Raw genomic sequence first — 288,358 nt, forward strand, 5'->3', positions numbered from 1 at the left:
GATTTTGGCCTCTCCCACGATCTAACGACCTCGTTGCGCTCTCGCTGAAACACGACACAGCCATTAAATCACACTCATAGTTTTGTTACATGTTGTGAACTGATGAAGCTGTGTACTCTAACTGTATATGGAATATTGCTTCTGGTCACTACTGATTCACTTTTATTATATACATTAAGTGGACCACTAATCAAAGAGAATACTAAAGTGCCTTCTGTATCATTAACCCTTTCATCCATTTTTTTTTTCCAGTCAGATTGGAGGTTCACCTGCCATTTCCATTCATGGCCTGCACATCATTCACCAGCTGCCCCTGTTGTTCCAGAATTATAGAAAGGTTACAACACAGGCGGAGGCCATTTGGCCCAGTGTGTCTGTGCCAGCTCTTTGCAAGAGCATTTACGCCAGTCCCAGTGTGTGACTAGCCTACAGGAAGTCCACAAGTGGCCCGAAGAAGAGAACTGGCCTGCCATCCACCTTCCCCAAAGGAAAAAAGGCTTGCACACTCTTTCCTACCTCACCTCTGTTGGCGGCAGGATTAGAGGAGCTGTTTCCACTTATGGGGCAGACGAAAACTGGACCAAAATATAAGATAATCACTACTAAATCCAATAGAGAATCTGGGAGAAACTTGGAGAGCGGTTAGAATGGGGACCTCGCTAAGATAGGGATTCATTGAGATGAATATCACAGACACAGTTAAGGGAAAACCCGATAACAAATGAGGAAGAAAGGAATAGAAGGATAATTTGAAGAGTTGGATGAAGGAGAGTGTGAAGAGACAGCTGTGGAACACAAACACCAGCACAGACCAGTTGGGCCGAATGGCCTTTTGTCTGCTATAGTAATTCTATGTAATGTAACCGAGCTTGTTATGTGGTGAGCTGGGCACTATTTACATTTTATTTGCACACAGAGTATGTTTGACTGTGAATCTCCAGAACCAGTCAGTCTAGACATGGCTAAATTCTTTGGATTTCCGTGCTGTTGTTCACTTAAACACAAAGCATCACTACACCCAGTTTATTTACGGTAGTTAAGTTTATTTACGCTACATCATTGGCTGTAAAGTTCTGAAAGATGCAACATTTCATTCTCGCCCGCCAGAGAATCCTGCTCGGCTGGCTGTCAGCAGCACCGCCCAAAGCTGCAGACTGGCTGTCCAACCTATCGGAATTTCTCGACATGGAGAAAATTAAATTTGCCTTCCAGGGGTCGGAGGAAGGCTTCCCCAAAACACGAGAGCCATTCACCCAGTTTGTCGCCAACAGCCAATGAGCCAGAGGAAGGGAAGGGGTAACCATGGGATAACAAGGGGAGGGAAACAAGGAGACATTGAGCCCAACCATGCCCAACGAATAGCAAAATACACGGCATCACGCCAGCCAACCCAACTGGAGCAGGACATAAGAACAGACGAGGGAAGAAGGCATGCCAGACCGCCAGAGGGGGAGGGGGGGTCAGGATGAAAGGAGGGAAGAGGGGAGCAGGGGAACCAGCTAGAACTAAACTGGAAAACAAAAAAGGAGAAGCTTTGTAAATAACGTAAGATAACCAATGTAAATAACAGAAGCTGAACGATGTGGAGATATTTTTCTTTTGTTTTCAAAAGTATGTCCACGCTTATCATTGTCCTGTATGTTACAAAAAACTTCAATTAAAACTTTTTTTTAAAATTTCATTTGTGCCTTCTTTTATACTTTGCTTTGTGTGTACAGGGAAAGCAGGTGTGCCCTGTCAGCCCCATCTTCACAGGGTGAGGGGAGACCCTCACCCTGTCCCCAGCCCCATGACTTATCTGCTAGCTGGTCTCTTTGCCACCCAATCTTTCTCCCCTCACTGCTCAAACTTCCTTTTATGGATGATTAGCTATCTAACCAAATGTCAAAGAGATTTGGGGTGCAAAAATCGCCAAGGCCACAAAGTTGGTTGGTGTGGGAGCGCATGACAGCATATTTGTCCCTCGCCCTATCACGGCCTTCCTGCCCAGAAACCACTCAGAATTTACCCTCGGTTTACCAACAGTTTGATTTGCCAGGGGTGTGTAATTCTCACCGTGTTTCATTCTAGAGCAAGCACCTTTTACCATGTTGAGCACAAGAAAACAAAAACTGATTATGAAACCAACTTTTCAGGAATCATTTTCCCCGATGGTTCCTAGGTCCAGTGTCACACATTTAACAAGTGGAGCAAATGAGGAAGAATTATTTTCCGCAGTGAGTGGTCATGATGTGGAACTCACTGCCTACGAAGCTGATGGAAGCGGAGACCATCAATGATTCCAAAAATAAATTGGCTGAAAACCAGAGGGAAATAAACAGGGCTATGGGAATAGTGAGTAGGTTGGTTTAGAAAGTGCCAGCATGGTCCTGATGGATGGATAGAATGGCCTCCTTCTGTGCTGTGAATGAATGCAAAACAAAATGCAGACAAATGCAGCAAAAATGGTGGCAATGTAATCTAAGAATATACCCAGATAGACCCTGGCATCGCTGTGACTGATCTGTGGCTGCTGCTGGGTATTATGTTGCCTGTCACAGCTAAATTAATTTAACCTGGTAATATAACCTGGAGTGTGTGAGGCTCAGTCCCATTTAATAGCAATTGTAAAATGAGACTAAATTACACAGTAATTTGCAGAAAGATTGATTTGCAAAGGGAAAACATTAATCATTTGACCAATCACCTGTACTTACCACAGTATTGAGTCTAACGAGCTTCCATCAGCTGATCATGAGAAAAAAGCAACTTGGTGATAGTAATGAAGCCGGGTTCACTCATCAGATCAGCACAACAGAACGTTCGCACAGAACAGCAGCGGTTAGTCAGTCGAATTTCGGTGATGAGGTAAAATAATTTTACAGCTCACTTTGCATCTGTGTGCATGTGCGGACAATTTAAATATAATAGCTGGACATTTGCACTTCATTCAGACAGCTTGCCTCATTTCACACAATGAGTGTTTGGGGTCTGGAATGCATGGCCTCGAAGTGAGGTGGAGGCAGGTTCAATTCAGGCATTCAAGAGGATATTAGATGATTACTTGAATATAAATAATGTGCAGGGTTACGGGGGGAAATGCAATGGAATGGTACTAAGTCAGGCTGCTTGTTTTGAGTACTGGTGCAGACACGATGGGCCAAATGGCCTCCTTCTGCGTCACAACAATTCTGTGATTTTGTGATTTAACATTGCTTTTCTCTGCACACTGCATCCACGCAGATGTGTTGTAGTCCAGCTATACTGTATGGGATAGAAAATCCAAGGACGCAGTTTAAAGAGCACTGGAGGTTGAAAGGGGAAGAAAATTGTTGCGTTCAAAGATTGGATCTGATCAGAGAAGTGTCCATTTGATCAGAAGTGTCCATCTGATCAGAGAAGGGTCCAGTTCCTCAAGAACACTTGCATTGGTGCAGATTCACAACATTCATTATTTCACCCTGCATCTGGTAGAATACGGGGCTGGATTCTCCCAAAATGCGACTATGTCCCCATGCCGGCCTAAAAACACAGGGGGCGGAATTCGCCCCCCCCCCCCCTCCCCAACACGCCGGGTGGGAGAATCGCTGGGGCGCTGCACGGGTCCCGCAATGCCGCCCCAGCACCCGCATGCAATTCTCCCACCCACCCCAAACCGGCGCGGCGAGAATCACGGCTGGCTGCTGAATCACCGCTCGCCGTTTGTAACAGGCGAGCGGCGATTCTCCGGTTCTCCGGCCCGGATGGGCCGAGTGGCCTGCCCAACATGACGGGTTCCCACCGGCGCCATCCACACCTGGTCACTGCCGGCGGGAACAGCGCGGGAACGCTGGGGGGGCCGGCCTGTGGTGGGGGGAGGGGGTTCCTGCACTGGGGTGGGGGGGGCCTCAAAAGGGGTCTGGCCCGCGATCGGTGCCCACCAATCAGCGGGCTGGCCTCTCTGAAGGAGGACCTCCTTTCCTCCGCGGCCCCGCAAAATCCATCCATCTTCTTCCAGGGCGGCCTCGGGGAGGACGGCAAACGGGCATGCGCGGGCTGGCGCCGCTGGTCATTTACGCACCGCCGCTTTTACACAGCGCCAAGGCCCAGCGCACGTAAATGACGCGCCCCCGCTCCTAGCCCCCCCCCCTCCCCCGGGGGCGGGAGAATAGGGGGCTCGGAGCGGCTTCGGTGCTTTGTCTTCCGATGGGAGAATTGCGCACAGGGGTTTTACTCCTGAGATTCCTAGAAAAAAGATCAGCTAATTCAATGCCCTGCAGGGGCCCATCAAGAATCCTGGATGGGGGCAGCACAGTGGTGCAGTGGTTAGCACAGGGATTATGGCACTGGGGACCCGGGTTCGATTCCCGGCCCTGGGTCACTGTCTATGTGGAGCTTGCACATTCCCCCCCGTGTCTGCGTGGGTCTCAGCCCCACAACCCAAAGATGTGCAGGTTAGGTGGATTGGCCACACTAAATTGCCCCTCAATTGGAAAAAAAATAATTGTATACTCTAAATTTATTTTTGAAAAGGGAACTGGAGTGATTGACGCATCTTTACCTGCAGATACGGGCCCCCGCATTTCCGGGTCGGAATCTGCGCATGTGCACGGCGGCAGTCTCCAATGACAGCGCCAAGCTCCATGGCGGACTCGGACCGTGGAGCCACGCACAAAAATTAGACCACCCACCCTGATCGGCCACGCGCCCGAGCATCGAACTGCACGGATCTAACCCCGGGCCGCCTATAAGGCCCCCCCCCCTCCCCCCGCGGTGTCCAACCCCCCCGCCCCCCCCACCAGGGCGGCCGTGGATTGAGTCCGCAGCCACCACGCCAGCATCCCGACCGGCAATAGGTGGTTAATTCCACGCCGTCGGGAACTCGGCCGGTCGGGAGCGGAGGATCACTGGGCTGGTGTCTGTCAATGGGCCCCCAGCCGCGCGGCGTACTCCGCGATCACACCGATTCCCGGGTCCCGGAGAATCGCCGGACCAGCTGCGGGCCCGATTTTGGTGAGAAAGTGGATTCTCCAACCCTGCGCCGAATGCAATTTTGGCACAGGGCTGCAGAGAATCTAGCCCATGGTTCTTTAAAACCACAGTCATAATTTTTATTGTAATAAATTGAAGAGTACCCAATTCATTTTTTCCAATTAAGGGGCAATTTAGCATGGCCAATCCACCTAACCCACACAGATAAGGGGAGAATGTGCAAACACCACACAGACATTGGCCCAGAGCCGGAATCAAACCCGGGACCTTGGCACCGTGAGGCAGCAGTGCTAACCACTGTGCCACCATGCTGCCCTCACAGTTGTAATTCCGCACTCAACAGACAATTTATGCTTAGAGGTTGGTCCCACCATCAGTGAAACTTTGTAGCACTTCTTGGTATATTTTTTAAATGGTGGCTACATTAATGGGCTATCAGTTTGTGCTCAGACTGATACCGTCAACAGACCTTAATTATACCGCTGGCTGCACATAGATTGCATGTTCAGCACATTACAGAACAACAACCAAATATTATCACTGCTCGACTTTAAGAACATAACCAATGAGTTAGATGAGGAATTGTCTATCGATTCTATTTAAATAGCCTTCCTGAATGTATTTGATAAGGTTCCACATAATAAACTGGAGACAACCTATTGACATGCTAGGGAATTGGTTGGGAGGTAGAACCATAGGTCGGGATTCTCTGGCCACGCCCACTCGCCAACTGGAAATTACCGCCCGAGGTCAACGGACCTTTACATGGTCCGCGTCCCGCACGTGGTGATCCTGCGACGGGTGCGGCCGAAGAATCCAACGCATAGAATTAGAATTCCATAGAATTCCTACAATGCAGAAGGAGGCAATTCAGCCCATTGAGTCTGCACCGAGGAGCAAGAATAGGGATAGCAGATGGTAGACGTTGATGAGTCAGATCTGCACTGGGATTTTAGCTTTTCATTATATTTATAAATGACTTTGTTGAAGGAATAGGAAGCAATATTTACAGTTGTCAGCAAGTTAAGTGGCACAATCATGGGATGCGGCATTGTTGACTGGGCCAGCATTTATTGCACATCTCTAATTCCCCTTGAATTGACCGGGTAGCATTTCTGTCACTTGCTGTGGGTCTGGAGTCACGTGTAGACCAGACCAGGATGGCTCATTTTCTTCCCTAACGGACATTAGTGAAGCAGATGGGTTTTTACAACAAACACTTCACAGTCATCATTAGACAAAGATTCCAAATTTTGATTGAATTCTTATTTCACGAAATGTCAGGGTGGGATTTGAACCCAGGTCGTCAGAGCATTACCCTGGATCTCTGGATTACTAATTCAGTGACAGTGGCAATACCACTACACCATCAACCTATTTGGTTGTGTTATGAGCCCACCTTCCTTGCTTATCAAGTCCTGGGGTGGGTTTCTGACTCAAAGACAGCGAGGCTACTCACTGCTTCACGAGACCTCCTATATAAATGGGGTAGAAAGTTGTGACAAGACATTGATGGGTTAAATGAGTGGGCAAAACTGTCAGACAAAGTTCAAGGTGAAGAAGTGTGGACCAAAGACAGAGCAAAATATTTTCTAAATGGCAAGGAGGCGGGAACTGTGGAGGAGCAGAGAGAAATTTATACAGAAATCACTAAAAGCCAGTGGCATTGGAGGGGCTACAGCGCAGATTCACCTGAATTCCAAGACTAAAAGATAAGAACATGTTGAATAGACTCAGCTTGAATTCTCCTGAGCATAGCTAATTAAGGAGTAGTCTAATTGAGATGTTTCGGATGACCAGAGGAGTTGATAGAATGGATACAGGGAAATTATTTCCTTTGGTGGGTGAATGTGGAACAAATAAGAGTAATGTTAAAACCATCCAACACACATTGACGGAGCTATCACCTTACATGTCAGGCTGGAAACCACTTGCTGCTGACATGTGGAATTGGTTTCAATGAATTCAGTCCTTGCCAACATTTGCAAATTACATCTTTTGTTGAATTTTCCATTGTTTTTAATGCACGTGACTTGTCAGGATAGAAAGGAGAACATTTTTCAAAATGTTTCCCCTCCCACTTCCATTGATTGGAAATCCTGACTTCCTGCTCTTCGAGGCTTTCTTTTAACGGCGCGTTTTTTAATCAAGACTTTTGAGCTAAAAAAGCTTGAGTGAAAGTTTGGTTTGACTGCAATCTATAAGGGCATAGAATGCTTCTTTACTGGTTGAGGAAAACATGGAAATAGCTGTTGTCAATGTCACTCTTTGAGACAGGAAATGCTCATTTGTGTGTAAGGGCACTGACAATTTACCCTCACTCCATGTTCTATTGAGCATCTAGTTAATGAGACCAGACGAGCCTAAGATGTCAGCCAAGGGTATGTGGCATTTATGTTTAAGTCCTTTGATTGCAAATTCAAATTCCTCCACCAAAAGTGTTGTGCGAATCATAGGATCCCTACAGTGTAGCAGGAGGCCATTCGGTTCATCAGGTCTGCACCGACCCTCCAAAAGAGCACCCTACTAGGTCTAATCCCCCACCCTATTGCTGTAACCCCACCCAATCTTTGGACACTAAGGGGAAATTCTAGCATGGCAATCCACCTAACCTGTACATCTTTGGATTGTGGGAGGAAACCAGAGCATCCGGTGGATACTTATACAAACACGGGGAAGAACGTGCAAACTCCACACAGTCATCCAAGGCCGGAATTGAACCCGCCCCTGGCACTGTGAGGCAACAGTGCTAACCACTGTGCCACTTGGCAGCCATGAATAAAGAGCTTTAAATGAAGCGGCCATTTTGATCACCATGCTGCACGATCTTCTCTTCCATGATGGCAAGACATTTTACTGCATCAGCATGTCCAACCCAGCTAATCTGCCAACTTTTTAAATCATGACTGTTGGCTGTTTGGTCAAGAATGTGAATTTGCTTAGACTGGGGCTGCAGAGTATAGGGTTGATGTTTGAAAATACTTTTTGATTCTAATTCAGTAAAGGTTGGCTGGGCAGATAATGAAACACTTTCGCCAGCTCCATATCATTGGCCATCAAGTGAAGACCAAGAATTTATCCTTTTCTGAGGATTGCCAACTAAGCTGGAGTTCCTTTTCTTATGAACCTAACAAGCTAAAAGCGATTCAACTGATAACTCAACTAGGAAGCTACTGCCAGCTGTAAAGACTTCTACTTATTTGGTCTGGGCCAGACCCAAGAATGATAAAAATAATGGAATTCAATCAAAAGTCTTAAATTAGATGTCAAACTTCATTCAGATATCGATATTTATAAATATATATGTAGGAATTTGATAGGGGGATACCGGGAGAATGTTTCCACTTGTGGGACAGGCTTAGACAAAGGGACACAGTTTAAGAATGAGGGGCGGGATTCTCCAGCCTCCCAGCCTTGTGTTTCTTGGCAGCGGGAAGCGGCGTTCCAGTCGCTAGCGGCGGCATTCTTTGTTTCCGCTGCTGTCAATGGGGAATCCCATTGAAGCCACCTCTCGCCGCTGGGAAACCCATGGGTGGGACTGTACTGCTGGCGGGACCAGAGAGTATTCAGCATTTAACAATAAATTGAAATGCGAAGAAAGTGGAAACACATCCAATGTAATTTCTCCAGTGATTGAGCAAATCACACTTCGATTTGGCTGCAACAGTGAGAACTCAGGAGAGAGTAGATAGGGAGAAATAGTTCAGATTGACGGAAGGATTGAAAAGCAGAGGACATTGATTTAAACTGATTGGCAAAATAAGCAACTGCGACATGTGAGGGGGAATTTTACGGGGGAGTGTTATTAGAATCATAGAATTTACAGTGCAGAAGGAGGCTATTCGGCCCATCAAATCTGCACCGCCCCTTAGAAAGAGCACCCTACCCAAGCCCACACCTCCACCCTATCCCCGTAACCCAGTAACCCCACCCAACCCTTTTGGACACTAAGGGCAATTTATCATGGCCAATCCACCTAACCTGCACATCTTTGGACTGTGGGAGGAGAGCGGAGCACCCGGAGGAAACCCACACAGACACAGGGAGAACGTGCAGACTACGCACATACAGTGACCCAAGCCGGGAATCGAACCTAGGACCTTGGAGTTGTGAAGCAACTGTCCTAACCACTGTGCTACTGTGCTGCTCACACAGCTGGAGGACCAGAGAATCCAGCCCCATGGGCGGGATTCTCCGCAAATGCGGAGAATCGTAAAGGCTGCCGTGGGACAGGCCGTGACCCACGGCAGCCTTCACGCCCACTTCCGGGGCCGATTCTCCCCCCCAGGCGGGGCTAGGAGCGCGGCCCCGTGCGTCACGGCGGCGCGGCCTTGACGACGGTCGTCAAGGCCGCATGTCAAGCGTCACGCCGGCTGACGCGGCCGATGACGTCAGCCGCGCATGCGCAGGTTGGACAACACCAACCCGCACATGCGCAGTTGGCGTCATTTCCCTCAGCCGCCCCGCAAGACGTGGCGGCTTGATCTTGCGGGGCAGCGGTGGGCACCGATCGCGGGCCTATGACCCCTTGGCACGACCGTGGTACTGCCGTGCCAATCGGGCCCCCAGATGCCCCAAACAGGCATCTGCCACCCGTTTCACGACGGCAGCGAGCAGGTGTGGTTGCTGCCGTGTTGAAACGGGCGTGAAGGCCCGGCCGCTCGGCCCATCGGCCTCGGAGAATCGCCACTCGCCGTAAAAAACGGCGAGCGGCGATTCGTGGCGTGGGTCGGGCGTGGGGGGGGGAGAATAGCGGGAGGGCGTGAAAAATGTCGGGAGGCCCTCCCGCTATTCTCCCACCCGGCGTGGGGGGCGGAGAATCCCGCCCCATGTGTTTCTGGTGCAAATAAATGAGTGGTTTGAATACATAGCCAAAGTGTTCTCATCCTTGATTGAAATGATAATCAATTGTCAGGTGTGCGTCTCTCTGGGCACTAAGTTGTTGATTGGTCTTTCATAGAATGTGGGTGTCATTGGAAAGTCAGCATTTTTTGCCCATCCCTATTGGCCTTGAGAGGACGGTGGCACGCTGCCTTCTTGAGCTGCTGCAGTCTATGTGGTGTAGGTACACCCACAGTGCTGTTAGAAAGGAAACTCCAGGATGTTGACTGAACAACAGTGAAGGAATGGCGATATATTTCCAAGTAAGGATGGTGTGATGTTTGGACGGGAACTTGCAGGTGGTGGCTTTCCCACGAGTCTGCTGTCTTAGGTGGTAGAGGTCATGGATTTAGAAGGCGTTGCAGAAGGAGCATTGGTGAATTGCTGCCACTGTGTATCGCTGATGGAGGAATTGAATGTGTAAGATGGTGGAAGGGGTGCCAGTCAAACGGGTTGCTTAGCCTGAATGGTGTTGAGCTTCCTGAGTGTTGCTGGAGCTGTACTCACCCAGACAAGTGCAGAGTATTCCATCACACTCCTGCTTGTGCCTTGTACACAGTGGACAGACTTTGGGGAGTCAGGAGATGAGTTACTCACCACAGAATTCCCAGCCTCTGACCTGTTGTCACGGCCACAGTATTTAAGTGGCTGATCCAGTTCAATTTCTTTGTGGACTAAGTGAAAAACAATGCAGAGGACATCCCTTGTTTGTCACCATCACTTGGGAAAAGCACCAAACCTCTGCTTTATGACACCTATTGGTGAGGTTGGGAATTCGCAGGGAATCGCAGGGATGCACCCAAGTCCTACAAGCAGGGTTAAGCATTCCTGTGCATTCTCAGGGTCACATAAGAAGCAATGAATTGTACTTCAAAGATACTCAACAAATGAATCAATTTTGTTTTACAGGTGTTAAAATTAAGATCAGACACAGAAGATGGGTGTTGCACTGAAAGGTGCTAGCTGGCAGTGCGTCATTTTAATGAAATAATAATCCTGCCATTGACTGAACTGCAGCCTGATTGTCTGGCAAAAACCATCATTTGAAAGTCAGAGAAGCATCTCGGATTGCAAATTTTCGATACTGAAGAAAAAGGAGCAGCTATTTACAGGGCTGAGGTACACCAAGTGAACAATACTTAGAAGACCGATCAAATGCAGCATTTCTCGGTATTTCATGTTTGCTGGGTGCCTGTAAAGGCAAAATGAATACCCACCAATAAATTGTGAATTTAATGTTGTGTTGCAAAGTGTTTTTTTTACATTGTTGCCAATTTAATGGAATACTATCCCACCGGCGTCACCAATAATGTTGCTCTTTAGAGTCGCCAATATGATACTGAGGCTCTTTTTATGATATGATGCTATGTCCCAACAGCGTCGCCAATACTGTGGGTGTTTCTATTTCTCTCACTGAACCACAAGGCTTTCGCGTATATTGGTCAAATGACCACACGACCAGTTAGTCAGTTCAAGTTCAAAGATGGTTTATTTACACACAAGTGTTACTTCGACATGCAAGCACAATATACTACAAGTTAAACTACACCTATCAACTACAATAGCCTATACTTAACTTCAGCCGACCGGCACTGTGCAGATGGATAAGGCCTTTATCTTGATCTCACGTGGCTTGTTTGAAGAAGTGGCTCCGTCTCTGCTGGGCTCATCCGTCAGGTAGCGATCGTTGGTCTTGAACTTGGCTGTCTGGTCGTTATGCTGTAGTTGGGCTGGCACAGGCCGAACTCAAAGGAGGCTGGCACAGGACGGGTCCAAAAGAGGCAGAACACATGGCTGTGTCCCCTTTTATCCCTCTGGGATTTCGCGCTCTTTGGGGCGGTCCTTAATCGTGGACCCAAAAATTTGATAGAGCTTCGATCACTGCCTTTGATTTCGGCCAATAAAGGGGCGGGTGCCTTGGTGGCTGGGTGGTCCTTAGCGGTCATTGACCTTTGCAGTTGGGCTCTCTGAGTAAAGGGAGTGGCACCGATCAGTCTGTGACTATCGGTTTCTTGAGTGCAGTCCTATTGTTCTGGGGAAATGGGCCATTAGAATGCAAACGAACGGGGGTTTCAATCAAGTCTAGCTACCTGTGTTTCGTGAGTCCTGGATTGGCCATAATTCCCATGGTCCTTTGCAGGTGGTCGCCTCAGATGGCGACATCATGTAATAATCTTCCATTTAAAAATTTCTCATATCAATATGTCAAAATGTATATTGATTATCTAAGGAAGTGGCATATTAGAAGACTGCCAAAAAGTCCAGGGACGAGATATCTGCCAGAATGTGAGCCCTGTACTCATGGAAGAGCCCCAAGAATGTGAATTTCAAAATGTTCCAGGGCTGTTAAAATGCACTTAACATTAAACAGATGATTTTGCTCACAACTGGTCAGTATGGGGGCCAACATAATGCTTGCAAATGTCAGTCGTACATGTGCGCACGTTCGTGTCTGTGTGTGTGTCCAAAGCAACATAAAAACCATTTAGACCAAACTTCAGCTGAAATAAAAATGCAATCGTCTCATAGATATCCACATATTAACAAGTGCATCATATTGAAAGCACTGGTAGAGCTTGAGGTTGATGAACATTGCTCAAATGTATTTCATATACTAATTATGCCCCATCTTGTGCCTTGTTGGCCTGCTTCGTGTTCGATTGTCACTCTTACATGATTCATTGAAAAACAGATACCTCAGACTTTTCAAATAAAAACAGAAAAACTCAACCGTCTGGCAGCACCTGTGGCGAGAGAAACAGAGTTAATGTTTTGAGTCCGTATGATTCCTCTGCTGGAGTTTTGATCTCTTTCTCCATCTTTACCTGCCTTTGCTCTGTCACGTGTGCGATCAGGGTGCAAATCAGCCTGCAGGTGTATTCATATATACTGCGATGGAAAGTAGGATTTGCATATATATATAGTGGCTTTCACATCGTCAAGATGTCCCACAGTACTTCACATTCAAGGAAGGTACTTTCAAAATGTAGTCACTGTAATTTAACAAAATGCTGCTATCAAAATTACATTGAGGTAAATGGCCAGATGTTCTGTTCTGATTGTATCAGTTGGGGGGACAATGCTACCCAGCACAGCTCTTGCTGCTCTTCTTCAAATTGAGCCATGAAGTCTTGTATATCACTTGACAGGCCTCGGTTTAACATTTCATCTGAAGGACAGCACCTCTGATGGTGCAGGACTCTGTAAGGAGCTTTTCCCTTCCCTTTCCCAGGCAGATACGAATGCAGGGACTAGGCAGCAGGGTGGGCTGGGTAGAGGGGAGGGAGTGTGGAGAGTGGAGACACCCTAAGCCAAGAGTACCTGCAATAGAGCCTCAGTTGGGACCCACACTTCAGTGGTGCCCCATTTACCAAGAGGGATGAGACATACTGGTCTCCAAATGGGAGCCAGCGAATTACTGCAAAGCACCATTACCCTGAAGAAGACACCTGCAAAAATAATGATTGCTGGGGATGGGTTCTTTAGTGAGGAAGGTGGTGGTGGGGCTGGGCGATAGTTTGAGGCTTGGCCAGGAATGGGAGGCCTACATAACCACGGCCTTACCCTCTCCTGCTAGCTTTTAAAAAAAATATTTTTATTAAGGTATTTGAATTTTTTTATAATAATAACATTAACAATGACATCAGCATGGTATAATAAACATTCCCCCCCCATCCCAATCTTCACACATCCCAACCATAAAACAACAATCCGGCCCTCCCCCTTGGAATACTGCACCTGCCGACATTTTAATTTTCCCCGAGAAAGTCGACGAACGGCTGCCACCTCTGGGTGAACCCCAACATTGACCCTCTGAAGGGAACTTTATTTTCTCGAGACTGAGAAACCCAACCATGTCACTGACCCAGGTCTCTACACTGGGGGGCTTCGAGTCCCTCCACATAAACAAGATCCGTCTCTGGGCTACCAGGGAGGCAAAGGCCAAGACGTCGGCCTCTTTCGCTCCCTGAACTCTCGGCTCTTCCGACACTCCAAAGATCGCTACCTCCGGACTCAGCACCACCCGTGTCTTTAGTACCGTGGACATTGACTGAGCAAAACCCTGCCAAAACCCTCTAAGCTTCGGGCATGCCCAAAACATGTGGGAATGATTTGCTGGGCTTCCCTCGCACCTCGCACACCTGTCCTCTAACCCGAAAAACTTGCTCATCCTAGCCACTGTCATATGTGTGCCCAGTGGACTACCTTAAATTGGATCAGGCTAAGCCTGGCGCATGATGAGGAGGTATTAACCCTGCTTAGGGCATCCTCCCATAGACCCGCCTCTATCTCTCCTCCTAGCTCGTACCCCCAACCGATGCTCCTTCCACTCTCTTATATCTCCTCGATTGCCCCCAGGTTCTCAGAGCCGCCACTGAGAAAATGAATAAATGAATGTGATAAAATTAGGCACTAGGACCCTGAGGGCACTGTGGTCACAGACAGAACAAAGGAAAGCAGAAGTTTCATGGCTCGCGGGGGATGGTAACCTCGTGGTCAGAAGTTTGAAAAAGATGCTGGGGTTACAATGCAAAGTGACCAATTAGGATATAGGGCCAGGTCAGGAGGTGTATAGAATGACCAATGGGAAGCTTATATGTGAATCTTACTGTGATTTTGAATATATCAGCAGAAGCTTCTTTGTATTCTGTCTCTCTTTATTCTGGGCTCTCAGAAGACAGTGTGTGTGTCCTGAGGTCCTATGGATTGAGTCAGCCTTGCAAGATAGTTATTATTAAATGATATGATACCTGCAAATCCATCTCAGATTTTATTGAATCTAGACTGACAGCAAATTAACCAGGAATCGACATTTGGTGCCGAAACCCGGGATTTCTCGACAATTTTGCCTTTCATCTGCGAAATCAGAATTGGAATGCTTGCAGACGGGGAGAGAGGAACAATGGGCCCTACGATGTTTTTATATCGATTTTCCTCTGTCTCGTATTCTGCTAACAGTCTAATCACTCGCATTTGATTAGGTTTGATTGCCTCGACGAAATCAAAGGTCAGTCTGATGGATTCAAAGATTTTATTTCAGTCACTGCAGGTATGGTTAAGTTTTGGAATGAGGCGAACAGTTCAGTTGGTGTCTGATGGGATGTTGCCTGGTTCCTCAGTTGCATGAGGCGAACAGTTCAGTTGGTGTCTGATGGGATGTTGCCTGGTTACTCAGTTGCATGAGGCGAACAGTTCAGTTGGAGTCTGATGAGATGTTGCCTGGTTACTCGGTTGCATGTGAGTAGCAAATTAAAAATTGGCTCTATTAAATTATACTTTAATTCGGTTAAGGTCTTTAACGGATTGATGTGATATCACGCAACAGTTCAGTAAAAGACCGCTGATGGGATGTTGGCGCACACTTCAATTCCGTTCAATTTTAAATTTGATGAAAAAATTGGTTAAGGTCCGTACCGGGTTGATGTGATGTCGCGAAACAGTTCAGTGAAGGAAGGATCGCTGATGGAATGTTTGCGGACAGTTCAATGCCGTTCAACTATAGCTTCGCGAAGATATGGGTTGTTTGAATGAAACAGAATTGGGTTATAAATGACTTGTATGTTGATGAATGACCGTATAAGGATTTGAATTCCTTTGTCTGAATGGAGATCTCCAATGAATGAATGAGTCTGTTTGATAAGAATGTGATATCCTCTGTTCCTAGTTTTGTGAAATGTTGTGTTTTAGGAGGTATTAAAGTGAGAGTTAAAACGAAGTAAGTATTTGAAATTTCTTCAGAACCTTAGCAATAATGATGTTAATTAAACATAATTCTCAAGAAGAAAACAAAAAGTGAAATCAAACTGTATAAATTGGGATTTGTAAATGATTAGTTGCAACTCGGCATAGTCTTGGCTAAAAAAAAAAAAATAAATAAAATGAGGGAAATAAATACAATAGTTTCACATCAATTAGAAGTTATAAATGGCCGGCACAGCAATGTGCTCAGGACAAAGAGATTTCAAGCAGACAGCTTTGTGTAAGCTGTACTGCATGGCTCCGCAGGGTCCTAGTGCCCGACGAGCACGAAAAGTCACTTGCAGAAATAATGATGTTTAGCATGTTATAGACATTGAAGAAGGAGATTTGGAGAATAAAGATATTGGACCAGAAGTTAGATTAAGAGAATTATTTGCAGTATCAGGAAATGAGAATCTGATTGCAGGGAAATATTTAATGAAAAAATTGATGCAGAAAAATTAAGATATTAAAACCAATTGCTAATTTAGAGGAAGTTTGGGTGAAGCTACCAACTAAGACTTCAGGGAACATCATCCGTGAAGCTGTAAGATGTGAAAACAAGATTAGTTCAGATTCTGAGTACACATACAGTTGAATTAGGGCAGCATGGTGTCTGGAGCAAATGAAATTGTATCACATTTAAAACAAATGATCCGATGGGGGAGAAGACAGTGAATTAAAACCTGTTCGCAGCATTGATTGGACAGCTGATAAAGTTCAAATGTCATGTTTGGATCTTACTTTCATACAAATCCGATCTTACTTTCATACAAATCCGGTCGTCATCAACATAAAGTAATTAAAGTAAATGCAGTGGCACTATCAGGAATGTATCAAGGGAAGGTTTTTACCAGATTGGATCACTGGGTGAGCAAAAGGGGAGGAGTTTGAGATTCTTTGCATCTCACTCAGGGGTGCAATATCAGAAGGAGGAGGCTTAACAGGCCACAAGGGCGGTGATTAATGGCCCTCAGTTTAAAATGGTTCACAGTGAGTATCAGGAAACCACAACTCTGGATTGTGGGGCATTCTGTAGCCCGATTGTTTGGACTGGTAGTAGTCATATGAAACCCAGGAGACGGTCAGATACTGAGTATTCAGGAGAATGGATAATGCATTTGCAAAGACAGCGATGGGATGCTGCAGCCCCCAGGGAGATTTGGGGCATTCAGGTTTGTCCTGATTGTTTTGTGGAATATCAGGCAACTTTAATGATTGAGGTTTGTGACCACAGAGGGGATTTTGAATCCAAGAGCATGGAGCAGTGCAGCACAGGGCAGGCCTTTCGGCCCTCGATGTTGTGCCGAGCAATGATCGCCCCGCTCGGACCCACGTATCCACCCTATACCCGTGGCCCAACGGCTTCCCCTCCCCCTTGGCCTTGCTGTTGGGACACTACGGGCAATTTAGCATGGCCAATCCACGTAACCCCGCACATCTTTGGACTGTGGGAGGAAACCCACACACACCGGGGGGGGGACGTACGGACTCCGCACAGACAGTGACCCAGCCGGGAGTCGAGCCTGGGATCCTGGAGCTGTGAAGCATTTGTGCTAACCACCATGCTACATAAGTGTCAGTGTAAGTGGGATAGATTAATGACAACGTGCAATTACTGCAAGGATAATTTGGCCGACAACAATGTGACTTTAAAAGGCTGTGCAATCTTGTAGACAAGTGACAGACTTATGGTATCGATTTGTGAGGCAGTACATGGGCTATGCTAGATGGTACTTCTGGAATATCCAAGCACGGATAGGAAGATACAAATTAAGAAATAGGGCCCTCTCCGCCTTTGACCTGTTCATTTTAGTTTCAGATCAAGCAACGATCATACCGATGAAGAACCTGAACAACACTCTGCAGAAGAATGTTTCAGACAGTATGGGAAAAATCTAATGATACAATTGGCTACATGTTTGAGGGAATTGAATGATAGAGGCCGGAAGAAAAACCTTACGGGTTAGCAACAAATCAAAATATCAAATTATTACTGAATACTGAAACCTCCGGTCAGACATCTCTAACGGGACGTTAGCTGATGGGTGATCTGTGGTCTCCAGGAGGGACGTATTATGCGGAGGAGTTATTAAGGGTCTCGGCAGACAGCAGTGACTGACGAGGAACCCCCATATTTTAAATGACAGTAGTCTGGAACAGTGCATCTCAAACTATCTGATGTGGCGTACCGGCAGTTTTTTTCCCAATGTGCCAGGGACCGGTGAGCGAAACAAGCCAATCCAGGATTACTGTCTCTTTCTTTTCTGGAAACACTCCACGTACCGGTGCGTACACATACCACACTTTGAGAGGCACTGGTCTAGAATATTAGCAGCTTGCTGCCGCGAGGGGAAATTTGTAACCAATATAGCATTGGAGAGTATAACAGTTGTTACAGACTAAATGTCCTGTAAGTTGTTTGGGAATGTTATGTATAAATTCAATTGGGTTGTAACCACAAGAAGTTACCTGTACTAAGTGCGTGAGTGGTGTTTAAGAAAAAACAAATAATGGCAAGTATACACTCCATGTGGTAAGGAAAATGATAACAGACAACAGGGGGTTGAAGAAAACGGAGCTATTGTCTCAAGTAAGCCAGGGCTGGCGGGCTACATGATTCAGTACAATGTTTGACGTCAGAGTCAGGAAGTCAGAAGGAGAGAAACAGGATTGGTTGACGCTCCTGCAATTAATAAAGCAAGATAATCAGTGCATGATACAAAATATCAGCAATTACCATTCCTATGGGAAACGGAAAGCATTTCCTACAAAAAATCCCAGTGAGGGATAAGGACCTTTTGGTCGCTGATGGACTGAGTTGTGGGCTGCTTCTAAGGGACATGAGGACGCTTTTATGGTGCTACTGCCCCGAGGTAGTCAGATGCCTTGGAGGTAGTGGAACAACCGGAATGGCTATTGTGTTACCTTCCTGAGTGGCGCCAGCTATGGTTCACGGTGATTGGACTTGAGGAAAGCACCTCACAAAGGGTCTATTGACACTGGTCTGCGAGATGGATGCATTTACCATTGATTTTCCTGCACAGTTTACAAATCCTGACATGTAAACACGAATGACAAGGCTGAGGGATAGTTGCTAGTCAGTATAACTATAAGAAGGATATAAATCCTAAGGGAAACACAGTAGTATTGAGGATGGCTATCTATCTAGTCAGATTCAGTTCGGGGTTATCTCTCATAGCTTGGTCATGGGGATTTACCTGCTGCATGGATTGATAATACTTGTTATTATAATTGTAGACTGCACAATCATTGGATGCTTTAATATGTGTTGTACGCTGGCTAGGGCTCGGATGCTGCCGATAGGCTTGGCCCATCATTATTCACCAAAGATGACATCTCGTCACTGGTGACCATGACACCAGACGGAAGAGGACGGAGAGCCAAAGGCTGTAAAAATGTGCTGAGGTGTTTATGTACGGAATACCGGCTCAGTTAAGTTCTGTTAACGGGCCTCATTTGATTGGACAGATTAACAAGGAGTTCTGCTCCCAGTTGGGGATATGTTAGCAGTTAGACTGTGTGGACAGACCGCAGTCGGCCGGGTTGGTTGAGAGACATAATCAGACCCTCAAAACTAAATTGGCTAAATTAAGAGCGGACACGGGGCCGACATGGCTTAAGTTGCTCTCCGGTGTCCTCATTCAGCTGTAGGTCACACCTGCAGGATCGGCCTGGCTCTCTCCTGCCGAGTCTTTTCCGGCAGGCCCATTAGAACTCCCGGGAACCTGCCTGTTCCCAGATTGGTCCAGTTTCACCATCTGACTAAAGAAAGGACTAACTATGATCTAGCCCTCACTAACGCCCTCAAGGAGCTCCATGGCCAGTACCGTGCAGCTCACTCGTCACCGTCCCTATCACATAGCTCGCTCTCAGTGCAGCCTGGTCGTTATGTCATGGTCAAAAATTGGACTCGGAAAGGGTTAGAGCCACGATGGGAGGGGCCTTTCCAAGTTCTCCTTACCACCCCCACTGCAGTTAAAGTGGAGGGGTGGAGTGTTTGGGCCCACCTCCACCACTGTAAAAGGTCGGTCACTAACCTGCCTCCCTTCCCCAGCGCTATTTTACAGGTGTGAAGCATGATGGGGTGGCTACACGCCGCCTGTGTGATCTTCGGCAACGCCTCGCTTAGAGTGACATCGGCGGCGGTAATGGAACAGGGGAATATCATCTACATCTGTAACCCCAACCGAAGTACCCGGACATTCCACCGCTGCAAAGATGACGTTCTTCGCTGCCCCCATATACGAGGACGTGGTATCGACTCATGGAAGGTCATCCGGTTAACGGACCATTCAGGACTTATGACGCAATTGCACCGGTCCCAACGATGGGAAGGGAAGACTGCATGGACATTGCCTTGTTTTTGGAGCATATGTAAATTTGATTTTGGATGTGTTAACCTTGATGCCTTACAGGTAAAATCAGACTATGAGGAGGGGGTAGGAAGAGGTTGTGAGAGAGAAAGAGGGACTAGACAGAGGAAGGGCTGTGTAAGAGGGGAGGTACAACCAGATGTAGATTATCAGGAGATGTACTTAATTTATTCCGCTTTGGGGCACTCCCCAAACTGTGGTTCATTGTCAGAGTTCCGAGCCACCGCCCGCGCAAGTTACTCTTCCTTCCGATCCAGGTTCGGCCCACCGGCTATTCGCCTTCCCCTTCCTGGGGATAATTCCCACTCTCACTAGGATAAGCTTCAACGGTGGAGGGCATATATATCTAGCCCCTTCACTCCCAATAGAGATTCCCGGTCATATGAGAATTGTTTCAGCAGTGAGAGGTACGGCTGTTTGCTGGTAGTGATGGGGGTTCCCTGCTCAACCAATACACTGATTGTGATGCTAGCCGGTACACGGAGCAAGGATACTACTTTTTCTTTAATGGTACAGTGGCCAATGTTTAGTCACTCCCATTTCCCCGCCAAATTGCTATCGGGACTCTAGTCCCCACCACAGTCCCCTGCCCCACTGAGTGGATACTGCACCATAAATTGGCGCGTCGGTCAGTCTCAGCCGAATTCTGCGAAGGTTGGAAGAAACCTCAGGTTCCAGCACCCAACCGGGGCCACTCAGCCGGATGGGGAATTCTGAACGCCTTGACACTGGGGGGTATGGGGGGTTCCTTGGCGGTCAACGATAGGAAGTATTTTATTTGCGGCCTTACCATCCTGGGAAACGAGACCTTCGGGGCCCTTGGGGCACTAACCAGGGAATTATCTCACCTCAGGTTGTTTGTCATGCAGAACCATTATGCTCTTGACTATCTCGCCTGCATCTTTGTGGGCACGATCATCCTTAAATGCGTGATGGGTAAAATGCAGGGTGCCGTGGAACAGATAGCCGCCGCCAGAGTCTTGACTGTTAGGATCCACGAGCATGCAGCGGCCGATGAGGTGCTGCAGTAGGATTTAGAAATGCAGCAACAAGTTTTCCTAGATGAGGGGCCGTGACTGCGGCTTGGACCGATAGTTTATCATGAAATGATAAAAGGAGGGAATGAGGAAATGAATAAATGAATGTGATAAAATTAGGCACTAGGACCCTGAGGGCACTGTGGTCACAGACAGAACAAAGGAAAGCAGAAGTTTCATGGCTCGCGGGGGATGGTAACCTCGTGGTCAGAAGTTTGAAAAAGATGCTGGGGTTACAATGCAAAGTGACCAATTAGGATATAGGGCCAGGTCAGGAGGTGTATAGAATGACCAATGGGAAGCTTATATGTGAATCTTACTGTGATTTTGAATATATCAGCAGAAGCTTCTTTGTATTCTGTCTCTCTTTATTCTGGGCTCTCAGAAGACAGTGTGTGTGTCCTGAGGTCCTATGGATTGAGTCAGCCTTGCAAGATAGTTATTATTAAATGATATGATACCTGCAAATCCATCTCAGATTTTATTGAATCTAGACTGACAGCAAATTAACCAGGAATCGACACCACCACCACAGGACTTGTGGAGTATCGGGCCAGCGAGAGGTGCCATTATCAGTGCTCCCAATCTAGGTGTCTTTGCATGACGCCGCCTCTATCCCCTCCCACACCAACCCCTCCCCCACTGCCCACTTCCTAATCATGGCTATATTAGCCGCCCAGTAGTAATTGCAGAAGTTCAGCAGCGTCAACCCACCCTCCCCACGACTGCCCTCCAGCAATACTTTCTTCACTCGTGGGGTTTTACTCGCCCACACAAAGCCCGAATTTACCTTATTCACCTGCTTGAAAAAGGCCTTTGGGATGAAGGTGTAGAGGCACTGAAAGACAAACAGAAATCTGGGGAGGACCGTCATTTTCATGGTCTGTACCATCCCCGCCAGTGAAAGCGGGAGCCTATCTGACTGCATCCAGTCAGTAAAGCCCTCACCAAAACCTTCCCAGCGCCTCCCACAGGTAATTCCACTCCACCCGATCAAAAGCCTTCTCCGCATCCATCGCTACCACCACCTCTACCTCCTCTCCTTCTGAGGGCATCATAATAACATTCAAAAGCCTTTGAACATTGGCCTTGAGTTGCCTGCTCTTTACAAATCCCGTCTGATCTTCCCCTATCACCCCCGGGACACAGACCTCTATCCTCGTGGCCAGTATCTTAGCCAGCAGTATGGTGTCCACATTCAGTAGAGAAATTGACCTGTATGACCTGCATTGCTCCGGATCCTTCTCCCGTTTCAAGATCAATGAAATCGAGGCCTGCGACATTGTTGGGGGGAGACTCCCTTCTCTCTTGCTTCATTAAATGTACTCACGGGCAGTGGGCTCAATATCTCTGAAAACTTCTGATAGAATTCCACCGGGAAGCCGTCAGGCCCCGAGGCCTTGCCCGACTTCATACCCTCCAGCCCCTTGATTATTTCCTCAATCTCAATTGGGGCTCCCAGGCCCTTCCACCAGATCCTCATCTACCCTCTGATACCTCAACTGATCCAAACACTGCCTCATCCCCTCCACCCCAGCCGGGGGTTCTGACTCATATAAAAGTCCTTAAACACCTAATTCACCCCCACTGGGTCCGGGACAGTATTCCCGCCTCTCCCCTTTCCTTTACCTATCTCCCTGGCCGCCTCTCTTTTCCTGAGCTGGTGTGCCAACATTCTGCCTGCCTTTTCCCCGTACTCATGAATCCCCCCCCCCCCCTTGCTTTCCTCAACTGTTCCACTGCTTTCCCTGTGGTCAACATCCCAAACTCCACCTGTAACCTCCGCCTCTCCCTCAGTAGCCCCGCGTCCAGGGCCTCCGATTATCTCCTGTCCACCTGGAGTATCTTCTCCACTAACCTGAGCTGATGTAAAATGGCAGCCTCCAGCAAGAAACCTCATAGCAGAGGTCACATGACTATGGCAAGCCAGATAGGACATGTCGGACTGTTACATTTGAAAATCCAAACAGTGAGCCACTACAGAGCTCCACAATGCCCTATTTGTACATCATCTCCACTCATAGTGTTCTACTCCTTTTCTGCTCAGCTTGTTCAGTAGTCTGGAACACATTCCACCCTGGGGTTACTAGAATGTTCTTTACTTCTTCAGTAGTTAAAATGACCAATCTGAGATGTTCCTCTGACTTTCAAGAGGTGATCTTTGCCAAACATAACGATTTGGAGAGAGGCTGCGGTTCAATAAATGGCAGGGTTATTATTCCATTAAAATGACACACAGTCAGGTAGCACCACTCAGTGCTGAGCTCCAGTGTCTGATCTTAGGTTAACTTTAACACCTGTAAAAAACAAACCAGTTACTATTTTGAGGTCATTGGCACTACATGTGTTGCATTTTATTTGCATTAGCCAGAAACTTGGCTGGGCTAGCTATAGAAATGCAAGACCAAGTGAGAAGCTGAGAATTTGTGCAGTAACACACCTCCTGACTCTGTACCATCTACAAGGAGCACTGGACCAACTTAGTAAAGCTCCTTTGACAGCACTTTCCAAACCTGTGATCTCTGCCACCCAGAAGAACAAGGGCAGCAGGGGTATGACAACCTGCAAGTTCCTCTCCAAGGCACGTGCTATCCTGACTTGGAACGACACCTGTAATCTGAAATAACAACAGAAAATGCTGGAAAGACTGAGCACATTAGGCAGAATCTGTGGAGAGAGGAACAATAACTTTGAGTCGAATATGACTACTCATTGCTCGGAAAATTGCCCATTTATGGAGTGGTGACCCTTCCTGTTGATATACGGAGCCCTAATACCCATGTGGATCCTATCTACAATGTCGTGAGCGATTGGGGAGCCTGGCAGTGGCTGTTTCACTGGGAAATGCTGAAGAGTGCTTCCCCAAGCAATCACGGCCCTAGCCATTCACTTTTTACAGCAATGAACCTCAGACTGGCAGATCCGGTAAATGTTGCCTGTGATGTCCTGGAAACATCCTGTTGCATTCAATAACATGGCCAGCCGTTAGAAATCTTGAACTAGTCTGTAAATAACCCTGCAGCATGTTACTGCAGGGCCCAAAGATGTACAGGTAGGTGGATTGGTCATGTTAAAGTTGCCCCTGAGTGTTCAGGGATGAGCAGGTTAGGTGAGTTATAGGGATGGGTTGGGGGAGTGAGCGTAGAGGGTTGGTGCAGACTCGATGGGCTGAATGGCCTCCTTCTGCACTGTCGAGATTCTATGGTACTTTGTCACGAGCTGCTCAGATGATCAAAAAAACTAATAAAGAGGGAGAAGATCAACTATGAGGGTAAACTAGCAAGTAACATAAAAATGGACAGCAAGAGTTTCTTTAAATATATATAATGGAGGAGAGAGGCCAAAACCGTTTACAGAAGGGGCCTGAGGAAACAATAATGGGGAACCAGGAAATGACAGAAGAGTTAAATAAATATTTGGCGTCAATCTTCACGGTAGAAGGCACGAATAACATTCCAAAAATACTAAATAATCAAGGGAGAAAATGGGGGGAGGAAATAAATCCAATAGCAATCACTAGAGAAAAAGTAATAGGGGAACTAATGGTCAATAAGCCCCCTGGACTTGATGGGATACATCCTAGGATACTAAAGGAAGCAGCTACAGAGATAGTGGATGCACTGGTAGTAATCTTCCAAGAATCCTTAAGCTCTGGAAAAGTCCCAGAGGGAGGACTGGACAACTGTCTTATTCAAAAAGGGAGGGAGACAAAAACAGGTAACTATAGGCCAGTTAGTTTCACTTCTGACCTTGGGAAAATGTTAGAGTCCATGATAAAGAATGTAATAGCAGAGCCTTTAAAAATACATAGGGTAGCACGGTGGCACAGTGGGTTAGCCCTGCTGCCTCACGGCGCCGAGGTCCCAGGTTCGATCCCGGCTCTGGGTCACTGTCCGTGTGGAGTTTGCACATTCTCCCCGTGTCTGCATGGGTTTCGCCCACACAACCCAAAGATGTGCAGGGTAGGTCAATTGGCCACATTAAATTGCCCCTTAATTGGAGAAAATCACGCCTGACAATTTTCTTAGAATTATTTGAGGTGGTAATGAGCAGGATAGATAAAGGTAAACCAGTAGCTGTATTATACTTGGATATCCAAAAAACATTTGATGAGGTACCGCACTAAAGATTACTTAATAAGAGCCTAAGGTGTTGGGGTAGGTTATGAGCACAGACAGACGATTGGTTACTAATAGAAGACAGGGGGCGAAATTCTCCCATCGGGAGATTATGTGCCGATGCCGGAGTGAACACCGGAGTGTTTCACTCCGACGTCGGAGGCCGCTCCTCGCCCCCTATTCTCCCACCCCCAGGGGGCTAGGAGCGGCGCCACGTCAATTACGCGTTTCTAACGGTCGAGCGGCGATTCTCCGAGCGGCCTGTCGTGAAACGCGGCACGCCGTTTTGGGGGGGGGTGGGAGAATTGCGTGCGGGTGCCAGAGCACAGACGATTGGTTACTAATAGAAGACAGAGGGTGAAATTCTCCCATTGGGAGACTAGGCGAGATTCTCTGCAAATGCGGAGAGTCGTAAAGGCTGCCGTGAAACTGGCCGTGTTTCATGGCAGCCTTCACGCCCGTTCCCGGGACCTGATGCCCCAAACGGACATCCAGCGCCCGTTTTTACGACGGCAGCAAGCAGGTGTGTTTGCTGCCGTGAAAAAACGGGTGTAAAGGCCCGGCCGCTCGGCCCATCGGTCGCAGAGAATCGCCGCTCGCCATAAAAAACGGCGAGCGGCGATTCGTGTCGTGGGTCGGGCGAGGGGGCGGGAGAATTACGGGAGGGCGGAAGAAATGTCGGGAGGCCCTCCCGCTATTCTCCCAACTGGCGTGGGGGGCGGAGAATCGCGCCCCACGTGCCGACGCTGGAGTGAAAACTCTGGAGTTGGAGGCCGCTCCTCGCCCCCTATTCTCCCACCCCCAGGGGGCTAGGAGGGGCGCTGCGTCAATTACGCACGCCGGGCCTTGGCGCCACGTCAAATCGGCCGGCGGCGCGTACATGACGTCAACCGCGCTCCATTGCCACGTTTGTGGATGACACAAATAGAGGTGGGAAGGCAAGTGGTGCCCCCTGCGGGGGCAGCAGGGTAGCATGGTGGTTAGCATAAATGCTTCACAGCTCCAGGGTCCCAGGTTCGATTCCCGGCTGGGTCACTGTCTGTGTGGAGTCTGCACGTCCTCCCCCTGTGTGCGTGGGTTTCCTCCGGGTGCTCCGGTTCCCTCCCACAGTCCAAAGATGTGCGGGTTAGGTGGATTGGCCATGATAAATTGCCCGTAGTGTCCTAATAAAAGTAAGGTTAAGGGGGGGGTTGTTGGGTTACGGGTATAGGGTGGATACGTGGGTTTGAGTAGGGTGATCATGGCTCGGCACAACATTGAGGGCCGAAGGGCCTGTTCTGTGCTGTACTGTTCTATGTTCTATGTTCTACGGTGAGGATGACAGTAGGAGTCTACAGTGGAATAAAGACAGGTTGGGCCAGATTCTCCACATCTCAAGCTGCATGCTTCACGGCCATTGGCCGTCGGCTGGATCTTTTGGTCCCACTTATGCCAACAGGGGCTGGGATTCTCCCCTACCCGGCGGGGCGGGGGGTCCCAGCGGGATGGAGTGGCATGAACCACTCCAACGTTGGGCCGCCCCAAAGGTGCGGATTTCTCCGCACCTTTAGGAGCCACGCCCTAACCTTGAGGGCTAGGCCCGCGCCGGTGTGGTTGCCGCCCCACTGGCCGACAGGAAAGGCATTTGGCGCCACGCCAGCCGGGGCTGAAGGGACTTCGCCTGCTGACGTCATCCCCGCGCATGCGCAGGGGAGGGGGTCACTTCCGCGTCCGCCAACATGAAGGCTATGGCGAACGCGGAGGAAAAGGCCTTCGGCACAGGCCCGCCCGCCGATCGTGGGCCCCGATCGCGGGCCAGGCCACCATGGGGGCGCCCCCCGGGGCCAGATCACCCCCGCACACCCCCTCCCCCCCCCCCCCCCCCCGGACCCCGGAGCCCGCTCGCGCCGCCTGGTCCCACCGGTAAGGTAGGGGGTTTGATTCCCACCGGCGGGACCGGCATGACAGCAGCAGGACTTTGGCCCATCGCAGGCTGTAGAATCGCCGGGGGGGGGGGGGGGGGGGGGGGGGGGGCGGCGGCGGCGCCGACAGGCATGGCGCGATTCCCGCCCCCGCCGAATCTCTGGTGCCGGAGACTTCGGGAGACGGCGGGGGTGGGATTCACGCCGGCCCCCGGCGATTCTCCGACCCAGCACGGGGCTTGAGAATCCTGCCCAGGGTTTCCCATTGAATGCACTGCCCTGCTACCGGGAAACTCACAGCAGGGGGGGCGCCATCGACAGGACCAGAAGATCCTGCTGGTGTCAACAGCCAGAAAATTCTGGCTATTAACTGAATGGGCAAAAATTTGGCAAATGGAATATAACATTGGAAAAAGTAAAGTTGTGCACTTCGATATGAATGATAACGGAGCTGAATCTTATTTAAATGGAGAAAGACTGCAGAAAGCTTCAGAGCAGAGGGATTTGGGAACCTTGTGCATAAATCACAAGAAGCTAGCATGCAAGTTCAGTGGGTAATAGGGAAGGCAAATGGAATGTTGGCCTTTATTTCAAAGGGAATGGAGTTTACATTAGGGAATCTTTCTAACACTGTACAAGGTGCTAGTTAGACCACATGTGGGATACTGTGATCAGTTTTGGTCCCTTTATCTAAGGGAAGGTATACTGGCATTGTAGACAGTCCACAGAAGGTTCACTAGGTTGATCCTGGAGCTGGAGGAATTTTCTTATGAGGAGAGGTTGAGTTGATTGGCCTGTACATTGGAGTTTCGAATAATGAATGCTGACCTTATTGAAACATATAGAATACAGGGTAGATGCTGGGAGGATGTTTCCCCTTGTGGGAGAGTCTAGGGCCAGACAGCATAATCTCAGAGTAAGGGGTTGTCCATTTAAGACAGAGATGAGGAGGAATTTCTTCTCTCAGAGGACAGTGAATCTGCAGAATTCTTTACTGCGGAGGGCTGCAGAGGCTGGGTGGTTAAGTATGTTCAAGGCTGAGATAGACAGATTTATAATCAGTAAGGGCATCGAAGTTTATGGGGATGAGGCAGGAAAGTGGAGTTCAGGATTATCATTTCAGATCAGTCATGATCTCATTGAATGACGGAGCACACTTGATGGGCCAAATGGCCCAATTCTGCTCCTACGTCTTAAGGTCAATGCAACAGTAGGAATTCCATTGTCTGTATAGCACAAATCCTTGAGTGATAAAAGCAAAATACTGTGGATGTTGGAAATCTGAAACAAAAACAGAAAGCACAGGAAATACTTCAGTAGGTCTGGCAATATCAATGGCGAAAGGTGCAGAGTTAACATGCAAACATTTTGAGTTGAACATGACTTCTTCAGATCTGAAGGAGGGTGGAAATTTGCAGGGTGTTATACTGATTAAAAAGGGGGAGGGGCAGAAAGAACAAAATGGAGGGCCTGGGATAGGATAGTGTATGGGAGCGGTAAAATGACCAAGATGGCATGGAACAAAAGGCTAAGGGAGTGGCAATGACTGTAGCAAAAAAACAATGCAAGGGTCCAGAGTGAGTGTGAATAAGCAGAATAAGGAACATCTCTGTTCAAAATCAAAAACGTGAAATGCAAGACCCAAACCATCACATGCCAAACAAAAAACAGAATCAAAATGGTGGATAGAGTTCCTTATTTGAAACTGTTGAACTCAATGTTGAGCCCAGAAGGCTGTAAGTGCTTAATCAGAAGGTGAGGTGCAGTTCCTTGAGCTTGCATTGAGATTCACTGGAACATTGCAGTAGGCCAATGAACAGAAAGATAAGCGAGCTCGCAAGATGCTGAATTAAAATGGCAAGCAGCTGGAAGATCTTTGGGTATTGACCACACTGATTATACTCAGTGAGATGTTGTTAACTCTGTAGCTGGCATGAAAAGCTTCTCTCTGACCAAATCATGTAGCACTGTGGAACAGCTAAAGGGATTCCTCTCCTGCCAACATTATTAGCAGCAACTTAATCAGCGACAATAATTGCCAAGACTCCATAGACACTTTAACAAACTCAAGGCAAAGGGACAATGCTATCCAGGACAGCTTATCCAATTAGCAGACCTTGGGCAAGTTTCTCTGTCCTGGGACCCCCGGATCGCGTTCCCTGATGGGACAACGAATCAGGCTTTGGGGCAAAATCGGGATCGACACCGGGCGCTGACCCAGTCACGATGCTTCAACCCCCTGCTGTTGGTGGGAATTAGGTCCACGCCACAGATCAGCGAGAGCATGTTAATAAATGCAAATGTGTCTTAATGACCCATTTGCATCGATTTTGTGGGCCTGCCGCCCTATGATTCAGTAATTCTCTAGTCTCCATGGCCGGGAATCTCATGGACGTGCATCACTTGTGATCTCTATCAGCATGGCCCTGGCATGGTAGAGACGATCTGAGCCAATCTAACAGCCACCACCCTACCCCCCAACAATGCACTGCCCACGCACACCTCCTCTACCCCCCCCCCCCCCCCCCCCCACGCCCTCCCACAGGGACCTCTGTAATAGGTGGACTCCCCTCCCCCCCAGAGATCCCTGATTTAGGGGGACCCTCCCAGAGACCCTTCAACAGTGACCTCCTGCCCAAGGGACCCCCCTCCCACAGACCGCCCTCCCCAGAAAAAAACCCCTGTCTGGAACCTAGAGAGCAGTCCAGACAGGGGTAGTGAGAGGAATTACTTAACTTGCAGCTCCTCATGTCCATTCCTCTAAGGACCACAGCTGTGACCTGCTTCTGGTTCCCACAGATCCATTAGCTACAAGCTATTCATAGCTTTCTAGTGGTGGTCACATGCTTGAAGGATTAGAATGCGCTTAGTACTTGGAATACACTTACCTCTCTTCGATTTGGCCAATTTTTACAAACATTGGGGTTTCACCACTTAGAACACTAAACCATGAAGGGAGATGAATGAATCAAAGCTTCAGATTGTTTGTAGAAGCTAGAAGCTGTCAATCACAGAACACTACTATTGGCCTTGACAATATTCCGGCAATATTCCGGCAATAGTACTGAAGACTTGTGCTCCACAACCTGTCATGCCCCTAGCCAAGCTGTTCCAGTACAGCTAAAATACTAGCATCAACCCAGCAAAGTGGGAAATTTCCCAGGTACGTCCTGCACACAAAAAGCAGGACAAATTGAACCCGACCAATAACAGCCTTCTCAGTCTACTCTCAATCATCAGTAAAGTGATGGGATGGATCATCAACTGTGCTATCAAGTGGCACTTACTTAGCAATAGCCTGCTCACAGACGCTCGGCTTGGGTTCCGCCAGGGTCACTCCTGACCTCATTACAGCCTTGGTTCAAACATGACATAGAACTGAGCTCCAGATGTGAGGCGAGAGTGACTGCCCTTGACATCAAGGCAGTATTTGACCGAGTATGACATCAAGGAACCCTATCAAAATTGGAGTCAATGGGAATCAGGGGATAAACTCGCCACTGATTGGAGTCATACCTAGCACAAAGGAAGAGGATTATGGTTGTTGCCGATCAATCATCTCAGTCCCAGGGATCACTGCAGGAGTTCCACAGGGTAGTGTACTAGGTACAACTATCTTCCGCCCCTTGCACAAACATTCACAGCAGCAGTAATTTGTACCATCCATAAAATGCACTGCAGGAACTCACCAAGGCTTCTTAGGCAGTACCTTCCAAACCCACGACCACTACCATCTAGAGAGACAGGGCAGCAGATGTACAGGAAGACCACCATCTGGAATTTTCCCTCCAAGTCACTCACCATTCTAACCTGGAAATATATCGTCCTTCCTTCACTGTCGCTGGATCAAGATCTTGGAACACCCTCTGTAATAGCACAGTGGGTGTACCTACACCACATGGACTGCAGCGGTTCAAGAAGGCAGCTCACCACCACCTTCTGAAGAGAATTAGGGATGGACAACAAATGCTGACCTAGCCAGCAAATCTCATATCCCGTAAAAATGAATTTAAAAAAAATCCCCCACAATCAACATCCTTGGGTTTACCGGTAAACCAAAACCGAACTGGACCAGCCGTATAAATACAATGGGCACAAGAGCAGGTCGGAACCCTGCTGCAAGTAACTCACCTCCTGACTCCCCAAAGCTTGTTCACCACCTACAAGGCACAAGTCAGGAGTATGATGGAATACTCCTCACTTCCCCAGATGAGTGCAGCTCCAACAACACTCAAGAAGCTCAGCACCATCCAGGACAAAGCAGCCCGTTTGATTGACACCCCTTCCACAAATATTCAATCCCTGCACCACCTACGAACAGTGGCAGTCATGTGTACCATCTACATGATTGCCCTTGGTGGTTCTGTGGTCCGGACAGGCACCGGAATGTGGCGACTAGGGGCTTTTCACAGTAACTTCATTGAAGCCTACTCGTGACGATAAGCGATTTTCATTTTCATTTCATGATGCACTGAACTAACTCACCAAGGGTCCTTCGGTAGCACCTTCCAAACCCACAACCTCTACCAACTAGAAGGACAAGGGCAGCAGACACCTGGGAACACCACAACCTCGAAGTATCCCTCCAAGCCACTCACTATCCTGATTTGGAAATATATCACCGTTCCCTCACTGGGTCAAAATCGTGGAATTCCCTTCCTAACAGCACGGTGGTGTACCGACACTACATGGATTGCAGCAGTTATGAAGGCAGCACAGACCACCAAGGGCAATCAGGAATGGGCAATAAATGTTGGCCTGGCTAGCGAAGCCCATATCCCTGAATTGAATCAGAAAAAAATATGTTGCATTTTAGTATCACAATGCGCTCCTTCTATTCATAACTGACATGCGCCATTGAAGTCACATCCATGGCATGAGCTATATTTTTCTTTCAGTGATTCAATGTGAACTTAAGGGTTGGCCATTCTGCTCCTTGAGCCTGTTCCGCCAATCAATGTGATCACAGCTGATCTGTCTCCCAACGTCACCTAGCAACCGGTAAGAATTTAAATTGAGTGTGGGGTGGATTTGGGGCCTAGTGTCTCTCGGGTACTTACCTTCACAGGAGCCCAGGAGCAGCTGGGAATCTCTAGAAAGTGTTCAAACTGAGTGCTGGGTGACATCACACTTTCAAAAGAGAGCGCGGCTCCTGATCGGTTCACAGTAAATCAGATGACTCGTGTCCTTAACCCCTTCATTCCCAGGCTCACTGGAGTAGATTCTCAGCCACATTTTATAAGGTAAGAGTTTTGTTTTTTTTCTTCTCAACGTTACTTGAGGGTAGCAAGTTAGATTTAATATTGTTAAGGAGACGAGCAGTTGGACAGACGGTAAGCTAGTAAACGGTGAATCTGAGAGTTAGACTGAGGAGAAACTGAAGAGGGACGTCACAGGAGGGCTATGATTAGATTGGCCAAGAGAGGACCTGCTGGTAAGTAGTGGTGACTGGTAAGTAATTTTTATTTTCATTGTCTATTTTTTGTTTGTTTTTCATTTGTTTTTTGGCATTGTAGTTGTAGAAGTTAACCTAAGTTTTAAGACATGGCAGGAGATCCCAGACCCGTGTCATGCTCCTCATATGCGATGTGGGAGCTCAGGGACATGTCCACTGACCATGGCTCCTTCACGTGCAAGAAGTGTGTCCAGCTGCAGCTCCTGTAGACTGCTTATCGGTTCTGGTGCTGCGGATAGACTGACTCTGGAGCATCGGCGATGCTGAGGACGTCGTGAATAGCACGTTTAGTGAGTTGGTCACACCACAGATGAAAATTACCGAGGAAGATAGAAAATGGGTGACCAAAGGACATAGCAAGAGTAGGAAGGCATTGCAGGTGTCCCCTGCGGTCATCTCCCTGAAAAACAGGTGTACTGTTTTGGATACTATTGAGGGAGATGGCTCACCAGGGGAAGGCACCAGAAGTAGCCAGGTTCATGGCACTGTGGCTGGCTCTGCTGCACAGGAGGGCAGGAAGAAAAATGGCAGGGCTATAGTGATAGAGGACTCAATCGTAATGGGAATAGACAGGCGGTTCTGCGGACCCAATCGAGACTTCAGGATGGTATGTTGCCTCCCTGCTGCAAAGGTCAAGGATGTGTCGGAGCGGCTATAGGACATTCTGGGGAGGGGAAGGTGAACAGCCAGCTGTCATGGTGCATGTAGGCACGAACGACATAGGGAAAAAACAGGATGAGGTCCTACAAGCTGAATTCAGGGAGTTAGGAGTTAAACTAAACAGTAGGTCCTCAAAGATAGTAATCTCAGGATTGTTACCAGTTCCACGAGCTAGTCAGAGTAGGAGTGTCATGATAGATAGGATGAATGCTTGGCTTGAGAGATGGTGCAAGAGGAAGGGATTCACATTCCTTAGGCATTGGAACCGGTTCTGGAGGAGGTGGGATCAGTACAAACCTGACAGTCTGCATCTGGGCAGGGTTGGTACCAATGTTTGCTAGTGCTGTTGGGGAGGGTTTAAACTAATGTGGCAGGGGGATGGGAACCGATGCTGGAAGTCGGAGGGAAGTAAAACAGGGCCAGAAACAAAAAGCAGTAATGAGTAAAGTATAAGGCAGAGAAGCCATAGTCAAAAATCAAAAAGGGCCACAGTACAGGGTACATGATTGAGGAGAGTGTGAAAAGGGAGGTGGTCAATGCAGGATTGAGGGTGTTGTATCTAAATGCGAGCAGTATACGGAACAAGGTAAATGAGCTTGTTGCACACATGGAAATTGGCCTATAAGATGTTGTGGGCATCACAGAGACATGGCTGCAAGGGGATCAGGGCTGGGATCTAAATATCCAAGGTATATGTCCTATCGAAATGACAGGCAGATGGGCAAAGGGGGCGGGGTTGCATTGTTAGTAAGGAATGAAGTTAAATCAATAGCAAGGAACAATATAGGATCATACAGCATAGAATTTCTGTGGGTAGAGGAATCGCAAAGGTAAAAAGATTGCCTTCATGCACCATGACTCTTGATGGGAGTTATGTACAGGCCTCCTAGCAGTAGTCAGGATGCGGGGCAGAAAATAAATCAGGAGATAAAAAAGACATGTAAAAATGGCAATATTACAATAATCATGGGGGACTTCAATATGCAGATGGACTGGGAAAATCAGGTTGGTAGTGGTTCCCAAGAAAAGGAATTTGTGGAATGTTTAAGAGATGATTTTTTGGAGCAGCTTGTGGGAGAGCCCACTAGGGAACAGGCAATTCTGGATTTGGTGATGTGTCATGAGGCAGACTTGATTAGGGAACTTAAGGTGAAGGAACCGTTAGGGAGCAGTGACCACAATATGATAGAATTTACCCTGCAGTTTGAGAGGGAGAAGCTGCAATCAGATGTAACGGTATTACAATTAAATAAGGGTAACTACAAAGACATGAGGGAGGAGCTGGTCAGAATTGATTGGATAAGGAGCTTAGCAGGGAAGACACTGGAACAGCAATGACAGGGGTTTTGGGGGGTTATTCGGGAGGCACAGCAGAAATTCATCCCAAATAGGAGGAAACATGCTAAGGGCAGGACAGGGCATCCATGGCTCACGAGGGATGTCAAGGGTAGCATGAAGGCTAAAGAAAAAGCATACAAAGTAGCGAGGATTAGTGGGTAACCAGAGGATTGGGAAGCCTTTAAAAGTGAGCAGAGAACAACTAAAAAAGCAATAAAGGGGGGAAAGAAGATGAAGTATGAGTGCAAGCTAGCTAGTAATATAAAGGAAGATAGGAAGATATTTTTTCAATGTATCAAAGGTAAGAGAGAGGCAGAAATAGACATTGGACCACTGGAAAATGTGGCTGGAGAAGTAATAATAGGGTACAAAGGAATGGCAGAGGAATTGAATAGTTACTTTGCATCAGTCTTCATGGTGGAAGACACCAGTGGGATATCAGAGCTCTAGGAGAACCAGAGGGCAGAGGTGAGTGTAGTGACCATTACTAAGGAGAAGGTTCTGGGGAAACTGAAAGGTCTGAAGGTGGATAAGTCACCTGGACCAGATGGACTACACACCAGGGTCCTAAAATAGATGACTGAGGAAATTATGGAGGCATTAGTGATGATCTTTCAGGAATCGCTGGAAGCAAGAAGGGTCCCAGAGGACTGGAAGGTGGCTAATGTAACACCACTGTTTAAGAAGGGAGAGAGGCAGAAGACGGGAAATTATAGGCTGGTTAGCCTTACTTCGGTCATTGGTAAGATTTTAGAGTCTGTTAATAAATATGAGATCGCGGGACTTCCGGTTGCGGCGATGCGGAGCTAAGCCGCACGTTCGGCAGCTCCCGCTATTAAAGGACTTTCAGGCCTATTTTAGGGCCCCAAACGGCGCTGTTTCGACGATTCCCGGTGGGGGAAGGTGTTTGGAGGAACATCCCCGAAATTTATGGTGCTTAACCGGAGTGGGGCAAAGGAAAAGGCTGCAGCAGCTCCCCAGGAAAAGCGGGGGAAGGAGGACAAAATGGCGGCCGGCGGAGCACCCAAGGACTGGTGGAAGTGGGCGCAGGAGCAGCAAGCTGCTCTTCTGCGCTGTTTTGCGGAGCTGAAGGCTGAGTTGCTGGACTCCCTGAATGCGACTACCAACAAGCTCCTTGAGACCCAGACGGCCCAGGGGGTGGCCATTCGGGAGTTGCAGCTTCAGGCCGCTGAGCGGGAGGAGGAGGCCGTGGTCCTCGTGGGGAAAGTGGAGTTGCACGAGGCACTTCACAAAAAGTGGCAAGACCACTTGGAGGAGCTGGACGTTCGCACGAGGCGAAAGAATTTGAGGATTCTGGGCCTGGCGGAGGGGCTGGAGGAGTCGGATCTTCCGTCTTATGTGACCACGATGCTGAGCTCGTTGATGGGAGCGGGGTCCTTCCACTTGCCCCTGGAGCTTGAGGGAGCCCACAGAGTGCTGGCCAGGAGGCCCAAGACAAATGAGCCCCCGCTGGCGGTGCTGGTGCGGTTCCATCGATTCAGTGACCGGGAGTTTGTGCTGCGCTGGGCCAAGAAAGAGAGGAGCAGCAAGTGGGAGAATTCGGTAGTGTGAATCTACCAGGACTGGAGTGTGGAGGTGGCTAAGCGGCGGGCCGGGTTTAACCGGACGAAGGCGGTGCTGCATGCCAAGCAGGTCAGATTTGGAATGCTGCAGCCTGCGCGTCTGTGGGTGACATATAAGGACCGGCACCACCTCTTCGAGTCCCCGGAGGAGGCGTGGGCCTTTGTACAGGCGGAGAAGCTGGACTCGAACTAGGGTCTGGGGGCTGCGGGGTCCGGTGCACTATGGTCGTTGCTGTTTTTGCTGTTGCTGTTTTTGTGACTTTGACATGTGTTTTTTATGCTGTTTTTTTGCTCTGTTTCCGGGTGGGTCTGTTGGGTATGGATTTGGGTTATGTGGGGAATGTTGAGGGTTTGGTTTTTTTTAATTTTCTATTCTGTGTGGGGCTGGGGGATGGGGTGGAGCTGGAATTTGGGGGAGCTGCGTCAGAAGGGTGGGGTGGGGCAGTGTGAAAGCGCGGGCTTTCCTCCGGTTTCCCGCGCTGCGGGGCAGGGGGGTGGAGCTGGCGGTGGGGGTGTGGCCTCTACTGGTTTTTTCCCGCGCTGAAGCGGGGCTAAGGAGGTGTGGCAGGAGGGGGGATGACCCCATGACGGGCGGGGCCGGGTTTTGGCGGGAGTTGCCGGGGTCAGTAGAAGTCAGCTGACTCACGGAAGTACCATGGAGGGTGCGTCGTGGCTAGGAGCGGTCCTAGCCTGGGGGGGGGGATACCGGGTTGCTGCTGGAATGGCCAGGAAGGAGCTGGTGTGGGCCGGGGGGGGTAGAGGAGAGGCGTTATCATCATGGGGAACGGGTCGGGCGGTGTGTGCTGGCCTAGGGCGAGAAGTCGATGAGCTATGGCTAGCCGGCGGGGGAGGGGGGTGGGGTGCCCTCTGATCCGGCTGATCACCTGGAACGTGAGGGGGCTGAATGAGCTGGTTAAGAGAACTAGGGTATTTTCTCATCTGAAGGGGCTGAAGGCGGACGTGGCTATGCTCCGGGAGACCCACTTGAAGGTGGCGGACCAGGTTCGTCTGAGGAAGGGGTGGGTGGGGCAGGTTTTCCACTCAGGAGTAGACGCGAAGAACCAGGGGGTGGCGATTCTGGTGGGGAAGAGGGTGGCGTTCAAGGCGGCTGAGGTGGTGTCGGACAAGGAGGGCAGATATATTATGGTGAAGGGTAGGCTGCAGGGAGAGAAGGTGGTGCTGGTTAATGTATATGCCCCGAATTGGGATGATGCTGGCTTTATGAGGCGCATGTTGGGCCGCATTCCGGACCTGGAGGCAGGGTGCCTGATCATGGGGGGAGACTTTAACACAGTGCTGGATCCCCCACTGGACCGGTCCAGTTCAAGGACGGGTAGGAGACCGGCGGCAGCCAAGGTGCTGAGGGGGTTTATGGACCAGATGGGAGGGGTGGATCCCTGGAGGTTTGGGAGACCGAGGGCTCAGGAGTATTCCTTTTACTCCCATGTCCATAGGGTTTACTCCTGAATAGATTTTTTCGTCCTGAGCAGGGGATTGATCCCGAAGGTGCAGGGTGCCGAGTATTCGGCCATAGCGATTTCAGACCATGCTCCGCAGTGGGTTGATCTGGAGATGGGGGAGGCGCGGGACCAGCGCCCGCTGTGGCGCCTGGATGTGGGGATGCTGGTTGATGAGGAGGTGTGTAGGAGGGTCCGGGGAAGTATTGAGGGGTATCTTGAGACCAACGACACGGGGGAGGTCCGGGTGGGGATGGTCTGGGTGGCTCTGAAAGCAGTGATCCGGGGGGAGCTGATCTCCATCCGGGCCCATAGGGAAAGGAGGGAGAGGAGGGAGAGGGAGAGACTGGTGGGGGAACTCCTGGATGTGGATAGGAGGTACGCAGAGGCACCGGAGGAGGGGTTGCTGGGGGAACGGCGTAGTTTGCAGGCCAAGTTCAACTTGTTGACCACCAGAAAGGCGGAGCCACAGTGGAGGAGGGTGCAAGGCGCGGTATATGAGTATGGGGAGAAGGCGAGCAGGATGTTGGTGCATCAGCTCCGTAGGCGAGATGCGGCTAGGGAAATTAGTGGAGTGACGGATAGGGGTGGGAATGTGGTGCAGAAGGGGGCAGAGGTGAACCAGGTCTTTAGGGACTTCTACGAGGAACTGTACCGGTCGGAACCACCGATGGGAGGGGGGGGGGGGGGGGGTGGGGAGAGCTCCATGAATAAGCTACGTTTCCCAAAGGTGCAAGAGGAGCTGGTGGAGGGGCTGGGGGCGCCGATAGAGTTGGAGAAGCAAGTCAGGGGGATTGGTCAAATGCAGTCAGGTAAGGCGCCAGGGCTGGGTGGGTTCCCCGGGTGGGTTCCCGGTGGAATTTTATAAAAAGTATGCGGATCTGGTGGGCCCCCTGTTGGTGCGAGCCTTCAATGAGGCATGGGAGGGGGGGGCTTTGCCCCCAACGATGTCACGGGCGCTGATCTCTCTGATCCTGAGGATCATACAGGCCAATCTCGCTCCTCAATGTTGACGCCAAGTTGCTGGCGAAGATCCTGGCCACCAGGATAGAGGACTGTGTGCCAGGGGTGATACACGAGGATCAGACAGGATTTGTCAAGGGACGGCAGCTCAACACGAATGTGCGGAGATTGTTAAATGTTATTATGATGCCGGCGGTGGATAGGGAGGCGGAGATAGTGGTGGCGCTAAATGCAGAGAAGGCGTTTGATAGAGTTGAGTGGGGGTACCTGTGGGAGGTGCTGGAGCGGTTCGGATTCGGGGAGGGGTTCATCAAATGGGTGAGGTTGCTCTACGAGGCCCCGATGGCGAGTGTAGTTACCAATGGAAGGAGATCAGAGTACTTCAGGCTCTACCGGGGGACCAGGCAGGGGTGCCCCCTGTCCCCCTTGCTCTTTGCACTGGCGATAGAACCTCTGGCTTTGGCGCTGAGGGAGTCGGGGAGGTGGAGGGGCCTGGTGCGGGCTGGGGAAGAACATAGCGTATCGCTGTATGCGGACGACCTGCTGTTGTATGTGGCGGACCCAGAGGGGGGAATGCCGGGGGTGATGGAGCTGTTGGCTGAGTTTGGGGGCTTCTCGGGCTATAAGTTAAATCTAGGCAAGAGTGAGGTATTTGTAGTACACCCAGGTGATCAGGAGGAGGGAATTGGGAGGCTCCCGTTTAAGAGGGCAGTGAAGAGTTTCAGATACCTGGGGGTGCAGGTGGCCAGGAGTTGGGGGACTCTCCATAAGCTTAATTTTTCCAGGCTTGTGGAGCAGATGGAGGAGGAATTCAAAAGGTGGGACATGGTGCCGCTATCGCTGGCGGGTAGAGTGCAGTCCGTCAAAATGACGGTTCTCCCAAGGTTCTTGTTCCTCTTTCAGTGTTTGCCCATCTTTATCCCTAGGGCCTTTTTTAGGAGGGTGACTAGCAGCATCATGAGCTTTGTTTGGGCGCATGGGACCCCAAGGGTGAAGAGGGTCTTCTTGGAACGGGGTAGAGATGGTGGGGGGCTGGCGTTACCCAATCTCTCGGGGTATTATTGGGTGGCCAATGTGTCGATGGTGCGCAAGTGGGTGATGGAGGGGGAGGGTGCAGCATGGAAACGGATGGAGAGGGCGTCCTGTGGAGATACAAGCCTGGGGGCCCTGGTAACGATGCCGTGGCCGCTCCCTCCTACGAGGTATACCACGAGCCGGGTGGTGGCGGCTACCCTCATGATTTGGGGGCAGTGGAGGCGACATAGAGGGGAAGTGGGGGGCTCGATGGAGGCTCCGTTAAGGGGGAACCATCGGTTCGTCCCGGGGAACATTGATGGGGGGGTTCCAGGGTTGGCACCGAGCGGGCATCAGACAGCTGAGGGACCTGTTCATTGATGAGAGGTTTGTGAGCCTGGGGGAGTTGGAGGAGAAATTTGGGCTCCCCCCGGGGAACATGTTCAGGTATCTGTAGGCAAAGGCGTTTGTTAGGCGGCAGGTGGAGGGATTCCCTTTGCTTCCCGCGTGGGGGGTGAGTGACAGGGTGCTTTCAGGGGTCTGGGTCGGGGAGGGGAGGATATCTGATATCTACAAGGTAATGCAGGAGGTGGAGGAGGCTTCAGTAGAGGAGCTGAAAGCTAAGTGGGAGGGGGAACTGGGGGAACAGATCGAAGATGGGACATGGGCTGATGCCCTGGAGAGGGTTAACTCTTCCTCCTCATGTGCGCGGCTTAGCCTCATCCAATTCAAGGTGCTGCACCGGGCCCACATGTCCGGGTCTAGGATGAGTAAGTTCTTTGGGGGCGAAGACAGGTGTGCCAGTGTTCGGGGAGTCCAGCGAACCATGCCCATATGTTCTGGGCATGCCCGGCACTGGAGGATTTCTGGAAGGGGGTGGCGAGGACGATGTCGAGGGTAGTAGGATCCAGGGTCAAGCCAGGATGGGGACTCGCGATGTTTGGGGTTGGGGTGGAGCCGGGAGTGCAGGAGGCGAAAGAGGCCGGTGTACTGGCCTTTGCGTCCCTAGTAGCCCGGTGGAGGATCTTGCTACAGTGGAAGGATGCAAGGCCCCCAAGCGTGGAGACCTGGATCAATGACATGGCGGGTTTTATTAAGCTAGAGAAGGTCAAATTCGTCCTGAGAGGATCGGTACAAGGGTTCTTTAGGCGGTGGCAACCTTTCCTCGTTCTGGCTCAACGATAGGGTACTGGGTCAGCAGCAGCAGCAACCCGGGGGGGAGGGGTGGAAAAGGGGGGGGGGGGGGGGGGAACATTGACTATGTTTGCTTATTTAATTTTAATTTATTTTTAAGTTCTCTTGTTGTTTACTGGGTTTGGGGGGGTGGGGGGTGTGTGATACATGCGTTGATACGGTCTTGGGGGTGTTACAGTTATTATGGTGTTTTATTGTTGCTTTTCATTGTTTGTTGATATATTTTCTGTAAAAAATTCCAATAAAAATTATTTTAAAAAATAATTTAATATGAGATCGCTAAGTAGTTGGAAGTGCATAGTAAAATAGGACTGAGTCAGCACGGCTTTGTCAAAGGGAGGTTGTATCTAATAAATCTGTTAGAGTTCTTTGAGGAGGTAACAAGGAAGTTAGACAAAGGAGAACCAGTGGACATGATTTATTTAGATTTCCAGAAGGCCTTTGATAAGGTGCCACATAGGAGACTGTTAAATAAGTTAAAAGCCCCTGGTGTTAAGGGTAATGTCCTGGCATGGATAGAGGATTGGTTGACTGGTAGAAGGCAGGGAGTGGGGATAAAGAGGTCTTTTTCAGGATGGCAGCCGGTGACTAGTGGTGTGCCTCAGAAGTTTTTGCTGGGACACCACTTTTCACAATATACATTAATGATCTGGAGGAAGGAACTGAAGGCACTGTTGCTAAGTTTGCAGATGATACAAAGATCTGTAGAGGGACAGGTAGTATTGAGGAAGCAATGGGGCTGCAGAAGGACTTGGACAAGCTAGGAGAGTGGGCAATGAAGTGACAAATGAAATACAATGTGGAAAGTGTGAGGTTATGCACTTTGGAAGGAGTAATTTAGGCATAGACTATTTTCTATATGGGGAAATGCTTCGGAAATCAGAAGCACAAAGGGACTTGGGAGTCCTTGTTCACGATTCTCTTAAGGTTAACGTGCAGGTTCAGTCAGCAGTTAAGAAGGCAAATGCAATGTTAGAAATCATGTCAAGAGGGCTAGAATGCAAGACCAGGGATGTACTTCTGAGGCTGTATAAGGCTCTGGTCAGACCCCATTTGGAGTATTGTGAGCAGTTTGGGGCCACGTATCTAAGGAAGGATGTGCTGGCCTTGGAAAGGGTCCAGCGGAGGTTCACAAGAATGATCCCTGGAATGAAGAACTTGTCTATGAGGAATGGTTGAGAAATCTGGGTTTGTACTCATTGGAGTTTAGAAGGATGAGAGGGGATCTCCTTGAAACGTACAAGATACTACGAGGCCTGGATAGAGTGGACATGGAGAGGATGTTTCCACTTGTAGGAAAAACTAGGACCAGAGGACGCCATCTCAGACTACAGCAACAATCCTTTAAAACAGAGATGAGGAGGAATTTCTTCAGCCAGAGGGTGGTGAATCTGTGGAACTCTTTGCCGCAGAAAGCTGTGGAGGCCAATTCACTGAGTGTCTTTAAGACAGAGATAGATAGGGTTCTTGATTAATAAGGGGATCAGGGGTTATGGGGAGAAGGCAGGAGAATGGGGATGAGAAAATATCCAAAGAGGAAGAAAAAAAAGCCAATGTGATCAAGAAACGTAGATCGAGTGAAGCAGCTATACTTCAATCCGAAGAATTGAAGTTAACAAGAAAGCAGAGAAAAAAACTAATAAAGGTTGAAAAAAAAATCCCTTTGTGTGGCACACAAGCAAACAAGCAAGTTTCATCTGCTTTTATTAGAAAGTGCTTTGTCAATAGTGTTGCCAACTGCAATTAAACGTATTCCTGGAAGTTTCATCACTTGACTTGCGCCCACGCTCCAGCCATTTCGTCAGTCAACACCGCTATCCTTATGATGTGCTGACTTCCTGCACCAATTGGAAAGCAGAGATTCATTACCCAATTGGATGATGTTTGACTGTCAGCCAAACAGCCCTTTTTCACCCCATTTTCAATATTTTTGTAACTGGTTCAAAGAACATGCAAAAACAAATTTTAATGCCCTGATGATTTATTCCCCCTGACATTGCACATAGCAGTGTCCTGGAGATTGAATTTTAATTTCTGGAGACATCAGGCCAATCCTTGGAGAGTTGGCAACACTTACCTGATGAGCTGCCTGGTAGAAATTTGCATTCCTGATTGCGTGCTCAATGAAGGAAACATTCCGTGTGATTATCAACACAGTGTTACAGTAAGAGATTACATTTCCCTGATTGCATCATCTTATTGATGGGCAGGAATGCATCCAGACTCGCCAAATGCCTTGCTACACTTCCTTCTTCTGAAGGTGCAACGAGATTTACAATGATGAGCTAATGTTGGGATTCGGCTTCATTTTTTTTTAAACAGATAAGCCAGACATTGCTCTCAAAAATTAAGAATACTGGGGTTGCAAACCTTTCATTCCTCGGTATACCATGAAGAATTCCGCATTCAATAACACTACTTTGGAAGCACTTGCTACTGTTGCGTGTGGGCATCACAGAGTTCATTTTGAATGCAGCAGACCCCACAGTAGCAAATGAGTCTTTGAATACCTTTAAGACAGAAGTAGATAAATTCTTGATGAGCAAGGGGATGAAAAGTGATTGGGGGATAGGCAGGAGAGTGGAGTTGAGATTAAATTTCAATCAGCCACAATCTTATTGAATGGCGGGGCAGGCTCAAGGGGCCGAGTGGCCTACTTACTCCTGCTCCTAACTCATATATTTGAGATGAATGGGAAGCTCAACTACTTCTGATGATTATGATTAAGGGAGGAATGTTGGCCAGGACCCCAAAACATCAAGAACTAGCTAAAATTGTTCAAATTGAAAAAGGCATCCACCCTGAGAAATGGACTGATTTGCAGGGACCATCACTGTATCTATATCATAGAATCATAGAATTTACAGTGCAGAAGGAGGCCATTCGGCCCACCGAGTCTGCACCGGCACTTGGAAAGAGCACCCTACCTAAGCCCATACCTCCACCCTATCCCCACACCTCAACCCTATCCCCATAACCCCACCTAATATTTTTTGGACACTGAGGGCAATTTAGGATGGCCAATCCACCTAACCTGCACATCTTTGGATTGTAGGAGGAAACCGGAGCACCCGGGGGAAACCCACGCAAACATGGGGAGAACGTGCAAACTCCACACAGACAGTGACCCAGCCGGGAATCAAATCTGGGACCCTGGAGCTGTGAAGCAACTGTGCTAACCACTATGCTACTGTGCTGCCCTATGCACTATGATTTCTTCCAAACGAAATTCAATTAGCTTAAGTATCTGGCTGTCCTTTGCTAAATTTACGTCTGCTCAGATTGTTTGGTGATTTTGTTTTCCTTCTTGCGTGAAGGTAATCCTAAAGAGTATCCTTTGGACTTCCTCAAGATTCCAGCTGAAGCTAAAGACGAGAAGTGGACTAAAGAAGATAAAGGGATGAGCTAGTCGAGGTATTTTTAATGACGAAAGGAGTAGACAGGGTAGATAGAGAGAAAATGTCTCCTGTTGTGGAAGAGATCAGAATACCTGGTAGCATAACATTGGAAGTGGAGCTCAGCCCCTCAGGACTGATGTCCGAAAACACTTCTTCACACAAATGGTTGTGGAAATCTGAAACACTCTTAACCAAAAATATCTGTTAAGGCTGGGATGGAGGGAGTGGGGTAAGGAGGGTAAACTGAAAAAAAGAAAAACTGAGATTGATAGATCTTTATAAGGCAAGGGTCACATGAGTTAAACTGAAGCTAAGATTAAGATAATCCATGATTGAATTGAATGGCAGATCAGGGGCGGAATTCTCCGACCCCCCCCCCCCCCCCCCCCCCCCCCGCAGGGTCGGGGAATCGGCCGGGGCCGGCGTAAATCCCACCCCCGCCATGGCCGGAATTCTCCTAAACCCGGGAATCGGCGGGGGCGGGAATCATGGCCCGCCAGTCGGCGGGCCCCCCGTGCCGATTGGCATGTCCCCCACGGCGATTCTCCGGCCCGCGATGGGCTGATGTCCCACCGCTGTCAGACCTCTCCCGCCGACATGGTTTAAACCACATCTGTGCTGGCGGGATTGGCGGCACGAGCGGGCTCCCGGGTCCTGGGGGTGGTGCGGGGCAATCGGACCCCGGGGGGTACCCCCACGGTGGCCTGGCCCGCGAGCGGGGCCCACCGATCGGCAGGCGGGCCTGTGCCGTGAGGGCACTCTTTTTCTTCCGCCGCCGCCACGGCCTCCACCATGGCGGAGGCGGAAGAGACCCCCTCCACCGCGCATGCGGCGGTGGTGACGTCAGCAGCCACTGGCCCTCCGGCGCATGCGCGGACTCACGCCGACCGGCAAAGGCCTTTCTGCCAGCCCCGATGCCGATCGGCATAGCGCCAAAGGCCGTTCGCGCCAGTCGGCGGAGCGGGAGAATTCCGCACCTTTGGGGAGGCCCGACGCCGGAGTGGTTGGCGCCACTCCGCTATGCCGGGACCCTCCGCCCCGCCGGGTAGGGGAGAATTTCGCCCCAGGATTGAGGATCTGACTGGTCTACTTCTGCTCCTATGTCACAATCTTTATAATCGCTAATAATTATGAGGAACCACAAAATGCGTGGATAAGTATAGGCCAGGAATTTCCCCGGACAGCTCAGAGATATTCAGCTGCACTTGCAGTAAGGTTACGGCAGCAGAGCGGAGTCGGTTCCGGGGAAATTCCTGGCAGAACCAATTAGGAAAAGTGCTGCATTCCTTTTAAGTGATACTCAGTCAATCCAAATAAACTCACCTTAACTGATTCTAGAAAACTCGCTGAAAGGAAAGAAAGAGAGGATTTGCATTTACTCTTAGTGCCCTTCTTGCACTCGGAATGTCCGCCTGAAAGATCAAATCTCATGAGGATTTAAGCTTAGTTTGGGACAAAGTTGGAAACTTCCAAAAATTTTGAAGGGTCCTGCTCTCTAATATTAATTAACCTGGGAATCAGCGTAAAAGATACTGGAGACTTTGAGCCTTTCACCTCGTTGTCTTTAATGATTAAACATATTTGTACCAAATACATTACTTCTTATCATGTCCACAAAAGTTTATCTCCCAATGCTTATTAAAGTCTAGATAGGCAAATGTTCTCAGATTACTGACCTTGGTCTTTCCTTTGTAATTATAATGTGAACTTCCCTCACAGCTCAATGGACAAATATATGTCCCAGTGTCAAAATGGCGGGCATTGTAAGGTCGGCAATTTGATCATGCCGGTCCCCAAAACTACAGAAGCCAAGCAAGCTTCAAAATTGGAAGCCGGCCATTTTGAAATGACCGATTAATGAGCTTTTGAGCTTGTTAAAGAGTTTGTCATCTGTGCATTTCTCAGATGCCAGACAGGAAAACATTTGTGAGGGCTTTACGCCAGCTATGACAAGCTTAGCGTGTAAGATAAGACCTTTTTTAAAATTAATTTCTGAAATGTGGGCTTTGTTAACCAGGCCAGCATTTATTGCCCATTCCCGATTGCCCTTGAGAAGGTGGTGCTGAGCAGCCTTAATGAACCGCTTCAGCCCCTGGGGTGCAGGTACACCCACCGTGCTGCTAGGGAGGGAGTTCCAGGATTTTGACCAAGCGACAGAAAGGGAATAGCGATATATTTCCAAGTCAGGATAGTGATTGGCTTGGAGGGGAGCTTCCACGTGGTTGCTTTCCCATATATCTGTTGCCCTTGTCCTTCTGAATGATAGTGGTCATGGGTTTGGAAGGTGCTGTGCAAGGAGCCTAGGTGAGTTCCTGCAGTGCCTCTTGTAGATGGTACACACAGCTGCTACTGTGCGTTGGTGGTGGACGGAGTAAATGTTTGTGAGCAGCAATCAAACCTGTCACTGGGACTATGGCTGCATGTAGCAGCAGATTCTCCTGGGAAGGTGATAGCGTCTGTATGATTTTTTGCTTCATTTCTTAACGCTTCTGAGCCGGTTATAAGAAATGAAGTGAAATTCAGAGAGATGGGATCCTTCTGAATTTGTGGCATGACCTATTCACAGCAGAATCCATCTGCTGTATGCTGCCCGTGCCTAGACTCCCGATTGGACAAGGAAGCCCCCTTTGCACTGCTGATTGATGTCCTTCCTGCCAGATGGCCGCTAGTTGGCCGTGTGACTCTTGATTCGCTATGCTGAAGCGACAAGGCAGGGCTGAGCAGACCACCCACCTTCCCTCACTTACTTTGTTGATAAATGTAAAACTCAGCCACATGCTGAATTGGTTTGGGCAGAGCCTCTCGCATGGCAGGCCCAAGGCTTCTTATAAGGCAGTATTTTTCAAACTTTTTCTCCCGGGACCCACTCTTGCCAACCGGCCTACCTTCGGGAGTCATGGCAGCTGACCTTTGCGACCCACGCCAGCCGACCTTCATGACCCACGCCAGCTGACTTTTGCGACAGACCATTATTGCTTACTTTTAATGTGACAGATGAGCCTACGTGGTCCTTAACGACCTCACTTGCTTAGTTATTCAATGTTACATTCCTGCTAAGGACTTCAGCTAACGATTTAAGTTCTCGCTGCATCCTTTAAAAAAAAATCAAGAGGTTTGTCCTCGAACACGCCATGCTTCGTCTTAGAACATAAGAACATAAGAACATAAGAACATAAGAACTAGGAGCAGGAGTAGGCCATCTGGCCCCTCGAATGGTCTTCAAATGCCTTTGAAAGTTTTGGAGTTTTAAGCTTTCATTTACCAGTACTTCGCTGCATATAGCACATGTGCACTTTGCATCCTGATTTACATTGGCAGAATTAAAGCAATACCTCAAGAAATCATTTTAATACTGTTCACCAGAGGCCTTTGGGCTCTGCATACAGCTCACACCAGCACTGCTTTGTCCTGCCGTGGACTCTCCTGAGAAGCTCTCTCCAGCAGATTCAGTTGTGAGATCCCAGCCTGTTTGTGTCTCTGGCCCTCTCTTCCCTATTACAAATAATCCGTCTTCAGTTCTTCACACAGTCCTGTTGCTTGCTTGCTGGCAGCTACAAAATAGAGGCATCTCTGGTCCGTGACATTGCGCCCAAAGCACAGAGGTACAGGGCTTGTGGCGTCAGTGTACGTGCCGGGCATGTGACCGCTTCTGCCGGAAAGACTCCATCGTTCGTATTTAAAGGCTGGTCGTGGCTGGCATTTTTTTTTTACTTTGAAACTTTATCTCCAATACCTGATTTTTCCATGTTCATGACTTTTTACGACTGAAAATGAAAACAGTTTCAGTTGAACATACCCATCCTTACATTTGCACGCAAACTTTGTTTTACATATATTCCCATTTCTTTAGAAATTTAAACAACTATAGAAAAAAGTACAATCTTTTTTTACTTTACAAACTGTGCCTTTAGGCGAGAGGAAGTAACTTGTCAAACACACACAATGTCACAATATTTCTTGTTGGTTCCACTGCATTGCACTGTCCAAACATCCAAGTCATCCCCTTCCCCATTCTCACCTAAAGCACTTACAGAGTGTTCAGGTTTCCAGAGAGTGGTGACATAAAGTGATGACTGTGTAGGTTTCTTCCACTGTTGACATGTGTCTGACACATTGACTGGCCTTATTTGATCGGTATTCTTCGCTGACAAAGCTGGCCTGGCTTCCCTCTGGACAGTAGCTATTACTGTCATCAGACGCATCCACCCCAGTCACAGGATGCTGACCACTTCCCAACCCATACTTCACATCATGGGAGTGCAAGCAGACATTGTGCTGGTTGTTTAGCAACTTGAGCATGATGCCACAGGTCACATACTGCAGATCGGTGGCGGGGGGAGGGCGATCTGACCATCGCCCAGATGTTGAGCACCACAGCGGAGCTCCAAGCTGGGGCCAGCACCATTAGAATCGCGTGCCCACATGGTCACCTGTCAGCTCCTGTTACCCCACCCGCCCCATCGCGCGCGGTGACCAGCACACAGCCCAGCCTTGAGCCGCTCTGTCCCCTCAAACGCCGCAGCCAATCGGGGACTGCCCGCGGCTGGCATCTTAAAAGCTGGTCGCGGCCTTTGGCTACTTCTTCACATGATCAGGAACGGCGCAATTAATTGCTCCGCGACCCTCCTGAAACCTGCTCGCGACCGACCCACAGGGTTTGAAAAACCCTACTGTAAGGCCTGGAGGAGCTCTCCTTTATGATTCTATGATTCACCCTCATGGCCCACCAGGAAATGCGGACATAAATTTGAAACTTCCATGTAGATCCATTCTGCTTCCTTCCTGTGAGCCTCCTGCTCACCTATCCAAAATAGCAGGATCAATATGGGTGCACAGCAAGAGGGAAACCTGAGGAGAGTGGGTTACTGACTTTAACTGACTGACCCACCCCGTCTGCCATTTCACACCTACCCCCCCACCACCCCCGCCAACTGACTCAGTTTCCATCAGATGGGCACACATAAAATGAGGGCCGCTCCAGAGTTACACACAGATTGGGACATTTCGAAAATACAACGGCCACAGAAAGCTGTGTAATGCCAAGTTTATGTCCGAACCACAAAGAAGGGAACATTTCCTTTGTACGTTTAGTGTGATGAAATCTGAAACCAGTCTATAAAAGACAAGCTACACACAGCGACAAAGAGGAAATCTCAATCTTATAGGTTCAAAATCAGTGTTTATTTTGAGTGAGTTAATGCCCGCATTAAAATAGCAGACGGATGGATGTCATGTGAATAGGTTCAATGCTTGTCCAATATAATTGCCAGGGGCACTTTCATGCAGAGGAACTGGATCTATGTGCATGAAAATGCCCAAGGGAATATTATACTTAAAAGTACATAATTACATTAATAAGGAATTTGACCGCAAAATGCCATGGTCCAAAAGGAAATTTCTTCCAAGGTTTAAAGCTGGCCACTGCTATCTGCATCCAGCTGGCTTGTGTAGTCAAACAATAGCATTTGGTCAAACACTGCAGCAGGTACCTTGGGTTAGTGGTTGCTTGTCTCTTTTAGCAGCGAGTGATTATAATCAGAAGACGGTGTTTGCAGACCAAACACATTTGCTCAAGCCTGCCAATAAAGCCAGCGGAGAACAAACTCCCAAAACAGGAAACTCACAGAAGAGTGATCTGGCTGGCAAAGATGCAGTGCAATGAATCAGCTATTTGAGTGATTTTACAAATTAAAGTTGGTTTCTCAAAGCTTTGATTCATTCGGCAAGAAAGGGCACAACACGCAATGTCACCTGTTTTATTACTTTTGCAGTCTCTGCGTCCAAAATGCAGCTCCCTCATCGCCCCCGACCCTCTCCCCCTCCCCACCTCACAGACACACTTGGTGAATCATTGTCACAGACAAGTTTCCAACCAGTGCTATTTTGAATGCTGAATCAGCATGGATGATTCCATTCATGACCTTATGTACCTCAGATGACTGGACAACAGTGTTTGTAGTGTTCTTCCCAATACAGACCAGTAACCCTGGATGATTCGTTAATCACTCAGCATGTGCACTATTTTTGTTACAGTTGTTAGGCTAATTAAATAAATTAATCATACTTGCTTTTTTTAACCAGCCCATATTCCACATCCTCTGGAATATTCCAAACTACTCAACTAATCAATGCACAAACAAAATGGCAGGGGAGAGCCTCTGCCTGCTTGTACTGCTGCAGACATTGGAACAGTCATCAGCCGACTGATTAAATGTGGGCTATAAATGGAATATAAATGGGATAATGGGACTGTCTGTGCTCGATGCAGGACTCCAAATCCAGTCTCCAGTGACCCCGTTATACCGCAGCTGTTTGTGTTACTGTGTCATCGTTCTTGCACCAAATCAACATCAAAACTGGCACACATCAGGTGGGTATATGTCAAGTGCCCACATTTCGTGTGAACAGTCAGTGTTTTGGATCCTTGGACCTCTTCTTCATGTTTATGAAGGATAATCAATGTTTAAATCAAGACACAAAACGTGCTGGATTCTCAAGCCCCCCCCCCCCCCCCCCCAACCTTGTGTTTCTCGGTGGCGCATATTTCTCTCTTCCGGCTGCTTGTCAATGGGATTTCCTATTGAAGCCGCACCATGTTGCTGGGAAAGCCCCGGGCGGGGGTGCTCTGCCAGCGGGAAAAGAGAATCCCAATGACTGGATAATCCTGGCCATCAGCTGAGTCAGATTTTCCCCCTTAGCACTTGGGCGCAAAGAAGGAAAAGTAAAAACTTGCATTTAAATAACATCTTTTGTAGCGCGGTGGCGCAGTGGTTAGCATTGCTTCCTCACGGTGCTGAGGTCCCAGATTCGATCCCATCTTACGGGGATAGGGTGGAAGTGAGGGCTTAAGTGGGTCGGTGCAGACTCGATGGGCCGAATGGCCTCCTTCTGCACTGTATGTTCTATGTTCGTTGTTCTATGTTCTATGTTACTGTTGTAATGTCAGGAATTCAGTAACCAATTTATGCACAGCATGTTCCCACAGACAGCAATATGACAATGATTATGGCCGGAATTATCCGGTCGTTGCGATTCACTTTTCCCGCCGGCAGTGCATCCCCACCAGTGGATCTTCTGGCAGTGTGGGGTAGTTTCAATGAGAAATCCTATTCACAAGCGGCGGGGATATAGAATCCCACCACCAGCCAAAGGCGTGCCACCAGGAAGCCCTTGGCTGGAGTCTGGAGAATCCAGCCCTTTGGTTTTTTTTTGGTTGAGGGGTAAGTGTTGGCTAGAACACGGAAATGATCTCCTTCGGTCGTCAGCAAACAATGGAACCAGAGGATTTTCTTCCTTCCCTGAGAGGGCAGTCGGTCCACAGTTTAACATCTCATCCTTTCAAAGACAGTGCAGCACTCCTTCCGTATGGCAGCTTGCTTGATTCAAATCCATTATTTGAAAGGTGGAGAAATCAAAAAAATGTGATCACCTTCATGTAGTTTTTATACACACATAATAATCATAATTTTTACTCTCACAAGTAGGCTTACATTAACACTACAATGAAGTTACTGTGAAAAACCCCGAGTGGCCATATTCCAGCGCCTGCTGAGGTACACAGAGGGAGAATTCAGAATATCCAATTCATCTAACAGCATGTCTTTCACAACTTCTGGGAGGAAACCGGAGCACCCAGAGGAAACTCACGCAGACACAGAGAGAACTTGCAGATTCCGCACACCCAAGCCGGGAATTGAACCTAGGACCCTGGAGCTGTGAAGCAACAGTGCTACCCACTGTGCTACTATGACGCTCATGATATAAACGTAGATATTTAGCATTACAAGAAATGCTGGAAACACTGAAAAACTCAGGCAGTATCTGTGGGGAGAGTAGGGGCTGGATTCTCTGCACCCCGATGCCCCGTACACTCGAGTATTCCGCGGTATGTATCCACGGCCTCAGGCCATTGCCTGAGGCCTGCCCCGTGATGCCCAATACCTGACCGGCCAAGTTCCCGACGGCATGGGGTTCTCATGGTCTCATCCGTCGTGAACTTGGCATGGCGGCTGTGGACTCAGTCCGATGCCGCCACAGTCGGGGGAGGGCCGATCTGCGGGCAGGGGATCTTCACTCGGGCCCGGGGGCACTGTGGGCGGGCGATCCGGGACACACGAGCGGCCAAATGGGGGTACTATTTTTGCGGTCTGGAAATGCTCAGGGCCTTATTGGCAGCTAGAGCTGCATGCTCTGCGCTGCCTCCCTGCTGGCCCCCAGCAAAACGACAATAGATGGCCATTTTGCGCCAGTTTTCCTGGTGTAAAACACCACCGTTTTCACACCTGCGTGGGGACAGTCTCCCAAACTGAGAATCCAGCCTTAGGAGTTTACTTTTCACTTTGAGCTGAGCGGTTCTGGCAATTTTGTTTTTTATTTCAGATTTACAGCATCCACAGTATTTTGTTTTTGCACTTGTTATGTATTTTGCTTATTTGTCCTTTGTCGAACGAATGTACTGGTTAAAATCTGAAACCTGGCCAGAAACATGGCCCTCCCTATCTCTGAGACTTCCTCCAGTCCGACTAACCCTCCGAGAGCGCTGTCCATCTCCAATTTTGCCTTCTCGCACCCCTGGTGGGGATCCCGCTTGTTATATTAAAATTTATGTAAAAGCATTAAAAATGCGGAGGTGAACTTCGTCACTTCACCTTCGGGAGACAAGAAAAATCGGAAAAATGAGATCTCGCCGGTGAGAATCTCATTTGCCGATTCTCGCGGGATTTTGCGACCACGTCGCCGTTCTTGCCAACAGTGGATAGGGGTGCAACATCGCCCCTATATCTATAAAGTGTGTTGAATATTTAAGATCTGACTGTATCACATCAGTACATTCTTTTTAATGCAAGAAGAATTCCAAAGGTATTTTGAATATTGTTTTGTTTAATTAATAAGTACCTTTTCTAAAACTAGTACCCCTTCAGAATTTCTACACTTCTTCAAATCAAAACCTGAAGACCTTTGCAATCACAATGTATATTATAGCACCATCTCCTGGCTGAACATTAGAACCTCAGTGTGTCACTGACTATGACCAAAGCTGTCTGTCATGGGTACACTTTCATCCTGGAAAATCGTGCAAAGCACAGTGAGGCTGCAGAAACTCTCACCCGATCTATTATTTCCATATTTTCATTCTCAATCCAGGGAATACAGGTCACAAGCGCCTCACAATGGCATTACCGTTAAGGAGGTACATATTGGACAAGTGCTGAGGTGATCCTTAATTACAAAGCATGGGTTTCCTCTGGGTGCTCCAGTTTCCTCCCCATAGGCCAAAGATGTGCAGGTTAGGTGGACTGGCCATGCTAAATTACCCCTTAGTTCTAAAGGTTAGGCGCAGTTACGGGGCGAGGGCAGGGGAGTGGGCCTAGGTTAGGGCGGTCTTTCGGAGGGTCAGCACAGACTCAATGGTCTCCTTCTGCACTGGAGCGATTTTACAATTCTATGATGCCCGTTTCACTCGTTCGCTTCATGGCCTAATGAGCAGATTTAAAACAGCGAAGAGTTATCACTAACTTGTCAGAGTGACAGTCAGCATCGCGGCATTCTAGATCCCTGTGCCAATTGTTCTGAAGCCAAGTACGATATCTATATGCATTTTAGTAGCACTCACTCCAGCATCACCATTCTCAGGGGCTGTGTGGCTACACTAAGTTTCTTCTTCACGCCTTTTCAGAATGTTATCCCTCGATAATTTGATAATGTCATTTCATGGAGCGTTCTGAAATAGAAAATCAATTCATAAAGCAAACACTCACCAAGTCAGACAATGGTTAGCACTGCTGCCTCACAGCACCAGGGTCCCGGGTTTGATTCTGACCTTGGGTAACAGTCTGTGTGGAGTCTGCACATTCTCCCCATGTCGGCGTGGGTTTTCTCCGGGTGCTCCGGTTTCCTCCCACAGTCCAAAGATAGGTTGGGTAGATTAGCCATGCTAAATTGCCCCTTAATGTCCAATGTTTGGGTGGGGTTACGGGGGATTGGGCTTAGGTAGGGTGTGTGGTAGTATGACTAGGGGTATTACGGTACCTTGGAAGTCAGCTGCTATTGGTGCAGAGGACCAGCTGCCCATTAGCCCGGGTAAGTCATGTGCCTCTCAGCCAATTGGCTGAGAGAGTCATGTGCCTCTCAGCTGATTGGCTGAGAGGTAGATAGCTCCGCCTACAAGGCGGGATATAAGAACCCGTGCGACCCGGCAGTCGGCCTTTCTTCTGTACGTCTGCTGCCGGGCCCACGGCAGCCTTCACGGCCACTTCCGGGGCCGATTCTCCCCCCCCGGGTGGGGGTAGGAGCGCGGCCCCGTGCGTCATGGCGGCGCGGCCTTGACAACGATCGTCAGGGCCGCACGCCAAGCGTCACGCCGGCTGACGCGGCCGATGACGTCAGCCGCGCATGCGCAGATTGGACAACGGCAACCCGCGCATGCGCAGTTGCCATTTTTTCCGTCAGCCACCCCGCAAGACGTGTCGGCTTGATCTTGCGGGGCGGCGGAGTGAAAAGAGTGCACCGATCGCGGGCCTATGCCCCCCTTGGTACGGCCGTGGTATTGCCATGCCAATCGGGCCCCCAGATGCCCGTTACGGGCATCTGGCACCCATTTCACGATGGCAGCAAGCAGGTGTGTTTTCTGCCGTGTTGAAATGGGCGCGAAGGCCCGGCCGCTCGGCCCATCAGCCTCGGAGAATCGCCGCTCGCCGTAAAAAACGGCGAGTGCCGATTCGTGGCGTGGGTCGGGCGTGGGGGGGGGTTTGAATAGCGGGAGGATGTGAAAAATGGCGGGAGGCCCTCCCGCTATTCTCCCACCCGGCGTGGGGGCCGGAGAATCGCACCCATGGTCTCCCTTCGGGACCTGGCATCCGCCGGATCTCGGCCAAACCCTCCACAGCACCCCCCCAACCCCAACTGCCCCCAGCACCCCACCCCCCGGCCCCACCGACGCCCCCATGGCCCAGCAGACAGGAATCCCCTCACCCGGCCTGGCCCCTGCTAGCTCCAACCAGGGGTACGGACACAGGAACAGGATCATCGCTCCCGGAGTCACGGACGACCACCGCTCCGACGTTGCCAGCACCACTGCACAGGTCAAGCAGGACATCGAAGGCGCCCATTCGACTGATTGAATCGATGTGACCTACGGGTGGACTTCTGCCTGCGGATTGACTCTTGTGTTTTTTTGTTCCTTGCCTATTCCCCATTTTCTCCCCCCAATTTTATACACTGTACATAGTTGCTGTTTTCATTTTGCACATAGGTTGCGGGTCAGTGGGCAGCCATCGATGCAACGGTACGACCTAAACATCTCTAGTCATACTACCAGTCTCACATACTCACGGGACACGCACCCCCTCATATCCGCGTTTCCGCCCCCCCCCCCCGCTTCTTTTTCAACAAGGGGTGAATGTGGTAGTATGACTAGGGGTATTACGGTACCTTGGAAGTCAGCTGCTATTGGTGCAGAGGACTCGCTACCCATTGGCCCGGGTAAGTCATGTGCCTCTCAGCCGATTGACTGAGGGAGTCATGTGCCACACAGCCGATTGGCTGAGAGGTAGGTAGCTCCGCCTACAAGGCGGGATATAAGAACCCGTATGTCCTGGCAGTCGGCCTTTCTTCTGTACGTCTACTGCCAGGCACACATCTTGTGCATTAAAGCCTATCGTTTGGATCTCATCTACATTTCGTGTCCATTGATTGTGCTTTTTCAGAGGGTCGTTGCAGCCTCGGTGAGACAAATGGGCTCCTTCTGCTCTGGATTCTATTGTTTCTGAGACGTAAGTCATTCTGTACTAGTCAGCTTGAGAGAGAATTGAAATAGTCACTCAGCACATCAGGGACTAATTTTCACCTGAACTCATAGCCGATCCTGTCCTTTCTCTAAATGCTTCATATTCCTGGGTTGTATGAAGTGAGACTAGATAATATCTGCTTGAGGTGATCAACAGCTTCAGCTCCTGCAATAAATCACGACAGCTTGCAGTTTCATCCTCATGAAGGGCATCCATTTTTATTTTACTTGAAAGAGTGGAAGACTTTGGAAGGATTCTCCGTCAGCTAATGCCAGAATCGGGAAATGGGATTGGGTGGAGAATCGGTTTTGACGCAAAATCGTGGCGGGCGCCAGTTTCACGCCAAATCACAATTCTCCGTCACTTTGACCGTTGCGTCGATGCATTCCAGAACGCATGTACAGTAAACGCTAAAAGTTTACTAATTACTTAAAATTCCCGAAAGATATCACATCACTTAGAGAATACAGTTGGAAAATGTAAATTCTTCAAGTTACTTAAAATTGATGTAAATTGCAAGCAACATTCCTCAAGAAATCAATTTTTGTTGTAGAATCATATTCAACGACCAATCTTTTGAGGCGTTCAGTTATTTTCTTATAATTAGTAAACTTTTAGATTTTTTAACTGCATTTTTAGATTTTTTAACTGCATTTTTCAACTTGCATTTTACTTGCATTTTATCAATTACTTGCATTTTAGCAATTAAATTCACTTGCTGTATTGTACTTGCATTTTATCAATTAAATGGTTTTATACGGAGTTTATTTGTAATTGGATAATTGGACAAAAAGACGTTGGACCAAAAGACGGGCGGACAAAAAGACGTTGGACCAAAAGACGTGGACGAAGTGTCGTTGGACGAAGTGACGTCGGACGAAAAGACATAGCACCGTTGTACAGTACCCCACACCTGGTGGAGCCAGTGGTACACCTCCAAGCGGCTATGGACCTGCTGGAGTGATGCTGACATCTCCCTCTGAATATCCCGGCCGCACCCTATCGTCTCCATTAGCTCCGGGTAACCCACTTCTAGAGGCTCAGCATCAGGCTGGGACCCAGCTAGGTTCTGGGATCCAGCAGCCCTCCGACTTGTCTCACCTGGAGTTTCCGGCCTCCACCTTGTCATAATATACACCAATATATCATGGTGCAGACACACACTGATGGACACACACAGGGACCAATCAACATATACAAACACCGCAGCCAATCACCAGTTAGAATACACACACTATAAAGGCAGAGGGCACCACGGTTCCCGCTCATTCTGGGTGCTGCCTCTCAGTGTAACAGGAACTTATTCAGCCCAGCACGGGCTCACAACACGTGCTGAGAGAATCAACTGGTTCGGACAAGGCTTAGGTCTCTAGTTCAAGTTAGCATTATTTAGACCCACAGTCATCGTGTGTTAGTAAGTTAGAAGTAGTTAATAAAATTGAGTTGAACCTTCATCTGTGTTGGAAGTGTCTGTTCATCTCTCAAGCCTACACAAGCCAACACATCATGATACCAGGAGTTGAGGAATGCTAGCACTTCTGAGACCTACCCTTCAGTGATCTGCCTTCCACCAGTCTCCAGCCATCCTACAGAATGGACTCCGTTCGCCCGCCGCCACCTCTCCGCATTGCAGGGAATCTGGGTACCTGATGTGCATCAGCAGCAGTGTGCTGCTCACCAGATTGTGTCCCAGATGCCTGACCACCAGTATTTCCCGCCGAGGTGTGCATACCTGCGCTGGTGGAGGGTGGGGATGACAGCTGTGCCGCGACTGTAACAGTTGCATCCTTGGGGCCTCCCTCTGAGGTGTTCTCCTCAGGCTCAGGAGAGGGGGCCGCCCTGGATGGACCGGCACCATCAGCTGCTGGACCTGCGGGAGAATGGACATGTGGTCAGTAGGAGGGATAGGTCAGTCAGTAGGGCAGTCAGTACTCATGTCTGACAGGTGCTCCAGGTGGAGCCCGGTTGGTCCTTACCTCTGCGGCATCACCCAGCCTCACTCCATCCACGGCCACACCAGTCATCTCCACGGCATGTTCCTCGAATGAGGTGAGGATTCTTAAGTCCGGCACCCCACCGCTAGCCTGGGCCCTCTCCCGCCGATTGTGGGAGAGCTTTTCCTGAGGAGACAGAGAGGGGCCATCGCTAGCCACGTGCATGGTTCACTGTGGTGGGAGAGGGGGATGTGAAGGCGGGTTCGGGGTGGGGGGTTGAGGGAGTGGGGGGGAAGGGAGGCCACGGGGTCACCTGATGGTTTGCGGGGGTCTGGGTGCTCCATTGGTGGGGGGGGGGCATTGGTGTCTACTTACTCATGCTGCCCATTGTAGGTCGTTGACCTTCTTCCGACACTGGAGGCAGTCCCCTGGAGGCAGTCCCCGAGCTGACTGCTGCCGCCAGCTCGTCCCAGGATTCCCTGGCTGCCTTGTGGCTCACCCTCCTGGAACGTCGGGGGAACAGGACATCTCTCCTGGCCTCCACCGCGTCCAGTAGCCTCCCCAGGTCAGCGTCCCAAACCTTTGCCTGGTCTCCTCAGCGCCATTATTGTGAGCTGGCTGGGGTTGGCTGAGCAAATGCCGCTTAAGTGCTGCTCGAACCTGTTCACGGGGGGCAGTGAGCGCGGGCCCGAAAAATCAGCTGGCGAGCCGCCTTTGCGTCGAGAAGCCCGTGAGGCCTTGTTCAGTGGACCAATTAATGTTAAATTGCATTGCTGGCCACGCTGGGCCGAGCGCCGGGAACCCCGCGGCAATTTCAGATTGCACATTAATTTCTGAAGATCATTTTCCCGATCTTAGTTTGTCCATCTGGATAGAAAACCCTCATTGCAGCATCCAATTATTTGTTAAACTATTCAAGGTTTTTTCCTTCCACTCTTCTAACTGAAAATGTTGGCCTCAGTCTTTATTTTGCAGTTTAACCAAATGATGTGAGGCTGTGGGATTATAAAGGCTATATATAAGAGTATCAGAGTCACCCTTGGCCTTTTGTGAGTCACCCCAAGCCCAGGTAAGTGTCCCATACTCAAGGTTACGAGGCATGGCCAATGGTGGCCCATATGAAATTTCAATGGTGATGGTGGAAGAACTCGAACCTTGAGAGGCAAAGGTTGCGTACAGGCAGAGGAGCGTTTGGGATGAGGATTTGTTTTTACTTTAAGCAGACATGTGAAAGGTAATGGAAATCCACCTTGTGTATCTTTGTCCCCAGTCATATTAATCACTTTTCATTGAATGTGGAAATGGGAGGCACTTATGAGCAACTTAAGAGGAAAACGCAGGACCTCAAGGAAAGAGAAGTAAGCAGAGGAACTGCCTTAGGTAGATCAACACTACAGAGCATAAACACACACATATACACACTCACTCTCTCGTACTCACTCTCTCACACTCACTCTCTTCCACTCATTCACTCACACATACAGGCTTACAAGCGCACATGCAATTATGGGGTTTGTTTAAAGTTATGGTTGGATTAAGGGCGATGTAAGTGTCATTATTTTCAGGGAGGAAATAGAGTGAGTTTATGAGTACAGTAAAGGTTCTGAAAATGAAGACAGAGTCGTGATGGAAAGGGTGAAGATGTAGCCAGGATGGTTCATAGATTGGCCAGCTCTGATAGTCAAATGATGGTCTCCAGAATCAGAAATGGTTGATCCAGTTGAGAAATGGTTTTGTTCTGCTTCTTCTTCATTTTCTGCTGTTTATCCGCATGGCTGTCCGACTGCCTTTGTGTTGAATATAACGCACTGCCACTATTTTCGAAACGTTATTTGGAACACTCTCCCACTGTCAAATACTAGGATGGTTCTGGGCATTAAAAGTAATTTACTCAGCGATGTTGGGAAGAACTGAATGAGACAAAGAGAACTCCTCAAAAATAGGAAGATCTTTAAATTTACAAAGGGATTAATCGGAAATGGAAATGTTTCCATTGGTGGGGGAGTCCAAAACAAGAGAACATAAACATATAAGATAATCATGAATAAAGTCCACAAGAAATTCTGGAGAAACGTCTTTGCATAGAGAGTGGTCAGGCTGTGGAATATTCTCTTAAGGTTAATGTGCATTTTCAGTCGTCAGTTAGGAAGGCAAATGCAATGTTAGCATTCATGTCAACAGGGCTAGAATACAAGACCGGAGGTGTACTCCTGAGGCTGTATAAGGCTCTGGTCAGACCGCATTTGGAGTATTGTGATCGTTTTGGGCCCCGTTTCTAAGGAAGGATGTGCTGGACTTGGAAAGGGTCCAGAGGAGGCTCACACAAATGATCCCAGAATGAAGAGCTTCTCATATGAAGAGCAGTTGAGAATTCTGGGTCTGTACTCGCTGAAGTTTAGAAGGATGAGGGGGGAACCTATTGAAACTTACAGGATACTGCGAGGCCTAGATAGAGTGGATGTGGAGAGGATTTTCCACCAGTAGGAAAAACTAGAACCGAAAGACTGAAGGGACGATTCTTTAAAACAGAAATGCAATGGAATTTCTTCACCCAGAGGGTGATGAATCTGTGGAACTCTTTGCCCCAGAAGGTTGTGGAGGCCAAATCACTGAGTATATTTAAGATAGTGATAGATAGGTTCTTGATTAATAAGCGGATCAGGCATTATGGGGAGAAGGCAGGAGAATGAGGATGAGAAAAATATCAGCCATGATTGAATTGCGGAGCAGGCTCGATGAGCCAAGTGGCCTAATTCTGCTCCTATGTCTCATGGTTTTATGGTCTTATGAATACTACAGAAAGCAGAGGAGACTGAGGGTAATCAAAATGTATAAAATTATGAGGTGCCTGGATAGAGTAAGTAGGGATGATTCATTTACCTTGACCAAAGGGTTAAAAATCAGGGGGTTTACATTTAAGGTAATTTGTAGAAGCATTTGAGGGGAGGTGAGGAAGTATGTTTTCACCCAAATGCTGGTGGGGGTCTCGGACTCATTGCCTGAAAGGGTGGCAGAGGCAGAAACTCCCCTCACATTTTAAAATGCTTGGATGTCTACTTGCCGAGCTGTGACTTCCAGGGCAAGCGACCATGTGCAGGAAGGTGGGGTTAGGCTGGGTAGCTCTTCGTCGGCTCACACAATGGGCTGAATGGCCTCCTTTTGGGCATGCAAATTTTCCATGATTTCCATGGAATAGTTGAGACTATTAACATGGATGTATTTAAGAAGATGCTATAACAAACTGGTGAGGGAGAAGCAAACTAAAGGCTAGATTCTGACAGAGTTAGATAAAGTTGAGTGGGAGGAGGCTGGTATGAAGTATGGACCAATTGGGCCATAAAGTTCCTGTGAGGTAATTTTGATGTGATCTCTGCAGTTTGGAACACTCCCCTCTTACAGTCATGTGATCCATCGGGAAAGGGGGGATAGGACAGCCTCTTTCATCGTACAGTAAGTTGAAGGATAGAGGGAATGTTTCCGTATACAAAATGAATTATCCTCAAAAACTGAGCGCCCAAGGCCTGTAGCCTGATCCACTTCTGAGATCGTATAAATAATGTGAAGAGGGTAGGGTCCCTCCATTTTCCATTGTTTATCCTCTTCCTATTTATTATCCATCCCAAAGGACAGATTAACAGATGGCCACTGTGAGATTATCGGCTCTCACACCGCTTCAACCTTAAGCTACAAAGGAATAATTTGATTATGGAGGATGGAAGTTACTTCCTACATGGCACTACAGCATCTTAATAAAGAATTAAAAAGAGGTTAGAATGCTGATGCCGTCATGGTTGAAATCCAACGTTCTTTATCTGTGATTTTGAAGCCCTTCATTTTCCACCTACAGCCGAGGGCCTTGTCAGCCCCCTTGGGTGGGTCCCGTGCAGCGGCGTGCAGAGGTCTGGTGATGCCCGGGGCAAATCTTGATTATATGCCCCAAAGACTCAAGTATAAGGCCTAATATACTGAGAAATATTATGAGAAAGGAAAACATTTTGAATATATAAACACAGATGAAACATGAAATAAACGCTTTATTCGATTTTAATATTAATCAATCAAATTTATTAAGTTCTTTTCTCCAAATGATACCTCCTGTCACAAAACACCTGAACTACTTCACTTTTTACATCAGCTGTGAGAAATTTTTTTTCAATGCTTATTAAAGCCAGGTTGGTCAGTCGCTCCTGTGACATAGAAGACCTCAGATATGTTTTTATTAATTTCAGTTTTGAAAATGACCTTTCACAGCTTGCGACTGAAAATGCAATTGTAAGCAGTAATCTGTATGAAACACACAGCGTCGGAAAGACATCCCTCCCATACTGCAGTAAAGACTCCAGAGCATCTTTAGGATCAGGGGGAACTCTATTCCCTCCAGCTCGAAGGAGCATCACAAAATCAATAATTTTGTCATATAACTGAATTGCAACCACATCATTGTCATAATAATTTGCAAAGTCTGAACATTCCTTTTTTAATTTCTCTCTTTCTTGTTCATCTTCAATCACTACTGAATTCAAGTTCAGAAGAAAAGAAAATCGGTCACTGAGTCTTTGAAGACGGACACTGCGGTCTTCAATTTCAGTTTTTAATCTGTTCACAATCTCTACCATTACTCTATTCATTTCTTCTTGTGCCGTCAGTCCACTATCTCTTGCTGACTCTCCAGGCATTCTTCTTCTTCTCCTTGTTCGTGCAATTGGTATTCCCCAATTTTCACAATATTCATTGGCTAAATCTATTGCATTGTGGATAATTTCGTCATTCTTCAAATTCAAGATATGAATAAGTCCTCTCAGATCACAAGAAGCTTCATGGAACCCCATTTTCGGATCCTGCAAACGTTTTGAGACTTTCTCCACTGATGATAAAACTGAGTACCAAAAATTTAATAAAGCTATAAACGGGAACTGTTGAATAGAGTTAAGTAGCGATCCTGCATCAGATTTAGTTTCCCTTGAAAATTCTCCTTCCAGCAGGTGTTGAAGGCTTGCAATAATGTTGTCACACTCTTTGTGGATTACTTGCACAGCATCATGGCTGGAACTCCATCTTGTGTCACACTGTCTTTTCACAGTCCGAGTGACAAATGATTTTAACACTTCCCAACGGGAAGTAGATGAAGAAAAAAAAGTAAAGAGTTTTTCTAGAATGCCAAAAAATGTAACAACAACAGGTTGCACCTCACTTGCATGGACTCAGGCCAAATTGAGGCTGTGGTTCTCGCAGTTCACAAGCACAGCTTTTGGGTTAACTTCAAGAATTTTTTGTTGAACACCTCCTCTCACTCCAGCCATAACTGCTGCGTTATCATATGCTTGACCACGACAGTCATTCATGGAAATTTTGTCTTCTTCCAATTTTTCCTGAATTTTATTTACCAGGCTGACTGCATCTTTCTTGTTGACTTGAAAAAATCCCAGAAATGTCTCCTTTATTTCTACTTTTCTGTTTTCATCAATATGAACGTAACGCAGAATTTCAGAAACCTGATCTTCATGGGCAATATCTGGAGTTGAATCCAGCATTATGCTAAAATATTTTGCGTCCTTAATTTCGGAAATTATATTTTTCTTGACAGTTTCACCAAGAAGATTGATTATTTCGTTTTGAATTCTGTTGGACAAGTAGGTGACACTTTTTGGTTTCTCTTTCCCTCTCTGCAAGTGTTTTGCTAAGATGTCATCATATTTGGCCAAAAGTCTGATTGTTGCTAGAAAGTTTCCTGTATTTTCACTGACTGTCTCCCCTGGCTCTGATAACCCAGATATTCCTTCTCCTCGATGTCCACGATAGGCCAGATTCTGTTTTGCCAGAAAGGATATAACCTCGACAATCCGTTCAGTTATAGCTTTCCATCTTTTCTTTTCAGCAGACATTTGCTGTTGAAGTTCAGCATCTATCGTAGTTGAATGATGGAGTCGAACTACAAGGTTCAGGTATTCCCTCATGTGAGCTCTATGAGAAGGGCTTTTCTCATGGTCAGGTATTGTTGGATTTAATTTTCTCCAAGTGGAGAAACCGTCTTCCTTTCCAAAGTTTGACACAGACGACAAATGCTCCTTTGAAAACAAAAAGCAAACAAAACAGTAGCATGCTTTCCGATATGGAGAGTATAACAACCATTTTCTCTCCACAATTTCTCCGTTTGTGGAAACTTTATCAAACCACTGTTTGGAAAATGATCTCCCATCCTTCTCAGCAAATGGACCACTTTTATTCTGATATCTTTCAGGGCCATGTTGTAATATTGTCGTCTTCAAATGATCTGGAATCGGTTTCTTCAAACAGCCAAAATCGCTTCTTTGCAAAAATATGCAAATATCTTCTTTATTTTCTTCACATGGATCATCATCCTGACAACGAGACTGAGGAGAGAGAGTATTATGTTCTGACCAAGCTGAATCCGTATCAGAAAAATCCTTCTCTGCACCCACATCATCTTTTACTTCTCCAGGTTCTCCTACTTCTTCTTTACTTCTTTTTATCCATGCATCTAATGCCCCTCTTTGATGGGACTCTTCTACGACTCTGGCCCTCTTTTTTTTCCTGTTCTGTGCTCCACTCGGTTGTACACAAAATACTCGTAACATTTCATTTTCTATCTCAAAAACCGTAAGACGCATGAGAAAATGGGAAGAAAATGGTAAACAATCGGTCAGTTGCAGACGGATAAACCATATTTCATTTCTTTGTTCCTTCGTATCAAATTATTTCACACTGATTCTCCACTGATAATTTTGTGCAATTTATATCATAGACTTGCAAATTAGTGGTATCTGTATTCGAATATTAGCATGTTAAGGAATAAATGTCTCCTATTCCGAGATTAAATGTTATAGCAGTCCTCTGATCATCCAGGCTTCACTCTTACTACATCCCACGTAAATATTTCATTAAATATCGCCAAAAAACCTATACAAAACCGTAGTTGCACCTGTTCTAGAGCTATTCACTGACCTGAGTATGTAAAAGAACTAATCTAGATGCACAAAAAGCTGAAGAAAAGACGAGTTATGACTCGAGGAAACTCAGGAACGAACAGACACGTCTGCTTGTTGCTTTTGATGGTTGCACCACGTACATCATCCGCATGCGTGTGGGGGGATGGGGAGAAGGACCATTTTCTCTAGACAGAAAGGGTACACCATGTTAAACGAATAAAGGGCTAACAACTGTCTCTGCAGTGTGGTGTGCCTCCAAAAATTGATTTATCACCGCTGAAATTTTAAAATTACTATCTTATTTCCTTCTCTGGGGCAGCACGGTGGCCTAGTGGTTGGCACAACCGCCTCACGGAACTGAGGTCCCAGGTTCGATCCCGGCTCTGGGTCAATGTCCGTGTGGAGTTTGCACATTCTCCCCGTGTCTGTGTTGGTTTCGCCCCCACAACCCAAAAAATGTGCAGAGTAGGTGGATTGGCCATGCTAAATTGCCCCTTAATTGAAAAAAATAATAGGGTAATCTAAATTTTTAAAAAACAATTTAAAAAAAAAAAAAAAATTTTTTTTTTTCCTTCTCTGATTGGATGCCCCCATCCAATGGATGCCCGGGGCCAATGCACCCCCCCCCCCCCCCCTCTGCACGCCACTGGTCCCGTGGCACTAGTTTGAAGAAGAGCAGGGGCATTATCCTTGGTGTTCTGGCCAATATTTAATCTTCAACCAAACAGGTTTGCTTTCCTGCCCACATATTCCTCCTGGGCCTGCTGATGTGCTCTGATGAAGCCTGGCACAAGTTGAAGAAAAATGATGCAGCACTATGGAGGAGATCAGTAGCTACAAAATCGCTGGCAAATTCAATGAACAAGCAGAGAAACATTTGGACATGCACAACTAAATCTGCCCTCAGAAGTGGTTGCGGTTGTTTGGTCTCCCATTAGCCTATGAGATCGAAACACTGCTGGGCATCATGTACAGAGGTGTGGTTTCACTGGTGCTGATCTCTATAGGCCCAGTCCAGCAATTGGCCAAATAGTTACTGTTCTTAATTTCCATGTTTTGTACAATGACTACACTTCAAAACTACTTCCTTGAATGTAAAGCACTTTGGGGCATCATGAACTTATGAAGAACATTCTATTATGACAAATTTCTCGCGCTCTATTTTAAACCATAGAAACCACTTAACTGTAATGACACCAGCTCCTGTTTTATGTCGTGATGTGATGTGCATTTATCTTTAACCCCTGTCCTTCACTATGCACCAGGAGACAGGATGTGAGGCAGGATCTTGTTGAGGCGCGTTGGGGGGTGGTGAGGGGTGGGGTCACACTTGATTGATGGAGAGCCAGCAAGAAATTTGGGCTGCCTCTTTTTCAGAAGGACTGCCAATCCACATGCCAATCAGGCAGTGGCATGGCCAGGAGCGGGCTTTCCTCTGGAATTTGATCGCCAGAGGCGGAGGTCTCACCTAGCGAGAGCTGCCAGCCAATCATGGGTCAGCAGCTTTTATGCTCACCAGTGGCTTGGTGGAGCCCGTGTTCGGTTGCTGCAAGGACAGCCCCTGGATTCCCAAAACCACAGAGTGACCCAGGACAAAGGGAAGTTATGTGGGGGGAGGTGTAGCCACCTGTGGTGACCACTGCCCAACACAAAATGGAAGATTGCAAGGAATGCAGGGAAAATGGACATGTTGCAAAAGCAAGCAGCTTGCAAAGCGCTTGTGTATTCTGACTACTGCAGAAACCAGTTCTGACTGCTGCAGCAACCAGACAGCACTATGAAAGAAAACAAGTTAGCATACTAATGAGGCGATACCGGGCGATCCCCAGGTACAATGGAAACAAGTTAACACAAATCGATACATTAAATGGAAGGCCAGACTTCTCGGCACCAAAAGAAGTCCAAAACAATAAGTCCCAAGAACCGCCCAGGGATTGAGGAACTGCCCCATTATTGTGGAATTCAAATCAATCAATTGGGAAGAGACCCAATCGATTGCGAGTGTATAGAGGGTCCGCCCGGACAATGAGAGAGGTATAAGACAGAGACCCCGACCTCAGCTCTCTCTCTCTGCCAGCCTCTCCTTGACCAGCCAGCCCTCCCAGCAGAACACCGTTGCAGCAGAAGAACCTTGAGGAGGAGAGGCCTGGACAGTAGCCGCCATAACCTAAGTGTCATACAACGCACGCTACGAGAGTAGACACTCCTGACCCCCTTTAGTCCATAACTACTGGAAGCCTGCGGACCCAGGACAAAGCTAGAGGCCGTTGTACCCTGACCCGGCAGTCCCCTTATCCAGATAAGTATTTGGCCTATTAGTGGTAGGATTAGCCTAGTCTTATAGTTTTATATGCATGATTAGTAGATTATTGTAATATAATAAACATGTCTTGTTTTAACTTACTAACTGGTGTATGGATTTATTGCTTTGAACTTGACCTTGAAACTTGTGGCGGCATCTTAACGATACCTGCGACTCCACAGCTAAGGAATGAAACAGAGCCAAATTGAGTGTTAAACACACTCACCCAGAACGAGCAACAGAGGGGAGGGGGTTTGGTGCTTTAACGGAAAGAAGTGAGCAGGAAGTTTGGAAGCAAGGGTAGGGTGTTTCTCAACAGGCGCCCCCCCCCCCCTCCCCCCCCACAATTCCCAATGTACAGTCTGTTGATCAGCATTGACTGCCCTTGATGAAAGACATTCCACTCCTAATGCTGCCCACAGGGAAACTGTTGTGGACGCCGCATGGTAACAGGCCCGCCCGCCCGCCACTGGGTTAATGTCAGCGGCGGTGGGATGAAGCCCTTAAGTGAATCTTAAGTGGCCACTAAAGCCTTGATCCTTGATTGGTGGCAGGATGGGAAGGTGGATCATGGGCCTTCCCACGAAGAACTCAATTCTGGCAGAGGTGAGAAAGTAGTGGCATTCCAGTACACCATCATCCCGCCAAAATAATTGTCCTTCCCACCTCCAAGCTCACGACGAGCAAGATAACAGGATCTCACCTGTGAGGTATAATCCGATGTACTCTGTGGACAGAACGCAGCAGTCGTCCTGTAGGTCAGATGTGTTTATGTATCCTCCCAGTCTACATTTTCTGTATGTAGTCTAATCTTCAAATTATTTTACCAATCCATGTGGTATGATTGGCAAATTCGGCAGGGATTGGGGGGGAAGGAACGAGATCAGTGGACAATCCAAATGCACAATTGGCACCAAATTGCATTGCTATACTGGCCAAAATATTCTCCAATGCTTGGTATTGATGTGTCAACATGATCAAATTCATGTGATTGGTCTCGACAAGTAACTGATACAGGTAGCTGAAAGTAATGGAGTGACACTGTGATGAACGGTATTAATAACTGCCGTAAACGGTACCTGACCTTTAATACCTTGCCCCTTTAAGAGGCTTGGAACCCTGGGGGACTCCGCCTCTGGCTACGCCCCCAGGAAACGGTATATAGGATAAGGGTCCATGTGGCAAGCACACTTCTCGCGAATGCTGTCCTGTTCTCTGTATATTAAAGCCTTTTGATTACCGACCTCGCTCTCGTGTCGTAATTGAGGGTGCCTCAAATTAATATACAGACACATCAAGATGGATAGCGCTCTAAAACCGGAGAAACTCAACCTGGCGCCAAATCGCCGGAAGCCCCGGAAATTTTTAAATATTGGCTCCGGTGTTTCGAGGACTATCTGGACTCCTCAACGACTGAGGTCGACAGCACTCGCAAGCTGCGTTTACTACATGGCCGGGTAGGCCACCGACTCTCCACCGTGATCGAGAACGCTACGACCTATGATGCGGCGGTCGAAATACTGAAGAAACGCAAAATAAAACCTACTAACGAGGAACACGCCAGACATTTGCTCTCAACCTGCAGCCAGCGTTCCGGGGAAACGCTGGACGAGTTCGTGGAAAGACTCAATGAGCTCGCGAGGAATTGCAACCACAAAGCAGTGACGGCAGAAGACCACAGGAACTTACATATTCGCGACGCCCTTGTGTCTGGTATCAGGTCCTCATACATCCGGCAGCGGCTCCTAGAAGACGGGGCAAAGGATCTCCAGGGCACGGTAACGCTCACCTCTACTCTCGAAACGGCCCACCGTAACCTCCATACGTACGATATTAAATATCGCCCGGGGAAGCTCAACGAGTCCCCAGATGCCCTGTCTTACGGCACGTGCGCCAACGCGCAATTGGACCTCCTGAGATCCATCCACGATGACCTCTGCCACCCGGGGGTCACCCGGCTTGCCCACTTCATCAAGTCCCGCAACCTTCCCTACTCCACAGGGGAGGTCAAGGCCATGACTAAGGCATGCAAGATCTGTGCGGAATGCAAACCGCAATTCTATCGACCAGACAAGGCCCGCCTGATAAAGGCCTCTGGGCCCTTTGTGCGACTAAGTGTGGACTTCAAAGGGCCCCTCCCGTCCACCAACTGCAACATCTATTTCCTCACCGTCATCGACAAATTCTCCCGCATCCCTTTTGCTGTCCACTGCCCCGATATGACCTCGGCCTCCGTGATCAAGGCACTGCACAGCATCTTCACACTGTTTGGTTTCCCCACTTAGATCCATAGCGACCGGGGTACATCATTCATGAGTGATGAGCTGCGTCGGTATCTGCTCAGCAAGGGCATCGCCTCGAGCAGAACGACGAGCTATAACCCGTGGGGAAACGGGCAAGTGGAGAGGGAGAACACGACAGTTTGGAAGGCTGTCCTTCTAGCCCTACGGTCAAGGAGTCTCCCAATTGCCCGCTGGCAGGAGGTCCTACCCGATGCCCTGCACTCCATTAGGTCGCTCCTCTGTACGGCCACGAACGAGACCCCTCACAATCGTTTGTTTGTCTTCCCCAGGAAGTCCACCTCTGGAGTCTCGCATCCACTCTGGCTGATGACTCCGGGTCCAGTCCTACTCCGGAGGCACGTGAGGAGCCATAAAACGGATCCAATAGTCGAGAGGGTCCACCTGCTGCACGCAAACCCTCAATATGCCTACGTCGAGGACCCCGACGGCAGGCAGGATACTGTCTCCCTGCAAGACCTGGCACCCGCTGGCTCTCCCACCGACCCCACCGACTCTCCCACCGACCCCGACGTTTTCCCAACCGACCACCCCCCCCCTTCTACCGACGCTCCCCGCACCGACCGCCAACTCCGACAGCGCCCCCCCCCCCCCCATAGCACCCCCTGCCCCCCAGCCGGCGCCGACACCAACAACCTTAATCACCCCTGATACCCCCCTCCCCCCCCCTCCAAGGCGGGCAAAGGCTCAGTCAACCGTGCTCCCGGATAGACCACCATCGGAACCGACCGCATCCATGGCGCCAACACCAGAGCAGCAAAAGTCAGCACGGACGATCAGACCACCACAAAGACTGAACTTATAATTTAAAACACTTCACCCCCGACGGACTATGTGTTTTTTTTAAACAGGGGGTGAATGTGATGAACGGTATTAATAACTGCTGTAAACGGTACCTGACCTTTAATACCTTGCCCCTTTAAGAGGCTTGGAACCCTGGGGGACTCCGCCTCTGGCTACGCCCCCAGGAAACGGTATATAGGATAAGACTCCATGTGGCGCGCACACTTCTCTCACATGCTGTCCTGTTCTCTGTATATTAAAGTCTTTTGATTACCGACCTCGCTCTCGCGTCGTAATTGAGGGTGCCTCAGACACCAACAACAGCCATTTGCCTCTGTCACCTCCAGCCTTTAGAAGGCAAGCTCGGAAACTCACCCTGGAAAAGGGGATCTGGTACCTCCAAAGGCAGCTGGCTCCAGGCGAGCAGCTGGACGCCTACTCTGATCGGTACTCTTGGCATCAAAGGTAACTCTGTGAAGCAAAGGCGAGCGTAAAATAAGGTGCGCCGTTTATTCCAAAGTGAGTCCTGCTGCTGCGGAAATCACTCACCATAGAAAGGGAACAGTTTGCCGGGCAGCAGGGTTGGCAGAAGGACCCGCCGAACCCCACCACCCCCACCCCGCCGAGTGGCTGACGCTGCCATTTCGAGTGCAGGCAGGGAGTGATTTGTCCACCTTCAGACCCGATGCACAAGCAAGAAATCAAGAGGAGCAAGACGGCAATGATCATCGACTGACGTAGTCCGTTCACCTGTGCTGCTTCTCAGTGCAGAATGACTTGATGCAGCAGCCGCTGTTCAAGTATGGAAAGCGTTGGGAAAGAAATCCCACAGATTTCAGACAAGCTTTCTGTGCTTTGAATCAGCACATTTCCACCTACTCCCTCCCTCCCCCCCACACCCCGACAGACCCCAACCCCTTCCCCCAGCTCTTTTACCCTTCCACCTTCCCTGTTTGCACTGTGGATTTTGCCAGAGAGAGCACTAATATTCACCAGCTGATATTTGCAGTAGCTGCAGGGTTAGAAGCGGGCTAGATTACCTCCCTGCATTCACCATTACATCTGCATCATGGCAGCTCCTGGTCTTTGCTCCAAGCCAAATGACGTTTTTCAAACCCCCACCAAAGTACTCTCCAGGGTTTTTTAAGTTAGCCAAGCTTTAATGTGCTAAGCAGAAATACTGTCTGCCTTTTATTTGTCTTGGGATTACAGGAAAATATATATTACTTCTCAAGCCTTTAAACTTATTCATGGCTTAACATAATAGGCAGAAGTGTTGGCAGCCTTGCTCCCTGCATCTCAGCTCACTGTTTTTCACATGGCTCATTCTAACAGTTTCTCTTTTTGAATAAAGAAAACAGACGCACGTCGCTGGAGTGAAAGAAAAACACAACACAAAAATATTTTGAACTTGCAGGCTTCAGTCCTGCCGCAGACCACAGAATTGAATTAAAAAGAAATCACATATTGAGATGCTTTTTCTCAGCACTAGCCCGCCCATCAAGCCGTCACTGTTCCTTACGCTATGTTGGTTGCGAAGCACTATGGCATGTCCTGAGAACGTGAAAGGTGCCATGCAAATGCAAGTCTGCTCTATCCCCAACACTTGTTCAGAGCCCATCAGCAAACCCAAGGGGCGGGATTCTCCGTCAGCCAACGCCGGAATCGGGATACGCGATTAGGTGGAGAATCTGGACGGCACGGGTTGCACAGTGGTTATCACTGTTGCTTCACAGAGCCAGGGTCCCAGGTTCGATTCCCTCTTGGGTCACTGTCTGTGCGGAGTCTGCACGTTCTCCCCGTGTCTGCATGTTTTCCTCCGGGTGCTCCGGTTTCCTCCCACAAGTCCCAAAAGATGTGCTGTTAGGGAATTTGGACATTGTGAATTCTCCCTCAGTGTACCCGAACAGGCGTCGGAATGTGGCGACTGGCGGCTTTTCACAGTAACTTCATTGCAGTGTAAATGTAAGCCTACTGGTGACAGTAAAGATTATTAAAATCGGTTCCGACGCTGAAATTGTGGCGGGCGCTGATTTCACACCTATCACAATTCTGCATCACTTCAACAGCGGGGCGGGGCCAATTCTTTCCAGAATGCACATACAGTAAATGCCATTGGCATATCATGAGCGTGCCCGACTCGGTATTCCCCAGGGCCTCCACGATTCTCCGCCTCAGCTGGGGCAAATTTCCAATGGTGAGGTCCACTTGTGTTTTTAAAAAGGGAGAGAGAGGAGGTAGGACACAGAGGGGCGTGATCGTGGTCTGACTGGCCGGATACTGACTAGGCTTTCTGGGTGGGTGGATTGTGGGGAGCAGTGGGGGCGGGGCAGTAGGTTGCTGCCAAAGGCGGGAGTTGGGTGACGGGGGAACGGGCCGTGTGGCCGGGGTGACCCCCCATTGGACTGGGGAGGTGTCCAGGCATGGACTGCCATTGCCACAGCTTGCAAGGCAGCAATCTTGTTGCGCACCCCATTGACCACCCAAATTGGTCTTGGTTCTGCAGACTGGCACTGGCCGTATAGGTGCCCCCATTTTTCCAATCCTGCACTCCTCCTTCTGCCATACCACCCCCAACCTGCCCACCACCCGGTGGCAGGGCATCATGTGGCCCACCCAAGGACAAAGCCCACTGCAGCCCTTACCGGGGTACCGGTTGGATTCCATGGAGCGTACCGCTGACGAGGGCAGTGGCATCTGATGGCACCTCTTGCACCAGGAACGGGCACCAGGTTCAGAGGCCCCCACGGTGCCGGGCACCAGCGGGGCCATGGGTGCGGGAATGAGAGGGGAGACATGTGAGGGCAGAGTCCAGAGTGCAAACGAGGGGCACCATGTACCCCAATGGACCTGGTTGACAGGGCGTATGCACCATGCTAACATGTCGGCTTTTCATCCCCTGAAGACAATGGATATTGGAATTAAACCATCAATGGTGGCCTTCCTCCTAGTTGCCGTAGACTCGGGGATGCCCCGCGGCTGTACAAGCTGCAGCTGCTCTAGGAGGATGAAGCTGCTGCAGCGGAGCATGCTGCAGAGTATAAGAAGGCAGCCACCAAGATGGAGTGCAGACTGCCCAACAGGTCGAGCTGGAGGAGGAAGTGGTGCAAAGGAGGCATCGCTTGAGGCCTCATGTGTACCGGCAGCACCTGTCATTCGATGATCTGCCAGACCAGACATGCCGTTAAAGACTACAGCTGATATGGGTAACAGTGCAACGTATCTGCAAGATCCGCGGGAGAATGGAGGAGGACACCTGCTCCTGGTGGCTGTCAAGGAGATGGTCGCCCTGAACGTTTTCACCACGGGTCCTCACAGGCACCAAGTGGGGACCTGTCCCACATCTCTCAGAGTGGTACACCGCACTGTCACGCAGGCCCTGTATGCTCAGTCGGCACAGCACATCCTTGTCAATGTGGACCGAGCCCACCAATATTCCCGGGTCGTGGGATTCGCCGCCATCAAAGACATGCTCTGGGTCCAGGGGGTGCTCGATGGGATCCATGTCATCCTACGAACATGTGCAGATGACAGGTCACTCTACATAAACCGAAAGGGATTCCACTCGACGAACATGCTGCTGGTGTGTGACCATCAGATGGGCACCATGTGGGGCAGCACGGTGGCGCAGTGGTTAGCATTACTGCCTCACAGCGCCGACGTCCCAAGTTCGATCCCAGCACTGGGTCATTGTACGTGTGGAGTTTGCACATTCTCCCCGTGTCTGCGATGGTTTCGTCCCCACAACTCAAAAGATGTGCCGGTTAAGTGGATTGGCCAAGCTAAATTGCCTCTTAATTGGGAAATAATGAATTGGGTTCTCTAAATGTTTTGAAGAAAAAGATGCACATCATGCACATCTGCGCCCGATACCCAGGCAGTGTGCACAACACCTTCACCCTGGCACACTCGACGAATCCCAACCTCTTCGAGACACCCCACCCCCGCGCCTCTAGGCAACAGGGGTGATCCACTGCAGTCGTGGCTGATGACGCCTATCTGAAGGCCACAGACCGACCCAGAGACCCTCTACAACAATGGCCATGCAGCGACCAGGGGCGTGATTGAGCAGTGTTTCAGCCTCCTGAAGATGCGGTTCAGGTGCCTGGACCGCTCTGGAGGTGCCTGCCAGTATGGCGCTGGAAGGGTCACCCCCATCGTGGTGGCCTGCTTTGAATGCACCTTCAAGTCTTGGAGTGAGACTCGAACCTGGAGCTTCTAGCTTAGAGGCAAGAACATCACATTGATGCCAATATTTATAAGCTCCTTCCCTCCTCAAACCTCTAGCCCTACCAATGCTATGATGCCCCTCCTGACCCTCAGACCCCTCAACCCTGCGACTCTACCCTGGCGCTCTGATTTTCCTTCGACCCTCCAAAGCCTCCCCTCCCCCTTTGACTTCCCCCCGAACCTGATCTGAGCCTACCCAGTTGGCAGCCTTCCCTCTCTATCACCCTGCCCATCCAAGCCATTTACCTCACTCACACTCACTCAGTAAGAAGCTATTTAAAAGCTCCAAAGCTTTTCAATATGTTAGCATCTGAAGACTTACCAGTGCCATTAAACGTGGCATGAATTGACTTCCCTCAACGAGCATCCCCTACCAAGAAGAACTCCCATAATAGGTAAACTCCGCATTCCTGGTCTAGCCCAGAGTCTGGACCAGAAATATGGAGCTCTGGTGCTGGATTGTAGGAATAGAGTGCCAATCTGACGTTGGTTGCCAATCTTCCAAAGATTCGGCCCATGGTCAGCGGGCTGTTTAAGCTCAGAGGCTGGTTTAGCTCAGTGGGCTAGACAACTGGTTTCTAATGCAAAACAAGGCCAGCAGCGCGGTTAAATTCCTGTACCAGTTGACCCAAACAGGCGCCGGAATGTGGCTACTTGGGGCTTTTCACAGTAACTTTATACTGTGACAATAAAAGATTATTATTATTATTAGTTGGATGAAACCATTAATCTGTGACCCATCCACCCTCTTGTGTGAAAATGGAAGTTCCCTTGGCACTAACTATAGAGTAGCGGGGAGCTCCCGTATGATACAGATGTGAAAAATTGATGCTGCTGCACAGATGTTGCCAGAACTGCTGAGTTTTTCCAGCATTTTCATATTTTAGTTTTACATTAACTAAGGCCAGTCCATTTTATCAAAACACCAAGGTCAACTTATAATATTGGCGAACTCGAAGCAGTAGCATTGTTAAGTCAGTAAATGTACGGAACTCGGCATATTCTAATATTTCGAAATCTTTCCAAGTGATGCTGTGACTGGCTTTTGCTATGGATAGAATATATCCAATGTGATTAATGGCTTTTTAATAATTGAAAGAATTTAGAGTAAAAGTTATTATAACAACCTTACTGATGCAATACCTTGTAGGAATTAAGCAATAGGAATGAATTTCCCAATGTTGATTTGTACTCCAATTTGTGAAGCAAGCCTTTTTCCATTACATTCTGACTAGACACAGGGAAAAAAATTGCAGCTGTTGTACTCAGTGGAACATGTAAAACGTTTTTCAAAAAAGGTGTAACCTTAGTGTGGATACAGTGAGTATCTTTCGGCTCTGGTTTTAACCCCCATGTATTTCATTCCCAGAAGACAAGGGACAGTAAAATCAGTGGCATGTACGTTAGTTGTATTTTTGTTTTCATAGCTTGACAGTCAGAAGAGTAGACCATTCCCCTCCTCAAGATGTTGAATTGGATCCCGGCTGATCTGAATCTTAACCCCTGGAACCTACTTGATCTGTAAACCTTAATGCCCTTCCATAACAAAAAAAATCTATCAATTCCAGTTCTGAAATTTTCAGTTCCACAGTTTATTTTTCTGGGACAAAGTTCAAGGCTTCCCTTTTGTGTGAAGAAATGCTTCAGGAAGATGTCAAAAATTATATGAGCATGAACTCTAGCGGGCAAAGAGGGAAGAGAACGACCTATTAGCCTGTGTATATAATAGAATTGAGGCAGAGGTTAACAGAAGTAAGGAAATTTAAAAGAAACAATTAGGTCAAATAAGCGTATAAAATTCCACAGATCAATAAAGTGTGCATTGTAATTAAAATCTAAAGCAACAATTATACTCACTGCGTTCATCAGCTCTGTTTTAATATTGGACTGGATTCTCCATTTCCACAGCCTTGTGTCTATCGGCAGCGTGATGATTGCTGGCAACAGGACTCTTTACTCCTGCCACTTGTCAATGGGATTTCCCAATGAAGCCACGCCACAGAGAAACCCGCCAGCGGGGGTGCGCTGCCAATGGGAACAGGGAATCCCAATGGTCAGAAAATTCCGGTTCATGCCGCTCCAGTACCGTGCTGGCCCCCTTTGGGGCCAGAATCTGTACTCCCCGCACCCGTTTCACGCCATTGTGAAACGCGACGGCATTCATGACGGCGCGAACACTCTGTCTCCATTTTGGAGAATCGTGCCCAAAGTGGTTCATGCCACTCCAGCCTCCCTTCCCGGCGCCAAATGGGCACCACGCCAATCTGCACATGCGCAGTTGGGCCGCGCCAACCCGCGCATGCACGGGGGACTTCTTTAGCGCGCCGGCCCCGACGCAACATGGCGTGGAGGTTCAGGGGCCGGCCGCGCAACAAAGTAGGCCCGGGGGTGGAGAGGCCCGCCCGCCAATTGGTGGGCCCCAATCGCGAGCCAGACCCCATCGGAGGGCCCCCCTCCCCGAGGACAGAGCACCCCCCCTCCCCCACAGGCCGCCCTCGACCCTTCGCGCAGAGTTCCTGCCGGCAGCTACCAGGTGCGGATGGCGCCGGCGGGACTCTGCTTTTTCCACTCTGCCCATCCTGACCAGAGTTAGGCAGCCCCGCTGTGGACAACGGCCCGTAACTGGCGCTGCGTCAAACGCGTCGGCGCAAATGGCACCGATTCTCCGCGCCTTGGAGAATCGCGCGCCGGCATCAGGGCGGCATGTCGCGGTTGCGCCGATTCTCCGGCCCGGTGCGGGGCTCGGAGAATCGCGCCCATTGCGTCTCTTTGCTGCAGAGATGTCTCAGTGAGGAAAGCCTGAGATTTGGATATTTAAACATGGTGCTGCACCACGCAGTAAGGCTGCTCACTTACAGAGTGGTGTTCTATGCTGTTCTCTCAAGAATCTATTATGAGGTGATTTTGTGCAACATAATCACTATTCCCCAGTCCCAAATGAATCCTTCCCCTGCTGAGCATCTTTGCATCACACTAGCATGCAGGAAAATCTGACAACATCCGCCTTTTTCTTCTTCAAAAGACTTCCATTCTTCTAACGGAGTACTACAATACAGTTTTCTACTGGTTGTCCCTGCTCCCCCAGCTGAAGTCTCTGACATTATAAATTCAGACTGTCTTGAGGCTTGACAATTCTTCCCCATCTGAGACTGTCACAATTGACGGAATGGTAGTAGTACTCTGGTACCTCTGCTCCTTGGTTATCTCCATTTGATTCACTTTTTCTACTCCTCTGAGTTGCTTTTCTCTTTTTTAACAACTAGTCTATTGTTTTTCGGGTACTGTAGGTTTGTCCCATTCCTTCCGAAGGGAATGTGCACTCTGGTCGTTCCTAGAGTGGACTTGAATTTTCTTTTCCTTTGGTGTCCGCCATGTTCTTGATGGATGGGAACTTGACGCAAATGGAAGCTTCATTTCCATGTGTTTCACTAATTTGCTGTTTTATTTTCAAATCCTTTTCCAAGCTCTGTTCATTCAGCTCCACTCTCTTCTTCTTCCCGCTTCTTGCGCTCCAGTGTCGGATTTACATTATCCGAACTTACTTCTGTCTTTTCTTTCTGTGCCTGCAATGAAACATTGTCCTCGTTCTTCATTTTGTTTTCACCGTTGGCCAGTCTGTCTCTGAACATAGAACATACAGTGCAGAAGGAGGCCATTCAGCCCATCGAGTCTGCACTGACCCCCTTAAGCCCTCACTTCCACCTATCCCCGTAACCCAATAACCCCTCCTAACCTTTTTTGGACACTAAGGGCAATTTAGCATGGCCAATCCACCTAACCTGTACGCCTTTGGACTGTGGGAGGAAACCGGAGCACCCGGAGGAAACCCATGCAGACACGGGGAGAACGTGCAGATTCCGCACAGTGACCCAGCAGGGAATCGAACCTGTGACACTGGTGCTGTGAAGCAACAGTGTTAACCATTTGTGCTACCGTGCTGCCCTCTGATGAAGTCTTGATTTGTTTCAGTTGTGTGATTATGCTACTCTTGGCTTCATTATCAGTTCATGGAAAGTTCTGCGGCTTTTCCTTTCAATGCCTCGTCTTTTTCACCAAAACTTTTCTTCAGCTCTTCATTCTGCTCCTTGTAGCTTTCAGCCTCCTCCTGGAATAGGGAACATTGCTGAGTCCTCTCTGCCAACTGATTCTTCACTTTGTTCAGAGCAACAGTAGGCTAATTTTGCTTCTCTTCATAATCTTCCAGAGGGATAAACCTCTAACGAAGAAATTCTTGTAACATGTGAAGGTATTTCAATGGGTTTCCCTTTTCTTTGTGAAGTTTTCTTGCTTGAGCTTTCCTGTAAATCAGTAGCTTCTCCTTGAGTGTCTTCTGGTGTGCTTCCATTCTGCTGTTTAAAGCAGTCTTCATTTATTCATGTTGCTGAATGGTCATGCATTCCTTTTGTATTTGATCTTGAAAGACGATTAACCATTCTTTCAACTCGTTACTTTCGCATTGCCCTCACTCCAGGGTTTCTTTTTGCTCTCTCTCTCTCTCTCTCTCTAGGGGCCTTCTATAACGTACCTCTAGGGTTTCTTTTTGCCTTTTGACTAAGTTTCCCTCATTCTTTGGGGCCTCTTGTTCCCTCGGCAGAGTTGCCATCTCGCTGGAGCTGCTGTCCATGGTTCTTTTCTTTTTTCTTGTATTTACTAGCTTAAAATTTCAGTGGCACTTTAAGACTGAATGTAGGAACCATTTTGTTTCACACAGGCTGTAGTTGCTGGAGTACAGGGCGCGATTCTCCGAAATGGAGACAAAGTCCCGACGCCAGAGTGAAAACCGGAGTGTTTCACTCCGGCGTCGGATCCCGTACCCAGCCCCCTATTCTCCCACCCCCGGGGGGGGCTAGGAGTGGCGCCGCGTATTTCACGCGCGCTGGGCCTTGGCGCCGTGTAAAAACTGCGCCGCATAAATTACGCGGCCGGCATCACGTAAATGAAGTCACCAGCCCGTGTGCGGGTTGGCCGGTGACAACCCGCGCATGCGCGGTTGCCGTCCTCCCCGAGGCCGTCCCGCAAGAAGATGGCGGATGGATCTTGCAGGGCGGCGGAGGAAAGGTGGTCCTCCTATAGAGAGGTCGGCCCGCCGATCGGTGGGCCCCGATCGCGGGCCACACCCCATAGGAGCCCCCCCCGGTGCAGGAATCCCCCCTCCCCCCCTCACAGGCCGCCCCCCCCCCCAGCGTTCCCGCACAGTTCCCGCCGGCAGCGACCAGGTGTGGACGGCGCCGGCGGGAACCTGTCTAAAGCGGCTGCTCTGCCCATCCGTGCCAGAGAATCGGCGTTTGCTTTTTGTAAACGGCGAGCGCCGATTCTCCGAGCTGCCAGCCGTGATTCTCGCCACGCTGGTTTGGGGAGGTTGGGAGAATCACGTGCGGGTGATGGGGCGGCGTGGCGGGACTTGCGCGACGCCCCGGTGATTCTCCCACCCAGGAGGGGGGGGGGGGGGAGAATTCCACCCATAGTCAGATTCCCTCTTTTTTTAGATCCTGTTGCTGGGCAGATGAAAAATCTTTGCAACAAATCTATCAATGAAGGTACAGTGTTCCAGCGCCTGTAATACACTGAGCTTGGTACTTGGTTATGCCCCTGCTTTAGTTTGAGATGAAGGACGTGATGTTACAGGCACGCTGGGCTTGAGCGAGAGCGGGAGAGGCTAAAATCGAGGAAAGTGCTCAGCGTCGATTGATTTGGGATCTAACCGGTCTGCTCCCGTTGGCGTTATCAGGATCCCGCCATGGCATGGCAAAAAACTAATAATCACCACTTAAGGCTAATTTCCATACAATTAATGGGAACAACCTCCTATCTTATGGCCTCCCCTGATCTAATCGCCTCCCCAGCAAGTGGTCACGCTGGCGCCAATCAGTACATCTTTTTAAAAATGTGAAGCTGATGCAATGGTCGCTGCGGGAATCCGAGGAGGTGAGGAAGATCTTCGTTCCCAGGCAATGAGCCCGGGAACACTGGGGTTGCTGCCCAGGTGCTCGGGGAGTGGGAGTGCTCTGCCATTGGTGTGGATGGGGGCAGTGGCGGACCTGAAGCTTGAACTGTTATGTGGGCCCTTTCACAACCAGCAATGAGGTCTGGGTAACCACTGTTAGCTTCTTCAATGGGGTTATTCCACGACAGATCACCACAATTTTTTTTTAATTTAACCACTACATCTCAGATTTTGATTAAAATTGCTGTACTGGAGTATCTCACATGTCAAAGTCACTGGTGTGAATAAAAAATTCCTATACCTTATAGTTTTCGAGTTATGGGGGGATGAAAATTAGGGAAATGTTATATACATGCATGATGCATCATAGAACGATGAAATAAAACATAGAAAAGACCACAGTCAATATAATCTTTTATTTTAGACACCTATGAGAATACATACTACATGAAGCACATTTTACAAAATACTCTTTTTTCTGTTTTTTCTAGCAACAGATTCACGTACAGTTTTGTCATATGAGAGCTTCCTTGCAATGTCATTTTCTAGAGACAATATGCATAAAGAATTTAAGCGCTCTTCAGTCATGGCAGACCGAAATTTGTTCTTTATAAAAGATAGCTTTGAAAAATTCCTTTCTGCTTCACAGCTCGTGATAGGCATTGTCAAGTACAGCTTAACCGCAGTAGTAATATTGGGGAACACTTCAATTAGGTGTAGTTCACAAATAAGCTGAAGAACTTCTGCGCATTGCATTTTAGATGGCATGTTTTCTTCTGTGTTCTGGGATTTCCTAAGGTGCAAATATTCTTTGAACTGATAGGGCAGCACGGTAGCATGGTGGTTAGCATAAATGCTTCACAGCTCCAGGGTCCCAGGTTCGGTTCCCGGCTGGGTCACTGTCTGTGCGGAGTCTGCACGTCCTCCCCGTGTGTGCGTGGGTTTCCTCCGGGTGCTCCGGTTTCCTCCCACAGTCCAAAGATGTGTGGGTTAGGTGGATTGGCCATGCTAAATTGCCCGTAGTGTCCTAAAAAGTAAGGTTAAGGGGGGGGTTGTTGGGTTACGGGTATAGGGTGGATACGTGGGTTTGAGTAGGGTGATCATTTGCTCGGCAAAACATCGAGGGCCGAAGGGCCTGTTCTGTGCTGTACTGTTCTATGATCACACTCGTTTACTAATTTGTGTTCAATATCATCTTTGTAATACGATATTATCAGTTTAATACTGTCCTCATCAATTTCAGAATTGTTCACCAATTCTGAGAGGAACTTGAACCTTTTTGCAATCTGCTCATATGGGTTAATCCTCTTGCGTAACTGGATTACCAAGCAGTCATAGAGTTGATATAGAACTTCTATCCTAAATTTGTCAGCTCCTCTCAAAGAAGCAATACCACTTGTTCCATCTGAAAATTTCCTTGTAACAATGCGTTTGGAAGCATCAGAATAACTTGAGGTGATATCTTCACACAAACCTTTTAACAAATGTTAATAGTGTTTTAAATTATTTATAATTATTTTATATTAAATATGTTTAGAATGAAACATCCTTAATTTGAATGTTTTTCCGTTTACGGCGAGCCTACCTAATACTTTACTAACCTTTTAATTTTTATTTTAACTATTATTTTGTATTGAATTACACTATATTATTAATATTATTATTTTTTTTAAACCCCTTCTCATACAGTAGACCCAAAATATTTAAGCAATGTGGACTAAAGTCGCTTCTGGGGCCCCTCTGGGATTAGGGGCCCTGAAGCTTAAGCTTCATTAATTTCATAGTAGATCCGCCCCTGGTGTGGGGGCGGGGGGGTAGGTACACCCCATGGCTGGGGGGGTCTCAGCGCCCACGGGTATGTGTGTACCCATTACGGGGCACTCCCAGCCCCTGCCTGTCTGTCCCACCGACCACCCATAACTCCCACTGATCATGGATTCCTCTGACCACACGCCTGAAGGCTATCGCTAATAGGGAATTGGCAATCATAGTTAAATGAGCACTTCACAGTTCTCAAGTGCATTTCCATGGGTAGGCAGGCCATTTAGCATGTGAGAGTTATTGCTGGGTATTACAATCAGATAGTGATGCCTGGACACTGTGCCTGAATCCTGCAGGAAGCAACACCACGGATGTGGCAGCCAACGTCCAAGCATCCAGTGACTGCACCCCAGTACCGAGGACATTTCCACAACCAGAGGGTGAGTGTGTGCACCGGGGAGGGGACTAGTCCCTGGTCCAGGTAACGTTACGTGTGGGTGCCTGGGGTACAGGGTCTAGGGTCTGGTGACCAGGGGCCCCCGCTGCGGCTGGGACCATCATGTCAGGGGCTGGAGCAGGGGATTGGGGTCGTCCGCATTGTGGAGGAAAGTGCTAGAGGTGTCATATTTCTTGGGTACAACATTTTTTAATGCTGTACATATGTGTCCCCTACTGCCCCTCGCCCCATTCTCCTATTCTCCTGCACCATCCCCTCCCCCCTCAAACCACCTCCCCCCCATACCCACACCATACCCTTCCCACTTCCCCCTTCACCTCCCTACCTCACCTCCCCTCCCACTGCCCTCTCAGTGATCCTCGACATGTTTAGCCTTCCTTGTTGTACCACTACATATACATGTCCAGGATGCACATCAGATGTGGAAGCAGCCTGCTGCCTACTGCAGCCCGTGGCCTTCGATGGGTCCAGAGGGCCCCGCCCACCTGCTAGTGGCACATGCCCGCCGTGCCACCCTATTCTGGGTGCTGACTCAGAATGGGGGGGGGGGGGTGGAACTCAGGGAAGCTGGTGGCTGCCATTGCTGCTCCATAGGGTAGCTCAAAGTCGGCACCACCTCTGGACGGAGGGGCAGCTGGATTGAGCCTGTGTCATCTGGCTCTGCCAGCCCTGACGGCTCCCCAATGACTGCAGCATGGTTTCAATGACCTTGGCGATGCTCCTCAGTGACTGAGTCAAGCTCTGGAGTGCCTCGGCAAAGCCCACCTGAGATTAGGGTGTGCTTGACAGCGTCTCATACTTGGGATTGGGGCACCTCCCCCAGAAAGGCAGACATGCTGCTGAGGCGTGGAGCCATGGCTGTCACTAACTGTGCGATGCCTTGGACACCTCCACTCATGCTGCCGACATTGTGAATCAGGCTCTCCACTGCGGTCGCCACCCTAGCAGTGTTGGCCTCGATGCCACGCATTGTCAGCGTCATCTCCTGTGCCGGTAGGTGGCAGTGCTGGAAATGGGTGTGCCTGGGCATGGTATGGTGCATAGTATAGTTTTTTGGGGGGGGGGCAGGGTAGCGTGAGGGGCCAGTGCCAACCCACCCGTGTGGTCCTGTAGGTCATTGATCTTCTTACGCTGGAGGTCATGTATCTGCTTACAGCACTGGGAGTCGGTTCCTGGTGACCCTTCCCCGAGCTAATGGCCGCTGCCAGGCAACACTGACTGCCCTGTGGCTGTCCCTCTCAGCCCCTCTGGGGAAGAGGACATCCCATCTCCACTTGGCAACATTCAACAATCTGGCCAGATCGGCATTCCCAACTCACGGGGTTAGTCTCCACAGTGACATGGCTGGGAGCTGTGTGGGGTTTGTTCTGCAGGACCAGGGAGCTGGTGGGTGCGTTCCGGTGAATCAGCCGGCGGGACCATCATTTGCAACTTGAATTCCATGGGGCCTCATTAAGTGAACCAATTAGCGTTTAACGCCAGTGACGGCCTCGCCGGGTTGAGCGTCGGGAAGCTCGCGGTAGTTTTCACTCGCTACCACACTTCAAAATCTTTACATTAAATTGTGCCCAAAATGGGCTTTCCTTGTTTTACAATGAGAGTGTTCAAAACCACTTCCCTTTGGTTTAGAGTACTTTTTAAAATTAAGATTTCCAAAATGCTTAGATGGGTTGTATTCAAATTGTGATGCAACACAGGAACTTTGACCTCTTTTCCAGCATGCACTGCAAGTTTTTGTATTCAACTTGATCACCTTATTTTCCTGCAGGTTTTTTCTCTGCTCTACGTGCCCTTTTTAATAGCTTATTTTTTCAACTGCAGCTGTCCTTTAGCTTCTGTCAGCTACTGAGTCTGTGGGACTGCCACCTATTCCACACTGTAAGTACAGCTCCTTTTTTGAAAATTGTTTGCTCACCGTCCCGTGAACTATGTCACTCAGGTTTTTGTAATTTTTTGTGGTGAAGCACCTTGAACTTATTCTTCAGATTTTCTTCTTAGGTCCACGTTGCTTTAGTCTGGCTTCAGTTTTTCATACCTTGCAATACTGTTCTAGCTTCATGCATTTAATTGCAACCTTTCGTATCACTATAGTGCACCAAGTTGGATTATAGTACAACCACCATCAATAATCACCACTGTACACTATGTTATGGTATTATTATGGGCCAGGATTTAGAGAACACCAAAGAATATTATGGAGTTCACTTGACCCACAACTTTGAATAGATTTTGGTTATGAAGAGCACAAGGACCCACTTTCCAGGTGTGATGCAAAAGAGCTCTTAAGTATTTTTAAACAAAACAATGTTTATTCTATGAATCCAGTTAACATTTTATAAACACGCAGTAAACATTTATCAACTACCAACACTGATACCCACCCCCAAAGAAACAGTACTCTATAGGTAACCCTTAGTAACTTTCTCAACAACATCCATAAGACAAACACCCTGGCCGGGATTCTCTGATCCCGCGCTGGGTCGGAGAATCACCTGGGGGGGGGGGGGGGGGGGGAGGCATGTGAATCCTGCCATGCCGCTCCAATGCCAGGCCGCCGAGTGGCCGAGTGGCCGCCGAGTCCCGCCAGCGCCGTTTGCGTATGGTCCTACCCGGCGGGACCTCGGCATTCTGGCTGCGGGGGCGGTCCTGGTTGGGGGGGGGCAGGTGGAGACAACTCTGGGGGGGCCTCCATGGTGGCCTCCATCGGGCCAACTACTCGGCCGGCGGGCTCATTCCAGGGGGTGGCCTACGTTCCTCAGCGCCGGGCCCCTGTAGGGCTCGCCATGTTGCCCGTGGGCCGGCACGGAGACGGCCGTGGCACGCATGTGCAGACCCACGCCGGCCCTGGCACGCACATGCGCAGACTCGCGCCGGCCGTGGAGGGCCGGCTTTCGCTGCTGGAGCAGCGCACAGCACTCCGCCACTGTTCTAGTCCTCTAGGAAGGAGTGACTGCCTGGGCCTGGAGGTCCGTAGATGGCGAGTCGCTCGCGCAGGTTTTGACACCGGCGTTAACACTTGGTCGGGATTTCGGAGAATCCTGGCCCCTTTTTTCCTCAGAAACAGTAAGTTTGCATTCCTTACAGAAACAGATATTACTTTGAAATTATCAAAAGATCTAGAGACATTCTTTAGCATGCAGAGAGAAAGACCAAAACACACGTTCTGGGTTTGATTGCAGTTCCCCAACTGAAAACTGAAAGTAAAACTCAGAGCCACAAAGCTTCCAGCTCAAAACAAAAGTAAAAAGCAGAGCCAGAGCCCAGCTCCACCCAAACAATGACATCACTGCAGCCACTTGAGAAGACAAACATTTCTTAAAGTGACATTCCCATGACAGTATTGTACTTTATCTGATATGATATCTTGTTGGATCTCCATGAACATTTCCCACGATGTATAGAATCACATGGAAATAGACTCTGGAGTGAACAGTCGAGAGCAACACTCTGTAAGTAAGCAAACCACCTGCATGGAAGATCTCCAGGCATGACCACACCTTGGATTTGTAACACATAAATCTGCAAGACCTCATTATCGAGACACCACTGTGCACCATGTTGGAACATGATTAGCAGCAGTGGAACACCCAAAAAGATATTAAATCAGAGATAGTACATAACCATAACAGTACATTATACTGTGGGTGGTGCTATTCTCCAGTCACGTGTTTCTCGGCAGCGCGTCGTTCACTGGCAGTGGGGTTCGCTACTCCTGCCACTTGTCAATGGGATTTCCCATTGAAGCCACTCCACACGGCAGGGAGGAGGAGTGCTGCTATCAGGAACAGGGAATACCAATGGCTGGAGAATTCTGACCACAAAGGGTGCGATTCAATGGAAAAAAATCTATGTTTGTTTTTGGGCGCGTTTTTTGCCTTGTTCCTCAGCGGCTGCAGCCCTGCTTAATAACCGCTTATTGCTGGGTTTGTTTTGGCCTCAGAGAGTTTCTTTTTGCCAAGTCATTTCCTGCTGGTGAGTCACCAGCCTCACCAACCTCGGGGAAGCCCCCAGGAACACTGCCTCCTCCTGGTAAGGCCCAATGGGCCTGAATCCTGGCAGTGCCAACCTGGCACCTGGGCACCCTGGCATTGCCAGGTGACACTGCCAGAGTGTCAGCCTGGCAGTGCCAAGGTGCCTGGGCACGAGAGGGAGTGCAAGGATGCCACCCTGCCCTGTCCCCAGCCACCTATGGGTCTCTAACACCTGGGAGACCATCCCAAGTGACATTATAACTGGTCCATGTTAGGGCAGCATGGTGGTGCAGTGGTTAACACTGCAGCCTCACAGCGCTGAGGTCCCAGGTTCGATCCCGGCTCTGGGTCACTTTCCATGTGGAGTTTGCACATTCTCCCCCTGTTTGCGTGGGTTTCGCCCCCACAACCCAAAGATGTGCAGGGTAGGTGGATTGGCCCCGTTAAATTGCCCCTTAATCGGAAAAATGAATTGGATACTCTAAATTTATTAAAAATAAATAACTGGTCCATGTTTTGACGAGGTCTCCCAGGTTCCCATTAGATCCCGAGCTTTGGGAGAATCCCGCGAATGTATATTCCAATGGCTCATTTAAATATGCAGATCTGGATCATGACCAGTCAGGATGAGATCCTTGCGATGTCTCGCAAGGTTTTGTTAAATCTCCCTAGGTTTTTCGAGCGTCGCAAATATCGCAAGAGCCCTCTTGCGTGATTAAACGGTCTCACCGACACAAATTCAGGCATGACAAGGCCGCTAAATTGCACCCAAAGTTTGATTTTGTAAAGTATATTTTTCAAAAAGGGCATTTAATGCTTCATTTGCTTAGTGAATGTGTGATTACTGGCGGCTGAATTTTGAAAGTAGCCAATCACTTGATGAATCTCACTGAGTTTGGACACTGGATATAATAACCCTTAAGCCCACTAAGATCCTGATACTCCATGTCGAAGGACTCAAATGGGCATTGAAATCCAATGTCTCAGTTGTGGACAGAGTGGTCACATGAATGTTGGGTTGATGCGGGTACAAATGGGGTAACGTGTTGGCCGCACGGGTGTTCTCCCAGAGCATGGGCAGACACAGCATGTAAGAGTCTTTCAATTACTGTTAACTAATATCTCTTGTTGTTAATCTCTGGTCGCCAGTTATTGGAAGCAAACACCAGTGTTACGAGAGGGGTGTTTCTGACATCTATTTCTGTGGCGGTTAATGAGAGCGCTCACCCTCCTCTATCTGACTGCACCCATTTGAACTGCGGGGAGGTAATTGAATTGCGACTTTGTGTCCTGGGTGTGGCCAGATTTCACATTAACGTGAGCACAGTGAGTTGCCTGATGACGCAGATGAAAGTCCTCATCCAGTGGGTGCGCATAGGGTTTGACAAGCCAATACCTGCCCCCTGTTACTGATTTATATTGGTGCCTTTTTTAATATATTCTCTCAAATCAAACTTGAATTGTGCTATCCACAGACGATTCTAAAACAGATGAACAACACAATGTTAAGATATGGATGCTGCATCATTTGTACCCAGGCTGTTACCCCGGTATTTTCAACCACATCAACATGTCCACCCCTTCTCCATAATGCTGATAGGTTCCTTCCCAAACCTATCCCGGCAAACTCAATGAACAAAGAAAAGTACAGCACAGGAATAGGCCCTTCAGCCCTTCAAGCCTGTGCCGATCATGATGCCCTAACTAAACACAAAACCTTCTGCCCTTACTCAGTCCGTATCCCACCATTTCTTCCCTATTCATGTATCCATCCAGATGCCTCTTAAATGTTGCTAATGAGCCTGCTTCCATCACATCCTCTGGCAGCGCGTTCCAGGCACCCACCACTCTCTGTGTGAAAATCTCACCCCGCACATCTCCCTTCAACTTTCTCCCTCTCACCTTGAACCTGTGCCTCTTTGTAATTGACAACTTCCACCCTTGGGAAAAGCCTCTGACTATGCCTCATAATTTTGTAGACTTCTATCAGGTCTCCACTCAGCCTCCGTCTTTCCAGTGAAAAAAATCCTAGTTTATTCAACCTCTCCTCAAAGCCAACACCCTCGGGACCAGGCGACATCCTGGTGAACCTTCTTTGCACTCTTTCAAAAGCTTCCATGTCCTTCTGATAATGTGGTGACCAGAACTGCCGCAATGGTCCAAATGCGGCCTAAGGTTTTATATAGCTGTAACATGATTTCCCAACTCCGGTACTCAGTGCCCCAGCTGATGAAGGCAAGCATGCCATATGTCTTCTTAATCACCGTGGCCACCTGTAATACCACTTATAGGGAACTGTGGATCTGAACACCCAGATCCCTCTGTAAGTTAATGTCCTAAGGATTCTGCCATTTACAGTATAATTCATACCTAGATTTGTCGTCCAAAATGCATCACCTCGCATTTGTCCAGATTAAACTCCATCTGCCATTTCTGTGCCCAAGTCTCTGATCGATCTATATCCTATTGTATCCTCTGACAATCCTCAGCACTATCAGCAACTCCACCAATCTTCGTGTCATCTGCAAACTTACTAATCGGACCACCCACATTTTCCTCCAGATCATTTATGTATACTACAACAACAGAGGTCCCAGCATTAATCCCTGCAGAACGCCACTAGCTACAGATGTCCATTCTGAAAGACACCCTTCCACCACTGCTCACTGTCTTCTATAACTAAGCCGGTTTTGTATCCATCTAGCCAGCCCACCCCACGTGATTTTAGTTTTTGGCCCAGTCTGCCATGTGGGGCCTTGTCAAATGCCTTACAAAAGTCCATATAAACTACATCCACAACCCTTCCCTCATCAATTTTCTTTGTCACCTCTTCAAAAAACACAATCAATTTGGTGAGACATGACCTTCCCCATACAAAACCATGCTGCCTGTCACTAACTAGTCCATTTTCCTCCAAATGTGCATATATCCTGTCCCTCAGTATCTTTTCCAAAAGTTTTCCCATCACTGATGTCAGGCTCACCGGCCTATAATTTGCTGGATTATCCCTGCTTCCTTTCTTAAACAAGTGAATAACATTGGCTATTCTCCAGTCCTCTGGAACCTTACCTGTGGTCAAAGAGACTGTGAGGATATCTGTTAACGCCCCAACTATTTCTCCCCTTGACCTCCACAGTAAGCTGGGATAGATCCCATCTGGCCCCAGGGATTTGTCTACCTCAATGCAATTTAGGATACTTAACACTTTCTCCTTTGATATATTGACGTTCTCAAGAGCGTTCGCACACCTATCCCTGACCTCAACATCCATCATGTCCATCTCCGATGAATACCGATACAAAGTACACGTTAAGGATTTCACCCACTTCTTATTGTTTCATGCATAACTTCCCTCCATTGTCCTTGATTGGGCCTACTCTTTCTCTTGCTACGTTCTTGCTCCTAATATATGCATAAAAAGCCTTGAGATTGTCCTTGACCGTGTTTGCTAAAGACATTTCATGGCCCCTTTTAGCCCTCTAATTCCATGTTAAAGTTCCTTCCTGCTTTCACTGGACTCCTCAAGGGCTTTATCAGTTCTTAGATGCCCAGACCTATTGTATGCTTCCTTTTGACTAAGTTTATAATTTCAATCAGCTGGTCTTTAAAAGCCTCCCACATATCAGATATGGATTTGCCCTCAAATAGCCACTCCCAATCCACATTCCCCAGTTCCTCTCTAATTTAGATGTAATTGGCCCTCGCCCAATTAAGCATCCTCACCCACAGGCCACTCTTGTTCTTATCCATGACTATTCAAAATCTTATGGAATTATGTTCGCTAAGCCCAAAATGCTCCCCCACTGAAATATCAATTACTTGGCCAGGCTCATTCCCCAATACAAAGTCTAGTATGGCACTCTCCCTGGTTGGATTGTCAACATATTGTATCAAAAAGCCCTCCTGGGCGCATCTAACAAATTGCTGCCCATCTGAGCCCCTGCATGTAAGGGATTCCCAGTTAACATGGGGGAAGTTACCCATCACAACTACCCTGCTTGTTTCACACCTTTTCAGTATCTCAAATCCTGTCGCATCTTCTGTCTCCTTTAGTTCTTAACTTCAGCATTCTGTTCATTTTCCTCCTCCCTTCACCTCACTGACGGTGGAAGGGATTTGAACTGTCTCTTCTCTCACGCTCTCCTGTCAGAAACTATTGCCCTGCCCTCAATATCCTCTTTGTTTTCAACTTCAGATGACGGCTACAGTTCGGTCATGAGCAACCTTGCCTCCGAGTCAGGAGGCTGCGTGTTCAAGTTTCAATGCAGGGGTTGAGCGCAGAAATCTAGGCTGTGACACCAGTGCTGTTCTGAGAGTGTGTTGCAGTGTTAGGGGTGCCGTCTATTGTATAAGACATTAAACTGAGGCCACGTTTAACTCTCAGGTGGACATCAAAGACCCCATTGCACCATTTTGAAAAGGAGCAGGAGATCTACTCCTGGCTCTGGCCGATATTTATCCTTCAATCAATAATACAAAAACTTAGTAACAATCAAAAATCCTTCAGTCACTGAACGATCATTTGGAAGGAAGGGTTTACATTTTAACAAGGTTACAAAGATGCAGAATTCCTTAAAAGGTTCAGAATTTTGTAAAACGTCAGTTTGAATGGAGACCAATTTTCTTTATTTTTTTTAACAGGTTAAACAAATAGAATTACTGAATTTGGTGATTGCTACTTTTATTCATTCATAATGCTGCCACAAGTGGAATAGAACTAATTTGAATTCATCTCCTTCTTCCCAGCCCCATGCAATCCTGATTCAGTCAGTGGATAGTCTAATCATTAGCTTGTCCCATTTAGATGACAGGGAGTGGATTTATACAGGCAAACAAGAGGTCACCGTGAGAAAGAACCGCGCATAATGAAGGAAGAATGTGCAGGGCTATGAGGAGAAGGTAGAGAATGGCACCAGGTGATTTGCTCCCTCAGCGAGCCAGCAGAGGCATGTTGGGCTGAATGGACTCCTTCTGTGCTGTAATTATTTCGTGATTCTATGAGTCCTGATTTCAACACAGTGAAAACGCAGAAAGGATATATCTTGTGAATGAATGAATTTTTAAAAAGCATAAACATGTATGAATGCAGTAATTTGTACAAATGATCAAGGTGACCAATTGACAAAGATTATCACCCAGACTGCCCTGGTCCCTAAATCTAAACAATATTCTGTGTGAGGATGCATGAAGGGAAATCTACCAAATTGTGAATTTTTTTGGAATTTAGTCATGCAATAAATCAATACAATATCACTTGACGACCTAACAAGCAGTTTACTGTTTTTGTGACTATAATAGTTTCAGACAAAGTTAATTGACTCCAGTTTTCGCTTGGAGAATTCTCGAACTTGGTTTGAACAGACTGCAGCATCGGTTACTGACTCTGTCAATGTCCGTATCACAAGAGTGTCCTCAGATGCGAGGTGTTACCCAGGGACTCCTTTTCACGAGAGACTTGTCAACTTCTTTCACGCTGCGACACCCTGAAACAACATTTTACATTTAATTCACGGATGCAGTGAGGACAGTGTGAGCAATTTAACCAGGGCATCTTCACAGTGATTCTCTTGAGCGCCAAAATAGTTTTTTCTGTAGTACGGCCGGTTGAAGTACTTTTGATGCAATTAATAGCGGCTTCGGGACCTCCTCCTGCTGCCGCTGGATTTTGCCTGCAACAGAGGGTGCCAAGGTACCAAGTGATCTTATTGACAGGTTGGTGAGGGGAGGATGGGGGATTTCCTCCTGCCCTGCCCTGCCCTAATGAACAAAGCCCAGGAAGCTCCCTGTCAAGGCCAGGGTGCCAGGCCCCAGGGAAACCCCGGGCTAATCTTGAAGTCCGTGTCATTGTCATCTCTTCTTCAGGGACTGCCTGTCGTCCCAGCAGTGGTCACTGCTCCAGGCTGCGTGGCTGCAACTGGACAGCTGCCCGCCATTTGATTGGCTGGCAGCTCTGGAGGTGGGACTTCCAATCGGGATGGGTTTCCCACCTCAAACCAATTAATGGACCAGTGACTGTTGAATTGACCACCAGGTCAAGCAGAGCGGACTTCAGCCTCAGATATGAGCCAGGGTGTGGGGAGTGAAGAAGGCCAAGACTCCCAGCTCCAGGTAAAATTCCAGCGGCACAGTGGTTAGCGCTGCTGCCTCACAGTGCCAGGGACCAGGGTTCAATTCCAGCATTGGGAGACTGTGAGAATTTTGTACATTCTCCCCTTATCCGTGTGGGATTCCTCCGGGTGCTCCAGTTTCCTCCCACAATCCAAAGATGTGGGCCGGGATGCTCCCTTCTGGTGACTAAGTCCCCATACCAGCAGGAACACCGGCGCCAATGACTCCGGCGACAACAGCCCCCCAAGGTGAGGAATTCTCACCTTTCTCGGGGACTAGGGGGAATGCCAGAGTGGTTGGCGCTGCTCCAGCCGGTGGCAAAGGGCCGGCACGAGTTCGCGCATACACGGCACGGCTGGCATGATCTCGCACATGCGCGGAACAGCCGGCATGATTCTACGCATGCGCAGACCGGCTGGCGGGGGCACACATGAAAATGAAATGAGCGGGGGGTTCTCTTTTCTGCGCCGGTCCCCGGGCAACATGGCGGGGCCGTACAGGGGCCCGGCGTGGAGGAAAGAATTGCCCCCACGGAACAAGGCGGCCCGCAGATCGTGGGCCCCGATCGCAGGCCAGGTACCGCGGGAGCCTCCCCTGGGGTCAGATACCCCCCACGCTCCCCCGAGGACCACCCCCACATACTCACCTACCAGGTCCCACCTTGCGTGAGGTGAGTAGTTCACGCCAGCAGGACTGGCCAAAGATAGATGGCCACTAGGCCTATCGGGGCCCGGAGAATTGGCGGGGGGCCCGGTGTCAACGGCCTCCCACCGACGTGGCAGGAATCCCGCCGCAGCCCGAAAAACGGTGCCGGAGAATACAGCAGCTGGCGGCGGGGCGGGATTCGCGTCTCCCCCCGGCGATTCTTCAACCCGGCGGGGGGGGGTCGGAGAATCTGGGCCGTGCAGCTTCGGTGTATTGGCCATGCTAAGTTGCCCCTTCATGTCCAAAGATGTGCAGCTTAGGTTGTGGGGATAGGACGGGGGACTGGTCTTGGATGAAGTGCTCTTTCAGAGGGTCGTGCTGACTCAATGGGCCAATTGGCCTCCTTCTGCACTGTAGGTTTTTTATGATAAATCTCACCAGGATGAATGGACAATCTAAATTCCACCAATTCAATAAATCTAAAATGAAAAATGTTGCTCAGCAGACACATATTAATAACGTCGGAGGAGAAATTTTAACTTTTTTTTTTAAAGATAGTTTATTGGAGGCATTTTCAAATATAAACAAAAACAGAAAGACTAGAAGGACCATAACAAACCAACAAAATGTAACAACATTTCTAATGCTAACTTTATACAGTCCCTCCTACCTCCCCCCTTTGTCCAGTGTAACCCTCAACCCCCCCCTTCTCCCCTAACAAAGAAAAGGTTGAAAAAGGAGAGAGAAACAAGACCCTCCCTCCCTCCTGCTTCCCCCGCTGATGTTTTAGCATGCTTTAAAGAAGTCGATGGCGAAATGTTTACTCTTGATGGGGCATCCAAATGCCCAAGGAAGATCTGGTCAATACTAACTGCCAGTCCCATTGGCACCACCTGGCTTGTTGTTGACCAGACTGGTTTCAGGCAGATGAAAGCAGGTGGCTCAGAGTCAAGGGGGGTTGGTAGTACTACTCAATGTGTTCCCCTTGGGAGAGGGCGGGATTAATGCTCGTAGACCTGGGTTTGAATCCCACCCAGACAGCTAGGAGAATTCAACTTCCATTAATTAATAAATATGAAATAATATGCTAGTCTCATTTATAATAATGATGAAACTGCCAGATTCAGGTTCACTGAGTCCTTTCGGGAAGGAAATCTGCCAACTTTACCTTGTCTGGCCTACATGTGACTTCAAATCCACAGTAATGTGGTTGACTCTTAACTGCCCTCTGAAATGGCCTAGCTAGTCACCCAGTACAAGGCAATTAGGGATGGGCAACAAATGGTGTTGCCGGCGATGTCCACCTCCGATGAATGAATAAGAATAAATGTACGGTCTATTTAAATATGAATAGTTGCTTCTTTTTTGGTGGGATTGGGAACAGATAGGGAGGGGGCTTATATTTTTTCATCCTCACATAACAGCACTCGAAAGAATAGCAGTAGGGCATGAGGAAGTAACTACAGTAATATCCTACTCTGTATTATAAAAATATATTTATTTCCCAGACGTCTGACACAAACAGTGGCATCTGTAAAGCCGAGGAGTTTAGGAAACACAAAAGGAACATTAGTCACTGACAAGAGACTCAAGTGAACACTTGCAGACGGAATTACCAGAACTTGGCGTCACTGCATTGGAATGAAATAACGGAGTAAATTTGTTGGGAGCTACAACAAGCCAAAGCAGACAGCAGTGTTGACATGGCTGTTACAGGTTGTGGCTGCACCTTAACTCTGGGTACCAGGCCACCGCCCCCCCCCCCCCCACCCCAATTCCCCCCCCCCCACCCCCAGTGAACAATGTCAACTCATATGCCCGGTAACATGTTGAGACTACATTCAGCAGCCATAATATTGCTTTCAATTGTGTCTCAAGAGGGTGATCCAAGCCAAAACAACAGAAATTCCAATTCGTTCACACTGTTCCGTCATTATTCAGTCATTCATTTTCCTCATTTACTATTGGGCTTCCTTCACTTTGTCTGAAATCCAGACCAGTTTAATCAAAATATCAGCCAATTTGTACAGTTTGAGGCGATATGTGATAGCTATACCCAATGCCTTGAGCCGACAGCTCTTTGTAAGTTGAGGGTTTGCTGAGAGTGGTAAGTACAGAGTATAGTTAGGATGGATTGCCAATGCTGGCCAGGTCTAATGGTGCCACCCAATCTGTCAACAGACAGTGGATTGGCCAAATTTATCTCGGCAACATGGGCTGAGGCAGGAGAAAAGATGGCCGATGTGGACAGTCTTTGTGATGGAGAAGATACCAGGGCCAAAGTTCAAGCTCAAGCTGGGACAGTGACCTGGGGGGGGGGAAGGGAGTGTCTATAATTGGTGGCTGCATTTGTGAAAGGGGAGGAGAGCAGAGGCCAAGTATGAAGACAACGGCTTTGCTCTTTCCATTGTTTAACTGTAGGGAGTTATGGCTCATCTACGATTGGATGTCAGATTAGCCGTCTGGCAACAAAGCAGGAGTGAGGAGGTCAAAAGAGGTTTTGCTGAGGTAGCATTCGACTGACAAAGTACATCAGCTGAGTACATGCAAAACCGAGCATTGGGTATTCAGAAGATGTCACTCTGGGCTCCCTGTAACAGAGAATTAGGAAAAGGGGGGAAAATAGATCATTGTGGGACTCCAGGGGTGAGGGTGCGAAAGAGAAACCATTGCAGGGAATTGTGTGATAATGCATGACAGGCCAATCCAACTGTGGAGTGCACTGTTGAAAGGGAAGATGAAGGCGATGCAGAATGAATAAAGTCTGATTTAATATTCCTGTTTCATACATTGAAATCATTTGCTTCAGTGTCTTACATTATCTAGTAACCTTCTGGAATTGCAAAACTGCATGGAATGGATGGAAACTTGCAATAACCAATGTAACATTGCACAAAATTAAAAACCAAATTAAAAACCTCAAGCAAGTCAAAAACATTTGCTAATCAGGCAGGAACAGCACGATCTAAATACTACCATCGCTGGCACTCAAGTAGTCATTTATTCCTAATATTTGGGGTTTGGGTTTCAGAGTTGCCACATTCCATCACAACGGAAGATCCTCGCCCGTTTGTATCACACTCACAGGTGCTACACTGGAAGGCACGTTGGGCAAAGAGAAGGAAGAAGAGCTGTCCTCTTTCACACTGAAAGGCAACTTCCAACTGATAAAGACCAGCTTGCCAAACATGATAGTGGATGAGTTACACAGAATGCCCAGTTGGGCCTGGGCATCAATGCAGAAGAGGGCAAGAAAGGTAGCAAGATAAATATTTATAAGTGTCCTGCACCAAATAATGTCCTTAAGTACATGATGGAACTTCAAATGTCCATCACTAAAAGTGGCTCTGTAGCACCACTACTGTCAAAGCTGGCTGAGTCTGGATGGACATATCTGTTGGATTAGGCCTGTGGCATTTGTTGAGGGAAGCATACATAGATTTACATAGAATTTACAGTGCAGAAGGAGGCCATTCGGCCCATCGAGTCTGCACCGGCTCCTGGAAAGAGCACCCTACCCAAGGTTAACACCTCCACCCTATCCCCATAACCCAGTAACCCCACCCAACACTAAGGGAAATTTCGGACACCTAAGGGCAATTTATCATGGCCAATCCACCTAACCTGCACATCTTTGGACTGTGGGAGGAAACCGGAGCACCCGGAGGAAACCCACGCACACACAGGGAGGATGTGCAGACTCCGCACAGACAGTGACCCAAGCCGGAATCGAACCTGGGACCCTGGAGTTGTGAAGCGATTGTGCTATCCACAATGCTAAGGAGGGGAAAACCTACTAGACCTTGTCTTCACAAACCTAAATGTCAGAGATACAACTGTCCATGACAGTTAGAGTGACCATTGCACAGTCCTGTATTCACACTAGAGCAAATACTCCATCATGTAGCTTGGCACTGCCACTGTGCTAAATCTGATTGATTTAGTACATCAGCACATCGATGAGAAAGGTGCAGCTGGAAGCATTTGCTAAAATCTTCAGCCAGATGTGCCGAGTAGATGATTCATCTCGGCCTCCTCCTGAAGTCCTCAGTATCATCAATGTCAGTCTTCAACCAATTCAATTCACTCCATGTGAGAAAAAGAAATGGCTGAAGGCACTGGATACTGCAAAGTATATGGGCCCTGACAATATTCCAGCAATAGTACTGAAGACTTGCGCTCCAGAAATAGCCACACCACGAGCCAAGCTGTTCCAGTACAGCTACAACACTTGCATCTACTCAACAATGTGGTAAATTGCCAAGGGGTGTCTAACACACAAAAAATAGGAGAAATCCAATCCAGCCAATTATCATCCCGCCAATCTCCTCTCAATCAATAAAGTAATAAAAAGTGTAATTGACAGTGCTATCAAGTGACACTTACTCAGCAATAACCTGCTCATTGATGCTCAGTTTGGGTTCCACCAGGGTCACTCGGCTCCTGAATTTATAGCCTTGGTTCGATTTTTAAATATACATTCAGAGTACCCAATTCATTTTTTACAATCAAGGGACAATTTAGCATGGCCAATCCACCTACCCTGCACATCATCATCATAGAATTTACAGTGCAGAAGGAGGCCATTCGGCCCATCGAGTCTACACCGGCTCTTGGAAAGAGCACCCCACCCAAGCCCACACCTCCACCCCATCCCCATAACCCAGCAACCCCACCCAACGCTAAGTGCAATTTTTGGACACTAAGGGCAATTTTCTTTTAGCATGGCCAATCCACCTAACCTGCACATCTTTGGACTGTGGGAGGAAAGCGGAGCACCCAGAGGATACCCACGCGCACACGGGGAGAACGTGCAGACTCCGCACAGTGACCCAAGCCAGGAATCGAACCTTGGACCCTGGAGCTGTGAAGCAATTGTGTTACATCTTTGGGTTGTGGGGACATCCTTGGTTCAAACATACACAAAAGAACGTAATGCCGAGATGAGGTGACTGTGACTGTCCTTGACATCTAGGCAACATTTGACTGAGTGTCATGGAGTCCTAACTGAAATAAAGGGCGCGATTCTCCCAAAGGGAGACTGAGTGCCGACGCCGGAGTGAAACCCAGAGTGTTTCACTCCGGCGTCGGAGGCCGCTCCTCGCCCCCTATTCTCTCTCCTCCCCCCCCCCCCCCCCCCACCCCCCCCCACCCCCATGGGGGCTAAGAGCAGCGTTGTGAGAAACGCGGCCGCCGGGCCTTGACGCTTGCGTCAAAGCGGCGGGCCGAGAATGACGCGGCCAGCGGCGCCTAAGTGACGTCAGCCGCGCATGCGCAGGTTGGCCAGCTCCAACCCGCGTATGCGCGGTTGCCGTCTTCCCCTCCGCTGCCCCGCAAGATATGGCGGCTTGATCTTGCGGGGCGGCGGAGGGGAAAGAGTGCGTCTCTTAGAGATGCCGGCCCGACGATCGGTAGGCAGCGATCACGGGCCAGTCACCTCCTGAGCACGCCCGTGGTGCTCGATCCTCCCTCCGCCCCCCACAGGCCCCACACTTACCTGTCGCGCGATGTTCACGACGGCAGCGACCAGGTGTGGTTGGCGCCGGCGTGAACCAGTCAGGTTCGTCAAACCGCTCGGCGCATCCGGCCCGCAGAATCGCCGGGCGCCCTGAAAAACGGCGAGCGGCGATTCTCCGAGCGGCGTCACGCAAAACACGACACGCCATTTTAGGGGGGGGGAATCGCGGGGGGTGCCAGGGCGGCATGTCGTGATTCACCCGGCCCTCCCGCGATTCTCCAACCCGGCGTTTGGAGCGGAGAATCGCGCCCAAAGTCTATGAGAATCTGCAAAACTCTCCACAGTGGAGTCATACCCAGTACAAAAGAAGATGGTTGTGGTTGAAGAAGACCAATCATTTCAGTCCCAGGACATCACTGCAAGAGTTCCTCAGGGGACTGTCCCTTGCCCTATTGCTTTGGAGGGCACACATTTAAGCTGAAAATTACAACTGAAACTCATGTCAGACAGAAATTTTAAAGAGATATTACACAGAAAATCCTTCTGATGCAACCTTGCTGCATAATATCTGCTCATTATCAAAGCTGAGATTGATAATTTTTTGTTAAGCAAGTGTATGAAGAGATATGAAACCAAGGTGGGTACACGGAGTTAAGATACAAATAAGCCAGGATCTAATTGAATTGAGATGGCAGAACAGGCTCAAGGGGCTGAATGGCCTACCCCTGTTCCCAAGGTCAAATACTGTGTCGGTGATGTGCATGTTGAAAGAGATGGCAATGCTTTCTCAATTGTATCCATGTAAGGTAACTAAACATTTTGCCAGGCATGTGTGCACCGTGTATTGCCTGTGCAGCAGGAAGGTCATTATTAATTAAGAGCACTTACTCAACATGCGCCCGTTTCTTGCTGCAAAACTCCAGAGTCAGCAGGACCATGCCTCGTGCCAATAAACACAGCACTCAACATCACCATGACAACTTGAAGCAGGCCCAGCCCCCTTAACTCCACACTGGGGGGGGGGGGGTTCACAATTTCAAAAAGCAAATGAGGTGAATCATTTTTGGCAGATCGTGGACGGAGTTGAGTGGATAGCTGGAAATGGCCGGCAACCATCAAATGGACTCAGACCGAGTTAAGTTGTTTGATGGTTGACTGACAGAGGTGGGAGCGGGGGAGGGGGGGGGGGGGGGGGGTTGAGGGAAATGATAGCTGCAACAGAGAAAAGTCAAATGAACCCAGATAAAGAATGAAAGGAAGGAAACCGATGAACGGAGAGAGAATAGATTGACAGATATTTGGACTAAAAATATCGGAGACGTTTTCACCCTTTAGCAATAAATGATTCACACTGTTATGTAAATAGTCTTAATGCCAAGATAATTATTCACATGCCACTAACCTGCAAGAGCCAATGCTAGCTTGAATTCTTCCTTTAACATCTGCAGAACATCACAAACTCCTTCTTCCCCCTATTGTCTCAAGAAAAAGTGTGATTTAAAAACATTGACATTATTTTACGGTGAGATATGCAGGCCCCAAAATGTCTCTGCTTTTCTGGACGAATGTTACTGACCAGATATTGAGGGTAGGAAGGGGAAAGGATTTGGGATCAAATCTGGTTCCACCGTGAACCCACTTTGTATCAGCCATGGTTCGGTCGGTGGCACTCTCGTTTCTGAGTCAGGCGGTTATGGGTTCAAGTCCCATGCCAGAGATCTGAGCGCAAAAAACAAGACTGATACTTCAGCACAGTACTGAGGGAGTGCTGCAGTGTTGGGGGTAACATAGAAACATGGAAAATAGAAGCAGGAGTAGGCTATTCGACTCTTCGGGCCTGTTCCGCTATCCAACATGATCATGGCTGATCCTCTCTCTCAATGCCAATCTCCAGTGCTTTCCAGTCTCCCATGACACCTTTAGAGCTTAGAAATCTATTTTCTTCTTTAAAATATTCAGTGATTTGGCCCCCACAGCCTCCTGTGGTTGAGAATTCCACAGGTTCGCCATCCTCTAAGCGAAGAAATCTCTCCTCATCTCAGACCTAAATGGTCCACCCCATATCCTGAGACCAGGACCCTTGTTCTAGATCTCCCCCAGCGAGAGGAAACAACACCCCTCCACCCAGTCTGCCCAGCCCTGTCAGAAACTTAATGAGATCCTCTCTCATTCTTCTAAACTCCAGTGAGTTCAAGCCTGGTTGGTTCAATCTCATACGATAATCCTGCCTTCCCACGAGTTTTTCCCACGAACCTTTGCTGCACTCCCTCAATGGCGCCTTTCAGATGAGATCTTAAACCGAGCGCCCATCTCCCCTCAGATTCCTTGGTAATTTTATTTCTACTTATCTTTCAATAAACATCACAAAAACTTATTATCCGATCAGCATGCATTTATGGGAGCTTGCTGTATACAAAATAGGCAGTTTTTCCGATATTACAACAGTCACTATGCTTCAAAAATAGTTCGCTTTAGAGCAGAGAGGCTATGAAACATGCTACAAAATAAATTATTAAAGTTTCCAACCGAAGCACACAGAGAAATCTAGTTCAATGAATTAGCTACCAAATGGGTCATTGTTTCTGAGACAGAATTGTGTCCTTTTTCGCTGCTTCAGTGTCACTGCGGATTTCCAGGTTCCCTATAGGACAAGGTGCTCAGGGAGCACTGAGAATAGCACAGGCCCCTACCCATGTTAAATGAACAGTTCTGTCTTCCAGAAATTAGGATAGGAAGAAGAGTGACAATAGTTCGGGAGTGAGGGTGGGGGTTAAAGCTCTCCAATTATCCAGAAGCCTGACCAGGAATGTCCTACATTTTAACCACTCTCTCTTTACCTGATACGCCAACCCCCAGAGAACAGGTCTTCCCAAAAACACAGCCTTGGCGCCCAATGCAAGAGCTTTCAGCACATCAGTGCCTTTCCGCACTCCACCATCTAAGAAGACTTCAACCTTGCCTTCTACAGCTTCAGTGATCTCAGCAAGGGCATCAATCTGAGGGAAGACCAAGACAAGGATGAAATAGAATGTTTTTTGGGTGCTGTACGTTTTGAGTTTATTATAGTAATCTGTGTTAGCTGTGGTACTCTCAGTTCTAATATGCCTTCAAGAGATATCAGCATGAGATCACTACAAGTGGAAATGTGGCATGTGATCCTGCCTTGGTATCATTTTTGCTTTGAACAGAGCACAGACGCACAGCTCTGAAAGACTTCAACCTGTACCTAGACTTAATAAGCGAACCCACATGGTTATCCAATCCCTTGTGAGCGATTGGTGCCTTGTGTCATGTACAGTAAATAGACCCATGATATTATATCAATGCAATAACGCAACATTCTCTTGTCTCTGAGTCATAGGTCATGGGTTCAGTTCCTGCTCCAGAGGTTTGAGCGCAGACGTCTAGGCAGACATTCTAGTGCACTACCAAGAGGGTACTGCAGTTAGAAGTATGGTCTTTCAGATAAGAAGATAAACCAAGGCCCAATATGCTCTCTCAGGTGGAAATAAATTATCCCACATTATTTCAAAGAAGTGCGAGTGAGTTATTCCTGGATTCCAAGCTAATATTTATTCCTCAATCACAGCCCTTAAAAGGACAGATTGAATTTGGACCTGAACTTGGCAATCAGAGTCGGATCACCACTCCACGTCTAACTTTTCACCTTGAAATATTTCCAATTCTTTCTCACCCAACCTTACGACTCAGGCCGGGCAAGAACTGTACAGGGCAGTGTGCTTCTGGGGCCTTCTATTGAGGGCTTCAGAGTCAGATGCAAGGGGCCATGCACAATGTATAACACACCGATGGCCATAAATCAGAGAGCTTTGACGGTACAGCCATATTCAAGCGAGGGAGAAAGAAGGCCTGTCATTTGAGGGATGGAGTTGGCCGGGCATTTGGTTGTGGGGGGCTGGGCTGATGGTCAGGCAATTGGTGGTGGGTTGAGGGTGGTGCCGGGCGTTGGGAGTGGGGTCAGGCAAGCTGCCACTCGGAAATGGGGCCGAAAGTTGGGAACGGGGTTGGATAATCGGGGGACGGGGGACGGGGATGGGGACGCGGCAGGGGGTGGTGGAAGGGAGGCTGGTTCGGGCAGTTGAGTCAGGCCTGGGGTGGTCGTCAGGAGTTTGGGAAGAATCTTGAGGGGGGAGTGGAAGACTTGTGGATAGTCAGAAGCTGTGGGGAGCCCCATGAGTTCCGGGAGGAGTCCCGGGAGGAGTGAGGGGGAGGGGGGGGGGTCCATGGCAAGGAGGGTGGAGTCCCTTAAAAGTCCCATGGGGTGGGGGGGTAGAGTACCGTCGGGGTTTGTTAGGGGTGGAGGAGTCCAGTAGGATGGTGTCAGGTGGGGAAAGAATCCCAGGGGTACTGGGAGTCCTTTGAAGGGAATTGTCGGTGGGGGGGGGAGCCAGGAATCCCAGGGGGAGATGGGGGAACGTCGGGGAGACTGTCATGTAGAGGGTAGTCCCATGGAGGGGCACGGAGGGGCGGGGGGGGGGGGGGGTGCCCCAGGGAGGGGGAAGAGGAGTCCCATGCACGGGTAGATGAGGGTTGGGGGAGTTCCCTGGTGTTTCAGCGGGTTGTGGGGAGCCACTTGCAAGGGGCACTGTGTGGGTCTGTACAATAGTTACCCAGAAGCTGGACGTGATTTTAATTCTTCTAACGTTACCTGGCTAACTACTGATATATGACAGAAAGAATCGTTAGAGGTTTGCGATTTAAATTGCAATATTTCACGGTTCCCAGTGCAGGGCAATCGTCCAAAATAAGTTTGAACATCTGTGCAATTGCCATGCATCCTTATCTGGAAACCTTTAGAGGGCGGAGGGGCAGTGGGGGTTCCTCAATGCATCTTTCGGGTAGCCTCCAGTTACATTGCCCTGAATTGGAATATCATAGCCCATTATCTGGTCATTATTGCACTGCTGATTGGGGGAGACAGCAGTACACACATTAGCTTCAGCGTTTCCCTCTCTGTTACCCTTCACCGTTCTGAGGTGGATAAGATATTGGGGTGGGGAGACGAGGGAAAGCATTGGGGCTGCTAGGGCAGAGTGGCTGGGAGACTTGATGCTGAAACTCCTTTTGAATCAGTTCCTTTATTATTAAAATCCTGGGGCTTACCATTGTATTGGATTGGATTTGTTTATTGTCACGTGTACCGAGGTACAGTGAAACTTATTTTTCTGCTTGCAGCTCTGACAGATCATTTAGTACATGAAAAGAAAATACGTGATAGGTCAACGCAAGGTACACAATGTTAATACATAGACACAGACATCGGGTGAAGCATACAGAAGTGTAGTATTTATCTAATCATCCATAAGAGGGTCATTTTGGAGTCTGGTATCAGCAGGGAAGAAGCTGCTTTCAAATCTGTTCGTGCGTGTTCTCAGACCTTTGTATCGCCTGCCCGATGGTAGTTAGAAGAGAGAATAACCCAGGTGGAAGGAGTCTTTGATTATGCTGCCTGCTTTTCCAAGGCAACGGGAGGTGTAGACAGAGTCAATGGATGGGAAGCGGGTTCATGTAATGGACTGGGCGGTGTTCACGACTCTCTGACGTTTCTTACAGTCTTGGGCCGAGCAGTTGCCATACCAGGCTGTGATGCAGCCAGATATGATGCTTTCTGTGGTGCAACTGCAAAAGTTGGTAAGAGTCAATGTGGACATGTCGAATTTCCATAGTTTCCTGAGGAAGTATTGGCACTGTTGTGCTTTCTTGTCCGTAACGTCGACATGAGTGGTCCAGGACAGATTTTTGGTGATGAATGTGAAGCTGTCAGCCATCTCCACCTCAGCAGCATTGATGCAGACAGGGGTGGCACAATACTTTGTTTCCTGAAGTGAATTACCAGCTCTTTAGTTTTGCTGGCATTGAGGCAGAGATTGTTGTCATTACACTACTCCACTGGGTTCTCTATCTCCCTCCTGTATTCTCACTTATCGTGTTCGAGATCCGACCCACTACAATCATGACATCAGCAGAATTGTAGATGGAATTGGAGCCAAATTTTACCTCGCAGTCATGTGTGTGTAGGGGTATAGGGAGTATAGTAGCCGGGTAAGTACGCAGTCCTTCGGGGCCCCGGTATTGAGGACTATCGGGGAGGAGGTGTTGTTGCGATTGTGGTCTGTGGGTCAGAAAGTCAAGGATTCAGTTGCAAAGTGAGGAGCCAAGTCCTAGGTTTTGGAGCTTTGATATGAGCTTGGCTGGAATTATGGTGCTGAAGATGGAGCTGTAGTCAATGAATAGGAGTCTGATGTAGGAGTCTTTATTGTCGAGATGCTCCAGGGATGAGTGTAGGGCAAAGGAGATGGCATCTGCTGTGTACTGATTACAGTGTATGCAAATTGCAGTGGATCTAGGCATTCTGGGAATATGGAGTTGATGTGCCTCATGACCAACCTCTCGAAGCACTTCATTACAATTGATGTCAGGGCCACCGGACGGTAGTCAGTGAGGCACGTTGCCTGGTTCTTCTATGGCACCGGTATGATGGTGGTCTTCTTGAAGCAGTTGGGGATCTTGGAACGGAGTAGGGAGAGGTTGTAGCTGGTCCACGCAGGATCTGAGTGCACGACCCGGGACCCCGCCTGGACCGATCGCCTTCCCAGGGTTCACTTTCAGGAAGGCCGATCTGACTTCGAAGCTGTGACGGTGGTATGGGTCTGTTCGGGGCTGCTGGGACAGTCGACAGCGACTTAATGGTATCCTGCTCGAACCGATCATAGAATGCATTAAGTTCATCGGGGAGGGGTGCACTGCTGCCGGAGATACTGCTCGGCTTCACTTTGTAGTCCGTTATGTTGTTTAGGCCTTGCCACAACTGACGAGAGTCTGTAACATTAATCTCTGACTCTAGCTTGGTCTGATATTGTTTCTTGGCATCCCGGATGACTTTGCGGAGGTCGTACCTGGATTTCTTGTATAGGTCAGGGTCGCCTGCCTTGAAAGCCTTAGACCTGGCCTTCAGTAAGGAATCAATCTCCCGATTAAGCCATGGTTTCCGGTTGGGGAACGTACATACTGCTTTCTTTGGCACGCAGTCGTCCACATTGACTAGAACCTGAACTGAACTAGCCATATACTGTGGCGGGAATTGTCACATACAGGACGGATAATTTGATGGACCATTCTCAGGGCAGGCGCAACTTGAAAATCCCGCTCTTGGAATTCTGTGGCAAATTTTGACCCACCATCATCCAGCATCCACAAGGTACAAGTCAGGAATGTGATGGGAACCTCTCCACTGTGTGGATCAGTGCAGTTCCAACAAACCCAAGACGCACAACACCAAACAGGACAAAGTAGCTCACTTGGCAGGCTCCCCATCCACCACCTTCAACATTCACTCCCTCCATCATCAGCACATAGTGATAACAGTCCCTCAATTCCACAGGACACCTCCCCCGGGACTACAACACACCAAGTATTCCTCAACAGTGCCTTCGGACGTCTTCCACCTAGAAGGACAAAGTCAGCAGGCATTAGAGGATACCACCAGCTTTAAGTTTCCCTCAAGTTTCACCCCATCCTTCACTGCTGCTGGGTCGAAATCCTGGAACTCTTTTCTTAACACATTGTGGACGTACCTACACCACATGGACTGCCGCGGTTCAAGAAGCACCTTCTTAAGGATGGACAACAAATGTGGGCTTTACCACTGGTGTCCACATCCCAAGAATAAATTAAAATAATTGGGTGACTGGAATGTCACTGAATGTAGGATGAGAGTCTTGCATGTCTCTTATGCACAGTCTCCAAGTGTCATTCATACTGGCACCCGATATTCACAGAAACACAGAACGCTATCGTGCAGAAGAAGGCCATTGGGTCCATCGTGTCTGTACTGGCTTATGAGCATTCTGACTTAGTATAATTTCTCCTACCTTTTCCCCGCACCCCTGCACAATGTTTCTCTTCAAGTAATCAGCCAGTGCCCTCTTAAGTGCCTCGATTGAACCTACCTGCACCACACTTCCAGGCAGTGCATTCCTGACCCCAACCACTCGCTCTTTTGAACAAGCCGTTTTCTCACATCACACTTGCTTCTTTTGTGAATCACTTTAAATGTGTGCCCTCTGGTTTTTGATCCTTTTGTGAGTGGGAACAGTTTCTCTCTATCTACACTGTCCAGGTATTGATGTACTGCAAACATCTCAAATGCATTGTAGACCTCAGGTCTGGCATCTGGTAATGCATTCTGCCCGCTGTGGACATTATCGGTACCATTGTGTTAATGCCCAGAATCCTAAAGGGCCTAACATCAACTGATAGCCGCAACAAAACCTTCAATTACATGTCTGAATATAATAATATTGGCTGTCGGTTGGGGGTTAACTTACAGTTGCTGGTACACAATCCAATTGCCTCGCTCCATGATTGGATACAAGTATCCCAACAATTCCATGCTTAACCGCTTCCCTGGCATCATCGGCTGAAATTACAAAGACCTGGCAGTTAGTAACAGTGGCTAAAATAGTTTCTAGTGAAAATAAAATAACAGCATCTGTACAAACATTCAGGAGTGGCTGAATAAACTGCGAGAGTGTAACTTTCTCCAAACACGTCAAATCCTGTAAGGGAGACGTGCATCTTTACACTTTCACGGTCCCTTGCTTTTATTAGCTTTCTGCTCCACATTCTCAAAGAGGTCCTCTTGACTATAGGTGGTATGGTTTTGTATCCAGGGTGTCAGTCAGGTTGCCTTGTTCTGTGATACCTCCATTTATCTTAATTAACAAACCCTTCCACTGAAGTGTTTTTGTATCGTTTTAAGTTATTAATACGATTACAGTAATAATGTGTATTTAATTTAATTACTTCACCATGTCAAATGAACATGATTGATTGCTGAATTTGTTAAAGAATAATAAAATTCCATACTAAGATGGATTATAAGACTTTCTCGGCAACACATGCTTTTTGCATCAATATCATGCTTCATTTTCATTCCAGAATAGTTTGTCCTTCAGTGTCTGAACTATTTTTGTACTGTCAGGATGGAGGCCGGTGGAGTTACCTGCCCAAGAGCAGCAGGTAGCCAATTAAGCTACCTGCTGCTGACCCTCATTGATCCCGACATTGGGATCCAAATTCAAATCCTGCCCTTGGTCACTTGTTTTAAAAGAAAATAAATGTAGAGTACCCAATTATTATTTTTTCCAATTAAGCGGCAATTTAGCATGGTCAATCCACCTATCCACATCTTTTTGGTTTGTGGGGTGAGACCCACGCAGCATGGGGAGAATGTGCAAACTGCACACGGATAGTAACCCGGAGCCGGGATCAAACCCAGGTCCTTAGTGCCGTGAGGCAGCAGTGCAAACCAATGCACCACCTTGCCGCCCTCCTTGGTCACTTGTTGACTGTTACACTCAATAGACTGTATATGTACTGGAGGGACTTCTATTAGATTCAGCAGCTGATTGATCAAGAAGAGGAAGTGATTTTATGATCGCACGGCCATCCTGGAGACCAGCGATCACTTACAGAGGCAGGTAAAACACCTTGGAAGGTTTTCCAGCTCACCGAGAGTCTGCTTTGGCAGGAGGCAAAGTGAATTGGGCTCAAGCGGAATTTGCTGCATGCGACACCTTTTGTGCGGAACAAAAACCTTACCTCATATTTTTCAAATATAAAATATAGAGAGATTTGCTCATTGCTAACTCTAAAAACGTCAAACTGGCCAAAGACCTAAAATGGCTGAATCTATGTTTGCCTTGTTGCTCGTTCTGGTGAGTGCGCTTTACACTCGATTGGCTCTGTTTTATTACCTTGCTCTAGAGTCACCAGGTATCTTTATGATACCACCACGAGGTTCAAGTTCAAGTTCAGATCAATGACTCAATACACCAATTAGTAAGGTTCAAATCAAAACATGTTTATTAATACACAGTTAATCGCTACTCATGCATACAATACTAAAAGACTAGGCTATTCCTACCACTAACAGGCCAGTACTTATCTGGATATGGGAACCCGCTGGGTCAGGGAACAATGGCCTCTTGCTCGATCCTGAGTCTGCAGGCTTCCAGTTGGTATGGACAAAGGGGTCAGGAGCATCTATCTCGTAGCGTGCATTGACTGGACACTTACTTGATGGTGCAGCAGTTGGCCAGGCCTCTCCTTCTTATGGTCAAGTTCTTCGAGAGCTGCTAAGATGTTCTGCTGGGAGGGCCGGCTAAGAGAGTGAACTGAACTGGGGACCTGTCTTTTATAGGTCCCAGGGGCTTTGCGCCCTTTTGGGCGGACCCCGTGCTTACTTCCAATCGATTGGATCCCATACCAATTGATTGGTTTGAATTCCCCAATACTGGGACTGTTCCTCGATCGCTGGGCGGTTCTTTCTGGCTTGTTTGTCTCCTTTGTCTCGGACTCCTGTTGGCGCCGAGGAGTCTGACTTGCTATTGAGTGTCTTAAATGTAGCTAATCGTTGTAGCTATTGTTCCCGGGGATCGCTCATCAATATGTATAACTGTGGGTTTCAGTGCAGTCTGCTTTCTTTGCAGGCAGAATACACAGGAAAAGTCTGCAAACTGCTTGTTTCTCTAGGATTGTCCAATTTCCCTGCTGTCTTTGTGTTTCTCCATTTTGTGTGGGGAAGTGGCCAACTCAGGTGGCTACAGCCTGTGCCCCCCCCCCCCCCCCCCACCCCCCCTCCCCACTCCAACAAACCTGGCCATGTCAGGGAAACTCACACATCATTAACCCTGAAGAGCCACAAATGGGCTGCACAAATCAAATTCGAAGAGAGCTTTGGAAATGCCATCTGCATTTCAAAGTCTAGGCTGGCCTAGACTTGTCTTGGGGGCCCAGAAAAGAGATACACGCCCTTTGTCAAAGGCAGTGTAGAGAGTTGGTCATCATGAGACATGGGCCTCTGGCTCGTGGAACCAGTAATATTGCCTTGCCAAACTGCTAAGTCACAGTTTGTCTTCGCATCATCTAACTAGCAACCTCACAGGCAAAGAGCTTTAGGCCAGGTTGGACATGTGGCCCCATCTACGCTGCTTCTGCTGGAAATTCTGTACCAGAGCCTATGGGACTGATTCAGTTCTGCATGCCTATCTCATTGTATGAAGTCAGCACACCATTTAAAAAAGGAATTATCCAGCACTGGTTTTCAACCTGCAGACCTACGTGAAATAATATGTCATAGGACTTTGATTCTGGACATGAGAAACAACATTTATTTTCTCTGTGGTCTCTGTACTTTAAATATTTCCCTTCTCTATCCCTTTCTTAATGTTTGAGTATGGAGGCAATGTTGCAACCTTCCTCCTGTGTTTTGAGAATGTTCAAATAAACTAACCCTTTGAGTTTATCCTATTGTGAGGTCTGCTGTGGGGTTATTTATAGAAAATTGGATTGCACCAAAACCAGGGGGTTGGAGAAATATGCTACTGTGTCTAAGGAGGAATATAGACTAAACATCTTTCTGTTTATAGTGGCTGGTGAGAGGAGGAATTAGTGCTGTTTGAATTAACCCCCCACCTCCTGTCCGTAACACGTTGGGAAAGCGACTTACCTCTCAGGATGCCTTTGAGAACAATGGGTAGCTTTGTCAGCTGCCTCAACCAGTCAATATCATCCCATTTTATAGAGGAGTCGATAGCATCAGCTGTGTAGACGGCCAGTCCACTATCGTCCCCATAGTCCTTTTTGGAAAATGCCAGATCGAGTGTCTCAAAATTTGCCATCCTGAAAACAAATAGTTCACATAAGGAAGCTTGGCTTCACCCTGTGATAATCACACAAATATGTTGCGAGAGAGAGAGAGAGAGAGAGAGGGATAGGAATACAATTGTTTGGACCAATGTTACCATTTTCTTACTTGAGTTGATCTGTCGTGTTAATCTCAATTCTCTACCATTTCTCACCAACCCTTAACAGCCTTTTAAAAAATTAATTCAAGGGGATGGGGGCTTCGCTGGCTAGGCAAGCATTTAATGCCCATGCCTAATTGCCCTTGAGAACTTGTTGATGAGCTGTCTTCTTGACCTGCTTAGTCCATGAAGTGTAGGTACACGCTTGACTTTATCCTCACCAAGCTGCTTGTGGCAGGTGAATCTGTCCTGACAATATGGTAGGAGTGGTCACTGCACAATGCTTCTGGAGATGAAGTCCCATTTTCATATTGAGAATACCCTCCATCGTTTTGGGTAGCAGTACCACCATGCAAAATTGGATAGGTTCAGAACAGATCTTACAACTCAAGATTGGGCATCCATGCTGTGGGCCATCAGCAGCAGCGCAATTGTCCTCAACCACAATCTGTAATTTCATGGCACCGCATACCCCCATTCTATCATTACCACCAAGCCAGGGGATCAACCCTGGTTCAATGAAGAATGCAGGAGGGCATGCCAGGAACATCAGCAGGCATGCTTAAACACGAGGTGTCAGTATGGTGAGGCTAGAACACAGGCCTAATTGTGTGTCAAAAAACATAAGCAGCAAGTGATAGACAGAACAAAGTGATCCCACAATCAATGGATCAGATCTAAACTTTGCAGTCCTGCCACATTTAGTCATGAATGGTGATGGACAATTAAACAACTCATTGGAGGAGGAGGCTCCACAAATGTCCCCATCCTCAATGAAGGAATAGCCCAATGCATCAGTGCAAAAGACAAGCTGAGGCATTCGCAACAACCTTAAGCCAGAAGTGCGGAGTGGATTTTCCATCTCGGCCTCCTCCAGAATCACAGATATCAGTCTTCAACCAATTCAATTCACTCCATGTGATATCAAGAAGCTGTTGAAGGCACTGGATACGGTAATGGTTATAGGTTCTGACAATATTCCGGCAATAGTCCTGAAGACTTGTGTTCCAGTACTTGCCGCACCCTAGCCAAGCTATTCCAGTACAGCTACAACAGTGGCATCTACCCGGCAATGTGGAAAATTGCCCAGGTATGTCCTGTACACAAGGACCAGGACAAATCCAACCCAGGAATTTACCACCCTGTCAGTCGACTTTCAATCATCAGTAAAGTGATGGAAGGGGTCGTCAACAGTGCTATCAAGCGGCACTTAAGCAGCAATAACCTGCTCACTGGTGCTCAGTTTGGGATCTGCCAGGGTCATTCAGCTCCTGGCCTCATTCCAGCCTTGATTCAAGCATCAGCATAAGAGTTGAAGTTCAGAGGTGAGGTGAGAGTGACTGCCCTTGACATCAAGGCAGCACTTGACCGATTATGGCATCAAGGAGCCCTAGCTAAACTGGTGTCAATGGGAATCAGGGGGGAAACTCTCCGCTGGTTGGAGTCATACCTGGCACAAAGGAAGATGGTTGTGGTGGTTGAAGTTCAAACATCTCAGCTCCAAGACATCACTGCAGGAGTTCCTCAGAGTAGTGTCCTAGGCCCAACCATCTTCAGCTGCTTCATCAATGACCTCCCTTCCATTAGAAGGTCAGAAGTGGGGATGTTCGCTGATGATTGCACAATGTTCAACACCATTTGGGGCTCCTCAGATAATGAAATAGTTCATGTCCAAATGCAGCAAGACTTGGACAATATACAGGCTTGGCTGACAAGTGCTGCACAAGTGCCAGGCAATAAGAGGGGATCTAACCATTGCACCCTTACATTCAATGACATTACCTTTGCTGAATCCTCTCCAATCAACATCCATTGACCAGAAACGGAATGAGAATAGCCATATAAATATTATGGCTACCAGAGCAGGTCAAAGGCTAGGAATCCAGCAGCAAGTAAATCACCTCTTAACCGCAACCCCCCCCCCTCCCCCCCCCACCCAAAATAAAAAGCCTGTCCACCATCAAAAGGCATAAGTTAGGAGCGTGCTAGGATACTCTCCACTTACTTGGATGAGCACAGCTCCAACACCCAAGAAGATTGACACCATCCAGGACAATGTAGCCCGTTTGATTGCCAGCCTTTCCACAAACATTCATTCCCTCCACCACCACCTGGAAGTTCTTCTCCGAGTCACTCATCATTCTAACTTGGAAATATATCACCGTTCCTTCACCGTCGCTGGCTCAAAATCCTGGAATTCCCTCCCTCCCTAACAGGACTGTGATTATACCTACACATCAGGGACTGCAGCAATTCAAGAAGGCAACTCACCACCACCTTCTGAAGGGCAATTAGGGATGGGCAATGAATGCTGGCCTAGTCAGTGATGTCCACATCCCCTAAATGCATAAAAAAACATGTGCATATGTTAGCCTCAAGTGGACAAAATGCATAATGCAATTTTTATGCACTACAAACCGCACAAATGATGCCCTGTTCCCACATGCAGCATCCATGAAGAGGCAAGATGACCTTATGTTGGCCCATTTGTTGCCGGTGGTTAGTCCATTTCCCAAGGTAAGATGTAGCAGTTGACCCCCAAAACATTAATGACTTACAAACTGGCGTGCCAAATGCTTTGTTAGATGCAGCATATTTTACACCATACTTGTACACTGCAACAAAGGAAGTCATGACCCAGAGTTTCAGGAAGAAGGAAGGGTCCAAGATGTAAGAACATAAGCAGCAACACAACATGGCAATCCAAGCAGCTCTATTTTGATATTTAGTGATCTCAACATTCCGTTTCAAATTCTTGGCCACAGCCAAGTTTCAAAAAAGCAAGAGAAGGATTGACCCACAAAAAACTTTATAATTCTCCTGTAATAACCTGAGCGAATTACTCCTGCTGAAGAAAAACCCTATGCACCAGCTTTCATCTTCAAACAGATTGTATTACCTGAGGTGAGGGGGCAGTTTGAACTTGTTCCGCACATCTGCTAAGCGTTTCCCCAGGTACGGCGTGTCCACGGTTAAGAAGATTCCTCGGTAGCCAGCTGTCTCCGCTCTTCTCACTAGGGATTTGGTGACCTCCCGATCCTTGTAGATGTACAACTGCAGCCAGCGAATTGCACTGGGTGCAGCCTCAGCTACTTGCTCAATGCTGGAGGTAGCCCAGGTACTGAGCATCATTCCTATGCCTTGAGACCTGCAAGCTGTACAGCCAGGTGTAGGTGTTTTAAAAAGAAGTGTTAGCTATGGATCGGAAAAGCATAATTGTTGAGCAAATATTTGAAGCACGGTGATTCTAATAGAAAACAATACACCCAAAATATATCATCACTCTCTGTTGAGGTCTTACTTGAAGCATGCGGCATTTTTGTGTACTCTACTTTCAGAAGAGCGGTCACTCATTTTGGGCCAGAATGTTCTGGTCCCATTCAAGATAGGAATTGTCATGGGTGGGGTAGAAAGCTTGACGGACGAGGGAAAGGTCCTTCGCCTTCGAGTGGGAATTTCTGGTCCTGCAGTGGGCAGAACCAGAAATCCCCAGTCAATTTGTAACTATTTGAGCTGGGAATGGCTGGTGGGGGGGGGGGGGGGGGGGGGGGGGGAAGGGCTGGCATTGTAAAGTGGAATAAGTTACATTTACCTCCTGAGGGATTAATTGAGGCTTTGCGGCACCTTGAATAATGTCCCTGCCTTTTAGTCAAAATCTCCGGATTCAAATAGGGGAGACGGTTGCATTGACACTAGACTAGCAAGAGATCCAGGATAATGTTCTCGGGACCAGGGTTCAAATCCCACCATGGCAGATAGTGAAATTTGAATTCAATAAAAATTTGGAATTAAAAGCCTAATAATGACCATAAAATCATTATCAATCGTTGTAAAAATCCACCCATTTTTGGGAAGGAAATTTGTCATCCTCATCTGCTCTGCATTTGAATCCAGGTCAACAGCAATGATAGTTGACTCTTAACTACCATCTGAAATGGCCTTGCAAGTCACTCAGTTCAGGGGCAATTAGGGATGGGCAATAAATGCTGGTGATGCCCACACCTATGAAATGAATACATTTAAAATAGTTCCACCTCAAGACTTGATGACCATGTGCACCGCCACAACGACCAGTGGCGACAGTGCCTTGGCAATGCTGAAAACTACAGCCTGGTGTACTTCGGGGGGAACCTACCTCTTAGGAATTGGTCTCTTCAGCCATCAGCAAGGATGCACCCGACCTGAAATGGATTGTTTGCTATGATCACCAATGACGAGATGCTTGGAGACGATCAGTGTACTGTGGGTGGCTGGTCCCAAATTAAAAAGCACACCTGCTTCCACTCAGGAAATATGGGCAGAACCAGCCAAACCAGCTCAAAGGGTCAAAAAATTAATAACTCAGAGATTTGCACTCAAGCCCACTTGTGCTTAAGCTTTCTGTCATATCTTATACTAGTTTAAGATTCAATAACTTTTATTGGAAAGAGTTATCAAAATTACAGAAGCAAAGTCTGGGTTTAGTGATCTCATGTAGCCATCTGGGATGGCCACGTCCCGATTACAAAATGGACACTTTGCAAAGAATGCAGGGAAAATGGACAATACTGAGAAAGCAAGCAGGTGCAAGGTTTGTCTGTTGATTGGAGTCATAGCTCCCAGACAAGACCGATACTGCAAAGCCATTACCATACTAATGAGGCATTTCCGGGGACAAAAGGGTAACATTTAAGTAACTGATATTAAGACGGACACCCCGGCGCCAGAGGAGACTAGAACAAAGCAGGCCAACGGCCTCCTAGGACACGCCCAGCAATCAGGGCACCCACCCCTTTATTGGAGGAAATCGATAGGAATGATCAAGATGCAGTCCAATTAATTGGGACCAAGTTGAAGGCCCGCCCAAAAGCGCGCAAAGACCCCGTTGAGTATAAGAAGAAGCCCCCAAGACAGACTCGCTCTCTTGGCCTTGGCTCTCAGTGAGGAGAGACCTGTGTAGCAGCTGCTCTAGAACACGTAAGTCCAAAGTCAATGCACACTACAAGACAGACGCTCTTATCTGCTATTCCGTACCAGCTCAACCCCAGCAGCCTCAGAACCGGACAACGGCCATTGTTCCTCTGACTGAGTGGGCACCCGAAGCTAAGTATAGGTATTTAGTAGTAGTGATAGTTTAGTTGGTAGAGTTTTGTGCATCAGTATATTTGACTGTGTGTGTAAATAAAAGAGCATTGATTTCGAACTTACTAACTGGTGTATCGAGTCTTTGATCAGTATTCGGTTCTGTACCTTGTGGCGGTATCGAAAGAGACCTGGCGACTCTTGAGCGTAATTAGAATTAAGGAAGGCGACCGTATTAACCGCCATAAACAGAGCCAATTAAAGAGAGAGCACAATTAGCAACACTCACTAAAGTCAACATGGGGTGGATAAAGAGATGGGTGGGACTTTTCCGGAAGTTACAGCCATCGAAGACTCGTTCTCACCTTTTATGGCTGTGAATGGGAAATAGAGTGCAACCATTTGGATGAATGTGAGAATCTTCTCTTTCTGTTCATTGATTAAGGTGGGTGGTCATGATATTCAGTAAACGTTGAACTCTTTCCCACTGCCATGTTGCAGTGGGTTTTGCACACTCCCAGTGAGACAGAGAGGGCACATCCAGAGTGAGGCACATCGAAGAGTAAGTTTGGGAGCTGGGAATTTGAAGCTAGGTGGGAATGCGAGGCTGGTTGGGCGGAGGTGCATTTTATCCCTTGATTTGTTACACTCAAATTTCCAGTGAGTGGCCTTGCCCTGCTGCAGATGACTACAAGGGAGAGAGCTGATTGGTGAGTAGCAGGTAAGGCAGGCAGGTCCTTCACATCGCGAGCGGAACTGAAGGGGAGAAAATCCGGAGTGTCGTCTGGGAATGTAAGTGGTACTTTGTGTCTGTGTCTCTCGGTGTTTTCAAATTGTCGGGGAAAGTGATGTCATAGTAAAGTTGTGGCTTGATTGGCTGGTAGGGAATCTGTTAAATTTGAAAACAAAACATTGAAAAAACGAATTAACACTGATTAATTAACCAGGTAGAGGAGTAATTAAACCTGAGGGCGGTGATTAGTATTTAGCATTTAATTTTACAGTAGAAATCTAGCCCCAGGGACCATATAGTTAATTGTAACTTAATCTAATCGCAATTTAATAAGTATTTATTTTAAATTAATTAAATAGTGCTTAAAAGCGGGATGCAGTGCTCTAACTGTGAGATGTGGGAGATCCATGATGCTTCCAGTGTTCCAGTCAACTACGTCCGCAGGAAGTGTACCCAATGGCAGCTCCTCCCAGACCACATCATTCGGTTGGAGCAGCAGATGTACGTAGGAGCATGCAGGTGGTGGAAAGCACCATTGATCGGAGTTATAGAGATGTGGTCACATCCAAGGTGTAGGCAGGCAGATGGGTGACCACCAGAAAGGGCAGGCAGTCAGTGCAGGAATCACCTGTGGCTGTCTCCCTCTCTTACAAGTATATTGTTTTGAATACTGTTGGGGGATAGCCTATCAGGAGAAAACAACAGCAGCCAGAACAGTGACACCACAACTAGTTCTGTTGCTCAGCAGGGGAGGGCAAAGTGCAGGAGAGCGATAGTTATTGGAGACTCTATAGTAAGGGGCACAGATAGGTGCTTCTGCAGACGTGACAGAAACTCCAGAATGGCATGTTGCCTCCCTGGTGCCAGGGTCAAGCATGTCTCCGAACACAGGACATTCTGAAGGGGGAGGGTGAAAAGCCAGAGCCTGTAGTACACATAGGTACTGATGACATAGGCAGAAAGAACAATGATGTCCTGCAAGAGGAGTTCAGGGAGTTAGGCAGTGAGCTAAAAAGCAGGATCTCTAGGGTTATAATCTCAGAATTGCTCCCTGTGCCATGTGCCAGTGAGACTAGAAATAGGAGGATAGTGCAGCTAAACACATGGCTAAACCAATGGTGTAGGAGGGAGGGTATAAGCTTTCTGGACCATTGGAACCTCTTCCGGGGCAGGTGGGACCTGTACAAGAAGGGGCACCAATATCCTGGCTGGGAGGTTTACGAGAGTCACTGGGGGAGTTTTAAATTAGTATGTCAAGGGGGCGCGAACCAGAACGTTAACTTAGAAGGCGTAATAACTGAAAAGGAAATAGAGAACAAAAATAAGAGAACAACAACATTAACCCTGTCTGTTCAAATGCAGTGGTTTGAAATGTATGTGTTTCAACGCCAGAAATATAGCAGGTAAGGCAGATGAACTTAGAGCACTTATTAGTACTTGGAATTACAATGTTGCGGCTATCACAGAAACATGGTTTAAGGAAGGGCAGGATTGGCAGCTGAACATTGGAGGCTGATGCTTCAGGAGAGATAGAGGTGTATTTAAAAGGGGTGGGGGAGTAACATTATTGGTTGATGAAAATATTATAGCCGTACTGAGGGAGCACATCTCAGAGGGCTCATACAATGAGGCAATCTGGAACGAGCTCAGGAACAGAAAGGAAGCAATCACAATGTGCAATTACTTTTTCTTCCATTTAAGGGGCAATTTAGAGTGGCCAATCCTCCTACCCTGCACATCTTTTAGGTTGTGGGGGTGAGACCGACTTAGACATGGGGAGAATGTGCAAACTCCACACGGACAGTGACCCGGGTTGGGATCAATCCTGGGACCTCGGTATCGTGAGGCAGCAGTGCTAACCACTGCTCCACCATGTTGGGGGTTTACTACAGGCCCCCAACTGCCAGTGAGAGATAGAGGAGCAGATAGATAGAGAAATTTTGGATAAGGGCAAAAGTAACAGGGTTGTTGTGGTAGGGGATTTTAATTTTCCCTATATTGACTGGGACTCACTTAGTGCTAGGGGTTTGGATGGAGCAGAGTTTGTAAGGTGTGTCCAGGAAGCCTTCTTGATGCAATATGTAGATGGTCCAACTAGGGAAGGGGCAGTACTGGACCTGGTTTTGGAGAATGAGCCTGGAGAGGTGATTGAGGTTTCAGTAGGGGAACATTTGGGAGTAGTAACCACAATTTTGTACGTTTTACACTACTTTGGGATAGGGATGAGGGTAACTGTTAGACCGTCAATTCACTGTGAGACCATGAGAATGATTGAACATTAGGCTTTATTATCCATGAACTCGCCTGCCAGAGTCGGCTGTACAAATGAGTGCCACCCACAGGTGGCTGGTCTATATATGGCCCCGGTGAGGACTGAACCAGAGGCGGAACCCACCAGGGTTCCAGTACAGTACCTGGAAGTAGCCTGTATCATCACTTCCAGGTCATAGGTCACATCATTCAACAGACAGTACAGACAGCTCATGCATTAGGTGAATACATTCACCACAGTAACCCCCGGTTTAAGGTGCTAAACTGGGGCAGAGGAAACTACATTAGACAAAAATTGAAGAATTTGGATTGGGTGCGGCTGTTGGAGGGTAAATCAACATCAGACATATGGGAGCCTTTTAAGAAACAGTTGATTAGGATTCAGGAAAGTCATGTCCTGAAAGAACAAAGGATAAACATGACAAGCCTTGGGTACGAGGGATATTGTGAACATCGTCAAAAAGAAAAAGGAGGTTTTTGTACGGTCTAGAAGGGCAGTTGAAACACTTGAGGAGTATAAAGAAAGTAGGAAGATACTTAAGCAGGAAATTAGGAGGGCTAGGAGGGGTCATGAAAAGTTCTTGGCAAGTAGGATTAAGGTGAAACCCGAAGCTTTTTATTCATATGTAAAAAGCAAGAGGGTGGCTTGGGAAAGGATTGGACCACTTAAGGATAGTGGGGGGAATCTATGTGTTGAGCCAGAGGAAATGGGTAAGGTACTAAATGAGCACTTTACATCAGTGTTCACCAAAAGAAAAGGACATTGTGGAAGTTGATTCTTGGATAGGGTGTGTGGATAGTCTGGGTCATGTTGGCATCAAAAGGGAGGAGGTATTTTCATGTTGCAGCTGTATAGAACCTTAGTTAGGCAGCACTTGGAGTATCGTGTTCAATTCTGGTCGCCACACTACTAGAAGGATGTGGAGGTTTTAGAAAGGGTGCAGAAGAGATTTACCAGGATGTTGGCTGGTATGGAGGGCATTAGCTATGAGGAGAGGCTGAATAAACTTGGTTTGTTCGCACTGGAACAAAGGAGGCTGAGGGGCGACCTGATAGAGATCTACAAAATGATGAGGGGCAAAGACAGAGTGGATAGGCAGAGACTTTTTCCCAGGGTAGAGGGGTTAATTACTAGAGGGCATAGGTTTAAGGTGCGACGTGCAAGGTTTAGAGAAGATGTACGAGGTAAGGTTTTCACAGAGGGTAGTGGGTGGCTGCCGGAGGAGGTGGTGGAAGCAGGGACAATAGTGACGTTTAAGGTGCATCTTGACAAATACATGAATTGGATGGGAATAGAGGGATATGGACCCCAGAAGTGTAGAAGATTTTAGTTTAGACGGGCAGCATGGTTGGCGCAGGCTTGGAGGGCCGAAGGGCCTGTTCCTAAATAAAGGGTGGTAAGCTCACACTAGACCTCTGCCAGAGAAAGGCCCATGTGATCTGTGACTGAAACCTATTAAGTGATAGGTTTTACAACTTGACCCAAAAGGCGGGCAGGTGACATGCAGGGGAGGGAGACAGAAACAGCTACTGCTGTGAAAAGAAGAGGAAAAGATCGTGTTTTTTTTGTATGTTAATCACCAAGCAGAATGCTGATGGGAACTAGTTTTCTGTTCAAAGAGACAAGATTTGTGGAGGTTTAAAAAACAAGAGTGGGCCTTGTTGCTGTAAGTTGGTTTGGGAATATCCAGGAGACTGAGTGGAATGACTTTCAAAGGACATTGGAAGACTCACCCTGGCAGGCCGGGGGCCTCATAAAAAGCCAGGAGAAGTTTGGGACTTCATCTGCAAGGCTTCATTTAAATCATTCTCTAAACGTAGGAAAGTAATCTGGAATATTTCACTACATTGAAGGTGCCATATAAACCCAGGTTATTGTTGAATTGCAGAGTGCCCTGGAGCCATTTCACTGAGCAGCACTTTCCCTGAAGTTCCTCAGTCTGCCTAAATCACAGTTGATGGGCTGGATTCTACGATTTGAAGACTAAGTGCTGACGCTGGTGGAGGAACAATGGTGTTTTCCCCCCAAAAAATGGTGCAAAATATCCACCGATCCTCTGTATGGGTGGGGGCTAGCAGCACGCAGCATAAAGCCCCCGGCTTTAGCTGTGGATGCGGCCAGAGGATTGCCAGGTCCGTGGCCGCTCATGCGCACGGCGGCGGCCTGTGGCGGCTGCGCCGTGCAACATGGCGCCGCTGCGGGCGGACCCGGCCTGCCAAATAGTGCCCCCCCTTTGGCCAGGCTCGCTACCCCCTGACCACCCCCCACCAGTGCCTCCAGCCCCCGCCAAAGCCCCCCCCCCCCCCCCCCACCCTGCCCACGAATCGGCTTCCCTCTACTGCAGCGGTGCTGGACTCAGTCCGCAGCCGCCACGCCGGGTTCGCGAAAATAAATAGTATGAGTGACCCACGCCGTCGGGAACTCGGCACATCAGGGGCGGAACATTGGGGGAGGGCCTCAGGTGACGTCCCGTTTTGGAGGTGGCGGAGGATCGCAAAAGCACGGCGGCTCCGCATTTTTATAATGAAAATGGATAATGTGCTGCTCTACTCTGTACCTCACCCTTGTTGCATTTTTCCTGGGAGTGGCTCATACAGTAATGTACAGGGCAGTTTCTTCTGTAGCTGCAAGTAGGGGTGGCGAGGTCTCAGGCTAGCAGCACTGGACAGTGCAGGTGCAGACCAGCACTGGAACTGCCTGACGGGCAGACGCCGATGATGTGAAGAGTGATAGAAAGTATGTATCTGCCGGCAGGCTGGCTGAAAGTGCATGTGCAACCAACTGTTCCCTCACGTAGCTGGTCATTGTCAGGAGTTCCAGTGAATGCAAATTACCATTGACTTCATGAAAGCAATGTTTCTTAGCTGCCTCACCATTGAAATGCATTGAATGGCATGAGGTTGCTGTGTTTCCATGGTAGATGCAAATAAAGTTACCACAGAAATTGAAGACATGTCATTACAACTGCATATACTTTTGTAAATCATTGCCAATCTGCTTCTTCAGCACCTTCCAAACCCACAACCGCTGCCATCTGAAAGGACGAGGGCAGCAGACAGATAGGAACACCTAGAGAGGTACAGGGAGAGAACTCCAGAGCAACTGAAGGTAAAATTAAAGTAAAATATTGGAATTCTCAAATTTCTTTACTTATCATTGAAATTTGAAAGACTGCAAAAGAGTCTGCAGCTGTTTAGAAGACCACTTCCCCTACTGTTGTCGAATCATCGAATCCCTACAGTGCAGAAGGAGGCCATTTGACCCATGGGTCTGCACCGGTCCTTGTTCCGATGGAGCACCCTACCTAGGCCCAATCCCCCACTCCTAACCCCGTAACTCCACCTAACAATTTAGCATGGCCAATTCGCCTAACCTGCACATTTTTAGACTGTGGGAGGAAACCGGAGCACTCAGAGGAAACCTACACAGACACAGCAAGAAAGTGCAAACTCCACACAGTTAACTGAGGTCAGAATCGAACCTGAGACCCTGGTGCTGTGAGGCAACAGTGCTAATCACTGTGCCACCGTGCCATTATAGTACATATAATGTTATTATTTTGCATGGTACATAGATTGGACCAATTTCGCTGACTTGGCTGGACGGCTGGTTTGTGATGCAGAGCGAGACAAACAGCGCAGGTTCAATTCGAGGACCGACTGAGGTTATTCATGAAGGCCCCGCCTTCTCAACCTTGCCCCTCGCCTGAGGTGTCGTGATCCTCAGGTCAAATTACCACCAGTCAGCTCTCCCCCTCAAAGGGAAAAGCAGCCTACGGTCATCTGGGACTATGGTGCCTTTAGCTTACACAAATTTAAATTAACTGGCAAAGAGCCAGAGATGAGGACTTTTTCAAAAACATGGTAAATTGCTAAAATCTGGAATTTACTGCGTTGCCTTGGAAGAAACAGTTTTCGAAGTGACTTTCAAAAGGAATTGGATAAATACTCGAAAGGGAGTAAATTGCAGGGCCATGAGGAAAGTGCAGAGAGAACAAGACTAACTGAAAGAACCAGTACGCTGGGCTGAATGGCCCTATGCTGTGCTACAAGAATCTATGATTGGACAGACATAGTTGTTTGTAAGGTAACAGTGCCACCTCCTGGTTTAATACAAGTCCCACAGTCAGGACTCTATATTTACAATTCCAAATGCTGACTGCCTGATAATTAGCAAGGCCGCAATGGGAATCTTTGCTTGGAGGACAGTTTCTCTGTGAATTAATTGGAGCTAAACTTGATTTCACTTAATTAAAATATACTTTATTTGCATGTGTCTGAACTAGGCTGGCAGGGTAAACATCACTGGGTTACGACTAGCCTTCGAGCACAGTAGTTCGATATTAAATTGGGCAAATTAAAACCAATACTACATAACTGCAAGCAAAGCTAATAGCCATCATTCTTTACAGATAACCAAAAGTCAGATGTGGGCTGTATATTTGAGGGATTTTTACTCTGTCTTGTCTGCTGCATTTGATAAAAAACCTAACCCTCAGAATGTTTAAGCATGCATATAAACTAAACTACATACACATTTTGTGATAAATCCTTCACAGAGGTTTGTTATTAATTAATATAAATGACTGGTTTTACACATTTCCAATAAGACACAGTGAGGAAATCATCCTTTTATAATGCATTTATGGGATGTCAGCATCGCAGGTTAGGCCAGCATTTATTGTCCATCCTTAATTGCCCTTGAGAAGGTGGTGGTGAGCTTCCATATTGAAGTTCTGCAGTCCATATGATGTAAGTACACTCACAGTGCTGTGAGGGACAGACTTCCAGGATTTTGACCCAGCGACAGTGAAGTGAAAGTGATATATTTCCAAGTCAGGATGGTGAGTGGTTTGGAGGGAAACTTCCAGGTGATGGTGTTCCCATGTGCCTGCAGCCCTTGTTCTTCTGGATGGGTCATGGGTTTGGAAGGTGCTGCCTAAGGAGCCTTGGTAAGTTACTGCAGTGCATCTTGTAGCTGGTACACGTGGCTGCCACTGTTTATCAGTGGTGGAGGGTTTGAATGTTTGTGGAAGGAGGAGCAATCAAGCGGACTACTTTGTCCTGGATGCATTCTTCATGGAACTGGGGTTGATCCCCTGGCTTGGTGATAATGGTAAAGTGGGGGATATGCTGGGCCATGCAGTTGCAGATTGTGTTCAATACAATTCTGCTGCTGCTGATGGCCCACAGGTTTCTTGTAGACTTGATTAGTGACTATTTTATGCAGAACCAGAGTCACAGCTGATGTCTTTGAGTATATTCAAGACTGAGATCGAAAGACTTTTAGGGCTAAAAATGGGGTTTGCCCTCATATTCGAATGAAGCCTCATGGATGCCCATGTCTTGAGTTGCTGGATCAGTTTGAAGTCTGTCCCATTTAGCATGACGGTAGTGCCACACAACACGATGGAGGGTGTCCTCAAAGTGAAGATGGGACTTTAGCTCCACAAGAATTGTGTATGGTGGCCACGATTACTGATACTGTCATAGACAGATGCATCTGCGGCAGGCGGGTTGGTGAGGATGAGGTCAAGTATGTTTTTCCCTCTTGATGGCTACCTCACCACCTGCTGCTGTCCCAGTCTAGCAGTTATGTCTTTTAGGACTAGGCCAGCTTTTTAATTAGTGGTGTCATCCAGCCACTCTTAGTGGTGTCATCCAGCCACTCTTAGTGATGGACATTGAAGCGCTCCACCCAGAGTACATTCTGCAGACTTGCCACCTTCCGTGCCTCCTCCAAGTGTTCAACGGGGAGCAGTACCAATTCATCAGCTGATGGTGGGGGGTACATGGTGATCAGCAGGAGGTTTCCTCATCCAGGCTTTACCTGGTGCCATGTGATGTTGAGGACTACCTGGGCAACTCCCTCCCGATGTATTCTGCCTGAGTGGACAGGATACACCGAGGGATGGTAATGGTGGTGTCTGGGACTCTATCTGTATGGCTACATCAGGCTGTCACTTGACTGGTCTGTGAGACAGCGCTCCAAATTTTGGTTTGTGAGGAGGGCTTTGCAGGGTTGAGTTTGCCGTTGTCATTTAAGGTGCCTCGGCAGATGCTTGGTGGTCCATCCAGTTCCATTCCTTTTTGTTTGCTTTGTGGTGGTTGAATGCAACTGAGTGGCTTGCTGGGCCCTTTGTGTGGGTCTGCAGTCATCTGTAGGACAGACAGATAAGGGTGGCAGATTTCCTTCCCCAAATGGCATTAGTGAAGCAATTGAGGTTTTACAACAATGGTCCCAGATGTTTTATTGGGTTTAAGTTGCACCATCTGGCCAGGTGAGATTTTAACCCAGGTCCCCAAAGCATTACCCTGGGTCTCTGGGTTACTACTACTAAAAAAAAAAGGCAGCATGGTAGCATGGTGGTTAGCATAAATGCTTCACAGCTCCAGGGTCCCAGGTTCGATTCCCGGCTGGGTCACTGTCTGTGTGAAGTCTGCATGTCCTCCGCCTGTTTGCGTGAGTTTCCTCCGGGTGCTCCGGTTTCCTCCCACAGTCCAAAGATGTGCGTGTTAGGTGGATTGGCCGTGCTAAATTGCCCGTAGTGTCCTAAAAAGTAAGGTTAAGGGGGGTTGTTGGGTTACGGGTATAGGTTGGATACGTGGGTTTGAGTAGGGTGATCATTGCTCGGCACAACATCGAGGGCCGAAGGGCCTGTTCTGTGCTGTACTGTTCTAAGACTTTAAGACTACTCAAGCAACAATACCACTGTGCTACCTCCACCCCTAATGTTGAATCAATATTGCAAGGCGGTGTCTCCTTAAAAGTCATGAATAACGCTGTACTTGGTGAACAGAATTTATGGATTGATTGATGGATTTGTTTCAGGTAATGCTTGTTAATTTAGAGATTTTGGAGTGGCAGGCTTGGGTTAAGCAATACAGTTCATGTCGACATGAAACTGAGTCAAATAAGTTTGTATTCAATGAATGCTAATTGCAATAACGTGCCATCAGTTTACACATCCTGTGAAAGAGGACATAAGAATATAAGCACTAGGGGCAGGAGGGGCCATTTGGGCCACAGAGCTGGCTTCACCATTCGATAACATCATGGCTCACCTCATCACCTGAACTCACCTGAAAGCTGGTTTAGCTCAGTGGGCTAGACAGCTGGTTTGTAATGCAGAAGAAGGCCAGCAGCGCGGGTTCAATTCCTGTGCCTGCTTACCCGAACAGGCACCGGAATGTGGCGACTAGGGCTTTTCACAGCAACTTCAAACTTGTGACAATAAAAGATTATTATTATTACTTTCACTGCTAGTCCCCCAGCTGTGCATAAAGACAGCTGGCAGCACAAAGACCTTCAATCCCAGGCTACAATCAGATCAATGAGAGTGGCAGTAGCATCGAATTTGTGTGCTGCCCATCCCATGCCACAACTGGGGTGGGCTGGGCACAAATCGAATATGAGGGCAAACCCCATTTTTAGCCCCAAAAGTCTATCGATCTCAGCTTTGAATATACTCAAAGACATCAGTTGTGACTCTGGTACTGCATAAAATAGTCACTAATCAAGTCTACAAGAAACCTTTGTATTATGTGGATGTGGAGAGGATGTCTCCTCTTGTGGGAGAATCTAAAACCGGGGTCACTGCTTAAAAATAAGAGGTCATCTATTTAAGACAGAAATTAGGAGACATTTTTTCTCTCTGAGGGCCGTGAATCTCTGGAACTCTCTTCCCCAAGAAGCGGTGGAAGCAGAGTCTTTGAATATTTTTAAGGCAGAGCTAGATAGATTCTTGATAAACAAGGGGCTGAATGGTTATTGGGGATAGGCAGGAGTGTGAGGTTGAGGTTACAATCATATCAGCCATGATCTTGTTGAATGACGGAGCAGGCTCGAGGGTCAATGTCCGGCCTACCCCGATCCTAATTTTTATATTTGCATATTCGTATTAGGGAGTGGTTAGAATGTGGAATACTGTGGAATGTGGAATATTGTAATAATTTGAGGTAGGAGCCAGTTTGTTGTGAACTTTATTGGAACACAAATTGAGATGTTTACAAGTTTGTCACTAGCTTGTGCTTTTCACAATAACTTCATTGCAGTGTTAATGGAAGCCTAAAGCCTACGTGTGACAATAAAGATTATTATTATTATTACCACCTGGAGCACAGCACTGGCCCACCCACCGGTAGATTTACAAAAAGGAAGAAGGCAACCATTCCCATGACCACAAACGTATTACAACATGGAGCACTTGAGGCGAAGAAATTCATTTAAGGGAAAGTTAGTGGAGTACATGAGAGATAAAGTAATGGAAGGATATACTGATAGTGTGAGATGAAGAGAATAGATTTGGAGGAGTCTTCCCCAGAGGAAACAACTAAATACCCTTTTTCGATGTAATAAATTCCAAGTAATTGGACAGGCAGATTATCTGCTCGAGTGGACCCAGGGCTCACACCATTTTCAGCTTTGGACCACTTGTGCGTTTTTGATTTGGGCCGACGAGCTGTCAATGATCACTAATAAGTAGCTTGTTGATCGAGGGAGGGAGGGGCTTTGACAAGGTCAGGCGGGTACAAGTAATCTGGTGACTCCAAAGTAGAACTAAACCAAAACAAAACTCTCGGGAGAGGAGACATGGTAAAGAGTTCCATTGCGCAGGTGAGTCTGGACTATGCTGTTTTTTCTTTTATCAGGCATTGTGGGAGGACAGCTTTCTTGTGGCACTGGGGCTCATGAAAAGCTTTATGAAACCCTTTCAGCGGCTGCTTGATTAGCTGTCTCCTCAGCTTCCTGTTCATGAAGGCCCCTGTGTGTGTGTGTGTGTGTCTGCCTCTCAAAGTCCTTGTGCTGGGAACTGCCAACAGGGTGCAGCCAGCAAAGGATTTCATTTGATTGGTAGGAAGATTGAAGATCATAGATTATCATAGAATCATAGAATTTACAGTGCAGAAGGAGGCCATTCGGCCCATCGAGTCTGCACCGGCTCTTGGAAAGAGCACCCTACCCAAGGTCAACACCTCATCCCTATCCCCATAACCCAGTAACCCCACCCAACATTAAGGGCAATTTTGGACACTAAGGGCAATTTATCATGGCCAATCCACCTAATCTGCACATCTTTGTGACTGTGGGAGGAAACCGGAGCACCCGGAGGAAACCCACGCACACACGGGGAGGATGTGCAGACTCCGCACAGACAGTGACCCAAGCCGGAATCAAACCTGGGACCCTGGAGCTGTGAAGCGATTGTGCTATCCACAATGCTACCTTGAACGGGCCTTGATTAGGCCTCAACAAATTTCACTGCTGACTGCCTCGTTTCCAACATAATTGGGAGTTGAAAATCATTCCCGTTCTCACAGGATTGAAGGAGGTGAGTCAGGCAAGATCTTTCTTTTCTCTTCTGTGCTCTTTTCAAATGCAAATCATTCATGTGCACAACAGCCTCTGGTCGGCCCTTTCCAACAGAATCCATTATTTTATCAGTTGTTAATGTTAGGCTTTGCCAGAGATCAGAGATACTGTCCTTATCTTTGTGTATTATAGTTGCCAGCTTCTAGCCCTTTGGAATCACTGCATTGTGGTTCTTTCATGGCAACAACCAATGTTTCTTAAATTTCCTCCCCAGTTAATAGACCATTGATCCCAGAGTATTGCTCAGCTACAGATGCCCACAAATCAAACACACTGTTTTCAAAATTATCTGTGCTACTGGAGGTACTCAATAAATTAAGTTGTATTATCCTCTATAGAAAATATTAATTTAGCATTTCAATTAGTTTGCCTTTCACTCTACATCCACTTTAACCTTTTGCAGATTTAACATCTTCAACTTAAATTGTTTTATTGTCATGCTTAACATCTTCAGGATATTCATCTATTGTGTCCTCTTTATACTTCCAATATTTTAATCAATCCTGCCCAGTGTTCTCTAACACAATTGTGCAGATATAGGAGCATAATTAGGCCATTCAGCCCCTCGAGTCTGCTCGCCATTCTATCATGACTGATATGTTTTTCATCCCCATTCTCCTGCCTTCTCCCCGTAACCCCTGATCCCCATATTAATCAAAGAATCCCCTTATTAATCAAGAACACCAGATTTGTGCTTGTGGTGCTGTTACCTACAGGGCTACAGACCAAGAGCTGGAAGGTGGAATTGGAGAGAATAGTTAAACACAAAAATCCAAAAGTTACCATTCAATATGCACTGGTCCTCCATGAGCTGCGCTATAGGAATGGCATCATCCTCTGGCTCGCCATTCAAATTGCAAGATGTTCCTGCATTAATATCCTAGATATGGACTAACACTGCCGTAAAAAGTTAAGGTGCGGCCATTTCAAACTAAGGACCTCCTTTTAAAGATCTGAAAAATCTGAATTCCTGTGAAACAATGCATTGAAAACTAACATTAACAATTATGGAGTCCCATTCTTTCAATATTTACAGCGAGATTCTCTGGTCAGCCATTGGCCAGTGGCGGGATCTTCTGGTCCCATTGCTGTGAATGGGATTTCCCATTGAACCCACCTCACACCGGGTGGAAACCCGCGGCGCAGTACCTCGTCGGCGGGACTGGAAGATCTCGCCTGTGTGAACAACTGGAAGAACACGCCCTTAATTGTTGCTGAAGGTTTAAACAATTACACATGTTTTAACTTGGGAGGGGGGTAGGCGGTGGCATTTTTCACTCCCAATTTTTGGTTGGATGGGAACGTTAGAGGGGGGCGGAGAATCGCCTGGGCTTTGGAAAACTGCTGTTATACCGGCGGGACTTAATTCCCCAATCAATTGTCCTCATGACATAATAGGAATCCCAACTTTAACACCAAAATCCCAGCCAAGCTCACATCCAAACTCCAAAACCTAGGACTTGGCTCCTCCCTCTGCAGCTGGATCCTGACCCATAGACAACAATCAGTAAGGATAAACAACAACATTCCTCAATTTTAGTCCTCAATATCGGGTACCCGCAAGGCTCCATACTCAGCTCCCTACTATCCTCCCTATACACACACGACTGTATGGCAAAGTTCAGCTCAAACTCCATCAACAAGTTTGCTGATGACATGACCATAGTGGGTCAGATCTTAAACAACAATGAGTCAGAATACAGTAGGGAGATAGAGAACCTAGTGGCATGGTGCAATGACAACAATCTCACCCTCAATGTCAGCAAAATTAAGGAGCTGGTCATCGACTTCAGGAAGCGAAGTGTCTTCCAGACCCCTATCTGTACCAATTGTGCTGAGGTGGAGATGGTTGACAGCTTCAAATGCCTAGGTATAAATATCACCAACAACCTGCCCTGGTCCACCCATGTCGACCAAGAAAGTACAACAGTGCCTATACTTCCTCAGGAAATTAAGGACATTTGGCATGTCCACAATGAATCTTACCAATTTTTATATACGTACCATAGAAAGCATCTTATCTGGCTGCATCATAGCCTGGTATGGCAACTGCTCAGCCCAAGACCATAAGAAACTAGAGAGTCGTAAACACAGCCCAGGCCATCACACAAACCCGCCTTCCATCCACTGGCTCTGTCAACACCTCCCGCTGCCATAGGAAAGTGGGCAGCATAATCAAAAACCCTTCCCAACTGGGTTATTCTCTCTTCCAACCACTCCCATCAGGCAGTAGATACAAAAGTCTGAGAACACACACCAATAGATTCAAAAGCAGCTTCTTCCCCGCCATTACCAGACTCCTGAATGACCCTCTTATAGACTGAACTGATCTTTCTCAGCATCTTCTCTACAGTTCTAGCACTACACTCCATATGCTTCACCTGATGTTTATGTCTATGTATTTATATTGCGTTTTTATCATATGTTCTATGTTTTCATGTATGGAGCGAATTTCCTGGACCGTACGCAGAACAATACTTTTCACTATACCTCGGTACATGTGACAATGGTTTGGATTTTTCGGCCATGCCCGCCGTAAGATTGCCACAGACAGGAAGGGTGCCATGTAAAGGTCAGTTGACCTCGGCGAGAACTTCCTGTCACCAGGCGGATGTGGCTGAAAAATCCCGCCCAATAAATCTAAATCTGTGGAATTCGCTACCACAGAAAGCAGTTGAGGCCGAAACACTGTAAGTTTTCAAGAAGGAGTTAGATATAGCACTTTGGGCGAAGAGGATCAATGGATGTGGGGGAAAGTAGGAACAGGGTACTGAACTTGATGATCAGCCACAATCATAATGAATGGCGGAGCAGGCTTGAAGGGCTGAATGGCCTCCTGCTCCTATTTTCCATGTTTCTAAATAGAATTGCTATTCTTGATTTTTAGTCACAAATGGAATTGGGTAGCAATAAGCAAGGGCATTATTAATAAATTCTTCCTGAATGTGGGGGTGGCTGGCTAGGCTAGCATTTATTGCCCATCACTCATTGACATTGTGAAATTGGTGGTGAGCTGCCTTCTTGAACCGCAGCAGTCCGTGTGGTGTAGGTACATCCACAATGCTATTCGGGAGAGAGTTAACATAGAAATATAGAAAATAGGTGCAGGAGTAGGCCATTCGGCCCTTGGAGCCTTCACCATCATTCAATATGATCATGGCAGATCTTGCAAATTTAGTATCCCACTCCCGCTTTCTCTCCATACCCCTTGATCCCTTTAGCCACAAGGGCCACGTCCAGCTCCCTCTTGAATATATCCAATGAACTGGCTCCAACAGCATTCTGTGGTACAGAATTCCACAGGTTCACAACTCTCTGAGAGAAGAAGTTCTTCCTCACCTCAGTCCTGAATGGCTTACCCCTTATTCTTAGGCTGTGACCCCTAGTTCTGGATGTCCCCAACATCGAGAACATTCTTCCCACATCTAGCCTGTCCAGTCCCATCATTTTGTATGTTTCAATGAGATCTCTTCTCATTCTTGTAAACTCCAGTGAGAGTACCAGCCCAGTCGATCCAGTCTTTCTTCATATGTCAGTCCTGCCATCCTGGGAATTAGTCTGGTGAACCTTCGCTGGACACCTTTAATAGTAAGAATGTCAGGGCGGCACGGTGGAGCAGTGGTTAGCACTGCTGCCTATGGTGCTGAGGATACACGTTCGATACTAGCCCCGGGTCACTGTCTGTGTGGTGTTTGCACATTTTCCCCGTGTTTGCGTGATGTGCGGGGTAGTTGGATTGGCCACGCTAAATTGCCCCTTAATTGGAACAAGAATGTCCTTCCTCAAACTAGGAGACCAAAACTGCACACAATACTTAAGGTGTGGCCTCACCAAGGCCCTGTATTACTGCAGCAAGACATCCCTACTCCTGTACTCAAATCCTCACGCAATGACGGCCAGCATGCCATTAGCTTTCCTCACCACCTGCTGTACCCTGCATGCCAACCTTAAGTGACTGTTTCACCATGACACCCAGGTGGCGTTGCACTTCCCCTTTCCCAAAACTGCCATTATTCAGATAATAATCTGCCTTCCAGTTTTTGCCACCAAAGTGGATAACCTCACATTTACCCACATTATATTCCATTTGCCAAGTATTTGCCCACTCAGCCAGCCTGTCCAAGTCACCCTGCAGCCTCTTTGCATCCTCCTCACAGCACACACTGCCACCTAGCTTGGTGACATCTGCAAATTTAGAGATATTGCATGTAATTCTTTCGCCTGAATCATTAATGTATATTGCGAACATCTGGGTTTCCAGCACTGAACCCTGCAGTACCCCACAAATCACTGCCTGCCACTCTGATAAGGACCCGGTTAAACCCACTCTCTGCTTCCTGTCTGCCAACCAGTCCTCTATCCACATCAATACAATACGCCCAATACCATGAGCTTTAATTTTTGTCACTAATCTCTTGTGTAGGACCTTGTCAAAAGCCTTTTGAAAGTCCAGATACACAACATCCACTGCTTCACCCTTGTCCACTCTACTGGTCACATCCTCAAAAAATTCTAGAAGATTTGTCAAACATTTATCTTCAGTGAATCCATGCTGACTCGGATTGACCCTGTCCGCCCTTTCCAATTGCTCAGTTATTTCATCCTTAATAATTGACTCCAGCATTTTCCCCACCACCTACGACAGGCTAACCGGTCTATAATTCCCCGTTTTCTCTCTCCCTCCTTTTTTAAAAAGTGGGGTTATATTAGCTACCCTCAAATCCAGTGGAACTCTTCCAGAGTCTATAGAATGCTGGAAAATGATCACCAATGCACCCACTATTTCTACAGCCACTTCCTTAAGTACTCTGGTTTTAATCCCATCAATTTTCCCATCACAATTTCCTGACTAATAAGGATTTCCTTCAGTTCCTCCTACATTCTAGTCCCCTAGTATTTCCAAAAGGTTATTTGTGTCCTCCTTAGTGAAGAGAGATCCTAAGTAATTGTTCAACCATTTTGACATCTCTTTGTTGCCATTATAAAGTCACCTGATTCTAACTGTAACCCACATTTGTCTTCACCAGTCTGTTTCTCTTCACATATCTATAGCAGCTTTTGCAATCAGTTTTTGTTTTCTCTTGTATTCTATTTTCCCCTTCCAAATTAAACCCTTTGTCCTCCTCTGTTGAATTTTAAATTTCTCCCATTCCTCAGGCTTGCTGCTTTCCAGGAACTCCAGGACCTTGACCCGGCGACAGTGAAGTTTAATATAACATACAATTCAAATTTATGAAAGGGGGGGATAAAATAATGAGGAATAGAAATAGGCCATTTGCCCATGAAAGCCTGATCTGCCATTCATGGCTGACCTGATTGTCTCCTCAACGCACTTCCTTATCTGCCTCCCATAACCCTTGACTTCCTTATCAATCAAAACTTTGTCTAACTCAGCCTTGAATATATTCAATGACCCGGCCTCCGTGTTGAAAGAGAATTGTAAACATTAACGACCCTCTGAGAGAAGAAATTTCTCCTCATATCCGTCCTAATAGGAGACCGCTCATTTCAAACTGTGGCCCTGGAATGATTCCTGGAATGAAGAGCTTGTCATTTCAGGAATGGTTGAGGACTCTTGGCCTGTACTTGTCGGAGTTTAGGAGGATGAGGGGGGATCTTATTTAAACTTACAAGATACTGCGAGGCCTGGATAGAGTGGATGTGGAGCGGATGTTATCACTTGTAAGAAAAATTAGAACCAGAGGACACAACTCAGACTAAAGAGACAATCCTTCAAAACAGAGATGAGGAGGAATTTCTTCAGCCAGAGAGTGGTGAATCCGTGGAACTCTTTGCCACATAAGTCGCAAAAAGTTGGTTTCCAGGTGCAACAGGTGATTAAGAAGGCAAATGGAATTTTGTCCTTCATTGCTAGAGGGATGGAGTTTAAGACTAGGGAGGTTATGCTGCAATTGTATAAAGGGTTAGTGATGCCACACCTGGAGTATTGTGTTCAGTTTTGGTCTCCTTACCTGAGAAAGGACGTCCTGGCGCTGGAGGGTGTGCATAGGAGATTCACTAGGTTAATCCCAGAGCTGAATGGGGTTGGATTACGAGGAGAGGTTGAATAGACTGGGACTGTACTCGTTGGAATTTAGAATCGTTTAGAATTTAGAATTTGGGATCTGAGGGATCTTATAGAAACATATAAAACTATGAAGGGAATAGATAGGATAGATGTGGGCAGGTTGTTTCCACAGGCGGATGAAAGCAGAACCAGGGGGCATAGCCTCAAAATAAGGGAAAGTAGATTTAGGACTGAGTTTAGGAGGAACTTCTTCACCCAAAGGGTTGTGAATGTATGGAATTCCTTGCCCAGTGAAGCAGTTGAGGCTCCTTCATTAAATGTTTTTACGAAGAAATATATAGTTTTTTGAAGAATAAAGGGATTAAGGATTATGGTCAGAAAGTGAAGCTGAGTCCACAAAAGATCAGCCATGATCTCATTGGATGGCGGAGCAGGTTCGAGGGGCCAGATGGCCTACTCTTGCTCCTAGTTCTTATGTTCTTATAAGGCTGTGGAGGTCAAATCACTGAGTGGCTTTAAGACAGAGTTAGATAGATTCTTGATTAATAAGGGGATCAGGGATTATGGGGAGAAGGCAGGAGAATGGGATAAGAAAAATATCAGCCATGATTGAATGGCAGAACAGACTCGATGGGTCGAGTGGCCTAATTCTGCTCCAATGTCTTGAGGTTTTATGGCCCGTATTTCTAGATTCCCAAGAGAAACATCCTCTCAGCACCTGCCCTGTCGAGCCCCCTCAGAATTGCATATGTCATAATAAAATTGCTTCTCTTTCTTTTAAACTCCAATGAGGATAGAGCCCAAACTCTTCAACCTTTCCTCATGAGACAACCCCTTGATCCCAATTCATTCTTAAGTCTGACTTTAGTCACTCGTGCGAGAGCCAATATTAATTAAACCCCTCTGCTGGTTTCTGTTTCTACTGAAGTCAATGGAATTGAAATTCAGAGTTAAGTGTATGGGGGTGGTTGAATCAGCAACATCTAAAGTCAAACTTTCCCCAGGGAATTAAGTATTTAACCTTAGAAGGATTAAATTCAAAGTAATGAGAGGAAATCCAAAGCACATAGATTGGAGGATGATGTCCAATATGTGAGTCAGCAGAACTTCTTTGAACAAGAGTTCACAGGAGGAAAATGTAACCGTAATCAATAAACTAAACAACCCTGACCTCAAATGGGTTAAAAAGTCAAATGAAGAGGAACAATGACTTGTGAAAGACCTGCAGGAGAAGGAGGAAAGGTTGAACAAACAGAAACTTACACAAACACTGTGAGCCTGCTGCAGGATGGGAAATTCCCACCCAAAGACAACAGATCTTTTGCTGGTTTGTCGGATTTTCAACGACAGTGTGGTTGGGCCTCATTGGGGTTGGGGGGAGGGCAGATTAGGCCTTGTGCGAGGTGGTGTTTGGGTCTCAGTGGGGAGGGGAAGGGTCAGCCTCATGAGGGAAGGGAATCAGGCTTTGGACAGGGTGTTGGGGGGTCAGGTCTTGGGCAGGGAGGTGTCGGATTGGGCCTTGGAAGGCCAGCCGATCAGGTATCGGTGTTGGGGTTGTGGGGGATTTTGGGTTAGATTGGGCTTCGGAGAGCTGTGGGGAGTTGGGGGGGGGGGGGGAGGGTTCAGGTCTCAGGCCTCACGGAGGGCTTGGTTCAGATTCAGGGGGAATGTTGGGTTGGGTTGGCGGTTTGCCTTGAGGGATGGTGTGGGAGATCAGACCTCAGGGGCTGTAGTTAGGCTGGGCCTGGAGACCCCAGGGGATGTGGCAGTCCTATGAATGGCATTGGGGTTGTGTGTGGGTCTGTGTAATAGTTACCCAGAAGTCAGAAGCGGTTTTAATTTTGGATAACTTTTGGTGTAACCCAGTTGGAACCGGCTGAAGTTTGCAATTTAAATCACTTTTACGAATGGTTCCCAGTACAGGGCAATTGCCCAGAGGAAAATTGCACGTCCGGGTAATAGCTGTGTAAACTGTACCTGATATGTCCACAGGGAATTCCCCAGCGCATCTTTGTTGTACCCCCACAATCCAGCACTCCTGATCTCAGAAGTTACGCCCCATTATTACACTTGACATATATCAGCGCAATGTTTTAGAGTTTGATCTTTTGTGTATTTTGTTGCATTAAAATGTTTTTTTTGAAAATGTATTCCTTTCTCAGAGTTACAAAGCCAATGCACAGAATGGATGGGGCAAGCCCTTAATCCATCTCCTTGCTTGCTCCATAAACCAATTAAAATTGAATCCAATTCATGATCCCCAGATATACCAGATCCAAGCTGACAATCACAGGCATCACCTTTGATCTCACACATGATCTTATGTTCGACCTCAGCCAAAATACCAAAGTCACCTGGTGCAGTTTTGAAAATTGGGTTGTCCCAAAACACACACATTCTTAATCGGGGTGTCCAGTTTAGCAGCTGTGTGTAATCTAATTTTCAATGAGTGGAAATGATTTTTTTTTAAAAACTATACAGAACCATTTACTAGTTTCATTAGTACACGTTGATCAGTTCCTTCATAAATTGAAATAAAATCTAATATAAAAAAGCAAAAAGTGCCTGAGAGCATTTTGGCATACAAAAAGGCTTACCTTTATGAATGTCCTCAAAGGCCCATTTAATATGAAGATGAGGGGGAATTCTTCTCTCAGAGGTCATGAACCTTTGGAATTTTCTGCCTAAGAGAGAGCTATGGAGACTGAGGCAGTCAATCAGTTCAAGACTGAGATAGATTTTTAAACCATAGGAGATTTGAGCGTTATGAGGCAGGGACGTGGGGTTAAGGCCAAGATCAGGTCAGCCATCATCTTATTGAATAGCTGAGCAGATTTGAGGAACTGTTTGGCCTATTCTTGCTCCTAACTCTTTTGTGCTTGTCTTATTAATCGGTAGAAGTTCACCTTGTGATTAATTTAATTTGGCTGGTGCAGCCAATTCTATGAGCAGGATTGGCTTATGGGCACAATGTTTTTTAAACTAGTGCAAAGGTTGCCGGAAACCCAATTTGCACTGGACGTAAATTGTGCCAGAAATTCGGCAATCGTTTCGTGCATGTTTGGGCGATGCAAGTGAACTGGACTGAAACAAAATCCATGACAACCAAGCCGAACCCTGGTGTTCAACACTTTATTGGTTAGATAATTGAAAGTGCGAGAAGGAAAATGGTTATGTAATGATGTAATTAATGCAAGTCAGCGTAAGTGGCTTTGAAAAAATCTTTACTGGGAACAACATCAATTACCTTTTATTGTTGCCACTTCGCCCTCTGGGTGCGCCATCCTTTGCATAGCCGTTGCAGAAACGCAAATGGGCATATTAATTCTCTGTCCCAACACAGTTGTAGACAAGTCCATTTTTGAAACATCCCTGAGCACTCGTGGGCACAGTCTCCATCTAATAAGACATACAGGAGAGTTAGAAATGGGCTACAAGTGTGGTCCAGGATGTGCTAACTTGCTATGCCAGGGGGTGAGCAGAGGCAGGCTTAGTTTGATGATTCCTACTGTGGAACATTGCCAATGTGTTTCCTCAGGATGAATGAAAGAAAACTGAAATCTGCAGTTCGTTCAGGTAGCAATGAGACCAGTTGAAATGAGTTAAGAGCCCATCATGGCTGCTGAAGAAAGAATTAATTCGGTAAATCTGCCAGAAGAAGCTTGTATCAGTAAAGTTAACCATGTAAGTACCAGATTCCTGGTTGATGAATGTTCCTTAGGGAAGGAGATCTGCTGGCCTGGTCTAGATGTGACTCCAGATCCTCAGGAAAATGGTTGACTCTTATCTGCCCTCTGAAACGGCTGAGATACCGGTCAGTTGTAGTCATGAAGGTGGTTCACCACCACCTAAGGACACATAGGGATGAGCAATAGATGCTTGTCTTGCCATTTAAGTCCACATCAGAAAAGAAGAAGTAATAGGGGCTTGGAATTCGAGAGGGTGGAGGATGCCGACTGCTTTTGAGATGAAAGGTAAACTGTTGGAGTTGGGACCGCTGCCTTAGAAAACCCATTGTTAAAACTCAGATAAACACTTCAAGCCTCCATGTTGACCTGAAAATTGAAGCACTTCCTCTTGGATGGGACCGAAAGTATTTTCTCTTCTATTCCATATGAGGGGTGTTCAGAATTAAAGTGGATATACTCCGCATTACCAGCGGGCGATCCAACCTTAGTATTTCGGCCTGTGGATTTTTAAGGGGAGATGGTGACCTAGTGATAATGTCCCTGACCCGCTCATGCTCTGGGGACATGGGTTCAAATCCCACAACACTAGCTGGTGAAATTCAAATTCAATTAATAAACCTGGGCTAGAAGCTAGCTCTAGTGATGGTGATAATGAAGCTGTTGTTAAATCTTATTTTTAGAATGCACGGGTTCAGTGATGCCCTTTAGGAAATTAACTCTGACATCCTCATGTGACTTCAGACCCACAGCAAGGAGGTTGACTCTTAACTGCCCTCTGAAATGGCCCAGCAAGACACTAAGTTCAACTGCAACTGGAGATGAGCACGAATGCTGGCCCAACAAGCGACGCCCAATAGACCACAAGGCCCAGCGAGCTGGCTCTGCCATTCAAAACAATCTGGAATGGTTTTGGGCTTCATTTTCCTCTTTGAAACTCCATGGGCAGGGTTCTCCATTGCCTGACGCCAACATCATAATCGCTCATCAGGCGGAGAACCAACTCAGACGTCGAAATCGGGGCCGGCGCCGGTTTGACACCGGTCAGCCATGCTCCGGTCCCTCTGAAATGGTGCCATCACGTCTTGCCCATTGCAATGCCATTGGTGCGTCTTCGGCAGTCCCTCCCGTGATGCTCCACCCCTGATGGGCCGAGAACCTGACGGCTCGGGACACGTGTGGTCTCAGCCATGCGGGAGCCCGGCATGGTGGCTACGGGCTGTGTCCAGCGCCTCCACACTCGGCCGGGATCTATGCCACTGGGCGTGGGGGCTTCATCGAGGGCTGGGGGGACTGGTGGGGGGTGGCCATGGGATGGGCTGTGGGGTCGCTGATGGAGGGTCGGGACCGTGCATGGCCGGCGCCATGTTGTACGGTGCGACCGGTGCAGGTCATCAGCCGCGCGCATGCACTGCCAGGGACCCGGCCATTTTCAGCGCGGGAGCTGGGAGTTTCACTCGGTGCCGGTGCTAGCCCCAGAATTGGTGATAGTTTCACACAGGTTTTTTGGTTGTAAAAGACCACACATGCTCCGCTGGCGCCGGCAGTTAGCCGCTGAAACAGAGAATCCAGCCCGATATTCCTGAGTTCCCTGAGAGACCAAACATTTTTCTACCCCAGCCTTAAATGTATTTAAAGATGGAGCATGACATCTCTCTGGGATAGAAAGTTCCAAAGATTCACAACCCCTTCAGTGATGAAGTTTCTCCTAATCTCAGTACTAAATGATTGACCCCCTTATCTGGAGACTGTGTCCCTCCCGGTGGTTTAGGTTCCACAACCAGCGGAACCAATCTCTCAGTGCCCACTCTATCAGACCCCTTCAGTACCATCGATGTTTCAATGAGGTTGTCTCTCATTCTTCCATCCTCCAGAGAATATAAACCCAATTTACTCAATTTCTCATCATACAACCCCCTCATCCAACGGGCCAATTTGATGAAACTTTGCTGTCCTGCCTCAATCACAAGTATATCTTAAATATAGAGATTAAATCTGCACACAGTATTCCAGATGTGGTCTCACCAAAACACTGTACAACTGTAGCAAGACGTCTTTATTCCCGTACACTAATCCATTTGCTATAAAGGCCAACATACCATTTGCCTTCCTACTTGCTTGTTTCGCCTGCATAATAAATTTCTGCATTCCTTGTAAAGCACATTCAAGTCTCTTTGAGCATCAACACTAAGGGTGCGATTTAACTAAATGGGAACAAAGTCCCATAGTGAGCGGATTTAGCTGCATGTTTCCTGGCGCGCACAGCGCCGATGTGTGAAGGAAGGCTTTTTGATACAGTGGGCTGGATTCTCCCAAAATGGGACTACGTTCCACGCCGGCGTAAAAACGCTGGCGTTTCACTCTCAAGTTTCCAGTAAAAAAGATTAGTCAATTCACTCACCTGCATGAAGCTAGCAGGGACCCAGAGTGATTCACGCAGCTTTGGCTTCGGATACGGGCCCCCACACTGGAGTCCGCGCATGCGCACGGTGGCGGCCTCCAGCGGCCGCATTGAGGGCTGTGGCGGACTCTGACCACGGAGGCAGCTCCAAAATGTAGGCCTCCACGATCAACCGCGCGCCACAGGTCCATTTGGCCCGATCTATCCCCTGGCCACCAGTAAGGCTCATACCCCGGTGCCCGATCCCCCCGCCCCCCCCCACCAGGGCAGCCGCGGACTGAGTCTGCAGCCGGCACATGAGGTTCCCGAATGGCAATAGAATGGCAAATGGTGGTTAGAACCACGCCGTATGGAACTCGGACGGCTGGGAGCGGAGAATCGCTGGGTTGGCCTCTGGCAATGGCCCTCCAGCCGCGCGGAGTACTCCGTGTACATACCGATTCTAGGGTCCCGGAGAATCGCCGACAGGCACTGGGCCCGATTTCGGCGTGAAAGTTGATTCCCCCCCCCCCCCCCCCCCCCCCCCAGCCAAATGTGATTTTGGTGCGGAGCTGAGGAGAATGCAGCCCAGTATGTTGACAATCCAACCAGGGAGGGGGCCATACTAGACTTGGTATTGGGGAATGAGCAAGGCCAGGTGATTAATGTTTCAGTAAGGGAGCATTTTGGGCTTAGCGACCATAATTCCATAAGATTTCAGGTAGTCAAGGATATGGATAAGAGTGGCCCGCGGGTGAGGGAGATTAATTGGGCGAGCGCTAATTACATCCAAATTAGACAGGAACTGGGGAATGTGGATTGGGAGCGGCTATTTTTTTATTTGAGGGCAAATCTACGTCTGACATGTGGGAGGCTTTTAAAGGCCAGTTCATTGAAGTGCAGGACAGGCATGTCCCTACAAAAAATGACAAGGTTTGGGAACCATGGATAGCAAGAGAAATTGTAAGCTTCGTCAAAAGGAAAAAGGAAGCATATGATAGGTCTAGGCATCTAAAACTGACAAAGCCCTTGAGGAGTATAGTGAAAGTAGGAAGGAACTAAAACATGGAATTAGGAGGGCAAAACGAGGCCATGAAATGTCTTCAGCAAACACAGTCAAGGAGAATCCCAAAGCTTTTTCTGCATATATCAGCAGCAAGAAGGTAGCAAGAGAAAGAGTTGGCCCAATCAAGGACAATGGAGGGAGGTTATGCGTGGAACAACAGGAAGTAGGTGAAATCCTTCATGAGTACTTTTTTTAATAATGTTTAGTCACAAGTAGGCTTATATTGCAATGAAGTTACTGTGAAAAGTCCCTGCCCACCACATGTCGGAGTCTGTTCTGGTGTACAGAGAGAGAATTCAGAATGTCCAAATTACCTAACAGCACCTCTTTCGGGTTTAGTGGGAGGAAACTGGAGCACCCGGAGGAAACCAACGCAGACATGGGGAGAACGTGCAGACTCTACACAGACAGTGACCCAAGCCGGGAATCGAACCTGGGACCCTGACGCTGTGAAGCCACAGTACTTTGTAATGGTACTCACCAGAGAGGAGGACCTGACGCATGTTGAGGTCAGGGATAGGCGTGTGAGCGCTCTTGAGAACGGCAATATACCAAAGAAACAAGTGTTGAGTATCCTAAATTGCATTAAGGTAGACAAGTCCCAGGGCCGGATGGGGTCTATCCCAGGTTACTTCGGATACAGAGGGATTTGGGCGTGCAGGTCCACAGTTCCCTAAAAGTGGCAACACAGATGGCCAAGGCAATTAAGAAGGTATATGGCATGCTTGCCTTCATTAGCCGGGGCATTGAGTACAAGAGTTGGGAAATCATGTTGCAGCTACATAAAACCTTGGTTAGGCATCTTTTGGAGTATTGCGTGTAGTTCTGATCACCACATTATCAGAAGGATGTGGATGCTTTGGAGAGAGTGCAAAGAAGTTGATCAGGATGTTGCTGGTCTCGAGGATGCTGGCTATGAGGAGAGGTTGAATGAACTAGTAATGTTTTCACTGGAAAGGTAGAGGCTGAGGGGAGACCAGATAGAGGTCTTCGCAATTATGAGAGGCATAGACAGGGTAGATAGTCAGAGGCCTTTTCCAAGGGTGGGTGGCATGGTAGCACAGTGGTTAGCACTGTTGCTTCACAGCGCCAGGGACCCAGTTTCAATTCCCGGCTTGGGTCACTGTCTGTATGAAGTCCGCACATTCTCCCCGTGTCTGCGTGGGTTTCCTCCAGGTGCACCGGTTTCCTCCCACAAAGTCCCGAAAGACGTTCTTGTTAGGTGAATTGGACATTCGGAATTCTCTCTCAGTGTACCCAAACAGGCGCCAGAGTGTGGCGACTAGGGGATTTTCACAGTAACCTAATTGCAGTGTTTATGTAAGCCTACTTGTGACACTAATAAAGATTTTTTTTTAATGTGTCAATTACGAGTGGGCACAGGTTCAAGTTAAGAGGGGGAAAGTTTCAGGGAGATGTGCGGGGTACACTTTTCACACAGAGTGGTGGGTGCCTGGAACCCGCGCTGCCAGAGGATGTGGTAAAAGCAGGCACATTAGCAACATTTAAGAGGCATCTGGATGGATGCACGAATAGGGAGGAAACAGCGGGGTATGGACCGAGTAAAGACAGAAGGTTTTTTTTAGTTAGGGGACCATGATCGGCACAGGCTTGGAGGGGTGAAGGGCCTCTTCCTGTGCTGTACTTTTCTTTGTTCTTTGTTCTGAAAGACACATCACTGACAGTGTGCTGGAGTATCAATCTTGAATGTCGATTAAAGGGACCGCACACATGCAAAACTATGTGTTCCAGGTGGATAATGGTTGTGTGAGGGATTACGTCCAGGGCAGGAGAGGTATAAGATTTCCTTGAATGGCCCAGGTCCCTGTTTAGATCATAGGAGCCTGATCTGCATATTCAGAGAGCAGCTTTGGATTGGTGTCCTCATTGCTTCTACTTGATATTATTTTCACCCTGATCAGGGTAGGAAAGCAATGGATAAGTTCCACTCCCAACCCCGCATGCCCCCCTCAAGTCCATTATTACTGCACCCCTGCCGAACTTTTGCAATTACTACTGGGCGGCTAATGGAGCCATGATTAGGAAGTGGGTAGTAGGGTAGGGGTCAGCATGGGAGCGGAGGTCGAGTCATGCAAAGACACCAGTTTGGGAGCACTGATAACGGCACCTCTTCCGTTCTCTCCGGCCCAATACTCCACAAGTCCGGTGGTGGTGGCAGCTCTGAGAATCTGGGGGCAATGGAGGAGATATAAGAGAGTGGAGGGAGCATCGGTTTGGATCCTGATTTATAATAATCATCGGTTTGTATGCTAGATGGTGGATTCCGGAAATGGCGAAGGGCAGGAATTAGAAGGATGGGTGATCTATTTATAGATGGGAGCTTTTCCAACTTGAAAGCCTTGGAGGATAAATTTGAATTGCCAGCAGGGAATGGGTTTAGGTATTTGCAGTTGCGAGACTTCCTGAGAAAGCAGGTTCCGGTCTTTCCGCTGCTGCCGCCACGAGGGATACAGGATAGGTCTCCAGTACCTGGGTTGGAGAGGGGAAGGTTTCAGATATTTACCAGGAGCTTTTGGAGGTGGAGGAAACTCCAGTGGAGGAGCTTAAGGGCAAATGGTAGGGTGAGCTAGGAGGAGAGATAGAGGCGGGTCTATGGGCGCACGCCCTAAACAGGGTTAATACCTCCTCATCATGTGCCAGGCTTAGCCTGATACATTTTAAGGTAATCACCGGCACACATGATAGCGGCTAGGATTAGTAAGTTTTTGGGGTAGAGAATAGGTGTGCGAGGTGCGCGGAAAGCCCAGCAAATCATGTCCACATGTTTTGGGCATGCCCGAAGCTTCAAGGGTTTTGGCAGGGTTTCGCTAAGGCAATGTCCACGGTGCTAAAAACATGAGTGGTGCCGAGTCCGGAGGTAGCGGTCTTTGGAGTGTCGGAAGAGCCGGGAGTTCAGGGGGTGAAAGAGACCGACGTCTTGGCCTTTGCCTCCCTGGTAGCCCGGAGACGGATCTTGTTAATGTGGAGGAACTCGAAGCCCCCCAGTGTAGAGACCTGGGTCAGTGACATGGCTGGGTTTCTCAGTCTCGAGAAAATTTAATTTTGCCTTAAGAGGGTCAATGTTAGGGTTCACCCGGAGGTGGCAGCCGTTCGTCGACTTTCTCGGGGAAAATTAAAATGTCAGCAGATGCAGTATTCCGGGGGGGAGGGCCGGATTGTTGTTTTATGTTTGGGGTGTGTGAAGATTGGGATGGGGGGGAAAGGTTTATTATACCATGCCAATGTCAATGTTAATGTCATTTTTATAAAAATGTTCAAATACCTCAATAAAAAAAAAATACTGCATGGTGTTGAGTTCAAATCTTTGTGCATTTAACATTCCAAATCCATGTTTCAACAGCTTACTAACTGCAAGAGGGAGGTTTGGGCAGCACGGTAGCATAGTGGTTCGCACTATGGCTTCACAGCACCAGGGTCCCAGGTTCGAATCCTGGCTTGGGTCATTGTCTGTGCGGAGTCTGCACGTTCTCCCCGCGTCTGCGTGGGTTTCCTCCTGGTGCTCCGGTTTTCTTCCAAAGTCCAAAGACGCAACAGGTTAGGTGGATTGGACTTGATAAATTGCCCTTTGTGTCAGGAGGGGTTATTGGGTTACAGGGATAGCGTGCAAGTGAGGGCTTAAGTGGGTCGGTGCAGACTCGATGGGCCGAATGACCTCCTTCTGCACTGTACTATGTTTGACTGTTGGATGATAGTGAGTGCTCCTTGAGATTGAAGTAGGACCTGTACCTCTTAATACAGGTTCATTATATGTAACTGGCATGGTCATGTTGAATGCCAGGTTAGCTTTCTTGATTCCGAGACTATCCTTAGCCATTTAAACTGAGGTTGGATGGAGGATCACATTGAAGTGTAGCTGCTGCATTAGTGCTTCACCACATTTCTCCAGTTGTTGGCAGTCTTAGAGTGGCTAATCGATCTGCAGGGAAGCACACACCCGAGGACAATATGCAATGGCTCATCCCACCTGATTCTCTGGCCTGGTAAAGGTCAAGCGAGATGGAAGCACTGGCATTATACTGACACTCAAGTCTTTTGCCCAGCAACAATCAAACAACCTTTAAAGAGGTGTAAAGAGACTTGGGTGCGCTTGTACAAGGAATGCAGAAGGTTAGCATGCAGGTGCAGCTATCCATTAGGAAGGCAAATGGCACATTGGCCGTTATTGCAAATGAATTAGAGCACAGGAGCAAAAATTTCTCGCTAGTTATACAAGGTTTTGGTGAGTATCTGGAATACTGTGTGCAGTTTTGGTCTCCACATTTAAGAAAAAATATATTTGCATTGGAGACTGTACAGCGAATGTGTTCTTAAATTGGCCTCTGGGATGAGGGAATTGCCTGTATTAAGAGGCTGAGTAAACTGGGATTATATTCTTTGGAATTCAGAAGAATGAGAGACAACCTTATTGAAACATATAGGATTCTGAAGGGGCTCGATAGGGTGGACACTGAGAGATTGTTTCCGCTGGTCGAGGAATCTGGACGGGTGGGTGGGGGGCACAGTCGCCTCAAAAGGGGTAGATCATTTAGAACTGAGATGAGGAGAAATTTCTTCCTTAAAAGGTTTGTGAATCTTTGCAATTTTCATACCTCGAGATATTGATGCTCCACTGTTGAAAACATTAGCTTACTTGGCTAGATAGCTGGTTTGTGATGCAGGGCAAGGCATGCAGCGCAGTTTCAATTCCAGTACTGGCTGAGGTTATTCATGAAGGCCTCGCCCTCTCAGCCTTGCCCTCGCCTGAGGTGCGGTGATCCTCAGGTTAAATCACCACCGGTCAGCTCTCCCCCCTCAAAGAGGAAAACTATGATCATCTGGGACTATGGTGGCTTTATCTTTAAGGCTGGGATACAGACATTTGTACTCTCAAAGAATAAAGGAATTTGGCGAGCAGGTGAGAAAATGGAATTGAAACCCAAGTTCTGCTATGATAATATTGAATGGTGGAGCACTTGAGTCATGTAGTCCACACCTGCTCTTATCGCATGTTCTTGTGTTTAAAGGAGCTGTAGTATTTAAGGAGTGCATCAGGTATGCCATTTCTCCCCTGGGTGGGTGGCTTCACCCTATCTGTATCTCCACCGCCACCCCCGTATTGCCATCCACCGTCGGTATCTCCACTCTCTGTATCAACACCATCTCACCCTTTTATCTCCAATCCCCCTACCGTCTGTATTTACACAACCTCACCCTCTGTATCTCAACCTCAGCCCTCTTTATCTCCACCCCCCACCCTTTGTATATCTACACCCTCACTCTCTGTATCTCCAACCCCCACACTTTGTATTTACACACTCCCACCCTCTGTATCTCAAGTCCAGAGCTGGGAGCTTCCTCTGAATAAATGATGTGACAGTGTTATCTTTTTCTTGATTACATGAAGACTGGAGCATCATTTATGTACCAAGTATCTAAAACATTCAAGGCAATAAGCAGCCTTAATGATGTCTGATGATGCTAAGCTAGCAGGAGGAACACTTCAGAATCCCAAACAGACAAGTGAGAAGATCATTGGTTCAGTAGCTGGTAAGAAAGCATGTTTCAAGGCAGAAAGACAACCAAATCAACGACTCAAGGTCAAGACTGGGAATTAGCACCTGTAGGAGGATGGCGAGAATTAACGCTAAGTCATGAGGACCCCTTCAAAATGTGGGAGTTTGTGGGTTGTGAGACTGTCCCAAGCAAACACATTCTGGTGTCACCAGGCGCTGTGTGCTGGAAGGACAGTACCAGGCCCTGTTTATGGACAAAAGCTTTCTCTGCCAAGATGGCTACCGAAAGTCACATGACAGACTGACGAGGAATCGATGCAATGAGGATCAGCTATGCAGCCTGATCAGACTATATAAGAAGAGAAGAGTACTGAGCTCTCCTGGAAAAGAAGGCTGCTAGGTGAATGAGAGGAGGCTGTCTTGGGGGGGGGGAGGGGCTAGTTGTGTCTAAAGTTCAGCTCAAGGAAGAATTAGGTATTAATTTCCCTTTTCTGTGTTGGTGAGTGTCTGAAGACCTGTAAATAAATATTCACCTTCATATTGTATCTGGCCAACTGCGAGTGATTGAACTGAGAAAACTCCACCCCATCTATTGCAATCCCTAGCCCCTGGCAACATCCCAACATTCGTAGGAGATGTCTCCATTTCAAATCTCTCCAGCTCAGGATTGAACATATGGGAGGGGAGGAATTTCTGGACGGTTTTAATCCAGATCTGTCAGTAAGCCAATTAAATTAAATTCTTTTGTGGGAGTGGTTGAAACAAAGAAACACAAAAAAGAAACAGGTTTACCAATTTTGCTTTTGAAAACTCAGGAGCAAAAGGGGTATTGAGAAGACCTTTGGGCTCTTGTTCTCGAGACATTTCAGAACCTTTATTTATTTTGCAAAACAAAACTTATGAACCTAATTGAAACATTAACTCATTGCCAGATGCTTATGAGGAGCAGCATTCAGCCACCAAACTCAGAAATCCCTTTGAAGACTTTATCTGAAAGTCAAGTTAAACTGTTGGAACCTAATGGTCAGCAATACACAACTTGGTGACAGTTGCAACACATCTTCACATAAATTGCTTCAGCCACTTTCACCAGAGCACTAAACTGCCTACATTAAACAGATTGTGCCAGGTTAATTCAGCAGACCGAGAAATGTAATTCACATTATGCACTTACTAATTAATAAAAACAATCGGTTTAAGCCAATTCCTAAAATCCCCAGAAAATCTGTAAACAATAAATCCATGTTGCCAGTTTACTCAGACTATAAGAATCAAAATGAAAGTATTTTTACCCATTCGCTATCCCCTAATGTTTATTTTTTCAGTCAGTTGTTTCAGTTTGATAAGAGGAATATTTTTTCAAGGTATGTTGACAAGTACACAGAACGAGTCCTAAATTAAGTCAAGTCTCCAAGAATACCTTGAGAAAGCAGTCACATTGTCCATTAACGTCTGCTGTTCATCAGCTCCTGAACGGTAATAATCGTACACCGCTTTGGGAAGAATATCTTTCGCATGTTGTTCAAAGTCAGTAATGCACACCGGCTTGCTCGGCATTCTTTCCACTTTGACTTGTGGTGGAGGCAAACAGTCCACCAATAACCACACCACACTGCACTCTGACCTCCTACACAGTTAACATTTAACTCTCAGGTTGACAGTAGTGGAAATTTACTCCCCTCTGTAGTGTTACTTATCCAAGCCTAACACAGGCAAACTCTCCCAAAACAATTAGCATAAGTTCATCATCAATTCCAAAAAAGGTCATACTGGCCAAACCCATAGAAAGCAGGAACCTCAAAAATAGCACTGTGATTTGTATGTCAAGGTCGATTTAATCGTCAGTTGGGCAAATGGTGCAGGGGAATAAGGTTGTTGGGTGAGCAGGCACAATTTGCGCCTATATCCTTTAGCACCTGATCTTGGTTCACTCAGTAGGCTGGACGGCTGGTTTGTGATGCGGAGTGATGCCAACAGTGCGGGTTCAATTCCCATACCAGCTGAGGTTATTCATGACCTTGCCCTTCTCAACCTTGCCCCTCACCTGAGGTGTAGTGACCTTCAGGTTTAATCACCACCAGTCAGATCTCAAAGGGGAGAACATCTCATGGACCTCTGTGGTGACATTTACAATCTTCTAGTGAGCTATTTTTGGAGAGCAAGACCCATCAAGACAAAATAGACAGCAAAAGGACACACATTTGAAGATACTTCATTTGCAGGATTATGGGGTGGTTGGGGGGAAGAGAGAGAGTGAAAAGACTAAATTGGACAAATTCAGCCGTCAACAATTCGATATTTAAATAATTTTTGGCCCAAGTTCCTGGCAATCACGGTAGGATTAAGCTTTTTTGCCTGTAAGATTTATTTTGAATGGTTGTCAGGGAAGTTCCAGATATGATGAATGGTGAACTAGTCTTTGGAAGTTTTGGGTTTGCTCTTTAGACCTCTGCATTGCTTTGCATTTTGATTGTTTTTCAATGTTTATAACCACCATTTTGGGATCATTTTTACAGCATTTTAATTGTCAACATTACCAATAAAAGGCACATTCTTGTTTGGTAAATCACAAATGGGGCATTTCCACTATTTCCAGTTGCGGGAAGGATCCGTAACCAAAGCTCAACACATTTAAGATAATTGGCAAAATAACGGGAGCTGGTAGAAGGGCTGGGGGCCCCGATCGGGATGGAAGAGATAGCGGAGGGGCTGAAGGCCATGCAGTCAGGTAAAGCCCCGGGACCGGACGGGTACCCAGTGTAGTTCTATAAAAAGTTCTCTGGGATATTGGGGCCGTTGTTGATGAGGACATTCAATGAGGCAAGGGAGAGAGGGGTGCTTCCCCCGATGACGTCACAGACCACGATCTCGCTGATCCTGAAGCAGGACAAGAACCCAGAGCTGTGTGGGTCCCACAGGCCAATATCCCTATTGAATGTGGACGCCAAACTGTTGGCCAAAGTTTTGGCCTCTAGAATTGAGAATCGTGTTCCAGACGTTATTGGGGAGGATCAGACGGGGTTTGTTAAGGGAAGGCAGTTGGTGGCCAATGTAAGAAGTCAATAAACGTGATCATAATGCGGGTGGAGGTCGTGGTCATAAGTGGATGCAGAGAAGGCCTTTGATCGAGTAGAATGGAAATATCTGTGGGAGATAACTGGGACGGTTCGGATTTGGGTGGGGCTTTATTGACTGGGTCAGGTTGGTGTATCAGGCTCTTGCGGCGAGCGTACGGACAAATAGGACAACATCGGACTATTTTAGGCTGCATCGGGGATGAGGCAGGGTTGCCCCTCTCTCTACTGTTGTTCGCGTTAGCCATAGAGCTGTTGGCAATTCCACTGAGAGCCTCAAGGGGCTGGGGGGGAGGGGGGGGGTTGGAGCACAGAGTCTCACTTTACACAGACGACCTGCTCCTGTATGTATCGGACCCAACAGAGAGGATGGAAGAAATCATGAGGATTCTGAAGGAATTTGGCCGGTTTTCGGGGTATAAACTAAATATGGGGAAAAGTGAGATGTTTGCGGTCCAGGCGAGGGGACAGGAGAGGCGACTGGGGGAACAGCCGTTTAGAGTGGTAGGGGGAAGCTTTAGGTATCTAGGCATCTAGGTGGCGCGGTAATGGGAACGGCTGGACAAGCTAAATCTGGTCCGACTAGTAGACCAAGTGAAAGACGATTTTCGGAAGTGGGACACGCTCCCGTTGTCATTAGCTGGGAGGATGCAGACAGTGAAGATGACAGTCCTCCTGAGATTCCTGTTTGTGTTCCAGTGTCTCCCCATCTTTATTCCGCGGTCCTTTTTTAAACGGGTTAACAATGTTATCACTGGCTTTGTAAGGGGCGGGCAAGGCCCCGCGAGTAGAGGGGGATGCTTGAGCAGAGCCGGGGAGAGGGTGGGCTGGTGCTGCCAAACTTCAGTAACTACTATTGGGCGGCGAATATAGCCATGATCAGGAAGTGGGTGGAGGGTCGGCATTGGAGTGTATGGAGGCGGCATCATGTAAAGGCACCAGCTTAGGGGTGTTAATAACGTTTATAGAGGGGAGCTTTCCCAGCTTGAGGGAGCTGGAGGAGCAATTTGGATTGGCGAGGGGAAACAAATTCAGGTATCTGCAGGTGCGGGACTTCCTACGCAGGCAGGTTTCAACCTTCCCCTTCCTACCACCAAGGGGGATACAGGACAGGGTCATTTGTGGCTGGGAGAAGGGAGGGTCTCTGACATTTACAAGGAACTTATGGGATCTGAGGAGACGCAGGCTGGGGAGCTGAGGCGCAAGTGGGAGGAGGAGCTGGGAGGAGAGATAGAGGATGGTCTAAGGGCGGACGCATTGAGTAGAGTCAACGCATCCACAACATGTGCCAGGCTCAGCCTGATACAATTCAAGGTCGTTCACCGGGCTCACATGACTGTGGCCCGGATGAGCAGGTTCTTTGGGGTGGGGGACAGGTGCAAAGTGTGCGGGAGGGCCAGCGAACCATACCCACATGTTCTGGACATCTCAAAAGCTTTGGGGATTCTGGCAGGGTTTGTAGATGTCATGTCCATGGTGTTAAAAACAAGGGTGGCATCGACACCAGAGGTGGCGATTTCCAGGGTGTCGGAAGATCCGGGAATCCAGGAGGAGAAAGAGGCAGACGTTCTGGCCTTTGCTTCCCTGGTAGCCCGGAGACGGATATTATCAGCTTGGAGGGGCTCAAAGCCCCGAAGACGGAGATCCGGCTATCTCCAGCTTTCTCTGTTTGGAGCAAATCAAGTTCGCCTTGAGAGGGTCACTGTTAGGGTTCACCCGGATGTGGCAACCATGCGTCGACTTCTTTGTGGAAAATTAATTGTCAGCAGAAGGGGGAGGGGTTAGTTTAGCTTAGAGTAGGGGGTTAATAAAGGTGGAACCTGAAAGGGAGGAAGACGGCTTTTGCACTAAATAGATTCATGTATATTGTTTATTTTGTTGTTGAAATAACCAGAGGCGAGCTGAGAAAACTTTTTTTTTTAAATGCACTGAGTTGTTGTGATCTGGCGTTTGCTGCCAGAAAGGGTAGTGGAAGCCGATTCAATAGTAACTTTCAAAAGTGTAAATATCCGGAAGGGGACAATTTGTAGGATTATGGGGAAAGGTCTGGGGAGTGGGATGAACGGGATAGCTCCCTCAAAGCCAACCCAGTCACGTTGGGCCGAATGGCCCCCTTCAGGCCGTATCATTCCACAGAAACACCTGCCCAGTGTGTGGTCGAAGATGTGGCTCTCGGATTGTGCTCATCTGTGGCTGAGCGAAGATAATCCGCAAAGCAGCCACCCAGTCTGCATTGTTTCCCCAATGCAGAGGGTGGCACAGTAGCTAGCACTGTTGTTTCACAGGGATAAGAGACTCGGGTTGGATTCCCAGCTTGGGTCACTGTCTGTGCAGTCTCCTCGCGTTTGCATTGGTTTCCTCCGGGCGCTCCAGTTTCCTCCCCCAAATCTTGAAAGATGTGCCTGTTAGGTGAATTGGACATTCTGAATTCTTGTTCAGTGTACGCGAACAGCCGCCATAGTGTGGTGACGAGGGGATTTTCACAGTAACTTCATTGCAATGTTAATGTAAGTCTACTTGTGACACTAATATAAATTATTATTATTCGGAGACCACATTGGGAGCAGTTATTTTACTTTTCCTTGTGTTGTGTGACAAAAGTAAGCAGCTTTGTTTAGCTGCAGTACTGTTGCGACAAGATTTATTGTTTATTGATGGAGACTTCAGTGATTTTACTTGTGTCTCTTTTTTAAATTTAGTGTAGAAGGAGGCTATTCGGCCCATCATGTCTGCACTAGCACTTGGAAAGAGCACCCCACTTAAGTCCAAGCCTCCACCCTAGCCTCGTAACCCCACCCAACTTTTTTGGACAGCAAGGGTAATATATCATGGTCAATCCACCTAACCTGCACATCTTTGGACTGTGGGAGTAAACCAGAGCACCCGGAGGAAACCCATGCAGACACGGGGAGAACGTGCAGACTCCGCACAGACAGTGACCCAAGCTGGGAATCAAATCTGGGACCCTGGAGCTGGGAAGCAATTGTGCTAACCACTGTGCTACCATGCCATCTTACTACATGGTTTTGGGTCCCTGGAATTGGCAAATGAAGTAAGGCTGGCAGGAGGGACGGGGGACGCCGGGGGGGGAGAGGAGAGAGAGAGAGAGAGAGAGAGAGAGAGGAAAGATGCAGAAGATCCTCTTATGTTCTGGACCTCTTAAATTCTTAACACAGTTGTGTTCTGAGGTGGAATCATTCTTATGATGTCAGGAAATGCAACAGGAAAATTAGATACAAAAAGGTTCCAGAAACAGCAAAGAGAAAACGGAGTAGATAATCTTTTTGTTTTAAATTGGTCTTGGTTAAGGGATAAGTTTCAGCCAGGATATTGGGAAAATATTCCTTGCTCATCTTTGAAAGCGTCATGGCATGGGCCTTCCATGTCCACCTGAAGGCCACGTCCAAAGGTCTTTGAGGCACTCCTTGCAATTGCTACTTGGGGCTCAGGTTGTAGATCAGAGAACTGCGAGTGGGCCATTCATTCCCCTCTGCATTGTTCAACCATTCAATTATTAGATCACTGCTGACCTGAATCCTAACTCTTTCTGCCCAACTTGGTTCTGTAACACTTGTTACCCCTGTCTAACAGAAAAATCAACACTTGGCAGTCCTGTAGGTCAAGGCAAGAGGTCACCTTTGGAAGAAGCAGAGGAAAGGAATATAGGTTTATAATAGGAATAGGAGTAGGCCACTCAAGTCTTCGGGTCTGCTCCTCCAAGGAATATGATCATTGTTGATCTGATGTGGCCTTAACTCCACAATCTCCTCGTCAATTAAAATCTGTCTAACTAGGCCTTGAATCTATTCAATTATCATAGAATTTACAGTGCAGAAGGAAGCCATTCGGCCCATCGAGTCTGCACCGGCTCTTTTTAGAAAGAGCACACTACCCAAGCCCACATCTCCACCCTATACCCATAACCCAGTAACCCCACCCAACACTCAGGGCGATTTTGAACACTAAGGGCATTTTATCATGACCAATCCACCTAACCTGCACAACTTTGGACTGTGGGAGGAAACCCACGCACACGGGGAGAACGTGCAGACTCCACACAGACAGTGAACCAAGCCGGGAATCGAACCTGGGACCCTGGAGCTGTGAAGCCATTGTGCTAACCACCATGCTACCCATGACACAACCTCCAATGCTCTCTATGGAAGACAGTTCAATAGACTAATGACCTGAGAGAAGAAATTCCTTCTCATCTCCATCTTAAATGGAAGACCCCATGCTCTGAGTTCTAGATTAATCATCCTATCAGCATCTACCCTGTCAAACCCTCATGTTTCAATGCGATCACTTTGCATTCTCCTAAACTATGATGAATACACATGGGATGTGAGCACTGCTGGTAAGGCCAGCATTTATTGCACCCTTCCCTAATTGAACAGAGTTATTTGCTAGGCCATTCAGAGGGCAGTTAAGAGTCAGCCACATTGCCGTGGGTCAGGAGTCACATGTAGGACAGACTGGGTAAAGACGGCAGATTTCCTTCCCTAAACGACACCAGTGAACTCAACAGGTCTTTATAACAATCAAAGATAGTCGTCATACTCATCACCACAGACTGGCTTTATATTGGAAATGTTATTAATTGAATTAGAATGCCACCAGCTTTCAGAGTGGAGTTTGAAATTTTATTTCATGGGTGGGATTTCCCAGAATACTTTTGCTGTGTTGACAATCTTTGATTCTGCTTTACTGCTTCCCCCACCACCCCACCCATCACATTATTCTAGTTACACACCGCAGAATAACTGACTGGGGACCCTTACAGATGGGAAAAAAGCAGCAGGGTAACTTGCTTACCATAACACGTTCAATCCACCCATGTGGAAAATTCCTATGCTGAGAAATATAGTTCTGAATCTGCGTTAGCAATGGATGTAATTTAAAATGCATCATTGCTGAAGAGAAATTGCACATTGATTCAAGTCCATAAGTAGTACCCAGAACATCAACTTGTCTCAAAGTAGATGTATACCTTGTGTAAAATAAACCATCTCCAAATATGTTGAGATGTGTGAAATTGGAACATCACTCAACAGAACAGGAAACAAGATAGGAAAACGTCTTGGGAGGAATTCAATTTCTGTTATCCTCAGATAATGAAAGGTTGTGTTTTGCTATGTGTATTCCAAAATGCCACTGGGGAAATAATTAAGTAAAAAAGACATTTCCTCTTCTATAGATCAATTGGATTCAGTAGAGTTTCCTGTGGAGAATAATAGAAAATATAAAGAATGTAATTCATATGGCAACTTCACGGATATGGTCCAAAAAGTTTATGGTGCTCATCATAGGACATCTCAGAGCATTTTATAACCAACAAAGTGCTGTGATGAAGGAACAGTGGCAGCTAATTTGCACACAGCAAGCTCCCACACAGTACACACATGATCTGTTTTTGTATTTTAATTGAGGGATAAACATTGTCCTTGGTACCAGACATAATTACCCTGCCCGTCTTCAAAATAGTGCCAGAGGGTCTACCGCATCTCCTTGGGGATCAGGCTTGCTTAACATTTCGCCTGATATTGGGCGTAACTCTCCAGCTCCTCGCTGGCAGGAACTGCCAGCCCTGACAAAGAGCCTCAGTGCCGCTGTCAGGAGCACTGCCAGGGTATTATTTGGCTCTGCCAAGGTGCCAAGCTGGCATTTTGTTGTACAGCCATGATCAAGCCAGGGGTTCCCTGCACAGGTGTTGGGGGGGCAGAGGAGGAGAGCAGGGACCCCCACCCCCCCCTCTCAGTGTGTTGGGGCTTGGGGGTCAGGGTTTGCGTCCTGATCTCTCGCTATATCGAGGAGTTCCAGTGAGCGGAGCGCTATAGTGCAGAAAACGGGGCTAAGTGCAGCCTCAGCCCCATGTTCCTCTCTGGGGGCCCCTATTTAACCGGGGGTACGTTAAATAGCAGGGTGTTTACCGGTGCTGAGAGCGCCACGAAACACGCAGTTAAATACGCTTATTGTAGGACTTTGTTCCCATTTAATTAAATCGCACCCTAGTGTTAAACTTAAGTAACTAGGTCATAGGATTTGAGTGGGATAAAGTTGATGTAGTAATGGGAGGGGTCAGGTCTGTGGCGAGTTTTGGGGTCAGTTCTTACAGAGGCCGAGAGCTGAACAGCAGCTTTTTGCCAAATGCAATGAGGTTAAGCAACAGTCTGACACAGACAGAAGTATCTCGCTCTTCAAGCAGTCTTTCCAAGATATCTCTCAGTTTATTACCTTTATTTATATGTGGCTTTTGACCTGTGATGGGCTTTGCTTAGCAGTAACTATTAAGAATTATTTAACTGTTCAGTGTAAGCTATTTCCTTTATGATAACACTGTGTTAATAATAGTTTGTTTAGATATATCATATCCCTGTTTTCGCGTGGATCACTCCTGGAGTGAAACACCCTTTCCTCACAGTTTTACAAATTAAAAAAAAATATGGGGGTTTGTGTCAGGAACCCTGGCAAACACTGGGGTCTGCTCCGGGTTTGTAATTTTGGCAAGTCACGTGATAACCTCCTGGAATACATTTATTCACAGTTGGGAACCCTACTGCCCAGGTGGGTAAAATTGGTAACTAGAATCCATACCTTGCAGAAGGAGGCCACTTGGCCCATCAAGTCTATATCGACCCTCCGAAGTGCATCCTACTTAGGCCCACTCCCCTGCCCTATCCCCACAATCCCACCTAACCTGCACATCATTGGACATTCAGGGGCACATTTAGCATGGCTAATCCACCTAACCGGCACACCTTTTGGAAATATCCAATAGAACGGACAAAAGAAAAAGGGGGCAATTATTCTTTGGAATGACTATGTTCACTTATCCTATCAAGATGTATACAATGGTAGATCATTGCTGATTGAAATGAGGACGAATTTCTTAACTCAGAGGGTGATGAATCTTTGAAATTCTCTACCCAGAGGGTTGTGGGGGCTCAGTCATTGAGTATGTTCTAAGTAGAGGTCAATAGATTTCTAGATAGCCCAAGAGATACTGGTATAGTGCATGAAGATGGCATTAAGGTAGAAGATCAGCCATGATTCAGCTAAATTACAGAACGGCCCAAGGGGCTGAATGGCCCATCTCTCCTCCTATGTATTTGCTGTGTGTCAATGTGATTTAGTGAGAGTTAAGACACAGACAGCAGAGTTTAGGATGACTTCAAGTTTACAGAGGGTAGGATATGGGAGGCCAGCAGGATAAGACACGAGAGCAGAATTAGGCCACTCGGCCCATCGAGTCTGCTCCGCCATTCAATCATATTTTCTCATCCCCATTCTCCTGCCTTCTCCCCAGATCCCCTTATTAATCAAGAACGTATCTAGCTCTGTCTTAAAGCCACTCAGTGATTTGGCCGCCACAGCCTTCTGGGGCAAAGAGTTCCACAGATTCACCACCCTCCGGCTGAAGAAATTCCTCCTCATCTCTGTTTTAAAGGATCGCCCCTTTAGTCTGAGACGGTGTCCTCTGGTTCTAGTTTTTCCTACAAGTGGAAACATCCTTTCCAGTCAAATCCGGGGGTAAGAAGGGCACAAAAAAAGAGTTTCAACAGATGAGCTGAGATGGGGCAAAGTCAGATAAATCAGATGGCTCGCACAAATTATGCTTTAATGCACTGAGCATTAAATTGGCAAGACGATTCAAGGGTCAGGAGGTCATGGGCCACAGTGGGTAGCATCCCTGCCTCTGAGCTAGAAGCTCCGGGTTAGAGTCCCACCCCAGGACCTGATGGCCAAGGAAGATGCATCCATAACGCGGCCAAACAGGTTGAGTGTCAACCTGCAAAATCCTTTCAAATGCCTCCATCTCTAGAAGTAAGAGCAGGAGAGATTCCTGCTCATCATTGGATAGGTACTTGGATTAGGGTAGAATAAGGGAGTGTAGGTTAACTTCTTAAGGGCAGCACGGTAGCATTGTGGATAGCACAATTGCTTCACAGCTCCAGGGTCCCAAGTTCGATTTCGACTTGGGTCACTGTCTGTGTGGAGTCTGCACATCCTCCCCGTGACTGCGTGGGTTTCCTCCGGGTACTCCGGTTTCCTCCCACAGTCCAAAGATGTGCAGGTTGGGTGGATTGGCCATGACAAATTGTCCAAAATTCTATGATTAACCTAGGACAAAAGTTCGGCGCAACATCGTGGGCCGAAGGGCCTGTTCTGTGCTGTATTTCTCTATCTATCTCTATCCACGTTTGACATGGAGTGCTGTCCCTCAAGCTATAAACCCCTGGGGACAGACTAGCATCCTGTTCCGGAAATTACCAGCTATGGAAACAGAAACGTAACTGTGCATTACGAGTTGCGGGAGGAGAATTGGAATGGAATTCAACGATAAGTCGAACAAAGCGGTATAAAAGGCATGCTTTTATTGCATCTTCTGTTAACAAACCAATAGGTTTATAAACAATTGCATTGTAAAAATTGTATTTTCCTCCAACCCGCCCCCCCCCCCCAAATAAACATAAAATCGCCGTGCCACGGTGAACACATTCTTTCTGCCTGTGAACAAGCTAATTGCGTCATGTAAAGCTGAAGTGAAAACACTGTGGAATTAACATTTTGGCCCATACCACATCCATTTTGCCCGACTTGCTTTTAGCTAAACTGCTTTTAGCTTTCAAGTATATTCCTCAACTGACATCGCACAGCACATAGCGCGTGCGCGAGGTGGGGGGGGGGAAGAGAAGAGAAGAGGAGCTGTAATAGCCGAAAATCTTTAAAATATAGGGGTGCTACCAGTTGTGGTCATAGTGTGGAGACACATGCAAGTTTTCACAAGCCTCTGCCTCAACTTGTAAACAAAGCCAGCCAAACTATGGGCTAAACAATAAATACAAAATAAAGCAGGTACTTCTGCATCCATTTTACAAAAAAGATACATCTCCAATGTCATTCTCATATTACAAAAGGTCAATTTTAAAATACAGCCTTCCATAACCCCGTAATAATACAAATACAGAAAAGAAATATTCTTTACAAAAATAGTGCAAAATTTTGCACTGCAGGCCCAATTTTCTAATGAGAGGATACTGAACGGTTTTGTACAAATGGCAAAATTTGAGTTAAATCGGTTAGAAATGCATCTTTCTTTAGTCATGCAAGAATTGCCAATATATTGCTTGTACTATTTAAAAGTGAACAGTTTCAGAACAGTAATTACATTTTAAATCTCATGAACAATGACTCCCTGTTCCTCGAGAATTATAAATCCATCCTCCACACACCCAATAATCTTTTGAACTTCCAAATTCCAGTTGTAAGCATTATACTACAGTGTACTACCAATTTTAAAAAGAAAATTTATATTTAAATGGAAGCTGTTGAAATCAAAAACACAGCGTCCAGTCTTGTGGAGAACTGAATCCCTCAGGTACAGAAGGTTAGATTTTGTTTGTAAGCAACACATTAAACTAAATTTCAAGCTGCAATGGATCCCTGATGAGATTAGAACTGAATGAAGTTGGGAGGATCACACTTTGTGTGGAGACAGGATAAACCCAGTCAATCCAGGTTAATTACTGTACATGTATATAATTGCCACGGACCGACACATGAAGGGGCATTGACGTGTTGGCTTAATTCCGGGAATATGCTGTTGCCAAGAATACGTGGCCTCAGACAGAAATCTGTGTAGCCACAGATATTACAGGGCATCGATGATCAGCAATATAGTCACACAAGTGGCAAGGGTGGTCGGACCGAATTCCTCTCCCACTATTAAGGCAAGGCAAATAACCCTTTTGTTAAAAGGGTTGGGGCGGGAGGGAGAGTGGGTCCAAATGCATTCATACATCTTGGTTGACAGCAATTTTCACCTTCCTGTCAGCTGCAGTTTAAAGGTATTGTGTATTTTTTGAATGATTGAAGCCGTAGGTGACTGCACAGAGTTACCAAGCCCTGCACTGCCTCAGTTCCTACACAGGTGGGAACGACATTCCCGTCATGACGATAGTATCCCATTACTCCTTTTTTTAAAACCACAAGTTCTAATCATTCCACTGCCTTTATTGTAAATCCTACTGTTTTAGTTTGATTTAGCATGTGTACTGAAATGAAAATGAAAAATGAAAATCGCTTTATTGTCACGAGTAGACTTCAATGAAGTTACTGTGAAAAGCCCCTAGTCGCCACATTCCGGCGCCTGTCCGGGGAGGCTGGTACGGGAATCGAACCGTGCTGCTGGCCTGCTTTAAAAGCCAGCGATTTAGCTGAGTGAGCTAAACCAGCCCCTACTGACACGCTGGGCGGGATTCCCCGACCCCCCCCGCCGGGTCAGAGAATCGCCAGGGGGTGGCGTGAATCCCACCCCCGCCGGCTGCCGAATTCTCCAGCGCCGGGGATTTGGCGGGGGTGGGAATCGCGCCGGTCGGCTGCCGCTGGCAGGGCCCCCTCCCCTGGTGATTCTCCAGCCCGCGATGGGCCGAGTGGCCGCCCATTTTCAGCCAGTCCTGCCAGCGTATGTTACGCCAGGTATTTGCCGGCGGGAGCTGGCTGCGCGGGCGGCCTCCGGGGTCCTGGGAGGGGTGAAGGGGGGGCACGGGGGAATCTGGCCCAGGGAGGTGCCCCCACGATGGCCTGGCCCGCGATCGGGGCCCACAGATCCGCGGAAGGCCTGTGCCGTGGGGGCACTCTATTCTTCTGCGCCGGCCGCTGTGGTCCTCTGCAATGGCCAACGCGGAGATGAACCCCCCTGCGCATGCGCTGGGATGACGCCAGCACACGCTGGTGCTCCCGCGCATGTGCCAACTCGTGCTGGCCGGCGGAGGCCCTTCGGCGCCGGTTGGCGTGGCGCCAAGCCCCTTCCCCGCCGGCCGGCGCAGCGCAAACCACTCCGGGGCAGGCCTAGCCCCTGAAGGTGCCGAAGATTCCGCACCTTTGGGGCGGCCCACGCCGGAGTGGTTCATGCCATGCCTCGGCGCCGGGACCCCCCGCCGCCCCCCCGCCGGGTAGGGGTGCAGAGTTACGTTGCTGGAAGCTGAAAACCTGACTGAAGCTAGAATTCCTATTAAAACATGCACCTCAAGAGGGTGTACAGAAAGGCCAGGCTGTATCCACCTGGCCAAGGTCATGGTGTAATGTTGGCAGGCCATGTTATTTGTTTTAACAATATCCTCTGCTCACAGAAATATATTCGGCGGCTTTAGTGTTGCACTGTTGCCCTTTTAAAAAAAGTACAAAATGTGGAACATTCATTAACCTATAAAAAGCATTTCAAAAAAGGCTACAGGCAGAACCTGTATATTATAGTCAATTAACATTTGATCAAGATTGTCATAGCCAATAAATCCATAACTGTAGGGAAAAAAAAGAACCCAAACAAACCAAGTTTCTAAGTCCAAAAAGGTGGGGACAGAAAGTCCGCAGAAGCACAATTCTTTGGTCCAAGTCCTGCTAGTGGTATTTGTTTCTAAAACGGAGCGTTTAGCAGTCTTCGCTTATTATTCGTTTTCTGAGCCCTCCGTCTGTCTCGCTGTCCGAGGGCTGCTGATCATCCTCGAAAGCAGATTCGTCCCCCGAGACCTTGTCGCTCAAACCATTCCGTTCATCCTCGGCTCCTGACCCAAGTGACTCCTGGTCTGGAGCATCCAGCTCTCTCTTCTCCAGTTCCTCTGAGTCATCATCTTCCCTTTCAATAATCTCTGTTAATTTAGAAAGTGGAGGTTAAAGGTTACACCCCCCACAAGATGCGGTCAGTGAAACGCTCAATTGTCGGATAATCGCCGGTGACCCACCTACCCCTTACCCCCACCCTCCGCAGGCTAATAATTTAGGCTAATAATGGCCGGGCTCTGAACCCAGCTCCAAATCAGTACTTGCTCCTTTTAAGTTCCTTCGATTGTATAGCGTGAAAATACTTTATTAAATACAACTTTGGCTTCCCTATGGAAAAGGGCGTGGCTCCTGCTCAACTCATTGGTGTGAACACTCGAGGCAGAGACATGCACTTAAACTCAGTGCATTACAAGTGTTTCCAAACCACACTGGAGAAAGAATCAGCTACAGGAAACAATGATTGCAAAGGGCATACGTTTGGATGCAGGCAACAAATATCAAAATTGTACACACATTCCTTTAAAAAAAAACTTATATAGAATTTGATACTCTTCTCCAGTTATTGGGGTAGCAGTATGGATGTCAGAACATGCCTCAACACTTCATTGGGAATGGGGTGATCAATCAACTCAAGTTCCAATTGCAATGCAGCAAGTTCTGCTGGAACAAACATCGTGACATTCACACCCGACTGCTGACACTCCTATTAAATATCGAGAAAATGAGAGAAGGAAGATGTTTGCGTTGTAATTACGTCTGGCTGTGGGCAAGGTTCTTATGTGACCCGTAAAATTTTCACATGAACTGTGCTTCCAAATGTGTTGCAAAACACAGGAGACAAATTTGCTGAATTAGTAAGTGCGCATATTCCTATTCGACACTGCTGCATGTCAAAACAAGCCAATGTACTGAATGATACACCTATCTAGTGGAGTTACAAAGTAACTGTATAACATATGAGCAAGTGAGGGTCTAGTTAAATTATGTGCTTCTTACCTGTCACCTGGTATTTCTGCTGCCGTTTCGTTGGACATATGCAGTCAGCAACTAGGACCAGAACCTGAAAAGAAGATAATAAATTGATACGGAGTATGAAACTTTACTGGTATATATTCCAATCGTTCTGGGCCCCTGTGCTAGTGTGCGGTCAATTCCAGCCCCACTTGACTTGGAGTTGCAACACGGTTGATATTAACTTTTAATTTAAAATACCCGAGGTGTTCTGCTGCCCAACATCTACAATCACCAGGTTTGTAAATTAAAACACAATTTAACAGTAACTTTTAATTAAATAAGCAACAAATACCACTGGTTCACTCTTATCTGATCTTTCTTATAGAATTTACTGTGCAGAAGGAGACCATTCGGCCCATCGAGTCTGCACCAGCTCTTGGAAAGAGCATCCTACCCAAGGTCAACACCTCCACCCTATCCCCATAACTCAGTAACCCCGCCCAACACGAAGGGCAATTTTGGACACTAAAGGCAATTTATCATGGCCAATCCACCTAACCTGCACATCTTTGGACTGTGGGAGGAAACCCGAGCACCCGGAGGAAACCCACGCAGACACGGGGAGGAGCTCCCCTTTAACTCGCCCCAACCATTGGACACACACATGCGAAAGAGGGATGTAAAATAATGATGAAAGTGAAAGGATAGGAGTCTTTCTTTCAGATAGACATCTTCAGTTAGTTTCTTCCTCAGTCTAGACTTTCAGATGGATGTTCTCTTCTTTCAGCTTGTAATGGTTTTCACTGTAGACACACCAAAATATCAGGCATTCGAGAGAGCAAGAGAGGGAGACAGCTTTTGCTTACAAGTCTAGAAGCTTCCGCCTCTTTTAAAATTCATTTACGGGATGTGGCGTCGCTGGTGAGGCCAGCATTTATTGCCCATCCCTAGGTGCCCTTCAGAAGGTGGTGGTGAGCTGCCTTCTTGAGCACCTGCAGTCCCTCAAGGTGTAAGTACACCCACTGTGCTGTTAGGAAGAGAGTTCCAGGATGTTGCCCCAGCGACAGTGAAGGAATGGCGATATATTTCCAAGTCAGGGTGGGGAGGACTTGGAGGGGAACCTCCAGGTGGTGGGGTTCCTAGGTATATGCTGCTCTTGTCCTTCTAAGTGTGCGCTAAACCAGAGAGAAACTTCACAGGGTGCAAAAAAGTGACTAAATGTATTGAATAGTGATGGGGAACTCTTGTGCAAAACAAAACCCATCACAAATGAACTTCAAAAATTCTCAGTTAAATTCTGCTCGTCATCCCACTAAACAAAATCATACAAGAGAGATGTAGTGGCAAGCAACTACCCAACACGCAAGTTCGACACTGAGCAACAGGAGATGCTGGGGCAGGTGACCAAAAGTTGCTCAAAACAGAGGGTCTTAGTGGAGCCAGAGGGTTGTGAGTGACTTGGAGAGGAACCTCCAGGTGGTGGGATTCCCAGGTATCTGCTGCTCTTGTCCTTCTAGATGGTAATAATAATCTGTATTATTGTCACAAGTAGGCTTACATTGACACTGCAACGAAGTTACTGTGAAAAAGCCCCTAGTCACCACACTCCAACCCTGTTCGTGTACACCGAGGGAGAATTCAGAATGTCCAATTCACCTAACAACGCTTCTTTCAGGAGGAAACCGGAACCCCCGGAGGAAACCCACGTAGACATGGGGAGAACGTGCAGACTCTGCACAGACAGTGGCGCAAGCCGGGAATCGATCCCGTGCCCTGGCGCGGTGAGCAACAGTGCTAACCATTGTGCTACCATGGACTGGTCTCAGTAATCCAGCAGGGTAGCGGCAGGGAATCCAGAGATTTTGCAAGAATTGCATCAATCTCACTCACAAGGCCAGCAGCAAAGGATTTTCGATGTACAGTTTGGTGTCCTGATTGCTCATTTTCAGTGAAGCTGCCTTCACACCTACCTGGAGTAATAATTTAAATCAGTGCATGATTCAAGCCACAAAAGGGCTGTCCTGCATGATTCAAGCCACAAAAGGGCTGTCCTGCTGGAAGTTGTGCGCAAGTATTACTACTTTACATGTGTAAAAAGCTGCATGGTCGTATGATCACCAGCCGCACCGATGCAAAGAATTACATAATTCTTTCACAATCATGGGACATGCCAAAGTGCTTACAGTTCATGAGGTTAAGTGGTGACACCAACAACATTGGAAATGTCAGTGTCAACCATGCACAGCAGGATCCCAGGAACCATAATGCGACAATGATCCGTCAATCTGTGTTTTGGTTTTCACCAAATCCCACTTTCAGGGCAGACAAAGTGCTACACACAAGAAAGGATGATGATAAAAGAGCCCGTCATAAAGTCTGCTTGGATGGGTAAGAAGTAGCGATGATAGAAGAAAGGGATGCTAAGACGACGCAGCAGCCAAATAGGATTTGAACATGCTAGAGGTTCAGAGCAAACATGTTTGGAAAAAGAAATGTTCGTCAGAACTAACTCCCGACATGAAGCTTTGTTCAATTCCTTTGCCCAACAAATATCCTTCGACTAAATAAAAGTTGCATTTCAAGTTATATGCCACTTCGATTCTACAGCAGAATTGATCGGGATAGCTAACCTCAAATCAATTATCCCCAACCCCTCAAACAAATGACTGCGATCTATTCATGGCTTGGCTCACATTCGAGCATTGCAAGGTGTGCATGGACTTACCAGACCAAGGAGGAGACCTGCCAAAAGAGTAACCACAGCAAAGATTATGTAGGAACCCCAGGCTGGAATCCCCAGCGTTTCAGTCAAGTAGTTGTGCATTTGCTGTAAACCAAAAGGAAATATTTTACATTTACAAATTAATCGGAAATTGACACTTGCAACCTGGTTCGCCGTTGCATATAAAAGGAGGGAAAAAAGCATTACATTATGATGGAAACATATTAAATAAGATAACTAAGAATGATCTTCCCAATATCAGTACGTTGTATGTGGCAGCTGTGAAACAAGCCTTTCGCTTACACCTGCATTTTTCAATAGGTGTCCAATTAGTAAACACCACCCCAAATGTCAGTTTTCCATGCAATAAACTGCAACTTCAAGATAACCCCTCCAGCTTCGAAGAATCCTCCTACTCTTAATTTCTATGTTACACAACGTGTGCAGCAACAGAAACAGGTCTTCTAGTCTTTTCCCTCTCACGTGTTTATCGAACTTGCGCTTAAATGCATCTATGCTAGGAGACTCAAACGCTCTGTGGCAGAGAGCGCTGCATTCCAACTCCCTTCTGGGGGTAAAGACGTTGCTCCTGAATTCACTACTGGATACATTAGCCTTCCAGGCAAGAGAAAGAAAATCTGCACACACATGCCCAGAGGAACGTTAGTTTTTTTAAAGGCATAAAGAGCACTCTACAATAAAAATCCAGTAATCATTGAGTTACTGAATACCTCATAAGAACATAAGAACTAGGAGCAGGAGTAGGCCATCTGGCCCCTCGAGCCTGCTCCGCCATTCAATGAGATCATGGCTGATCTTTTGTGGACTCAGCTCCACTTTCCGGCCTGAACACCATAACCCTTAATCCCTTTATTCTTCAAAAAACTATCTATCTTTACCTAAAAACATTTAATGAAGGAGCCTCAACTGCTTCACTGGGCAGGGAATTCCATAGAGTCACAACCCTTTGGGTGAAGAAGTTCCTCCTAAACTCAGTCCTAAATCTACTTCCCCTTATTTTGAGCCTATGCCCCCTGGTTCTGCTTTCACCCGCCAGTGGAAACAACCTACCCGCATCTATCCTATCTATTCCCTTCATAATTTTATATGTTTCTATAAGATCCCCCCTCATCCTTCTAAATTCCAACGAGTACAGTCCCAGTCAACTCAACCTCTCCTCGTAATCCAACCCCTTCAGCTCTGGGATTAACCGAGTGAATCTCCTCTGCACACCCTCCAGCACCAGTACGTTCTTTCTCAAGTAGGGAGACCAAAACTGAACACAATACTCCAGGTGTGGCCTCACTAAGACCTCATACAATTGCAGCATAATCTCCCTAGTCTTAACAGCCATAATAGATTGCAGCAAGGGACTACAAGATGACGTAAAATGTACTTTTTATTAGGTGGATTGGCCACACTAAATTGCCCCTTAATTGGAAAAAATAACTGGGTAATCTCAATTTATTTTTAAAATAAATAAATAAATGTGTGATCTGCTTGAGGGAGTAATGCTGGCCGAGGCATAGAGAGGTGCTTTCATTTTCCCCGAGGGGTGCCTTGGGTCTTTACCATTTAAAACAGGGTTAGGGCGAGACCTTAGTTCAACATATCAACTGGAGAATGGAGCCTCTGACAATGCAGAACATTAGTACTAAATCTAATATCGTTGAGAACTTTGTCCTAATTTCCTGTGTGGAGAGGTAGGGTAGAGGCTGCCTGAGTAGTGCGGTCTAAATCTAGAGGTGTGTTGCAATAGTTACCTTCATATTAATGTGGCACTGATAGCTCCTGGCGCTAGTTTCACCTCCTCCCCCCCGTCCCAGAACAGCCTGCTGTACTATGCCATGATTCGGAAGTTCAAAAAAAGTAATGAAAGGGAGACAGCACTTTCAGAAAGGTGGGTTGAATCAAGAAGAGCTGTCTGTGCTTCTTTTCATGCACAAATTACATTTAAATGGATTTGCATTGTCCATATGCACAGTTCAACCACATGCTCACTTTTTGAAAATTAAAAATCCATGCTATCTATCGATGGATCTTTATGAGAACCAATTCAGAATCATGCCAGGATATGCTTGTTCACCCTCATCGTTTGAGACAGAGCGCTTGTGTAATCTGAACGGCACTGATTTAAATAATGCGTTTGTTTTGATACAAAACATTAAATTAACGACTCGCTTAAGAGATTAAAGAGGCTCAGAGAGATGGGGCGGGATTCTCCCTACCCGGTGGGGCGGGGGGTCCCGGCGTAGCGGAGTGGCGCCAGCCATTCCGCACCTTTAGGGGCCAAGCCCTCACATTGAGGGGCTAGGCCTGTGCCAGAGTTGTTGGCACCACGCCAACTGTCGCCAAAACCGGCAGCAACAGCCTTTGACGTCCGCCGCCCGGGCTGGCCGAAAGGCCTTCGCCGGTTCGCGCATGCGCCGGTGCGTCAGCTGCCGCTGATGTCACCACCGCATGAGCGCTGGGGGATTCTCTTCCGCCTCCGCCATGGTGGGGGCCGTGGCAGCGGCGGAAGCAAACGAGTGCCCCCACGGCACTGGCCCGCCCGCCGATCGGTGGGCCCCGATCGCGGGCCTGGCCACCGTGGGGCCCCCCCCCGGGGTCCGATCGCCCCGCCCCCCCCCCCCAGGACCCCGCTCACGCCGCTGATACCAGAGGTGGTTCAAACCACGGCGGCGTGAGAGGCCTCTCAGCGGCGGGACTTCGGCCCATCGCGGGCCGGAGAATCGCCGCAGGGGCCTCGCCAATCAACGGGGCGTGATTCCCTCCCCCGCCAATTCCTGGGTGGCGGAGAATTCCGGCCACGGCGGGGGCGGGATTTACTCCGGCCCCGGGCAATTCTTCGACCCTGCGGGGGGTCGGAGAATTTTGCCCATGGTGTGCATGTTGCAGCAGATCCCTGTGCGGTTTTGTTCCAATGCAGCTAAGCTCACACGTGTCCGAAATTCTATCCAGACGGTCCAGCATTTGAAAGGATGTTGTGAAAGTCAAAGAGTGACTGGACATTCTCAGCAGGCCGGCTGCATTTGCGGAGAGAGAACAGTTACGTTTTGAGTCCGTTATGACTGTTCTGCGGAGCTAAGGAGAGGGAGAAATGTGGTGGACTACGTACTGGAGAAGAATGGGTGGAGCAGCTGGAACAGAGGTGGTGGTCAGTGACGGGTGGGAGCCAGCAAAGATTTCTCCCCCTCTTTAGCTCTGAAGAGCCATACGGTCCCGAAACATGAACTCTGTTTCTCCCTCCACAGATGCTGTCAGACTTGCTGAGATTTTGCGGCATTTTCAGTTTTGATTTCAGATTTCCATCATCCACAGTATTTTTTCTTTTATAAACTGGACATAGTTCCATCAATCAAAATGTTGCGTTAAACTTTTCTTTAATTAAAGCCCAGAAACAAAAGCAAGGCTCAGGTTGAGGGTAGCCCCTGTAATGTTAATACACAAACCCCCCCCCCACACACTCCGCTGTGAAAGAGGCTCTGGCACACAAGTAGCCTATACCCAGGGTCAGTACAAGGTAATCCTCATTCGTTCCTCTATCAGATTCATGCCATATTATGAGGGGCGCATTAGTTACCAACAAAAAGGTCTCAGAATCCAAACCATGATATCTTGCCCCTGTTTAACCTTCCAGCACATTTTCTACTTGGCTGCAGGTGCCGTAAGAAAATGGGAGAAGACCATTCAGCCCCTTGAGCCTGTTCTGCCATTCAAGATCATGGCTGATCTGCATCTCAACTCCACTCCACCCATCTTCGCTCCATATCCACTCCCAAACCCTACATCAGCATAGAAAAAAAATACCATCAAGATCAAGGGAGATAGATCACTTGGTTGCATGGTGTACCAAAAATAACTTCTCTCTAAAATGTCAGCAGAATCAAGGAACCAATCATCGACTTCAGGAAGAGCAGCACAACCACCCCCCTCACACCTTGCCTATATCAATGGCTCCGAAGTAGAGATGGTCAACAGCTTCCTGGGGGTCAACATCATCAACAGTCTGTCCTGGTCCACTCACGTGGTACAACAGTCAAGCAAGCCCAACAACGCCTCTACTTCCTAAGGAAGCTAAAGGAAGTCAGCATGTCTGCACCGACTCTCAAACATCTGCAGATGTGCCATCGAAAGTATCCTATCCGGCTGCATCACACAAGCTTGCCGTCCTCCCATTGATTCTGTCTACACCTCCCGCTGCCTCAGAAAGGCAGACTGCATTGTCAGCGACCCCTCCCACCCAGGCTTTGCCCTCTTCCCTCTGAAGAACCGCACATCCAGATATAGGAACAGTTTCTTCCCCACAGCTACAAGACTCCTCAACAACGCTCCCTCAGACTGATCAGTTCCCTGTGAGAACACTATTCATGAAGCCCTATGCTGCTCATGTATTTGCTTTGTTTGGCCCTTGTTCCACACTGTAACCAATCATTATTTGCCGATTATTAATTTTGTCCACTGTGTACGAACTGTGTACATTGCCTTGGCTGCAGAAAAGAAAAATACTTTTCACTGCACTTCGGTACATGTGACAATAAATCAATCAATCAATTTAAAATCATCAAGTGAGCCGACGCACAGCCTTTGTGTGAATATCCACCCGAACTGAAACAGAGGCGGAGGAAATGGTAAGGAAGTGTCTTTAAAAAATATATATGTGACGGAGAACAGGAAGTGCTGGAAATGCGCAGCAGGTTGCGAGAGCGGTAAGAAAGAGCGTCAAGTAAGGGGTGCACCCAACGCTCCAACGAGAGTTGGAACGGTTGTGTCGGAAAGGAGGTACAGTGTGATGCAGTGATGGAAAGAGGGGGGGGGTCTCAATCGGTTCAATTCCAAGGTTCAGAAGGTTACATGGGTAATTCCATTAAAAGATCCCATCAGTCATCGAACAGATTCGATAAGGTGGATACAGGGAAACTATTTCCTCTGGTGGACGGCTGCATGCAAGGCCCCAATGGTAAAATTAAAGCCAGATCAATAGGAGTGAAATCAGAATGCACACCATTACCGCCATCACCCCCACAACACAAGATGGTGGAAATCTCCCTCACATCTTTGTAATGCTGAGGATGCAACAATCTTTGAAATGTTCAAGTCTGACATTTACAGATTTTCTTTCATTGGGTAAAAGTATATGGGGGAAAAGGCATGAACTAACAGAATGACTGAACAATCACCAAAGGTCTGAATGGTCTTGTCTGGTTCCTTAATGTTAGCAAAACATTATTGCTCCAATTCCGAATAGCTCTCCTTCATTCGCTGCCGAATTCAATTAAAAATAACATTAGAAAATACCATTTGCTACGGTGATTAAGGGTTCGAGAAGTGCCTGCTCCAGAGAACTGCTACCAATTTCACGCATCAATTCATCCCAATGAGATCGGTGACAGTGGATTTCACAAATCACCAGCCAGCACAGAACAGATTGAAAACAAAGGGGTGAGTGGATTCTCAAAGAAAACAATTCACAAAGTCAAAACCTTTGGACATTAGAATATCATTTCCATCGATGATAGCCGTCCCATTAGAAACCAGACAATGTGTACAAAGAACAAAGAAAAGTACAGCACAGGAGCAGGCCCTTCAGCCCTCCAAACCTGTGCTGACCATGCTGCCTGTCAAAACTAAAATCTTCTACACTTCCGGGGTCCGTATCCCTCTAATCCCATCCTATTCATGTATTTGTCAAGATGCCCCTTAACGTCACTATCGTCCCTGCTTCCACCACCTCCTCCGGCAGATAGTTCCAGTCACCCACTACCCTCTGTGTAAAAAACTTGACTCGTACATCTCCTCTAAACCTTGCCCCTCGTACCTTAAACCTATGCTCCCTAGTAATTGACCCCTCTACCCTGAGAAAAGGTCTCTGACTATCCACTCTCTATGCCCCTCATAATTTTGTAGACCTCTATCAGGTCGCCCCTCAACCTCTATCGTTCCAGCGAGAGCAAGCAGAGTTTATTCAACCTCTCCTCATAGCTAATGCCCTCCATACCAGGCAACATCCTGGTAAATCTCTTCTGCACCCTCTCCAAAAACTCCACATCCTTCTGGTACTTTGGCAAATGTAAATTTGCATAATTATTTTACAGCAAGTGAATTGCATTTGATCAACGGTTAACGGATTGATTCATTTCGGTGCTACTTTTTAAGTTCTATTTATGCATAAGTGCCTGCATCTCTGTGCTGCAGCAGGGACCGGTTTAGCTCAGAGCCAGGCCAACAGAGCGGGTTCAATTCCCTTGCAGGCTGACGTTATTCCTGAAGGCCTTCTCAACCCTGCTCTTCGCCTGAGGTGTGGTGACCTTCAGGTTAAATCACCGCCAGTCAGCTCTCCCCCTCAGAGGAGAGTCATCTCGGACTACAGCAACTTTACTTGTACTTACTACATGCTGCTCCTCTCACAGGTAAACTTTATTCGTCAAGATTTTTAACATCACTTGTAACATTCTCTACAAACAATTTTTTTTTTTTTTTTTTTTTTTTTTAAACTTGGTCTTCACTTACTCTAATCCAGACCGAGAGCCGGAAAAGACCAGCCATCCCAGACATTCTAAAAAGAAAGATCGGAAAAATAAAAGGAACAAATTAATCGACGGGAATAAGTCGCCCGCAGTCCGTTATCAGGCGCACTACAAACTAAGCTGGTCAACACATGCGATGAAACCTTGTTGTCAACAGGGCGATGGCAGAGGCACGATGGGCTGAATTACCTCTTCCTGTGCTATGATTCTAATCCAAAAAAGGGCGGTCTGGTGGGAGGATTCTCTGCCAAAAGCGTGGAGATGTGAAAACGGAAAGATGGACTCACATTTATAATTGTTTGTTCGCCATCTCAAGGCTCCAGAATCAATGAAGCAATTCAGTGTACTGAGTGTTGTAATATAGGGCCATGGTAGCCAATTTGTGCACAGCAAGCTCCCACAAACAGCAATCTGATTTTCTTTTCAATTTTATTTTGTATTGAATTTAGAGTATCCGATTATTTTCTTTTTTCAATTAAGGGGCAATTTAACGTGGCCAATCCACCTAACCTGCACACCTTTGGGTTGTGGGGGTGAAACCCATGCAGACATGGGGAGAATGTACAAACTCCACACGGACAGTGACCCAGGGCCGGGATTCGAACCTGGGTCCTCAGCGCCGCAGTCTTAGTATGAACCACTGCGCCATATGCCTCTGCGCCTCTTTTCAATTCATACGTGGAATGGGACTGCCGCTGGCAAAGCCAGCATTCGCTGCTCTTCAAAGGGGGTATTGAGCCTTAAGGCTTCACAGTCCATCTGGTATAGGAAAGCCCACAGAACTATAAATGACAAAACGTCCAAGTATGTACGGTGATGCTTAAGGAATTAAACGTTGAGCCGTTTCCCCACCCACCCCCAAACTCATCTTCAAATTAGACCCACCAAACCTTGGTTTAAAATGTTTCGTATAAGCAGCAGCACCTCGCAAAAGTGCAGTACTCCCTTCAGTACTGCATTGGAGTGTTGTTAACTTTTGTGCTCAACTCACTGGAATGGGACTTGAACCCATCAACCTTTTGATTCAAGAGGCGAGGGTGCTGCCCATTGAGCGAGAAAGACTATCAAGGCTTCGAGCCTCACCAGACTATACTAATCTCAGCTGGTGGTGCAATGGGGCACACTATAATAGACCGGAATGTTCTTGGATTCATGGATGGAGGGAAGGAAATCATAATGGCTGACACACACATGGCTGCTCTGGGAATGATCTGGTACATTCGATTGCTTCGTGTTCAGAACAAAGATAGGTGCCAATAACAAATCAAATTAACTGGTTATTTCTACGAGAAAGAAATAAAGTAATTACATAATGGAAGATGGAGACTTCCAGCCACTGATCGATTCTACAGCTTCCCACTTCTTCTCTTTAATGAAACTCTGGAAATCTTCGTGCATCCTTGCTCCATGATATTTCCGAAAAACACCTTCTTTGGCACTGACAAGAGGGAGATGAAACGTGACAAAATAACCATATGAACAGCAGGTTGTAACTTGGCCCCAGCTCAGCAAATTGACACAATACAATCAAGCAATTTACAGTCACCCAGAAAATCACAAATAAACCACGAGGTGTACGGAGCTCGATGATCGTAGCACAAATACTGCTTCCTGAAACAATGAATAATGTAGTGACCACTCGGAACTAACAACAGAAATGTTAACGTTACATTCACTGAGTTATCTTTCTTTCAGGTAAATAAAGGTGCTGAACAACATCAGGGTGAATGAAGGAACAGAGTAGAGCCACTGCTCACTCCAGTCACTCCCCCATGACTTCAACACGCATGTACACACACCTGCATAAACTGCCAGAACACACAAGCACCCCCAAAACACACATGCGCTCCCAAAAACGCACATGCGCCCCCAAAACACACTCCAAAAAAAAACCCCGCGCCCCCAAAACAGCCCCCTCATGCCCATGCGCTCCCAAAATCCCCCTACAGCCCAAAACACACACCACATCCCTACACAGACACCGAATTCCAAAAACACGCACAAGCAGGAGGACCACTTTTTAAAGCTTGCCTTAGCCAGTCTCAGCTGCTTTACACATTGGCTCTAACACAAGGTCTGTGTTTATCTAAATGGGCAGCACAAGCACGATGTATAAATACCATATGGTGAGATGCAATATCGTCAAAATCTACAATAAAGTTCTCAATTGGTGGCCTTGAACCCCAAGTTCAGTAAACACACCCCCGCTTCATCTGTCTGGGTTTTACATTTCCCATATTGATCATCTCTACAGCTCCTCAGTGAATTGTTACTCAAAGCATCTACAGCACAGAAACAAGCCATTCAGCCCATGCAGTCTATACTTGCACTTACGCTCCACGTTAGCCTCGTGGTTTCCCTCTCCATCTCACCCTATCCATACTTACCACTATTCCTTTCTCCACTCAAGGGCTTACCCAGCTCCCCTCAAGTGCATCTATGTGAAATGCCTCAGTCGCTCCTAGTGTTGGGTGTTCCACAGTCCCCCCCCATTCGGTGGATAATGAAGTTTCTTCTGAAATCCTTATTGGATTTATTTTAGTGATGCTCTTATATTTATGGCGTCGAGGCTTGGCCCACCCCTACAAAAGTGCAAGCATTTTCTCCACAAGCGACCCGATAGAATAGTTTCATGACCTTAAAGACCTCTAAGACTGGATATGACTATACCATAGACCACAATGAGTGGAATAAACTGCCCCTGCCTAGGTTGGAACAGTCACGAGGACAAGTGGTGTTAATTCCTTAACCCAGGTTGTTGGGGAACATGAGGCCAGAGATGCAAAGACAATGATTTTCTTTTTTCCGTCCTTATGATCTAAGAGTCCTGCTTAAGCTTTGTATGTTTAGTAAATAAATCAACACCTGATAAATGTTGTATAGCGTGTAGATTTTGCTTTAATAAATCCGATTTTCATGGGCACATTGCATGAACAGGCACGATGGTACGCTCTGTACTTACTGGTAAATGGTTGGCAAAGTGGTGACAAAGAAACGGCCGCTCAAACCTAAGGGAAGATTGCGAGGAAAAAAAATAAGTTTCGGCACAGCATTCCATTCCCGTGTCTTAATAAGTACAACAATTATTCATTTAAAGTGATTAGCAAAAGAAACAAAATGTGGCGTGAGAAAACAAAACTTTTTCACTCAATGTGTGGTTGGGGTCTGGAAGTGAGGTGGAGGCAGGTTCAATCGAGACACTCCAGAGGGCATTAGATGATTGCTTTAATAGAAACAATGCACATGGGGGACAGGATAAAAGACAGGGGGACGGCACTAAACCACGATGTTCGTTTGGAGAGAATGTGAGGACGTGATGGGCCGAATGTCTGCTTTATGCGCCGTAACACATGTGATTTCAGAGAAGGCAATAACGAGATTCTTTAATAAGTGCATCTTGTGCCATGTGGATCCTTTAATGAGTCGTGAGATTAGTGTATATATTTTCGAGCAATGCAATAGGCACTTAGGACAGTGGCTTGAGATACCGAAGCTGCAAAGCAAGCTCTACTGCCAATGCCTTGCAGTCCAGTCGCAGCTCTTATCTAAACGGTTGCTATGAAAGCCATTGAGTGCTCTCTGCCCTCAATCACAGGTTTACTTTATATGACAAGTTCCAGTATCAGGGGGAAGAAAGCACGCCGGGTTTGTAACTAAAGTCACAGGAATGCAATTACATCAATGCCACATGGAAAGGTTACAGTAAGATGGTGTGCAATTCGATTCTGAATGCAGTCAGATCACAGGATTAATCCCCTTCTTTATTGACCACAAAATCTTTGCCGGTTGGATTAAGGCAGGACAATGGGGCACTTCCAGTAAAGCACAAATATCAGTTTCATATTTCTGCTGTGCACTGTGATTAACCGCCAAGGAAACCTGCGCAAAATAAACAGATGACGAATGGGCAGACCAATCGTCTCTGATTGTGACAGAGGACATTCTGCGTGTGGAACACTAGGTGGCGCAACTCTACAGGGAAGGAGCAGTGTTGTCAATCAGCTGTGGCTCACTTACGATCACTTACTGACTGCAGAAGTCGTGCCTTCCACTAGAGTGGAGGGGGAGCAAAACTAATTGTCCGAAGCTCCCTCAACACTGACAGCTTTGATCAAACAATCAAACACTTGGGCCGCAATTCTCCGGCCGCACACCAGCGGTGGGATTTTCTGGTCACGTGTGTTTCCAGGCAACCAGAGAATCCAGTCGGCAGCAAAGTCGCCGCCGAGAAACACGCGCTGAGAGGCCGGAGAATCCTGCCCTTCATATCTCTTTCAATCTGAATAGTAAAATACAGTAACACAAACAACATGTGCAATTAACTGGGGTGGCAGATTGCTCTATAGCCTGATCCTTCGCTCAAAGCTCAGTCAATACCTGAGATTTTGTAACGTGGCTCCTCCTACACGTTAAAAGTTTTATTTCTGAACAGCACTTACAGTTCGCAATCATTAATGTGTGTTCCTTTCAATGTAAAATCCAATTCAAGTACAAATTTAAACGGCATTAGCATTTCTGCATAACCTCTCTTCCAAAGGCTGGCTGTTAATTTAAGGATCTTCACCAACAAAAACATATGGATGAGCTTCCCAACCAAAGGATGAACAGGAAACCACCTCATATTTTCCTCCCTATAATTGTGATTGCTTGTCTGCTAATTATTGTGTTTTGAGGTCAATAACATGAAAGAAATCGGATGTGTGTATTTTGACAAAAGTAAATCTGACGTCGCTTGCAAGGCCAGCTTTTATTACCCATCCATAGATGCCGTTGCGAAGCTGATAGTGAGCCGCCCTCATGAGCCGCTCTGTTGCCGTTGATACACCCACGGTTCTTTTAGGGCCAGGATCTTGGCCCAGCAACAATGGAAGAACAGCTGAAATACGACTGAAGAACATTGTGAGGGGGGGGGGGTTTCCTCATCCAGCCAGACCCATCTTCTTCCACAAATAATACCAACAAGGACAAATCAACGAGCAACTCTGTGTCGAGTGCCGTTTGTGGAACGTTAGCATTTCGCGGAATGTGGGCCAGTGTTTGTTAGCCATCCCTAATTGCCGTTGAAAAGGTGGTGGTGAGCTACATTCTTGAACTCCTGCAAGTCCACGTGGTGTAGTTATATCAATAATGCAGTTTGGGAGAGTTCCAGGATTTAGGCCCAGTGACAGTGAAGGAATGGCGATATAGTTCCAAGTCAGGAGGGCGAGTGCTTGGAAAGGAGACCTGCAGGTGGTGGTGGTTCCACGCATCCGGTGCCCTTCACTTTCTTGGCGGTAGAGGTCACATGATTGGAAGGTGCTGTCGAAGGAGCCTTAGGGAATTGCTTACAATTCAAACTGGCTGTGAGTATTTGAACAACATAACAGAGTACAATGCAAAATAATCATTTGGCTGCGGAGTTCTTTAGTGCTTCTTCAGAGGGTGTATCAATGTAAAGTCGCCATCCTCCCAGATGACCATAAGCTGCTTCCCTCTTGAGGGCGAGAGCTGACTGGTCACCACACCTCAAGTGAGGGGTAATGGTTTATGGTTTATGACTATGATTTAGTGGCCATTACTGAAACATGGTTAAAGGATGGTCACGACTGGGAGTTAAATATCCGAGGGTATCAAACTATTCGGAAGGACAGAGTGGATGGTAAGGGAGGTGGTGTTGCTCTGTTATTTAAGGATGACATCCGGGCAATAGTAAGGGATGACATCGGTGCTATGGAGGATAAGGTTGAATCCATTTGGGTGGAAATCAGGAATAGTAAGGCGAAAAAGTCACTGATAGGAGTAGTCTATCGGCCACCAAATAGTAACGTTATGGTGGGGCAGGCAATAAACAAAGAAATAACTGATGCATGTAGAAATGGTACAGCAGTTATCATGGGGGATTTTACTCTACATGTCGATTGGTTTAACCAGGTCGGTCAAGGCAACCTTGAGGAGGAGTTTATAGAATGTATCCGCAATAGTTTCCTAGAACAGTATGTAATGGAACCTACGAGGGAACAAGCAGTCCTAGATCTTGTCCTGTGTAATGAGACAGGATTGATTCATGATCTCATAGTTAGGGATCCTCTCGGAAGGAGCGATCACAATATGGTGGAATTTAAAATACAGATGGAGGGTGAGAAAGTAAAATCAAATACTAGTGTTTTGTGTTTAAACAAAGGAGATTACAAGGGGATGAGAGAAGAACTAGCTAAGGTAGACTGGGAGCTAAGACTTTATGGTGGAACAGTTGAGGAACAGTGGAGAACCTTCCAAGCGATTTTTCACAGTGCTCAGCAAAGGTTTATACCAACAAAAAGGAAGGACGGAAGAAAGAGGGAAAATCGACCGTGGATATCTAAGGAAATAAGGGAGAGTATCAAATTGAAGGAAAAAGCATATAAAGTGGCAAAGAGTGCTGGGAGATTAGAGGACTGGGAAATCTTTAGGGGGCAACAGAAAGCTACTAAAAAAGCTATAAAGAAGAGTAAGATAGAGTATGAGAGTAAACTTGCTCAGAATATAAAAACAGACAGTAAAAGTTTTTACAAATATAAAAGACAAAAAAGAGTGGCTAAGGTAAATATTGGTCCTTTAGAGGATGAGAAGGGAGTTTTAATAATGGGAAATGAGGAAATGGCTGAGGAACTGAACAGGTTTTTTGGGTCGGTCTTCACAGTGGAAGACACAAATAACATGCCAGCGACTGATAGAAATGAGGCTATGACAGGTGAGGACCTTGAGAGGATTGTTATCACTAAGGAGGGAGTGATGGGCAAGCTAATGGGGCTAAAGGTAGACAAGTCTCCTGGCCCTGATGGAATGCATCCCAGAGTGCTAAAAGAGATGGCTAGGGAAATTGTAGATGCACTAGTGATAATTTACCGAAATTCACTAGACTCTGGGGTGGTCCCGGTGGATTGGAAAATAGCAAACGTGACGCCACTGTTTAAAAAAGGAGGTAGGCAGAAAGCAGGAAATTATAGGCCAGTGAGTTTAACTTCGGTAATAGGGAAGATGCTGGAATCTATCATCAAGGAAGAAATTGCGAGGCATCTGGATAGAAATTGTCCCATTGGGCAGACGCAGCATGGGTTCGTTAAAGGCAGGTCATGCCTAACTAATTTAGTGGAATTTTTTGAGGACATTACCAGTGCAGTAGATAACGGGGAGCCGATGGATGTGGTATATCTGGATTTCCAGAAAGCCTTTGACAAGGTGCCACACAAAAGGTTGCTGCATAAGATAAAGATGCATGGCATTAAGGGTAAAGTAGTAGCATGGATAGAGGATTGGTTAATTAATAGAAAGCAAAGAGTTGGGATAAATGGGTGTTTCTCTGGTTGGCAATCAGTAGCTAGTGGTGTCCCTCAGGGATCCGTGTTGGGCCCACAATTGTTCACAATTTACATTGATGATTTGGAGTTGGGGACCAAGGGCAATGTGTCCAAGTTTGGAGATGACATTAAGATGAGTGGTAAAGCGAAAAGTGCAGAGGATACTGGAAGTCTGCAGAGGGATTTGGATAGGTTAAGTGAATGGGCTCGGGTCTGGCAGATGGAATACAATGTTGACAAATGTGAGGTTATCCATTTTGGTAGGAATAACAGCAAACGGGATTATTATTTAAACGATAAAATATTAAAGCATGCCGCTGTTCAGAGAGACTTGGGTGTGCTAGTGCATGAGTCACAGAAGGTTGGTTTACAAGTGCAACAGGTGATTAAGAAGGCAAATGGAATTTTGTCCTTCATTGCTAGAGGGATGGAGTTTAAGACTAGGGAGGTTATGTTGCAATTGTATAAGGTGTTAGTGCGGCCACACCTGGAGTATTGTGTTCAGTTTTGGTCTCCTTACTTGAGAAAGGACGTACTGGCACTGGAGGGTGTGCAGAGGAGATTCACTAGGTTAATCCCAGAGCTGAAGGGGTTGGATTATGAGGAGAGGTTGAGTAGACTGGGACTGTACTCGTTGGAATTTAGAAGGATGAGGGGGGGATCTTATAGAAACATTTAAAATTATGAAGGGAATAGATAGGATAGATGCGGGCAGGTTGTTTCCACTGGCGGGTGACAGCAGAACTAGGGGGCATAGCCTCAAAATAAGGGGAAGTAGATTTAGGACTGAGTTTAGGAGGAACTTCTTCACCCAAAGGGTTGTGAATCTATGGAATTCCTTGCCCAGTGAAGCAGTTGAGGCTCCTTCATTACATGTTTTTAAGGTAAAGATAGATAGTTTTTTGAAGAATAAAGGGATTAAGGGTTATGGTGTTCGGGCCGGAAAGTAGAGCTGAGTCCACAAAAGATCAGCCATGATCTAATTGAATGGCGGAGCAGGCTCGAGGGGCCAGATGGCCTACTCCTGCTCCTAGTTCTTATGTTCTTATGTTCTTATGTAAGGTTAAAAAGGTGGGGTCTTCATGAATTACGTCAGCCTCGCTGGCCTCGCTCTGCATCACAAACCAGCTGTGTTCTTTAAAGCGCCACTTTACAAAAAAGTTAAAACTGTTAAGTGGTACGTTGGCACAGTGGTTATCACTGCTGCCTCACAGAGCCAGGGACCCGGGTTCAATTCCAGCCTCGGGTGACTGTGTTGAGTTTGCACTTTCTCACCCTGTCTGCAATGGTTTCTTCCAGATGCTCCGGTTTCCTCTGTCATGTGAGAGTACCTTTAAGAAATGGGTGTTTATAAATGGGTATGTATATAAATATCTGTAGAGTACCTTTAAGAAATGGGTGTTTATTACTGCAGAGATGTCAGAGAGTGAGTGGAGCTGGGCTGTCTGTCAGCTTTTTACTTTCACTTTCGACTTTTTGCTGCAGGGTGAGTTTGGTTTCATTTTAGTTTTGGAGAAGCTGCAATCACAGCAGGATGTTCATTAACCTCTGCAAGCTATGAGTGTCCATTTGCTGATTTCAACGTGGTCACTGTTCTCAGTAGTGAAGTAAAGCCTGATGTCTTTCTGTTAAAAGGTGTTTTTAAGTCTTATGGATGTTAAAAGGAAAGTAAGAATTACTTCGTTTTATATTCTTTGGGGGTTGTATTTGAATTGATGGTTGCTAAGATGTTCACTGTATGTTTTAAAAGGGTTAACTTGAGTTCATAGAATAAACATTGTTTTGCTTCAACAAATACTTTTCCATTTCTGCTGTACCACACCTGTAGAGTGGCCGTCTGCTCCCCATACCACAATCTATTAAAAGTTGTGGGTCAGGTGAACCCCATGATACACTTTGGGGTTCTCTAAACCCTGGCCCATAACACCTCCCACAGTCCAAAGATGCGCAGGTTAGGTAGATTGGCCACGCTAAATTGCCCCATAATGTCCAAAATGTTAGGTGGGGTTACTGGGTTAACGGGTTAGGGTGTGGGCCTAGGCAGAGTACTCTTTTGGAGAGTTGGTGCAGACCTGATGAGCTGAATGGCCTCCTCCTCCACTGTAGGGATTCTATGAAGATAAAAACTTCATCTTTTCCACATTGACGTCTCAAACCAGATTTAAGCTCAATTTATTTCAACCGATATCAAAATCAGGAACAATTTGTTCCCACTTTGTCATGTACTGATTTATCTCAGATAAACATGGAGCCTCTCCTGTGGTATAGTAACAGACTGTGATATAATGTCCAAATAATATCCAATTGGCCTGCAATACATTAACACTTTTAAAAGATCATGAATCCACAGTCCTCTGGAACATAGCAGCACTGCAGTCCACGTACCCCATCGTTCAAGGCACAAGGTTTTTCAAGTTTGTTTAAATAACGTCCAATTAGTATATTTTGATGACATGTATAATATATCCCACTTTCAAAAAGACTTGCATTTATATAGCATCTTTCGTGACTTCAGGATGTCCCACAGCGTTTCACAGCCAATTTAAATACTTGTGTAGTCACTGTCACCATATTGGAAATGCAAGTAGCAAGCACTGGGTAGCAGCAATGTGACAAATCAGACAACATGTTTGTAGTGGATGTTGATTTGAAGGATAGACACTCGCTTGGGAACCGGGGAGAACTCCTCTATCCTTCTTCAAACTAGCGTCATGTGATCTTTTACACCTACATGACAGTGCAGATAGGGCCTCAGCTTAAGGTCCCATCTGCAAGTCTGCTCCTCCGACAGTGCAGCACTCCCTCAGTTCTGACCCCCTGACAGTGCAGCACTCCCTCAGTCCTGACCCCCTGACAATGCAGCACTCCCTCAGTCCTGACCCCCTGATAATGCAGCACTCCCTCAGTACTGACCCTCTCACAGTGTAGCACTCCCTCAGTACTGACCTCCTGACAGTGCAGCACTCCCTCAGTACTGGCCCTCTGACAGTGCAGCACTACCTCAGTACTGACCCCCTGACAGTGCAGCACTCCCTCAGTACTGAACCCCTGACAGTGCAGCACTCCCTCAATACTGGCCCTCTGACAGTGCAGCACTACCTCAGTACTGACCCCCTGACAGTGCAGCACTCCCTCAGTACTGACCCTCTGGACAGTGCAGCACTCCCTCAGTACTGACCCTCTGACAGTGTGGCACTCCCTCAGTATCGAACCTCCGACCCTCCGGAAAGTGCAGCACTCCCTCAGGACCGAGCTTCTGATAGTGTGGCACTCCCTCAGTACTGACCCTCTTGACAGTGCAGCACTCCCTCAGTATTGACCCTCTGACAGTGCAGCACTCCCTCAGTACTGACCCCCTGACAGTGCAGTACACCCTCAGTACTGACCCCCTGACAGTGCAGTACACCCTCAGTACTGACCGTCTGACAATGCAGCACTCCCTCAGTACTGACCTCCTGACAGTGCAGCACTCCCTCAGTACTGACCTCCTGACAGTGCAGTACTCCCTCAGTATTGACCCTCTGACAGTGCAGCACTCCCTCAGTACTGACCCCCTGACAGTGCAGCACTCCCTCAGTACTGACCCTCTGGACAGTGCAGCACTCCTCAGTACTGACCCTCTGGACAGTGAAGCACTCCCTCAGTATCGAACCTCCGACCCTCCGGAAAGTGTAGCCCTCCCTCAGGACCGAGCTTCTGATAGTGTGGCACTCCCTCAGTACTGACCCTCTTGACAGTGCAGCACTCCCTCAGTATCAAGCCTCTGACAGTGCAGCACTCCCTCAGTACTGACCCCGTCAGTGCAGTACACCCTCAGTACTGACTGTCTGACAATGCAGCACTCCCTCAGTACTGACCTCCTGACAGTGCAGCACTCCCTCAGTACTGACCTCCTGACAGTGCAGCACTCCCTCAGTACTGACCTCCTGACAGTGCAGCACTCCCTCAGTACTGACCTCCTGACAGTGCAGCACTCCCTCAGTATTGACCCTCTGACAGTGCAGCACTCCCTCAGTACTGACCCCCTGACAGTGCAGCACTCCCTCAGTATCGAACCTCCGACCCTCCAGAAAGTGTAGCCCTCCCTCAGGACCGAGCTTCTGACAGTGTGGCACTCCCTCAGTACTGACCCTCTTGACAGTGCAGTACACCCTCAGTCCTGACCCTCTGACAGTGCAGCACAACCTCAGTCCTGACCCTCTGACAGTGCAGCACAACCTCAGTACTGACCCTCCTGACAGTGCAGCACTCCCTCAGTACTGAGCCTCTGACAGTGCAGCGCTCCCTCAGTACCGAGCCTCTGACAGTGCAGCACGACCTCAGTACTGAGCCTCTGACAGTGCAGCACTCCCTCAGTATCGATTATTTGGTCATTATTGCATTGCTGCTTGTGGGAACGTGCTGTGTGTTCATTGGCAGCTGCATTTCCTACATTACAACAGCACGAATACTTGATTGGCTGCAAAGCACTCTGGGATGTCCTGGGCTTGTAAAAGGTGCCAAATATGCTGTTCCTTTTCTCAATTCACTCTACAAGAACCTCATTTCTAATATGGCGCGGCCGAGGCCACACGTAGACCCGTTTTACAACGGGGGGCTCTGCTCGTAGAACTCCCCGTTGTAGCTATTTAAAAATGGCGAGCCGATCTCAGAGGCTCACAAAACAATCCCTGATTCCCCCAGCCTGAACGCAACATGGGAGGGTCCCCCAGTGCCACCCCACAGCCCCCAACACCCACGCCAAGCAACACCGGCCCAATAACGTGCGTGCACAAAATGCCAGCTTGGCAGGGCCAACCTGGCACCCTGGCATCAGGCTGGTACCCATGTGGCACTGCCAGGATATCCAGGTGACACCAGCAGTGCCAGGGCACCACCTTGCTCAAAGGGCATGTAGTTGGGGAGCCTCCGATCCCCTTGGAGACCCCGAGTGCCATTCAGTCTGGTCCCCATTTTGGGGGACATGTACCAAACAGCGCTTGCCCAAGGCGAAGGGATTGAATCCCACAGTTTAGGAACCTTGTGAATCTGCATATTAGAGTACGACTTACTGGCTCGCTCTAATATGCAGATCTGCCAAAAACTGATCCCACCCATTGTGGGCAGGATTTCCTTTGCAACGTCTCATGAGATTGCGTTGAATCTCACGTGGCGTTATGAGCCGGGTAGATCCCAGGAGCGCACAGCGTGGCCGGAAGATCACGACCATTGTAAAAAAAAAAAGAAAATTCTGCCCTGTGACTCTCCCTTAAATTATATATTGGAATCACATGTACTGGGCTTGAAGTGAACAGAGCAGAATTGAAAATGTACACTATGCATACAAACAAAAATTTCAAACCACATCTGAAACATTATTATTTGGAACCACATGCAGTGGAAGATAAGGTTCAAAGCTGAAGGAATGTTTCTTAACACTGCAGTTCAATATCTGATTTTAGTTCAGATAAATTATTCAGCAAGATTGTGTGGCGTATTTTTGAAAGCAGTGGAGGACACGGCGTACTGCACTGTATGTTTATGACTGCCCGTGTGGTCATAAATAGTGTACAGCTTTATTTCTTGCCTCCTCCTCACCTCTTCCAAAAAAAAGCCACCATAACAATGTTTCACAAACTCAGCCCGGAGCAAACGCGCTCAGTTTTAAAAAGCTAACCCTCAGGTGTACCTGGTTCTCGAGTGACATCTATCTTTCCCACATGGATGCCAAGTTCCCCACGGGATTTTCCAAGATGCTCCCAATCAGCCTGGATTTGCTTGCACGCTGGGCACCACGGGGCATGGCTGCGGAAGGGAAAAAGAAAACAGTTCAAATTCTTACTTTCCTCCCCTCCAACTCAAGTGATCAGGTCACAAGCACCATTGCGTTTTGTGAAATCAGAGAACAAAGACACATCGGTGTGATTCATTGACTCCTGCAATAAAATGAGCCAGGCCATCCATTCTCCAGGTAAGGATAGCTGCTTTCCTAGCATTGTTCTTATGACAGATGGCATGGTGGCACAGTAGTTAGCATTGCTGCCTCACGGTGCCAAGGACCCGGGTTTCGATCCCAGCCACGGGACACTGTCCGTGTGGAGTTAGCACGTTCTCCCCATATCTGCATGGGTCTCACTCCCACAACCCAAAGATGTGCAGAGTAGGTGGATTGGCAACACAATTGTCCCTGATTGGATACAGTAAATCTATTAAATAAAATTCTTCTGACAATTGACGACAGTTGTCACAATCACCATTACAGAGATTATTTTTTATATTCCAGATTTATTAATTTAATTTATAATTTCACCAGCTGCAATGGTGGCTTTGAACCAGAGCCTCAAGGCATTAGTCTGGGCCTCTGTATTATTAGTCCAGTGACATTACCACTGTGTCACCATCTTGAGCCAGCCGAAGAAAGGCCCAGCAGACGCTGCATCAGACCATAAAGGCCAACAACAAAATAAAGTCTCATCACTATGAGATAGCATTCTAATCCCAGCACCACTCACGCAAGGCAAATAATCTGACCCAGTTCGCCAGCTCAGTTTTGGCAATGCGTTTTACCAACATATGCACTGCAATGTGAAGATCAGAAAATAGCCGAAGTGACACACTGAGCAAAAGGATTTAAAACACCCAAAAAAAACATCCCTTGCACTGAATCACACAATTGTCACAGGGCAGGAGCCGCCATTCGGCCCATCTTGTCTGCAACGGCCCTCCAAACGAGTACTCTGACTGCTATTCTCCTGCCTTTCCCCTGTACCTCTGCACATTATTTTTCTATTCAAATAATCATCCAATGCCCTCTTGAATGCCTCAATGGAACATGAAAATGCTTCAGCATGGATATGTTCACATTTAGCTCATACCTCTACCACATCAATCACACCCCTGTCAACTGGAATCCACCAGCTTTGCTCACAGCAATCCGAGTGGACACCTACACAGCAGGAAATCTCCCAAAGCACCATAAATAAAACACAACGAAAAGAAAAGAAAAGTCGGTTCACTGGAAATAGAGGACACGCAAAATGGTGATCGGAGTCTTTGGGAGACAGAATGGTGAGGACCAACAATTAGGAACTCTCAGCTATGAGGTGTGGTGTATGTTAAAGTATGAAAGGTGGTTGGGTTTCCCATAGTTCACAAATGCACCAACCTCAGCTCTAAATAAAAATCTATTATTAAACATACAAAATCTTACCGACCTCCGATGCATGGCTGCATTAAAAAAGAAGTAGAATTGAATACAGAAGCAGAGTGCTGCAACAGTAAAGTCTAACAAGACAACTGATAATTCTTCAAGACATCCTAATCAACAACTTCAAAACCATTTGACCTCTACACCCAAGGCAGCAGAGGTATGGGGAACGCTATCACCGACAAGTTCCTTGGAACTATATGACCATCCCTGGGTGAAAATCTTGGAGCTCCCTCCCTAACAGCACTGTGGTTGCACCTACATCATATGTACTGCAGCGGTTCAAGTCGGATTGCTCACCAGTACCTTCTGAAGAGCAATTGGGCAGCACGGTAGCATTGGGCAGCATGGTAGCACAGTGGTTAGCACTGTTGCTTCATAGCTCCAAGTTCGATTCCTGGCTTGGGTCATTGTCTATGCAGGTCCTACACTGTGCGTGTTTCCTCCGGTTTCCTTCCACAGTCCAAAGATGTGCAGGTTAGATGGACTGGTCATGCTAAATTGCCCCTCGTGTCCAAAAACAAAAGTTCAGTGGGGTTACTAGGTTACGGGAACAGGGTGGAGATGTGGGCTTAAGTCGGGTGCTCTTTCCAAGGGCCGGTGTAGACTTGATGAGCCGAATGGCCTCCTTCTGCACTGTGAATTCTATGATTCTATGAATTAGGGATGGGCAAGATATGCTGGCCGAGCCAGCGAAGCCCACATCCTCTGAAAGAATAAAAATAGCTGCCACTGTACTTTGTGAGGAAATCCTGAACATCTGTCCAAAAAATCAAACCTGTTTTAATATTACAGTTTTTAAACAATACCATGCATTCCCCACCCCCCAACCCCATTAAAACCCATCTCTTAATCCAGCCCTGGGATATCTCTTCTTCAGATTGCTTATCCAAGATGTGCCATATGTATTGTTCTCCTCGCTTTTCCATTCACTGGCAATGTTGCTCCATTAGACTTGCTCTCGCAAGGGGCAGCAGAATGCTCACACTTAATTCCAGAATGGGAAAGGCGGCTGATAATTCTCCAGACTTTTGAGCAAAAGCCCATCACAGACTTCACTTTAATATCTGTCGTTCTATCACCCACCCACTTCTCAGTAAGTTTGTGGGGAAGGAGCCCCGGTGATTCAGTACACTTACTCACATGGCCCACAGTGCCAATCCAGCACTCTCGCTCTGAGTGGTGCTATCGTAAGGGGGATGACAGCAGGTGGCAGACATCTCCTCCACCCCCCCCCCCCCCCCCCCCCCCCCACCCCCCCCCCCCCCCCCCCCCCCCACCCAGGCAGCAGAGAAAAATCAGGCAGGGGAATTATTTACAATATGAATCCAATCCCTAGCCAGTCGATGAAGTACAAAACAAGATACTTATATTTTCCTTGTTAATAGGTTTATTCACAGAAGGCAGCGTTATAAACGTCTGATTCCTACCTACCGACAATCCATTAACCAACGGTCACTCTTTATAAGTGCTCAAAGCACTTAATTAACTAATGCCTTTCACCTCGTATCTTAACAGCATAATGAACACACAATTAACATGCAACTGCTGTCTGACACTACCTAGAAGCATAAAAGCAATAGTAGCAAATGCCTGGAAATACCCCCTTGTCTGCAAGAATCAGATGACCCAATGATGCTCTTCAAACTTCAGGTGCCAACTAATTCTTTAAGCAATTAACGGTGCCTAATTTACCAAGTTGATCGTCAAGGTCCTCCCTCTCGGCATAACCACCTCTTACTCCGCAACCCTCGGGAGGTCTCCACACTCCCCCAATTCTGGCCTCCTGAACACCCTCTGGATTTTCTTGGCTCTACCAGCGGTGGCCATGCCCTGGCATGCCCTCAGTAAACCTCTGCGCCTCTCCCCTCTCCTGCAACACACTCCTTAAAACCTACCTATTTGAACAAGCTTTTCATGGCCTGATCTCAGTATCTCCTCAACGTCAAATGCCTTTCGAGAACATCATCGTGCTTAGGGCACTACCATGGTGAATCAACTAGACAATAGCATGCCGGGCACGAGTCAAATCACTTATCATTCAGTTTAAGTCATCGCATTAACGGATTCATTTTCTCTCAAACAATTTGAAGAAACTAGCCTTTTGTGCTATGGGCATGATTAAAATTCACAGCAAACTTGTAAATAGTTGCATTTAAAAATGACTATGAACACTTCAACAGCACTTACCAACAGACTTTTATTGCTCCTTTTTAAATGTGACAATTTTCAACGGAGTGGAGATTAGGACTTCACTTTATAATTAGAGAGCCAAACGATGGACATAGAAAAATTCATACGCAAGTTACATTTTTATAAAGGGTAAATGTATAAAAAGGAGACGCAATGCTGTCAAGCATCAATCTAAACAAACATAATCATGCACAAGTGAGTCACACTTAGCTGAAAATGTCGCAACCACTCTTAGTTTAAGCGAATTCCTGAAAGGGGTTCCATTGCTTTTAAACTGTTTACCTTGTTATACACAAACATGAATAATTTGTCCATTAAAGTGGTGATATTTTCCCCACAAGTACAATTTGCCTAGAATAACGCAACTTCAAAATGAAGCCTCTCCAAATTTCAGAAGCACCCAGATTGGTGCAAGCGCGTGGAGGCACATTGGTGCAATGCAGCGCACGGACTGAATTTCATTAATAAGCTCTCAGAATTTGAGGCGTCAAGTACACCGTTCAAGAGATTCAGCAACCGGAGAGAAAGAAATAACGTTCACATCTACGTCAGCCAGTGTTTTTCCAAACTTTTGGTCCGACAACCCACATTTACAGAACAGCCGACTCTTGCGATCCACGCCATATTCATAAAATATTCTCCATCGTTACTTTTAAAAACGTCACACTCATTGTTGGCACTTCTGTATTATTAAATGTAAAATTGTAAATTGAACAGTTGTTTCAGCTTAAACGACAGCTTCACCCTGACACCTTGCTGAAGAGTGTAACTCAGGATTATTTGACTTTTTTTATATTCCCACACCCATTGTTAGCATCTGGAGAATTGCCTGCGAGCGCTGGAAAGATTAACAGGCTCAATATTGCAGTTTTATCAACATCATGTTCACTCGTTCAAAACTTAACACATCGGATAGGCAATTAAACTCAAAACCTTCAACTTCAGAAACAGGAGCCCTAACTGTTGAACGAAAAACACGGTCAGACAGAATGTCACTGGACGCCTGTCAGTACCGTATCCCAGGTAATTATGTTACAGACTGAAAACATGCCAAGGAAAAACAAATGCTCGGCCCAACACAGTTGATCAATATGCAAAACGTGTAGACGCGTTCCATCCCGTACACCTGCTACATTTTACCGGCTCCTGTATACATGAGTGTAGTTTAGTCGTCAGCTAACACCATCTTTGACGAACAATTGAAGTCCCGACAAAGATAGATACAAAAGTCCTTGTGGTACAGGAACCAATTCAGCTAATGGAGTCCATGTAGCCACACGGCAGAGACGGATGCTTGGGGACGAGTACCTGGGAAGAGGGGTTGGATAGCAGCGGGGGAGGTGATGAAAGAAAGAAGCATTCTTGAAGTACAAGAGCCCCGTGTGGAGAGACAAGGAATGGACATAGGGGCTTCTAGGGATGGAGGAGGCTATTTGTCTGGGTTAACTGAGAGAATGATAAAAGACGTACGGGGTTTGTTAGTGGCAGACTGAATTCAAGAAATAATACAGATCCTGACGCTGAACACAGTAGCAGGAAATGCCATCCAAAGAGAATTTTACAGGTCTGTGACTGCAAACTATCTATCTACACTGTGGCCCAGAGAGGCAAGGTAGGCTTCTACATCAGCCACATGTGGTCATACACTGTACTGCGAGAATTTATCTGGAGAGAAAAAAGAAAAAATGGTCAGGCGATCTTTGGGGATCATTTCTGGCAACCCATTCTATACCACCCGCGACCTATCTGGAGGTCGTGACCACCACTTTGAAAATCACTGACGTAAGCCACACCCAGATATAGGACATGAACACCCAATTGGGACAACCTCTCATGGCTTTCAATAATCATGTTGATGCGGAAAAGAAATTGACACCTCAATCAATTATTTTCATTTAAACACAGGCAAAAATCATCAGGTCTACTGTGGCTCACTGGAACGTGTGTATGGTCGAGAAGGTTATGGGTTCAAATTCCATCCCAGCGACTTGAGCACAACAAAAGCATCCTATCTGGCTGCATCACAGCCTGGTATGGCAACTTGTATGGTATGGGTAGCACAAGTGGTTTGCACTGTGGCTTCACAGCGCCAGGGTCCCAAGTTCGATTCCCCGCTGGGTCACTGTCTGTTCGGAGTCTGCATGTTCTCCCTGTGTCTGCGTGGGTTTCCTCCGGGTGCTCCGGTTTCTTCCCACAGTCCAAAGACGTACAGTTTAGGTGGATTGGCCATGCTAAATTGCCCTTAGTGTCCAAACGGTTAGGATGGGTTATTGGGTTACGGGGATAGGGTGGAAGTGAGGGCTTGAGTGGGTCGGCGCAGACTCGATGGGCGAATGGCCTCCTTCTGCATTGCATGTTCTATGTTCTAACTGTTTAGCCCCAAGACCGTAAGGAAACTACAGAAAGTCGTGAACACAGCCCAGTCCATCACACAAACCCAACTCCCATCCATTGACTCCGTCAACACCTCCCGCTATCTTGGGAAAGCAGGCAGCATTATCAAAGGTCCTTCCCACACGGGTTATTCTCTCTTCCAATTCCTACCATCGGGCAGAAGATACAAAAGTCTGAGAACGCGCACTAACAGGTTCAAAAACAGCTTCTTCCCTGTTTTCCCAGACTCCTGAATGACCCTCTAATGGACTGAACTGATCTCTTCCACATCTTCTCTACTGAGTAGTACTGCACTCTGTCTGCTAACTTGCTGCCTGTGTCTTTGTATTTACATTGTGTATTTTGTTTCATGTCCCATGTTTTTTTTCATGTATGGAATGATCTGTCTGGACTGTATGCAGAACAATACTTTTCACTGTACCTCGGTACACACATGACAATAAAACAAATCCAATCCAACGACGTTAATTCAGTACCAAGAAGGTGCTGCGCTGTCGGTGGTACCATATATTTCAGATAAGACATTAAACCGAGGTCCTATTAGCCCTCTTTGAATCATGTAACATATCCTACGTCACTATTTGAAGAAAAGAAGGGAATTCTCCCTGATGTCACAGCCAATGCTTACCCCTCAGCTAAATAAGTCATCTGGTCAGCATCATATTGCTGTGTGTGGGAGTTTGCAGTTTGCAAACTGTCTGGCCGTGCTTACACGTCAACAGTGACAGCATTTCAAAAAGTACTTCACTGAGTGTAAACATTTTGAGGTGGCAAAAGAACATACAAAATAGGAGACATGGGTTATTTGGTTCCTCAAGCATGTCATACCGTTCAATAAGATCATGGCTTATATGTTGGCGTTTCGAGCTTCACATTCCCATCTACCCCCAATAACGTTTGATTCCATTGGCTAACGGGAAACAATCTACTTCCACCTTTAAAATATTCAGTGACCCCGCCTCCACTGCCTTCTGAAAAGAGAGTTCCAAAATCACACAACCCTCAAGAGAAGGAAATTCTGTCCTATACGGGCAATACAACTGTGATTTTTCAATAAATGTAGTAAACCTGAACTTCTAAGGTTATAACATTTTAGCGGACTGTGTAAAAACCTTTGAAACATCAACTTTGGGGCCGATTTAGCTCAGTTGGCTAGACAGCTGGTTTGTGATGTAGAGCAAGGCCAGCAGCACAGGTTCAATTCCCGTACTAGCTGAGGATATCCATGAAGGCCCCGACTTCTCAAACCTGCCCCCCATCGGAGGTGTGGTGGTCTTCAGGTTAAATCAGCACCTATCAGCTCTCTCCCCTCAAAGGGGAAAGCAGCCTGTGGTCATCTGGGACTATGGCGACTTTACTCCATTTCATGTGGGAAAACAATCCAGTCCCTCAGAATGTGGTGCTCAAGTAGACCTGCCCTCCTGTGGTGGAAAGCAACCGGAAACTGGCCGCGGCCAGCCAGTCAGATTTGATCACAGTTACGTACAATATCAGTAGTCAGATTTCCTCAAAAATGCACAATCATTTCGACAGAAGTCTCTCTTCTTTCAAATCCACCTGTCCAATTGGCAAACCAGCCCCTGCCGCATGCCAAGAGATATCCTGTTAACAAACATGCTCATCTGGAACCCCCTAAAATCTGTTGAGGCTGGGGTCAACTGAAAACTTCAAACCCGAGAATCATACATTTTATGAGGCAAGAGTTATGTCATCAAGAGTGGGTCGATGAGAGTTAAGATGCTAATCAGTTGTGATCTAAAATGGATGGCAGGTAAACACGAGGGGCTGAATGGTCTACCCCTGTCCCCATTACAATGGTCCTGGTGCAAGGTACAATTTAAACTGGGCAGATCTTTTCTTGGTTAACCTTCAAGAATAATATCGCAGTCCCTTACTGAAGCATCATCAGATTTCATAAACCACAATGTCATCGACAACCAACAGACCAATGACCCATGACTGTAGCCATACATAAATAGCAAACGGAATCTGTAAGGCAGTAATGTACTCTTTGGAGTGGAGGGGACAGTTGGAAAGCACTCCAATTCCACAGTCCAAGATACCAATTTATTACCTCGCCTTGGCCAACAGGCATATGTCACTCACCTCAATTTTCAGCTTAATCTGAAGAGGGAGAGAAGGATCTAAAGGAAATACGAGCAAAATGCTGCGGATGCTGGAAATCTGAAATAAACAAGTGTGGGGTCCAGTGACAATGCCAAGCCTCAGTGGGCATTGTACCCGCAACAGCCACTGCCACTCGACAGAGCTACAGGCCTCCAATTGGCCAGCAGCTCTCGGTGGGTGGGACCTCTGCTCCTGGGGTCCTTGATCCAAGGGGAAGGGCCGCCACTGGCCTGTCAAATGCCTGATTGCAACAAGATGCAGGGGGCCTTCCCGTTTAGAGGCAACACGGGGTTCTACTCCGCTCTCCTGCCTGCCTCCGAAACCCCGGTCGCCACAAGATTCCAGTCAACACTCCAAGTTGAATATGACTCTCATTATGGAAGGGATGGAACGATATTGGGAGAAGGCCACTGAATGGGCAATCTCTCTTAAACAGAGGCTAGTCCTTTTGAACTAAAAATGGTTCTCACGTCTGTTCCTACAGATTATTTTAACAAGCAGCAAACTAATCAAGTAACCATCTCAATGACAGGGCAGCCAGAATGGATCTAGGTTAGCAATGTACAAATTACAAGTTGAGGTTAATTGGATGAAACTGAAATTAGATTTGTGGAGCCGAAGGATAGCTCAATCTGTAGTTAAAGTCATAGAACAATACAGCGGACCTTTCGGCCCATCGTGTCTGTGCCAGTTCTTTCACGGAGCTGTCAATCAATCCAACGTTCCGGCTTCGTACCCATAGCCTTGTATTGTTTCCCTCTTTTAAACTCCTCACATTTGTGTGCCCCAGTTAGCAGCACCAGTTACCAGCATCAAGCAAGAAAATTTCTCATTACTCACTCTATAAAACCATTCAGGACTTAATCATAAACTATTTATTTTAAAATGTCTTTTTTTCTTGATATGGATATCTTTAATGAATGTCTTTTACGAGTGTGCAGTCTCCTTTACCACTCTCAATACATGTTCAGAACTTTTACTATTAGGCTTTGCTATCCCTGGTGAGCCTTTTTGTTTCCAATCACATTTCTTTGTACTCCAGCCAGCCCAATCCTCCTTCATTACTGATGATTCGAACGCACCCCGGGCCAGCTTCCCACATTCTACTAACCAAAATTCTTGTGCCCTCATCTTGATTTGCAACAAGATCATTCACACAACGCCCCATGCTCGTTCGCCTACAGTGGCTCCCAGTTAAGCATCCGTATTTTCAAATCCTTCCATGACCTCGCCCCCTTCCCTATCTCTGTGATCTCTTCCGCTAACTCTCAAGAGATATCTGCGCTCATCCATTTATACCCCCTTGAGTAACCATGATTTTAATCTCTCTGCCATCAGTGGCCATGCCTTTAGCTGCCACGGCCCCAGGTTTTAGCATTCCCTCCCTCAACCATTCCACCTCCTTTACGACACTCCTTAAATCCTGTCGCTTTGAGCAATTTGCCCTCCTCCATCACTATGTGGCTCAGTATCACAATGGGGTGTTTTATCACACATTTGTGCAATGTCGCACAAAAGCTTAAGTGATGGTCTGCACTGGTGGGTGTACTCGCCTCCAGGATCACTCAGTGGTATCCTCTCCCTCCAACCAGGGCCATTCATCTTTTAACATTAAAAAAGTCCGTCATTCCCAAGAGCTCACAATCCCAGGACAAGGGTTCGGCCATTTAGGATTCGCCCTGGAGGAGATTTCTTCACAAGAGGGTTGAGAGTCTTTGGAATTCTCTCCCCCAGCGGGCTGTGGTAAACATACTTTACTGAGCATTTTTATGTCCCAAAACAACAGATTTTGAGGGCACGAAGGAAGGGGATTTGGGGATACGGCAGGAATGTGAAGTTGACTGGGGATAAAAGTGGGACTGAGATATAAACATAGTGCAGCAGAGGGAAGCCGTAGGGCTCAGTGAGACTGTAGGTCTGGAGTGCGTTTGCTTCCGCGCAAGAAGTATAACAGGCAAGACAGATGAACAGAGCCTGGATTACTGCAGGGAACTATGATGTAATTGTAAATATTGAGATATGGTTAAAGGAGGGACAGGACTGGCAGCTTAACATTCCGTGATATCATTGTTTTAGACAGGAGAGATGGGGAAACAAGAGAGGTGGGGGAGTTGCATGAGATTAGAGAGCCGATCACAGCTGTGTTGAGGGAAGACACATTGGAGGGATCTTGTAGTGAGGCATTATGGGCGGAGCTCAGGAATAAGGAAGAGTGAAATTACAATGTTGGGAGTGTACTGTAGACCTCCCAACAGCCCACAGGAGACCGAGGAGCAGTTCTATAGTCAGATACTGATGGGTGACTTTAGCTTCCCCCATATTGACTGGGAGCTCCTTAGAGCCAGGGGCTCAGATGGAGAGCAATTTGTTAGATGTGTCTAAGAGGGTTTTTTTGTACAGTATGTTGACAATCCAACCTCTAGGCCAGGTGACTGATGTTTCAGTGGGGGAACATTTGTTTCAGTAGGGGAGCATTTTGGACTTGGCAACCATATAGATTTCGAATAGTCATGGATAAGGACAAGAGTGGCCCACAAGTGAGGATGCTGATTGGGTGAGGGCCAATTACATCCAAATCATTAGGAGGGCTAAAAGGGGCCATGAAATGTCTTTAGCAAACATGGTCAAGGAAAATTCCAAGGCTTTTTATGAATATGTTAGGAGCAAGCAGGTAGCAAGAGAAAGAGTAGATCCATTCAAGGATAATGGTGGGAAATTATGCGTGGAACAACAAGAAGTGGGTGAAATCCTTAATGAGTACTTTGTACCAGTAATCACCAGGGAGAAGGACATGACGGATGTGGAGGTCAGGGATAGGTGGGTGAACTCTCTGGAGGATGTCAATATATCAAAGAAAGAAGTGTTGAGTATCCTAAATTGCATTAAGGTAGACAAGTCCCCAGGGCTGGATGGGGTCTATCCCAGGAGACAAGGGGAGAAAAAACCTGGGGCCTTAACAGATATCTTCACATTCTCTTTGACCACAGGTAAGGTTCCAGAGGACTGGAGAATAGCCAATGTTATTCTCTTGTTTATGAAAGGAAGCAGGGATAATTCAGCAAATTGAAGGCCGGTGAGCATGACATCAGTGGTGGGAAAACTTTTGGAAAAGATACTGAGGGACAGGATATATGCACATTTGGAGAAAAATCCCGTGCCAGCTCCCCGAACAGGTGCCGGGATGTGGCGACTCGGGGCTTTTCACACTAACTGCATTTGAAGCCTACTTGTGACAATAAGCGATTTTCATTTTTCAAATGGACAAGTTAGTGACAGGCAGCATGGTTTTGTACAGGGAAGGTCATGTTTCACCAAAATGATTGAGTTTTTTGAAGAGGTGACAAAGAAATTGATGAGGGAAGGGCTGTGGATGTAGTTTATATGGACTTTTGTAAGGCATTTGACACGGTCATCATGGCAGACAGGTGCAAAAACTAAAATCACATGGGATTCGGGATGGGCTGGCTAGATGGATACAGAACTGGCTCAGATATAGAAGACAGAGAGTGGTGGTAGAAGGGTGTTTTTCAGAATGAAGATCTGTAGCTAATGGTGTTCCACAGGGATCAGTGCTGAGACCCATGTTATTTGTAGTGTATAGAAATGATCTGGAGGAAAATGGGGGTAGTCTGATTAGTAAGTTTGCAGGTGACACGAAGATTGGCAGAGCTGCTGATAGTGTTGAGGATTGTCAGAGGAAAAAATAGGATATAGATAGATTGGAGATTTGGGCACAGAAATGGCAGATGGAGTTAAATCCGGATAAATGAGAGGTGATGCATTTTGAAAGCTCAAATCTAGGTATGAATTATACTGTAAATGACAGAACTCTCAGGAACATTAACATACAGAGGGATCTGGGCGTGCAGGTCCACAGTTCCCTAAAAGTGGCAACACAGGTGGCCAAGGTGATTAAGAAGGTATATGGCATGCTTGCCTTCATCAGACGGGGCATGGAGTACAAGACTTGGGAAATCATGTTGCAGCTGTATAAAACCTTGGTTAGGCTGTATTTGGAGTATTACGTGCAGTTCTGATCACCACATTATCAGACAGACGTGGAAGCTTTGGAGAGAATGCAAAGAAGGTTCATCGGGATGTTGCCTGGTCCCGAGGGTGTTGGCTTTAAGGAGAGGTTGAATACATTAGGATTGTTTTCACTGGAAAGACGGAGGCTGGGAGGAGACCTGATAGAGGTCTACAAAACTAGGAGAGGCATAGACAGGGTGGATAATCAGAGGCCTTCTCCAAGGGTGGAAGTGTCAATTACATGGGGGCACAGGTTCAAGGTGAGGGGGAAAAGTTCAAGAGCGATGTGAGGGAGTTTTTCCACACAGAGTGGTGGGTGCCTGGAACGCGCTGCCAGAGGATGTGGTGGAAGCAGGCACATTACCAACATTTAGAACATAGAACATAGAACAGTACAGCACAGAACAGGCCCTTCGGCCCTCAATGTTGTGCCGAGCAATGATCACCCCACTCAAACCCACGTATCCACCCTATACCCATAACCCAACAACCCCCCCTTAACCTTACTTTTTACACTACGGGCAATTTAGCATGGCCAATCCACCTAACCCGCACATCTTTGGACTGTGGGAGGAAACCGGAGCACCCGGAGGAAACCCACGCACACACGGGGAGGACGTGCAGACTCCGCACAGACAGTGACCCAGCCGGGAATCGAACCTGGGACCCTGGAGCTGTGAAGCATTTATGCTAACCACCATGCTACCGTGCTGCCCGAGGCATCCGGATGGATACACGTATAGGGAGGAAATAGAGGGATATGGACCGACTGAGGGCAGAAGGTTTTGTTTTTAGTTGGGGCATCATGATCGCCACAGAAGGACCTGTCCCTGTGCTGTACTTTTCTTTGTTTTTTGATGTCAGCCATGATCGTCTCAAATGCCGAGTAGGTTCGAAGGATGGCATGGCCTATTTCTGCTCCCATTCCCATGTTCTTAAACCAGGGATGCTGTCTCCCAAAACTGCCAGTCTTTCCAAGCAAATTCCAAGGTAGCAAAGAAAGTAAATCACCTATTAAATGGATGAATTTCTGCCCGCGTCAACCTTTCTCACTGATAATGCAGGCCCCAAATTTGGAAAACCTAGGCTAACCTAGGGCAGCACGTTAGCGTAGTGGTTAGCACAGTTGCTTCACAGCTCCAGGGTCCCAGGTTCGATTCCCGGCTTGGGTCACTGTCTGTACGGAGTCTGCACATTCCCCCCGTGTCTGCGTGGGTTTCCTCCGGGTGCTCCGGTTTCCTCCCACAGTCGAAAGATGTGCAGGGTAGGTTGATTGGCCATGGTATATTGCCCTTAAGTGTTCAAAAAGGTTGGGTGGGGTTACTGGGTTGCAGGCAGAGTGGGGGTGTGGGCTTGGGTAGGGTGCCCTTTCCCAGGGCCGGGTGCAGACTCAATGGGATTTAAGGCCTCCTTCTGCACTGTAAATTCTATGAAATTATCTATAACCTGTCCTACTGGATAAGGCATTCTGCAAAACGTCACATCACAACTCAGCTGTGTCAATCATTGCACCTGGCAAACCTGAAACCGGTTAATCTATTCACCAATTCTGGGCTCCACTATCCTTCAAATAACAACAGCAGGGTACCATGGTGGTTAGCATAAATGCTTCACAGCTCAAGGGTCCCAGGTTCGATTCCCGGCTGGGTCACTGTCTGTGTGGAGTCTGCACGTCCTCCCCCTGTGTTCCTCCCACAGTCCAAAGATGTGCGGGTTAGGTGGATTGGCCATGCTAAATTGCCCGTAGTGTCCTAATAAAAGTAAGGTTAAGGGGGGGGGTTGTTCGGTTACGGGTATAGGGTGGATACGTGGGTTTGAGTAGGGTGATCATGGCTCGGCACAACATTGAGGGCCGAAGGGCCTGTTCTGTGCTGTTCTATGTTCTAACGCCCCAAGTTTCCAGATGATGTAATATTGGCAGCGCTTGCAGGAAATGCAGAGTGGGCCGGATCACTCACACTCTTCTCACAGTGATAGTTCTGCCATACTTTTTCTTCACCTGCAGATCAGAAAACAAAACTCTTGCTGTTCATTCATTCTTTCCGAAGTAAATTCTTCCCAGGTTTGTAACTAGTGGCTCCATCAGCAACTTTAATTGCACTGGTTCAGAACCAGCCCCACCCGTTGTTCTACATACATTTCTTCACTAAAAGTACTATAGTATCGTTCTGCTTCCTCACTGCTTTCCCCTCCAGTAGTCGCAAGGCCACCTCACCCATATGGCCATTACTCCATCGTTGAGCCTTGGTAGGGGATACTGGTCAACTGTTTAACTTCAGAATCCATCTCAGACAGGTATGGCCCTGCCTTCTTCTGAAGTCCGTGTGCAGGCACCTCCTCTCGATCTTATAGGCAAGCCAAAAGAAGGGTCTCTCACAAAATGGTGTTGAATTACTCGCAGGATTGCTAGCTCCGACCTGCTCTTGTAGCCACACTATTTATATGGCTTGGTGGCCGGCAGGGAGTTAATAGTGGGGGATTCGGTGATCCTTTTGAACATCATGAGAAGATGGTTATATTGTCTGAGATGGTAATTTCCCTCGCGGAGGTAGTGGTGTTCTGTCATCTTGAACCAAGAGGGTGCGGTATACCCACCGTGCTCTCTGTAAGGGAGTTCCAAAGCCTGTCCACCATCTCCAAGGCAGTCAAACTGTAATGGAACGCTCTCCACTTGCCTGGATGAGTGCAGCTCCAACAACATTCAAGAAGCTCGACACCATCCAGGACAAAGCAGCCCACTTGATTGGGACCCATTTTTACCACGTAAAAGTACAGGGGCCGCAGATGCTTGGGAACACCACCAGCTCTCAAGTTCCCTTCCAATCCAAAGATGTTCCTGATTTGGAAATATATCACTATTCCTTCACTGTCGCTGGGTCAAAACCCTCGAACGCTCTCCCTGACAGCACTGAGTGTGCCTACAACACTTATACTACAGCGGTTCAAGGTGACAGAACTACCTTCTTAAGGGTAATTAGGGATGGGCAACAAATGCTGGCATACGAGCGGCATGAATGAATAAAAATGAAATGCGAATAGCGAGTCAAGATTACTAAAATTAAACCGAGAATCCGATCTCTCAACGGCAAATGAAACTTACCCAGGGAATGAAAATCACAAGTATAAAAGGCAGTTATGTAACACTTGCATTCAGATTGTCCCAATCACTCTACTGATTAGTGAAGTACAACTGGTGCCAAGCTCTCTTGGCTTGCTCTCATGCCTGCATGTCTGCTGCAATGCTCCAGCAATGCCCAATGCAAACTGGAAGCGCAGCACCTCAACTTCTGATTAGGCACATTACAGCCTTCTATACTCAACATGGAGTTCTACAACTTCAGACAGTAAACTTCCCCTTCCACCTTAACCCTTTTTGTAGTTTGTTGTTAGTTTTCCAGCTCACTGACCTCCCCCAATATAGCTCCACCTCTCTCCCACTTGGCCGTCTGTCCCTTGCTGTTCAGTTGTTCCCATCAGCACATTCTGCTATCTCACCTTTTGGCATTATTAGCACTCTTCATCCCTTAATGGCATCATTACCACTCCCTTTTGTCTCATGTCCATGAAGGCTCAAAGGAGGAGAGCCAAAGCTTTCAGTAGAAAAGTTAGGAAACACCATGTGTGAATTCTTTGCCACAAAAAGGAGCAGATGCTAGCTCAATTAATTATTCGAGATTTACGATCATGGAGGGTTTTGCTAGATACTGGTATTGAGGGATTTGGAGCCAAGGGTAGTGAAGCCCATGGTGTTAAGGGTACGATCCTGGCATGGATATAGGATTGGCTGACTGGCAGAAGGCAGAGAGTGGGCATAAAGGCATCTTTTTCAGGATGGCAGCCGGTGACTAGTGGTGTGCCTCAGGGGTCTGTGCTGGGACCACAACTTTTCACAATATACATTAATGATCTGGAAGAAGGAACTGAAGGCACTGTCGCTAAGTTTGCAGATGATACAAAGATCTGTAATGGGACAGGTCGTATTGAGGAAGCAAGGGGGCCGCAGAAGGATTTGGACAAGCTAGGAGAGTGGGGAATTAAGTGGCAAATTAAATACAATGTGGAAAAGTGTGAGATTATGCACTTTGGAAGGAGTAATTTAGGCAGAGACTATTTTCTAAATGGGGAAATGTTTATGAAATCAGAAGCACAAAGGGACTTGGGAGTCCTTGTTCACGATGCCCTTAAGGTTAATGTGCAGGTTCAGTTGGCAGTTGAGAAGGAAAATGCAATGTTAGCATTCATGTCAAGAGGGCTAGAATACAAGACCAGGGATGTACCTCTGAGGCTGTATACGGCTCTGGTCTGACCCCATTTGGAGTACTGCGGGCATTTTTGGGCCCCGTATCTAAGGAAGGATGTGCTGGCCTTGGAAAGGGTCCAGAGGAGGTTAACAAGAACTGGAATGAAGAACTTGTCGTATGAGGAACAGTTGAGAACTCTGGGTCTGTACTCGTTGGTTTTTAGAAGGATGAGGGAGGATCTTATTGAAACTTACAGGATACTTCGAGACCTGGATAGAGTGGACATGGAGAGGATGTTTCCACATGTCGGAAAAACTAGAACCAGAGGACACCATCTCAGACTAAAGGGGTGATTCTTTAAAACAGAGATGAGGAGGAATTTCTTCAGCCAGAGGATGGTGAATTTGTGGAACTCTTTGCCGCAGAATGCTGTGGAGGCCAATACACTGAGTGTCTTTAAGACAGAGATAGATAAGTCCTTAATTAATACGGGGATCAGAGGTTATGGGGAGAAAGCAGGAGAATGGGGATGAGAAAATATCAGCCATGATTGAATGCCAGAGCAGACTCTATGGGCCGAGTGGCCTAATTCTGCTCCTATGTCTTATGGTTTAAGGGGTTTCAGATACAAATCAGCCAATGGTTTTATTGAAAATCAATAGGCCGGGCCTCTGAATTACTAGTTAAGTAACAGCACCAGAATGCATCTGTATGCGGCTACTGGATGGCTTCTGCTGGAAGGTGCACTTATGAACAATGGCCCGATGCTGCCTCCCATGTACAAATAGGCTATCACCACTCAACAGATGAAGAGTGGCCGTTTGAGCAAGCTTGCAAAAGGCCTCAAACCGATGGAATTATGGTAATAGGAACTGCGAGGGGCTGGTTTAGCTCACTCGGCTAAATCGCTGGCTTTTAAAGCAGACCAAGCAGGCTAGCAGCACGGTTCGATTCCCGTACCAGCCTCCCCGGACAGGCGCCGGAATGTGGCGACTAGGGGCTTTTCACAGTAACTTCATTGAAGCCTACTCGTGACAATAAGCGATTTTCATTTCATTTCATGAGGAGATAACTGAAGAGTGGAGCCACTTGCAGCATTTCTGACACCGCCCCACCTTTCAATTCTGCACCAATTTTGTTTTGAAACGTATTAACCCTTCAACCGCTGCTATTGTGCAACAAGCTCCGGATAGGGTACCCCAGCTAATGGCAAGGACGTCCACAACGGAAAGACTCAAATGAAAACATTCACCAACGCCAGGCTATTCATCATGAGGGAAGCAAGCAAGAGAAAACCACTTTCAAGACAGCAGCATCAGATAAGACCATAAGACACAGGAGCAGAATTAGGCCACTTGGCCCATCGAGTATGCACCACCATTCAATCATGGCTGATCAAAGAGGCATCATGGGCTCTGCTTTGGCAGCACACATTATTCACATCCCTCAAAGAAATAATTGTGCTTAAATTACTCAACATTTTTTTCCTTTTTTTAAAAAGTTAGAGTATGCACTCATTTTTCTTTCCAATTAAGGGACAATTTAGCATGGCCACACCACCTACCCTGCACATCTGTGTGTTGTGGGGGTGACCCACGCAGACACCAGGAGAACCGCAAACTCCACACGGACAGTGACCCGGAGCCGGGATCGAACCCGAGACCTCAGCTCCGTGAGGCAGCAGTGCTAACCACTGTGCCCCGTGCCACCCTGTTAATTATTCAAGATATGAGAGGTTAATTTTAATTTGTAAAATTGGAAGGATTACCACACGGAAGAATTACATACTACTACCAAGGCAAGATGGGGGAATTTTAAGCTTCATGACCAGCAGCTTTGGTCTAGTATGTGTAATTGTTACTCGATATAAATATCCATTTCTCAGGTGATGCTATGTCTGGCTCCCTGAGAGAGTTTAAAACATTAATTCCCCCCACCCCTCTCAATCCCACCAACTGCCCCCTCTCAACCCCTATTGGAAAGTAATTACTCAATCCAAGGTTTTGACGGCCGCCAGTAGAGATTAAAACTCTGGATGCACAAGGGGCTGAATTACAGGAGCCCAGAGATGGCAGAGGATTGTCAGGCCGGAGGGGGTGACAGAGATGCAGCTAATGTTTTTTGCAGAGGAGGTTTGTGCAACGTTAAAAAGGTGGATAAGTAACAAGCCTCAAAAAGCTTGATATTAGCATCAAGGATTAAAAAAACTCTGGAATGTCAGTGAATTAGTTACTGGCACAATCATTTTTGTTTAGGTATGAAAAAAGCTCAACACGTTGGTGAAATGGGCTTAACAATCAGTCAGTCTTCAGGGAGGCTGCATAACAATCAAATGAATACATTCAGGCCATTGCAATTCATTAAAACTTATTATTCTTTCATCAGTTACCCATTTATGTGCATCCATATATACTCCCATTTGTAGAGGTAACTAAAAAGGCTGATGTTACATAAATAGACCTTCAAATTAGTGTTCAACAAAATGATTGGTGGCTATGAAGTGGAAGCCTATGGAATTAGTGGGGGGAGGGAGAGAGAATCCAGATACAAAACTGGCTCACTGACAGAAAACAAAGCGTGGCGATGGATGTTTTTCAAACTGGGAGATGGTTTGCAGTGGTGATCCCCATGGGTCAGTTTTGGATCCAATGTCACTGGACTAATAATCTAGAGGCTCAGTTTAATGCTCTAACGACACAGGTTCAAATTCCAAACTCAAATCAATAAATCTGGAATTACGTCAGCTGCGGACAGTGACCATGAAGATTTTGTTAAATTGATGTGGGCTTCGCTGGCTAGACGAGCCTTTGTTGCCCATTCCTAGTTGCCCTTGAGAAGGTGGTGGTGAGCTGCCTTCTTGAAACGCTGCAGTCCATGTAGTGCAGAAGCACCCACAGTGCTGTTAGGGAGGGAGTTCTAGGATTTTGACCCAGCGACAGAAAAGGAACAGCGATATACTTTCAAGTCAAAATGGTGAGTGGCTTGGAGGGGAACTTCCAAGTGGGGGTGTTCCCTGTATTTGCTGCCCATATCTTTCTGGATGGTAGGGTTCGTGGAGTTGGAAGGTGCTGCCTAAGGAGCCTCGTTGAGTTCCTGCACTACATCTTGTAGATGGTATATCTGCTATACCATCTGCTGCTACTATACGTCGGTGGTGGAGGGAGTGAATGTTTGTGGAAGGGGTGTCAAACAAGCAGGCTGTTTGGTCCTGGATGGTGTCGGTATTCTGGAGTGTTGTTGGAGCTACATTCACCCAGGCAAATGGGGAGTATTCCATCACACTATTGACTTGTGCCTTGGGTAGTGGACGGGCTTTGGGAAGTCAGGAGGTGAGTTACTCACCACAGTATTCCTAGTTGCTGACCTGCTCTTGTAGCCACAGTATTTATATGGCTAGTCCAGTTCAGTTTCTGGTCAATGGTAACTCTCAGGATGTTGATAGTAGGTGAACCAGCGATGGTGGTGCCATTGGATATCAAGGGGCAATGGTTTCATTCTCTCTGATTGAAGATGGTCATTCCCTGGCACTTGTGTGGTGGCGGAAATGTTACATGCCCAAACCTGGATATTGTCCTCACCTGGCATTTACACATATACTGCTTCAGGGTCTGAGGAGCTGCGAAAGGTGATCATTTTGCAGTGTTACGGGCCAGGGTTTAGAGAACCCCAAAGTGTATCATGGAGTTCACCTGACCCATAACCTTGAATAGATTGTGGTTATGGGGAGCACAAGGGCCCACTTCACAGGTGTGATGCAACAGAGAGTTAAAGTACTTTCAAATTAAAACAATGTTTATTTATGAAACCAGTTAACACTTTATAAACCCACAGGAAACAACTTAACTATCAACACCAAATCATCCCCACAGATACAATATTCTATAAGTAACACATAATCTTTCCTTGCAACACTCAAAAGACCCTTTTTAACACAGAGATCAGGTTTAAATTTTCTACTGAAGGCAGTTATCACTTTGAAATCAGCCAAATAATCTGGAGACAGTCTTTAGATTGCAGATAGATCCTTATACAGCTGTTTGCTCTGCCTCCAGCTATCCAGCTCTCAAAACGAAATTAAAACACACCCTGTAGCAGACAGCCCAAAGCGAAAGTAAAAGCAGACAAACAGCCCAGCTCCACCCACTCTCTGATATCACTGCAGCCATTTGACAAACACTCATTTCTTAAAATGTACACCCACTACAGCTATTTGATAAACACCCATTTCTTAAAGGTACTCTCACATGACGGCAGTCACCACCGAACATCCCCACATCTGACCTTATGATGGAAGGAAGGTCATTGATGAAGCAGCTGAAGATGATTGGGCCTAGGACATTACCCCAAGGAACACCTGCAGTGATGTCCTGGAGCTGGGATGACTGAACTCCAGCAACCACAAATATACAGCGCGTCACCTCTGGCATTCTGCTCTTTGGTTCATGTTTAAACCAAGGCTATAATGAGGTCAGGAGCTGAGTGACCTGATGGTACCAAACTGAGCATCAGGGAGCAGGTTATTGCTAAGCAAGTGCCTCTTGACAACACTGTTGATGACCCCCTTCCATCATTTTACTGATGATTGAGAGTAGACTGATGGGGCAATAATTGACTGGGTCAGATTTTTCCTGTTTCTGGTGTACAGCACATAGCCGAGCAATTTTCCACATTGCCGGTTAAATGCCAGTGTTACAGCTGTACTGGAACCACTTGGCTAGGGTTGCAGCAAGTTCTAAAGCAGAGAATTTCAGGACTTTTGAAGGAATATTGTCAGAACTCAAAGCCTTTGCCGTGTCCAATGCCTTCAGCCATTTCTTGCTATCATGTGGGGCGAATTGAATTGGCTCAAGACTGGCAATAGTGATGCTGGGGTCCTCCGGAAGAGTCGGAGATGGATCATCCACTTGGCACTTCTGGCTGAAATTTATTGCGAATGCTTCAGCCTTATCTTTTGCATTGGTGTAATGGACTCCTCCTTCATTGAGGGATGGGGATATTTGTGGAGCCTCCTCCTCCAGAGTTTTTTTTCCCAATTGTCCACCATCAGTAATGACTGGATGTGGCAGGACTACAGAATTAAGATCGGATCCATTGGTTGTGGGGTCACTTAGCTGTCCATCACTTGCTGCCTATGTTGTCTGGCATGTAAGTAGTCCTGTATTGTAGCTTTACCAGGTTGACATCTCATTTTTCGATAAGCTTGGTGTTGCTCCAGGCATGCTCTTCTGTACTTTTAATTTAACCAGGGTTGATCCCCTGGCTAGGTGGTAATGGTAGAGTGGGGGATATGCCAGGCTGTGAGGTTACAGATTGTGACTGAATACAATTGTGCCCCACATCGCCTCATGGATGGCCAGTCTTGAGTTGCTAGATCTGTTTGAAGTCTATCCCATCTAGCACGATGGTAGTGCCGTACAACACAATCCAGTACATCTTCATTATAAAGATAGAACTTCATCTCCAGAAGGACTGTGCGGTGGTCACTCCTATCGATACGGTTTTGAACAGATGCAGCTGCAGCAGGCAGATTGGTGAGGATGAGGTCAGACCCAGTCTAGAGGCAATGTCCTATGGGACTCGGCCAGCTCGGTCAGTATCGGTGCCACCAAGTCATTCTTGGTGATGGACACTGAAGACCCCCACCCATGAGGTCCCCAACCCAGAGTACATTATGTGCCCTTTCCATCCTCTGTGCTTCTTCCAAGTGGTGTTCAATATGGAGGAGTATGCACACGGACAAGTATTGATTCATCAGCTATAAGGGGACGGCACGTGGTAATCAACAGCAGGTTTCCTAGCCCATGTTTCACTTGAAGCCATGAGATTTCATGGGGTCTAGGGTCGAGGTCAAGGATTCCCGGGGCAACTCCCTCCTGAATGTATACCACTGAGCCCCCATTGCTGGGTCTGCCCTGTCAGTGGGACAAGATGATGGTGTCTGAGATGTTATCTGTAAGGTATGATTCTGTGAGTATGACCATGCCAGGCTGTTGCTTGACTAGTCTGAGACAGCTCTCCCAATTTTGGCACAAACCCCCAGATGTTAGTGAAGAAGGAACTTGCAGGGCTGACAGTTGACAGTGCTTGGTTTCTTTCTTTCTAGACTTTGTAACAGTTTTGATACAACTGAGTGGCTTGCTAGGCCATTTCAGAGGGCATTAAAGAGTCAACCACATTGCTGTGGGTCCAGAGTCACATGTAGACCAGACCAGGTAAGGGCAGCAGATTTCCTTCCCTCAAGGACATTAGTGAACCAACTGGGATTTTCACGACAACCGACAATGGTTGCATGGTCTTCATCAGACTATTAATTCCTGATATAAAATTCAGGGTCAATTTAGTGTGGCCAATCCACCAACCCTGCACATCTTTGGGCTGTGGGGATGAAACCAACGCAGACACGGGGAGAATGTGCAAACTCCACACAGACAGCGATCCGGGGCCGGGATCGAACCAGAGTCCTCGGCGCCATGAGGCAACAGTGCAAACCAATGCGCACTGTTCCGCCCAGCAAACCATCAATTGTCATAAAAACTCATCTGCTAGGCGAAAATCTGCCGTCCTCACCTGGTCTGACCTACATCTGACTTCAGTGCCACAGCAACATGGTTGATGTTGAACAACCCTTTGAAAAGGCCTTGTTGGCCATTTAGTTCAAGGATTCTCAGGAAAGGCCAATAAATCATGACACACATCCTTCCACAAAAGAAATAAAATAGTCTCTTCAGATTTTACATCTTGACCTTGTGATCTTAACAAGTTTCATATTATCAGCAATGAGAATGGGAATCAGCTTCAGCGTGTCAGAGCATTAAACTGAAACGCGGTTTATATTTAAAGATAGGGAAGTACAAAAAAAGTTTCACCACTTCCTTTGCAAGTGTTCTCTAATTAAATAAGGAGAAAAAAATGATGAATTGCATCCAACTTACACAGTACCATTTGGTTTTTAAGTCCACGAGTTCTATGTTCCTGGTTGTACATTCCCTCCGACACTGCACAAGTTTTCCTCATCTTTCCAAGCCTTTCTTCACAAACCAGCTTCACTTTATCCACTTAAACAAGCATAAATACTGCAGAGACTGGGGTGTTGGAATTTTGAGGAGAGGTGACCAATGTTTGCTTCACTTCTCTCTTCACAGATGCTATCTGAGTGCTTGCCCCATCCTTGCACTCTAACAGTGGGCCGACATTCCGCTGCTTTGAAGTGCTTTTATTTTTTTTTATAAATGTTTTTATTCAGTTTTCATGTTTTATATTGAACAAATTACAAATTGTTAGGAGAGAAAAAGAACAAAAAAAAAACAACAAACAAACACGCAAAAATTAACATACATATTTACAGGTAAGCATCTTCGTAGTAGTAACTGCGCCCGCCCCCCCCCCCCCCCCCCCCCCCCAACATGTTTATTTAGTTTGGTTTTGGGCCTTAGCTAGCCATCGAACCCCCGTACCGAACCTGTAGCCCCTCCCGCTACCTTCCCCCGACTATTCTTCCTCTTGTACATTGGCCACAAATAGGTCCCGGAACAGTTGCATGAATGGCTCCCACGTTCTGTGGAAGCCGTCGTCCGACCCTCGGATGGCAAATTTGATTTTCTCCATTTGGAGAGATTCCGAGAGGTCGGACAGCCAGTCCGCAGCTCTGGGCGGTGCTGCTGACCGCCAGCCAAACAGGATTCTACGGCGGGCGATCAGGGAGGCAAAGGCAAGGGCGTCCGCCCTCCTCCCCAGGAATAGATCTGGCTGTTCTGAAACCCCGAAGACCGCCACTATCGGGCATGGCTCCACCCTCACTCCCACCACTTTGGACATAACCTCGAAGAAGGCTGTCCAGTACTCCACGAGTCTGGGGCAAGACCAGAACATGTGGGCGTGGTTGGCCGGGCCTCTTTGGCACCGTTCACATCTGTCTTCCACCTCCGGGAAGAACCTACTCATACGGGTTCTTGTTAAGTGGGCTCTATGTACCACTTTTAGTTGCGTCAGGCTGAGCCTTGCGCACGTGGAGGTGGAGTTGACCCTATGCAGTGCTTCGCTCCAGAGTCCCCACCCTATCTCCATCCCCAGGTCGTCCTCCCATTTCCTTCTTGTTGCGTCCAGTACGGTGTCGTCCCTATCTACCAGTCGGTCATACATGTCACTACAGTTCCCTTTCTCTAGGATACTTGCGTCCAGTAGGTCTTCCAGTAGTGTCTGTCGTGGCGGTTGTGGGTACGTCCTTGTCTCCTTTCGTAGGAAGTTTTTGAGCTGCAGGTACCGTAGCTCGTTCCCCCCAGCTAGCTGAAACTTCTCTGTCAGTTCGTCCAGTGTTGCGATCCTGTCGTCCGTGTATAGGTCCCTGACTGTCAGTGTCCCCCCGTCCTGCCTCCACCTTTTGAAGGTGGCGTCAGTCAGTGCTGGTGTGAACCTATGGTTGTTGCAGATGGGAGCCCTGTTCGACATTTTGGTCAGGCCAAGTTGCTGCCGCAGTTGGTTCCAGGATTGGAGGGTGGCTGTCACCACTGGGCTGCTGGAGTGTTTTTTGGGTGGGGATGGGAGTGCTGCCGTGGCGAGGGCACGGAGGGAGGTTCCCATGCAGGAGGCCTCCTCCGCACGCACCCACTCAGCCTCTGGCTCCTGGATCCATCCCCTTACTCGCTCGGCTGTTGCTGCCCAGTGGTAGAATTGTAGATTCGGGAGGGCTAGCCCTCCCCTGGTTTTTGTTTTTTGTAAGACCTTCTTTGGGATCCTAGCATTTTTACCCCCCCATACGAACGCCATGATGAGTTTGTCCAGCGCTTTGAAAAAGGCCTTGGGGATGTAGATCGGAATGGATCTAAACAGGAAGAGGAACCTGGGCAGTACGTTCATTTTGATCGTCTGAACTCTCCCCGCGAGGGAGAGCGGGAGTGTGTTCCATCTTTGCAGGTCCTTTTTAACTTCCTCCGTCAGGCTGGTGAGGTTCCATTTGTGGATCCCTTTCCAGTCATGGGCTATTTGGATCCCCAGGTAGCGGAATTTATGTCGGGCTTGATTGAACGGCAGCCCCTTTAGTGCTGCCCCCCCCCCCCCCCTTGCGGGTGTACTGGGAAGATCTCACTTTTGCTCATGTTGAGTTTGTAGCCCGAGAAGGCTCCAAACTCTTTCAGGAGCGCGATGATTCCATCCATGCTGCTTTGTGGGTCCGAGATATAGAGGAGCAGATCATCCGCATAGAGTGAGACTCTGTGCTCTCTACCTCCCCTTCGGATCCCCCTCCAATTTTTTGCTGCCCTGAGCGCGATTGCTAGCGGTTCAATTGCTAGTGCGAACAGCAGCGGGGACAGTGGGCATCCTTGTCTGGTGCCCCTGTGCAGCTGGAAGTATTGGGAGTTGGTATTGTTGGTCTGTACACTCGCCATGGGTGCGTTGTACAGGAGCTTTACCCAAGCGGTGAACCCTGTTCCAAGCCCGAACCGCTCCAGTACCTCTATGAGGTATTTCCACTCGACTCTGTCGAAGGCCTTTTCTGCGTCCAGGGAGACGATCACCTCTTGTGTTCTCTCCCCGGAGGGGGTCATTATCACGTTCAGCAGGCGCCTGATGTTCGCGGTAAGCTGTCTACCTTTGACAAAGCCCGTCTGGTCCTCTGTGACCACCTCAGGTACACAGTCTTCTAGCCTCTTGGCTAGGATTTTGGCCAGTATTTTGGCGTCTGCATTCAGCAGAGATATGGGTCTGTATGACCCACATTCCGTTGGGTCTTTGTCTTTCTTAGGTATCAGCGAGATTGAGGCCTGTGCTAACGTGGGTGGCAATGTGCCCCTAGCTAGCGAGTCTGTGAACATCTCCCGCAGGTGCGGGGCCAGCGCTGTCGCAAATTTTTTGTAGAAGTCCGCCGGGAATCCGTCCGGTCCCGGCGCCTTCCCCGCCTGCATGGAGCTAATGCTGTCCATGATCTCTCCCAGTGCTAGTGGTGCTTCCAGATCCCGTTTTCTGCCCTCTCCCACAACTGGTATGTCCAGTCCGTCAAGAAACCGGTTCATCCCAGCCTTCCCCGTTGGGGGCTCTGAGGTGTACAGCTCTTGGTAGAAGGCCTTGAAGGTTTTGTTAATCCTCTCTGGTTCTGTTTCCAACGTGCCTCTGGTATCTCTGATTTGCGCAATTTCTCTGCTGGCTGCCTGCTTTCTCAGCTGGTGGGCCAACAGGCGGCTGGCTTTGTCCCCGTGTTCGTATAGGGCCCCGCGTGCCTGGCGGAGTTGGTGTACTGCTTTCCTGGTGGAGAGCAGGTCAAAGTTCCTTTGTAATTCTTTCCTCTCCGCCAGGAGTTCTACGGTCGGGGCCTCGGAGTATTTATGGTCTACCTCCAGTATGGAGTCGACCAGCTTCTGCCTAGCCACCCTTTCCTCCCTATCTCTTTGCGCTTTGTAGGCTATGATTTCCCCTCTTAGTACGGCCTTAAGCGCTTCCCAGAACGTGGAGGGTGAGACCTCCCCGTTTTGGTTGATCTCAGTGTACTCCGCTATGGCCCGCGCTATCCTTTCGCTGAAGGCCTTGTCAGCTAGTAAGGCACCGTCCAACCTCCATTTGGGGCGCTGGGCCCTTCCCGTCTCTAGCCGCACATCCATGTAGTGTGGGGCGTGGTCTGATATCACAATTGCGGAGTATTCCACCTTGTCTATCTCTGGAAGCACCGTTTTCCCCACCACAAAGAAGTCAATTCTGGTGTACACGTTGTGTACTGGGGAGAAGAAAGAGAATTCTTTCTCCCCCGGGTGGGCGAATCTCCAGGGGTCTACTGCTCCCATCTGCTCCATATAGTGACTGAGTTCCCTTGCCATGTTTGAGGTTTTCCCCGTTCTGGGGTTTGATCTGTCCGTCGTTGGGTCCTGTACACAGTTGAAGTCCCCCCCCATGATTAGTCGGTGCGTCGCTATGTCCGGGATTTCTGCCATGGTCTTTTGGATGAAGCTCGTGTCGTCCCAGTTGGGCGCATACACGTTAACTAGGACTACCGGCGCCCCATCCAGGGCCCCGCTGACCATGACATATCATCCCCCTGGGTCCGTAACCGTCTTTGTCGCCCTAAACATTGTCCTCTTGCCAATCAGGATCGCCACCCCCCTGGCCCTTGCCCCATAACAGGAATGATAGGTTTGTCCCACCCAGCCCTTTCTTACCCGCAGTTGGTCCTGCTCCCTCAAGTGCGTCTCTTGGAGGAAGACTATGTCGGCCCTCATGTTTCTAAGGTGGGTGAGGACTCTAGATCTCTTCACTGGGCCATTAAGTCCCCTTACGTTCCAGGTGACTATTCTGGTGGGGGGCTTCTGCCCCCTTGCTCCTGTGGGGTTAACCATATTTGTCCGGTGGACACGCCCCTGCCCTCTGGGGTTTCCCTTTGTTAGGGGGCCGTCCAGGATGTCCACTATCACTGCTCTCCCCATGCGGTCGGGTCCCTGCGCTCCGGGGTTCCCCCTTGTCCCGGGGACACCCGCCATGGCCGTCCACTGTGTGTCCGCCACGCGGGTAGCCCCCTGCACTCCGGGGGGCCCCTTCACCCACAGACCGTACTGGGTGGGTGTTTGCAGCAGTTCCCTGTTTCGAGCCCTTGTCTGTGGCACTTTGTGGCCCTATTCCCTTTCTGGCCTCTTTTGTCCCTTCGTCCCTGCATTTCCCCTCCCTGGTCTCTCGCCCCCCGAGTGCCCCCCCCCCCCGCTCTATCCCTTTCGGGGATACCCCTGTGTACCCCTCCATTGCCCCTCTCTCCCCCATTCCTGCCCCCATTTGCTCTCCCACCTTTGATGGGTGATCCCCCCCCTCCCCTGCCTGGCGCCTTCCCCCCTGTTGGGGGTGCGCTGCGGCCCTGCTCTGTTGCGCGCCCCCTTCGCTAGCTTTCCTGCTAGCACGGTGGCTCCCCGCTCGGAGGTTGCTGTCCCCCTTCCCCTCTCCCCTCTCCAGTACTCCCGTTCCCTCGTGCCGGGGCCTGGCCTCCCACCTGGAGCGGGCCCTTGGGCATTGGGTTGTTTTTCCTGGGTGCTCCTGCCAGGGGGGAGGGGGCTGGCTTTGCCTCGCCCCTCCCCACCCCCCCGTCGGCATGACGTATCTCCTTGCCATGGGCCCCTCGTCCCTACTTCCCATGGCGCTTTTCCAGCCCGTGCTCCTCAACGAATCTATTCGCCTCGGCAGGGGCTGTAAAGAAATATTCCTTGTGTTGGTATGTGACCCAGAGTTTTGCTGGGTACAGCATACCAAAACGTACTTTGTTCTTATAGAGAGCTGCTTTCGCTCTGTTGAACTCCGCCCGTCTCTTAGCTATGTCCGCTCCAAAATCCTCGTAGATTCTGATGGCGTGCCCGTCCCAATTGCAGGCTCTATTCTCCTTGGCCCAGCGCAGGATTGTCTCCCTATCCCGGTACCGGTGCAGTCTGGCTATGACTGCTCTCGGTTTTTCCCCTTCCTTGGGCTTCGGGCGCAGTGACCGATGAGCTCTGTCCATTTCCGGTGGGGTGGGAAAAGCTTCCCGCCCCACTAAGGAGCCCAGCATCGCAGCCACGAATGTTGTGGGATTTCTACCCTCTATCCCCTCTGGCAGGCCCACTATCTTAATGTTTTGCCTTCTCGAGTTGATCTCCTGGCCGTCTACCCTGCCCTTCAGGCTCCCCTGTGTTGCACTCAGTTTCGCCATTTCCCTCTCCAGGGACATGACCCGGTCGCTCACGTCAGTCGCTGCCTTCTCCAGCTCTTTAATGGTTGCCCCTTGGGCTTCCAGTATCTTCCCTTGGGCTTCCAGTATCTTCCCTTGGGCATCCACTTTCTCCTCCACTCTGGTCAGAGCCTGCTGCACCCCTGACATGGCCCTGGTCATTGCTGCCTGTGCTGCGGCCTCTGTGTCTGCTTTTAACTCTGCCTTGATTGCCTGCAGCTGCTCCCTCACCACCTCGGCAATGGCTTCCTTCCAATTCACGCCCCCCTCTAACCCCAGGGGAGAGGTTGCCCGCCCGTCCAGCCCTTTTGGATGCGGCGATCCATTCTTCCCGCTGCTTCGCGTGTTGACTCGTTCGCCCAAGCTGGTTTGCCCTTTGCCCCGTCCACCTCCGGTGCCCCCTTTCTCTTGGGTCCCTTCTGGCATTTTTTTCTCCCCCTTCCCCTTCATCGTTTCTTCTCTCCTTGTTCTTCTTTTCCCCCTTTTCCGCACCCTATTTTAATTTTATTTATATATATATATATATAAAAATATATGTATATATATTTTTTTTTTAAATGAAAAATTTATTTCCCCCCTTCTTTCCTTTACCCCTTTATTTCACCCCTTTTCTCTTTACCAGTTTTCTTTTGGGTTTTTATTTTAAAAAAAGAACAGAAATATAAGTCTCTTTTTTCTTTTGTTTTCTCTCTCCACTCGCCCAGGAGAGAGAGAGAGAGTCCCCCTTTGTCCTTGCCACGTGGTGGTCACTGCAGTTGGGGGGAGGGGGAGGGGCGAGTGGGGCTGCTGGTTGGGGGGGGGGGGGGGGGGGGTTGGTGTCCCCGCTGCTGGTTGGGGGTTGGGGGGGGGTTGGTGTCCCCGCTGCTGGTTTGGGGGGGGGGGGGGGGGGTGGTGTCCCCGCTGCTGGTTGGGGGGGGGGGGGGGGGGTTGGTGTCCTCGCTGCTGGTTGGGGGGGGGGGGGGAGTTGGTGTCCCCGCTGCTGATTGGGGGGGGGGAAGGTGGTGTCCCGCTGCTGGTTTGGGGGGGGGGAAGAGGGCCCGCCGCTGCCGCACCGTTCCCGGCCCGCGTGGGGGGGGGGGGGGGGGAGAGAGGGGTTGGACCTGCCGCTGCTGGGCCTCCCTGTCGCCGTCGCTCCTCGCCTCCGCCTTCCGCCGCCGCCCGCTCCTCCTCGGCTGCCGCCCGCTCCTCCTCCGCTTCTCCTCCGCTGCCGCCCGCCGCTGCCGCCCGCTGCTCCTCCGTTGTCGCCCGCTCCTCCGCCGTTGCCGCCCGCTCCTCCTCCGCCGTTGCCGCCCGCTCCTCCTCCGCCGTCCGGCCTGTCGGGGGGGTTCCTTCCTGGCGCTTGCGGGAGCCCCTCTCCTTGCGACCTCCTCGCTCGCCGCCCGGAAGTCGAGTCAAGTGCTTTTATAAAGAAAAAGCTAAAAGTCTTCGAAACTACTTTTCCATAATTTCGAACTGCAGGAGATCAGGGCTTAAAATAACAAACAGTTCAACCTCTTGGCTTAAAGACAGCTCCACACAAGACCAGCCTGCTCTTCTTCTTAGGCAGTCCCTTGGAGTCGAGGAGGACTTGCTTCCCCACTAAAAATGGGCTCTCAGGTGACTGAGGAGTCCAATGCACGACCTACAGTCTGTGCCATAGGTGGGGCAGGAAGTGGTTGGAGGAGCAGGTGGGAGGGGTGCCCAGGTTGCCTCGCACTCCTATCGCTGTTGACATTTGGCTTCAGTTCATTCACGGCCATGAAATTAGAGGATCAGATCCTTCCCAGATGCTTGTCCTTCACTCCAGGCAATAGAATCTCTACAGTGCAGAGAATCCCTGCAGAGAAAGAGGCCATTCTGCACATCGAGTCTACACCGACCCTCTGAAAGAACACCTCACCCTATCCCTGTAACTCCAAAATCCCACCTAATCTTTGAATACTGTGGGATGTTCCATAGAATCCATAGAAAGAGCACGCTACCGAAGCCCACTCCCCCACCCGATCCCCGTAATCTCACCTATCCTGCGCATCTTTGGACACCATGGGGAAATCCTCCTATCCTGCACATCCTTGGACTGTGGTAGCAACCCAACGCAGTCACGGGGATAACATGCAAACGCCACACAGTCATCCACGGCTGGAATTGAACCCAGGTCTCTGGCGGTGTGGGGCAGCAGTGCTAACAACTGTGCCATCATGCCACCCAATTTTTCAAAGAGGATTTGAAGGTGCCCCTTGAACCATTTCCTCTGTGTTCCTGGAGCTTACTTGCCTGTCAAAACTACGAGTAGAGCTCTTAGAACATAGAACATAGAACAGTACAGCACAGAACAGGCCCTTCGGCCCTCAATGTTGTGCCGAGCCATGATCACCCTACTCAAACCCACGTATCCACCCTATACCTGTAACCCAACAACCCCCCCTTAACGTTACTTTTTTTATTAGGACACTACGGGCAATTTAGCATGGCCAATCCACCTAACCCGCACATCTTTGGACTGTGGGAGGAAACCGGAGCACCCGGAGGAAACCCACGCACACAGGGGGAGGACGTGCAGACTCCACACAGACAGTGACCCAGCCGGGAATCGAACCTGGGACCCTGGAGCTGTGAAGCATTTATGCTAACCACCATGCTACCCTGCTGCCTCTTGTTTCAGGTGTCTCATGTTAGGCATGTGGACAGTGTGGCCTGTCCAATGGAGCTGATAGAGTGTGGTCAATCGTCAATGCTGGGAATGTTGGTCTGAGCGAGAACACTGACATTGGTGCGCACATCCTGCCAAAGGATTTGCAGGATCTTGCGGAGGCAGCGCCAGTGGTACTTCTCCAGGGTTCTGAGGAACCAGTTGTGCATGGTCCACGTGTCTGAGCCATATAGCAGGGTGGGTATCACTGTTTCTCTGTACACCATGAGCTTGGTGCAGGGTCAAAGGTCATCGTCTTCAAACACTCTCTACCTCAGGTGACGTAGAGCACTGTTCAGGTGAATAAGCCAGCCCACATTGCTGGGAGTTAATAAAGGTTATTCAACGGAGGAATGTCACTTTTGGGAAATGAAAGACATTTAACGTTGTCAACTCAAGATTGTTTTTAGTGCCTTTCACAAAGAGAGTGGACAGTAAAGCCCACTCAGCTCAAGCCAAATAATGGGGTTAAATTTCACATGGCCCACTGTATCAGGCAGGAAGCAAACAATTGGGAACTTCTTTCTTTGTCTCACTGTTGCCACATTCTTCTGTCTTTCAATGCCCATTCCGGAGTTGCTAGTCTGTTCGAACATTGCACATGTTATACTCTGAAATGAGATGGTCTTGTGGCACAGTGGGTAGCGTCCCCACCTCTGAGCCAGGAGCATCGGGTTCTAGTCCCACCCCAGGATTTGGCGGCCAAAGAAGGTGCGTTCGTAACACGAGGAAACAGGTTGAGTGTCAACCTGCAAAATACTTCCAAAGCACATGAATGGCAGGGGGGTAACACACGAATGGCAGGGGTAACTGCGGGAGAGACTCCTGGTCAGCCATGTTTGATGTGGAGTGGCGTCTCTCAAGCTATAAGCCCACTGGCGACAGACCTGCGACCTGTTTAAAGGAAAGCTAGCTGTGGGAAGACAAACGTTTGCCTTGTGCACTACTATGTGCAGGAGGAAAAACAACAACTATGAAGCTGCAATTCCTGACAGCTTTACTTCATTACTGTTGGGGCAAAGCATAGGCCTTACTATGCAGCGTGTCTACATTGTCATCTAATCACTGCTTTCAGCCCTTTAAAACTCGGCAGTTCTCTGCAATTATATTTCTAGTTTCCTTCAAGTGCCTGGCCTTGATTCATTTATAGCACGCTTTCAGGCGTCATTGAAGTCTCTGCTTCCGGTCTGAATCTCAGTTCCATCAGTGACTTCTAACAGTACAATGCGTACAGTACTGGAACATTTATTGAAGCGTAACTCTCAACCGACCCAAATTAACCCCAACATTGCAGTACTCAAGAACACCAATGCGAAACACTAACTACTGATTCAAGTGCCGAGGCAGGAGGTACACAATGATCACAGAATTATTTCATTGCACTGGATGAGTGGGCATATGGGCTTTTAAAAAATTATTTTCTTGGGATGTGGACATCACTGCAAGACGACCATTTGTTGTCCATCCCCATTTGCTACAAACCGAGGGGCTTCCTGGGCCACTTCAGAGTGCTGTTCAGAGTCAACCACTTTGCTATGGGTCTGGAATCACATGTAGGCCAGGCTCAGTTGCGATTTCTTAGTGAAATGATCCAGGTGAGTTTTTAATTATCGATGACCGTTTCACTCAAGACTAAAGTTCAGGCCCATATTTCTTATTATTCAAATAGTTTGCTACCAGGGTAAAATTTGAACCTGTGCCCTCAGGTTCCTGGTTATTTGTCCAGTGACATTACTACAATACCCCCATCGCCCCATGGTCGATCCATCACTACTAAAAATCTTAGCTGCTGGAACAGTGAATGTACAACCCATGAAGTAATTCCCATGGTATGGTCACATGGCCAACCTGAGAAATGTTCTGATTAACTTATACAATTGACCATTTCCTTGATACAAATGTGGGCTTACTTTACACTAAACCATGACAACTACCCAGGCAATCATTCACCACAATTTGTATTGGGGCCTACGTAGCTTGCAGTTATCCAGTTTGAGGCATTCTGAAATTAGACCTATATTAAAAATGCCACGCTTAATCTTAACTTAAATTCCTCTCTCTCTCTCTCCCTCCCTCCCTCTCCAGGTGGTCTCTCTCTCTCTCTCTCTCTTCATCCCTCCCGATCCTCTCTCTCCGTCCCTCCCCAGATCCTCTCTCTCTCTCCATCCCTCCCTCCCAGATCCTCTCTCCCTTTCATTCTCTCCCTCTCCAAATCATTTCCCTCCCTCCCCAGATCCTCCCTCACATTCCCTCCCTCTCCAGATCATTTCTCTTCCTCTCTAGATAATATTGTCTCTCTCTCTCCCTCTCCAGATCACATTGTCTCTATCTCTCTCCCTCCTTCTCCAGATCACATTGTCAGTCTCTCTCCCTCCCTCCCCAGATCACATTGTCCCGTCTCTCTCCCTCCCTCCCTCTCCAGATCATGTTGTCCGTCTCTCTCTCTCCCGTCCTCTCCAGATCACATCATCCATCTCTCTCCCTCCCTCGATCACATTGTCTCTCTCTCTACCTTTCCAGATCACCTTGTCCGCCTCTCCCTCTCTCTGCAGATCACATCGTCTCTCTCTCCCACCAGATCAGATCATCTCACGCTGTCTCCAGCTCAGATCGTCTCTCTCTCCCTCCCCCTCCAGATCTGATCCTCTCTCTCTACACCCCCCCCCCCGAAGAACTGATCCTCTCTCTCTCCCTCCCTCCCCATCCAGATCAGATGGTCTCTCTCTCTCCCTCCATCCATCTCTAGACTAGAACGTCTCTCTTGCCCTCCCTCTCCAGATCACACCCTCCATCTCTCCATCCCTCTGCAGATCAGATCCTCTCTCTCCCTCTCCAGATCAGATCGTCTCTCTCTCTCCCCGTCTCCAGATCATTCAAATCAGATTGTCTCTCTCTCTCTCCCTCCCTCTCCAGATCAGGATTAGATTCTCTCTCTTTCGCTCTCTCCTTACGCAAAGCCAGCCTCACTCACTCGCTCCTTACGCAAAGCCAGCCCTCCCATCCAAGAGAAGCCACCAACCCAGAAAACGAGGAAAATGCGCCGTTTTGAAGGCGAGACTTAAATTACGCGGCTTCAAGACTCCTCTCCCCAGCCTACACCTAGTAAACATCCAAGCGATTGAGAACAAGCTGGATGACCTCAACGCTAGACTTACCTCCCAGAGATGTGGAGGTGCAAGCGTTGGACTGGGCTAGGCACAGTAAGAAGTCTTACAACACCAAGTTAAAATCCAACAGGTTTGTTTCGAATCACTAGCTTTCGGAGCACAGCTCCTTCCTCAGGTAAATGAAGAGATGGGTTCCATAAACATATCAAAGTCAATGATGCAAGATGATACTTCAAATGCACCGTCTGGACCTGTAAAGACTTAATTACCTGCAAAGACTCGCATTCAAAGTATCATCTTGCATCATTCACATTGTCTATATGTGTGTGTTTGTGGAACCCACCTCTTAATTCACCTGAGGAAGGAGCTGCAGTCCGAAAGCTAGCGATTCGAAACTAACCTGTTAGACTTTAACCTGCTGTTGCAAGACTTCTTACTGTACTTCCCAGAGTAGTGAGGAACTGCTGTGTGCTCTGCTTCACCGAGACATGGCTTACTCCGGCCACATCAGACTGCGCCATCCAACCCGAAGGCTTTTCGATCCACCGGATGGACCGCACAATGGCCTCAGGCAAGTCGAAGGGCGGGGGCGTTTCTCTCCTCATCAACACCTCCTGGTGCTTGGATGTGGTGTCCCTAGCATGCCACTGCTCCCCAGACCAGGAATACCTGACCGTGAAGTGTTGCCCTTTCTACCTCCTACCCAAACTCCATCAACATATCTCCTGCCCCACCAGAGGTCCAAACACCCTAGACCACTGCTACACGAGCATCAAAGATGCCTACCGTGCACACTTTGGCAAACCTGACCACAGGTCGACACTCCTACTCCCAGCTTACAAACAGCAACTCAAACATGCTGAGCCAGTCAAGAAAACCATGCAGTGCTGGTCTGAGGCATCCGAGGACATCATCTGGGACTGCTTAGAGTCTGTGTACTGGTCCATATTCAAGGTCACGACAGCTAACCGAGACGAGTATGCAACCACCGTCACAGACTTCATCAGTAAGTGTGTCGAGGACTGTGTACTGAGGAAGACAATACGGGTGTTCCCCAATCAGAAACCCTGGCTCAACCAAAGGGTCTACTCCCTGCTAAAGTTCCAGACGGAGGCGTTCAAGTCTGACGACCCGGACCTATAAAAGAAATCTAGGTACGACGTACGGAAAGCCATCAGGGACGCAAAAGACAATACCGCATCAAACTAGAGTCCCAGGCCAACGCCACTAACCCACAACATCTATGGCTGCGTTTACGCAAGATCACAGGCTACAAAGCAAGGCCAGGCGGAATATTTGGGGCTGGAGCATCCCTCCCCGGTGAACTGAACAAGTTCTATGCCTGCTTTGAACAGTCAGCCATTACATCAGTGCCATCCACCCAACCAGCCCTGGACACACCCATACCCACTATTGCAGCGTAAGAGGTTAGAGCCGCCTTCTTGAAAGTGAAACCGCGGAAAGTGACTGGCCCCGACTGAGACCCTGGGCGAGCACTCAGATCCTGTGCAGGCCACAGTGTATTTACAGACATCTTCAACACCTCACTTCTCCGCCCTGAGGTCCCCACCTCCTTCAAGAAGATCACCTTAATACCAGTACCAAAGAAGAACAAGGTAGCGTGCCTCAATGACCAGTGGCCCTGACATCTGTTACCATGAAATGCTTCGAGCGGCTAGTCATGAGACGGATCAACGCCAGCCTCCCAGACGGTCTCGATCCATTGCAGTTCGCCTATTGCCGCAACTGGTCCATAGCTGATGCTATCTCCCTGGCCCTACAATCAACACTCGAACATCTCGAGAACAAGGATACCTACGTCAGACTGCTGTTCATAGACTACAGCTCCGCCTTCAACACCATTATCCCGACAAGATTAATAACCAAACTCTGCAATCTTGGACATGACCCCTCCCAGTGCAGCTGGATCTTCGACCTCCTCACCAACTGACTGCAATCTGTCAGGATAGGCAACAGTACCTCCTTCACAATAATCCTCAACACCGGGGCCCCACAAGGATGTGTGCTCAGTCCTCTACTGTACTCCCTATACACACTACTGCGTGGTAAGATTTAGCTCCAACTCGATCCATAGGTTTGCGGATGATACGACTGTGGTGGGTCGTATCTCAAACAACGATGAAACAAACTACAGAAGGGAGATAGATCATTTGGTTGCACGGTGTACCGAAAACAACCTCTCTCTAAATCAGGGGTGGGCAAACTTTTCCGTGCAAGGGCCACATTCAGAAATTCACAATTTTAAAGGGCCGCATAGTATATTAAGTAAAATAATTAATATTTTAAATAGCCAAAATAAAAGGTCTTTAAAGAAAAAAAAGCACATTCATTTGAAAAACAAAGTAACTCAGTAAGTAACAGAACAATGTCAATGAGAATGATGCATCTGACTGCAGTCATTTACCAGTTTGTTGAAATCAGGTGTCAAGTTGCTTGTGCTGATCCTTAACACTGACAGAAGCACAGCCTAGCCGAGTCAACGATAAAAACGTGCGTAGTGGGGTGGATGAGTGGGGCTGCCTTATTGGTCGGTTTAGTTGGGTGTGCGACCAATAGGAGTCCAGGTTACAAACAATAATAAGGCTTATTGTTTGTAACCTGGACTCCTATTGGTCGCACACCCAACTAAACCGACCAATGAGACAGCCCCACTCATCCACCCCACTACGCGCGTTTTTATGCAGCCCGCCAATGAGGTGCCCGGAATCATAACCGGCATTTTTGAAAAGCCGCCGGGGAAAAGCCGCTGAAGTAAATGCGCTTATTGAATAAGCGCATTTACTTCAGCGGCTTTTCAAAAATGCCGGTTATGATTCCGGGCACCTCATTGGCGGGCCGCATAAAAACCTTTGTCGGGCCGCATGCGGCCCGCGGGTCGTAGTTTGCCCACCCCTGCTCTAAATGTTAGCAAGACCAAGGAACTGATCATCGACTTCAGGAAGCGCAGCACAACAGACACTCCCGTCTGCATCAATGACTCCGAAGTGGAGATGGTCGATAGCTTTACGTTCCTGGGGGTCACCGTCACCAACAGTCTGTCCTGGTCCACTCACATTGATGCAAACAGTCAAGAAAACCCAACAACGTCTCTACTTCCTACGGAAGCTAAAGAAATTCAGCATGTCTGCATCGACTCTCACAAACTTCGACAGATGTGCGATAGAGAGCATCCTATCCGGCTGCATCACAGCTGGTCTGGCAACTGCCCGGCCCAAGATCGCAAGAAGCTGCAGACTGTGGTGAACTCAGCCCAATGCATCACACAAGCTTGCCGTCCTCACATTGATTCTGGCTACACCTCCCACTGCCTCAGGAATGCAGACAGCATTATCACAGACCCCTCCCACCCAGGCATTGCCTTCGTCCAGACCCTTTCATCAGGCAGAAGGTACAGAAGTTTGAAGACCTGCACAGCCAGACATAGGAACAGCTTCTTCTCCACAGTTACTAGACTCCTCAGCAACTCTCCCTCGGACTGATCTGTTCCCTGTGAGAACACTATTCACGATGCCCTATGCTGCTCGAACACATGTATTTGCTTTGTTTGGCCCTTGTTCTGCACTGTAACCAATCACGATTGTTCGATGTACTATTTGTAAATGTACTCTGTTGATTATTTATTTCGTATACTATGCATGTACTTACTGTGCCCGTTCCCTTGGCCACAGAGAAATACTTTTCACTGTACTTCGGAACATGTGACAATAAATAAATCAATCAATCAAGATCAGATAGTCTCTCTCTCTCTCCCTTCCTCTCCAGATCAGATCACATCACATGATCTCTCTCTCTCTCTCTCTTTCCCTCCCTCCTTCTCCAGATTACATCGTCCGTCTTTCTCTCCCTCCCTCCCTCGCCAGATCGGATCGCCTCTCTCTCTCTCCCTCCATCTCACATCGTCCGTCTCTCTCTTCCTCCCTCTCCAGATCAGATCCTCTCCCTCTCTCCATCTCCAGATCACATCGTCCGTCTCTCTCTTCCTCCCTCTCCAGATCAGATCCTCTCCCCCTCTCCAGAGCAGATCAGATCATCTCTCTCTCTCCCTCCCTCCCTCTCCAGATCACATTGTCCGTCTCTCTCCCTCCCCCTCCAGATCAAATCGTCCGACTCTCTCTCTATCCCTCCCCCTCCAGATCAGTCTCTCTTTCTCTCCATATCACATCTTCACGTCTCTCTCCCTCCCTCTTCAGATCAGATCCTCTCTCTCTTTCTCTGCCTCCCTCCCTCCCTCCCTCCCTCTCCAGGTCAGATCGTCTCTCTCTCTCCCTCCCTCCCTAGATCACATCATCTCTCTCGCTCCCTCCCTCCCTCTCCAGATTACATTGTCTGTCTCTCTCTCTCTCTCTCCCTCCCTCTCCAGATCACATCGTCTCTCTCTCCCTCCCTCTCCAGATCACATTGTCTGTCTGTCTCTCTCTCTCCCTCTCCAGATCACATCGTCTCTCTCTCCCTCCCTCAATCCCTCTCCAGATCACATCGTCGCTCTCTCCCTCCCTCCCCAGATCACATTGTCTCTCTCTCCCTCCCTCTCCAGATCCCATCATCTCTCTCTCACACTCTCCCTCTCTCTCCAGCTCCCATCTCTCTCTCTCCCTCCCTCTCCAGATCACATCGTCTCTCTCTCCCTCCCTCTCCAGATCACATTGTCTCTCTCTCCCTCCCGCCCTCCCTCTTCAGATCCCATTGTCTCTCCCTCTCCCTCCCTCTCCAGATCACATTGTCGCTCTCTCCCTCCCTCCCCAGATCACATTGTCTCTCTCTCCCTCCCTCTCCAGATCCCATCATCTCTCTCTCACACCCTCCCTCTCTCTCCAGCTCCCATCTCTCACTCTCCCTCCCTCTCCAGATCACATTGTCCGTCTCTCTCTCCCTCTCCAGATCACCTTGTCTCTCTCTCTCTCTCTCTCCAGATCACATTGTGTGTCTCTCTCTCTCTCTCTCTCTCCAGATCACATTGTGTCTCTCTCTCCAGATCACATTGTGTCTCTCTCTCCAGATCACATTGTGTCTCTCTCTCCCTCTCCAGATCACATTGTCTCTCTCTCTCTCTCCAGATCACATTGTCTCTCTCTCTCTCCAGATCACATTGTCTCTCTCTCTCTCCAGATCACATTGTCTCTCTCTCTCTCCAGATCACATTGTCTCTCTCTCTCTCCAGATCACATTGTCTCTCTCTCTCTCCAGATCACATTGTCTCTCTCTCTCTCTCTCTCCAGATCACATTGTCTCTCTCTCTCTCTCCAGATCACATTGTCTCTCTCTCTCTCTCCAGATCACATTGTCTCTCTCTCTCTCCAGATCACATTGTCTCTCTCTCTCTCTCCAGATCACATTGTCTCTCTCTCTCTCCAGATCACATTCTCTCTCTCTCTCTCCAGATCACATTGTCTCTCTCTCTCCAGATCACATTGTCTCTCTCTCTCCAGATCACATTGTCTCTCTCTCTCTCCAGATCACATTGTCTCTCTCTCTCTCCAGATCACATTGTCTCTCTCCAGATCACATTGTCTCTCTCTCTCCAGATCACATTGTCTCTCTCTCCAGATCACATTGTCTCTCTCTCTCCAGATCACATTGTCTCTCTCTCTCCAGATCACATTGTCTCTCTCTCTCTCTCCAGATCACATTGTCTCTCTCTCTCTCCAGGTCACATTGTCTCTCTCTCTCTCCAGATCACATTGTCTCTCTTTCTCTCCAGGTCACATTGTCTCTCTCTCTCTCCAGATCACATTGTCTCTCTCTCTCTCCAGATCACATTTTCTCTCTCTCTGCAGATCACATTGTCTCTCTCTTTCTCTCCAGATCACATTGTCTCTCTCTCTCTTTCTCTCCAGATCACATTCTCTCTCTCCAGATCACATTGTCTCTCTCTCTCTCTAGATGAAATGAAATGAAAATGAAATGAAAATCGCTTATTGTCACGAGTAGGCTTCAATGAAGTTACTGTGAAAAGCCCCTAGTCGCCACATTCCGGCGCCTGTCCGGGGAGGCTGGTACGGGAATCGAACCGTGCTGCTGGCCTGCTTGGTCTGCTTTCAAAGCCAGCGATTGAGCTGAGTGAGCTAAACCAGCCCCTGGTCACATTGTCTCTCTCTCTCTCTCTAGATCACATTCTCTCTCTCTCTCTCTCTCTCTAGATCAAATTGTCTCTCTCTCTCTCTCTAGATCACATTGTCTCTCTCTCTCTCTCTAGATCACATTGTCTCTCTCTCTCTCTAGATCACATTCTCTCTCTCTCTCTCTAGATCACATTCTCTCTCTCTCTCTCTCTCTCTCTAGATCACATTCTCTCTCTCTAGAGATCATATTGACTCTCTCTCTCTAGATCACATTGTCTCTCTCTCTCCAGATCACATTGTCTCTCTCTCTCTCTAGATCACATTCTCTCTCTCTCTCTCTAGATCACATTCTCTCTCTCTCTCTCTAGATCACATGGTCTCTCTCTCTCTCTAGATCACATTGTCTCTCTCTCTCTAGATCACATTGGCTCTCTCTCTAGATCATATTGTCTCTCTCTCTCTAGATCACATTGTCTCTCTCTCTAGATCATATTGTCTCTCTCTCTCTAGATCACATTCTCGCTCTCTAGATCACATTGTCTCTCTCTCTCTCTAGATCACATTGTCTCTCTCCAGATCACATTGTCTCTCTCCCTCTCCAGATCACATTGTCTCTCTCCAGATCACATTGTCTCTCTCTCTGCAGATCACATTCTCTCTCTCTCAAGATCACATTCTCTCTCTCTCAAGATCATATTCTCTCTCTCTCTCCAGATCACATTGGCTCTCTCCAGATCACATTGTCTCTCTCTCTCCAGATCACATTGTCTCTCTCTCTCCAGATCACATTGTCTCTCTCTCTCCAGATCACATTGTCTCTCTCCAGATCACATTGTCTCTCTCTCTCTCTCTCTCCAGATCACATTGTCTCTCTCTAGATCACATTGTCTCTCTCCAGATCACATTGTCTCTCTCTCTCTCTCTAGATCACAGTCTCTCTCTCTCTCTCTAGATCACATTGTCTCTCTCTCTCTCTCTCTAGATCACATTGTCTCTCTCTCTCTCTCTCTCTAGATCACATTGTCTCTCTCTCTCTCTAGATCACATTGTCGCTCTCTCTCTCCAGATTACATTCTCTCTCTCTCACTCTCTAGATCACATTGTCTCACTCTCTCTCTCTCTCCAGATCACATTGTCTCTCTCTCTCTCTCCAGATCACATTGTCTCTCTCTCTCTCTCCAGATCACATTCTCTCTCTCTCTCTCTCCAGATCACATTGTCTCTCTCTCTCTCTCTCTAGATCACATTGTCGCTCTCTCTCTCCAGATTACATTCTCTCTCTCTCACTCTCTAGATCACATTGTCTCACTCTCTCTCTCTCTCCAGATCACATTGTCGCTCTCTCTCTCCAGATTACATTCTCTCTCTCTCACTCTCTAGATCACATTGTCTCACTCTCTCTCTCTCTCTCCAGATCACATTGTCTCTCTCTCTCTCTCCAGATCACATTGTCTCTCTCTCTCTCTCCAGATCACATTGTCTCTCTCTCTCTCTCCAGATCACATTGTCTCTCTCGCTCTCTCTAGATCACATTGTCTCTCTCTCTCTCTCTAGATCACAGTCGCTCTCTCTCTCTAGATCACATTGTCTCTCTCTCTAGATCACATTGTCGCTCTCTCTCTCCAGATTACATTCTCTCTCTCTCACTCTCTAGATCACATTGTCTCTCTCTCTAGATCACATTGTCGCTCTCTCTCTCCAGATTACATTCTCTCTCTCTCACTCTCTAGATCACATTGTCTCTCTCTCTCTAGATCACATTGTCTCTCTCTCTCTAGATCACATTGTCTCTCTCTCTCTAGATCACATTGTCTCTCTCTCTCTAGATCACATTGTGTGTCTCTCTCCAGATCACATTGTCTCTCTCTCTCTCTAGATCACATAGTGTGTCTCTCTCTAGATCACATTGTCTCTCTCTCTCTCTCCAGATCACATTGTCTCTCTCTCTCTCTCCCCCTCCTTCTCCAGATCAGATCGGCTCTCCCTCTTGCGCCATTTCCTCTCTCCCTCTCTCCATATCCGCTCTCTGTCCCGCCCTCACCGTATTCTCTCATTGTCTCCCCTCTCACCGTAGCCTCAGTATCATAACAAAGTACTGCCACCGACACAGGACCGAAACAAAAGCTCACCATCTGAAATCCAGTAGCCCCTTGTGGAAGATCCGCACCGAACAATTGACAACCTTCATCCTCTCCCCCAACCCCAGGCAATGGCACATCTCCTGGTTGATGACAAACATCATCAACTGCAACATGGTAACAGAGCCAAGTGGTGAAGTTCCAGGTTTCAGCCTTTCCCAAACTTCTGGAAAACTCTCAACCAAGCTGTTCCAGTGCAGCTTCAACACTGGCATCTATCCGGCAATGTGGGAAATTGCCCACATGTTGTGTCTTGTACACAACAAACAGGACAAATCTAACCCAGCCAATTACCACCCTCGTGATGTGGCCTGGGTACAGTGCTCTTTCAGAGGGTTGGTGTAGACTTGATGGGCTGAATGGCCTCCTTCTGCACTGTAGGAATTCTATGGAGAAGAAATTCCTCCCCATCTCAGTCTTAAATGTGCCACCCCTTACTGAGATTATTCCCTTCGGTCCTAAATACTCCCACAAGGGGAAACAACCTCTCAGCATCTACCCTGTCAAGCCCACTGAGAATCATCAATTCCCTACAGTGTAGGAGGCCATTCGTCCCATTGGGTCTGCACCAACCCTCTAGCACAGTGGTTAGCACTGCTGGTTCACAGCGCCAGAGTCTCAGGTTCAATTCCGGGCATGGGTCACTGCCTGTGGGGAGTCTGCACGTTCTCCCTGTGTTTGCAGGGGTTTCCTCTGGGTGCTCCGGTTACCTCCCACAAGTCCCGAAAGACGTGCTGTTAGGTAATTTGGACATTCTGAATTCATCCCTCCGTTTCCCTGAACAGGCGCCGGAATGTGGCGACAAAGGGATTTTCACAGTAACTTCATTGCAGTGTTGATGCAAGTCTACTTGTGACAATAAAGATTATCATTACTATCAAAGAGCACCACACCCAGGCCCATCCCCCAACCATGTCACCATAATCCCAGCCAACCTTTGGGCGAAGGGACAATTTAGCATGGCTAATCCACCTAACCTGCACATCTTTGGACTGTGGGAGAAAACCGGAGCACCCGGAGGAAACCCACGCCAACCCGGGGAGAATCACCCAAGGCCAGAATTGAACCCTTGTCCCTGGCGCTGTGAGTTGGCAGTGCCTAGATGCCACAATAAGGTTGCCTCCCATTCTTCAAAACTCCCAACCCACGGTAGCATGGTGGTTAGCATAAATGCTTCACAGCTCCAGGGTCCCAGGTTCGATTCCCGGCTGGGTCACTGTCTGTGCGGAGTCTGCACGTCCTCCCCGTGTGTGCGTGGGTTTCCTCCGGGTGCTCCGGTTTCCTCCCACAGTCCAAAGATGTGCGGGTTAGGTGGATTGGCCATGATAAATTGCCCGTAGTGTCCTAAAAAAGTAAGGTTATGGGGGGGTGGATGCGTGGGTTTGAGTAGGGTGATCATTGCTCGGCACAACATTGAGGGCTGAAGGGCCTGTTCTGTGCTGTACTGTTCTATGTTCTAAGTACCGGCCCAACCTATCTAACCTCTCCATAGAATTGAATCCCTGCAGTGCAGAAGGAAGCCATGCAGCCTATCGCATCTGCACTGACCCTCCGAAAGAGCGCCCTATCTCGACGCCGCGCCCCCCCCCCAATCCCCAACTAATCTTTGGACACTAAGAAAATATTTACAATAGCCGATCCCACCTAATCTGCGCATCATTGGACCTTCCTAAGAAAATCCCTTCATACCCTGGCCCACATACTGAACTTCTGTCCCGAGAGATCCATCCCTGGTGGCACCACGACCCATATACTATGCCAGCTGAAGCTATTGAATGCGTGGCTAATCTCAAAATCAAACTTCAACTGCTTCCCCAACCACAGAAATAGTATGAAAAACTGCAGCACTCGAGACTGAACCAGAAACGCTGCCAACATTTAAGAATAGGTTAAGCAGGTGGTTTGAAGGAGAGGATGAACGTATTTGTGAGCAGGCCAAGCACATAGCTTCCTGCTCAGATTCGAGCTAAACAAGTGCAAAACTCAACCAAATTCTCCCCGAGATGGGAGCAATTCATTAGAATATGTTTTGTGGTGGGACACAATACATAATCCAAGTAAATCTGTTGAAAATGAAGGAAGTTAACTGTGACTCCTCGCTGGGAATTAGGAGGATAGCTCATGTGAAAGATAAAATATCAACGCCCTGTTGCAATTCATCCGTGTTTTCACCAGAGCTGCGTACATGAGAAGCTTTTGATTTTTATCCCATCCTTAAAGTTACAAAGCCAATGCGCAGTGTGCAGGGCAAACTCATTAACCCATCTCATTGCTTGCTCCAAAAAACAATTCAAATTGGAGCCAATTCATGGTCTCCACAAGAGAGACATACAAGATCCAAGCTGACCAGGAAAGGAATTGCCCCTCATCTTGGGCTTGATCAGTCCTTGATCTTAGTCAAAAGGCTGATTTTTTTTTTATAAAAGCACTGTGCATTTCTGAAAGCTTTTACACTGAACAAATTTTCTAGTAGATCATTTCATCCAGATAATTTTCAGACTGTCAAGCACTGGTGTGGTGAACGTAAAGAGCGTGAAGGAGATAAATCCTATTAGCATCTCCCTCAGAATCAGCCCATCAGATTTGAGGTGGAGATTTTTAAAGAAAATTATGAATAAACCAGGAAATTTTTAAAAGTCTACCATTTAAGATGGAGATGAGGAGAAATGTCTTCTTTCAAAAGGTTAGTTGGAACTCTCTTCCCCAGTGAGCATTAGAATCATAGAATCCCTACATGCAGCAAGTCGTCATTTGGCCCATTAAGAATGTACCAACCATCCAAGAACACCCAAGCTAGGCCACTCCCCCACCCTATCTCCGTAACCCCACCTAACCTGCAAACTTTGGACACTAAGAGTTAATTTAGAAAATACTGGACGATCTCAGCGGGTCTGTCCTATACTGTCAGGCCTGTTGAGATTGTCCAGTATTTTCTGTTTTTGTTTCAGATTCTAGCATGCGCAGTAATTTGCTTCATCAAGGGGCAATTCATCATTGCCAATCTACCTAACCTGCACATCTTTGGACTTTGGGAGGAGACCAGCGCAACAGGAGCAAATCAACGCAGACACAGGGAGAACGTGCAAACTCAAGTCACCCAAGGCCAGAATCAAACCCTGGTCCCTGGCACTATGAGGCAGCAGTGATAACCACTGAGCCCATGCCTGGAGGCCGGGTCATTGAACATATTCATGGCTGAGGTAGACAGATTGCTGATCAACAAAGCAGTGAAGGGTTCTGGGATCAGAGCAGCAAAGTGGAGTTAAGGCCAAAATCGCATCAGCCACGATCTTCTCGAATGGCGAAGTAGGCTCCGTGCCCCGCATGGCCTGGTCACGTTCCTATTTTTAAGATCTTCTGAACCATCGGACAGAGATATCGCATCCAAGCAGAATCACCAAGTGAGAAGGAAAACTCATGGGAGTTGTCAATTCTCTCCCCACGCCCAAGTCACAAAGCAGAGCAATGCGGAGTGCTTAAAAAAACATTTCTATGACTGCACACAACTTGAATACTTGGACCAAGATGTTTGGTAGAATGTGAATAAGACACCTTGAAGAAATTCTGCAAGATTATCCGTGGGCAGCACAGTAGCACAAATGGATAACAGTGTGGCTTCACAGCGCCAGGGTCACAGATTTGATTCCCCGCTGGGTCATTGTCTGTGCGGAGTCTGCACGTTCTACCCGTGTCTGCGTGGGTTTCTTCCGGGTGCTCCGGTTTCCTCCCACAGTCCAAAGACGTGCAGGTTAGGCGGATTGGTCATGATAAATTGCCCTTAGTGACCAAAAAGGTGAGGAGGGGTTATTGAGTTACGGACATAGGGTAGAAGTCAGATCTTAAATGGGTCGGTGCAGACTCGATGGGCCACATGGCCTCCTTCTGCACTGTATGTTCTATTGGAAAAATGTATAATCATGCTGTTCACCTCCTGATCTGGGGATATCCCAGAATGGCTTGCCATAGTCTTCCAAGCATTTGCATCTGTTCCCTCCTGGCAAACTATTTGAACCGCCGACAATCAGAAAGGCACACGAGGGGAAAAATGATGTGACAATGCCAGCGTTGGACTGGGGTGGGCACAGTAAGAAGTCTGACAGCACCAGGTTATAGTCCAACAGGTTTATTTGGAGTCACGAGATTTGGAGTGTAGCTCACCAGATGAAGGAGCTACACTCCGAAAGCTCGCGATTCCAAATAAACCTGTTGGACTTTAACCTGGTGTTGTAAGGTTTCTTACTGGAGAAAGAAGATGTTCGTTAAACCCCTCAAAATGCACATTTGAAATGCAATTTGCAAACAGCAAGCAACTGCACCACTCCCTCCCCTCCATTAAAACAAACTATTTAACATCCTAATGATGAGTCATTCAGCTTGCAAACACTTGCCAAGTTTCACAAGTGTGCAGAACGCTGGGCCCGGCACTACTCTCAGCAGCAAGTCAACACGCTTGGTGTATTATTGCTTTCACCCCGCGGTCTCTGCTACTATTCCTGTTGGAGAGCTGGGATTCCCTCCTCCTCCTTCGTGGTCATTGCAATGGCCCGCGCGCGCCCAGCACTGGGGGGAGGGGGGATTCCCTCCTCCCAGCTCATTGTTCTGCCCGCGCGCCCTGGGGGGTTTCCCCCGCTCCGGGCTGCATTCCATTCCTACCATACTCACAATTGCAACATCCACTCGCCCTTCAGGACCAGGGTCCAGTTGCCGTCTCCCAGATGCTCCACCGCTGGTGCCTCTGCCTCGCTTGGGTTCGGTTCGCAGCGGGCCGAAACGGCCAGCAGCAGCAAACACAGGCTCCAAACCGTGCAAACCGCCATCTTTTTTAAAATGTAATTCTCTCGACAAATTGCAACAACCCACCCTCCCCTCACCACACCATACAAACAAAAATTGCAACAAGAAGACAAAAAAAAGGCCCGATTTCAAACTCTCTTCCCGCTCCCTGCAAACCACAGCCTCTATCTTGGCAGCTACGCAAGGCTGAGTGGGCGAGGTCAGAGTGTCTCTCTGGGGTCGACCCCGCCCTCAAATCTTGCTGCTGCTTCTCAAATCATCGGAATGCAAGCTGTGTGCCTTTTCCCAACCACCTAATAGGTTTTAGAGGAGGTACGCCAAGTTTAGAAATATATTATTGTGCATGGCATCATTGTGTAATGCCATGCGTTTTCTACATTTCCACGCACTCCTGGCTGCCCAGTCGCAAGAACTAAGCACTGCGTGTGCTCCTTACCCAGGGACACTGGCACACGGACAAGGGGCGGGATTCTCCATTAGCCGGCGACGAAATCGGGAAATGCGTTTGGCAGAAAATAGCTTCCGACGACAAAACGCGGTAGGCACCGATTTGATGCCAAATCGCAATTGTCCGTCACCTCGAAAACGGCGTAAATGCGTTTCACTGCGCACATACTGTAGACACTGTTTGCATATCATTATTGGGCCTGACCCGGTACTCTCCAGGTCCTCCCCCTCCGATGGGCCAAGTTCCTGACTGCATTGTTCACGTGTGCTTTTAAAAATCGTGAAACCTGTGCGGCGGCTGCTGAGAGAGAGCGCGAGGGCGTATGGAGGGTGACCAACATCGCCATAGTTTGCCGACAGTTGTGCCGCTGTCCGTGTGTGGGGTACTTCTGCCAGGGCTGGATGGAGTAGTGGGGTGTGGCCAGGAAGCAGGCTGTGGTGTGGCGGTGGATGGGCACTGAACACCATTGCCTCAGCCGGCACGGCAGCCATGCAGCTGCTGCGCACACCGCAAACAGCCCACTTTGAACCGAGTGCCACGTGTCGTAGAGGTGTCTCCCCAGGGCACCACCCTGGGTGCCCTCTGGCCCCAGACAACCCATCAGCTGTATGGATGCACTCCACCATAACCAGTGCCATCTTTTTAGCTGGGATAAATGTGTGCGGGGTGTGTATGGTGTGTGTGCAGCTGCAGCTTGTCAGCCTCCTGATTGTCTAAGATGGACCCAGTGAATCCCGCACCCTTTTTCATTAAAATCAATTGTGTTCCACACGGCACCAGTGCTGGCCCCTTAATAGTAGCAGAATTGGTGCGGGTGCGCCGCTGATATTTGTCATGAAAGTCCATGGATTCTCCGTTGGCGTCAACACTTAGTCTCAGAAACGGTAATCTCGCCCATGATCCATGTTTTTTATGTTCTCAAAAAGGAAATCAAGATGCACTTTTTTCTCTCTCCCTGAGAGCCAGCACTCGCCGGCAGATGTACCAGGGGTCCTGAGAATGCAGTCTCATAAGTGACAGCTAAACATCATCCAGGCCAAATCACCTTGCATCGAGAATCTTTGACCCTTCTCGAGCAGCTACCTAATCACTGTTAAAAATTCACTGCTTCAACCCTGGAGTGTGCATTTTATTACCTAGTGTATGTACAACAATTTCAGATGGTCAGGGGCTGATTGCTGTTGTTACAAAACTGAATTTTGTGTCAGAATAATGAAGGAAAAAGCATCAAATTACTTCCAGAAATATTGGACTTTAAATAAGACCTGTGTTTTTTAAAAGAAAACCCGTAAAGCCACAGGTCGGATTGCTGCAGAGTCATTCTCTAAAATACAATGGAACTTCACCCTTACCAGGCAAGGTGCTTCAAAAAAAAGGGAGCTGGTTTAGTTCAGTTGGCTGGGTGTCTGGTTTGTGGTGAAGAGTAAGGCCAGTAGCGCGAGTTCAATTCCCGTATTCATGAAGGCCCCGCTTTCTCAACCTTGCCCCTCACCCGAGATGTGATGACCTTCAGGTTAAATCACCACCAGTCAGCTCTTCCCCTCAAAGGTGACAGCAGCCTATGGTCATCTGGGACTGTGGTGACTTTACTTTTAAAAAGCACCCAAAAACTAGTTGCCGTCTCTGCTGGAGATGAAGGGATACAACAGCCATCTCACCAAGAGATTCCCTGTCTAATGCCCAGATGGATTTTGTGGATTCCCGTTTGGGAAAGGTAAAGAATGGGTTAAAAGCTAGCTGAAAGATTGCCCAGGTGGTCTGCCTGTGTGTGCTCTATGAGAAAAGAACTGGAGGTTTTAATGTAGCTGGAAAACCAGCAAGAACACTCACAGCACATCTGCAAATAGCCATTTTTGAAGGAACATCTCTCTCTCTATCTCTGACTGTGGAAGTCAGCAAAGTCTACAGCTGAAAAGAGAACTGGGTTGCCACCAAACTACAGAATACTGGGATCACAAACCAACTATTCAGCCACAGGAGTAAACTCTACTGGGACCCTTGAATCGCAACAACCACAACACTCAAACATCTACTCCTCAACAAGTCAGGGACTGTTCCGTATATCTTTTTAAAATATTTACTTACTTTGAACTCAATTCTCCCTTCTAATCTACATGAATGTATATGGGTTTTACAATTTTCTTGCCTTTAGCTATTAATAACCTCACTCTGTCTTTATCTCAAGGAAGTATGTTTGAATTGGTTCCTTTTAAAACATAATTATTGGGCCTAGGAAAAGGGTATCCGGGTAAAGGGATCCTTTTAAAATTAAATCTTGTTGAGACCAACTTTTGAGTAAAGACAGGGAGCCAGTTCATCCCTCCTCACTTCAGATTGTAGCAATTTGGGGCGCATTGCTGTCGGATGGTGACAATTTGAGGGATCTCGCCCACATAACAACCTTGGGGAACCTCACCTAGGGTAGGTTGTAACATTTGTGAGGCAAGACCATTGGGAAAATCACAGCTGGCAGCATTCATAACGGTTCTAAACATCTGAATGACCACATGGTTTAGGATCAGGCTTTATGGAGCTGGATGGATAACAGTGATTGACAGGAACAACATCACAAAGCGGAACAATGAGGAAAATTATGCAGTCAAAAGAACATCGATATAATAATTCAACTATAAATAATTGCGGTGGGGGGGAGGGAGCAAGAAGAATTCTTGGATCTTTATCAAAGAAGTTTAAGAAAATGAGAACGGCAACACTGAAAAGTGCGACAAAAAAAGAAAGGGAAATTCCAGTCGACGGGCTAGATTCTTGGTTGCGCGTCCGCCCCGCTAATAATAATAATAATCGCTTATTGTCACAAGGAGGCTTCAATAAAGTTACTGTGAAAAGACCCTCGTCGCCACATTCCGGGAGGCCGGTACAGGAATTGAACCCATGCTGCTGCCCTTGGTCTGCATTACAAGCCAGCTGTTTAGCCCACTGTGCTAAACCAGCCCCAAGTTAGCGAGGATGGGGAATTTAGCACCTCATTCACTGATGATGGGATTCTCTGCTCCTGCTGTTTGTCAATGGGATTTCCCATTGAAACCACACCATGCTGCTGGGAAACCCATGGGCAGGGGTGCGCTGTGGACGGGACCATAGAATCCCACCATAAATGAAGGAATATGCCTGACATGTTTACGTAGGCCGTTACAAATCTGGATATGGGAAATTATAATGGAAGAAGTTGACCTGAACGATTATATTAGTCAATTCCCTGTAGTGTTGCACATGGGATGTCCAGGACTAGCCTTCAGGTGAAGTGGGATTACAAAGTAGAGACTCACAAACCAACCCATGCAAATCCATTCCCATTTCGATCATTCATCCCATTCTAGTTCCTAGTGTGTATATGCAAATAGCAGTAAACTGTCCTAAATAGTAGCTTATCATTCTGAGACACAAGATTGTAAGTGTAGGAAGTGGATACGTTGTCACACTGTTGTAAATGAGATAGTCTTCTGAGGTTGGAATTGAGAGCACTAAGTAGAGGGGGATGCAACCTTTGCATTACATGACAGATAATTTTTAATGATTATCTTGGTTATCGCTGACGTCAGACAAAATAAAAGATTAGATCATACCATGGTCTTTCATAGATTCATAGATAGATGTAAAACCTTATTTTTTTACTTGTTTTAACTATTTATTTACACCACACATAGTTCATTGTAAGATACCCTGGCCTTGATTGAGTTCTTGGGACAAAACAGAAAGGCAACAGACAATGGTTTTGGTGCAACAATTTAACATTATTTATGAAGTAAGTGATGAGAAACAATGCTGAACGATAGGCGAGCAGACAATCAGCTTTCAATTTTTGCTCCTCAAAGTTGCCTGGACACATGTGATGTTGGCTTTGGTTCTCTCTAATGTGTTCACTCTGGCTCCTCTTCATAGAATGCCATGGAACCAAAGAATCCCGACAGTGCAGAGCGAGGCCATTTAGCCCATCGAGTCTGCACCGACCCTCCGAGAGAGCAGTCTACCTAGGCCCACTCCCTCGCCCTACCCCGTAACCCCACGCTTTGATCATGGCCAATCCACCTGACCACATCTTGGGACACTAAGGGTCAATTTTAGCATGGCCAATCCACATAACCTGCACATCTTTGGACTGTGGGAGGAAACTGGCGCACCCGGAGGAAACCCACGCACACACGAGGAGAATGTGCAAACTCCCACAGTCACCCAAGGACGGAATTGAACCTGGAGCTCTGGCACTGTGAGATAGCCATGCTAACCACTCTGCCACCATGCCGCCCTTGAAGTTGGTGTTGCCTTCCTGCAATGCTGTGTGCCTGATGGTGTCAACTTCCGTACCCTCCCAGGGGCTACCCACCTGTAATTCTGCACATCACCCTGTGGCAAATGTGTGACCTAGTGACCTGACCATTTGTCACCTGAAGCCTGGCCATCCAATCAATGGATCCATTTTCGCACCGTTTGCTGGCCACATGAAACCAAGGTCCGGTTTCCGTGCCAAATTGGTAAACGGAAGCGGCTCTCCGTGGAAACTCTTTAGCTCCCTTGTATCTAAAGCATTACAATCAGTCATTATACAATTCAGAACTTTTCCACAAACAGTACAATCAACATACTGATCAGAACACCTTCAAAGAGAAATAACAATTTTTTTTAACAAGTTTTCACATCCCACGCAATTGTGCCTGTAGGATGAATACTGCTGGCACTGGAAAGGCATGACACCATTGAAATAGGTGAAAAATAGAAAATGATTGAGGTGGATATTATAAATTTCTGAAAAGAAGAGTTGGTAACAGTTCGAAGACTTAAGGAGAAAATTCTGATTCTGAGGAAGCATTGCCTCCCTCAGCAAATAGTCGGAAAATTCAAAGCATTTCTCAATTGTGTGCTGGGACAGCTCAGCAGGCTTACAAAATCTGGAAGTTGCATTTATATAGTGCCTTTGACACGCTAAAGGATGAAAAGGTGCTTCGCAGGGGGAAGGGTCAACAGAGATGAATGCTGACACCAAGCCAATGAAGGAGACATTCGGGCCCACCAGTCAAAGAGGTAGGTTATGAGGAGCATCTCGAAGAAGGAGAGAGAACCAAAGTGGTTTGAGGAGAGAAGTCCAGGTTTATAGCCCAGGCAGCCAAAGGCCTAGGCGAGGCAAAGGAGTGGAGAAACACAGAGCTCCCAGAGGGTTGTTGAGCTGAGGGAGGTTACAGAGATAGGGAAGGGCAAAGACACACAGGCATTTTTTGAACAGGGGGGTGAGAATTTTAGAAGTGAGGCATCGGTGGACTGGGGGCTAACAGGTCAGCGAGCACGGGCAGTGATGGCTGATCAGGACTTGGTGTGAATATCGACAGCAGACTGTTAGATGAGTTCAGGTTTACAGAGGGTGGAAGGCTGGAGGTTAGCTGGAAGAGTACCAGGATAGAAGACAGGGCAGGTTGTTTCTTGAATTTCTAAAATTGAATCTCGGTGTCCAAATTCCAATTTTAAAAATCGCAAACCAATTTTTTCCACTTCAGTACCTGAAGTTAGTAGAGGTTCTAATACAGAGCAAGGCAGCACGAGTTCAATCGGTGGAACAGCTGAAATTATTCATGAAGGCGCTGTTATGTTCTAGTGCATGGAGAATGATTGAATCAGTGCACCAAAGAACATCTAGTTCTAGACTAGTCGAATTTATTATTGTATAACAAACAGTGGATTGGAAAATAATACTAACAAACTGCAACAATCACAAACACAACTAACCACGACGACTTCTTCTACAGAAGGTGCAGTGTCAAATGGTGTTACTTGCCTGACACCTAGTGTTCGGAGGTCAAACATTTTTACATGTACAATTACTTATGCATATAACTACAGGCCCCATCTTCTCAATCTTGCACCTTGCCTGAGGTGTGGTGATCTCAGGTTAAATCACCACCAGTTGTCTCTTCCTCTCAAAGGGGATAGGGTCAGTGCAGACCCGATGGGCCGAATGGCCTCCTTCTGCACTGTTGGGATTCTATATCTGAATAGGCAGCATTCCTGACTACATAATAAGTCATGATCTGTCCACTGCATAACTGGAGAACGTTAATGACGAATCCACTGAAAATTAACTGCAAAGCAAGAGAGGATATGAAAACCACACGAACATTGGTTTTATGCAAAACAAGAAATTTGAGCCAAAGCATATCACAGAATTGCAGAACAGAATTCTTACTGTGAAGAAGGAGGCCATTTGGCCCATCATGTCTGCACCAGCTCTCCAAATAAACAATACATTGTCATATATTATTGTGCCTGTTAAGTGGAGAAGATTCTTGTTAAGTATTTAAAGGGAGAGGAATAACAACAACTTGCATTAATATAGCGTCCTTAATGTAGCAAAACAGGAGTAATCAAACAAAAATAGACACCACACGACAGAGATTTTTGGTCAAGTGACCAAAAGCTTGGTCAATAACACAGGTTTTATGCAACATGTGCGAGGACTTGGGTACAGGAGCAGAGATGTCTTGCTGCTATTATATAGGGCCTCAGTGAGACCACATCTGGAATATTGTGTGCAGTTAGGCCTCCTTATCTGGGGAAGGATGTTATTGCTCGAGGGGGAGTGCAGCAAAGCTTTACCAGACTGATTCCTGGAAAGGTGGGACTGACGTATGAGGTGAGAGTGAGTCAGTTAGGATTGTATTTGCTGGAGTTCAGAAGAATGAGGGGGGATCTCATAGAAACCTATGAAATTCCAACAGGACCAGACAGGGTCGATGCCGGAAGGATGTTCCCGATGGTGGGGGTGTCCAGAACTAGGGGGTCACAGTCTGAGGATACGGGATGGTCCATTTCGGACAGAGGTGAGGAGAAATTTCTTTACCCAGAGAGTGGTCGGAGGGTGGAATTCGTTTCCACAAAAAGTGATTGGGCTATTGAGTTGGATGACCAGCCAGGGTCATAATGAATGGTGAAGCAGGCTAGAAAAGCCATATTGCCACCTCCTGCTCCTTTTTTCCATATTTCCATGTTAACGGAGGAACATTCCTGTAACTGACATAAATTTTAGATTTACACCTTTTGCGCTAATTTTCCACTGGGGATCGTTTGTATTTTTCTGTTTTAAGACGTGTGTTTCTTCCCTGCTTCTTCCCACTCCCCATCTCTATGATGCTTGTGGAGAAAGAGTTAACCCTTTACCAACGTAGCAAACTAACGACCCTCAGTAAAAAAAATCTGGGCGGATTCTCTGTCAGCTGACACCAGAAATTCTCCCCGTGTCTGCGTGGGTTTCCTCTGGTGCTCCGGTTTCCTCCCACAGTCCAAAGATGTGCCAGTTGGGTGGATTGGCTATGATAAATTGCCCTTGTGTCCAAAAAAAAAGGTCAGCTGGGGTTACTGGTTTACGGGGATAGGGTGGAGGCATGGACTGAAGTAGGGCGCTCTTTCCAAGAGCTGGTGCAGACTTGATGGGCCAAATGGCCTCCTTCTGCACTGTAAATTCTATGAATCTGAGATTCAGAAATAGTTGATATGCCTCATTTAGTTGTTGTATGAAAGCATGTTTAGGATTCTACACTCTGTGACAACATCACATATGTTGAAAATACTGTGCAACAATTTGTTGTCAACTTTTGAAACCTAACATCCACAAATGTGTTATCTTTTAAGCTGCCATACTGTATGCAAAATTCTTGGTCAGATCAAGTCTGCACTGTGAATTCATAAGAAGGGAATTGCAACCCTCATGACCAATTGATATTTATAAAAAGCAAAATTCCACATTTAAAATATTTTAAAAAACAAGTCGAAGTATCAAAAACGCTAGGTATGGACCAGAGATGCAGAAAATTGATCAGCAGGGGACTCCTCCAACTGCAATAAAATTTGCATTGGTTGTCAAGCCAACTAATGCATTATGGTCGGGCTAGTACATCACTGCTGAATGCTAAACCTCACTGAGCATGGTAATTTCCCCTTGAATACCATGGCCTAGATTTTGCAGTAATAATAATGAAGCTGTCGAGGCTTATTATCATTATTGAGGGGTAAATCGGACAGCATCCTCTTGTGCCCACGCATACACAGTTAAACATGCAAATCAGGAAGTTCCTGTCAGTGATAACCTGCTCCTCCACAGGATGCATTGTTGCTGTCCTCGCTGCTAGATTTGTCGTTGCAATCAATGCATTGGCAACAGCTTGCTGCATTGGCTCTGCATTAAAGATGGCTGAAAAGGTTTGGGGGCTGGTGTATTCAAGTGTAAGTCCATTTTTAACAATGTGATAAATGATGTTTCCTGCCATACAAATGTATTTTGCCCTGCAAAATTAATTTCACGACTGTGGAGTCTCATTCCATCACAAGAAAATTATTGTTGGAGATACAAAAATAGCATTAATGTTTTAAGATTATTTCAATTGGTCTCTTTTATTCCCACTTCCTTAAAACCTCCTTTATTTCCCAACATTAATTTCACTTTGTATACTTCATTTAAAGCTAATTTATACTTTTTGCTTTACATTTCCTGCTTTGAACTCTGCGTGGCTCAGTGGGTGTTGTGTTATGTTACTTTGAGTAACATCAGCTGCTACTTGGCGTAGGCTTTGCTGAAGGATACTCCAGATTCTGAAATAAGTTCAACGTATTTATTGAGCGATTAATAGTGCTCCGAAATGAGTTCGACACTCTGCTAATATGACTCTAGTAACTCAGTCTACTCTGCTAACTACACAAACTTGCTCTCATCCACGTGCTAGGGTGTGATGTTGCTGTTAATCAACCCTGCCTTGCTCTCTAGGTTTCTGCCAGTGGAAGAGGCAGCGCCTGTGTGCCTTGTCCTTTTTATAGTGGTTGTGTAGTGCTCCCTTGTGGTAATGCCACCTCTGGATGTCCTGATTACCCATTGATTGTGTCCTGTTCTGATGACCCATTGGTTGCATGTCTGCATATCATGACATCTCCCCCTTTTTTATTTTTTTATTTTTTATATATATGCATGTGTATGTGCCTGTCTAATGTGGCAACGGGAGCTATGGCTGACAGTGTTAAGAATGACTGGTATATACAGTAGCCAGAAATACAGTAAAAAAAAACAACAATTATTCATAAGTCCAGTCTCTGGGGTTTCCGTCTGATTCTCGATGACCGCCGGAGAGGTGACGGAGGGGATGCTGGTGTCTTGATAGGCGTGTGGGAGGCACGACTGGTGGACTCGTGGTTTGTGGTGTCTGGAGGTGGCACTTCAACAGGTGGAAGTGGAGGGGGAATTGGTTGTGGGCGTATGATTTTCCGCAGTGCCCTTTGATTTCTGCAAACAATGGTGCCATCAGACATTTTTAGCACATAGGATCTGGGCACGGCCTGTCGAATGATGACAGCTGGGGCAGACCACCTACCATCAGGTGTCTTGATCCTGACAGTGTCTGCTGGGGATAGCACATCCAGATCAGTGCCATGTGCGTCATAGTTCTGTTTCTGACTGTCAGAAAGCTGTTGCATCTTTTGTAGTACCGGTAGGTGATCTGGGTTGGGCAGGTGTAGGGCTTGAAGTGTTGTTCGCAGGTCCCTGTTCATCAGCAGTTGAGCTGGTGACATGCCAGTTGATAAGGGAGTTGCCCGGTACGCTAGTAGTGCAAGGTATATGGCGGAGTCCGAGGCCTTGTGGATGAGTTGCTTGATGATGTGCACCCCCTTTTTGACTTTGCTGTTGGACTGCGGGTAGTGTGGACTGGAGGTGACGTGTCTGAAGTTGTAGCCTTTAGCAAACGTGGACCATTCTCGACTGTGGAAACATGGGCCATTGGTGCTCATGACGTTAATCAGGATGCCATGCCGCGAGAATGTCTCTTTGCACGCTTTGATGACGGTCCTTGAGGTGAGGTCAGACAGCTTCAGCACCTCCGGATAGTTCGAAAAGTAATCAATGAGTAGGATGTTGTCGCGGCCATTCGCGTGGAATAGGTCAATGCCGACCTTGGACCATGGAGAAGTTTCCAGGTCGTGTTGTTGGAGCTGGTTGGAACCTCTGACCGGTTTCGCAGTCCAGGACCATGTCCATGATGTCCTGGTTGATGCCGGGCCAGTAGACGGCTTGTCGGGCCCTGCATCAACATTTCTCTATGCCCAGGTCTCCCTCATGAATCTGCCGCAGTGCCATGTGCTGGAGATGCAGCGGGATCACTATCCTGTCCAGTTTGAGCAGGATGCCGTTGATCAGCGTTAGGTCATCCTTGACGTTGTAGAATTGTGGGCATTGCCCTTTCGGCCACCCATTGTTGAGGTTGTGGATGACTCGCTGCAACAGGGGGTCTTTGTCCGTCTCTTCTCTGATGAGAACGAGGTTTTTGTCTGTTGCAGGGAGGATGCTTGCGCACATTTGTACCTGTGATTCAATGTGCTGGATGATCTCCAGTGGCTCACTCGGTGAGGTGACGGAGCGGGACAATGCATCTGCAATGATGATCTCTTTGTCAGGCGTGTACACAAGATTGAAATCGTACCTCCGGAGTTTGAGCAGAATCCTCTGCAATCGGGACATCATGTTGTTCAGGTCCTTTTGGATGATGTGGACCAGAGATCTGTGATCCGTCTCAATGGTAAATGTCGGCAGGCCGTAGACGTAGTCATGGAATTTGAGGATGCCGGTGAGAAGACCTAAACACTCCTTTTCAATCTGCGCATACCTGGTCTCAGTCAGTGTCATTGCCCGTGATGCGTATGCTACTGGGACCCATGATGATGTGTTGTCTTTCTGTAGCATTACTGCTCCAATGCCATCCTGACTCGCGTCGGGCGATACCTTAGTTTCCCGGTCTGGGTCAAAGAATGCGAGGACGGGTGCATTGGTGAGCTTGGCCTTCAGCTCCAACCACTCTGTCTGGTGTTCCGTCTTCCACTCAAAGGCGGTTGATTTCTTTATCAGTTTTCTGAGGGCTGTTGTGTGTGTGGCCAAATTCGGGATGAATTTGCCTCGGACGTTTACCACTCCAAGGAAACGCAGTACTGCTTTCTTGTCCTCGGGAACTTTCATTGCCTCGATGGCTTTTATTTTGTCCGTGTCTGGGCGTACACCGTGTTTCGATATCTGATCACCCAGGAACTTCAGCGTGGATGTCCCAAAACAGCACTTGGCTTTGTTTCGTTTGAGGCCATGTTCATGTATGCGTCGGAATACTCTCTTCAGTCGTGATACATGTTCCTCCAGAGTTGAAGACCAGATCATGATATCGTCAGCGTAGATACAAACCCCTTCTATTCCCTCCATCATCTGTTCCATGATGCGGTGGAATATCTCTGATGCCGAGATGATGCCAAATGACATTCGGTTGTAGCAGAATCTGCCAAAAGGCGTGTTGAAGGTGCAGAGCCTTCTGCTGGATTCTTCAAGTTGAATTTGCCAAAATTCTTGGGATGCGTCCAGTCTTGTGAAGAAGCGCGCGTGTGCCATCTTGCTCATGATTTCTTCCCTTTTTGGGATTGCGTAATGTTCCCGCATAATGTTTTTGTTCAGATTCTTGGGGTCGATACAGATGCATAGGTCCCCCGAAGGCTTTTTTATGCACACCATCGAGCTGACCCAGTCGGTTGGTTCAATGACCTTAGAGATGATGCCTTTCTTTTGTAGGCTTGTGAGTTCTGCTTTCAGTTGATCCCTCAGTGGAGCAGGGACTCTTCGTGGTGCGTGGACCACTGGTTTGGCATCAGGCTGCAGTAGAATCTTGTACTCGTACGGAAGAGTGCCCATCCCACTGAAAACATCTGGGTACTGGGTTAGGATGTCATTAATGCTGGCCTGAAGATCCAGATGAGACGGCGTCATGGTGTAGACCCTTTGGATGAGGTTCAGTTGCTTGTAGGCTTGTGCACATGGCAGGGGCGCCCTTTCTGGTTGAACAATCTCGAAGCGTAGGCTTGTCTCTCTGTGTCGGTTGGACACTGTCAGATGGCAGGACCCCAGTGCCTTAATTGAGTTGCCATTGTAGTCCTGGTGTTTGTAGGCAGCTGGAAGGATTTTGGGAGCCTTCTTGGTTCTCGTGAAGTCCAACTGCGAGATCAGGTTGGCGGAGGCACCTGTGTCCAGTTTGACCTGGATGGGACATTGGTTGGCATCCATCACTGTGTTCCATTTGTCCTCGGAATCCACGGCAAGGATTGACCGGACTTGCAATGTGTCCGGTGTGGTGTATTCGCACTTCATGATGATGCCTACTCGGTATGTGTTATCCAGGTAGTCATCGTCTGGATCTGGAGCACTACCTCGATCAGAGTCATGCGTTCGGTGTTGCACACTTCTGTTGCAATCCTGCCTGAATTGTGGTCACTAACTCCTGACTTGTGGTACAGATCTGCACAGGGCTGCATAGTGGTTAAGTTTCCCACAGTGTAAACAGTGTTTGCCTCTTGCAGGGCATTTTTTTCTACAGTGGGCGTTGCCACAGTTTGCACACGTAATGGAGTCATGACGCTCAGTGCGTCATTGCTCATGCGTGGTGCGGTTCTCGGCCATTTGCACCTGCGCAGTGTGGTTCTCGGCCGCTTCGTATTCCCGGTCGTATTGCGCATGCGACGGGCCCTGGGAGGAGCGCGCGGAATGGCTGCCATCAGAAATGTGGAAGTGCTACATCCAGGAGATTGCCTGAACACGCTCCACCTTGTGGGAGGCTTGTTTTTCACTCTCAGCATTTTTGTATTGTGAGTAGCAATTTTTTGAATGCTCATTCACAGTGCACGTTTCAATAGCGCCTTTTAAGGTCATGTGCTTGATTTTCAGCAGTTGCTCTCGCAGAGAATCAGAGTGGAGTCCAAAAACTATTTGGTCTCTGATCATGGAGTCAGTTATGTCACCGAAGTTGCAGGATTGCACTAGCAGCCTAATGTTAGTTAGATAACTATTGAAGGATTCATCTTTTCCTTGGATCCTCTGCTTAAAGATGTAGCGCTCAACTATTTTGTTCGTGTCCACCTCGCAGTGGCTGTCGAATTTTTCCAGGATGGTTTGTTGTTTTGTTTTGTCCTGCCCTTCTGTGTATTGAAATGCGTTGAAGATCTCTATTGCATGGTCACCCGCAGTGGTGAGTAGAAGAGCTATCTTCCAAGCATCGGTTGCGCCATTTAGGTCGGATGCTTCCACGTATAGTTGGAATTTTTGTTTGAACGAACGCCAGTTAGCACTAACATTACTGGTGGTCCAGAGTTGATGAGGAGCCTGAATCTTGTCCATCGTGCCTGGATTCGGTAGCTGGTTGTCTCTGACCTTACTGAGTTGAACTAGGGAGATTGAGCAGTCACTCCTGTACCATGTTGTGTTATGTGCTGAAGGATGCTGCAGACTCTGAGATAAGTTCAACGTATTTATTGAGCGATTAACAATGCTCCTAAATGAGTTCGACACTCTGCTAATCTGACTCTAGTAACTCAGTCAACTCTGCTAACTATACAAGCTTGCTCTAGACCACATGCTAGGGTGTGATGTTGCTGTTAATCAACCCTGTCTTGCTCTCTAGGTTTCTGCCGGCAGAAGAGGCAGAGCCTGTGTGCCTTGTCCTTTTTATAGTGGTCGGGTAGTGCCCCCTTGTGGTAATGCCACCTCTGGGTGTCCTGATTACCCATTGGTTGTGTCCTGTTCTGATGACCCATTGATTCCGTGTCTGCATAATCATGACAGTGAGGATTCTTTAATCTGATTAGTTGAAGAGCCCCATTATTGCTCACCTTGTTGAGTGATGTCCTTTCAAGGGCACCATAGAACATCAGGAAGCATCTGTATGCTCGAAAACCCGTCAAATCCATATGGAGAGCAATCAGCAAGGTGAGCAGCATCTTTCGCCATGCATAATCAGAAATTCCAAACATTATTTTGACTCTGTAAGAGTCCTTCCTGTTTATTTTCTTTGCTCCCATTTCTTTTATTTTATTATTTTTGGTCCGTGGACCCATAATTGGAATGTATCTTTAAGCACAAGAGTGCTTGTCGGGACAGTGTGTTTCTACGTTTTGTATTTTGGAGAGGAGAAACCAGACTCATCCGCACCGAGTGAATCTGAGGTACCGGTTTTGGAGGAAGACTTGATTGGCTAACTGGCAACCTTCAGCGCTTGGTTCCTGCCAGGTATTTTTTTTTCAGAGAGAACCTGCCGGAAGTCTCTAGACCCTCGAAGGAAGAGCATCTGTATTTTTTCCCTCTCTCTGCTGCAAGTTTCCTGCTGTCTCTGTGAGTCTGCAGTGAGGATCATTACAAGCTGAAGGAAAAGAAGGCCTTGAGGAAGAAACTAACTTAAAGAGGGGGAGAGCTGACTGGTGGTGATTTAACCTGAGGACCACCACTCCTCAGGCAAGATTCAGAAGGAGGTGGGCCTTGATGTTGAGTATTTTATAACATGCGGAAATTTCTAAATGCTCACAAGAAACTCTTGTATCACAATTCCATATAATTGAGAAAAACAATTGTAAGAGACACTCATGAATCTGCATTATGACAACTTTAGTAAATGCATACAAGACCCAGGTTGCAATTCCACGCATGAATTGGAGTTAATGCACTCTCTGTTGCTTCTCTTCTGTAACTACTGGGCGCAAAATTAGGTGCCAAGACATTCCCGTAAGCATTTACAAACAGTAAGCTGCTTATTGATTCTGATTTGGTTGTCAAATGTATTGAAATTAGATGTTTGTTTGGAATGTGGAAACCACAATTGGACACTGCAACTTTAGAGTACGCACTGGCAAAGTTCCCACTCCTGATTGCTGTTCACACCTCTGGTGAAAAGTGCTTTTGTGAGTTGTTTGATTAGCTTTGACTGCAAACCTCACGGTGCAATACTGTCTGGGCATGAAGTGCAGGAACTTAGCTATGGTACCAGAGAGCAGCAGGTGCCTGGGATACTGTATCCATGGTTGTATTACTGAAAGTGTTAAAAATTATGCAAGCTAAGGGGTGGCACTCAGTGGTTAGCACTGCTGCCTCACGGCGCCTAGGACACGGGTTCGATCATGGCCCAGGTCACTGTCCATGCAGACCTTGCACATTCGCCCCGTGTCTGCATGGGCCTCACCCCCACAACCCAAAGATGTGCAGGGTAGGTAGATTGGCCACGCTAAATTGCCCCCTAATTGGAACTTTTTTTAAAAACTTGTAAAAAGAAATGATGCAAGCTAAACATCACACAAACTGCTGGCTACTAAATCTTCAAAGACAGAAAACCAGTGATGAAAAAGCAGTTGTTTCAGCCCAGACCATCTACAGATTACAGTCAAGGACCAAATTATAGAGAACTCTTTATTTACACAATTCATATACAAGGATTCAATTGAACACAGTGCAGCTGTAGCTCATATGTATCCACTGCAACCACGAACAACGGGGAAGGGAGTTGATACATCACTGGCCAAAATATATTCATATTTGTTTATTTATTTTAATTCATTCACGGGATGTGGGCATCCCTTGGTAAGACAGCCTTTATTGCCCATTCCTAGTTGCCCTTCAGAAGGTGGTGGCGAGTTGCCTTCTCAGGGCCGGCTCAAGGTACCGGCAACTCGGGCAGTCGCCCGGGGCGCCATGTGCTCGGGGGTGCCATCAAGGAGTTTTTAATTTATGTTTCAACGCAGTGTCTATTTTTACGTGACCGTAAATCATTTTCTGTTGGCTATTTTTACTTGAATTCCGGTCAAGTCAAGTGCGGGACCCACGTAAAAATACAGCCCCTGGGCTAGGAAGCTATTTTTAACGTACCACAGACGATTTTACAAACAGATGTGATCTCGATGTGAATATAGCTATTAGGTACACTTCTACCATTAAGTCGATGTTAGTAAGAAATAATATTTCAGAAAAACCAAATGCTGGTGTAAACCGTGTAATATAGACGAAACTGGGAATATTTAGTTATTAGATTAAAAGAACCTAACTGCAACATAAATAATGCTAACTTTGTTCATGCTTATGATAATGATTAATGACCATCAAACTTACCGGAACTCTAGTGAAATGATTGTCAAATGTAATGATTACAAAATACGAAGAATTTTAGAGTATGTATTCAAAGCTACAAAAATTATAATTTAACAGAAGGTATGTTTAAACTAGACCGTTTCTCGAGATCCTTGGTAATCAGATCAATGTTTTCCAGCATCTGTTCATTTATTCATACTTTTTATTAGGAGAAAATTCATTACAGCTACAGTTTTTATCATCGTGAACTTACGGAATATAGTATGCTTCTCAGTTTGTTCAGATTCTGTACAGATTTGAATGCCTCGATTTTGTAATATTGTAATAAACTCTTTATTCTACATTTTCAGTTTTTCTCCTTGTGAAAATTTTAAAAAATTATACTTGTAAGGGCGCCGAAGTTCAGCTTGCGCGGGGCGCCAGCAACCCTAGGGCCGGCGCTGTGCCTTCTTGAACCACTGCAGTCCTTGTGGTGTAGGTACACCCATTGTGCTGTTGGGGAGGGAGTTCCAGGATTTTGCCCCAGCGACAGTGAAGGAACGGCAATATATTTCCAACTCAGGAAGGTGCGAGACTTGGAGGGGAACATCAGATGGTGGGGTTCCAAGGTATCTACTGCTCTTGTCCTTCTAGATGGTAGTGGTCGTGGGTTTGGAAGGTGCAGTCTAAGGAACCTTGGTGAGCTGCTGCAGTGCATCTTGTGGATGGTACACACGGCTGCTACTGTTCGTCGGTGGTGAAGGGTTTGAATATTTGTGGAAGGGGGAGCAATAAGCGGGCTGCTTTGTCCTGGATGGTGTCGAACTTCTTGAATGTTGTTGGAGCTGCACTCATCCAGGCAAGTGGAGAGTATTCCATTACACTCCTGACTTGTGCCTTGTAGATGGTGGATGGGGGGGACGGACGGGGGGACAGGTGATGAGTTACTCGCCGGAAGATTCCTAGCCTTTGACCTTCCCTCGTAATTATTAAAAATATTAAAATGTAATTGCCACTTGTCAGTCCAAGCCTGGATATTGTCCAGGTCGTGCTGCATTTGGACACGGACTGCTTCATTATCTGAGGAGTTGCGAATGGTGCTGAAAATTGTGCTGTCATCCGCAAACATTCCCACTTCTGACCTTATGATGGAAGGGAGGTCATTGATGAAGCAACTGAAGATGGATGGGTCAAGGACACTACATGATGAACTTCTGCAGTGATGTCCTAGAGCTGAGATGATTGACCTCCAACCACTACAACCAGGTTGTGCCAGGTATGACTCCAACCAATGGAAATGTTTCCCCCTTATCATACCCTATGTTTGGAAGTTATTAAATAAACAGAGAAACAGACATGCTTGGTGATATTATGATTAAATTTCAATTGGATAACTACACTGATATGTTATACATCATGCAATCCTAATTATTAGTTATGAATGGACATAGATTATTTTGAATGGACACCATTCATTGGCATGTGCTAACTTATTGTAACTGAACCCAAAAGTATAACTGTCTGTGTAGTCCTTGGCTCAGGGTTCTCTATTATACCACTAGTTAGAGTGCTGGAGCCCTTGCTGTCGCTTGGCTGGGATTCTCCGAAACAGCTGCTAAGTGCTAACGCCGGAACGGTTCACGCCAACGGGCCCCAAAGTCAGCGATTCTGCCGCCCACAAGGCGCTATGGGAAGCGCGGTGGCGCGGCCCCAGACCGGCGTCAGAGACATGCGCCTCGTAATTGACGCGGCGCTGCGGCGCACTCAAATAGACACAAACCCTCACACAATGGCGCTTCAAGATTGCTGTCCACCACACAGCACCAAGGTTCAGCAACCTCGAAACGCTCCTGGATGCCGTCGAGCAGAGGAGGGGGCTTCTGTACCCTGGACTCGGCCGCAGGACCGCAGCCAACATCGTCCGGCGTATGTGGAGGGAGGTGGGCGATGCCGTCAGCGCCGTCGGGATGACACCCAGGACAGGCGAGCAGTGTCGCAAGAAGCAGAACGACCTACTCAGGGCAGCTAGGGTGAGTACCCAGCACTGTGCCCATGGCACCAAACCCCTACACCCCACACATGTGACACCGCCCACCCCTCCCCAGGGGGACGGTACAACCCAAACTGTGACCCACATGGCTGCACCCACCCGTGCCAGCCGCATTGCCCGGATGCCCTGTGCACCTATGCCAAGATAGACCCAAATGCTGGGCTGCATGCGTCGGACCGCCTAACACTGCTGATGTTTGTGTGCCACCCCCAGGATAAGAGTGCCCATAACCGCCAAGAAGGGGCAAAACCGGAGTGGGTACACCTGAATTGCACCCGAGGACAGGAGGTTGCCTATGCCGTGATCGGGGGTGCGCCACCAAGTGAGACCCCCCTGCCTGGCCCCAGACCCTCACCCCACCCCCTCACCCCACCCCCTCACCCTACCCCTCACCATACCCCTCACTCCACCCCCTCACCCCACCCCTCACCCCACCCCTCACCCACGTCCGCCTGTCTAACCATGCATGCTGTATTGTGTCTTGCAGGGTCACCAGGCGATTGCCCCGGCCCATCAGGTGGACCCCGCCCCCAGCCAGTGCCAAGGTGGCCACCCCTCAGGGATCGGTCCAGCCCATCAGGTGGACCCCGCCCCCAGCCAGTGCCAAGGTGGCCACCCCTCAGGGATTGGTCCGGCCCATCAGGTGGACCCCGCCCCCAGCCAGTGCCAGGGCGGCCACACCCCCAGGGATTCAAGCAGCGATGGGGAGCGTAGCCGCAACAGCCCTCCGGCCCAATCGAGCCAAGCCACCATGACCCAGGGGACGAACACTGAGGAAACAGACAGACATGACACCACAACCCAGGAAACCGACACAGAGGAGACAGACAGACAAACATGACATCGCAACCCAGGGGACCAGCGCACAGGGGACAGACAGACATGACACAACAACCCAGGGGACCCCGGACTTCGGGTCCGATAAGGACACTGACTTTCCGTCTGTGGTGGTATGATTTGCATAGCTGTCTGCCATTGGTGCAGAACACCGGCTTACCATTGGCCCTGGTTGGTCATGTGCCTCTCGACCAATTGGTTGAGACCAGTCATGTGACGGCTCTCCGACTGGTCAAGAGGCTGAGTTAACCACGCCTCCATACCGAGGTATAAATAGTCAGAACGCCCGGCGGTCGTCAATTTACTGTAGTCGACCGCAGGGCTAACTTCTAGCTTATTAAAGCCTAACTTTTGTACAGCAACTCGTCTCGCATTCGATTGATGGTTCATCAATTTAATAAGCTAGAATTTTGAAGATGGAGCTCCGGATCAAGCCCGAATGCCTCCGCATCAGGCCGCAAACTCAGAACGCTTCGGAAATCTTTCAACATTGGCTGGCATGTCTCGAGGGATACCTGGCGTCTGCAAACAGCCCCCCCACCATGGCACAGAACCTTCACGTCCTTCACTCCAGCGTGGGCATGGCAGCCTACGCGATGATCAAGGAAAATAAAGATTACGATGCGGCCATGCTTAAGCTGAATGGACAGTTTCTTAAACCAGTCAACAGAGTATTCGCCGGACATCTGCTGGCCACCAGACAACAGCTCCCCGGTGAGTCATTAGACCAATTTTACCAGGCCCTCGCTGTCCTGGGGAGGAATTGCTCCTGCCTCCAAGTTTCAGCCACGGAGCACATGGAACTTCTGATCAGAGATGCGTACGTGGCTGGGAGGCAGTCTGCCGCTATCCGCCAGCGGATGCTGGAGAAAGACGACCTCAGCTTAACTGAGGCACGGATTCTCTCCACCTCCCTGGAGGTCGCCGATTTAAACGCCCGCGCCTATGTCCCCAGCCGCACTGCAGCGCCCTAGGCCTCCTGGCACGCTTCCCCACCACCATCCGCCGCTCCCGACCCCCCTCAGGCCTGCGCCGCGGGATGCCCCGACAAATCCACGGGGCCCCGCTGCTATTTCAGTGGGTTCGCGAAACACCCTCGCCCCCGCTGCCAGCCCGCTCTGCCCTCTGTAAGAGGTGCGGGAAGAAGGGCCACTTCTCCTCCATCTGCCAGGCCAAATCGGTCGCTGCTGTACCGCGCAACGACCGGGGATCCCCCCCTCCGGGCCCTTGCTGGCCCCTCCAGTACGCCGCGCCGATCTCTCACCCCCGCCCCCGGGCCCCTGCGCCCGGCCTGCGCGCCTCCCCCTCTCCTCCGGGCCCCCCCAGCGCACTGCGCAACTCTCTCCTCGCCGCCCCCGGGCCCCTGCGCCTGGCCTGCGCGCCTCTCTGCCCCCGCTCTCAGACGCTCCGGTCGGCCCGCCGGCACTGCTAACTGTGCCCCCCTCAACCACGAGGGCCTCGCGGGCACCGCCATCTTGGGGCGCCGACTCCACGTACGGGTCCTGCGTGCCGCCATCTTGGGACGCCGACTCCACGTGCGGGTCCTGGGCGCCGCCATCTTGGGATCCCGACTCCACTTGCGGATCCTGGGCACCACCTTCCAGGACTGGCAAGCAAGGTTCTGCCAGCTACTACTCGGGCGACTACGACTGCGACGATGGTTCCTCTCCACGGCTCGCGGCCGTTCAACTCGACCAGTCACGACCACGCACGCTCGCCAAAACAACAATGCTGATCCACCTCAACGGCCATGAGATGGGCTGCCTGCTGGACTCCGGGAGCACGGAAAGCTTCGTTCACCCTGCCACAGTAAGACGCTGCGCGCTCCCTGTCCATCCTGTAAAACACAAATTCGGGTTAGCCTCAGGTTCGCACTCCGTCCGCATCACCGGCTGCTGCATCGCGGACCTCATGGTCCAAGGGAAGGTTTTTAAAAATTATAAACTCCTTGTCCTCCCTGACCGTTGCGCACCGGCACTCCTAGGACTGGACTTCCAGTGCAACCTGCAGAGCTTGACCTTCCAATTCGGCGGCCCTATACCCCCCCTCACTGTCTGCAGCCTCGCGTCCCTCAAAGTGGACCCCCCCTCCTTGTTTGCTAATCTCACCCCCGATTGCAAACCCGTCACGACACGGAGCAGACGGTACAGCGCCCAGGACCGGTCCTTCATCAGGTCCGAGGTCCAGAGGTTGCTGAAGGAAGGGGTCATCGAGGGCAGCAACAGTCCCTGGCGAGCCCAAGTGCTGGTGGTCCGGACTGGGGAGAAAAACCGGATGGTCATCGACTATAGCCAGATCATCAACCGGTTTACGCAACTGGACGCGTATCCTCTCCCCCGTATTTCCGCCATGGTAAACGATATCGTGAAATACAAAGTGTTCTCCACTGTGGAGCTTAAGTCCGCTTACCACCAGCTCCCCCTCCGTGCGAGTGACCGCAAATACACCGCGTTTGAGGCAGATGGGCGCCTCTACCACTTCCTTAGGGTTCCATTTGGTGTCACAAATGGGGTCTCGGTCTTCCAACGGGAGATGGACCGAATGGTCGACAAGTACGGATTACGGGCTACCTTCCCGTATCTCGATAATGTCACCATCTGCGGCCACGACCACCAGGACCATGACGTCAACCTCCAGAAATTCCTCCAAACCTCAAAACTCCTTAACCTCACATACAATAAGGATAAGTGCGTGTTTAGCACCGACCGTCTAGCCATCCTCAGCTACGTAGTGCGTAATGGAGTGATAGGTCCTGACCCCGAACGCATGCGCCCCCTGATGGAACTCCCTCTCCCCAATACCCTCAAATCCCTCAAACGCTGCCTGCGTTTCTTCGCTTACTACGCCCAATGGGTTCCCAATTACGCTGACAAGGCCCGTCCCCTCATTCAAACCACGACCTTCCCGCCGTCGACAGAGGCCTGCCAGGCCTTTAGCCGCATCAAAGCGGACATCACAAAGGTCACGATGCGCGCCATCGACGAGTCCCTCCCCTTCCAGGTCGAGAGCGACGCATCAGAAGTAGCTCTGGCGGCCACCCTGAACCAAGCGGGCAGACCCGTGGCCTTCTTCTCCAGAACCCTCCAGGCTTCCGAACTCCGCCACCCCTCTGTGGAAAAGGAAGCCCAGGCCATAGTCGAAGCGGTGCAACATTGGAGGCACTATTTGGCCGGCAGGAGGCTTACCCTCCTCACAGACCAACGGTCAGTAGCCTTCATGTTTGATAATGCACAGAGGGGCAAGATTAAGAATGAAAAGATCTTACGGTGACGGATCGAGTTGTCCACATACAACTATGAGATCTTGTATCGTCCTGGGAAGCTCAATGAGCCTCCTGATGCCCTGTCCCGCGGTACCTGCGCCAGCGCGCAGATAGACCGCCTCGGCTCCCTCCACACGGACCTCTGCCATCCAGGTGACCCGTTTCTACCATTTCATTAAAGCCCGCAACCTGCCTTTCTCCATCGCGGAAGTCAGGACAGTACCCCGTGACTGCCATATCTGCGCAGAGTGCAAACCGCACTTCTACCGCCCCGAGCGCGCACACCTGATCAAAGCATCCCGCCCCTTCGAACATCTCAGCATTGACTTCAAGGGGCCCCTTCCCTCTAACAACCGCAACATTTACTTCCTGGCGGTAATCGACGAATACTCCCGCTTCCCCTTCGCCATTCCCTGCCCCGACATGACCACATCGACCGTCATTAAGGCCCTCCTCTCCATCTTCTCCCTGTTCGGCTACGCCGCATACATACATAGCGATCGGGGGTCCTCATTTATGAGCGACGAGCCGCGTCAATTCCTGCTTAACAGGGGCATTGCCTCTAGCAGGACGACCAGCTATAACCCTCGGGGTAACAGGCAGGTTGAGCGGGAGAATGGTACCATCTGGAAGACCATACTACTGGCCCTCCGGTCCAGAGATCTCCCTATTTCCCGATGGCAAGAGGTGATCCCCGATGCCCTACATTCTACATTCTATCCGCTCACTCCTCTGTACCGCAACAAATCAGACACCTCATGAACGTCTTCTTGTTTTCCCCAGGAAGTCGTCCTCCGGATCCCCTCTCCCGACTTGGCTGGCCGCCCCCGGACCCATCTTGCTCCGGAAGCATGTGCGGGTGCACAAGTCCGACCCGTTGGTGGAACAAGTCCAGTTACTCCACGCTAAACCGCAGTATGCGTATGTGGAATACCCCAACGGTCAGCAGGACACGGTCTCCCTCCGGGACCTGGCACCCACCGGCGTGCGGCCTTCCCCCCCTTCACCACAGACCCCCCCCCTGTTTTTTTCCCCCAGCCCCCCACCCTGGCCACCCCTTTCCCATCCATGGCGTCTCCGCCGCCAGCTCGGGTGACGGAGACTGTTCAAGGACCATCGCTCCCGGACTCCAGGACATCAGCGGAACCACCACCATCAGCTGAAACGACGTCACCTACTCCACTGCGGCGGTCTGCCAGAACATCACGGGCCACGAAAAGACTGATCGAGTCGATTTAATTTACAACAACTCCATGGACCTTGTTGGGACATTTTGTACTATTGTTAATTGTCTGGGCCAGTGGTAAGCCATAAAAAAAAAATAATAATAAAAAGAAAATTTTTTCTCCCTTCTCTGGCTGCTACTCATACCACCAGTTCTCTCCCCCCGCCCCCCGGCTCTCATTGATACCCCCCCCCCCCGGCTTCTTTCTCCGCATGGGGTGAATGTGGTGGTATGATTTGCATAGCTGTCTGCCATTGGTACAGAACACCGGCTTACCATTGGCCCTGGTCGGTCATGTGCCTCTCAACCGATTGGTTGAGACCAGTCATGTGACGGCTCTCCGACTGGTCGAGACGCTGAGTTAACCACACCTCCAGATCGAGATATAAATAGCCAGAATGCCCGGCGGTCGTCCATTTACTGTAGCTGACCGCAGGGCTAACTTCTAGCTTATTAAAGCCTAACTTTTGTACAGCAACTCGTCTCGCATTCGATTGATGGTTCATCACCGTCACTGCTATCTGCTACACCCTCCACCATTGCAGAGACTCCCACCTCGGTTGGGCTCTTTAACAAAGAGGCTTCTGGGACACTCACTGGTGAGCACCACACAGCCACTCTGGTATAGCAAGCGGGGGTAGGAGCAGCCGAGCGGCCGAATGGTCGGAGGGCAGACCCACCCCAGCATTCAGCTGCCACCCAGACGGGTCCCGGCTTCCTGGAATTTCCAAACCCACCCAGTGACCCGTGCAGTCAGAATCCCAGGGACAAGAGAAGGGGATGACGGCCAGTTTCCAACACCTGCAGACGAGAGTGCATCCCTGTGAAGGAGTGGAAGGCAGAAGTGCCGTGAGGTAGGTCTCGAAGATGCTGGTGGCGCTGATGGCGGATGGGGTGCTGGACAAGGCCCCTGAGGTGGACAGAGCGCATAGGTCTCTGAGAAAGAAGCCAAGAGTTGGGGAACCGCCAAGGGAGGTAATTTTCACAAATTTGTGGGGAAAGAGAAGATCCTGCAGTGGGTCAGGGAGAAACAGAACTGCGAATGGGAGGGGAACAAGATCCGAATATACCAGGACATTGGAGCCGAATGGCAAAACGTTGTCCTGGCTTCAACAGGCCAAGGCAGTGCTGTATTGACGGCAGATCAGGTTTGGGTGCTCTACCTGGCGAAACTATGGGTGACTTATGAGGGCCAGGAATATTATTTCGAGACCCCAGTGACTTTATCAAGGAGCACAAACTGGGGGAGAACTGAACATTTTTGGAAGACGGAGGTGTTGGCACTCTGGAATAATGGAAGGTAATGGTAGAGTGGGGGTTGGGAGAGAGGGTTTTCTTTTCCTGCCAGGTGGAGGTATTTCCTTTTTCGTTGGGTCAACAATGGGTAGCAGGGATGAAAACTCTGTAAAGGGACTGCCACTTCTGTAAGTGGTTAGCACTGCTGCCTACGGCTGAGGACTCGAGTTCAATCCCTGCCCTGGGTCACTGTCCGTGTGGAGTTTACACACTCTCCCGTTGTCTGTGTGGGTTTCACCCCCACAACCCAAAGATGGGCAGGGTCGGTGGATTGGCCATGATAAAATGCCCCTTAATTGGAAAAAAAATAATTGGGTACTCTAAATTAAAAGAAAATAAGCCCACAGCAAAGTCGAGATAGGGAAAAATCAGAGGGGTTGATTATTTTGCACACATTTGAAACATGGGAAGAGGGTTCGCAAGTTGCCCCCTCCCAAGTCTTTATGCATTCATACAATAGAAGAGGATGGTAGCCATGATGTGGAGATGCCGGCGTTGGACTCAAGTGGGGAAGCAGCAGTGCTCCAAAAGCTAGTGTTTGAAACAAACATGTTGGACTTTAACCTGGCGTTGGAAGACTTCTTACAATAGAAGAGGGATAAGGAAAAGAAAGAGGTGCAGGCAAAGATCACCGATAATATAAGAATTATTGTTTCACATGCGTCCAGAAACCAAAGTCCAATGGTATATTCCTTCAGAGAGGTTAGCAGGCTGAAAGTGATGTAGAGGAATCCACTTTTCCAATAGCATGACTTCCACGATGGGAGAAGCATGTGGAGATGAATTAGACTTGTGGTAGGCTCCTGTACAGAAATTCAGACATTCTAGTGGAAACATTGCAGATGAGGGCAGAGTAATTTAAAGCTGGACAAAACCCAGGTTCTGCTGCTGTTTTGTTGAAGGAAGATGGCAAACTGTGTGTTTTAGCTCCACAAGGCAATATCATAGGTTCTAGTAGCTTGATGAAGGGGAAGGTCATGTGACATACTCCCACTTCTTCCCTTTGGTTTAGACAAAGGAGGTATATTCATGGTCTGGATTCTTGAGATGGTTAATGTTTCATCCATTAATAAGTTTACCAGAGGCTCCAGGATCCTTTGTCCTCACAGATGGATCATCTCCATTGGCGAAGCCTTCACCTCAGAAATGTATATTTCCTTGGAATTTGATTTCTCCAGTCATGGGGCATTGGCGCCTCTTTAGAGATAACGAGGTTTCTGTGATTTTCTGAAGGCTAATAATTCCTTTCATATGAGGCGTAGCCAGTCATAGTTTCAGTGGCTGGTTTAGCACAGTGGGCTCAACAGCTGGCTTGTAAAGCAGAAACAAGGCCAGCAGCGCAGGTTCAATTCCCATACCAGCCTCCCCGAACAGGCGCCAGAATGTGTCGACTATGGGCTTTTCACAGTAACTTCATTTGTAGCCCACTTGTGACAATAAGCAATTTTCTTTTCATTCCAGTGTAAAGCCTTTGTCCTTTCTACATATATAGAATAACTTTATATAGTAGGTGACATAATATAGATATATTTGTCTTTCATCTCTGCTTGGTATGACACCTGATTAGCAATCTTGAGGAAAGAAGGGAAAACAAGTTACTTATCACAAATATTCTGCTTGAGTACAAAGAAAGCTCTAAAGATGTCATAGCAATGGTTTTTGACTGCACACAATTGTGAAAACAATATTCCTGCTGTGACCAGAAACCTGCTAAGTGCTTTATTTTCTATGCTCTTATTATTGGAATGCATTTTTATTTTAGTCATTCACAGGATATCAACATTGCTGGCAAGGGGACTAACTGCTCTGGAGAAGATGATGTTGAGCCACCCTCTTGAACTGCTGCAATCCATGTACGTACGCCCACAGTACTGTTAGAGAGGAAGGTCCAGGATTTTGACCTACCGACACTGAATTAACAGTGACGTAGGCCCACGTTGACATGGTGTGCGGCTTGGTGGGGAGCTTGAAAGTGCTGGTATTTGCCTGTACTGGCTGCCCTGGTACTTCTAGATGGTAGAGTTTGAGGGTTTGGAAGATGCAGTGCATCTTATATATAGTACACACTGCTGCCATTGTGCGTCCGTTGTGGAGGGAGTGATGTTTAAGTTAGTGGATGGGGTGTCAATCAATTGGGCTGCCAGGTCCTGGATGTTGTCCAGTTTCTTGACTGTTGTTGGAACGGCATCATCCAGAAAAAAAGTGGGTGTTCCATCACACTCCTGACTTGTGCCTTGTGGATGGATTTTGACCCAGTGACAATGAAGGAACGGCGATGTAGTTTCAAGTCAGGATGGTATGTGACTTGGAGGGGGACTTGCCGGTGGTGGTGTTTCCATGTATCCACTGCTTTCGTTCTTTTAGGTGGTAGAATTTGTGGCTGCGGACAACATACAACTCACAAGGGGCTAGTGACCTTTTGTGAGGCATGTACAGCATCCCTAAAGAGCTTTCTCAGCAAGGAACTGGATAAGTCTCTATTACTCAAAGCACCAGCCGTTTTTATGCTACGCTTGCTGATACTTTTGATAAACTTGTATGGAGAAGAGTGTAATTAAAGAAGGCTTGTATCTCCAAATTCCGTGCAGTTGTTTGGCTGATGTGCAAATATATCCAGGTGCATTTCAGTTGAATTCTGTTTTATTGACTGAAGTACATTGAACGGTGCTGCAAATTTATGAATTGTTATTCATTCCTATGCCATGATTCTTGGTAAGGGAGGCGATAGCGACAACACGGCATACAACGAGGCCATTCAGCCCACCTGGTCTACACTGACTCTCTATGGAACAATCCGGTTAGCCCCATTCTCCCACTGTAAACCTGTACGTTTATCACCCTCAAGCGCCTATCCACTTTTCTTAATCAGGTCCTGTCCAAAAACAATATTTCAGGACCTTTATTTGAGACTCTGGAAGTGTTTCAGATTGAAAGTCAGACCAGCTATGCACTAATGTTAGTCTTTGTAAAACCCCCATGATGCAGAAATTGCTGGTTAGGTTTTACTGGTACATTTTAGTGAAGCAGTATGTATCTATCCATTTCTCTAAAAGTAAGTGGTCACCATAGTCCCAGATGACCATAGGCTGCTTTCCCCTTTGAGGGGGAGAGCTGTTTGGTGGTGATTTAACCTGAGGATGACCACACCTCAGGTGAGGGGCAAGGTTGAGAAGCGAGGCCTTCATGAATAACCTCAGCTGGTACAGGAATTGAACCCGGGCTGTTGGCCTTGCTCTGCATCACAAACCAGCTGCTCTGCCAACTGAGCTAAACTGGCATTGTTCTAGAGGCATGGTGGCACAGTTTCCAGCTCCTCAGAAAATTTCTCACAGTCAACAGCACAGAAACAGGCCATTCGGCCCCTTAGGTCAATGCTAGTAATTATACTCCACATATGCTTCCTTTAAACCCTTTTAATTTCCCCCGAAACGTATTTCCTTCTATATCTCTAGGTAAGAGCATAGGAATTTTGCTTTTACAGCCACCACAAATCAATACATTATCCACATTTCCTTCCCCTTTCTCCACTTTGCTTCCCCCTCCCCCCACATCTACATCTGTCAGAGTTTACCCTCTGATGTCAGTTTCTCTGCTGTTTGGCCTTTCACATCTTTTGTTCTCTCTGGGGACTGCCATTAGCACTCTTGACCCTGGTTTCTGTGGCCGTTAGCACCGGGTTTCCCTCGGTTTCGGTGGCTATGACTCATCCTTCATTCTCACTCCATAGTATAAATATTTCCCACTTTCTCTGTCTGTCTTGACAAAGACTCATTGGACTAGAAACGTTCACTCTTTTCTCTCCCTCAGATGCTGCCAGACCTGCTGAGATTTTCCAGCATTTTCTTTTTGGGTACTATAAACATTGTGGCTCGCTTCAAAGCAGGATACTTGAGATGCAGTCAAGTGTGAAGGGAAATGGAAAGAAACAATCCAGAGCCTGGCTGCTTGGAAGCTCTTACAACCTACTGAAAGCTGCTTCTCTTTGTAACTGGTGTCGATTACAAAACAGTGTCTCTTAAAGAAATTTCTGTTCTCTTCAGTAGATTAACAGTGAGTCTTTATTATCAAGTAGAACTGTTTACACAAGTACAATAAAGGTTACAGATGTGTAGGAAGCTGGAGTTGATACAACTTAAGGTGGTGCACAGAGTGCTCCTGATGAAGTCGAGGATGAAATGGTTATTTGAGGGGGTGGAGGATACCTGTGAGCAGCGTGGGAGGGCCCCAGCCAATTACATACACATATTTTGGTCCTGCCCGAAGTTGAAAAAGTTTTGGGGGTTGTCCTTCAGCACCCAGTTGCCAATTTTACATGTGGACTTAGAGACCAATCCACTGGGGCCCATATTTGGGGTGTTGGACTTGCCGGAGTTGCAGGTGGGAGCCCCAATAGGGGAAGTCAAACAGAAATGGGAGGAGGAACTGGAGGGGGCGGAATGGAGGCCGGGTTGTGGGAGGAGGCTCTGAGGAGGGTGAATGCGCCCTCGTCGTGTGCGAGGCTCAGCCTTATCTGGCTTAAGGTAGTCCACAGGGCGCACATGATGGTGGCTAGGATGAGCAGGTTCTCTGAAGGAGTAGAGGACAGGTGTGGGCAGTGCGGGGGGAGGCCTGCGAATCATGTTCACATATTTTGGGCATGTCCAAAACTGAAGGGGTTCTGGCAGGGGTTTGCTGACGTAATGTCCAAGTTGTTGAGGGTGAAGCTGGCTCCGAGTCCAGAAATGGCAACATTTGGAGAGTCAGAAGACGTGGGAGTCCTGGGGGCGAGAGAGGCCAATGTTCTGGCCTTTGCCTCCCTGGTAGCCTGGAGATGGATATTGCCGGAGTGGAGGGAGCCAGTGATACCGGGGGTGTGGGTGAGTGATCGGGTGGAGTTCCTAAGGTTGGAGAAAATCAAGTTCGTCTTCAGAGGGTCAGTCGATGGGTTTGCCTGGAGGGGGAAGCCGTTCAGCGATTTCGTCAAGGAAGATTGAGGTGTCAGCAGGGGGCAGATAAAGGGATTGAAACGGGGAAGGCGGGGAATGACAGGGAGGTTGGGGTGTTGGTTAGCTAGTTACTTATGATGTTCCTGTTTGTTCTTGCTCGTGTTTTGCTTGTATTTACTGTTTATTTAAAAAATGAAAAGAGAAAGGCCGTGATTGACCAGGAACTTGAGATTGACAAACGCATACCACGTTGTGTATAAAGTATGGTGCCTACAAATATCTGGATATACAAATACAAGAGTTGCACCTTTGAAAATTCAATCAGGCTGGCAGCTAAGCATTATAACTGAGCTTCATACCTCAGAGTAGCAAAAAATACGCAGCTAGTCTACAAGATCCGTTAGCATATAGAAAAGTTGAGCATTTCACTTTCTCCCCTTCTTCTAAATGTCCTATCTGCACATTTCTGTGACACACATGTAGCTCTTTGGCTCAAATGTAATATTTGTAAAACAGCAGCAAATCATGCTGACAATTTTCGACAAGGAACTGCAATCTTGTGATTTTCCTGCCTCGGGGTGCTGGAGTGCAGCTCGTGAAGACCTGGAATAGCACCGCCCACGATCAGCAAGATAGGCCGGAATTCTTTGGCCGTTGGGATTTTTCTTTCCTGCTGGCAGCGCACTCCCTGTCCATGGGTTTCCCGGTAGCCTGGGGTGGATTCACTGGGAATCCCATTGGCATGCCGCCAAGAAACACATGGCTGGGGGACCGGAGAATCCAACCCATAATCTTCCAGCTCTAGCTTGGCAAAGGAAGTTAAGCAGGCTAATGGAACGCTATCCTTTATTACGAGAGGGTGGGATTCTCCGTTGGCCGATGCCAAAATCGGGAAAGGTGATTGGGCGGAGAATCTGTTTTGACTCCGATATCATGGCCAGCGCCGGGTTCATGCCAAATCACAATTCTCTGTCGCCTCAACAGCAGTGTTCCACTCTGCACATACATTAAACGCTGTTGGCATATTATTAGCAGGCCTAAACCGGTATTCTCATGGGCCTCCGTGACGCTGTGCCTCCACCGGGGGAATTCCCAACGGCCAGGTTCACTTGTGCTTTTAAAAATCGGAAACTGAGCGCAGCACGGTGGCGCAGTGGTTGGCATTGCAGCCTCACGGCGCCGAGGCCCCAGGTTCGATCCCGGCTCTGGGTCACTGTCCGTGTGGAGTTTGCTCATTCTCCCCATGTTTGCGTGGGTTTCGACCCCACAACCCAAAGATGTCCAGAGTAGGTGGATTGGCCACAGTAAATTGCCCCTTAATTGGAAAAAATGAATTGGGTACTCTAAATTTATTTTTTTTAAATCGGAAACTTGTGCTTTTAAAAATCGGTGCCGTGGCTGATGAGGGAGAGAGGAAGTAGGACATGGAGAGGCACGACTGTGGGCTGCCAGTCCTGGCACTGGCAAAACTGGCTGGGATGGGGGTGGGGTGACCTGCCAGGGACGGTGGGGGGGGGGCATAGGACCAGGGTGACCCCCCACGGGGCCGGGGTGTCCGGGTACAGGCCGCCATTGCTGTAGCTGACAAGGCAGCCATCTTGTTGCACATCACATTGACCACCCAACATGGCCCCTATTTCTGCAGAGTGGCATCAGGCATATGGGTGCCCCCCCCCCCACCCCACCACACCCGCACTACAGCCCCCACCCTACCAGCCCTGCACCCCAGCCACCGCCCCTGCACCCCACCCTACGCCATACCACCCCCCCAACCATCCGCCATCCCACAGCAGGGCATCATGCGGCCCACCCAAGGGCACACTACAGGGGAGCACCGGATGGGGGCCGCGGAGCGTACCACTGCTGTGGGTAGCACCAGCCAATGGTACCCTTGTCAGCAGACACGGGCACCAGGGCCAGAGGCTCCCACGGTGCTGGCCACCGATGGGACACGGGGTGCAGGGATGGGGTATGGGGACATCTGGGGGCAGGGTACGCAGTGCCACCAGGGCCACCATGTAGCCCGTTGGACCTGGTTAGGCACGGGGGTACGCACCATGCTAACATGTCGGCCTTTCACCCCCCCCCTGCAGACAATGGATATCCCAATGTAACCAGCAATGGTGGCCTTCCTCCTAATCACCACAGCCCTGGGGGATGCACTGTGACTGTACAAGCTGGAGATGCTCGAGAAGGAGGACCATGCAGCAGCAGAGCCTTCCTCAGAGGAACAGGAGGCAGCTGCTGAGGATGGAGAACTGGCCGCACAACAGGCCGAGGAGGAGGAGGAGGAGGTGCAAAGGAGGCGCCGCATGAGGCCTCGTATGTATCGGTACCGCCTGCCATTTGAGGACCAGGCATGCCGTCAAAGAATTCGGCTGAGCAGGAGGACAGCGCAACATATCTGCTGGGCCATGGCACACCTTGTACTCCAGGGGAATGGCGGAGGACACCCACTCCCGGTCCACGTGATGGTCGCCCTGAACTTGAACGCCACGGGGTCCTTCCAGGCATTGAGTGGGGACCTGTCCGGGATTTCACAGAGCTGGGTGTACAGGTGCGTTAGTGCTGTCACGGAGGCCCTATATGCCCAGCTGGCACAATACACCCATTTCAATGTGGACAGAGCCCACCAAGATCCCCATGCAGAGGTGTTTGCTGCTATTGCCGAGATGCCCCGGGTCCAGGGGGTGATGCATGTCCCCCAAGAGCACCTGCAGATTACAGACCGACCTTCACAAACTGAAGGTGGGGGTAGTGGTGGTGGGGAGGAGTGGGATGGAGGTGAGACACGGGGTGTTGAGCGCTGGTTGAACCGTTGTCCCTGGGCCAAGCCCACCCCCAACGTCCACCAATTCCGCCCCACAACACATGCCCCCTCTGCAGCCAGCACAGACCAACCCACCCCTCACACTCTTCTGACGGAGCACCGAGGCAGGTTGTAACATTGTGTACAGGTGTTTAATGTGAACGAATATATGCAGATTTGTGCCCTAGCCCCTATCACTATACTGTGCCCTGCGTCCATGGCAACCTAACTGGTGTCTACTTTTCTGGCCTAAAGGGCCCTAACACCATGTCTCGGTGGTTCCCCAGATGGTGTATCAGGAGTGGAGATGGCCTGCTGACTTTCCCGCCCTGTGACCTGGGTCCTCTTTGGCGGCCGTCTTCTGGGGAGTCAGGGCCTGGATGGGCTCGGCTGCTTAGCGGGTGTCTAGATTGCCTGATGCTTCCCTATTCTTTTGTTTTTATAAGTTTAGAGTACCCAATTAATTTTTTCCAATTAAGGGGCAATTTAGCGTGGCCAATCCACCTAACCTGCACATCTTTGGGTTGTGGGGGCGAAATCCACGCAAACACGGGGAGAATGTGCAAACTCCACACGGACAGTGGCCCAGGGCCGGGATCGAATCTGGTACCTCTGTGCTGTGGGTCAGCAGTGCTAGCCACTGCGCTACCATGCTGCCGATACTGCCCTATTCTGCCCACTGCCCATGTGATGCTCCAGGGACAGGAAGAGGGGGAGTCCGAGTTGCTGTGGTGTTCTGGCACCTCCCCTGCCTGAGTCACCTGCACAGTCCTCATCTCCTCCTCTCCCTTGGGGTGCCCGGGGTGGGGGTTCGAGCGCAGCTAACCCCTGAGGCTCCCCGGCCAACCGCCATTGCCAGTCCTGGGGCCCACTGCCATCTCAACCAGGGTCTGCATGCTCGCGGCTATGGAACACAGGGAGTGGACTACCTCTGCCTGGCATTGTGCTACATCATGCTGTGACTGTGCCACCACCTTCTGGGTCTGTGCCACATCAGCCAGTGGCTGCGCCATCTCCCTCTGGTACTTGGGCCGCCTTCCTCTGTGTCTCTGCCACGTTGGCCAGCACCTGGGCAAGGCTGCCAACGTTCTCAGCCATGGTCCGCAGTGATTCGGCCGTGCTCAGGAGCACAACTGCAATGTCCAGATGGCTCTCGCACATGACAGCCTGTGAGGGGACAGCCCTGTTCTGGGCCTTGGCCACTGCCTGCACAGCGTGCCCCAGGCCTTGGCCACCCTGACACATGGCCAAAATCTTCGCTGCCATGGTCTCCACCCGTGCGGTGCCACCCGTGCGGTGCCGGCCTGGATGGCACACATGGTCGGCACCACCTGCTGCTCCTGCATACGGTTGGACTCCTCCAACTGCACCTGCAGGTGCTGGATGCTCACTGCCAACCCCTCATGTAGTCCCTGGCTTTGTGTCTGCATCTCCACGATCGATGGGACCATCTGTTCCAGAAGCCCAAAACCCGTCTGGTGGGCAGCTAGTCCCTGGGGTCGATCACCCTCCAACCATCCACCCACTCGGGAACTCCTGGCTCCACCAGCTGTACCGGAGCATATGTGTGGTGTACACCAGCGAGTGCCCCAGGAGCCTATTCCTTAAATTTCCCAATCAAGGTGAGTGTCTCTGGGATGGTGTAGGGTGTTGGGGACAGCTGTGACGGGAAGTCAGTGTCGTCCCTGGACTCGATCTCCGGGGTGTCTCGGGATGCGTGTAGATGACTCCCGTCCATGTCGGTCTCGTCCTCGTCGCTAAGTCGACACCTGGGTTCTGGCTTGGGGGGGAGTGGGGGTTTGTGGGGGGAGGGGTGTGTGTTGGGTAGTGGGACAGGGTGAAGGGATGGCGGTGGTGGTACGGGGGGGTGTAGGAGTGGTGTGGGGGGATGGGGTGGTGGTGGGTGTGTGGTGATGTGAGTGTGGAGTTTGAGTGGGGTGACACACATGCCATGGGGAACCGCAACTCAGTGGCGTCTCACTTCCTCACCCAATGCCAACCTCCACCCCACTGACCACGTCAGGGCCCTTTGCTCTGCTGGGGTGAGGGGCCGCAGGTCCGGCATTCCCCCCTCCATTCTTCTCCCGCTCCCAGGCGGGTTTGCACAGCCTTCTCCTGGGAGAGAAACAGAAAATGCACAGTTACACAATCTGATGTATGCAGCCCAGCGGGTGGGTAACTGGTGGCTTCAGTGGCCAGGGCACCCGGCCACGGCGGCCGGTTATGGGTGCCAGCATGTGGTGCAGGGTGGGTGTTCGGCTGCCCTCCGGGTTGGGAGGGTAGAATCACCAGTGTGTGGGATGGGGGTTAGTGCCAGGGGCATAGTTGTGCCTACTAACCCTTGTAGCCCTGAGGAGATTGTGCAGTTTTTCCGGCACTGCTGGTGTTGCCCACAGCGCTGACCACCTCTGCCACCTGCATCCAGGCATGGCCAATGGCGGTGTCTGGCAGCCTCCTTCCCACTCCAGGGTACAGGGTCGTCGGCCTCTCCTCCACAGCATCAGTTTTGCTGTCATAGAACTTCACGAATCCTGCCCCAGCGTCAACACTTCGTCTCAGGGATGGAGAATCCAGCCAGTTATGCTGCTGTTATGCAAGCCAATGATGAAACCACTGGCTGGATTGGGACCATGTCCCCACGCCGGCATCAAAATGGTAGCGTTTTACGCCAGAAAAATTTGGATCAAAGGACCATGAATTCTTAGCCCTGCAGGGGGCTAGCAGGGACCTGGAATACATCTCGCAGCTTTCGCTGCAGATACGGGTCCCCCCACCTCCGGGTCAGAGACCGTGCATGCGCACGGCAGCGGCCTCCAGCGGCCTCCACCTCCATGGCGGACTCGGACTGCGGAGCTAGACCCAGAAAATAGACCCACCGATTGGCCGCGCGCCCGATCCTCAACCCCCGCAGCCACCACGCAAGTATTCCGACCGACTGGAGCACATTAGTTCCGCGCCATCAGGACTTCGTCCGGTCGGGGGCGGAGAATGGCTGAGCGGGCCTTTGACAATGGCCCCAGGTAGGTCCCAGGCGCCGTGGCGTCCTCTCTGGGTAAGCTGCTTTTCGGGGCCCTCAGAATCAATGAACCGGCTCCGGTCCCGATTTCTTGCGGGAACATGAATACTCTGCCCCTGCGCCGGCCGCGATTTCGCCGCGAGGGTGCAGAGAATCCAGCCCCACATCTCGTATACTGGGTGCAGTTTTCGCCCCCTTATTTAAGGAAGGATGTAAATATATTGGAGGCAGTTCACAGGAGGTTTGCCACATTGATTCCTGGAATGAGTGGTTGTCTGATGTGGAAAGATTAGACAGACTGGGCTTATTTATACTGGATTTTAAAAGAATGAGGGGCGAATTGACTGAAGTATATAAAATCCTTGATGCACTATCAAGTACGCAAAGACGAGAGTAGGATGTAATCGAGGCTTTGTTACACTGAGATGTGTGGCCTCCTGCAGCAGCTGACGAAATGGCTGCTGTACGGGGAGCACACATATTTATACTCCGCCTACTGGGCGGAGCTAGCAGGCAGGGATCTACCCCTGTACCTGTAGTACAGGGGCCTTACCGTAAAGCACCTATATCAACATCCTATATATACAATATATACATCAATGGTGACTACCACAATCCTGAATGGTCTTGACGAGGTGGATGTAGAAAGGGTATTTCCTCTTGCCAGTGAGTCCAGAATTAGGGGACATTGTTTTAAAATTAAGAGAATTCTTTTCTCTCAGAGGGTTGTGTGACTTTGGTACTCTCTGTTTCAGAAGGTGATGGAGGCCAGGGATCACTGAATACTTTTAAGATGGAGGTAAATAGATTCTTGGCAGGCAAAGGAATCAAAAGTTATCGAGGGTGTGTGGAATTCAAAACACAAACTGATCAGCCATGATCTTGTTTAATGGTAGAGTAGGCGAGAGGGACTGAATGGCCTACTTCTGCTCCGATTTCGTATGTTTGCAAGATCGGCCCGTGAGGTGAGCTGAATTTCGGTATTTGGACTAATTTGATCTTTGGCTTGTCACAAGGAGATTCTGGAGCAGAATTTGCATCAGGTTTATTCAGGTGTCCTTGTGTTGAGTTAACCAGCAGTTATACAAAGTGACAGGTGAGGCAGGAAGCTGGAAACATTCTTTCCCGCAACACCGGGAAGTTAATACTGGGCCTGCGTTTCATCCAGCTGCAGGTTCATTCACATCGCATGGGAAAACTCCAGCAATCTCAGGACATCACAGCGCGAGCAGAAATCTGACCTAACAGACCTCACTGCTATGTCTGGAAAGCACCATTTTCTCAGGCAAAGCAAGGAGGAAACTCCTTAACAGATTAGGATGTACTAGCCAATAACTGGAATAATGGCTATGTGGACCTCATGTGGAAACTATTGCGGATATGTTAACACCATGCAAAATGAATTGTAAGCAGTCAGTTAAAAGTTCAAAATTACATAAAGAACAGGGATTAATCAAAATCTAAATCTTTCTTGAAAATACTTTTGATCACCAACTTGGACTCTCGCTATGGTGAAAGAGTATTATTGACAATAAGGTGCGAGCGTAAGATGCATTAAAATCTATGAGAAATTTATTAAACTAACCAATAGAGCTGCATTTTAAAATTTCTGATATTCAGCTGGATTCTCCGGTCCCCCAGCCATTTGTTTCCCGGCGGCGCGGGATTCTCTCCTCCCGTCGCTTGTCAATGGGATTTTCTATTGAAACCACCCCACACCGCCAGAAACCCGCAGGCAGGGGAGAAGTGAATCGCAACGGCTGAAGAATATAGTTTCACATTCAGGAATATGTCACTGGGAGGGGAGAGTTGACCAAGCTTTCAAAGTCTGCATCGTCATCTTAACAGACTCCGCAAGCTCGGAGACCACCAATTGCTAATTACGCATGCAGCAGCAATGATTTGGTGATAAGCACCAGCTTTCCTTTACTTCCCCATCCAGAATGGTGAGAGGAAAAAATGCACTGCTTTATTTGTTTGCGTTCATTGGATAAGAGCATCGTGTTTATTCATTCCCAGGAACCATATTATCAAAAAATCAGTTAGAACGTCTTTCCTTAATTTTTCAGCTAAACTATTGGGAGCAATTCTCCCTAAAAATGATTCAATTCACCCATGCTTATGGCATGATTTAACGCACAGAAAACAGAGCCCTGTTTTGGGTGCGTATAGTGAGAACAACCCTGCTATCAAACAGGACTCTGCCAGTTTTTCTGGCCTTGGTCGGGAACGCCATGCCGAGGCCACACTTACCCAATTTCCTGCAATGGCAAGCTCAGGCATTTATAAATACTACCCCGATCTTTTGACTACCTCCCCCCCCCCCCCCCCCCCCCCCCCACTCCTCTAATGCAGCCTCTGGACCCCCTCACTGCCCCAAATTACTTCTCAAAGGGTCCTCAAGCCCCCCCCACACCACACCTCTAAAGGGCAGGGCACCCCAGACCCTATCCCTGGCAGTGCCAGGGTGCCCAGGTGGCAGTGCCAAGGTGTCCAGGTGCCAGCAGAGGTGCCAGCAGAAGTGCCAGGGTGCCCTGCCTAGAGCCAGATCACACGGGGCCTTCAATGGCCTGAGCGACCACCCCCCCCCCCCAGGTGCCGTTACGCCTGGTCCACATTTGTGTGGACCTATGCCAAACGGCGCCATGGCGAGGTCTCTCCAGTGAGGCCATTAGTCCCCGGGCACCAGGAGAATCTGGCATAGACATATTTAAATGAGCGAGGGCGAGATCTAGATCTCAATATCTCGCAAGATCATGCTTGGTGTCGCGAGTCTTTCCGGGTGTCGCAAATCTCACGAGATTTAATGGCCAGGACGCATGAGTGCGAGAGACCATTAGATCACACTCTCAATCATTTTTTTTTAGCTTGGGGAGATTTTCACTGAATTATCCCACGCTTGGAATTTTTTCTGGAGTGGGGACTAAAGACGCTGGCAAGACCGGATTTCAGAGGTCAGGGTGCCTAGATCTCACAGTTATGTTGAAGGCTCCCCTCCTTCCCCCACCATGGATATTGTGGCACCAATCTGGCCGCTTGTCATGCTGACACCCCAGTTTCAAACGGGCTATGCATATTTAAGTGAGTTCAAAGACCCATTTAAATATTCAAGTCTGGTTCACGCCCAGCGAGGGCATGAACCAGATCGCGTCAGACGCAGTGGGCCAGGAGCTTCGTGCCTGCTTGGTGCCCAGCATGAACCCTGTTTAGGCAGTCTTCCACTATTATCCATGAGTAGCGGGATGTGCACCGGGTACAATTTGGGGGGGGGGGGGGGGGGGGGGGGTCGGAGAATCACGCCCATTAGCTCTTATTCCCTACTCTACAATCACAGAGGAATCTTCAACTCACCAATGCCGCGGAACCATGGACAAACTGTTGGAAGTAAAATATATGTATGATCACAATCAATTATGTTCAGCACCCTTCACGATTGCATGAGCTGCAATAGTTATTGGTAATTTGTGGGGGTTTAATTACTGAACAGTACTTGCGTGGGCAGGAATGTATAACTGTTGGCCACAACAGAGCTATATATGCAGGAAATTGTTCAACCTACGCCGCCTAAAATTCAAAATCAAAAGCACTCCAACTTCACTTACTGAGCTCCATTATGCACACAACACTCACTCAGAAACTGGGCTCCAGATCATTGTCAACTCCTTCTTCAAAAGCATATGGGAAAATGCACCTTTCACTAAAAACAAGGTCCTCTTCCAACCAACTCTCACAGCACAACACCTCCTCCTGACAATTAAGATCAATGTTGAGATCCTGGAAAATACACACTATTTTCCATACCTTGGGAGCCTCCTCGCCATGAAGGCAGACATAGATGACAAAATTCAGCATTGGCTCCAGCTGGGGTAAAGGGTTTTGAGGAGCAGGATTTCAAACGTCAGTCCACTGTCATGGTTTAACGGGCAGCAATGATCCCTGTGCTCCTGTATGTTTTGGGGACTTGGACAACAGACAGGAAGCACCTCAAAGCAGTGGGGAAGCACCAGAAGCACTGCTTTCACAAGATCCTCCAATTCAGGTGGCGAGAAAGAGAGTCCAACTGCAGAACCCTCCCCCATGCCAACTTACCCGGCATTGAGGTACCAATCATTCACAACCAGCTCCGCTGCATGGGATGTCTGCCACCAGACCCCCGAAGCAACTACTCTCCATGCAACTCAGTTGCGGCAGGAGACTCTCAGAAGGACAGCGTGAATGTTTCAGGGATGTCCTCAATGCATCCCTGAAGAGGTCAAACATCCTCACCAGCTCATGGGAGATTCTGGCTTGTGCTCAGTCAAAATTTGGGAAGGCAATGAACACATCTTCAAAGTATTCCAGTAAATTTGTCAAGCATGATTACCCTTTCATAAATGCATGCTGACTTTGCCTGATTATACCATTGCTTTCCAAATATTGTGCTATGAAATCCTCGGTAATGGACACTAGCAACTCCCCCAATACTGACATTAAACTCACTGGTCTATAGTTCCCCATTTTCTCTGTACCTCTCTTTTTGAATAGTGGGCTTACATTAGCTACCCTCCAATTCATTCCAGAGTCCAAAGAATTTGAAAATGACCACCAATGGATCTACTCTTACTAGGGCCACTTTCTTAAGTACTCTGGGATGAAGATTATCAGACCCTGGTGATTTACCCAATCCTATCAGTTTCTCCAAAACAATGGACGGGACTCTCCGGTCTGCCAACAGTGTTTTCCCTTACCTCTAGATCTCTCTAACAATGAAGTGATTGTAATTTATTCTAAACATTAAACCTAACCTTTCCAGTATTTATTGTATTTTCTATTTGACCGACATTACATACCTTCTAGCAGTTGCCACATTAATTCTATGACAAAAATCTGACTTTGCTTCATCCCTTATTTGTTGCGGTTTTTGAGATTGTGGTTTGAGAGTTACAGCACGGTACGGTAGCAGGGTGGTTAGCACAGGGTAGTTGCTTCACAGTGCCAGGGTCCCAGGTTCAATTCCCAGCTTGGGTCATTGTCTGTGCGGAGCCTGCACGTTCTCCCCGTGTCTGCTTGGGATTCCTCCGGGTGCTCCGTTTTCCTGCCACAAGTCCCGAAAAATGTGCTTGTTAGGTGAACTGGACATTCTGAATTCTCCCTCTGTGTACCCGAACAGGCGCCGGAGTGTGGCGACTAGGGGCTTTTCACAGTAACTTCATTGCAGTGTTAATGTAAGCCTACTTGTGACACTAATAAAGATTATATATAAGATCCACTTGAAATATATTGGGCTGATTCTCCCAGCCCGGGGCCGGGCCGGAGAATCTCCGCAACCCGGCTATGCCGCCCGACGCCAGCACGCGGTTCTCCGCTCCATGGAGAATCGGTGCCATTGGCGCCGGCGCGCGTTTGGCCCAGCACTTCTCCGCATGTCATCATGCTTCCTCCGGACGTCTTGCACCACGAGGCCACCAATCTGGCAGCGATCCCACCTGTCCACAAGGCCACCAAGATGGCAGCGATCCCACCTGTCCACAAGGCCACCAAGATGGCAGCCATCCCGCCTGTCCAAGTGCCGGCATCCCCCCCCCCTCCACCTCTGCAACGATCGATGAGAATTTGGCGCCCACCACAAAGACTGAATCTATAGACTTAAATCTTGTAAGTTTTATTCAGTTTACTCTGTATCTGCACGATAGACACCTTCCCATGTACATATGTTCATTCATTCCCCACTTGTACATAGTTATGGGTGATGGGCAGGGAACTTTACGCAGCGCCCTCCTGTTGCGCCGTAAAATGGAGCCATCAGCCACTTGGACAACGAAAAACCTGGGAGCAGCCTGTCTGACGACAACAGCTGGGGCTGACCAACCTCCCTCAGGCAACTGAACGCAAACAATATCGTCTGGAGCCAGCACAGGCAGATCCATGGCATGAGCATCATACATGATCTTTTGCTGGTCCCTGGATAGCTGTACCTTCTGCAGCACCATGAGGTGGTCAAGGTCTGGAACATGGATGGCTGGAACAGTCGTCGTCAGGTTGCGGTTCTTGAGCAACTGCGCCAGAGACAAACCAGTCGACAGAGGGGTTGCCCTGTATGCCAATAGCGCCAGGTTGAACTCCGAGGCTGAGTCTGCAGCCGTGCACAGCAGCCGCTTGACAATATGGACCCCTTTCTCGGCCTTCCCGTTTGATTGCGGGTAATGGGGACTGGATGTGATATGACTAAAGTGGTAGGATCGTGCAAAGCCGGACCACTCTTGGCTGTAGAAACATGGACCGTTGTCACTCATTACCGTGAGTGGTACCCCATGCCTGGCAAACGTCTCTTTGCAGGCTTTGATGACGGACTTTGACGTGAGGTCCGCCAGTTTCACCACTTCTGGGTAGCTTGAGAAGTAGTCGACCAGGAACATGTAATCACACCCATTGGCGCAAAAGTGCTCTCTGGTACCATGATGTGTTATTTGTGTTGGTCTAACATCGACTGCAACTGGATGCAGTAAAACAAGAAACAGGCTCCCGACACAGGAGATGGTCCAACACTGTTTTATTGAACCTGTTGATTGCTGTACATAATCTGCTGTGGGTTGACACTCTATTAACCTAACTGATAACCTCCTACTGGCTTGATCAGACTAGCTCTCTACCACATGGTGATGATGTTCATTGGCCTGTGCACTGCGACTATCTCCCTAGCCATGTCCTGTGAGAGAGGGAGAGCCTTAATCCCCTGTGGGCTTTATAGTGGTGGTGTCCTGTCTGGTGATTGGTTGTTCTGTGTTGTGTGTGTTCATTGCTTATCCTGTGTGTTAATCACTGCCTGTCTGCATCTCATGATATACATGAGCGGATATTATGACATGCGCATGCGCGGATCCCGCAGCACACAGTACGCGCCGGGATGGGAGGCTGGAGCAGTGTGAACCACTCCAGCGCCGTGCTGGCCCCCTTTACGGGCCAGAATCGGTACTCCCAGCGGCCCGTTCACACCGTTGTGAAACACAACGGCATTTCCGACGGCGTGAACACTCTGCCGCCGAATGGGAGAATCCCGCCCTGTGAAATTGGTTAGTGCTAGTAATGCAAAGTATAAAAACGCCCAAACATTGACATCTATTGACTTTTGGTGAAGCAGATGATGTGATTCCCTTGACATTGGTTTGCAATATTTTACAACTATTACTGGATCTGTGACTGATTAATAGAGACGAGCAAAGAACTTCAAATGATTTGGACTATAAGAGTCAGTTGACCTCTGCTTATTGGATTGGTTCCAGGTCAGTAAGTACGTGGAGATTTTAGTAAGTGAGCTGGTGACTTCAAAGTTGTAAGGTAGCCTGGTAACAGTTGATGTCTTCATCAGCAATGCAGCAAAGAAGATCAGATCTGCTGCCAACTTGTTTGACCTTCTGAATAAATTATCATGTGAGAGACATGATAGTTCAATTGAATCATAGGCATATAGCTGTCCAATGACAGCCCCCTCTGTATGATTGCAAAATCAATTAGTTTGGCACACAAGATCCTTGGAAAAATAGGTTACATTAGTTATGATGTTGAATTTATTTCCTTTGATATTTAAAGTGCTGTGCCACTAGTGATGAGGCTCCTGTTTAGAAGGCTGAACTGCTGCTGAATACTAAGAAGGGCTCAACTTGCTCAATCAAAGAACCGTTTAGTGAATGGCCATTCTATAACCAATAAGTCACTGTTGCTGCGTGTTTGTTTGATGTAATGACATACTGCATGGCTGCCGTGTACACCAACAGTATACATTGCAATGGCTTGCCATGGCTTCTTCAACGCCCCCTCCTAGACCTGCGACCTGCGCCGCAAACTCATCGGGACATCGTCACCTCCAGGTTCCCCCACCCAAGTCACACACCAACCTTCCTTGGTCAATTTATCCCCATTCATCCCTGAGCCGAACCTCTGGTACACCCGACCCAACAGCACTTTAAGAATATTTTCACCACACGGACTGCAGTCGTTTAACAAGATGGCTCACCACCACCTTCTCAGGGACATTTCGGGATGAGCAATAAATGGTTAGATTTGCCAGCAATGCCCACATTCCGAGCATAATTTTTTTTAAAGCTTAACATTGACTAGCCTACATCCTCCATCCAGTTAAGACTAGGTTTCAAAAATATTGCCACAGTCATGTTATCACTTAAATTTGTATTAAGTTTATTAATGTTTGCCTCAGTAGCAAAAGGCAGTGCATAATTATGCAAGCTGGTTGAAAACAAGTTGAATTCTAGGTTTATGCTCCCTCTGTGCACAATAAGGATGATTATAAAAGTGTTTCAGTTGGCTGGGTTAAGAAGAGGAGAATCAGGCATAAATGCTGCTTTGATAGAAACATACATAGAAAATGGAAACAGGAGGAGACCATTCGGCCCTCCAAGCCTTCTCTGCCATCCGTTTTAAGCATGGCTGATCATCAACCTTCCGCCTTCCACCATATCCCTTGATCCAATTAGCCCAAAGAGCTATGTCTATAGAACCATCTGATTGCTAATGGGAGACAACCTTCCCCCCAACCCTAAACCTGTTCACCAGAAGGTGTGCACATTTTCTTTTTAACATGTGCAGTAATGACCAACAATGTGGTTGCTGATAAAAATGTTTACACTCGGGAGGGAATGAGACAACCGCCTCTTCAAATAGTTTGTCAAATATAGCAGCAATGGTAAATTTATGGAATTAAGGCAACTTTCTACAATATTGTTGCCAATGCTTTTCCTTCTTTCATCCCATATTGAAGGTGTGGACTCTTGTCAGATATCGATGCACATCTCACCCGAGTGTCCGTTCTTCTGCTGTGTAAGTCAGAATGATGGGCTTTGCGGGTCAATCGCCAGTGGGAAGCTACTGAGCCATAGCTTCTGCAGTGGCCAAATGGAGCTCACAGAGCCCTCCATTGAACATTGTCAGGGGACTCTTCAATGATGTGAGTCATTCATTGGGGGACACCACAGCTGCAGGCCCGGTTTCCTGAAAGGTCCCACTTTTGCCAATTTTCTGCACAAAGGTGTTGGTCAGCACGGAAACGAGTAAGGAGTGCCCAATGTTGGCGTGGCATTGAAGCTGGGTGGGCGGCCTACGGGGTCTGCGATGAAGGAGTGTTTTTTAAATGGTATTGTGTTGGTCCCATTCCTGCTGCCTCTTATTATTCCTTGGCACGGTTGTCTTCTGCCATATGGGCCTGTATGATGGGAGGCGAGCAGCAGATGGATTGGCAAGGTCCTTGTGTAGTGTTGTTATACATGTTGACATGGGATGAAATTATCAAATGGGCTCGGATGCCTTCCATTGGCAGTTGGCCCCCAAAGCCTACCATTCCGAATTACACACCAGAAGAATGGTCACTTGAGTGGGCTGTGCATCGATATCTGGCAAAAGTCCACCCGTTCAAAGTGGAAAGATAGAAGGAAAAGTATTGGCAAAAATATTGTAAAAAGTTTCTTTAATTCCATAAACTTACCATAGTTGTTATATTTGCCAAACAATTCGAAGAAGTGCTTGTCTCATTATCTTCCTCATGCAGAATTTTGACAACAACCTCATTATCATTTTTTGATTAACATAACAGATGTGAAAGAGCTAGATGCTTTACACTTAGCCTGGCATCAACTTAAGTAATCACCATAGGGCCCACTTGTAGCCTGTACCCATAACAAATTCTGATATTTTGGAATGCTTGATAACTTTTAAAAATTAAATTGATATTTTGTCGTAATTTGTTTTGTAATTACTGAGGTAAAGAAATGTCTCCAATCTGGAAGCAGAGCAGTTGCATTGAACACTTCTGGTCAGCCACACACCTCTTAGCTCCTAAATGGACATTTTGACCCCTTTGAGGGAATTTTAATCCCGCAGTGTGACGCAAACCCAATGGTATCTGAGTTGAAATAAAAGCAGTCCACCTGATGCAGGATGAAGCTGTCTACATTTATTCTCATCAGGGTCCAATTACATAGAATCCCTACAGTGCAGAAGGAGGCCATTCGGCCCATCAGGGGGCATTCTGAACATCTGAAAGAGCACCCTCCTAGGCCCAATCCCCTGCCTATCCCCATCACCCTACCTAACCTGTACATCTTTTGATTCTGAAGGGCAATTTTTGCATGGCCAATCCACCTTCTGCGTATTTGCACTGTGAGAGGAAACCAGAGCGCCCAGAGGAAACCCACACAGACACGAGGAAAACGTGCAAACTCCACACAGTCACCCAAGGCCAGAATTGAACATGGGTCACTGGCGATGTGAGATAGCAGTGCTAACTACTGTGGCACCATGCCTCTTGTGCATCGATAGTTCTCACAATACAATGTGTAGGCCAGAGATGGAAACCTGTGAAAAGTTAATTTTACAGGGGCTGGGTTGGACCAGGAAAGTTCCTCTATCATCGTTCTGTGTGCTCTGCCCAAAGTTAGGTCCTCACTTTATTGTGTTTCCATGTTTCTCTGTCCAGTGTCAGTTTTTTTATTAACCAATAATGTCCTTCAATTTTCAAGCCATCCAGCATTGACTTCCTTCCTTTTTTGCCTTTAAATCTTCCCTCATAACGTCTCTTACTCATCTGTGTCCTCTCAAAATGTAGCCTACATACTCTGCTTGTTCCCAACTACCTTTGGCAGATTTCTTTGTTCATTGCTGAAAAAGGAGACATGCTGTTGAAACTTTACATCTTGTACCCAGCAGGCAGGATCACAAGAATATCGAACTATGAAAGGAACAATAAGAAGTCTTACAACACCAGGTTAAAGTTCAACAGTTTTGTTTTGAATCACTAGCTTTCGGAGCGCAGCTCCTTCATCACCTGAGGAAGGAGCTGCGCTCCGAAAGCTAGTGATTTGAAACAAACCTGTTGGACTTTAACTTGGTGTTGTAAGACTTATTACTGTGCTCACCCCAGTCCAACGTCGGCATCTCCACATCACAAACAGAACAACAATTGATGCTGCGTGAGAAAACGGGACAGGTTGGTTGGAAACTGGATTTGATTTTTTTTTTAAATCATTTCGGGGACTTGGGCATCGTTGGTTATACCAGCATTTATTGCCCATCCCTAAATGCCCTTGCGAAGGTCATAGTGACCTGCGTTCATGAACTGCTGCTGTCCCTGAGGGGTAGGTACACTCACAGTGCTGTTAGAGAGGGAGTTCAACTATTTTGACCCAGCGACAGTGAAGGCACGGTGATATATTTCCAAGTCAGGTTGGTACGTGACTGGGAGGAGAACATCAAGGTGGTAGTGTTCCCATGTGTCTGCTGCCCTTGTCCTTCTAGATGGTTGCGGTCGTGGGTTTGGAAGGTGTTGCCTAAGGAGCCTTGGTGAGTTGATGCAGTGAGTCTTGTAGTTGGTATATATGGCTGTTACTGTTGTAGGTGATGGAAGGAGTGAATGTTTGTGGAAGGTGTGCCTATCAAGCACGTTGCTTTATTCTGGATTGTTGAGCTTCTTGAGTGTTGTTGGAGCTGCACTCATCCAGACAAGTGGAGAGTATTCCATTACATTCCTGACTTGTGTCTTGTAGATGGTGGACAGGCTTTGGGTAACTTACTCTCTGCAGAATTCTCAGCATCTGACCTGCTCTTGAGCTACAGTAGGTATAGGTGTAGTCCAGTTCATTTTCTGGTCAATGGTAACCCCCAGGATGTTGATAGTTTTTCTACACTTTCTGGTAAATGGTAATCCCCACGATGTTGACAGAGGGAGATTCAGCAATGGTAATGGTATTGAATATCAAGGGGTGATTCTCTCTTGTCAGAAATGGTCATTGCCTGGCACTTGTGTGGCACAAATTTACTTGACACCTGCCAGCCCCAGCCTGGATGTTGTCCTGATCTTGATGCATTTGTATCTGAGGAGGCACAAATGGTACTGAGCATTGTGCGATTGGTGTTGTGATGGATAATGCACCAGGGAGTAGTCAACTGCCAAGCTTCTATTTAAATTCAAGCCTGGCAAGTCAATTCTGATTGGTCAAAGCATTGATATGGGGAATGAACCAGGGAATGGCTTTTCCCCAAGCTTTTGCAAAAGTCCGGGTCCTGTCTGTGAATATATTTGGCTTCCAGCAAGTGGAAGTACGTACAATGGAATTCTTTGCCCAAACAATATTATTTACTAAATGTTGTCCAATTGTGAGTCATATCTATTTTTGGACCCTATGGGCAGGATTCTGCAGTCACACCTGCCCCAAGACTGAAAATTCCTGCCTAAGGTCAATGGGCCTTTAAATGATCAATCAAATTTTTACGTCCCATCCGCAACGATTCCCGCAGTAGGTGGGACTGGTAGGTTTTTTCTGGGTTTTGCATGAATGGGCTGATTGTGTGCAGAATGTCTCTTTAGTCTTGTCAGCAACATCCTGTTAGTGGACACACCAGGCCCTGTCCTTGCAAACAGAAATAACATGCCCACGCATTGCGCCTTTTTCAGCAAAACAAAAGGCGGGGGACAGCCATTCCCTGGTTCATTCCGCATGGCAATGCCTTGACCAATCAGAGTCAACTTACTTCCTTTGAATTTTATCAAAATCTTGGTAGCTAACTGCACTGCTGGGCAATTGCCTGGTAAACCCTAAGTTATGGGCCAATGTCTCTTTTCTCAGCAGTATTCATTTTCTGTATGACCAAGCAGCTATTTCTTCAGTTGTTCACTCGCCTCAGCACTTCATCATCTGTTACATTTTCCTGTCCAGCTGATCCTTTCCATTCTCCTCCAAAGACACATTTCAAAGCCATTCAACAAGCTGGTCTCCCCTTCCTGGCAGGTGCCAGTCCAACACTCAAACAAAACAGCATTCCAAATCAAGTCCTTTACAAGTCTCTCTTTTGTAGCTGCACAAAAATAGATTGTGCTGTTGGTGATGCAGGATCTCACTCTTTCCATATTCCCAGGACCACACCGATCATTTCTGGATTGGTTCCCCCACGGCCAATTAGTGTGGGTGACCCCTACTGCACCAGCACAAACCGCATTTGAGATGGGGATCTCTCCGGATCCATTTCAGTAAGGCCAGGCTGTCAAAATGAGGACAGATTTCCGGCTATCCATACCCCCATGCCTCTCCCAATCAATCTCCTTGGCAGCTGTTCCCATCGGTTGACCTCCCAGGAGTTCAAATTCCCTCACTTGTGTGAAACGATTTCAAATACGCTTCTGATATTCTGGCACATTAATACAGTTGTACTGTTGAGAGCAATCCATCTCGACAAGCAAAAATCCAAAGCAGATTTAGATAAAAAAAAGAACTTCACTCTGTCTACAGGGCAGCAATGCAAATCTTTAATGATTTCCCGAGAAATCAGGAGCGGGATTCTCCGTTTCTGCGACTGAGGGCTGGATTCTCTGATTGCCGATGCCGAAATTGCGTTCGGCGATCGGCCAGAGAGTGTGTTTTTACGCTGGAATCGGGGGCAGTGCCGTTTCTCCGATGCTCCGCCCCCATAAAAACGGCGTACTCGAGGAGTACACCGCACGCCGTCGGGACGCCCTCAGGATGTCACCTGAAACCCTCTCCCGATGCTCCGCCCCCGAGTCCCCGACAGCATGGAGGGCGTGTCCTCTCAACTTTCAGGGACCTCTCATGGCGGCTGCGGACTGTGTCCAGCACCGCCACAGTCGAGGGGGAGCCGCTCCGCTGGCAGGAGTGGGGTGGCTTCGGCGGGGGGCTGGCGGGACTGGTGGGGGGTGGTCCAGGGGTGGTAAGGGGAGTTGCAGGGGCGCAGTGTTTGGCAGGCCGGTCCGCGGGTGGCCAGCGCCATGTTGTATGGCGAATGCGCAGCCAAGGACACGGCCATTCTGCTGCCGTATCTGCAGGTACAGTCGGGGGCTTTAGGCAGCGTGGCTGCTAGCCTCCCACCGGGTGGAGGATTGATGCAGGGACGCCGCCAATGTTTTGACCATAAGAACAAACGGATCCTGCGGATATAGCCACAGAATCGGAGAATCCAGCCCTACGCATTCACGTCAATGGAGAATCTGTGGACTTTTACGACAGGTAAATTGGCGCTGCACCTGCATCAATTCCGCAACTGATGAGAGGTTAGCACCAGTGCTGCATGGAACACTATTGGTTCACATGAAAAACAGTGAGGGTTTCGCCGGGTCCGTGATCAACACTCGCAGGGCTGACAAGCTGCAGCCGTGCATAAACATGCACTCTCCACACACACTTATCCCAGCCAAAAAGATGGGAGCGCCCAAACAGCTGGAGCGCACAAACAGCTGATGGGTCGGCTGGGGCAAGAGGGCATGAGGGTGCCGTGGGGGGGGGGGGGGGGGAGGGGGGGTGTCACAGGAGGGTGCCCCGGAAGGGGGGGGGGGGGTCAGCATATCCAGCCACATGTCTGCCTTGCCGGCTGCGGTGATGGTATTGCGTACAAATCCACCCCGACCCCACAGCCCACATCCTGGCCAACTCCCAGTACTCGCCCCGCCCCAGCAGACGCCCCCCGGCCAGCGACACGACTGCCGGTGAAGTATGGCAATGCTGGACACTGTCCGTTTGCTCTCTCTCTCTCAGCAGCCACTACGCCAGGTTCATGATGTTTGAAAACACACGTGGACCATGCCGTTGGGAACTTGGCCCATCGGAGGCAGAGAATCAAGGGTGGGCCGATAGTGATATGCAAACTGGGTTTAAGGTATGCATGGCGTGTGTCGCATTGACACCATTTTCGAGGTGATGGAACATCGTGATTTGGCATCAAACCGGCGCCTGCCGTGATTTTGGCGCCGGAAGCTATTCTTCGCCCGATCGCACGCCCCAAATTCGACGTCGGCCAACGGAGAATCCCGTTGGGCCTCCCCAAATTCTCCGCACCTTTAGGGGCCAAGCCCTCACATTGAGGGGCTAGGCCCATGCCAGAGTGGTTGGCGCCATGCCGACTGGCGCCAAAACCGGCGCCAACGGCCTTTAACGCCCACCGGCCGGCGTCGGGGCTGGCCGAAAGGCCTTCGCTAGTTCGTGCATGCGCCGGTGCGTCAACTGCTGCTGGCATCACCACCGGCGCATGCGCGGTAGGGGGGTTCTCTTCTGCCTCTGCCATGGTGGAGGCTGTGGCGGTGGCGGAAGAAAAAGAGTGCCCCCACGGCACTGGCCCGCTGGCCGATCGGTGGGCCCCAATTGCGGGCCTGTCCACCGTGGGGGCACCCCCAGGGTCCGATCGCGCCCCCCCCAGGAATCCGGGGCCCGCTTGCGCCGCCAATCCCGCCGCCATCGGTGCAAAAGTGATGGGCGGGATTCTCCGTCCCAGTTTTCTGGTGCGGCGCTAGCCCGGGATTCGCTGTCTCACCAGCCGGCTAATGGGTTTCCTCATTCTGGGCAGCCCCATGCCGTCAAGAAATTCCCGGGCGCAATGGAGAACCCTGACAGCGGAAAATCCAGCCCACTAACTTGCAAAGTTCCATTGACCCGGGCTCCATCTGCCCCATTGCCTAAACCTGAATATTGGTATTTTGTTTTTCTGCTGAAGAGAATGTGAAATGTCCAACACTTGAACCGAGCAACGTGAGTAACGCAGCAACATGGCATTATGTGAAATCTCAGGGTATTTGAATTAAGCAATTTGAATTTACATGAGCAGAATAAATTTCAGGAGCTGTTCAAACTGCGCATATTCATAGGTGACCATAAACCCTCACATTTTAAAAATTAATTCACGGGACGTGGCTGACCAGATCAACATTTATTGCCCATCTCCAATTGCTCTTGAGGAGGTACTGGCGAGCTGCCTGCAGGATCCACTGCAGCTCCTATGGTGTAGGTACACCCACAGTGCTGTGTGAAATGCATACCATTGATTGCAGTCTCCATGGTGTTCAACTGCACACAAGACAGATATCCTCAGAATAAGGGAGGTTAAAATGACTGGAGCACAGCATCTTCACCAGGCCTGTGTTAGTGGCAAAGGGGAGCAAATATGGTCATTGATAGTACGGTTGGGCTGCGGAATAAATTTCCTATGGCTCACTAATGCCTTGAATATTGCATTTGTTAAAGTGGGCTTTGTCGAATGGGCTCGAGTTTGCCCTCTTCTTTTTTGATTTTGCACATGTAAATTCCTATATACTCCAGCACTTTTTAAAAGGACATCACACAGGAGGCCAAGCAATTCAAATAACAGCAGAAGACATTGGGCTTGATTCAGTGATCGCTTTGCACCCGATGTGGAGCGAGGCACGCAGGCTGAATCCTGGGAAAGCCCCAAATCAGGCTCTGCGCCGGGCCTATCGTGAGTCGCCCGACTCGCTCTGCCTGGTGTGATCTGGATGTTGCCCTTTCTGGGTGAGACCCCGATCTGCATATTTAAATGATCTCTTAGGCTAATTTAAATACCCGGACACCAGATTTACCCGCCGCGCCTGGGACACCTAGCCAGGGCGCCGTTTAGTACTGGTCTACACAGGTGTAATGGCACCTCGGGTCTTGCAGGGCTTTATGGACCACCCGGGTGGTTAGGGACAGGGTAGGGTGGTACCCTTGCACCACCCCTGCCACCCAGCACCTTGCCACTGCTAACCCTTCACCCTGGCATTGCTGCCGAGACACATTGGCAGTCCCCTAACACTGCCAGGGTTCCTGGGTGACGAGTGGCACTTCTAGACTGGCCAGGGGCACTGTCATGGTGCAAGGTTGGCACTGCCAGGGATCAGGCCCTGGGGGACTTTGCAAATTGAAGGGGGGAGTGAGAGGGTGTTCCCAGGGGCATCAACAAGGTTGAGGATTGGGGGGGGGGGGCTGCAAGGGAAGAGCGAGGCTGTGTTCAAAATGACGCCCGATTTGCAAACAGCTGGTCCTGCTGGCAAGATCAAATCGTCAGCAGGAAATCTCTCTAAGTGTGGCCTCAGCAGGGAAAAACTCTTTGAGGTGAAAGAAAACGGCAAAGTTCCGTTGAATAGCGGTGCTTCAGCCGTCGCGAAACACCCTGCCAAAGACTGAAAAAAGACTTAAACGTTTATCCATTGAATCATGCCCTCTATACCCAACTGAGAGTTGGGAATCATGCATAATGTTATTATGAGCAATCATTAAACTCGTAAATTCAATTAGTCGTAGTCTCTTAGCTTCCTTATCATAATTAACCTTTCACCTCATGGATAGATCCCGTAAACTGTCATCGGTGAGCAAAAATGAGTGCTGGTGAACCTACAGCCTGCTCTCCACAAATGGTGAAGGAAATCGTACAAGGTGTAAAATAAGAACTGAAGAGATAGAAGCAGGAATGGTCTGTAAGGCCCTTCGAGTCTGTTCCCCCATTGCACCAGATCATGGCCAACCTTCAACCTCATTTCCATATTTTCACCAGATCCCTCGATTCGCTTGGAAACCGAAAATCTCAGCCTTGAATGTTCTCATCCAGAACTGTCTGGGGTAGAGAATTCTAAAGATTCACATCACTTGGAGGGAAGAAATTTCTCCTGATCTGTTGCAAATAGCCAAACCCTTATCCTGAGACTATGGCATATTCATCCCAGTTCCCGACTCTCCAACTGGGGGAAATGGGCTGTTGGTTCACTACCTTTAGATTGTGATTTGGGATAACTTTAAAATGACCCCCCTCTAAGCAATGTTTTTGCGAGGTGTATCATTCAGAATCGTACGGGGTGCCTTTGTCAGATATTTAATGAGCGACTGCGATTGACTAATTCAATTACAAATTGTAAACAGGCATTGTGAGGCTGATAGTGAATTAAAAGAGGCCCATCCCAAAAGTCTTCTCCTTCCTCATTATAAATTAAACCATTGTGCTGTGGGGCTGACAGCACATCTTGCAAGAAAAAGTATTCATTCAACAGGTATGTACATACTATTAAGAACTAAATCTCCATGTTTATTTCAGACCTCCCGAGGTTAATGCAAAAATACTGGCAATAATAAGGATGAATGGGAGGACTTAAATCTTATTACTTTGCTTTAATTTCTCATTATTTTAGACCCAAAGGTGTTAGAAACAGCCATCTGTTCGAGAACTGTTTGCAAGACCAGTCTGGGGATTTTAAAGTAGTGTTACGGAAGAAGGGCCAAAGATTTGATCGTTTGGGAGAGAGTTAAGAACAAAGGAAGAAGCAACGTACAAATCCAAGTCTGATCAATGTTGAATGATTTCCCTTCAAATAGGAGGGAAATTAAGGCAAAGGATTATTAATGAAAGGGTGGGGGGGGGGGGGGAGTGCAGTTCCGGGGGGGGGAGGGGCTGTGTGGACTGGCGGTAACAGTTCCATTGCTTATGGGAAAATATTCAAAGCTTTAGAGGCCAATTTTCACTTGGGAACATCAGTTTAAGGACCTAAAAGTGATTGTTGTGCCACCTCACTAGCACTGACTTGCCTGTCGCCATTTTGAAAAGGCCTACCATATTGAGGCCTGCCAGAAACGTTAGACAGAATTTAATGCCCATCCCTGTGGCTGTGTTTATTGTAGGGGGAATTTAATCAGGTTTGTGGGTACTGGTGGGGATTTGTAGTGGCCACAGATGATTCCAAATGAAAGGCATAAGGAAAACTGGTTTATTGCAAAGTAAACTATATCCATGCACTTCAGGTCCCAGCCGGGACTACACATGCTCACCTCTCATCTGGGCCGGCTTTTATGCTAGAGTTCATTTACTCTGCTGATGGGCCCCCACCACTCAGCGGGGAAGCTCTAAATTCGACCATGTTCACGGTGATGCTAATTGGTCCATCCCCTTAGTTCTTGTGAGAGTTACAACAGGATTCCTCCCACCTTCCATGGGTTACACGGTGTCCCAGTGGTTCGCACTTCTGCCTGACAGCTCCAGGGACTCGGGTTCAATTCTTGCCTCGGGTAACTGTCTGTGTGGAGTTTTCACTTTCTCCCCATGTCTGTGTGGGTTTCCTGCAGGTCTCTGGTTTGCCCCCACAGTCCAAAGATGTGCAGGTTAGGTGGACTGACCATGCTAAATTGGCCCTTAGCGTCCAAAAGGTTCGGTGGGGTTACTGGGTTATGGGGATAGGGTGGAGGTGTAGGGTTAAGTAGGGTGCTCTTTCCAATGGCTGATGCAGACTCGATGGGCCAAATGGCCTCCTTCTGCACTGTATGGATTCTAGAATTCTTCCAGCTGCCTCCCGATTAAGTCCGTGATGGGAAAGCATGCTTTCTCTGCTGAATTGTACATGTGATAGTCCTTATATAGTTCTCCGAGATGGCTAAATGTCACAGTGTTGACAAAGAACATCAAGGTAAGTATTTGAAACAAAGCTAGTTTATTTTGCACTACTTCAAATGGTTCGCACACCTCACTAAGTAATAATAATAACCTTCTATTGTCACAAGTATGAAGTTACCGTGAAAAGCCCCTAGTCGCCACATTCCCCTGTTCGGATAAGCTGGTACGGGAATTGAACCCGCGCTGCTGGCCTTGTTCTGCATCACTAACCAGCTATCTAACCTACTGAGCTAAACCAACCCTAATTAAACAACAGTATTAAATCTATGTGACAGAAATCTATGATGTCTTTCTAGTAACTAACACTCTATCTCAACCTCTCACTATCCTTCTTCACAACCTTCTCCCAGAACACCTAGAGACACAGCCTTTTATAAGACTACTTATAAGACTACTCTGTGGTGCTATCTAGTGTTGAGATACATGAACATCATCTTGTTAACCCTTTACACTCCTTACATTATACATTTCATTGCAATACAAACTGCTGGGAAGCCTTTTGCCTCTCTCTCTCTCTCGCCACACAACTTGCAAGCTCTGGTCCCTGTTTGCTACTGTTGACGCTCTCGCCACATGCAACAGGCAGAGATATTTTAAAAAGAACTCAACTCCATAGTTGTGTCTCCAGCAGAACAGCCAACTCAGTCATTTTCATCTTTAAATCGGAAGCGCTGAGGCCATCAAATTCAGCCTGAAGCCAGCCGATTCACCAAGCTACAAAGTGCTGGTTAGGGGCTGGTTTAGCTCACTTGGCTAAATCGCTGGCTTTTAAAGCAGACCAAGCAGGCCAGCAGCACGGTTCGATTCCCATACCAGCCTCCCCGGACAGGCGCCGGAATGTGGAGACTAGGGGCTTTTCACAGTAACTTCATTTGAAGCCTACTCGTGACAATAAGCGATTTTCATTTCATTTCATTTTCATTTCAAGTGCATGTGTGCGTGCGTGTTTGTGTGATTGTGCGCGTGTGTGTGTGTGGG

General features: G+C 48.0%; 2 protein-coding genes across 2 annotated transcripts; both read right to left on the reverse strand.

Annotated features, from left to right (window-relative positions):
* Positions 1–91,103: 91,103 nt before the first annotated feature.
* hao1 (hydroxyacid oxidase (glycolate oxidase) 1) lies at positions 91,104–148,292 on the reverse strand. Its single transcript, XM_038806338.1, has 8 exons — positions 148,074–148,292; positions 137,256–137,407; positions 113,442–113,697; positions 110,245–110,417; positions 107,060–107,151; positions 101,549–101,707; positions 100,114–100,183; positions 91,104–91,983 (listed from the first exon to the last, which is right to left on the reverse strand). Exons 1-8 carry the CDS (start codon positions 148,208–148,210, stop codon positions 91,913–91,915), a joined length of 1,110 nt encoding a protein of 369 aa, XP_038662266.1. The 5' UTR covers positions 148,211–148,292; the 3' UTR covers positions 91,104–91,912.
* Positions 148,293–160,603: 12,311 nt separating this feature from the next.
* On the reverse strand, positions 160,604–232,619 carry tmx4 (thioredoxin-related transmembrane protein 4). Its single transcript, XM_038806352.1, has 8 exons — positions 232,298–232,619; positions 184,477–184,592; positions 174,455–174,500; positions 172,802–172,930; positions 171,476–171,521; positions 164,969–165,070; positions 162,286–162,349; positions 160,604–161,375 (listed from the first exon to the last, which is right to left on the reverse strand). The coding sequence occupies exons 1-8, from the start codon at positions 232,450–232,452 to the stop codon at positions 161,158–161,160; spliced, it is 876 nt and encodes a 291-aa protein (XP_038662280.1). The 5' UTR covers positions 232,453–232,619; the 3' UTR covers positions 160,604–161,157.
* Between the last annotated feature and the right edge of the window lie 55,739 nt (positions 232,620–288,358).

Source organism: Scyliorhinus canicula, chromosome 1, assembly GCF_902713615.1.
Source record: "Scyliorhinus canicula chromosome 1, sScyCan1.1, whole genome shotgun sequence".
NCBI classification, from domain to species: Eukaryota; Metazoa; Chordata; class Chondrichthyes; order Carcharhiniformes; family Scyliorhinidae; genus Scyliorhinus; species Scyliorhinus canicula.

Bases quoted from the DNA above. Each gene is read 5' to 3' on its own strand.
- hao1 (XM_038806338.1), bottom strand. From the start codon at position 148,210: ATGCCGAGCAAGCCGGTGTGCATTACTGACTTTGAACAACATGCGAAA. The intron at 107,152-110,244 runs GTAAGTCGCTTT...TTGTAATTTCAG, and splicing joins TCTCAAAGGCATCCTGAGAG to CCGATGATGCCAGGGAAGCG. The intron at 101,708-107,059 runs GTAAGTTAACCC...GTCTTCCCTCAG, and splicing joins TGGATTGTGTACCAGCAACT to ATTGATGCCCTTGCTGAGAT.
- tmx4 (XM_038806352.1), bottom strand. From the start codon at position 232,452: ATGGCGGTTTGCACGGTTTGGAGCCTGTGTTTGCTGCTGCTGGCCGTT. The intron at 174,501-184,476 runs GTACACCTGAGG...ATCTTCCCTTAG, and splicing joins AGATGTCACTCGAGAACCAG to GTTTGAGCGGCCGTTTCTTT. The intron at 162,350-164,968 runs GTAAGTCCATGC...TCTTCTTTTCAG, and splicing joins CAGGTCTCCTCCTTGGTCTG to GTTCTGGTCCTAGTTGCTGA.